Source organism: Dasypus novemcinctus, chromosome 5 (genome assembly GCF_030445035.2).
Source record: "Dasypus novemcinctus isolate mDasNov1 chromosome 5, mDasNov1.1.hap2, whole genome shotgun sequence".
NCBI lineage: Eukaryota > Metazoa > Chordata > Mammalia > Cingulata > Dasypodidae > Dasypus > Dasypus novemcinctus.
In genome coordinates, this window is record NC_080677.1 from 68,778,350 (window position 1) to 69,066,707 (window position 288,358).

Sequence of the window (288,358 nt, forward strand, 5' to 3'; positions counted from 1 at the left end):
AAAGACTTCCTTAATAACTATTAACCATGTGTGGATGAATTTGAGTGGCATGAAAAAAATCTAGGTTGAAATTCTGTAATTACAGAACTTTTTTTTAAAAAACAGGAATATTTAACATTTACATCAGTGCTATCTTTTCTTCACCTTTTTTGTGATATTCATAGCGTTATTGCTGTTTATTTTAATAGATTTTTCCTCTTACTTTCTCCTAAAGACATCCACATGATTTGATATTTTCCATGTGATATATTACATGTTTGTATGTGCTTGTGTATATGTTTTATTATATGAGTAGCCATATAATTAGAATAAGAGCTATCACATAGCTTTCTGCTTTATATTTATTTATATTTTGCGAAATCTGACTATGATCAATCTAGAGTTGGTGATGACCAAATGAGAACATCTTGATGATCACATTCGATAGTCTGATATAGGGTTCAGTGACATAGGGCTTGATAGACAACCCTGAGTTCAGATTCAGCACAATACATGAATGTTGGCATATCCTTTCATGGCTTGGCTTACTTAAACGTAAATCAGGGGTATCTTGAAGTCTTGACCTTTAAAAAGATGCACTTAGTGCTTCCAACAATAGAGTATTATCTGTATTTCTATTTCTTCTCCTTTTGCATTTAATCTGCATTTTAATCATATTCTTTATTGAGTTATTCCTTACTCATTTTTTTCTCTCTTCCTATCATGGGCATCCACTGTCCAAAATGGGCTCATCATTCTTTCTCTAATGGCTCAGTGGGATCCATGTTAGTTTTCTCTCTTTTTATGCCACAGTCATAACATTGCAGTATTAGAAAATATTTGAGGTCAGTACTCTTGGACTCCCCCATCATTTCTTTACCTGACCCTGACATATATATACATGCACATATGTATGTGCAGTTTGTGACTCTGACTTCTCCTCTGCTCTGGCCCGTTTTTTTCCCTGATGATGTCTCTGTCCTGCATTTTGTGCTACATTCTTCTCTGTAGTTGAATCCTGCCCTCTTGACCTGAACCAAATGATTTTACCACGGGTTTAAGTGATCACTCTGACTGGATCAAAGAAGCAAAGAACACTCCTTTCATTCTCTTTCAAGAGCATCTCAACAGTTTTTTGTCGAATAGCACAGTCTGTCAGTAAAGAGTTAAACTCATTAATTATAAAATTTGCAGTGTTCTTTAGAGCTTATAAAACCCAAAATACCTACTATCTCTTCAATGTCCTTTACTAACACCATGATGCAAATAAGGCAAGCATTATTATTATCCAGATATTACACACACAAAAAAGATAAAACTCAGAGAGGTTGAATGACTTTTGCAAAGTTACAAGGGAAGCAAGGTACAGAACTGAGGTATAATCCCACTATTTTTGGCAAAAATCTATTTTTCCTCCCACTAATTATGACTGACGTGAGCTATTTGTAGAGTGTGAATTGAAATAAAGGAAGAAAGAGTGCCAAGAAACGTTTTGTTTTCCTTTGGCTGAGGACCAGTGGTCAGAAGTAACATTGATAAGAATAAATTTGTGAATAGAGATTTGCCTGGAGAGAAAAAAATATTGGACTCTGAAAGTCTGCCACCCATAAGTATCTTTTATTGAAATATTTCTAGGCTGACTTGTTGACATAGCCCAAGAAACCAGTCACTAAAAGAGAGAATTACTTAGGTGCACAGTCCTAACATATAGTATCTAGACACATCAGAACATTAAGGAAATATTATTAGTTGTTAATATAAAAGAATGTATTACTTAAAAAATAAAGTCAAATAGAGAAAAATATAAAAGTAAAAGTACTGACTTTTAAATTATTAAGATTAGAAGCAAACAAATATATTTTGGAGGTTATTGACGATTTGCTAATGACATTTCAGCTAACATATTTAAGCCTTGTTGACTTGCAATTTCCTAATAAACAAAATTGAAATAATGGTGAAGAAACAATCCTACAAACCTACTGTGGGAAATTTTAAGTGCGTTCTTTATTTCTATATGATTTCTTTATAATTCAAAGCACTTCGTGGTCATTTCTATTGATCTTTCCCCTACAAATATCCTTGGACAACAAAGTGATTTTTACTGTTAGGCACATATAAGATATTTTGTATATACAGTTATAGACTTACGAACCTTTACTAGTATCTCTCCAATGAAAAGCACACATTCCTATTAAACCCCTTTCATGGAAGGACCTCGACAGAATCTGGAATGGCTTTCCTGTTTGTGCATGTGTTGCATACATGGGTTACATTCTATATACTTCTATCAGGAATCTTATTTTTAAATGGATCTTTTAATCTTACCATCTAATTCCTTTCACTAGATATATTTATTATATTTAATTAAATAAATTCAATTAAATAAATTGAAATGACTATAATTACTATAAGATAGAAAGTAACTTTGGAATTGATAATGTACTACTTAGAAAACCAAAATGTTCTCTGTCCCATCATCATGGGCAATTAACATGTACCAGGTATGGACAATCCACTTGAAATACAAAGATGAATAAAATATCATCAGTGTCCACTCTGAGCTCTAATTCATTGAGAGCCTTGTCCAGAGAAGCCATTACAATCACTTCTGCTATTCAGTTATAGACCCTCTTCGTACACCAAAGGGGTCTTCATGGTTTTCCTTCACTTTCTTCTCTTCGTTGTCTGTGTGTGTGTTCCCTCCAGGCTCTGGGAGAGGAGCCTGCCCTTTTTTTTTTTTTTTTTTCATTTTTGGCAGCTGCTACCAAAAATTCTTATCCCTAGGGTTCTTTAACACACAAGCTACACACCCCTTGCTTAATGCCACTCATGATGTGCAAAAGGGCCCCTTTCTATTTAAGAGTTTTACAATTAATCAATTATTAAGAAGCAGAGAGATTTTCTGAAATAAGTGCAAATGATTTGATTTCAGAATCTGTATCTCCTAAGTCTCAATATTAATTGTGCTACAGAATCACTTAGTGAGTACCTTAAAAATGCATCTATGTGGAGCCTATCCAGGACCTATTGAATCAGAATCAGTGTAGTTAGAACCTAGGTATGCCCATATTTTAAACAAGACTTCTGGGTGATAAAAAAAAAACCCCTCCTGAAGTTATACCTGATCAGAGGTGGTAAAAAAATTCTAAGGTTTCTAAACTAGATTATGTATCCATGGCTCACTCATGACAGGAATATAATATCCCAGCTTACATTTATATTAATCTTCATTTAAATAAATAGACGATTAAATAAAACTATATTCTATTAAAGCTAAGATAGAAGTTTACACTATTATAAGAAACACAAATGAAATACAAAATATAATAATAATAAATTGATAGTTGGCATGCCTTTCCCAGGTATAAACTCTTTGAACTGCACATCTGAAGTAAATACGAGAATGATCTTTCCAGATATGCCAAGAAATCACATAAAATTACTCAAAATTTTCAAGGAGATTATTTGAAATACAGATTCACATCAATAATAATTATTGGTATACTTTAAATGAAAGAGTTTAAAAGCATAGCAAAATAGTTTATTTAATATTTATTTGAAATTTTGTTACTGTTTTGTGTGACTAATATATTAGTATAGTAGTGCATATAATTTATAAATAAATATAAATACATTATAATACATTAAAATATTTTTTAAAGTCAAACATATGTATAATCAGAAAAGTCTGGAGGCCATAGCTCTTATGGTTTTCTGCTTAGTTATTTTGTTCATTTAGAGGATATATTCCTTCCCAAAGTCCCTACTTCTTTTGTAGGACAGTCAATCAAAGAAAAATAATTGAATGTTCTTTTATCTCAAATGAACAATTTCTGTTTCTTGAAATTTCTACCTGAGTATCACTATTCAAGTACTCACCTATGCCTGGGAATGACTTACTCTTTAACAGACAAATAATTATCTAAATAATTAGTATTACTAAAATACACAGTACTCCAAATGTTATAATTGGGCTGAAAATTGTGAGATCACAGAGGAGTCATACTAATGATAAGATTAACAATAATTTAATGAAAACTCTATGGCAACATTGTAGTAGAGTACACCATCAAAGGTAGTTATTTTTACCTTCATGTATTATTGGTGGTATAACTATATCAAGGATATTAATTGCTTGACAGAGTCATAAAAGACTTGACAAATGACAACAACATTTGTACTGGTCCTTGGAAAATTAAATGGTGTTTGCTAGGTGCTTCTTGGTCAATGACATTCGTGGGCAAAGACACACCATAATAAAATAGTCCTCACACATTGGTTCCCAGGACTGAAAACATTCTCTGTCTCTTATCCTCTTTTCTACTGGCTAAGTCTTATACTTTAGTATATCAATTTTTCTTCATTTATCACTCTTCCTTTCCAGTAAATGAAGTGCCCCAGAATACCAATATCATAATTGCACATTTAATTATATTTGTTCATAATCTCCTAACTCTATTTTCATCACTTTATAGTAGATGAGATAACAAAGACCATATATCTATCACTCATCTTTATCTTTCCAGGGCCCAGGAGTATATAAGCATATAGCAGTTGTCAAATTAGTATTTGATGACTGAATGATTGTCATATTCTGGCTTGGCAAAATTATAGGCAACTATTACCTAATGATACTCTAGGCAGAACTCAAATAAATCCTAGTATGGCCTATCTAGAGAATTGTATAACTTTTTGTAATACATCAATTTATAAATTATATAAACCCATTATATTTTTGAGGTTAAATAACATACGGCCCTATTCAGCATTAGTAATAATAAAATAGTTGACATTTATATAAAATGTCTGATACAAGATAACACACTAAGTCCTTTATGTAGATTAACTCATTAAATGCCCACAAGGATCCAAGAGCAGATCCAAGTTTGATCTGCTTATATATTTGGGGGGAGGGAAGAGTTTTTAAGAAAAAGAATTCATATTATGAATATCAAATTAGATACAAAAATAAATATTCCTTTAGTATGAGAAAAGAAATTCCAATAAATTATAAGTATAGAAAAATTAACCAATATTAAAGACAAGACATTACCACCCAGAAAAATAACACATATTTATAATTACACTACCTTATTAATTTTCCTACAATTTTTTTGCCTGTTTCCACTTTATTGGTATTGGCACTGACCATGAGAAAGCAATAGTGAGTAAAACTACCCTTGCCTTTGCTCAAATGAAGACAGTGACACCAACTCTACCAGCAGTCTTTGTATTTTTTACTGTCATAAGCTTGTGGGAAAGAAAAGCAAATTTAATTTAAATAGATCCTTGATAAGGCAGTAAAATTATTTTTATTAAATTTTAACCATTAAATGCATGCCTTTTTAATATTTCAAGTGATAAAATGGGAATTAGGTATAAAGCACTTCTGCAGTATACCAAAGTACAATGGTAATCTCATGAAATACATTTGTTTGAGTTAGAGGCTGAACTAGTCCCTTTTTCTATTGGAACATCATTTTTACCAGAAAGAACACTGACAGACAACTATGGTTATTCCGGTTTGGGCATTTGACTGATACTTTCTCACAAATGTATATGGTAATCCTACCACTTCAATGAAAATAAGTATTTGTTGCCAATGATAAAATTTGAGTTTTCAAGCAAATTTAGAACTTTGGAAAACTTGTATCTGCCACTGTGACAACATCTTAATATGTAAAGACTTCTCTAATGAGATCTGTGGTGATGTTAATGGATGTAATTATTTGCTATTATAAAATGATATGTACTTACATTCAGAAGATTTGGCTAATTCAGTGAACCGGTATTTTCCAGATGAAAATGTAGTTCTATCATACATTTTTTAAAAATCACTCAATTTGAAGGTAATTTTTATGTAATTACTATTTGCCAAGTTTGGGTGTTGTGTCAAAGAATAATGTCTATAATTATCTGAAAATGCTATTGAAGATATTTGTAAAAATATAAAAATATCCTTGTCTTTTCATTATATTTTGGTCTTGTTTTGGAAAATACAGTTTTTTCATAAAAACATTTGCATGCCATTTACATTAACATGTATTGGATTTATTAATTTTATTTTCAAATGAATCAATAAATAAATGTTTTAAAAATTATGTTCAGTTTAATTTCATCTATAGTAGACATAAGCCATAGGAACAAAATCTCTTTGGGGTCCTTCATAATTTTTAAGTGTAAAAGAGGCCTTGAGATCAAAACTTTGGGCACCACTGTTAGAGAGAAGGAGGCAAGGGAGGGAAATCTTAGCAGCTCTCTCTCTTTTGCTTTGATACTACTTTTTTATTTATGGGAGGCAATATATTTAAGCACAAATGACTTGGAATCAGTTTTAACTAAATTGGCCCTACTCCAGACTATTTTAGATTAGTAAGTAGCTCTGTGATATTAGAAAACAATCTCTTGATGTTTCTAATACTTTATATCCTCATCTTGAAAATAAAGTAACAATAACATCTATTTCTTAGAGATCTTAGATTTAAAATGACACTAATGAAGTTTATGCTTCTAGGCCTGTGACTTGCACAGGCACCTTTCAAGGTCCTGGCTTAAGAATGTAGGGCGATTCAGAACACTGAAGATTAGTTGTTATTCAAGAAAAACTGGGGAAACGGACTTTGGCCCAGTGGTTAGGGCCTCCGTCTACCACATGGGAGGCCCGCGGTTCAAGCCCCGGGCCTCCTTGACCCGTGTGTGAGCTGGCCCATGCGCAGTGCTGATGCGCAAGGAGTGCCCTGCCATGCAGGGGTGTCCCCCGCGTAGGGGAGCCCCACGCGCAAGGAGTGCACCCATAAGAAGAGCGGCTCAATCCAGCATCCAGGTGGAATCTGACCCTCCTCTTGACATAGAGGTGCAATGGACACAACCAATCCAATGTCCACATAGAAGAGGTGGCATTGGAATGGGAAAAGTGGACATAGTGGACGAAGGGTATGGGGAAAGGCAGGAAGAGATGAGAGGTGGAGGCGTCTTTGGGACATGGAGCTGCCCTGGATGGTACTTCAGAGGCAATCACCGGACATTGTAAATCCTCACAGGGCCCACTGGATGGAATGGAGGAGAGTATGGGCTATGATGTGAACCAATGTATATGAGGTGCAGAGGTGCCCAAAGATGTACTTACAAAATCCAATGGATGTGTCATGATGATGGGAACGAGTGTTGTTGGGGGGGGGAGAGGGGGGGGTGGGGGGATGGGGTTGAATGGGACCTCACATATATATTTTTAATGTAATATTATTACAAAGTCAATAAAAAAAAAAATTAAAAAAAAAAAAAAAAAAAGAAGAGCGGCTCAGCACGAAGGAGGGAGCAGCCTGCCGAGGAATGGCGCCGCCCACACTTCCCGTGCCGCTGACGAAAGCGGACAAAGAAACAAGACGCAGCAAAAAGACACAGAGAACAGACAACCGGGGGAGGGGAGGGGAGGGGAATTAAATAAATAAAAAATAAATCTAAAAAAAAAAAAAAAAAAGAAAAACTGAAAGGCGCTGATATTTCATAGCTTTTATATAAAAACACTTGGTAGAGTTTCCTGCAAATTCAAACACAATCCTAAATATTTATATAACATTAGCAATAACAAATTATAAAGCAGAGAGGAATTTTCCTAAATCATCAATGATAAAATATTTTAACTAACCTTGGTGGGGAAAAGACTGAATTTTTCCAATTTGTTTTCAGTAAGAATTATCATCATATAACGAGGCCAAAAAAGAATCACTAGAAGATGCATATATATGCATGTCTGACCTGTCCTCAGAATTCTTGATTTTGTGTTTACAAGTTGAAGTAAACATTTAAATTATCATTGTAAAAGACAGAAGCTAATTTTCTTTTCAAAAATAGAGAAAAGGTCATCTTGATCCCTCCAGATTAAAATTAAATAACATCTTCATGCGTCTTTTGTTTCTCCCCTATCTCAACAAATGATTCTAGGATATCAATCAGTACAATTAATAAAACAGCACAGACATTCTATTATAAAATGTATACAATTAAAATGAGTATTCTAATGATGACCAATGTTGGGATGTGGAAAAGGTCCTAGGTGCTGTCAACCCACAACTCTGAGTTGTGATTTTATTCTAAAGAATGGATCATGTTTTTAGGGAAAAAAGTGTCAACTAACCAAAACAATATGTGTATTGTTATACTCTTCACATTTGATGTTTGACAAAATGAAATGGTACCTACCCAAACCACAATATCAGGTTATGTATCCAAGTGAATTTTGTTTATTTGACTCAATATACAGGACTGTGCACATTTATGGGTTTAAATTACCATAGCCACAGATGGTAGCCACTGAATATATGACCTCTTTACATAGATGCACATGTTTTCAATGATGCTAAACTTAATAATTTATGTATTTTTTGTATAGCCCATAAGACTGAAAGGCAGCCAAAGAGAGCCACATCTAGAAATGTTGCTGATGTAAACTAAACTAAGTTTAGTGTAACATAGTACAAACAAAATGAAAATTAAAAGGAAACTTGTATCAAATTCAGTTTTAGTACTAATCAATTATGGGTGGGTCACAAAGGCAAAAGTCATCATGCACTTGCAGTAAGTGATTAAAGGAGAGTAGCTTCTGTTTAATGTCCCAGGATATTGTCCCCTCTTGTCTTCTTGAAGGATCAGACCTGTGAAGAAATACAGACTGTGGCAGATGCAGGATAATCATCAACATTCTGCATAAATAGAAAATAGTTCCCTGGAGATTCAGAATGGAAGGGGACAATTGTTTAAAAAACAATCTAACAAATGTTCTGTAACAACAATAATAATAGTCCTTATTTATAACTGATTGGAAGGCAGTTTTCTCTTGCAATTAATATTTAGAGCCCACATAATAATTCATATAAATTAAAGGAAAAACAATATATTGGATTTTAGAACACTATACCTTCAAAGGAATTTCAACTGTTAAAACTTACTTTCTCTTTAGATGCTTTCAACATTTGTAGAAATTATTCAAAAGTCTGTGTTCTAAGACTCTTCACATGCTACTAGAGAGACATGTTGCAAATAAAAGCAATTTTTAATTATTTATATGTGTGTTTGCAAATTAAGCACACTGCCCTTAAAAATTGACTGCTTCCTAATAAAATAGGCTAGGAGAAAGCAATGACCATGTGTGGTATGGCCAATATATAACACTTTTAATTTGTGAAAATCAGTCCTGTATAATGCTTAGGCACTTGGGAGAACTAATATTTTAGTAGTTCTAGAGGTAAAATACCTAAATGCATTCTAACTTATATTTTGTGATCAATTGATAATTTATAACTTCTATAATAAATATACAAGAATAAGAAAAGGTTCTTTGAATATTTGACAAAATGAGTTTTCTTAGGTACAATATTTCAGCCATGTCCATAATTCTATCAAATGTACTTTACAGGTACTACATGAGCTTTCATTTAACATATATCTGCCTAAACTGCAATCACTTGGTATAAAGTTGTTATAACTTGGGTGGAAATTAAAAATATATAAAAACTAATAAGTAGTGCATGTTTTGAAATAACAATATATATAAAGAGATCACACAACTCAATGATAAAAGAAGAGTCACCCAAGTGAAAAGGGGGTAAAAGACTTGAATAGTTATTTTTCTAAGGAGGAAATATAAATGGCCAAAAGGTACATGAAATGGTGTTAAACATCACTAGCTATTAGGGAAATGAAGAATAAAACTACAATGAGGTATCATTTTAGTACTTACAGAAGGGCCATTATTAAAAAAAAAAACACGGAAAACTACAAGTGCTGGAGACGATGCAGAGAAACAGAAACACTCCTTCACTGTTGGAAGGAATGTAAATTGGTGCAGCTTCTGTGGAGGACAGTTTGGGTAGCTAAATATAGAACTGTCTTATGATCAGGCAATCCTGCTCCTAGGAATATATTCAGAAGAACTGAAAGCAAGACCGTGAACAGATATTTTCCCACTGATATTCATAGTGGCATTATTCACAATTGCTAAAAGTTGGAAACAACCTATGTACCTGTCAACCAATGAATAGATAAAATGTGCTATATATATATACAATGGAATACTATTCAGCTGTAGGAAGAAAAGGATGAACTTGGGTTGCATATGGCAACATGGGAGAATCTAGAAGATGTTATGTTGATGGAAATAAGCCAGACACAAAAGGACAAAAACTATGGTGTCACTGATTTGAACTAAATAGGATGACTAAACTTATGGAGTTAAACTATAGAGTGTAGGTTACCAGGAGACAGAATGTGGGTTGAGAAGTGGGCACAGGATACTGAATGTATGTAGAATGTTTAGCAACCTTGATTGTAAATATGTGGAAATGTATCAAGTTGATGGTAACACATTATAATGGGTATAATTAACACAGCTGATTTAGAAGTGTGATTGTGGCTGAATGGGGTAGTCCAGGGAGGTTGATGTTAATTGTAAGACAGCTAGAGGATAATCTAGGGAATTCAAGTATATTCTATTACAAGGTGTTAAGAATGTGATGATACATGGGAAAATACAACTAATGCAACTTACAGACTATTATTAATAGCAATATTGTAGTATTTTTGTAGCAAAGGCAAAGAAGGTACTATATTGATGCTAAAGGTAAAAAAAGAATATGGAGTTTAATTTTATGAGATGTAAATATGATCAAGCATTTTTTTTTCATTTTCTTCATTAACAAGGAGATCTTTATGCTCTTTTATTTATCTTTCTGAACACTGGAGAAACAATTGAGGCTGCTTTTAGAATTTGATAAGATAAATGTGCCTGGACAGGATTTTTTGAAATAATGTTTCCATAATTTGTTAAGCCTTCTTTTGTCTATGATTTTTTTTTGAAGTTGAAATAAACTTTACTAATTTTGAAAATATAGCAATATAAATTTAAAAATTTATAAATGTAAAACTGGAATTGAGGTATCACCAGAGCTGAAATTTTAAATTAAAAAGTTGTCTTTAGTGGATTACTGGACACAGGCACATTTATTCAATGTGTATAAAATTTTTATATTGAAGAAGTAATATTTTTCTCACATGTTTACCTACACACACACATTCACACTCATAATTTGCAAACAGACTTTTCTTTTTACCTAAGATCATATCAAAGCTGAAATGTTAGACCACACAGGTACCATATTTCTTAGAAGAAGAATAAATTAGCCCTGGACTCTCCGGGAAAAATACTAGTTTAAGAGGTACAGACTGTAGTTTTGGGGGTAAGAATTTTCCAGCAAACGTAATGTTTACTCTTTTGAACTGCCTTTACATTCAGAATCCAAGTATCAGGTGAAAAGAAATTTTCAGGGTTCTTATTTTTACCTAAAGGACTACCTGAATTCTCTCTAAAAAAAATAAATAAATAAAAAAGGGAAGTGAGAAGGAAAATTGGGAATTCAGTCTGGATAGACCCTGATAGAAATCAATGAGTAATAAAAGAGAATTAGAATTTTTTTCTTAGAATCAGTTATCTTCTTTATATTTTCACCCTTTTTGGGTGGGGGGGGATGCACTTTCATTTTAGGCTCAACTGTATTTTCTTTTTCAGAAACTCCTTAAATTTGCTTTAAAGCCTATTCGTCTTCTTTGGTTAAATATTATTTATGACTTTTCTGTGTGAGACACTGAGTTGGGACTATAAGGGATCATGGAAGTTTCAACTCTAATCTCACAGCAACATGTAACTTGCTTCCCCAACACTTACCTCAATTTCAGTTTTACATTTATTTGGAAGCTAATGTGGTAATATCTGTCTCCCTAACTAAACTATAAGTTCCATGAGTTGAGATTATGTTTAGTTACTATTTTATCCCCAACTGCTGGGGAAGTCACAAACACAGACAAGCTAAGGGGCCATCTCCCGACCCTCACCTAAACCCCTCCTTTTCTTGATGTGCAGATGTTTCCATTAGTTTCCATCTCACATCCTGGGGAAGACCTTAGGTCTGAAGGAACCTCCTGACTGTACCTTGAACTTCAAACCAGGAGCAAGCAGTCTTAGCTGTTTATCAGGGCAAAAACTTCTGCCTAAAGATTGCTTGATACTTGCTTTTTGCTCAGTGGCAGAGCCCCCTTCTCCTGAGATAAACTGTACCGCAAGCCTAACAGGCAACCCTTGTCTCTATGTGATGTGGGCATGTGGAGCTGTCATTCGCCGACCCTGACCTCCAATGCTGACCTGAGCAGTTGGCCTCCCCGGGGCACCAGCCACGATGGGACCTCTTGCCCTGCTCTTTCGGATGCTTCATGCTGTGTAAGTAATGTGGTCATTTGCGGAGACCCTGTTTTGCCTGGGCCGCTGTTCGGAGCACACACCGTATGGCAACTTGCCGCACACCAACACCTACAGCATTGTCTGACTCATTAACTGAGCAGGCATTTGATGTAAGAGTGAATGAATGATTGCAGAGGTGACCATAATAAAATCCTTTGGCCAAATCCCACTGACAACCATGGTAAACAATAAGTCCAATAGCCATGTAGCTAATAGTCATGTCTTACAGTACTTGCAGACAAAATAAACTAGATGGAATAATGCTTGAGAAAGGCTAGAAAAATAGATGAAACAGTTTCCTTTTCTATATATGGCATCTTTCCAAACATTTAAACTTAGTGAATATCAATTTTAATATCTGTTACGGATGCGCGAATCGTGCTTTTTAATTGGCTACTAATATAAAACAAAGTATACTCTATGATATGATTTTATTCAAGCCTATGCTTTGCACCTAATTATCTAGAATCCTTGATCATTGTATCTTTTCTATGTGAAACATCATAATGCATCCATAGTGCATAATGATAAAATGAACATATGGATGATTTCAGATTAACTTTGAAATGTTAAATAATGATTATTTGAAGAATTCACTAAAAGCATAAACAAAATAAAACAAGGAGGGAGCATATCTTGCATAGATATGGTAGTTTAAAATTAATTTTTCATTTTAAAAATCATCTGTGTTATGATTACATAATGACTAACAAACCTTTTGATAAGAGAGAAACAAGAATAATCTTCAATAGATCATCTTCCCAGTGAAGAGATGCATGTTTTATGATTAAGAAAATGATTTGTGATGATATTTATTTAATTAGTAATTGTTGAGGGAGGTAGTGGTGTTTAATAGAATTAGCACAAAAATGGGTTCTAGTTCAGAATCTCACATTAGTTAATGGAGTGTCTGTGGACAAACCATTCTGACCCTCAGTTTATTCATCTGTAAATTAAGAGGTTCAACCAATAAATTCCAAACCTAAAGTTCTACAATTCTTTATGCTAGTCCCAGTACTGGTCTTTTTTCAAATTTTTGAATGGTGAATTATTATATATTATAAAGAATGCATAAGATTTCATAATAAGCAAAACAAAGAATAAGAATTGCAGCAGAATATTTTTTAAAACAAAGCATACTTTGATTTATTTGATGAAGGAGAATTAAATGATTAAGTGTGTAGCTACTGCATGTAAAATGCTTAGTGCCTAAGAGCTCAAAAACTCCTTGACTGTTTATTATTGAATAACTTCATATATGGAATTCTACAAACTTGAGTTTTGGAGTTTGTATGGGTTGATAGTTTGATACAGTTGGGGAAAAAAGAAATGAGACATTAGAAAATGTCAAAGCAAAGGTGGGATGAAAGGGATAAGATAGGGTCAGGGAGGTGATCAATACAGAATAATAATGTTTTTTACTCTTAAAGGCAAACAGCATCTGTTTGGCAGTGCTTCACTGTGATGGCTTCAGTCTCCCCCTGACACCCTCCCCCAATCCTGCTCCCTCACCCTCATCTCTTCAGAGGTCTCCTCCTCATTCACAAATGCCGAAATAGTATACAAGGAATGACCACCTTGGGACATAAGTAGTGATGATATAGTTTGCAAAAAGCTTTAAAATTATTGCACCAGTTATATATTCATATACATATATATACATATATATACATACATATGTAAAATCTGTACTTTTATGCATTGTAGAAAAATAAGCGGGTTTCTCACAAACTGTTTCACCACCAATCATATTAGCAGACATATTTTGAATTTGTTCTGTTGAAGAAATTTCATGCTCAGATTAAGTTATACAGTGATTTCAATTAATATTTTTTTGGTTTCTAATGATTAAATTGAGAATTTGATCATAGGCAATGTTTCAGTTTTAATCTGGAGTGAAACAAGACTGAAAGAGAATAAAAGAGCCAATTTTCCTGGGCTCTGCTTGCCTGGGATGTTCACATGCCTGACGTGTGTCTTTCCTCAGAAGCACTTATCTCTCAACATCTAAAAAACTTACCCTTCCTGAACCAACATATCTAGATAATTCGTAATGACATGTGGCTGTTTGTTGCTATGTAGATCTATAGGTAAATGATCACAAATGTTTGAAAGTGAAAGATATAGCTTGTAAGTGTCTTGGCTTATTTACTTTCTTTGCCATTCTTCTCTTCTCCCATTTCTGAGGCACTCGGAGTCCTGATGCGGTAGGTATTATCTTCTTCTCTAAGGTTCGACTACTGCTTTTCTATGCTTAGATTTTGAATTTAGGGGTTTTCTACAAGGGGTATACTGAATTTATATTTTGTATAGATGTCGTAATAGCAAGCAGTAAAGTAAAAATTAGGTCTAACATGAGGCCAAATACAAATCTCACCATTGTAGAATAAACTTTTGGAAAACAAGAAAAATTTGAAATGCTATTTAAAAATTAATTATTTTGCTAAAACATTTTAATGGTCAAATCTTAAAAGTGCCACATAATAATGCATTAATTTCTTAGTCCTGTTCATAGCTTCTTTGTTCTAGTTATTGTAACGCACATTTACAATATCGAATGAATGTTCAAGTATCAGACTGTTCGGCTGCTGTGACAATCTTAGTACCTCAGGAAAATTTATATTTTATTCATAATACAATTATTATATAAGACAAACAGTGTCTCAACTTGCTGTATATATGTATATGTCAAATTTTTAAAATTAAGCAATATTTTACAATTAGTGTAGTTACCTGGTAAATATAATTATGTTATTAAATGTTCATTTATTTTGTAATTAATAATTATCAAACTTTCTTTTAGAAAGCAGTACATGCAAATGTGAGATTTGAATCTGAGTCAATTGGATCCTTTTAGCCCACGATTTAAACAAAAATAAACTGAATTTGTTTGCAAATTAAATTTTGCAAGATTGATGCTTATTTTCTTTTGAGGTCAGTGAGAGAAACAAGATATATATTTCTATTGGAGGGTACCACAGATGGTGATACTATGACTGATTTATTAAACAAATTTTCTTCCTTTAGTAAATGACCAATGTCAAGACCTATCCCCAAATTATCTTCAGAGTTTGAAGACTAGTAAAGATGCAATTTCATTAAGACAATCCCACAAATTAAATCATTTTTAATGATTAAAGTAAATACTTACTGAATGTTTTTATAAAGATTTTACATTTTTGCCCTCACGTATTTTTATTTATACTTGCCTATACCTGCTGCTTCACAAAAACTCACTTGAGGAAAAAAGAACCCTTAATCTTTGAAATCTAGATACATGGCAGCGGAGCAATGTAATTTGGAATGGAAGATAAAAATTAACATTTCTAAATGTCCTTCTCAGTCTCAGCTTTCATTGCATACACACTTAAATCAACATCCTGCAATAGAATGATTGCTGGAGTCTTCACAATAAGGTATCATAAGAAATATTTATACTCAAAGTATATCAGTTCAATTCCTTTTACAATAGGTTTCTGCAAGGAGCCATTGCATGCTAGTGTTTGTCTGAAAAGTAACAGTATTAAAACTTTTTTGAAGCAGACTTTTAACATATGAGTGCTGTTATTCCACCTTTTTTGGAATGTCTTCTGTAAATTAATGCCAAGGAAATTATAAAACCTCTCCTCTTATATAGAGTTTGGTTAAATAAGAATGATGAAAACACCCCACTATCTTGCTGCTTATGACAAATAATTCTGTTGTATATCACTTTAACCATTTTACAAACATACAGCTAAAGGATGTTTTTTAAACCAGTCATAACTTTTGCCATATTTGTTCCATTGTTAATGATATTTGTATTAATGAGTACTTAATTTCCATTGCATAATAAATATTTCTTTAATCAGATTCTGTAATTAGTTTTGTGAGACCAATCACTGCAAGCAAGTGAAGCGGAAACAAAATTTATTGGATACGAAGGCAACCTATTAAACATAGAATCATTGATCATGCTTAGGTTCAGACATAACAAAAATACTGTTGAAACAGGCATTAAACAAATAATAAAACATTGAGACTGAAGCCAAATCTTTAAGGACCACACTAATACCCAGGATTTTCCTCCACCGCCTTACCTCAACTTGGATATCAGGTCAGCATTAAGACTCACCCACATTCTGCTGAGGAAATGCATCTAAGAATTGGCCATCTTCTACAACATTAGTACATTTGTTTCAATCATCTGTGCATCTCACTTTAATAGTTTGACCATAAAGATACACCATTAACACTTGTATATATGTAAGAGTAAAATATTGAAAATTCTTCATGTACTTCTCTTCTACATTTGGGAACCCTTGATCTCCTGATCGGTCAACAGTGTTAGTGTCCTGGAGTCACAGAATTTATTTTGGAAGTAATGCATAGAAAAATGAACATTATTCTGCATATAAAGTTCAAAAACAAGTTTATATAGTAAGCAATTGCTTTGTGACCCAAGATTTTCCTAAAAGAATTGTATTTTTCCCCTCTTTTCCTTCAACATGCATGGAGCCATTTTTGCCTTGCTGGACAAAATAGTTTTATGTAAGGAAGGCTGTATGTTTTTGGAAATAAAAGAAGTAGAAAAATACTGGTGATTCTAGCCATAATGGATGAGGAAGGAGGAGAAAAAAGGAAAACAGAGGCATGAAGCAGTCAAGTGTATCCCAATTTAGGCCTGGTAAGAGGAAATTCTATTAGCTGAGTCATTGAAGAGGGATGCTATGCCCAAAACAATGTACCAACGTGGGCACACATCAGTGAATTCATCTGTCCAAGGAAGGCCTTGAGATGCCCTCTTCTTCAGAAATGCCTACTTTTTATGGGGCTTGGCTACAGAGATATAGCTAAGAGCCTGGAGAGATGGTCAGACAAGTGAAGAAGGCACAGTAAGTAACTATGTATTGAGTACCACAGAGGATACCATCCCAGCTATGGTTTCATGGGCACTACAGGAAGGTCTGAGACAGGCTGGTCTCAGAACGCCTTTAGAACGAGCAAGAGCCAAAGTAAACCCAAGAAACTCACAGAATGCTATTGGATATGAGAGAATCAAGAGATCATCAGCCATAGACTTCAGTGAAGAAGCCAGCAGGGCAAGTATCATCCATTCAGGGATATTCTTCTGGAGGACAAAAGAAGCTAAAGATATCACACCCCAGAACTTTGGAACTTCTCTGCTGCCATCAGGCTATATAAGCACCAGGTCATGTTTTAGAGAAAGAAGCAAAGGGGAGGGATAAATGTCCAAGAGCCTTAACAATTTATATCCATAAGACACTGAACACTACTTCAAAGGAGAATTTTAATTATAGATTTTTATCTGAAATAAGTCAAGAAAAAGACAAAGAAGAAAAGAGGGAGGTAAAATAGGGGGAATAGCAAGTGATGGGAGAAGAAAAAAAGGGATTTTTTTTTGTTTTAATTTCTATCTGGCTACTGATTTTAACACTTTTAAGAAAAGTTAAAAATATCTGGAAGTTTATTTCAGGAACTGAAGAGTAATACAGTTCCTACTGAATTTGGAAAGAAGGAAACTAGGGCTGTTGATAGGGAAAAAAAAATGTAAGAAGGCCAAGTTCCTAAGGCTAGAAGAAAATGAGTCAGACTGGGATATTTACTGTGGGTCCAATAACCTCCTTACTTCCAAATACCTCAGCCCCCTCTTAGCCTTACCACTGCAAGAAACAACTTCTCCTTGGTCATAACAATCAGCAGTATGGAAATGGAAAGAAACCCATGCACATCATTGAAAGGAGTCCTCTCAACACCCAAAATTGAAATAAATAAAAATGCTATTCCATAGAAATGTTATTACACATTAAGTTTGTGTTGTAATGCACTGGCTTAGGTCTGGGATCTTAACCACCAGGTAAAAACTGATTCCAGGAAAAATTAACTTCTAAGTCTAACCAAATCAATGAATGATTTTCAGAAGGCTATTTTAAGTGGCTGACAGTCTGTTTTTACCATATTAGATCAATAACTGCAGTTTAAAACATCTATTCAGTCATTTATTTTGGAATTATGCTCAGTTGGATTCAAATGCCTTAAGCAAGATGGAAAAGTCACTGCCTTCAGATGACTAAAGCAGAAAAGGTCAATTAAGTAATAGTCTAGCCTAGTCTAGCAATAGTCTCTTCCTTGCCAATGCCAACTATGAATCCATTTTTGAGTCCAAAAATTTTAGAAGGTGTTCTTTATTATGAATTAGTTTTATTAAAAGAAGAGCATTTTAAAAATCATGTACTGTTTCTGTTTAATACAGACTACATAGAATATGTAATTTTCAACTATTTCTTTTATCTGTACCTTCCCCTCAGGTACATTACGGGTCATTACTTTATTTCAGTCTTTTATTACCTTGGAATACTATAGGAAATTCTTAAAAGGATATGTTGCTTGTAATTTCTCCTACTTCTAATCCATGTTATAAAGTGTTGGCAGTCTAGTCTTCTGAAATTGAGAAGCAGTGATACCACTATTCTGCTAAAAAATTTTTTCTCATAATATATCCCTCTTAATCTGTAAAGCCCTACCTTCTTATCCTGGCATCCACAATTTGCCATGATACCTTCCAATTATATTTTTGGGGTCTTCTTTTCCTACTTATTCCAGTCAAACTGGGCATTTTCATATTCCTTTTACCTTACTGTCCATATTCTCCCTCAGGTCTTGGTTTGTATGGGTCTCCCTGTGAAATATGATACCTTCCAACCTCTCCCATCCCACCCCCATGCTTTCTGTGATCTTATATCTGGCTCTTCTTGTAGGACCTTGTCCAAAAACCATCTTAATCATATACTATCTATATACTTAACCTTATAGTTCAGTTGTACACTTAGGTTATCTCTTGCCTCTGAACTCCTGTAGAACTTCATGTTTACCCTTTTAAATATCCTTTTCTGTTTTTCAAAGCATATGGAAAAACTACCACTCTGGTTAAATCCAACAGCCCATGTTGATTTAATTAAATCTCTTAATCACCCCATGCATGCAAGGAGCTGAACATAGTAGGGAAAAAACATACAACTATGCTGATTTACTGATTATCCAATCCCCACTTTTCTGGATATCCATTTTCTATTTCCACTGTCTCTTCATATGTTCAGTACACCCATTCCAATCTCCACTGCAGCTACTGGCCTTAATTCTATGTCACTGAGTAAATAGAGACAATAACAAGAGAACTTCTACAAGCTCATGCCAATTCATCTACCATGAACCTAAGTTACAGAACACATAACTCTTCCCTCCCTCATGTGGCAAAAGATGAACTGTCCTTACTCTTTTCTAAGAGTAACTTTTCAACTTGGGTACTAGACCTCATTCCCTCTCACTTAGACAAGGATATCATTCCAAAGGTACTCTCTCAATTCTCCAGAATCATATCTTTTCACTACCTTTAATACATAATTTCCATCAGTATAAAATATATTCTAATTGTTTGCAAGTGAGAAAGAAAAACCTCTAGGTTTCCAGTGAATGGCAACCCCTAAATCAGAGTTTCTCCACATAGCCTCTAAAAACCTCTGCAGAAAAGGAACACACATGAAGCCATCCCTAACTCATGCTGTAGCAGTTCAATATTATTTATGAATTCTAAAAAAAGATATGGGTCATGTTTGTAAACTGGTCTCTTCCTCAATATGATACCCTTTATTTGTACTAAATTCAAAGGTTTTATGTTTATTTAATTAAATCAAGATAAGACTTTGGTTTGACCCACATTGGTAGGGCATGACTCCTGGTTGAGTCCCTGCCCCCTCGGTGGGCTGATAGAAACAGGCACTCACTCAAGGAGACACACACAAGACGACACAGAAGAGGAGAGCACTTGGTCATTTCAGTCCTGCCATGTGACAGAAAGGAGAAGGCCCAAATAGCTAACGCCCTGGGGAGAGCTGAGCCATTCAACTGATAGTTTGCTGCTGAAGAGACCGGAGTCCTGAGCAGCTGAGAAGGTCTGGAAAGAAACAAGTCCTCCATCCTACAGCTGACTTCTGAAGAAGCTGGGCCCATGAAGCCTTAAGAGGAAAAGGACTTAGCAATGGTAGAAAACAGAGAAAATTACCTCAAGAAAGAGTTACACACATAGTGAGAAGATACTGAGAAGAGACCAGAGCACTGACTGATGAGGAATTATAAATAAGGAAGTTAAAGCTAGTGGTTTGAGGAAGGAACCACTTATGGTGAGAGGGAGGTGTCCCTTGTAGGATGGGTGTTGAGAGGAAAGAATGGGACAAATGGTAGAAATGAAGTGTCCTACAGAACCAAGAGAATTACAAAATCAGAAGAATCACCAATCATTCTCCTCCTCCAAAATGAAAGAAATCATCAAGGAATAGGATTGCATTTCACATCACCAAGAGGAAGGTATCTGGATCTAAGAAACTTAGTCAAATATCCAAACTCAAAACCCTTGCTTTCAGTGAATTACCTGTTATTGCCAGTCTAGGAAAATATAAGATATTTCAATAATATAAACAGAAATCTGAAAAACAAAACACCCATAACTTCAGTGTAAAGAAAACAAAATGAGAAACAAAACTTTTAAGCTAACAGAAAGTACTCCATTCAAAACCAACAAATATCAAAAAGAGATAAAAAACTGCAGGTCAGAAAGTCAAGACAAACTAGAAAGCATAAAGAAAAATTATTTAAAAAGTAGTAGAAAATTATATATATAGTTGACATAACAAAAAATAAAATGATTGAATTTTGTCAAGGCCATATATATTAAAATGTAATGGTCTTAACTATAAAAAGATAAACATTTTTAAACTGGTTTACAAAGAAAAAGTAAAATCCAATTAAATGCTGAATTCATGATGCAGACCTAGAAGAATGTGATTCAAAATGGTTAAAAATAAAGAATGGGCAAGGTTTAATAGACAAATATAAACAGTAAAAAGCATGGGCTGCAAGCCTGATAACAGAGAAGGTAATATTCAAGCCAGAAAGCATTAAAAAGGTCCCTTTATAATACTAAAGGTCACAATTCATATGATGTTATGAATATCTATCAATCACATAGTATCATAATTAACTTCATAAAGTAGACACCTCAGGTGATGAAAAGAAATAGAAAAAAATGCCACTAAAAGTAGATTTGAACATAACACTCTCAGTCAAATAGAAATCAAGTGGACTAAAAAAAACCAAGGTTAAAGATTTAACATAGTCTACAGCATATAGATCTTACAGAAATATTTAGAATAACAGAAACAATGCTTTCATCTCAAGTGCCCCCAAAATAGTCATGAAATATGACCTTATATTAGGTCCTGCAAATCCCCCAAATTAAAGTAGAAATAGTACAAGCAACATTTTCTTATAGCAATGCAATAGGTATAGAAAATAACAGAAATCAAAACCAAAACAACAATAAAGTACTTTTCTCCCGGAATTAAAAAATTATTTGTAAATCACAGGAAAAAGAGGAAATAGGAACTGAAATTACAGAATTTCTGAAAAATAATTATAATTAAAGAATTAAATATCAGACCCTATTGACTAATAATTAAAGCAGCAATTAGAAGAAAAATTGAAGCTTTATATACTTAGTAAAAATCAAAGTGTGAAAATGATTTAATTAAGTTCTCAGAAGTTAGAAAGGAACATAAAGGAAACCCTTAAAATGGTAAAATTATTGATGTACATCTAAAAATTTATGAATTTTAAAAGGAGAAAAACAATAGAGCAATGAATAAATGAAAGCTGTTTTTTGAAAATTTCAATAAAGGAAAAATTGCTAGTTTGGTAGAATGAATTATGTACCCATGTTTTACTCTTAATCCACATTCCTGTGCATGTGAACCCATTGTAATCACGGTCTCTCAAAGATGCAATTTCTAGTTACTGAACTGGTTGAAGTTGGGTCTGAATGAAGTTGGGTCTTAATTCTGATTATTAGAGAACTTTATAGGCAGAAGAGATTCAAACAGAGACAAAGAAAACTGTAGAAAGAGCCAGAACCAGAAGAAAAAGAAGAGGAAATTGCCTTGTGATGTGAGGCAGGAATACAAACCAAGGAATACCAAAGGTTAATGGCAGCTGGCATCAGAAAGTTGTAAACTTTCTGGAGAAAACATCACTGTGTTGACACCTTGATTTCTCCTAGCCTCAAAACCATAAACCAATGAATTCTCACTGTTTAAGCCTAGCAAACTAAGACAACTAGCTAATCTAATAAAAACATAAAAGAAAATCACAGATAAGCATAATACAAGATACAGAATAAACATACAAAGTGGGAATAATCAAAGAAAAAATGAAAGCATTGAGACTATTTGCTTTACTCTATGCAAATAAATTTGTAAGTCTAATAAAATGGTAAATATTCTAGTGTAATACAATATACCAAAATGTATCCAAGTAGCAAAAGGTGTATTTCTATGGAAGAAATAGTTTTTAAATATTGCCACCAAGCCTTCAAAAGACCAGATAATCACAATACTACTATTTGTACATTATATATTACAATAATATTCCTGAATACTCCCAAATAGTTCATGATAAAAGTAAGGAAAAAAATCAGAAAATTAGCAAATATAAAATTAGCCTACAGAAATCAATAGCCTTCATATATATAAACAATATCCAATTAGAAGAAATAATAGAAGAGAAACCTAATTTTCAATATCAGCAATAAATATAAAATATTTGGTAGTAGTATTAAGGAATATACAAAATTTATATGAGATAAGCTTTAAAACATACTTGAAAGACACAAAAACTTGAAGAAATGAATGATGCTCCTTGTTATTGGTTTGGAAAAGTCAAGATCGTAAGAGTCAATTCTCCTATTGTTAGTATATAAATTTAATAGGAAACTTTTTTCTTGAAAATAAGCAAGTTGGTTCTAAGATTCATTAAAGAAAAAAAAATGGCCATGCAAGATTAGCTAAAAATCATAGCATGTGAGACCATCTTCTTTCCTTCACTATTGCTTTTCTGCAATTTGTGTACATTGTTGGTGGTATTGTAATTCACTTATTTTTTTTACAGCTGCATGACCTTGCATTGTGTAAATTGGCCACAATTTTATTTATCCATTCCACTGTTGATGGATAATTTAGATGGCTCGTAATATGAAGTTATTTCAAATAGTGTTGTCATGAATATCACTATAAATTTCTTTTGATGAACATATCAATACATTTTTCTTGGGTTCTATCTATGAAGGGAATTGCTGGGTATAAGGTATGAAATATATTCAGCTTTGGGTAGATACTGTGGAAGAGTTTTCCAAAGTGGTTGTACAAATTTACACCTCCATCCCTTGTGCATTAGAGTTCTAATCTTACAGCTATTGGCATTTCGCCTTTTTCATTTTAGCCACTCTGATTGGTATGGTAGTTGCACAAATTTACACCTCTATCCCTTGTTCATTAGAGTTCTAATCTTACCGCTATTGGCATTTTGCCTTTTTCATTTTAGTCACTCTGACTGGTGTGCAGTGGAATCATATTGTGGTTTTAATTTGTATTTTGTTGAAAACTACAGAAGTTACTGACCTTTTGAATATCCTCTTTCATGAAAAGCCTGCTCTTTCTATCTTTCTATTTCTCTGTTTCTATTGTTTTGTATTGTTTTTTCTGTCTTTTTCTTATTCACTAGTATAAGTCCTTTACTTATGCTGGATATGAGACTTGGTGAGATGTATGGATTGCAAATATCTTTTCTTACTCTGTGGTTTAGTTTAATTGTGTTTTTGATGAAGAAAATTCCAAACTTTCAAGTTGTCTTGGTTGGCATTTTTGTGTATTGTTTAAACTATCCTTGTCTACTTCCAAATCAAGAAGATACACTCACATTTTCATCTAAAAAATTTATTGTTTAATATTTGCCTGGAATTTAATTTTGTGTATGATGTAAAGTAGGGTTCTGGATTCACTTTTTAGTCGGCCTATAGATCTCTAATTGTCCTAGAACTTGCTGTTTCATTTTTACACTGAAACTTTAATTAATGAATTCTATTTTAGGGGATGTTGTACGAAAAAAAGTGCTAATTTCCCCCAATATATAGTTAATTGTTATATTTTAATAATTATTGGATATTTATCATCTAACTAATTTTAAATACCATATTTGATTACACATGGAATGTATTTTGAAGATAACATTTTGGGGTGCAAATATTTTGAGTCAGTATTTGTTGGTTACTTCAGGACCCTATCATTCATTGAGGCACTAGTATTCCATGTCCTCTGGGGTCGTTAATTAAAGGAAAAACCCAAAGGAATGCAATTGAACTTTCAGCTTTGAGATTTCTAAATAGATTGCTTTAAACTTCTAGCAGCATCTAAGAAGGGAAGACTTTATTTTTACATACACAAACAAATGATTTTTTCCCCTTAAATCTTTTAATCTTGAAGAATAAAGTATATACTATAAGCAAGACATAATAAATGGAATAGATGAACAACAAGATTACCCTTACTTAGGTGTTATATGAAATTTGACCGTTCTGGGGAAGTAGGTGTTGAGTTGATAGAACAAGGGAATTTGATAGGAACGTGGGCATCCTCCAGATTGCCACTATCTGGCAAAGTCTGGGAATGACAGCATATCCTACTAATATGGTAAAACAATAGTAAAGGAGATTAGTACCTATCTTCTGGACCTCTACAGCTAGCAGCCTCACATTTGTGGCCCAGCATAGGAAGCTGTAGCATCAAGTAGAACTGAGGGATTAGTCTCTCAAGCCACAGTAGGACACAAGAATCCTACCTTCCTCTTAAACCCCAATTTCTCACAAACCTAGTATCTGAGAAAGGGCTGGTTATCCCAACACAACTAGTGTCTAGAATAAAGAGTAATGCAAGTAGAATTTATGACTGGATGCCATAACTGGATAATGGTTATTCAATAGACATAATGGGAAGAGAGGATACACTCCTGGAAGACATTTTGTATTTATATTTGTGGATGTCAGTGGAAGGAAGATAACGGCTCTACACAAGATATTCCCTTCCTCCCTTCAACTCCTGGACTTCATTTAAACCCCTTTTGAATTAAATGCTACCAAAGAATTTCTGAATCCTAGATTTGAAAGTAATTACATTGTTAAATGGCTGAAAAATTACTAATTAACTGAGTTTACCTGAAAATGACAAAGTTCTATTTATAGATAGGAATGAGAGTTTGTGCTGTTTATTGTCCTCTTATTTCCCAGCCTCACATCTGGGACAGGGATTGTAAAAATTACATTTCATACTCTGGCCCTTAGCTGGATTTAGTAAGGAGAGAAACTGGCCAAAGATCAGTAGGCAGGAGAAACAAATGTTTTGTGCTTCCTGCTCTTACCATGAGGCAGATGCTGGTAGCTCCTGGTTGCTGCAAGCAGGGTGTTAGTATGGTTGAGGGGTTTCTAATTCCTGTATTGCAGAGATAATACCTTTAGACAGCCAAGTGCTGGTCAAATTAGCACAGCTTGACAGATCTAGTATGTACTGGAACATCATGTTCAACAGTGCAACAGCTGATGAGTTTTAGAGACTTCTGGTCTGGGAGCTTTAGCAGCATCTAATCTCTGGGTATCACGTTTTCTTCCTTTTTACTCTTCCAGACCCTTTTCTTCTCCCTTTTGTCCCTCCTTCCAAACCTTTTTTATCCAATTCTGTATATTAGATGTCTTCGGTTTGAAACACTTGGAATGGTTTCTGTTTTCATAACTGGACCCTGACTGACAGTGGGCTTGAGACAGACTTTGTGTTGAGTAACAGAAAAATAATGTGACATGTACAAGCATATTCATGCAGCATTGTTTGCCATAGCAAAATATTGGAAACAATTCAAATGGCCATCAACATTAGAACAAATATGATTGAAATAATCAAAGTGAAAAAAACCCAGCTATATAAAATAGGGAAGATGAATCTTAGATACATAGAACTAAGAATCACAAAAGATTACCAATTTTGTGATGCTGATACCATTAATATAAAGCTAACAACAACCATAGGTCATGAAATATATTGTTTAGGGCCATATGTATATGTGGGGAGGAAAGCAAGACAAGATAAGCACTAAATTTAGGATTAAGTGCATAGGAAAACATTAAAGATACCTGATAATATTAAAATCATATTGGTTGGTGGATTCTTGAGTATAAATTTTTACTTTATTACATGTGTGTGTGTATGCATACATGCTATTTTCTATATTCCAAGTGATAGATAACAAAATTAATTTTTAGAAAAGAAGATGTTTATTGTCCATCCAAGTTTGGAAAAGAAGATATAATTCCCAGTACATATGAATTATAATATATATATAAATCTGTCCTCTGAAAGTCTAATTTTTAAAAATTATTTGATTAACTAACTTTACCTCACTGTTTTAATATAATTTTATAATATTTTAATAGCTGATTGGCAGTTCCTCACCATTTTTTGACATGAATGACTTCTCTTTTATTTTTCATGAAATGTTAATTTAGTTTCTTAATACATTTTTTTACATGGCAATTTTTATCTTTTAAACTGGGTTCCTCAGAATTGGAAGTTCTACATATAGTAGAATTAGAGATAATTAAAATTATATATGGAATATTACAGGCTTTTAATATTGGAAAACACAATAAAGATTTGGAAAGTATTATGTTGCTTGATGCTGGAGAAGATATTTTCACTAAAATATCAAGAAGAAAGAGATGGAAATTTGTTAATAGTATTATAGTATAATGCTTCATTTTATTCGCCAAATTAAAAGTAAATAAAATTAAAAATCTTGAACTGTTTTACGAATGCTCATTGTAAATGATAATTCTAATGAAAGCACATCTGTGTACTGTCAGTATGCATAGCACTAGATAAACTTACAAGAGCAGAATTTTAGCTTGCAACAGTGTGAAGCAGTAGATGTATTCAATTGGGCATTTTGGGAAATTGCCTTTATTCTTTCTGAACAGTAAGACACAATTTTATATATTTCTGCAGTAATTTGTTAAAGCCAGAAGGCAGATTAGGAAATGGCCCCCTGGCCTACTTATTGCACAAAGCAGATCCTATCATATGATGAATGTGAGACTTTAAGTCACTTTACTTTGCTTCTTTGTAAAATAATGCTAATACTGCTACTAATAGTATAATTATTATTATATAGTTGGACTAAGGATCTGACAACTCTCCTCTTCTAAACCTTTGACATTCACTAATTTATACAGTAATTTAAATCATAGTTTGCATCAAAGTCATCCTCCTGATCAGCAAAGGCTATTTTTCACTAGACCCATCTCCATTTTGCTGTTTTAGGAAAACATAGGGAACATTTTTTGTAGCAACATGATATTAAATAAATCTCTCAATTATAGGATGTAACGCCCTTGTTTCATCCTCATTTCTAAGTAAACTAAGGGGAAAGGAGAGAAAAAATAAGCACAGAAGAAAATAAGTAGTCCCTTAACTGCTTTATTATAGTTTACCTCTTTAAATGGAAATATAAGCACCATGCCACAGTTAAAGAAATATTAGAAGCACAAATGCAATAGGAAGGAAAAGCATGAATTTTCTCCTGTTCATGGAAATTGATGGTTTAAGTCTGTCCAAAATAAACCCTACTATTCAGGAAAGAAATTCTATCTAATGAATTCATTTGGAAGGTATTTTGATATCTGTCTGAATCTGTGGGTTGTTTTGGAAAAAATTTCCCCCATTTTGGGGGATACTGATTTCTTTGTGGCTAAGCAGCTCCTTGTGACCTTGAACAAAGCAGAAGTCTTGGAATGTCTTCCTGCTGTCTGCATGGACTTGCTCTCTCCAGCTACTGCATAAAGGAATAGTTTAATCCCACTTGGAGTATAGGTATATTTGGGTTTCAGGAAATAATAGAATACTGTTGATTAGTTGTGAACTAGAATAAATAAGCCACAAGAGGGCATATTTTTCTTGGTTTCATCACCCTTATACAAATAAGAAAAGCCTCAAAAGTTATTATAGGAATTCCCACCACACTCCCACCCATTTTCTTAGAATACACTGCGTCTAAAACATGCTTTAAGCATTGATTAGTAGTCGAAGGAAGGTAATAAGAAAAACAAGCTTAAAGATGATTTTTTTCTTACATGATATATAGGAAAGTTGTTTATTTTTCCTTAAAATCCTTCCTTGGAGATTGTTTGTTGATATAAATACATTGTTAAATATCAAAAACAAAGAGGCATTTATTTTGACTTTAAATGCCCGCCTTCTGCAGTAGTTACGTGGACTCCTATATCAGGCACGGAAAACCTTTCCAACCTCTAGTGAGTGTTCATAGTCAAGGAGGTTTTTCTTTTCTGAGGTCTCAGGACTTGGGCCAAAGGGGCTGGGCTATGTTTTTATTTATATTTTGAAGTGCATTCCTGGTGAATTTAATTATTCACCACACCCCAAACCAGCTAAGAAAATATAACCTTAAGATTCTGAGTTGGTAAGGTTTTGAAAAATAGCTTTTTTCTTTTTTTCAAAAGAAAGAGCTCAATAGCAGGGTGCTATGTTGTAGCGAAGACCGCAAGGCATGTGTCAGAAGAGGCTGCGCGATCACTCCCATCTTCCTTGTCCCTGGAGCGCTCATGTATAAAATGAGGGCTGCAGGGTGTCTTGCTCTGAATGTTTAAGATAATTTATGATGTTATAGAGTTTAAAACTCAAAGGCATACGAAGCAAAGTTTGTACAGTTTTATTCTAATTAACTAACTATAAATTATCTTCTGTTTTTATCTGATGATGAGAAACATTTACTTCTGAGAGTTCTATGTATGCAATTAATACTGAAATAAATGATAGAAGTCAGGTGTGTTCTTTTCTACCACTTAACATATCTTAAACATCTTTTGATCTAAATATTCAATGATCCAGTGAGTGGATTGCCATGATCAAATAAAACTGATGGAGAAAAATCCAGAAGTTTATAAAGGGAAAACACCTAAAAGATTATGAGGTGGGTGAGCTGGTTTCAACTCATGCCATCACTTGTTCCAATTAGACATAAATTAACATATGCTCCAATTTTCTCATCTGAGGATAACAACATTACTTATCTATCACTACTTATATTTAATGCATGGAAAAATATGTATGAAGTAGCATTTATTGCAAGACAGAGAGGTTTTATGTATGACCAAGGTATGACTAATTTTATAGAAGTGTGCACTTAATGGCTTTAATTCCATTTTCCTTATTTGTCTTTGATCATAGAATTTAGTCATCTTTTCTATCTACCTTCTTTTTTTTCCCTCTTAAATTCACCAAATGCCCATTTGTTTTGTGAATAGAAGATTGTGCAGAATACTATAGATTTTATTTGAAGAGAACTGCAGGCTAGGACATTCTGCTGAGAGCACAATCAAATCCTCTGAGATTTGCTATACTTAATTCTTGGTCCGGTAATTATTTTTCTCCTGGTTAGAGTAGCTAAATGTGGAATTGGAGATGCCTAGAATATGCTTATTTTACTCTTATGCATCCCTGCCCCCTTCCCTGTGGCTCTCAATATAAACTGATGATTCCTCAGATTCTTACAATTAGAACTCTATTCTTTGGCCTCATTCAATATTAAAATGCAATCCTTTGAGAAATTTCCCAAGTACCTGGAAAGTATTTTGTTTTCCTTTTCCTTTCCTTTTGTTCTCAGATTGAATCAGGCGTAGCAGCGGCAATTAGGTAGTTCTAACTGATGATATTCACATCTCTTTCAGTGTAATTAAGGATCACTTGTTGAATTTTGAATAGCGACTCTTGGGGACAAGCTATATTGTACAATATGCCTTACATTTTAGTTAAAACATAATGTAAAATAGACTTTTCTTCCCACTGGGTTTTATTGCAAAGATTCAGATAGGGTATTCACCCTATGGGGCAGATTATTCAAATTGCTTTTGTTGACAGTGAAACTCATGCTCTTGAAAAGGTTCTTAAAAATATCCTTTAATGGCTAATGGGTGGGGAGTATTTCTTTTTGGAGTAATGAAAATGTACTAATAGTGATTGTGATGATGAATACATAACTCTGTGATTATAACAAAACCAAAACCCACTGAATGTACTCTTTGAGTGGATTGTATTGTATATGAATATATCACAATAAAATTGCTATTAAAAACACATTGTGATGGGAAATCCTATATAGTTAATAAAAATTCAGAAATGAAGTCGGTAATTGATTAACATCATCATATCTGCTTTTTTCATTAATTTATTTAACCTACAAATACTTATTAGAAACTTACCATATGCAAGACATCCTAAAGATAACAAAGTCAAGGACACTGCTGAAGACAATCATCACAAATTCAGACATTGTAGTTGATTCTATGTGCTGCATGCTCAAAGTAATTAAAAGAAAGGAAAGCACAGAATCTAGGTTCCAGATGTTGTCCTCTCGTGGTGCATTCAAAGATACCCTGGTAAATGCAGCCTAAATTTGGAGTCAGAGCACTTCAGACTAAATCAGTTCAGTATAAAACCCATAAGCATTGTTTTAGGGGCTTGGGAAGAAAAGAAACAAAACAGCCAACGCTCTTGTATAGGATTCAGGTTTGGGAAGAAAAGAAACAAAACAGCCAACGCTCTTGTATAGGATTCAGACACATGCACAACTAATTATGATATAACATTAAAAGAACTTATAATAGTAGTGAAATCAAAGTGCTTTGGGAAAACAGGAGGGAGTGATTAATTCCATAGGGGCTTTGTGGAAAGAGCTGATATGGTAGCAGAGGGGAGGCGTCCTTTGTTTTGAATATGTTCAGCTATGATGTAGAAAGGGGGGAGAAGGGAAAATGCAGAGTTAATCACCATTCTAGTTAAACACAATATGCTGGCCAAGAAACTGACAAAATTATTAGAAAAATAATAAATAGAGCATTTTTTAAATTTGGAAGCTACTTACAGTGAACCTACCATTTCACAAGGCACTAAGCTATACCAAAGGAGATACAAAAAGGTAATTTGTCCTAACAATGAGCTTGCAGTTTGACTGGAGGGGCATAGGCATAAACGAAAACAAATATAATGTAACATAGAAAAATGCAAAAAACACATTAAGGATCCGATTAACTACAAAATGGATGGCATAACATTGAGTATAAAGTATTCATAAAAAGGTGGCTATAGGCTGGAATAATCTGTAGGGATGTAAATTTCCCCGTATCCAAAAAAAAAAATTATGGGGTTGGTTGATTGACAGTCAAAACGAAATTCAAGAGAAAGGTTAGAGAGTTGGGGCAGCAGGAGACACAAGGAAGAACCTTGGTCAGAATTAGGAAACTTGAGTCCCTCCTGAACCTGGCTCTGCCATCTGTAATTTAAAGTGACTCATTAGGGAAGCAGACTTGGCTCAACGGAGAGAGCGTCCACCTACCACAAGGGAGGTCCATGGTTCAAACCCCGGGCCTCCTTGACCTGTGTGGAGCTGGCCCATGCACAGTGCTGATGCGCAAGGAGTGCCCTGCCACGCAGGGATGCTGCCGTGTAGGGGAGCCCCACGCTCAGGGAGTGCGCCTTGTAAGGAGAGATGCCCAGCATGAAAGAAAGTCCAGCCAGCCCAGGAGTGGCACCACACACACAGAGAGCTGATGCAGCAAGATGACACAACAAAAAGAGACACAGATTCCTGAGCCATTGACAAGAATGGTAGCAGACACAGAAGAAAACACAGGGAATGGACACAAAGAGCAGACAGCTGGGGTGGGGGGAAGGGGAGAGAAATAAATAAATAAATCTTTAAAAAAAAAAGAAGTGACTTATCAGCTTCTATGCCCTTCAGGTCTCTTCTGTCAGGGGAGGTTGAATAAATATTCCCCCACCCCTAATTCTTCCATTGTTGTTATTGTCTGATCACAACCATCCCATTACCCAGACACCCCTTACAATTTGCTGAGAAGTCTGGAATCTTAACCTGTTGTGCTCCTAAATCAAGCAGCTAAATGGAGGACGGTGGGTGGTTGCTGCTCCTCTGTAGCAATACCCCGAGTCTGCTTTATTTTTAGGACTTTTAAAAGCAAGGTGTGTCGCTACAAGTGTTCAGTTCCCATCAAAGGAAGATTTACCAAGTAGCTTAATAAGGCCTCATGTCCCTGAGAGTAGTCCAGCAATACATTTAAATGGCAGATGTTTTTGTAAATTTGCAAAAGAAAGATATTTCTGCATTCTTAAAGAAGGCCCCATCTACAAATTGCGTAAATTCCAGGCTCCACAGAACGTGGATCTGCCCCTGGTTCCCATATACATCTAAGTTTCCTATCTCCTGACCAAGGTGTGCACAGATCTACAAAAGAAACGTCTGAAGCACAGGAATAGGTGGCACACCCTGCTTGGCCTGGTATGAGGGAAAGAGGGACAGATTTACATACAGTGAACACTCTCTCTTTCTCTCTCTCTCTTCCCGGTGCTGACCTCTTAATGAATCCCTTATGTCCCTTATGTCCCCATCCCAGCTCTTACAAGGCCACTAACTCTAATTTGGTGCTTTACACAGTGGAGCACAGGTACACTTTTTGAGGTTAGAATTTTTAGGGTGATGCATGTAAGTAGTCATTACTCCTTCTTATCCCGCATAAGGTCCTTCGAAGACTTTGTGAACAAGGAATGAAAACGTCCCAAAGCCTTAGAGGTCGGGGCCTCAGACATCCCAGGCCGCCGTACGGTCAGGGCAGTGCCGTGTCTGGGGAAAAAAGACCATGCCTCAGCACGGACGGAGCTGTCTCTAAACCCACGCTGTTGACAGCCTGCGGAGGATAGGGGTGGACTTCTGCACGCTGGGGAGGGCTGGCTTGCGAGGCGGGAAGGGGGGGCCGGAGACTGGGGGAGGAGATCGGAAGGGGAGAGGTAATCCCCGGGCGTTATGAGCATCCCCTTTTAGAAAGACTGAGTCTCTCCCGAGACAGCTGCTGCGGTCACACCACAAACTTAAAAGCCGCCCTTCCTCTCGGAGCGTGTCTTTCCTGGCCTCCGTCGCCTTACCACAGCTCCAGCTGGTGCCTAGCTCGCCGCCAGGCCCGGCACCGCGCTCGGGAGGCAGCAGCGCCCCCTGCCTCTGGGTCGGGTCTCTACCTCCGCAGCCTCCGCGTTCCGCCAGGGCCGCCGGCGGCTCCGCGGCTCAGCCTGGGCTGCGGCTCAAAGAGCTCGAGCCTGGGTCCAAGGTCGCTGCCGCGCTCGCCCACCGCCTGCACCCCTTCTTCCCTTCCTGGGAGGGCAACGGAAAGAGGGAGAAAGACAGGAGAGTTCACGACAGGTAAGGCTATTTCGGATCACCTGCTACACCAGTGTGAGGGCGCGCTGAAGACCTTGCCGCTCAGCAACTTGGGGAGCCCTGGAAGTTAAGTAGGAATTTGGAGTGGGGTGGGGTGGATTTGGGTCCGAAGTGAAGATGAGGAGCGTCTGGGAGATAAGGAACCGTCCTGGGACGGAGAAAGCGCTCGGGTGAGGACCGGGAGTACGCGCGCAGGGGAGCGGACGGGGCTAGTGCGCTCGGCGCCCGGGACAGCGCGGCGGCGGGAACAGCAATCCCACCTCCGGGCTGCGACAGCCTCTTCAAGGGGAACCTCCTCCTGCCAGAACCGCGCAAAGTTTTCCTCCGGAGACAGGCCCTAGAACTTCTCTTCCTCTCCCTGTCCCTACTTCCCTCCCGGGACATGACGGCGGAGAGCGCGTTTGAACGTGTCCTAGAGCTTCCGCCGGCTGCAGGTTCATTTGGAGACGCGTCGGATGGGACCGTCCGGGAAGAACTTGGCCAAGGCCCACCGTGCCCTCGATCGCTGCTTTTCGGGTTGGGCTGGGGGAGGGGAAGGGGTGGGCGCGGCGGTTGTTTTGTTGTGCCGCTTCGGGGGTTGGGGAAGGATGGGCGACGCCTTTTATCTTGCACTGGAATAGCGACGCTCTGTCTGATGCAAGTGTGCATCCTTCTAGACCCAAAGGGGAAAGTTGGCGTCAGACACCAGCCAGAAAGCTCGCTGCGCAGTGAATGCGATTATTGCTGGAGCGGGGAATCCCTTGGTAGAATCCGTCCTGGCCCACTCAGGATGAGTCCCGATTCGATTCTTGCTGGAATTTTAACCCCGAGTGCCGCCCTCTGGGTGGCCCCTCCCAGCTTCCTCCGGACGCGCTCCGAATTGACGCGCTAATGGGCTGCCCTGGCAGTGCTCGGGCCGCTGTCGGCCCTGACGGCTTCTCCTTCCCTGGTGACTTGTGTTCAGCCTTCTGGGTTGAGTTGCTTTACTTCCGTCCCAGCGCGTGGAGGGGACGTGGGAGGAGATGCCGTCCTTTCTCGGGACAGAGTGGACTCCAGCGGATTGGACGCGAGCCGGTCGTCCTGTAGCCGAAGCTGCAGGCGCCGGGTATTCCGCGCTGCGGAGGTCGGAGTAAAATAGTCAAGCCTTTGGCCATTTGGCCCCAAGTGAAGCCGTAATAAAAGGCAAGTGCCCCAGCTTCGACTCTTCTTTCTCCACCGAACTCCTGCTATCCCCCCTTAGTTTGAGAGTGCTTTTTACAAAAGCAAAATATAAAAGGGGGGAGGACCTAAATTCCCAAATTTAGCTGGAAAGAGAGTTCTCCGCCCGGACGTATGCGCGCGCGCGTGTATTTTGGGGAGTGGGGATGGGCGGGAATTCCCTGTCAGGAAAGGGTTGATGCTGCTGCTCTTGTGTAACCAAGACAACCGCTGGGGCAAGGTCGGTCAGAGACTTCTTGGTTCCGCACGTGGAAAGAAAAATGTGAAGAGTGGGAAGGAAGAGAGCCACTTGTCATCACTCCAGCGATGCCTTCGCTTCTCCAGCTCCTTTTCCGAGGCCAGACGGCCAAGAGGATGAGCCAGAAGAGGTGGGGTTGGAGGAGGCAACTCCAGCCCAGAGTTGCTTTAACCCTCTCCAGCCTTGGAGCGGCTTAGACTCATCCGATTGGCTAATTGTGGCGAGGCAACCATAGCTGACAAGCTGCAAAGTGACCGCACAGGTCAGGGATATGGGAAAGACCGTGTCCCTTGGAAGGGAAAGGCCAGGAAATACAGGAAGGAGATGTGGGATGAGATAAGAATAGGGTCCAGAGGTCTCTGAGAGACAAAAGGGTACTGATTTGGACTACCAGCATTTCAAATGGAATTTGCCAACTTCTGAAATGGAAAATTGGTGGAGAAGGGAAGGGAAATTTATTAAACATCTATTGTATTTCAGGTGCTTTGTACGTTATCACGATTGATATTCTCAACAACACTACATGAAGTATCTTTTTTCTTTTCTTATGATAAAACACACAGAGTTAGGTACGGGTGGTGTCCCATTTTGGTTTTTATGGTTTTACCAAAGAATCATAATTTTAAAAACTCATATGGATAGGGAAGAGGGCAAGGAAGGTACTATCCTCATGTTAAAGATGAGAATACTGAGATTCAAAGGTGTTAATCTGCGTGCCCAAATGTAAACTATTAAGAAGCAAAACTGAGCCTGGAACTGTTTTGTTTGGATGTAAGGACTCGATTTACGGACCTCTGGCACCTTTCCATGAAACTTTCCACTTAAAAGAAGGCCCTTTCTGTGGTCAGTTCTGATGCTGTGTCTTTGTTATCATTTATATGTAAGAACGTCACAAAATTTACTAGAATTCATGGTTGAAGGTGGCGGTGAACCACAAAGTCTGTTGGCCTAGAATCACATATGATCAATACATAATATTAATAATAATTCTTATACAGGTCTCATACTCTGTAGGGTTTATTAATGGCCTTAATAATAATTATAAAGGTAAAAAAAAAGAAACGTACCTTGTCAAATAGCAACCTGTGACTATACTGAGAACATTGCCCAAGATTACTGAACTTTTCTTCCAGTCTATTTACTCCCTTCAGGATGTGAACACCTAAAAACTTACTTCCTATTTCAGTATTACTGGTTCACCTTTGAATGAGTCTGTTCTCCACTCACTTAGTAAGAGTACTGATTTGACTCTTGTTACCTTCTTGCTTACTCTGAGAGGGAAGGTCATGGAGAAAGTTAGAAATACAAAATGTTTTAAATTATCAGCAATCTGCAGTCAACACAAACAGAAACTAAGTGTGAATAAAGGAGAAGTAATGCTGTGGTTTTTCTTTGATCTGCTACCAGATCTGCATATATAGGTTAGTCTGAGTTAATGAATTTGCTCTATATTTTACAGAAAAAAAATGCACACAGAAAAGCTGAATTTTTAACCTCTTTTGTGTGGGGGGAGGTCTGGCAAAGGGGGAGGGGGGAGTGGAATTATTTTTGGTGGCAGGGAGGGTCAGGGATATAATCTATTATAAAGGTAAAGAAAGCACAGCTTCTGCCATTTCCAGTGACAGGCTAGCAGATCAGACTCTAGGTTTGAACATATTTTTTCTTTTCCCAAATTAGGAAGGATATTCTTTGGGGCTGGAATTAAGTTAGGACAGGACGTTTCATAGTGCCCAATTCTTTTTCTTCATAACTTCATTCAGATTCCATTGCATGGGCATTAGTTATCAGAAGGTTTTTCACAAACCTGAGGTGCACTCTGAAGATGTGTTCTGCAATTGGCCAGCGTCTTTGTGGCATGCACTGCATGAGTAGTTACTGGACTAAGTTGCCCATATTTTTATTATGTATTTAAAGTATTATCTTCTGAGTTTCAAGGGGAAAACATTCTGATACCCTATCCATAAAGCCGATTATCTCATATTGGTGTTGGCTTGATGATAATTAGGGATAATTTGTTAGCGTTAGTTTGATGCTTTGATGATATGTGCTCCTTAGAAAGCATCTTTGTAAATTAGTTAATGATTTTCTTTTTTTAAAACAAAAGTAATCATAGCTCTGAGTTGAAAATTTTATGTTATTCTTACTTACCATAAATACCTGGACCTATATATAGTAATAAGCATTTTCTTCTTTATTAGAGAAGTTGTGAGCTTATAGAACAATCAGGCATAAAATATAGGATTCCTATATACCACCTTGTATTGTGAAATGTTTGTTAAAATTGATGACAATTAAAATTTTATAATTGTGCTATTAACTATAGTCCATGTTTTAACTTAGGGTGCACTGTGTAGTGTAGTTCGATATTATTGTTTTTTTTAATGTTTATTCTGATATCCCCTTTTAATCAGATTCAGATATGTATTTCAGTACTGTTAATTGGATTCACAATGTTGTGCTACCAACACCACCATCCATTATGAAAACATTTCTATTGTTCCAAGTAGGAACTCTGTATGTTTTAAACCTTAACTTCTTATTCCCTATTGACATCCCATTCCCTGGTAACCTATATTCTAGATTCTGTCTCGATGAGTATACTTATTTTAATTATTTGAAACCAGTGAGATAGTGATAAGCATTTTAATACTCAATAATAACATAGTCCTTAAAAGGAAAAAAATATATGTGAAATGTGTCAGGAATGTAACTGAAGCCACCGTCAATGATTAGATCACATTTTTGGAAAAAGTAGTTTTATTGGAACACTGATGATAACAAAAATAATCATGATGCTGACACCTTCGAAAAATACTTGTTAATCACATTCCTTCCCACCTTAAAATATGGGTGAAAATTACTCTTTCTCTGAGAAGCCTTGGCCAAAGTCCTTCATTTTTATATCTTTGTCCTGTCTTTCAACCAAATGGTCTTAAGTTTACAATCATTTGTTTTCTTTTTTACTCTTTTCTTGTTATTTTTGATCTCTAACTAGATCATAAGAATTTTGAGGAAAGAATTTGTTTTCTCTAACTTTTTTTTACCTTCAGATTATATAATGCGGAACATATTCTAGATATTTTAGACATACGAAGTTTAATTAATAATTTAAACTGAGCTAAATAATATAACTGCATTAAACAAATATTTTTAAACTTATTTCATAGAGAATTTAGACTGGTAAAATTGATAAGTAGAAATAATGTCTGGCCTTGCCTTAGAAAGAGAATGGAAAATAATATTGTCCATATGCTTAATATTGGCATATATGATCTGCTTAGAAATAGTCCCCTTAAGTTTCTTAAACATCCTCATAGAAATCTTATTTCATATACTACATAGACAACTGGACCCATAATTAACAATGGTATCATCCCATATTATATCTAAATAATCTAGTTTTCTTTAATTGATATACACAAGCAGGGTTATTTTCACTCCCACTATATTATTATTATTTTTTTTACCTTTTTTATCCTTATTGTAATGACAGTCTAAACATATTAATTCTGGCATTGTGGGATTTTGGTATTTGTTACTGTTCTTGATTTTTTGTTTCCAGATAAATATTTACTCTGTACCTCTGAAGTTATAATTTGGGGAAGAGAAAAGTGTTTTCTAAGGTGAAAATGGATTCTGTTCGTATATAGAGGAACACTCTCAGGTTTCAAATATCTTACTTCAAATTTAGGTGTTTGGGACTCTTCAAATTCTTAGTTCACTTGTGATACTAAATATTGGGTCAGCAGAAGTTCATAGTACTTTGAGTATTCTTATGGATAGGGGGTGTATAATTTTGTAGACTTTTAATTTTTATAGGAATTGTTTTTCATTACAGATACAGAGCATACTTACTGAAAAACTAGAAAATACAGGTAAACATAAAGAAGAGAAGTCTTAGTAAATTTTAACTATAATTCTACACACAAAGCCATGTTTGGTTTAGATATGACAGTTATTCTAAAGATAAAATTGATGTATTTATATTTGACATCTAGTGCCCTTATATTGATTTTTAATACTATTCTATTAATACAATAAAAGGAATCAAGGGCACTTGGAGAAATGACTAATTCTAGGACTGGGGAAGCAAATATATTTTTAAAAAGATGAGGCTGGAGCATCTAGTAGGGCAAGAAAGTAAGGAAGTGCTCAAATAAAACACATGCACACACACACATTTAGTGGAGAATATCAAAAGGACACAGTAGTCAGCAGAAAGAGCTCCCAATGGCCAAATCTGGAACAATTTGAGCAACAAAATAAAGTAGTATTGGATTATAACCCAAAGTATAACATCAATATCCATGAATCCAAACTGATACAAATAAACCGTTTACTAAATTGATAAGTAGGGAAGAAGAGACAAATCCCCAGTGCAGAAAAATTCTAAATAATTTATATAGATATTCACTTTCAAGGAAAGGGAGCATATACTCCCCACTTCTTAAGTGTAGACATGTATAGTGACTTCTTTCCAAATACTACAGAAAGGTATGGGGTGTGTTTTGGGAAGGGAGAAGGAGAGTAAGTCTACAGTACAGAAAACTGACAAACACTACCTCAGCCAGTTGATCAAGGTTTACATCAACAGTGATATGTCATGTTGATAGTAGGTACCTTTGAAATGATATTAGGAAAATAGCACTTTACCTTGATGATCTTTCTCCCCAAAACCTGCAACCCCAGTCTAACAGAGTAAATCATTAGTTAAATACCAGTTGAGAAACATTCTACAAAATACCTGACCATATTCCTGAAAATGGTCAAGGTCATCAACGAGGAAAGTGTGAGAAACTTACAGCTAAGAGTTGTTGCTTTGGGATACATGATAACAAAATGTAATGTGGTATCCTGGATGGAATTCTGGAACAGAAAAAAAAAAATCAATAAAAAGGTAGGAAAACAAACAAACAAAAAATCTCAAGTAAGACAAAAGTAGGAATTCAGCCCTGCTCTGATCAAGAAGGCAGGATAAGAAATTTCAGGGCTCTATCTCCCCATAGAAACTTTGAACAGCCAGCAAGAACTGTCAGAAACATATTTTTTAAAGCTCCAGAAAACAAAGGATTGCAGAAACAGGGTGAGCGCAAAATCAAGAAAAAGGCAACTTAGAAGTGGTAGGATCTCCTGGCCCCTGGCTGGCCCTTTCCCCATCTCATCACTGAATTGGCTTAGAGTTAGCCTGCACCCCCAATGCAAGTCCTTGGTCCCAGTTTCAGAGGGAGTAGAGTAACTCTCATGCACATACTGGGAGCATGTAAGTCTGGTCTAATCTGTCTGGTGGTGGCTGAGGGACTGAACCAGGACACTTGTCACAGGCTCACCTTCCCAGAACTTGCCCTGTGTGTAGAAAGCAGCTCACAGTGTTGTTCTACAGAATGCTGTATGAGAGCAATTAAGTTGTGGCTTTCTGGGGGCAGGGATTGCTGAAGGACATACAATGCAGTGCAAAGACCATGAGGGGACTTTTCCTAGGGAAGAGGGGACATTTGTATCTGAGGGATTTCCTAGGATCACATGCACATACCCAAGACATGGTATATGTACAGAGGGATAAGTTTTGACATTGAGCTATTCTCTAAATTTATTGTATGGATAAGCTCTGAAGGAGAGCATGCTAATCTGAAAACACTGGAAAAGGTGCTTTCTTATTCTCCTCCCTCCCTCCCTCCTTCCCTCTCTTTCTCCCTTCTTCCCTCTTTGTAAATTCCTAAAATTCAAGGAAATCTCCGTCAAAGCTCTGTCATAGCTCTTTCTTGATGTAAGTTTAAGGAACTGAAGCCTCAGAACCTAAATTCCAGCAATAACATATTAAAATATCAGGCTTTCCAGGACACAACAAAAGATTACAAAACATGAAAATAAACAGGAAGCAATGGCCCAGGCAAAGGAGAAGATTAAAAGAATTATAAAACACCAATGAGGAGGATCAGATCTAGAACATGTCCAAAAAGACTTTAGAAATATAGCCCTAAATATGCTCAGAGAGTTAAAGGAAAACATGGATATTTTTATAAAAGGAAATCAGGAAAACAGTAGATGAACAAAAAGAGAATATTGAAAGAGAGATGAAAATAATGAAAAAGAACCAAACTGAGTTGAAGACCAAAGTAACAGAAATTTAAAATCCCCTGAAGGTATTTGTTTGCCAAAGGGCTGTCTATACAAAGTACCAGAAATGTCTTGGCTTTTATAAAGGGAGTTCATTTGGTTTAAAAGCTTACAGTTCCAAGAATGTGAAAACTCCAAATCAAGGCACCATAAGAGGTGCCTTAATTTGGCTTTTTCACCAAAGTCATCTGCCCTGTGTTGATGCAAGATGGCAGGCAATCTCTGCCTAGACTCTCTCTCCCCATCCAGGCTTCCTTTTTGTGGTTCAGCTACTCCACTTTCTTCCCAATTTCAGCTATAAGCTGACATAGGGTTTGTCTATAGGGTTTGTTTCTTAGGGCTACCCAGATCAATTTTGACTATTCTGCTCTCTTCCCAAGTTCACCTGTAAGCTGTCAGGCATATAGCAGGGCTGGTCTTCCTTTGAGCTACTCTGTGGGCCCAGCCTTTTGTGGGCTTCATGCCTAAGCAGTCCTCTCTCTCTCACATTGCTGGCTGTCTTTATCCTCTCTCTGTTTGTCTGAGTGTCCATTTATGCCAGATCCAACAAGAGGGCTGAGAATTCCACCTGAGACATGCCTCACAGACATAGTCCAATAAAAAGCCCCACATTATTCTTAACTGGCAATCTAATCAAATATACCTCAACTGAATTTAATGCAATTAAAAGGTATTATACCCAGAGGAATAGATTATTTGACAAACATAGTCTTTCTATCTTTGGGACTCATAAAATAATCTCAAACTGCCACAGGATTCAACAGTTGATTGCAGCTGGCAGAAGAAAGAATCAGTGAACTTGGAGGTAAGACAGTTGAAATTACCCAGTTTAAGGAGAAGAAAGCATGAAGAAAAATAAACTGAGGCTGAAGAACCTGTGGGGCACCATCAAACATCGCAATATACACATTGTGAGAATTGAGAGTCCCAGAAGGAAAAGGAGAAAGGGACAGAGAGGACAGTCAAAGAAATAAAGGCTGAAATCTTCCCTAATTTAATGGAAGATACACATCCAAGATATACAACTCCAAACAGGATAAACCCAAATAAACCTACACTATGACGTATCATAATCAAACTATTGAACGTCAAAGATAAAGAGAGAATTCCGAAAGCCTCAAGAGAGAAGCAACATGTCAAGTGCAAAGGAGCCTCAATAAGATTAAATGCTGATTTCTTATCAGAAACCATGGAGGCAAGAAGGCACTATGATGACATATTTTAAGTGCTGAAAGCAAACAAACATGCCAACCTATATAAAAGATGAAACATTGTCTGGAAGGTTAATGTCATTCAAGTGAAAGTTAACTTTTTCCCCCTAATTCCAGGTATCATTTTTCTGTCATTTATTTCTGTTTATACCAAGTATCACAGATCCTATCAGAATAAACATGTATTGTGAACTATCTGTTCTCATCAAAATTATTTATTTTTTCAAAATAAAATGGAATATTTGAATTACCTAAAATTTCCAGAGCACTTTTATAATAGACTGTCATGAAAAGGAAACTAAGTTAGTGGTACTCTCTGAGCCCTAAATATTCAAATAGAAATTTTTATTTACTTCCATATTTGCATTTTGTTGATATTGACAAGATCTCCCATTGATGCCTGGTAGCTTCAGATATCTAGGTGATCATGCTTCCAAAATTCTTACCAAAATGACCAGATGACTACTTAGGACTTTTTCCCTCTCTTTTTTTTTTTTTTTTGTTTGTTTTATTTATTTTTATTCTCTCCCCTCCCCCCTCCCCCCAATTGTCTGCTCTCTGTGTCCATTCGCTCTTGTGAGCAATGGCACCGGGAATCTATGTTTCTTTTTGTGCTGGAAATCTGTGTCTCATTTTGTTGCATCAGCTCTCCGTGTGGACAGTTGCACTTTTTTCGTGTGGGGTGGCTTTCCTTGAGGGGCACATTCCTTGCGCGTGGGGCCCCACATGCAGGGGATAGCTCTGCGTGGCAGGGCACTCCTTGCACGCATCAGCACTGTACGTGGGCCAGCTCACCACACAGGCCAGGAGGCTCTGAGTTCGAACCCTGGACCTCCTACATGGTAGGTGGATGCTGTATCAGTTGAGACAAATCTGCTTCCCTTCTTCTCCCTCTCTTTCAATCTCAAGGACATCTATTACATTAGTAAGTTAAAAATTATCTCAATCAACTATTATATGTATGATACACATATCATTACTATTTTGAAAATTAAAAGCAGGCCTTTGTCTCCCAAAATATCTCTTAGAAGCTAGACTAAACACATGTTCCAGCCAGTGTGGGGTGCACAGGAGATGTGGATTGTCGTTTCCTTTTCTACTAGTTAGATTATATATAAGATGACTCTCTAGTAACCTCTAAAATGTCAATGCTCTGTCTCTTTGTCTCTCTCTTTTTATACCTGTGGTAGTTTGGTATTGTTCATGAGTTCCAAAAATAGATATTGGACTGTGTTTGTAAACTGGTTTGTTCCTCTGGGGATATTAGCATGTATGCGATTCAGAGGTTTCATGTTTACTTTATTAAATCATGATTAGGGCTTGTATTTGACTGCTCATTAGGGTGTGCTTGTTTGAGTAAACAGACTCTCACACATAAGTAGATACACAGAGAAGCAGATATGCAGGAAGAGAGAGTGCTGCATTGACAGGCCCCCAGAAGAGAGATGAGCCTGATAGTCTACAGCTGACTATGTGAAGAGACCAGAGCAGCTGAGCTGGGAAAGAAATGAGCCCGGGGAGAGACAAGCCTTATGCCTGCCTACAGCTGAGATTGGAAGAAGGTGGGACCACAGAGTCTTAAGAGAGACTTAAGACTCTTGCAGACATTGCCCGCCATCTTGTTTCAACAACATGGCAACAGATGTTGGGTGAAAAAGTACCCTTTATGTTACCTTGAGTTAGACTCTTTAGGACCTGGTAACTGTAAGCTTCTACCTCAAATACCCTTTATAAAAGTCAGCAGATTTCTGGTACTTTGCATCAGCACCCCTTTGGCTGACTAATACAATACCCCTCACACATTCCACACATTATTCTTTCTCTTCCCTATATTCAAAATGGTTTTATTAAAAAGTGTTTTACTGTCTTTTTGTGAACTCTCCTTACAAAAGGTCTGTCATATTACCTTTCATATATAAGCTTTTAAACTTGTGAATGTCTTACTCTTGGCTGTTACCTTATATTTATAAATATTTAATAATTACCTGGCTCTAGGCTTTACAGTTAACTGGAGTTTCTGCTGAGTTTGTGTTCTACCATAGAATTGCTACAAAGTTCAGGCATACAAATTTTTTCTTGTTTTTAGTTATTATGAGTCATAGCATAAGCAATACATTTTAAGAACTTGTTCAGAAAAAGTCATGGAAACTGCTCTAGAATTTGTGATTAAAGGGCCTTTTTTGGTGATACCTCACTGAATTTCGTGAAACAGTGAAAATATCTGAAAAAAAGACTCAGATCAGTATGACTAATATGCTTGGGGCTCTCACTGGATCTTAGATTCAGGGTTTCCTTGTTACACAAAAGAAAATGAAAAAATGAAAGAAGGAAAAAAGATCCTGCCGTCAATAATTTAGCTCATTCAAAAGAGAAATGAAATGATATAACGTCCAGACTAAAAACTTTAAAAATGGATATCAAGTATGCATAATATAGTTAATGTACAATTCACGTTTTTTGCAGACTATAATGCTATTTCTGGTCAATATAATTTTCACATAACATATGGCTTGTGAACATTTAATAGATTAACTAGAGAGCTATTTTAAAAATTTCTTTGTAAATGAAAATAATCATCTAGATCCTACTGTTAGGTTTGATTTTCTATATTAGAGAACACATTCTATATATTGGTGTGATTGTTTACTTATTTATCTTATTCTTGATATATTTTCAGATTCAAAATTTACTCTTTTGTCCACATTAACTTTTTTCTTTTTTTTTTATTGGAGAAGTTGTAGTTTTGCAGAAATATTATGCAGAAGTACTGAGTTCCCATTACCCTGCCCTCCCCCCACACAGATTTCCCCATTATTAACATTTTGCATTAGTGTGGTAACTTTGATACAATTGAAAAAACATTATTGTTATAATTATACTATTAACTATAGTCCATAGTTGTTTACTTTACGGTTCACTATGTGTTGTATCATCATATATATATTTTTAAATTATTCTGGTAACATATATGTGGCCTAAAATTTCCCATTTTAACCACTTTCAACTATACAATTCAGTGAAGTTAATTATATTCATGATGTTGTGCTACCATCACCACCATCCATTACCAGCAATTTTACATCATCCCAAACATAAAACTCTTTACCAGTTAAGCATTAACTCCCCATCCCTTTCCTAGCAATTAGTATGTCATGTGATTCTCCCTGAGCAGGTTGGTAAAATAGAAGACTGTTCTGTATGCAAAAGTATTTGCATGATGAAATAATATGAGGTATTTGTACTGTTAAAATAAGAAGTTAATAATAATTAGGCGATGGTTGTATCAACTTTTGAAGTGTCTTTTAGCACCTGTAAAGTAGGTGTTCAGAAGCATTTACACTAGATAAACGATGAGAGACTAACATTTCCCTTTCTCTGGCTTGATTCACAGTTTGCAGAGCCGTAGGGATTGTTGTCTTAGACTTCAATCATGATGAAGTCTGGCAGAAAGCATTCATTGTTCAGGTTTTAAAAAGGGCAAGTTTTTGGCAGGAGTAACTTGCATAGAAAAGGAATGCTATGCTTACACATATGCACTCAATAAACTTTCAGAGAGCTTGGAGTAAGATATTACAGGATTCCTCATCCCAGCCTGACCCAGTCTGTGGACTCTGATTATTTACAACCCTTCTTTTGTTGTGTCACCATCTCATATTCATGTTCCAGGCAATGTACCTTTGATTTATATTTCAAAGGTTATTCATGTACAGTGAACAGTCATTTCATGTCTGTGTACCTTCACTCAAGATGTATTAAAAATAGCAATGGTAATCAGATCTGCTTTTCCCTGATTTTTGATAGTCAAAAACCATTATCTCCATGACAACCAATATCATCCTTTTGTGCATTTGTAACCCTTGGTTATTTCTAATAATTGGAAATGAGGATTTTGAATTTCCCAGTTTCCCTCTTGTTCTTTATTGATTCTGTACAAACAGTGTTGAAAACTTGTGTCATGTACTTACACGCATTAGGAAGAGCAAAACAAAATGTCTTGTAGATTCCCCAAATCATGGACCTACATTCACTTTACACTTCTGTTATAAGGCTTTTACTCTACCAATTTCTCCCTTCACTTGGAATAATTTTATGTCTTCCTTTTATTGCCACCGCTCCTTTTGGCCCCCAATCTCAGCCCTTTCCCCACCATGCCATTCCCGATGATTCCCACATTTGTCCACTAAATTTTGCCTGGAGAAGCCCTTTTCTCTCAAAGTCTGCCCAACAGTCCCTAATTATTATAACTTTCCAGTCCCCAATCATTATTACCTTCTCTTCTTCCTTTACCACAAAATTAAGTTTGTCAAAAATGAGGACTAGTTCGTTGATACCTCTACATCTTTCTCCATATTCTCATATTATATCAACAAATCTTTTACATAAGAGGTACACATTCTCTTTTACTTGAATTGAAATAAATTCATTCAGAATCCATCACCTCTGTTTTTGCCTCTTGTGGCCTTCTTTATATTTGTAATTCCTTTACCACAAATTTTATTTCACACATATATGATCCATACAGTCACATTACTCTTGATGGCCTCCTGTCTCAAATTCTCAGGTCATATTTTCTTTAATTAAAGGAGTATTTATTGGATGTCTGCTCTGGCTGGACATTGTGAGAGTCACTGATGAAACAGAGATGAAAGTCATGACTGCTGCCTTGAGGTAGATAATTATAAAATAATTCATTATCATCATGGGTCAAATCCAAATCTCTTTATTATATTAAAATCCAAATAAATGAAAGGGCCTATGCTTCCTCTTGGTCATTCTTCTTCCCTAAATTCTGCTTTTATCTATGAGGAGATTATGCCCAGAGTATTTTCTCTAAGCCTTACTTCCCTTTTGGATCTTGTGATTTCATCACACCACTATAAGCCCTAGCTCATAACCTGGTGATTGGTCCTGATTGCTCAATATTTTAGTTGTAAAGGAGGCCACTCACTTTGGTAGCTGCAAGTTTCAGAACCTTCGATTAGTGTGTCTTTGAACTGAGGCTTTGAAGTGTGGGTGGCAAGGTGGTGCCATTGGCCTATGAAAGGCACATGGCCTGGATTCAGATCCCAGCTCTGTCAGCTCTTAGCGTGTGACTCAGACAAGTTATTCAACTGTTCTCCATCTAAGTTTCTCACTTGTAAATTGGGGATTTATGATAGTATTAGCTTGATAGGGTATTCTGAGGAATAACTGGGTTGGTATAGGAAAATCACATATTCTATGGCACATGGCAAGAGCTGTATGAGTGTTATCTTTCCTTTGTTCTTCCACAGACTTTGCCTGTTGCGTATAGGTCAGAGCCCCACTCCACCTACACACTTTTCTACTGCCTTGTTGTTCTTTATCTGCTGAGTTCCATTCATCTCATTCAAAGAACAGTACTTGGGTGACCTCCTTTGGATATATTCCTGGATAAAAGAATACCATTTTCAGATTGACTGTTATCACCTCCTTACTTTGCAGAGAAGTTGTTTAAAGAGAAATAATATTGAGGCACTTTGCAACAGATCACGTTAAAGTGATGTAAGAAAAAGCCAGGTCAGAGGGGCCCCTCAGTATGAGTTGTCACAGAAGCAGCAGCTAGTTATAGATACTAAAGAGCAATAATAAATTGCCAAGGTACCCCAATCTAAATTGCCAGCCTTATTTCTCAGCATCGTAGGGTGCTCTTCCTAGTCATTTACTATTGGAGATAAATGTAAGTTCCTTGTTGCAGCACTCCATCCCCAAATAAGCAATATGGATTTGTTCAACAGCCCCCACACCCCTTTTTCACCCAATGTGTAGAGATTTAGTTAGCCCTCCAACTTGGGTCTGCTGTCATACTGGTCCCCTCACCCATGGCTTGCTTTCCCTGTATGATCACTGTTTTATCCTTGTGTCTTTCCTAGCCAGGTATTGCTCTTTGGACTGCTCATTAAATGCTCTCATTATTCTGCAGTTTCAGAATATTCTATTTTAGTTTCCTTCAGAAGGTAGTGAAGGGAAACACAGTGACCTGATTCACTGACCACTCACTCCAGGTTCTGGAAGTTGATGCAGCACCTTTCTCCTTTATTACAGTCTCATGCCCAGGGACTAGATCTTTTCTAGAGAGTACGCCACTGCTGAATTGGTCCTCCCAGAGTTGTTGAGCCACTAGGAAAGCCCCAGATCCTTACTCCCTAAACTTTTGGTTGTCAGGGAATTTTGCAGGAACCTGGAATGTAGCACTTATGGAATCGAGGCCCCTCGATTAAGGGAAGCTGAGCCCTCATCTCTATAGCAGGACATTTAGGAAGACCCCAGGAATAAATGGATAAATGTGAGGAATCTAGTATGAAAAGAGAATCTTTGTCCCAGGCTGCCTCCTCTGCTTGACAGTTCTCTGTATTTAACTAAATAAAACCTGCAAGTATGATAATCAATGATATTTTCCAGAAATTGAACTTAAAGGTCACTTTAGCTTCTGAGCAAGTGGAAGTGAAACTGAATAATGTTCTGGTTATTTTATGGGAAAATACTTTTTTAATGACTTTCTCAGTTATCATTTGATTATTCTTTTCTGGTGATTATTAGTGTTGCTAGTACATGTTCATCAATATAGCCTGTATTTATAATAATTTTCTAAAACTCTATCTCACAGAAAATTAAATCTTTTAGAGATATGATAAATAACATTTACTTGGAATGTTGTCTAAGTGCTTTCTAAATAATCATAAAGCCTATCAATATATTCATCTTAGGAATATTCAATATTTTCCTAAGTTACAAATAGATTAATGTCACATTTGTTTAATCCTGCCATGTACACAGGGAAAAGTGAGTTTTCTTTATATATATGTGAAAATACTAGCCTCACATTCATACACACACATACATACAGACATACCTAAACACATGGGGACATTCAGCAGGTAACATTTTTATTCCATGAGCTTTTAAGGATAATTTTCTTAGAGTAAATCAAGAAAAGGAAATAATTTTAAAAACTAAAACCAAAGGCAGTTCAGTTTAAGTTTCAGTGTAGTTTTATTTTGTATTGTTTTGTTTTATTTTATAAATTCAGTCTTATGTCTTTTGGGCTTAGCATTATTTTAGTGAATAACTTTGTAAATTTGCTGCTTTTCCTTTTGATAACATTTTAAATAATCAAGCCAAGTTTTATTACATCTAAATTAGTGGTGGGAAATGGGATGGTTCCTTTTCAACTGCTTAAATGTAGAGCGTGATTTTTCAGACTAGCCAGGTTAATTGTGGGTTTTCTGGGTAGGACCAAGGTCACTGAAAGAGAGTGATTTGGCTAGAGGTAACAATTCTTGGTCCAGGCTCAGGACACAGATTGAAGGCAGGTAGGGAAGGTGGGATAATCCTGTAGCTATCCTGTGGGTCACTGTGATTTCTGAGTTTGCCTCTGACTGCTTATTCTCTAGCTTTACCACTGGTTCTTCTTTCTCCTTCTTCCACTAAATATACAGTGCCCACAGTTCTGTTCTTTTATCTTTACCAACTTTCCTCACTGATCGATTCAGTTTTCTAATTTTAGTTATTGTCATAATGAGAATTAAGCATAAATTATTAACCCTGAACTCTCTCCTGGTCTGGATCATTCTGTCACACGCTTTTTCAGGCAGGCCCCGGTCTGGGGTAATCGATCATCTCCTAACAAACTGTGTAAGTTTTTATTATGATCTCATCTGTGCTTTCTTCTCTTGTGTTTCTCTTGCAATTTCAGGTACAGATATATTGTAGTGGAAAGAGAGTGCACTTGAAGTCATAACCCCAATTCTTTTATTTAGTATTTGGGAAAGTTTGCAAAGTTATTTAGCTATCAGCTTTGGTACACTCACTTACTGAAATGGTGTTAATAACAATTTTTCATGCAAAACACTTCTGAGCATTAAATAAGAAAAAAACATATTGAATAGGGCTCCAACCTTTTCTCTTTTTCTCTGATATTCTGTCTGTTTTTCGAAGGCCAATTCAAATCTTTTACCCTCTCCTTCTGGGTATCACTCCACAATGCATACATACTAAACTTATTTTTCCTTTCACGCTTTACAATAAATCATCTTAATTTAAATTTATTTTATATGGATACATCTTATTTCCCTAACAAAACTATAAATTCCTTAGGGTAAGCCTATGTCCACATTTTTAATTCATTGTCCTTGACACCTTTTGTTGCAATCAATATTTGTTGATTTGCATTTGCTAATGACAAATAAAATCGAAGGAGAGTTGTGAAAGCTAAAAATAAGACTCTGGGTCATAGCATCAACAAAATATTACTTTTGTTTTTAATAAATAATGAGATATTTGAGCTTTTCTTTTTCAGTTTTGGTTAGAAAACATCAGGAAGTTTTTGATTGATTATCCTCTCTCAATCAGATATATGTAATAAGTCTTTTAGGTGGCAGAAGTTATTTAATGAAAAAATACGTATTAGGTGCCAGAATGAGCTTTTATAACCTTCTATACCATTAAGCTCATAAGAAATGAAAATGTTTTAAGTATTCTATTTTGCTTCTTTACTATCAGCTCATTTGGGCCTTAGAGTCCAAAGAGTATTTAGAGCAAAAAATACTATGTGAAAGTAGCAGACATGTTAGTATTTAAAAAAGTGTTCCTGAAGTATAATTTTATATTTTAAATTCATTGAATTTCTGCGTATCCAAGGCAGAATTTTGGAACTTCTCCAATTTGGTGTATTTTGTTAAAATTTGTTTAATAGAACTAGTACCTGAGGGTTTTTGGTGTTTAGTTTCTTTGTTTTGCTTTCCAGCCTTGGAAATAATCGCGCATAAGTGTAATAAATCATCCTTCTCAGGATATATGTTTGGAAATACCCCTAATTAAAAGAATACTTTTTGTCTAGTTTGTCTCAGGGTATCATAATATTTCAGAATAAAAAACCGCCTGAGAGAATGTCTAAGCCGATTTCATAATTTCATCAGAGAATGAGCTAATGTGAATTCCCTTTCCACTTGTTCCCTCCCTCTCCCTCCCTCTCTTCCTCTCTCCCTTCCTTCCTTCCTTAAACATGAAAGAAGACCTCCTATATACCAAGATCAGCCTTGAGTGTTTAGAGTGGAATGGCCTCAGGCTTAACTACCTCATTATGCACATCTACAAGACACTAGGGGTGGCATGCTGAGAGACACACAACTGAGTTAATCACAGAGCTGAGATGAGAACTGAAGTCTTTTCACTCCTAGAATGATAAACATCCTGCTTCTTAAATGAGGACCACCACTGACAGAAAAGAAATCTCATGTATTCTATCATAATCGCTGACACTTTGACCAAGGCAAAGTAACTACCACTAGTAACCCAGTGCTGATCATTCCTAGCAGGAAAAAAAAAAAAAAATTTTCCTGCCTGATACTCTATTCTGCTGTGATCTTCACCAAAATCTAGAGTTGTCCTTGATATGATGTCCACCTAGAAACTTTTCCTTATTAAAAGAGTACACTTATCAACATGTACCTTTTATTAACACTATAGGATTTTACATATATATACACACACATATACACAAATATTCATATAGATGTCTATATGTAACATGTTAATTCTATAATATATATGCGTATATACTCTATATTATATTATGTAATATACTCTTTATTACATATACCATGCACTCTATACTGTATTTTACATGCTATGTGTATACTATGTAATATATACTTAATATATATGATATATATTAAGGTTTAAATTATATTATTTTAGAATTAACATGATATAATTTACATGATAGACATAGGATAGTAATTTAAAAATCCAATAGGAAGGCATTAAAGCACTGGGGCGAAAGAGAAAAATCTTATTGCCTAGGTAAAGTAGTTTTTATAATGATAGTAAATAACATGAAAGCGCATGCTGACTCAAACTCCTCTCTCCCAGTTGTCACACTTATCTCTTGAAAATGTCTTTTTCTGAGTGTGAGTGAATTTTAATATAAGCTCTGTGAGGGCAGGAGCATGTCTGTCTTGATCATCACTTTATCACTCAAGGCAGATAAGTACCTGGAAGGTGTTCAGAGAGAATGAACAGTTCTGGTAGAGGAAGAATGCCCAAGAAGTTTTCTTTTTGACCCTCTCACAGGCTTAAGATGTTTAGGAAGATTCTTCCAGACAACCTGGAAAGTTAAAGTCTTTGATTTGCTTTCCTTGTCTTATTTAAGTTTACCCTCTGATGTACTTTGCTGTTACCATCAGTTTTAGCGTAACTTCATCATCCAGGAAACCTAAGCCAGAGTTAGTTTTGCTTTGAAGGTGACCTGCTCCTGTGCATATTTTTTAACTTGTTTGCAAAGAGTTGCTTTTGGTAGTCACCCAACTATTTTTATGAAAAAAGAGATCATACTTGAGCATTGATAAATGTTCTTCAGTAATATTCACTGCTCATTATTCCTTGAATAACTTGTTCAGATTAGCCTGTAGATGAAGGATGACTGCCTGAAAATGTCAGACTGCCTGCCCCCCTAAGAATGCCCCCCCCCACCCCACAAAAGAAGCTAAGTAATGGATAGATTATGTGGGCAGAGATGAGCCCTTTACCAAATATTTGTTTTATTTTGTAAGGACCCAAGGTTGATTAATTTACTTCTGCCTTAAACTGTGGTGAGAAAAGTATAAAATGCTGTCAAACCATTCAACTATCAGGGACTTTAGTCCAAAGTAAATGTCCTCATCAAAAATATTCATGTTAACAATATCGAGTGCAGCTACTGGCATCTGGTTTATAGGTTTTTGTCTGTGGGAGGTATAGAACCTATCTAAAGTATTGCAACTTTCCATTTACTATCTGGGTGTGAACAAAGAAGAGATAACAGTTTTACACAATATCATGCTTTCTTGATGTGGTCACCTCTAATAATAGAAACCAAAAGAAACATTTCCCATTTTATTCATCAGATTTCTACCAGGAAGCAGATGTGCTCTCTTATTTTTCTTTTGAATCATGTATTTATTTATTGCATTACATCTTTCAGTTGTGGATATTTTCCTGCAGAGGGAAATTCCATCCTTCCTGGAATAATGAATCCCTAGTTTTATAGGTTTTTAAAATGGTGTATTGATAGGAAAATACACTCTCCCTTGTTATTTATATTGTTTCTGTGATTGTATCTCTATACAGGTAGTGCTTAAATGCTTATAATGCTTCCTAAGGTTATTTTTGTGGTAACATAAAAATAAATCAAGGAGATTTTAGGAAAAAACCTCCACATGTATACTAAGATATAAACAAATGAATCTCCACCAATAATATCAGTCTCACAGAAAATTATAGTATCATCTAAAGGAGAAAATCTATAATAATTTTTTTTCTTTTACTCAACCTCCTATTATATCTCTCATTTATTTTCATACCTGCTGATGTGATTTATGTGTGCATCAGAACATCTCCACCTTTGGCCCTCCTCAGTATTTGCAGAGGCTCTTAGCATCACTTGTCCCCATATCCAGCCTAGAACACCAGAGCAAACATTTCAAACAAAACTTTCAGGCTATTATATCTCATCTCCTGACCCTTTGATGTAATCGATGTACTTTACTATATTTTGATGCATATTCTGGTTTTGGCTTTATGGTATCCAGGTGGGTTCCTGTTCACCTTTGTTTCATAAAATACCTATCTGTTCACTATCCACCCTACTAATAAATATTTCTGTGGGGTCCATTCATTTGTGCTGGTTTCTGGGCATTGTTTTGGCCAAATTTCAGCCAAATTTGGTAATTTACCTTCCTGCTAACAATGGCTGTACCATCCAGACAATGGTTTTGATCAATTTTATAGTTCTGGCTGGTACCATTCAGGTGGAAAACCTCCAACTCATTTCCTTATCCATCTTCTTTTTTTAAGGTACCAGGGATTGAACCCAGGACCTCACATATGCGAAGCACAAACTCAACCACTAAGCCCCACCCATTCTACCCTTACGCATCTTTTTATTCCTCCAGCCCTTTGAACACAAAATGTCCAAAACGAAACAGAAAAGGTGTTTTATTTTGATTTTTTTTGCTTACATTCTTAACTCTGCTTTTGTTTCTATTATCATCATTCAACTTGTAATTTGCATTTTACACATCACTCTGCCACATCTCTGCCACAATATAGAAGACACCCTTTTGCCTAGTCATCCTGGCTCTGTCATTCAGCTTACATCTCTGTGCCTTACTTTCAAAATGTATAGAATGGGTTCATAGAAGTAGTTAATGAATAGGTTCTTGTCCTTAGTAACTCGTGAATAAATGTTAGCTATTATTATGGTCACTTTGCTTTGCTTTTTGTTTCCAGTTAGTTCAGCAAGTTTTCTTAAAACTTCCCTCCTTTCCATTCTTACTGCCAACACCATGATTCAAACCTTCATGATCTTTTGCCTGAACTATTTTAATAGCCTCCTAACTCATATTCCTGTTTTCATTTAATCATAAGCCCTAACCCACTTAGGATGTTACATTCCAGAGCCTTTATCTTGCTTAGGAATAATGCATTTGGCAAGGCCAAGATTTTAGAAAAATTATAATTTGAGAAAAAAAGTAAATGACATTAAATATTACTTATGTGTATAGATGTGAGAATTGTGTTTATATGAAATTTCATACCAAAAGTGAAATCAACCCCAGTGTAAGCAAATTAGAAACTCATGTACATTAAACTTATTCATGTTAGCCATCTTCTTGGCACCTATCTCTGTTGATTAGGATATTGCTGAAACACATAATATTCTCAGATATATATTTATATTAATTTTATGTTAGAGAGATCTAACTATTATTTTTTCATTCTCCCTTGTTGTATTTTTTAACATCTTCACAAAATGTTGCTGTAAGAACCTGGTCTTTGCAAAAAGTTAACAGGATGTTTAAGATGAATATATTTTAAATCCATCATCTTCTCTGAATAAATTGAGACACCAATACACCACATTCTTGCTCCTGTGGTATGCATACATGTGGAAAGGGCCCAAAAGCATACTGAAATACATAAACTGTGGATATGAAAATTTTGTACACGTAAGTATCAAGAAAAAACTCAGGTGGGAAAACCATGGTGGGTGAGGCTTAATTTTCTACTAGTAACATTAAGCCCTGATAATATTATTGCCCTCCAGTGCCACTGTTTGCCATCTACTCCCCACCTCAAATGAGGGCAGAATCTGGTGTAAACTCTTTAGTTTGGCATGACTGTGCTGAAATCTGACATTGCAGCTTAGACCAGGCTTATCTTGGCCATGTGAAACTGTTATATCACTCACCTATTGCCATCTATTTTCAAACTCCAGCTTAAATAGCAGGACTACTATTAAATTAATTTTTTTACTCCATTTCCCTTCCATATTTAAAAAATATATATATTTTATTAGAGAAATCATGAACTTATAAAACAATCATTCATAATATGCAGAATTGCCATACAACACCCCTCCAACACCTTACTTTCTTGTGGAACATTTGTTACAGATTATGAGAGAACAGCATCACACTATTACCACTAACTATGGTCGATAGCATACATTTGTTATATATTTTTCATACCCCCTGTTATTAAGACAGAACCTTCTTTGACATTTATGCAAGAATATTATTACAATATTGCTGTTGACTATAGTCCACAAGTTATATTAACTGTACTTCTACTATGTATCTCCATATTCTTACCACCTTGTCATAGTGATGTACATTTATGTCATACAAGAATATTCTTCTATTTGTACTATTAACCACAATCCTCATCTACCTCTGAGTTCACTACATTATTCAGTCCCTAGGTTATTCTCTAGTTTTCTATCAATTGATGTTTACATCCCTAAACTACCCCTTTTAGCCACAATCCCATTTATAAAAATCTGTGTTAGTTATACTCACTATGTGTTACCATCAACTCTATCCATTTCCACACTTTTACAGTCAAGCTAAGTGAAAAATCTATATACATTAAGCATCTCGGCCCTTGTCCTGTCTCCTAATAACCTATATACTCTAGGTTTTAACTCTATATGTTTTTTCTTTTTATTTAGTTCACATTAGCAAGACCATACAATATTTGTCCTTTGGGTCTGGTTTATTTCACTCAGCAAAATGTCCTTAGGAATCATCTGTGTTGTCATATGTGTCCAAATTTCATTTCTTCTTACAGCAACATAGCATTCCATCATATATATACACACACACACACACACACACACACACATATATATATATATATACACACCACGTTTTGTTTATCCATTCATCAATTGCTGGACACTTGGGCTGATTCCATCTTTTGGAAATTGTGAATAATGCCTCTTTGAACATCAGTGTGCAAATGTCTGTTCGTGTCCTTATTTTCAGTTCTTCTCAGTATATTCCTAGTAGAGGGATTGCCAGATCATATGGCAGTTCTGTATTTAGCTTCCTGAAGAACTTCCAAACTGTCTTCCACAGAGACTGCATCATTTTTACATTCCCACCAACAGTGAAGCATTGTTCCTATTTTTCCACATCTTTTCCAGCATTTAATGTTTTCTGTTATTTTAATAATGGCCATTCTATGTGGTGTGAGATGATATCCCATTGTTTTGATTTGCATTTCCTTAATAGCTAGTGATAGTGAATATTTTTTATGTGTTTTTTTGCCATTTGCATTTCCTCTTTGGAAAAATGTCTATTCAAGTCTTTTGCTCATTTTTAAATTGGATTGCTTGCTCTGTTTAGTTGTATGATCTCTTTATATTGCATGGAAATCAAACCCTTATTGGATATGTGGTTCCAAATATTTTCTCCCATTAAGTGGACTGCCTTTTCACTTTCTTGACAAAGACCTTTGAATCATAAATATGATTAAGTTTGAGGAGGTCCCATTTATCCATTTTTTCTTTCATTGTTTGTGCTTTTGGTGTTAGGTTTAAGAATCCATCACCTACCACCAGGTCTTGAATATGTTTCCTTACATTTTCCTCAAGGAGTTTTAAGGATCTAGATTTATATTTCATCTATTTTGAGTTAATTTTTGTATAAAGTGTGAAATAGAGGTCCTCTTTCTTTCTTTTGGATGTGGATATCTAGTTCTCCCAGCACCATTTTTCAAATAGACTGTTCTGGCCCAGCTGGGAGCACTTGTTACTAATGCCTTGTCAAAAATCACTTGGCTGTAATGTGAGGGTCTATTTTCAGTTCTTGATTCAGTTCCATTGGCCAATCTGTCTGTCTTTATGCAAACCAGGGTCTATATATCAATCTTGATTTAGGTACCATGCTGTTTTACCTCTGTAGCTAGGTAATATGACTTAAAGTCCAGAAATGAGAGTCCTCCAACTTCATTCTTCCTTTTTGAGATGTTTCTGTCTACTTGGGGCCTCTTACTCTTCCAAATAAATTTGATAATTGTGTTTCCCATTTCTTTAAAAAAAAGGTTGTTGGAATTTTTATCAGGATTGCATAAAATCTGTATGCCAATTTGGGTAGAATTGACATTTTAATGTTTTTTAGTCTTCTAATACTTGAACACAGAATGTGTTTTCATTTATTTAGGTCATCTTTGATTTCTTTTAGCATTGAATTGTCATTATCTGAATACAAGTACTTGGTTAAGTTTATTCTTAAATATTTGATCCTTTTAGTCACTATTGTAAATGAAATTTTTTCCCCTGACTTCCTTCTTGGATACTGCATCACTAGTTTATAGGAACACTACTGATTTTTGTGTATTTAACTTGCATCCTGCCACCCTGCTGAACTTCTTTATTAGCTCTAGTAGCTTTGTTGTAGATTTTTTGGTATTTTCTTTGTATAGAATCATATCATCTGTGAATAGCAAATGTTTTACTTCCTCCCTTCCAATCTGAATGTCTTGTATTTTCTTGTCTAATTGCTTTAGCCAGAATCTCTAGCAGTAATTTAAACAGCAGTGGTGACAGTGGACATCCTTCTCTCTATTTTTTTTTCAATCTTTCTTTCTTTTTTTTTTTTAATTATTCATTTTTTAAAAATATTACATTAAAAAAATATGAGGTCCCATTCAACCCCACCATCCCCACCCCACCACTCCCCCCACAGCAACACCCTCTCCCATTATCATGGCACATCCATTGCATTTGGTAAGTACTTCTCTGGGCATTGCTGCACCTCATGGTCAATGGTCCGTATCATAGCCCATACTCTCCCACGTTCCATCCAGTGGGCCCTGGGGGGGATCTACAATGTCCGGTAATTGTCCGTGAAGCACCACCCAGGATAACTCCAAGTCCCGACACATCCTTCTCTTGTTCCCTATCTCAACAGGAAAGCTTTCAGTCTTTCCCCATTGAGTACAATGTTTGCTGTGAGTTTTTCATATATGTCATTTATCATGTTGAGAAAGTGTCCTTCAATTCCTATCTTTTGGAGTTTTTTTAATCAATAAAGGATGCTGTATTTTGTCAAATGCCTTTTCTGCATCAATCAAGATGATGATGTGATTTTTCTTCTTTTAATTATTAATATGATGGATTTTACTGATTGATTTTCTTGTGTTGAACCACCCTTGCATGCCTGATATAAAATCCACTTGATGATTACGAATAACTCTTTTAATGTATTGTTGGATTCAGTTAGTGGGTATTTTGTTGAACATTTTTGCATCCGTATTCATTAGAGAAATGGGTCTGTAATTATCTTTTTTTTGTAATATCTTTATCAGACTTTAGTGTTAGGGTGCTGTTAGCTTCATAGAATAAGTTTGGTCACATTCCTTCCTGTTCAGTTTTTTGGAAGAGTTTGAGTAAGATTGCTATTAAAACTTATTCACATGCTTGGTAGAATTCATCTATGGAGCCATCTGGTCGTGGGCTTTTCATTTTAATGAGGTATTTGATGATTGTTTCAATCTCTTTACTTGTGATTGGTTTGTTGAGGTCTTCTCTTTCTTTTAGGGCCAGTGTAGGTTGTTCATATGTTCCTAGGAATGTTTCTATTTTATCTACATTGTCTGGTTTGTTGATGTACAGTTGTTTATAGTATTCTCGTATGATCTGTTTTATTTCTGTGGGGTTAGTAGTAATATTCCCATTTGTTTTCATTTTTTATTTTATTTATTTGTATCGTCTCTCTTTCTCTTTTTTTTTTCTTTTGTCAGTTTAGCTAAGGGTTTGTCAATTTTGTTAATCTTCTTGTACAACCAACTTTTGGTTTTGTTAATTCTCTCTATTGTTTCTTTTGTTCTCAAATTCATTTATTTCTGCTCTGACCTTTGTTATTTCATTCTTTTTCCTTGCTTTGGGGGATAGTTTACTGTTCTTTTTCAAGTTTCTCCAGCTGTGTAGTTATGTCATGGATTGTAGCTCTTTCTTCTTTTTCAAAGTAAGCTTTGAGGGCTATAAGTTTCCCCCTCAGCACTACCTTTGCTTTTTTCTCGAGTTATTTATTGATTTCTCTCACCATTTCTTCTTTGACCCACTGGTTATTTAATAGTATGTTGTTTAATCACCATATATTTGTGGCTTTTCCCTTTTTGTGCTGTTGTTGATTTCCAGCTTTATTCCATTATGATCAGAGAAAGTGCTTTCTATAAATCCAATATTTTTCAATTTATTGAGACCTACTTTGTGACCCAACAGATGGTCTATCCTGGAGAAAGATCCCTGAGCACTTGAGAAGAAGGTATATCCTGCTGCTTTGGGGTGCAGTGTTCTGTATAGGTCTGTTAGGTTTAGTTCATTTATCATATTATTCAAGCTCTGTTTCTTTATTTATACTCTGCCCAGATATTCTATGTAATGATGAGAATGGTGTATTGACCTCTCCAACAAATATTGTAGAGACATTTCTATGTTCTATTTGTTATATCGTGGGGGAGGATGGAGCCATAGTTATCCAACAGTCCAATCTGTGTAGGCTGAATGCACCTACAGTTGCCCAGAGAGGCTGGGGAAACACCTCATTACCTCCCTGCTATCCTATTGGGGAATGGGGATGCAGCCACTGGCACCCATCAATCTAGACCCTGTGGGCTGAATGTGCCTGCATTGCCTGGAGAGTCTGAGGAAATATTGCCTCCATCTTATCCTATCAGGGGTGGGGATAGAGCCACAGGTGTCCAACTATCCAGTCCGTATGGTCCAAAAGCACCTGCATTTGCCTGGAGAGACTAGTGCAGGTTCCCCCAACTTCTTCCCTGCTGGAGGTAGGGTTGGAGCCTAGGCTAAGGCTGCAGTCCAACCTGGGTAGAAAGAAGCCAGTCCCCACTATCAATGTGATTTTCAGTCAGCCCCATTTCCCCTCATGCCGGGGGTTGAGTTAAAGTGGAGGCTATGGGCTCTTTCTAACCTGGACAGGTTGAAACTTCTGCTGTTTTTAGGATTATACTTTAGCCAGCCAAATTTACTAATCAGTAGCTGGAGTTGGTGCTTGACCATTTCTTCTGCCCTGTTTTTGGGATATAGAGCTTCAGCTCCAGCCATAGAATAGCTCCCAAAGTGGCTTGTTCTGCCAGTGGGGGATGGGCACCAGTCTCCACAGTATGGAGTGCTCTACTCACAAATTTTCCCTGCAGATGGGCAGTTCCCTCCTTCTGTTCTTCCAAGGATGTTGCAGGATGCTCTTCTAATCTCCCGAGTCCCCCCAAACAGGTGCTTTACATAGCTCTGGGTGATTACTAACCTGTAGGAATAGCTAACTCTTGGAGCTACTTAATCTGCCACCATCTTGCTCCTCCTTCCCAGTCCCACCTTAATCAAGAAGTAATGTTTTCTTTTTTTTTTTTTTGCTATCCTATTCATATTTTGTATCTCTTGTAAACTTGTATTTTGCCTAAGGTGCAGCTCTTTGTATAGTGAAGTTTTATTGCTCCAAGGAGATTGCTATATCTTTGAGTAAAGGATGGCATTTTATTTACCTTCTGTGAACAAAATACAATGTAGCTGGCTCTTAAACAGGTTCTAGGCTCTACAGTCAATATTTAAAGTTAAAATTGCATATGGTCAAAATTATCCCAAAATGTCCCTAAATGAAATCCATAAAACATGTTATAAAGTACTTATGTGCTACATGACGATAACATTCAGTTTGTCCAAAAAGTATAACACTGAAAGTTTGTCCTTCTATATCACATCAACTTACTATGTATTCACTTCAGCACCAGAGGAAGTAAAAGGCTTGTATTAGAGGCTGTGTTCATGGAGAAAAATCCATGCACCTTTAAACACAAAAATCAGATACACCTTGGTGAGTTGTTCAGACTATGAGAACTGAGAATGACTGATGTAATTTCGTTTCTTTTTCCGTAAAATAATTTTCAAAAAGCTAGGTGGTCCAAAAATCCTATTGCAAGAGTTTAGATAAGTGCATTCACTTATCTAAAGTTTGGATGAAAATGTAGTCATTTAAATAATTTAAATCCAGGGTGATGGTCCTTATGTAATGTAGTGGCTAATTTGAAGTTATGATTCAGTGAAGTCTTTGACCTAAAAGGTTAATCTAGCATGGTTTAAAGGATGGAATTTTACTCCAATAGACCTGCATTCAAAGTTATGTTCTGCTACTGACTGATTATATGATAACTTTTCTGTGCATCAATTTCATTACAAACTAATTGAGGTTAAAAGTAGTATCTACCTGCAGGAGCCTGAAAGGAGATGTGCAGGGTTTAGCACATAGTAAAACAATTTAAAAAAATCTTTGGTTTTTGTCATTGTAATTATCCATTGCTCATTTACAAACAAATTATTTATAACTTTAGCCTTCCTTGTTAGAACCAGAATGTGTGACTTTACTGACTTCAATTTATTTTTGAAAGATTGGCAGGACTTAGTTTTTATTCACTCTTTTTGAAAGGACATTCAGATGTGAAATGCTTAGTTATGTACTTGAATTAGGACTGAAACACTTGGCTGGTTGAAGTTGATTTGGGGAATGAGAAGGGTTCCTCTCTGAAAGATGGAAGCTGGATTTCTGAATCGGGTCTTTCAGAAGTAAGGGACTTCTTTGCCCATTTTCCATGAGTATGCATTTTTCATAGTAAATTGCCTTGAATCCAATAAGTTTTAAGTAACATCTCTCTTTTTATTTCATTACTTCTTTTAAATGGAGCCTTAAATAACCTTAATTTTCTTATATTCTTTTTGCTGGGTATTGATTCTTTTCTTAATTATCTTCTTACTTATTACCTTATCATGCTTACTAGTTTTAGAAACTTTTTTTTGTCAGAAACGCTATGATTTTTCAATATTATAAATACCCTTATCACTTTTTAGAAATTTAGCTTACATTTTTCTACTTATTCTGTCAAGCATTGAACTCTTTGCTTTGCAAACATTTTCTTATTGAAATTCTCATGATTTTATTATGAGGTGGATGCTATTATTTTCTACTTTTTATTGGTGAGGAAACTGAGGCACAATGAAATTAAATAGTTTGCCCAAGTTCCAGCCTACTAAATGGTGAAGATGGATTATGGACTCAGGCAGTTTGAGTACAGAGCTCATATTCAACTGCTTCACAAACATTTACTCATTTTCTTGGAGAGACCCTTTTTAGGGTTGCTGGTTTTTAAATTCATTCATTCATTCATTATTTATTTATTTATTCATCTTTGTTAGAGAAGTTGTGATTTTACAGAACAATCATCCATAAATTCAGGATTCCCATACACTACCCTATTATTAACAGTTTACCTTGGAACGTTTGTTAAATTGAGAGCACATTTTAATAATTGCACTATTAACTATGGTTTAACTTAGCATTCACTGTAGTTCCATTGATTTTTTACAAATTTTTATTGTTACCATATAAGCAATCTAACATTTCCCCTTTTAATCACTTCAGATATATATTTCAGTGCTATTCATTAATTATGTTCACAATGTCTTCCTACAATGACCACCATCCTTTATGAAAACATTTTCATCATTCCAAATCGGAACCTTGTACATCTTAAGCCTTCGTTTTGTTTGACTGTTTTGTTCTTCCTTCTTATGTTCTTTTTTTTAATATTTTCTTTCTATGTTTTACATTTATGTAATATTTTCAGGAATTTCTCTCTTCCCTTTAAAATGTATATTAATATTTCAGCATATACTGTTTTTCCTCTCCTTTTCCTCACTATATTCCACATCTCTGACTTTCCATGCCATTGACTCACTGCTTGGGATGTTCTTGGCCTCTGCCCTGTGACATTCAAAGACTGACTCAGTTCCTTTACTTCTGTCTCCCAAAGAGGTTGAACATTTTCTATTTATTTTCCTTTCAGTCAGTTCCAAGATGATGCTTGCCTCTGTTAAGGCTATTTCTCCTCTGCCTCTGTAAACTGCTCTGCAGATTGTTCCTTGGTGCATTTGGGAAGAAATTGCCAGGTTCCTTTTTGTACATCTGTATGTTTTCACAGTTCCTGGAAACTTAATAGTGGTTTTCACTCTTGTTCTACATTCTTCTTCCTCAGGTTTCTGCCCCACCCTCCTCTTGCACTTCTGTCATAATTTTTTCCCTCCCATTTGCTGTACCACCTCTGTTAACCTTCAGTACATCCTCTTTGAAAGCTTAACTCTACCTTGACTTTTCACTGCTTTCTCCAGTTGTGGCAGGAGTGGTATTTTAATCAACTATGATCTGTCATTCTATACAAACAGCTACGGCTTTTGAAAACTTAAGCAACTAAACTGTGATCTTATTTTTTTCCTCATCTACTTCATTTGCCTCTTTTGTTCTTCTTTCATTGTAATTGTGCTTTGATGTCTCCCAAGAACCTTCTGATGCAGATGTGGTTTTTATGTAATAGTCACCACTTTGTGAAATATAAGTGTTTATTGGTGCTATGATTGAGTACATGAATCACATAAGTAATACAGTGCAGTGAAAAGATTATTGGATGCAGATCATGTCAATTGTCTACTTGACTTTGACTTCTCCATAATGCCTCTGATTTTAGCTTCTTTATTTATAAAATGGCAGATTTATACCTGACTCTAAAAGTGAGGCTTATATGAGATAATAAGCACACATATGTTTTACAAATTGGAAACAGCTACACAACAGGTACATATTATTATTATATCGACTTTCCAAGCACAGAGACAAAAGTTTGTCAAGCAAGTAAAAATATAAAATAAAATCCAATGGAAAATCTGACAAAAGCAGTATAAGTTTTCATTTATTCAGAGTTTTCAATTGAGCATCAGGAGTTTTCCTAAAATATTGAAATCTTTACCTTGGGTTTTAATAAAAGAATATTTCTAGGTAATCTTGTAACTATTTGAGTGTTATGAGGACGACCCAAACTTGACCGGAAAATGTTACCTGTGTGTGTAGTTCAGAGTTTCTTCTTGTGATGGGATGAGTATGAGAGAGTGATTCATAGAAAAGACATAGATTGGCCTCATGTGGACATGCAGAAATCTGTTATGGATGAAGCCCCACCTGGGAATCCTTATTTCCTTCTAAAAGGAACCATCACATTCCCATAGGAAAAGCGATTCAAGGCTTTATATCTATCCACATGCCTAATTATAAAAGTGGTTCATTTATGTTTTAAACTTTAAAGTCACCATATTGCAAACTAACATATAGAATAACTGGAAACAGTATTTAAATGACTTATTATTCCATTTTTATCCCTTCTGAAAACTACTGAATTACTTTACCATTTCAGGTCACGATTTAATGAAGGCTATCTCTGAACGAACAAAATTTGGAGGATAAAACCAGAATTTCAGTTCTTCTGAAAATGGAGTTCGAATAGTTGGCATGATTTTTAATATTCCCTTACTGTGCTATTGGTTTTGTTATTTTCAGATGACTGGTAATTATCCCTGCGGCTTATATCTTTTACAGTAAGAGTGGTATTAGCTATTTCCCAGGCTAGTCCCTTCCTCCATATCAGATTAATTGCTTCTAATGATTTTACCTCTCTTCCTACTTTTAGGGTTGCCGTCTTTTCTGCTTATTGCCATTATTCTCCACAAACCTCTCCTGCTAGTACCAGATTAAATTTTTTTTTTCAGAGTATTTATATCTTTTGCCTGTTTGTTGATAGATTCTTTGCCCATCAACTTGTTATTCAGCCAGGCTGTTTGTCCAGTGCTTCAGTATTTCATCATAAGTCATCTTTCTCTGCATTTTAGTCATTCTTCTATAATGTCTCTGAACTCCTTCCAGCTTTGCTGTCCCTTTTGGATGATTAGGTGCCCAGGTCTGCACACCAGGAGCAGTCTCACCATCCTTTCTAGAGGGCTTCACTACCCCTAGTGCTGCTGTGATGCCTTCTTGTTCCCTGAGGTGCTCATTAGAGAGATGATGTGGTCTCTGCCTGGCAGTGAGTCAAGCATGGAGCATCACCCCCATTCATCTGCAACTTCTTAATCTGTTTTCCAGTGTGAATCTCAATAGCTCCCTACCACCCTCCTTCTCTATCTCTCTTACTCTCTTCCCTCTGACTCTCAGTTTCTTAACCTCTTCCTCTCACATGGCTTGGTCTCTCTTGTTCTTCATTATTTTTAGTTTATTTTTCCTGCCTGACTCATAATCCAATTTCATTTGTTTATTTCTTTCTTTCACCCTTTTCTTGATCTTGCCCAGTTTCTTCCTGGCCCCACAATTTCACACTTGGTGTTAGTAGCAATTTCGCCATTTTTATTGCAAATTGATCCATCTCCCAACCATACTGATTTCTTTTCACACCTCCCTGAGGTGTCTAACATTTTTTTCTTTCATTAGTTGGTCAGTAGTTTGTCATTGTGCTGTTAAGTTTGAAAATTCAATTTTGTTCAAAGTTGCTCAAAAAATGGAGCTACAAATTCTTGTTAATACTACTGTCTGCAACTTAATAAATAATAGTTTTTTTATTCCTTAAATTATACAAATTTGGGAAAGATACAATAGCTATAATGGCTCTGAAATAGTAACAGATTATACTATGGCTTATATTTATGGAATACTACTTACTGGTCTTTCTTCCTTCACTCTCTTATTTCTTCCATTCTTGCTTGCTTCCCTCCCCCAGGCACCTTGCAGTTATTGATATCCTACTGTCTTCAAGATGGTGTAAGGAAAGAAGCCAGGACCTGTAATCTTAGCCCTGCTCCCAAAGTAATTAGCTGTCCGGCTACCTCTAATCATTTGTATTCTGTCACCTGTGTTCTCATACCTAGCGAGAGTGAAATTCAACAATGTTTTGCTTAAGTTAGAATAGCGTTTTCTTCACAAATTAGAGGACTTTTGAGAGCTAAATCCCAAATAAAAGTTTTGGTACTGATTTAGGAGGACCTTGAAAACTTCAAAAGTTTATCTTTCAGGTGTATAAAACAACTAATGGTTCTGCATGCCTTCCAAATTAATTTTATCAAAATACCTTCGGTGGTATGAATGGGGTATATGTATGAATGAGTATGAGTGAGGGAGGCTGGAAAGGGAGGTAGGAAAATATTGTAATAGTCCCAGAATTAGGTAATAAAGACAGTTAAGGATTGGAGCTTGGGGGAACTTAGGGGTCTGGCACTTAGCTGTAGAAATCATCTTTAAAACTAGTGGTTTACAAAAAGTGTTTAGACTATTAACCCAGGAATGATTTTGTGGTTAATCCATACTCCTGTGCACTTAATTTGCTGAAAAAGAATATGAAATATTTGAGGATAAAGGCCTGGCAACTGCAATTTTAACAGTCCTCTAAGTTGATTCAACTGTTTTCAACTGGTTATGAAATTTTTAGATAAAAGAGCAGTCATGGTCAAAATATGTGAATGTTAGGGTCTAGGTTGATAGAAAAGAAGGGACATAGCCAAGTGGAATTAAGGTACTAGGAGAGTAGGATCCTGAAGGGGATGACTGCTGGCTAAGATGAAAATAAAGATAGTGATGGGTTAACAAAGCAGGTCTACACAATATACATACTTGGTGAGAAGGGTTGAAAGAAGTTAAAGTAAAGAATTTGCAAAAGCTAGGAATTTTGAGCTTCTGCTCTTTGTGGAGTAGAAAAAAATTCTGAGTGATGCTGGAAAAAGGCGTGCTTTGGGTGGCTAAAGTTGAAAGTTATGGACTGAATATTATTGGGGAAAGGAGCTACATTCCTGGATAGCAGAGTTTGTTGTTTTATTTTGTTTTCCCCTAATTAATGGTGATGTGTATTCAAGTGTAAATTGATGCTTTTTAACTTACTTATGTCTTGAAAAAGTGACATAAAAGGTAAATGAAAGATTATCTTGGGACAAGATGCAAAATAATCAAAGAGGATTAGTGTAAGCGCAGTTTAGACAATATACATAGGGTGTGATCCGGGGTCAAATTGTGGACAGAAAAGCACACAGCATTCATTGGGGAGCTTCTTAGAGATTCCAAATTGGTAACTTATTTATACAAGTATCTTTCTAGGAACTTAATCTCGGAGTATTGAATTAAAAACCTCTCTATTAATACTTGGAAAATAACCAGAATCTCTCATTCAACTTATCTTCATTACATTATACCAATATTTAAAAATTCACTGAAAATTGCTACCTTGTTTGAAATTAACAAAATAATATTTGGTTACTACCACATTTTAGGATTTACTTTACCCATCCAAGCAAATAAAAATTCATTTTTAACCTAATGAAATGAAGAAGTAGCCTCAAAATCTACATCTGTTTTTCTAAATCTGACTAAAAAGGTAGACTTGTGTCAGGAATAGTGAGACTTTCTATATTTCAAAGTGGCATTTGTTCCTGAAACATGACAGCCACTTTACACAGTGACCCACTGTGTTTATCTTTATAAAGATTAGAGTAAACCATTATGTAGACTCACTTCCATTTGAGCACTGTAAGTGCCAAGTATTAAAGGCATCATTATTCCAAACAAAATGTGTTAGAACTATGGCTTTTTGTGAGTATATTTCTTGTGGGAATTTCTGTGAAGTGTTTATAGACTGAGATATTTGCATACCCTAATTATTTTCCTCTATTATCGGTTATGCTGGTGATTTTCTTGATAGACAGATTTATCCTGTTTATAAAGAAATGTCTATTTCTTAACCTTCTGCTAGCTATCTTTATATATGTGTACTCTGTGTTCAATGAATATGGATGACAGGTGATGGCTTTGTGGGGAGAGGTAAGCAGCATGTAAGTGGATGGAGTTTGCTCATACTTGATATGCATTCTTAAAAATTTTCAATATTAGGTTGTAATGTAGCCAAGAACATAGATCTTAAAAAGAGACTTATCTTTCCAAGAAAGTCATTTTGAAACTTTTGACTCTGGGAAGTCAAATTATTCTTTTAAATTGGTAGAATCTAGTTCTAACATTGTATGACATACATGAAAGTTGGAAATTGCTTTATTATCTTAATAATTAGTTATTTAATAGTATAATGTGTTATATAAATATACTGATACCTTATTCTGTCTACATGTAACATTTCTAAGCAAAAGTATAACATGTAAGAAGTTGATTAAAATTACTGATCCTCTTCACAAGAAAAATCAAATTGGATTAATCCAGATAAGTTTGGACTTAAAAGCCCATCAGCTAAAATAAAGAGAATTGCATAAATATGATTTGTCATACTGTTTATTCATATTTTAAATTGCTCAGCATTAAATTGTTGTTGTTAAGGCGCCTCTGTTTTTATGAGAAATCGAAGTACAGTTTACTTGTTGTTCTATGATAGGTGAAAAGATTTCTCTGATGTTATGGGCTACTTGCGTCTTCCAGAAAAAGACATGTTTATGTCCTAATCCCAGTACCATGAATGTGCCCTTATTTGGAAATAGAGTTTTTGAAGATGTGGATAGTTTAGAATGAGGCTAAACTGGATTGGTTTGGGCCTTAATCTAATAATGCTGTGTCTTTAGAGGAAGTGGAAATTTGGACATACTGATAGACACTGGGAAAAAGCCCATTTGAAAATGGAGGAGACAGAAATTGCAGTGATATTTCTACATGCCAAGGCACAACAAGGATTGCCAGTAACTGCCAGGAGCTAGGAAGAGGCAAGGGACTGTTTTCCTCTACAGGTTTCAGAGGAAGCATTGCCCTGCCATCATCTCTATTTGAGACTTTTAGCCTCCAGAACTGTGAAATAATACATTTCTGTTTTAAGCCATCTGCTTTGTGGTACCTTATATGGAAACTCCATGAACCTAAGACACCCCATTAACAGTTTAATAGCTTTGCATTCTATTGAAGAGCTTTTATTACAAATAGATATCTAAAGTAAAGTTAAACATTCATATTTGTGAATATTATACTCCTAGAAGGTAAATATAATTATTTTAAACTTTTCAAAATAATAAATATTTCAGACTCTGAATATGTAAACGAATCATTTACAAGATACCTTTATTTAAGCCCATCAGTAGCTCCTACTTGGTTATTTGCCTTTAACTAAGGATTTGTGTTTGCTTGCCTGTAACTCCCTTATTGAAAATACATTAAGTTTCAGTGTGTCTGAGTGGTATTAGGAATTTTACATGTGCTCATGGAAAAGAAAGTAATTGACCCATCAGGGAGATTAGAACTAAGACCACAGCCTCATAAGTAAGCACTAAGCTCCTAATGGGCAAGTTAACCAGCCTCCAAGTGATTTGGTATACAATAGGAAATATATTTTGTTAATTACTATCTCTTAGCAATGTATTTTTAAATTATGAGAGAAAATAAAAGTGTTTGTGGGCGGTGGACATGGCCCAGTGGTTAGGGCGTCTGTCTACCACATGGGAGGTCCGCGATTCAAACCCTGGGCCTTCTTGACCCATGTGGAGCTGGCCCATGCGCAGTGCTGATGCATGCAAGTAGTGCCTTGCCATGAAGGGGAGTCCCCCACGTAGGGGAGCCCCTCACGCAGGGAGTGCGCCCTGTAAGGAGAGCCGCCCAGCGTGAAAGAAAGTGCAGCCTGCCTGGGAATGGCGCCGCACACACGGAAAGCTGACACAACTAGATGACGCAACAAAAAGAAACACAGATTCCCGTGCCGCTGACAACAACAGAAGCGGACAAAGAAGATGCAGCAAATAGACACAGAGAACAGGCAACAGGGGTGGGGGGGGGGGGGAGAGGGAGAAGAGGAGGGGAGAGAAATAAATAAATAAATAAATAAATCTTTTTTTTTTAAAAAAAGCATTTGTGTTCTACTGAAGTGTTTGGGGTGAAGAGTATTGATAGCCACATCTTATTTTGAAAAGCATTTTGAAAAAATCAGATGAATTGATGGGTAGATAAGTGATAGAGTAAATAAAGACAAAGGTTAATTGTGGCATCCAGGTGAGGGTACATGGATGTTTGAAGTACAATTCTTTCAGCTTATCTATACATTTGAAAATTTTTATAACAATATGTTGCAAAATATTTGCATCATAAGAAAAATTATTACATCATTTTTTCATTTTTTTAAGATTTATTTTTATTTATTCTCTCCCCTTCACCCCTGTTGTCAGCTCTCTGTGTTGATTCACTTTGTGTTTTTCTGCATCCGCTTGCATTATCCAGTGGCACTGGGAAACTGAATCTCTTTTTTGTTGCATCATCTTGCTGCATCAGCTCTCCTACTCAGGGATGGCCTGTGTGGCAGTGTACTCCTTGAGCGTGGGGCCAGCTTATCGCATGGGTCAGGAGGCCCTGAGGATTGAACCCTGGGCCTCCATATGGTAGATGGACACTCTTATCATTTGAGCCACGTCTGCTTCCCATTACATCATTTTTAAAGCAGTCATTGGACAAAACGTGAAGGGAGATGCCAGTAATAGCATGACACAATTCTTTATAAGTAGAAAGACAAGCTATGCTATATTTGAAAAAGAAAAGTATATATTTTAAAAGTCGATCTGAGGCTTAGCTAAATTCTGTTCAGGTTTATGCATATTTTTAAAAAGAGTTTTACCCTTTGCTTTAGATTATGTGTTCAAACCTAATTATTTTTTATGGTTGTCTATTATTTAAGAGTGACCTAAAGTTATCACCTTAGTTGTATTCTATTCAATGAACTTATTCAGTCTTATGGTTCTCTCTTTACACTTACAAAGTGCACTTTATACTGCACTTCTAGTTCCCTATAAACCGAGAAACAATCCATACTACTGTATTTCAAATCATTGCCATTCAAACCATTACTTCATTTGCAATAAAATCACAAATAAACCGTGCAAGCGCATTTCATAGATACTCATTTGTAAAGTGTTAATAAGTAAAGGGAATAGAGAGAGTAGGCAGACCCCCACAGGTGGGATTTCTGTGAGGTTTGGTTAAATCAGCCCTTATACGTTTTTACCAACTGAGCTTTAACGAACATATCTCAAAAACAAAACGAAACATATCTCCAAGTCAGTCCTAAGAAAATGAGCAGGGAGGGAGTTTAGAGCATAGAACAATTTCTCAGGTCATCAGACACAGGGGAGATGGCAGCTTGGAGACTTAAACAGGGAGGCACTGTATCCTGGGAAGAGGAGCAAGATAAGGGTCTCCTTGGGCTGAGGTGATAGAAGGAGAAGAGACAGTCCACATGATTGTTTTTGCCAGGGCTGGCACTCTTTCGATAAGCTATGCCCATACGTCATACAATGTTCTTTTTAGATATGATCAATCATTCCCAGAAGACTTGGAATAAAAAAGCTGATTGAATCTCAGCTACACAACTAGGTGGAAAGCACTGTAAAACAACTGTACGTTTAAATCTCATTTCTTTTGCCTCAGCACTTTCTATTTTTCTCAGTCCAGTTCTGTTAAATACGTCTCAGGATTTATAGTATCATGTTCTGTGATTTGTCACTGTGCATGCTACCATTATCATTCCTGGAGCAAGTATTGCTTGTACGTTTTTAGGAAAGAAATGTTATCAGTACCTATTAGGAAATTTTAAATTTTGACAGCATTTTAAAAGTTAGATTAAATGATTTTCAAAGTTTCTAACTACATTTTCTATTCTGATAGTAGGAATTTGAGAGAACAAATCCTGGAACTTTATATTCAGAACGACTCTTTGTTTTTTTAACAGTTCATATGAGAGGCAATGAGCTGAGCAGAGGGTTTATATTTTCTTGTGTATATCCTACCTGCAGATAAGCCCTGAGCTGCTCCAGAGCAGGTGCTTTGAACCAATTTCCCATTTTATAGCATTTTTGCATTTCAGTCCCTTCAAAATCCAGTTAAATATATAAATGTTTCCTTTTAAAAACAAATATGTTATAGAAATGTGTGTTTACTCTCAGCTATGGAACTTAGTGGTTTATTAAAATTCAAATATGAGAGTCTTCAGATGATGTTATCCCTCTCCTACATGATAAACTATGTGGACTATCCCAACGAAGGTTCAGACCAAAAGGCTAAAGCAAATTATATTAAGGTAAATAGTCAAGAATAAAAATTCATTTGGAAATGAAAATAAAATACCGAAGATATAATAGCAATGAGCTCTTCTTACCTCCCTCAGGCAGTGTTATTGTTGATCATTGAACTTCTATCATGGTGGTAACTATTATTTATCTCTGACTTTCTTATGATTTTGAAGTAAAATCTTTACTTTTTCATTTTCCCACCTGTTCATTATTAATCCTAATTACCTACAACCTAGTTTGTAGATAAAATTTCAATGCAATTAAATAGATTAAGTTGTTATAATCTGTGACTGGATGTGGCTGTGGGAAAAAATGAGCTGTCTTTAGTAGTAGTGATAATTTGTGTAATTTTTATTAATTGGCTGAAATCACTTATCATTTAAGATATAGTAAGGATATGGGAGAATAAAACCTGAAACTAGTACCAGGCCTGGGTCATTGTGTAGTCTCTCAGCAGAAAGACTCCTAAAAATCAGTAGGAAGAAGTTGGAGGGGGTTGGTAATATGAATAAAGGCTGTTGAGAGGTTATGGGAAGGGCACTTTACCTGTGTTATAGCCAGAATTGACTCTGGTTATTTCATACTCAAGTAGAAGAGCAGAATTCTGATATCGTGATGTGTCATAGCTTGGTAAGTAGGAAATTAAGAGAAGGAAATAATATGTAAATAGTAAGATACTAGAAGAAAAACTCATTTACTTATTTTGATTGGATGGAATTCCATTTCATAAATGTCAGAAATATGAGCGTGTGTGGGTATCTGTGTAAACATACTACATGTATGTATATGTATATGCATGTATGTTTGTATGTATGTATGTATATCCAGATCTTGCCACTAAATTGATTGTGGTATTATATTCTCCAGTATTAATATCAAATGCTTTCTAGCTAGGTAGCTAGTAGCAAGCCTATAAATAAAGATATATTTACCTATAATTCTGAACCGTGGGTAACTAGATAGATGGACAGAAATTCTAGCTCTATCACTAGCTTAGTGAGCCAATGTTAACATTGTGGTCTGCAGCAAGATGCCTACTCTAATCCCTGGAGGGATGAACTATGTATTCCTGGCTCATTCACTTTATCCTGATACCTATTCCAAAGTTCTTTCATTTGAACTTTCTCTTCCTGAGGTTTTTACTTTGACTTGTCCACGCTAAACGTGCTGCTCCTCTGAGTACCCACACAGATTTGCAGCATTCTTTTGTATCCTGCTTCCATTCACTTGACTTCACTGTCATAAGTCATCAAAGAGTATCTGGAAAGTTTACTGTGCATTTTTTTAATCATATATATACTTGTAAACATATACAAGACTGATTCTTAAATCCCATTCCTCCATTTCTTTTTACTTTTGATATCTGCCTCCATTTTTTTAAATTTTGAAAATATAACTAATTCCTATCCCCCAATACAATAGCGTGTTGTCTTAATTGCACAATTGTTGAGGAAAAGCTTTCTATAAAGTACTATGCAAGTGTAAGTTTTGCATTAAAGTCTTCAGAAACAACTTCTCTTTGAAAATACCTTAAAATTTTACCCCCAAAAGAGGTTCCCTCCATATTTTGCTTCATTTTGTTTTGTTTTTAGTTAAAATACTCAGCAGCTTAATCAGTAAGAAGATGTGAATCCTCATGATTTCCTGTTCCTTTTATGGAGTTATTATCCATGAGTTGCATTTTCAGTACTCCAAGCCAAGGAGCTCTTGAAATGACAAGTTTTCGTTTTGCCAAAGGAATGAAAATTTGATTCCCTTTATATTAAAAACAAGCAATAGAAATAGCATTAAAACATGTCGATTTCTTATTATATCATTGTTTGATTTATGGGTTTTACTTTTGTTTATACACTGTAAAAAAAGTAAAACATTAAAGGCGACTCTGATAGGTTGTTCAGCTGATCACATTTGTGTCAGTACTTTACAATTTGCAATTTGGCTTAATTAATTCACCGTTTCTTTTATTCTACAAAGTAAATTGATCATGTCATAGGTGCAAAGGACTGTGCCAGATTGGGAGTAAAATAAAGGATAAAGAGCAAAATCTCTGATCTCATAATTCCTATACTCAAATGAAATCATTCTAGGAAGAGATTAAAATTTAGGAGATAGATTTTTGTGATGCTGTCATTTATATGCAAATATTCAAAATCCTTGAAACCCTCCTAATGCAGTTTCTGGGATTATATTTTTCCTTCTTACTTTATAAATAAATAAAATCAAGCCAAAGAAAACAATAATAAAAGCCCAGCTAGAACTGTATATATTACCCAGCTGCTCTGTGATTTCTTTCCAGAACTTATTTCCCTTAGTTAAGTATAGTGGCTGCCAAAGCCAAGTTGATTCGTAATGACATTTACACCCATCTTCAAAATGTTAATCAACAGATTAGTATTAATGTAGGGATTCATACTAAATCCTAATCAAATCCTTGAAAAAATTCTTTCCATTAATTGGAGATTTCAAATTGGGGCTGGGTGAGCAGGGCAGATAAAAACAAATGCACCTTTAATTTTGGGGTCTAGGCTGAATTAAAAGTGTTAGACATTGTAGGCTACTTCCTAATGAAAAAAAGTCTGCATGAAAAATGCTTGCAAACCGTACTAAAGTTCCTCAGAGATATTCTGGTGGTTGTATATGATGTTGTCAGTTTTGTATCACATGAAAATAAAGTAAAGCTATATCTCCTTGTGGGAAGTCCTTTCCCCTCCATCTCACAGCAAAGTATGGTTTCTACCTCTGTGGGGAAAGATGAAGGGCATGGATATAAACATTTTGCCCAGATTTCAATGCTAGCTTCAAGTTTAACTATTATTCTTTATTTTAATTAATTTAAAAGGTGATACTCAATTCAGTTATTGGAAAACTTTCAATTTTATTTGGAACAATTTGAGTGCATCAAATCTACATTTTCAATGGTAAATTTTGTGAATCTGAGTACAGATCAACATGTGCAATTAAAATTTAGCATTCAAGTAAAGAAACACCATCTGTGTGAAATGTGCACCTGATTCCAAAGTTGTAGTTTGAAAAACATCTGAAGTATCTGAGTAGTAATTTTATATTGATTGAATGCTAAAGTGATAATACTTTTGATATATTGGGTTAAATAAAATATACTATTAAATTAATTTCATCTGTTCCTTTTTACTTTACCTATGTGACTACAAAAATTTTAAATACTAGTTTTAAATGGACAATGGCAATATACACTTTTTATGCTACTATCTCTTTTTTTTAATATTTATTATTTATTTATTTCTCTCCCCTTCCTCCCTCCCCCCAGTTGTCTGCTCTCTGTGTCCATTCACTGTGTGTTCTTCTGTGACTGCTTCTATCCTTATCAGTGGCACCGGGAATCTGTGTTTCTTTTTGTTGCGCCATCTTGTGTCAGCTCTCCGTGTGTGTGGTGCTATTCCTGGGCAGGCTGCACTTTCTTTTGCACTGGGCGGCTCTCCTTACAGGGCGCACTCCTTGTGCTGGGGCTCCCCTACGCGGGGACACCCCTGCGTGGCACGGCACTCCTTGCCGCATCAGCACTGCGCATGGGCCAGTTCCACATGGGTCAAGAGGCCCGGGGTTTGAACCGCGGACCTCCCATGTGGTAGGTGGATGCCCTATTCATTGGGCCGAGTCCACTTCCTATTATTATCTCTTACCACAATGAAATAACTGTAATGATAATAAACAATTTAAACATTTAATTTAAACCTTATATGTCAGGCATTTTGGTAATCACTTCACTCTTATGATTTGATTATACTTGTGTGCACCCTATCAGATCATTTTTGGTGCCAAAAGGCACAAAACGTCATGACTATTATGGCAGATACATGTGATCATTCTGGCCAATGGGTAAGGTGACCTTATTAAAAGTAATTTTGCCTTATGGGTAAAGGTATGAGAGATAAGTTTTTTGAAAAGAGGAGATAACGTTTAGCAGGTTGTCTGAGATAGACTTGTTCTTGATGATATGGTTCCTAGTTAAGGTAAAGAATATGACATCTCCAGAGAAAGTCTTTTCAATTCATGGGTATGGCTCAAAAGAAAAGTATTTAGGAAAAAATGTATAAGATGGGCTATATTTATTTTGAAAAAGTATCACCGAGCCAAAAAAGAGAGAAGGTTATTACATTGCTTGTCTGGGAATCTTTCTAGTGAGAAAGCAAAGGGAGCCATAAAATTAAAGAAAATATTGACAGGGTTTTCCAGACACTAAGAAATGCCATTCCTTTTCCTTCCTCTTATGAAGACCCTCTTTCTGGGATCTCTGAAATAAAACAAATATCAAAAGCCTTTATTTCTTCTTTCTAAAACTTATCTGCATCCTGCTCTCTTGAGATCCATGACAGTTGCAAAGTGGGGAAAATGTCATATTTCCATGGAGAATGATTAAATAAAAATAGGTCTGCCATGAGATAGTTAGATTCCTCATTTCCCTTATGTAGTATGTGTCTTTTATAGATAAATTATGACATCTTCAGAAAGTTTTTATTACGGATTTTTATTATGTAATTTCATGTCTGGAGAAATAAATTTTGACTTTTAAAACAGTAAAATAATTTGGAAATTAAGTCTCTGGCTCATAGTGAAGTTTTATGAAATAGAGCATTTTATGAACATTTTTCTAGGTATTTTTTATTTTAAAAATCTATTGTTAAAAAAGTGACTTTTCAAGCTTTTAAGTAAATATTTTCAAAATTGGAGGAGAAACACCCAGCAAATTGTCCTTTTTAGTGATGTTGAAATATTTTTGACAAAAATGCTAATACACCAACTAGAATGCACTGCCAGATTTCATATCATTCACAAAAACATATTTTTGTTTTGTTGTTTTGTTTTGGTGGATGTTAAATAGAAAATTAACATATTAAAGTATTGCTTAAAAGCTTGGTTTTGGGTTTGTTTATTTGTTTTACTCCTTTCCTATTCCCTTTCTTTGAGAGCAAAGTACATGGCACACATCATAAATTAATACTAAGAAATCCAAATTTACCCCATTGCGATGACTTTATTAACAATGTCCTTGTTTATTCTGTGTGTGGCCACTTTGGGTCTTAGTAGGAGTTACACTGACGGCCTTTTCCCAGATTTATGGGACTTGGCAAAAACCTTGAGAAAACAGAACCGTGCTTCTCTCGATAGAAAACATTATTAGATACTAAGTAAACATAATTTAGGTTAAATAGTGCTACTCAGCCCATAGGAGCACACTCTTATTTAAATTTCACTTTAATGGGTGAAGTAATGTGTGAGGAAAAATTTCTTCATATAGACCATAAAAATGAAGTTACATTTCAGTAATTGTTAAGACTTTGTTCTTAGAGCACTTTTGTGCTCATTCATGCTGGGAAGAGCATGCTGTCCTTTTCCCACTGGAGAATGATCAAGAGAATATTCAGTCTTTTTAAGACTAGCACAGAATCTCCACTAGCACAATGATTAGTTTTCTCTGGATTCCAACAAAAGCTTAGAGGAGTGGACATATTGTGCAGTTAGTTAACATGTGGTTTTCAAATAATTTGTTAACTCTCTGACAGCATTAAAGTTGCTGAAGAAGATGTTGAAACATTTTTTTTAAGGATAATTTGAACCTACGCTTAGTCAACAAGTCAATATATATAAAAAAAGACAAGTTGGGGATGTGTTTGCTAGACTTAAAAAGAGACAGGGAGGTAACAGCTGCGAAGAACAATCAGGGCAATGTTAGTATTGAGTGGGTAGTAAATACAATGAAAATGTATTAACAGGCAAAGTGGAGATAACTTAAAAATAGGCTACAAAATAGGACATTTGATATAATATTGTGATGAAATTATGTATTTGTATCAAAAGCTATGGAAGAATCAACTGTATTTTAAAAGTGATCATATTTGGGTTGAGGGTGGTTAGGGCTTTGTGTGGTATTATTCTCTTCTGCTTATCTGTCATTTTTATTATAACATTGTGCAGCACATATACATGCTAGCTTTATAATAATCAAAATGTATTATTGATACAAAATTAACCAGCAGGAAAATTTGTGAGAGCATATAAATAACCCTGCCAGTTTGTTCAAATGATATGCAATATGGATTATTTGATAATAAAGCAGTTGGTAGTATAAACAACACTCAGTTTGACAACAAATATGTAGTCTTTTTTCCTATAGTAAGAAATATATTAAAGCAGAATTGCTCTTCTTTTGAAGATTTCATACTCGATTTAAATTGTGTAGTAACACAAAAATACTATGCTCCAAATAATTGAGAGATTTTCAGACTCCTCTCTGTCCTATCTCTAGTCATGTTATCCGTGAATTCATTCAACATTAAGGAATTCCTTCAGGGGAAGTAGCACAACCTTGGATTAAACAGATTCTGCTCTTAATAAGGACACCTTGGGCAGCAGAAGCAATTTATTAATTGCTTCATGGCTTGCAGATAAAATAAGTAATATATGACAGAATCTGGGTTGCATGAGGTATATATTTGAAATAAGAGCTCTTTCTCTTAAGAGTGCTGGTTTAACATGTTGCACAGAACTCTGTGCTGATGTCTGAAGGGACATTGTGAAGAATATCTCAACTTCTTTTTTTTTTTTTTTAATGTAAGTGATCCTGCACACATTGGAACAGTAAGACAACGTAAACAACACCTTCCCTTTCCCCTTCACTTAAGGGTGTCAGTTCCTGAAAATCACAGATTTGCCAACAGTCACCCTGGTATGTTTTTAAAACTTTTAAAATTGAAGTTTATCGTATACTTACTTGACAGGGGAGATACCATGATCACCCTGATAATTTTGGGCAGAGCTTAAACCAGAACACAACTTTCATGTTCCCTAATATAGTGCCTTTTTCACTCTGCTACACTAAAAGATGTAGATACACAAAACTAAGGATGAGAAGAGATGAGAGAAATTTTATTTAATAACTCAATATATATTAGAGAGAATCATGTTGAGGTTATAATTGAAAGTTTGGTATTACTGATTTCTCTTTTCTTTTTGCATATTTTTTTTCTAATTTCTCTTCAATGACCAATATTTCCCTCTAAAAAGTCAAGAACAATTAATCACATTAGATCAATTATATTAAATTGAGTAAACTGGAATATTTTTCTCCTTATGTTTATAAGCATTATATTAATAAATGACATCATATAAACTAAATTTTACTAATATTTTAGTAAATATTTTTGTGTGTGTATATTTTTAAATTATAGGACACTTACTAATAGTATCCTGTAGTAATATGTTACTGTTCTTGATTAATTCTATCATACAAAGTCTAGTTTTGCTTACTTCTGCTATGCAAATGGTTTAACTGAAGAGAGTTTTGACCTTTGTTTATGGATGCAAAAGATCCTGATTAAGTGTGTTTTTGTGTAGTAGAAGTATCAGTTTATTCTGCAAAAGTACTATAGTTTCTAATATTCATCATTTTTCTCATTCTTTGATAAAAATGGAATGTACATGTTGGCATAACCACAAAATGTGAAATAATACTATAGTATTATATTGATTCTAAGATGCATACTTTTTTCATATTTTATTATCTCTGCTAACAGATGCAATTTGACAAAATTTGTTTCTTTTTTTTCTTATTTATTTTCTTTTAAATGTTACATTCAAAAAATATGAAAACTTGTTTCTTAATGATAGCTGGAATAATGATGTGTGTTATTTGGCATCTTAGATTAGATTACATAAGATATAATAAATAAGAATATTAATGATGTTAATAATGTTACCTCCAGGCCTGACTGCAGTCCTCACCTCCTGACATTGATTCAACTGCTTCTCAGTGTAAAACCAAAATCTTAATCTTCACTAAACCTCCTCCTGAGTGCTGTCTTTCTCTTAAGCCCCACATCTAACCTTTTAATTGATGGGTTAACTCCGTCATCAAAGTATGTGGTAGATAGAATCATGGACCTCAATTTAAACATGTTCTTAGTCTTTATCTACATTCCTGTGTGTCTGAACCTATTGTAAATAATAGCTCCTAAAGTTATTTAAAATTAATGTGTGGCCCAACTGAATGTGGTTGGGTCTTGATCCAGAATACTGGTGGCTTTATAGAGAGAAAGAAACTGGAAGGCAGAATGAGAGAAAGCTACACAGAGGAGATGAACTAAACAGAACCAGAAGACAAAGGAGAGGTCATCTCCGTGTGCCTCAAGGCCAGGGTACAAGCCAAGGAGTCCCACGGGTCACCAGCAGAGAATACCAGAATGTTACAGACTTTGGGAAGAAAGCATCGCCTTACCGACACCTTGATTTTGGACTTTTAGCATCAAAACTGTGAGCAAATAAAATGCTTGTGGCTTAAGCCAAACCAATCTGTGGTATTTATGATAGCATCTTTGGAAAACTAAGAAAGAAAACATCCAGAATCTGACCATCCCTGTTGCCCACCTCCATTGACAAAACTTGATATTTCTTCCATTGTATATATACTGTCTTTAAATCTTTGTTCCAATTTAAATTTTAACTGAAACCTTCTCTAAACACCTTCTTTAAATACCCAGCCAGGGGCATTCTCTGTCCTCCTCTTTTTCATAATTTTCCATCGTACTTGTCATGACTTATTTTCTATGCTTTATTTATTTGGTTATCTTACACCCTGCCCCCAAGAGTTCCTGACACATGGTAGACGTTCAATAAATATTAGTTGAATGAAGTTAAAACTATTAGCACTACCACCAGAGAAAATATTCCCCCATTCCATCTCTCCCTTCCCTCTTTACCTATTTTTATTCCTTCCTTCCTAACTTCCTCCATTCATTCCTCCCTTTCGGCAAAAATATTTTTTGGCCTGTGTATCAGACCTATGGCCCATGGAACAAGTAGATTTTATGTAAACTTGCATCCAAAGTTTATGGCATCTGTTTATGGAAAGCAATTTGTTGATTATATTTATTCATATTAGAGTTCAACAGATTTCTACCCAAGTAGGAATTATAATATAGCAAATTATTATATATTTTGTAAACTATTTTACTAAAGAATTGACTATTCTGCTTACAAAAGTAAATTAAATAGCAATGGCTACCTAGTAAGTTCTAGAAAAATGTAAAAATATTTCTCTGAGAAAAAATATAACCAAAATTTCCTTCAATTCTTGATTTTCTTAAGCTTCCAAAGAAATTCTAAAATCTTTCTGTGAAAATGGAAAATATTTGCAGTAAACTACTTAGTATTAAAAAAAAAATAATATTTGCATTTTTCAAAGCTTTATAGAATCAATATCTATTTGAAAAGGAGTTTTTCACATTTGAGGTATTCTTATTTAGAGTTATAATGGTGCCTCAATCCTAACTCACAAGAACTCTTGACTGATTATGTCTGTGGTACATTTTGCTTTGCTTGAGTACACCTGATAATTTTGATATTACTTTGAAACATTTTAGCAAAATCATATTCAAAACTATACCTAACATATGTCACGGATATGGGGCAGAATCTAAACACAAATATTAGCATAGTTTGTAGAGCTGTTTTGCTTCAGATGCTTTCTACTTGTTTTTTTTTAATTTTGAGAAATTGAAGGCACTTAACATATGACTGGATCTGAAATATTAAGAACGTAGATTTAGAAGGGACTTTGGAGTTCCAATAGTTCCAGCTTCCTTGTTTTAAAGAAAAGAACACTGAAACCTAGAAAGATCATAAATTAGGAGGAGAAAAAGCTTGCTGGTAGCAGAACCTGACCTAAAAGTCATGTCTGGAACCCATGTTGATACTGCTTTGTTTTTTGTTTTATCATGATGTTTTCCATTAAAACCATTCCATCATCCCAGAAGCTGTTTGTTAGTTAAGGCTGCTATTAAAAAAAGGAAAAATTCTAAGAGGGTGAAAATGGAATTTCTTACTTTGCTGTCTGTGTGAAAAGTCTGCTGATTGCACTAAATATGGTTTGAACTAATAAAGTCAGTCAAAGAATATGAGCCTTGCCATCTGGTCTAATATTAGTTTCTCATATAGTCCAATGCATTCTACTTTAATTTGCATGTTTACTACATATTCTATATGTATGTAATGCAGATATTCTATCCTGTGCTTAAATAAATGAACAGGAAATGGAAAATGTTACAAATAACTATGGCATTTTAAAGTCAGGGCATGTATGGTTATTGTGTATCCTAATTTTTATGAATATAAGTAGTTATTGCAAGCCAACTCTTAAAATAATTGTATGATGTACATTTATTTATACTGCAGTTATCATACTCACAGATAAAACATGCAAATTCTGTCAGCTATTTCCTGTTTACCTGTTCTTTCTTTATTAACTTTTAATCAATTCCATGTTGATTAACATTATTAGGCTTTGATCCACACTTATTAGTAGCTCATTAACTAGTACATTAACAGTGTCATTATTTTTGTAGCTGCCTATTGGAGAACATGCCTGTGAAACTCCATACTAAAGCAAACAAACAAACCAAAACTCTAGGTTGAAATTAAGACAGAGATAGAGGGCTTTTGATAATATGGTGCCAAAATGTGCTAGGTCAAGAGAGCTAGAATTTATATATTATATATTAAATATATATTATATATAATATATATAACATAATCTGTCAATTCTTATCTTTCAATCTTGTGAAAAAGATATTAAAGTGTTCAACCTTCTAATAATTTTAGAGCATTCTTATTTTTAAAAATAATTTTATAATGAAATATATAAAAAAAGAAGATATAAAATGTGCGGTTTAAAGATTATTAATAAAATAAGCCTTCATGTTTCCTTGTTAAAAAGAGACCTCAAATTCCAGAGCTTAAACGAGATGGAAGTATATATTTCTTTCTTGCAAAAGTGCAGATGTAGGTGATAGTCCAAAGGTGGCTCTGTTCTGGACTCAGGGTTTTTCTGGCTTGGTGCCCTGAGTTCCTTAGAGAGTTTCCCTCAGCTGCATTGTCACGGCTGGCTCCCCAGCACCTTATCCATTTTTCAGCCTGAAAAAGGGAGTGGAAGCAAGCTGTTTATTTTACAGAGGTATTGAGTGCATTACACACATCATTTGACGTTGCTGAGAATTTACTGATCTGTCTTACCAGCTGTGAGAGAAGATGGGAAATGTAGCTTCTACCATGTGTCTGGCTAACATTCAAGGCAGGGTGGTTTCTTCTTAAGTAGGGAAATTGATACTGGGAACACACCCATATGCCCATTCCTGCCATAAGATATAATTTCTTGAACAGCTATTCTTTTTAAAGGAAAACACTATTTATAAAGTTAAAAGGAAATTTTTATTTTTTATTATGGATTTTCAATCAATCTACATCTTACTAAAATTTACAGAAGTTGTTTTGTGGATATACATGTAAATTATAACCATAGTTTGTAGATAACTTGTCTGAACTGTGTGTTTTTTTTTCTTAGGTTTGACTATAAACTCCTTAGAAAACTTTTGGAAAACCAATTCACTTAAGGGTTTATTTTAAAATAAAATCATTCCATTGATGGCTTACCATCTTTTAGAAATGGCTATCAGAACTGAAGTAAAAAATCATTCAGACATCTGAGAAAAATTATTTTCTATTTTTCATGAAGCATTAGCCTATCTAACACTGAAATTTCTTATAATAATTATTATAATTTCTCTGATTTTCCATTACAGATTTACATGTTTTCCATGTGATTAAAGAGTATCTTTTATTTCTCTTAGAAAATTTATAGAAACTTGTAACCCAAAAATTGATTTAGTGTTTAATGAGTTAGGAGAGCAGATTTTGGATTATGTATTTTCCCTTTGTAATTGGTTGAGTTCTTATTCATTTGATAAATATTTACTATAATTTTACTTTGGACATATACAGACACATTTGACTGTAAATTAATGTGCAGAAAAAGTTTCTACAGCAATTGTGATTAGAGATTGAACCTTTTATTACATGATTTATTTAGAAATGCTTTTGGATGAGTGTGTATCTGGGAAGGCAGGACATCATGTATAGGGAGAAGGAAGTGAACCTGACTTGGAGGACATGTGTTAATAGACCACCTTGACTGATCAGAGAGTCTGCCTTGAAGAACAGGGAGACAGAGGTAATTAGGGAGTTAAAGGAGGAGTTTGGATGCCAACCTTGAGAATTTCTGTTTTTATTTCAGGATAGCATTATGGAAGGACAGTTTTAAGAAAACAAATCTGGAAGCATCAGGCATTCCTAAAATTGCAATCTAGAGACAAGAGTCCAGACTAACAATTGTGTTAACCAAGGCATTCAGTCACAGCAAGATGAGGGTGGGGGATTGGGGGTGACATTAGTGGCCTTGATAATATGGTAGCAAAAACCAATCCTAGAGAGAAAATAACATGCTAATTTCTAAAAGTCATCATTGAAACTTTTGACAAACTTGTTTGGTAGTAAAGGACAAGTATTCCCTCTGTCCTCCCCTCTATTTGTGCATGTGTATGTATAACTTCTCTATTTAATAAGAGAAATTATAAAAGACCTGAAAGTATGCTTTCTGATAACTGACTGTCTACTAGATAAGATAAAGACTGTCCACTAGAAAAGATCCAACAGAGATCCCTGAGAAAGTAAAATTGAAATAAGTCCAAAAAGCTAATCTTTTTCAAGAAAGTTAGACCTAAGTAAGTTGTCTATTGATCTTTTATATGTATTTATGTGCACTATATTTTACTAGAACTACATCATATCCCTGTTTGTTTGGTTGGTATCTGTCAACACATTAAATTTACGTAAAAGAACTATGAGATGCTGATTGTTTGAGGCAAAACCAGGAATTCATTCCGGGTCTTTAGACCCTTAACTCAATGTTCTTTCTACTACAGCATGCTACATCCTTGTTTGAGTTCTGTTTGCATCATGTTTTAAGGAATAACTGGAGAAATTTTAAAAATTAAATTTTAATTACTCAAGTGCATGGCAATAAAAATATGTAAATGGCAAAATTGTAATTTCTTTTCCATATTGGTGCAAATTCTATTATTAGCAGCAATAAAGCATAGTTTGCCTTTCTGTGGTAGTGCTGTTACTTTTTTATTGGATTTGAAGTAAAAATATGTTAAAGACAGGGGAACGATGTGGCTCAAGTTGTTGAGGTCCTGCTTCTCACACTGGAGGTCCCGGGTTCAGTTTCTGGTGCCTCCTAAAAACAAAAAAGCAAGCAACAAGCAAACAAACGAGGAGCTGATGTGGCTTAGTGGTTGAGCGCTGGCTTCCCACATACGAGATCCCACGTTCATTCCCTAGTCCTGGTACCTAAAACATATATATATGTTATATACAGACATATATATATATGACAATTGTGTAATTTAATTGTGAACATATACTCTTGAAATACCATTTGTAGATTGTACTAATTTTTCCAAAAATATGTTAATTAACTAATTGAACTAGATTAATGATACATAAGTAGGTAGGCAGATATTATTTGCTTGTTTTAAATGAATCAAATTAAAAAATCAAAATTGCATGACTACTTAATACTGATATTTAGCATAGTCCCTGGCAGTTGGCTCTTTTTGAGTGAATAAGTAAAAGAGTACACAAGTTCACTATTTAAAAACTTTTAATTTTGTGAAGGTAATGAAATATGAGAGTTTTATTGAAAGAGATGCCTGAACAGCTGATTTTTTGAAGTGCCAAGTATGAAAAGATTTTTCTCATTGTTCTATAATCAAGAATTTTTTGTTCTTCTTTAACATTCCAAAAGACATACATGAACTACTACAAGTGAACTTCACATTCTTTCTTGCCCGAGATAGTAATAATCTTTACATCTCTACTTTTTTTCTCTAAGTAGCTTGCATAGTTTACAATTTAGATACTGCCCTCCATTCCCCCTTTTAATAGGGATATCCATTTACTTAGGAAAAGTTCTATGCTATGAGCGTTCTTGGAATGTAGGAATTTAGAGACAGGATGAATGTTTAATTCTGAAATATGTGCTTAAATTATTCTGCTTATGCTCAATTTTATGCTTTGTCTTCTGGCTAAATCTCAGAGGATGGGAAAGGTGAAAGGGAAAGGTGATATTACAAAATGAATAGAGTTGAAATATCATTTTGCTGTGTTAATTTCTCCACTGAGACAATGGTTTGAAACTTCTCAAAACATCTCAGATCATTAACTGAGCATTTGTTCACTTTAAAATCACAAGTGCCAAGTGGGTGTGGTCTGCCGTTATCTATAATAAAGGATAATCTTCATAATGGCTATTATTTATTCACATACTATGTGAATATATTATTTCAAATCCAATAACAAAATATAATTTTTTTTTCCTGAATTTTGTAGAAAATTTTATCTAGAAAGTGGTAAAACTGGAATTTATACCCAAGTCTACCTGACTCCAAAATCCAAAGTTTTCCATTGATCATGTCCTCTTTGTACGCACAGAGGTCTCCTGTGACATTCTGAAATGAGGGTAGGGGAAAACATGATTCTGAAAACTCTTGGAAAAGTTATTCAGAATGTTCCTTAGCCACTCAGTCATTCCTTGTAATTTTCTTTGGGAGTGAAACTTTTTATAGCAGCCATAGATCATTCTAGTTCGGTCTCCAAAATGTTTCTGGGACTTTTGGGGCTGCACAAGGTTTTGGAGTCTCCATGATGCCATGTACAGGGTATAATAATAATGTATAGAGATTTTAGCTGCTTCACCCCATACATCATAGCAGTGGGCTAGTGAAAGAAAGAGGAGGGATTTTATTGCTTCTTTCATTTATTCAGCAAACATATGCTCATGTCCTACTCTGCAAGGCATGGTGCTATGATAAAATGGCATTATGCTAGACATCATCCCTGCCCCTATATAGCTTAAAAGAAGTATCTGTCTCTATCAGTGGAGAACGCATGTCCTAGAAGGTACAAATGCAAAATCATGTGAGAGGTAGGGAATGGCCCAGAGATCATTTGGAAATATTTTTAAACTGAGTTTACAGTGCTATAACAACTCTGTGTTTTGAAGACTATGAAAAAGTGCAGAAGCAGGAATTAAACCTTAAGTTCTTTATGTGTATAAACTTTTTGAGCTATTATAATATCCAAATAAGGCTTTAGAAGTAACTTTAGTTTGGCTTACTGTCAAAAAACAATTCTAAATATTAATCTCAGATTCAGGACCTCCCGATGGACTGATGGACTGTTTCTTCAAACATAATAGGTAACCCCAAATTGAATATTCTAAAAAAAACAAAAACATTTTTCACTCTGCCTTTTACTTTTTTTCTTAACAATTTCTATAGCCAATAAAGCAATTAAGTATGTTCTTTTGGCTAGGATTTCATTTTGGCAGTGTTTATGAGCTCAACAAATTAGAAGTTCAGAAAAAAATATGAATTATTATTACTGTAATAGAATCTTATCTAATTGTACACTTAAAAAATTTGCATTATGGAATGAAGATTAGGAACTTTAATGCCAAATTACACAAACGCATGATAGGATAACATGGGAGTTTCCAGGTTTCCTTTTAGTTTTTATATTCCCTTGATATCTTTAGAAAAAGAGTTGTTATCACAGTCCAAGTGAAAATGGAAGAGCTTTAACCTAACATTTGTTGAGAGCTAGCTATGTGCCAGACAAGGTACTAAGTGTTTTCCACCCCATTATCTCATTTTATTCTCACAACAGTCATATTTGATAAGAATTTTTAACCCTGCTTTCTAGTTGAGGAAACTGGATTTAGAGAAATTAAGTGAATTCTCTAAGGGTGTAAAGCTAAGTGGCAAAACAGAGATTACAACCTAAACCCTTGTATAGCCAGGGCCTGAGCTCTTAAACAGTAGGCTGTGGGATTCAAGAATTTTATCTCAGTTGCACATGGTAAAAATGAGTGGATTTAATTACTGAGTATTCTGAGACAGTATCTGAGATGAATTCTGTATTTTAAAATCCAGACTACAGTGCTAGTTTTACTTTTGAGTCAACTTCATAGGTCTTTTAGTAGAAGGTGGTAGGATATTCTGTCTGAGAGATTTAAAAAAATAAAAATTGGGAAATGCCCATCTTTAGCTGTGTGTTCAACTTAGGAATCCCCTGCGTATCCTTATTGGGGGCACTTTTTAAAAGCAGAGAGATTTGGGATGGCCACTTAAGTCCAGATGTTCAGATGTTAGCAAGGATGTAAGGATGTGATTAAACACATCTCAGAAACTGATACCAGTAGATGGGAACTAGATAAGGATCATGGTGAGAGTAGAAGGGGAAATTGGACAGCCCAAATATTCAGCACGTGGCTTCAACAGAGCAGTCATGCAAAAGAAAAGAAGAAAAGCAAAACATGTTTACATTAGGAAGACCAGAAGAGTTTTTAGAAATATGGAGCTGCCTGAGAAGAAGGTGAAATTTCTGGCACTTTATTAATCTCACTATCATGCAACAACCCCCACTCATTCTTTACGAAGGTATGGTTCTCATGGTCTGGATAGTTGCTAGTTGCTTTTTAAAATACAAATGTGTTAGTTCCACATTTATATGTATTGAGAGAACGTAGTCAAAGGTATAATTCACCTTTACCCATGAGCTCTATACTTCCATATTGCCTATCCAGTATATCTAATAGTGTTTCTGAAAGAAAAATGCTATAGAGTTATATTTTAACATATAGTTTCCTCATATAAGGTATAAAGGGATTCTAAAACTTGTGTTCATTATAAAACAATATTCAATCATCTTTCAGTCAAGCTACTTGGAACTATATAATGCATTGATCTATTTACATTTAGTTTTATTAGTTTCTAAGGAACATTAATTGAAATAAAGTTCATATTATGGAAACATTTAATATTTATGTAAATATGTACTTGGGGTTATTATTAATATATAAAGCATTTTTTAATATGTGCTTTTATTTCATCTTAGGGCTAGCAGATATAATAACATATTGTAAGAGACACACTAGCTCTTTGAATATGTAGGAGAGACAACCTCAAATCTAATCTCTGGTATGCTATAAATGCAGCAATTCTGAAAACTGTAATAAATAATACTTGGCATGTTTAGAGGTCTGAAAAGTTTAAAATGTGATTGGGAGTTATTAACTTACCCAAACCCAATTGAATATAAACATAATATCTTATTTCAACTTGTTCTTAACCAGGAAATATTATTTCACTGAATTCTGGGTTATCATAATCAATAAACTAAAAATTAGTTTTGAGCATCCCTGATGTATCATAGTTTTGCCATGCTTTGATATATACACCTAGGGTATTATTGGAGATTGACTAAATGTCCCCCACAAGATGCATGTTCCGATCTCAGCCCTTGGTCCTGTGAGTGTGTTCCCATTTGTAATTAGGACCTTTCAAAATATTAATAGTTAAGGTGTGCCCTTAATCCAGTATGGCTGAAAAAAAGCAAAGGAAATTGGACACAGAGAGAGAAGTCATGGGGAGCAGCCAGAGGCCGGAAGCCAGAAGTCAGTGGAACAAGGAGGAGAAAGAAGAAATCATCATATGCATTGTCATGTGACAGAAAAGCTAGGAACTCCAAAGATTACTGGCCAGCCAGAAGACACCGACGCTGGAGGAAGCACATCTAGCTCTGAAACCATGAGCCAATAAATTTCTGTTGTTAAGCCAATCCATTATATAGTATTTATTTTAACAGCTAGGAAACTAATACAGGTGTTAATAATGAGTTGGATTCAACCATGTTTTGGAAGTTGGTATATTAGGGTTCTCTAGGAAGATAGAATTGACAGGATGTATCTGTAAATACTATGAGATTTTATAAAAATTGTCTCACTGGACTATGGGACTGCACAAGTCTAAAATCCATAGGGCAGGCTATGGAATTCTGATGAGGGTTTTTGATGAATTCTCCAGGAGAAGCTGGCTGGCTGAAGAAAAGATGGGAATTCTCTCTTCTGATTACTGAAATCATCACTTCTCCTTTAAACACCTTCAACTGATTGTATGACCTCTCTCCTTGCTGAAGGCAATCTCCTCAGTTGATTGCAGATGTAAGCAACCATAGATACAATCAGTTTACTAGTGATTTAAGTCCAGGAAATGTCTTCACAGCAACAATTAAGCCAGTGCTTACTTGACCAAATGACAAGCACTATTACCTGGACACATTGACACAGGAACCTAATCATCGCAGGTGGTATGATTTCCAACCTACACCTTATATAAAATATCAAGTTTAATGTAACTAAAAATTCTTTAAAAATTGAGCTTGGGTATAGTTTTTTTTAATGTATTTTTTTCATACAGGAAATTGTTTTAATTAAATATTCAAATAATACTGTGCATATGTCAAAGTGGGTCAGCAATTAAAATATAAAACATGGGAAGTTCTTAAGAAGCATCACAATTATGAAGACAAAACTTTTAAAGAAGGCTGAAAACAAAGGACTTTAATAAGAATTAATGAAAGACATTTATCCTAGTTTTAAAAATAAAGGTGAGGGTTGGGAATAGAATATGGTGATGAATTAAATACTATGCTTAAAAATTAAAAAAAAATAATAATTTGCTGAGATCCAGTGCAATCAATATACCTAATTATAGACCCAACTTATTGCTGTAGTTGAAAATTCCATTGCATATACTATGTCCTTGAAGTCCACAAAAAGTCTCCAAGGTTATTTAAATTCCCAATTTCCCTTTTGAAAGCATAGCATCCTTCCTGCAAAAGACAGAAAAAGCAGGCTAATCCTGTTTCCTTTTAATCTTCTTTTCACGAAAGAAAAATTTAAAGTCAAGCATTACATGTATTCACCAATATTTATTCCATTTTGATTTGAAGTTTAATATGAAATTCTTATTTCATTGGGTAATTGTTTTCCTTTTCTTGATAAATTACATTAAGTTAAAATGAGTAGCATTGGTGACACTTCCAGGTATAACTATGTCTTACCCTTCGTAACCAAATTCAAAACATCACTTTGATTCTCCCCTCTTAAACCACAGAAATGAAGTTTGCTTGTTTGCTTGTTTCGGTGATCTGTAATTTTTTTCTTCATTTGTCTTCATATTCTTGGATATTGTACACTATTTTCCAGAGAGTTCTTTATTTTATAGGCCTTATGAACAGTAGGCATATTTTCAGTTCATAATTAAAAGTCTTTAAGCCGTCATTTACGTAAAAGAGCTTTAATATAAAAGTAAGAACAATTGAATACAATAATTTACAAAGGACTCCCATTCAGTGATCACTTACTGTGTACTAGGCATGGTGTGGTTTTTAAATCAGTACAACAAGTAAGTATTCTGATTATCCACAATTTTCACATGTGATGAGACACAGAAAGTTTAAGTAAATTGTCCAGTGATAAACAGCCAGTAAGTGGCAGACCTGGACTTTGTATTTGAGTGCTTAACAACCATGCTACTCTACTCTATCCCAGAAGAGTTTCAGAAGGTATAACTGGGGACATTTACAAATGTATGTAAAGGAAATTTAACATTCCTTTATTTTATGTATTCATATAAGAGTACATAAGTGAAAATTATAATATGGGATTATTTCTAAAACTTATAGCTTTACATTTTGAAATATTTTTAGTGTTTTAACAGAAAATCTAAACCGATGTAGAAATATGACTGGGTCAGTGTCTTGGGAACTCTTGAATTTTTGGTAGTAATTGGTGATCTTTTGTGGGGAAATGTAGTGGAGGTCTTTTAGGGCTAACTATCTGTCAAACACCTAGCCCTTTTCTAGGCTGCCAGCCCCAACAATGAACATGTACTTTGAGATTGCAAACTTATTTTGTAATAGTCACTTGGCACAAATAGGAATAAAAATGGATTGGAACAATTGCATTAAATTATCTTAAACTAAGATGAAATCAATGGACATGGTTATTATTACTTAGAGTATAAAAAAACAGATCATTAAGAAATTGTTATTTCTAAGAATGATGGACTTTTCTGTTGCTGTTGAGAAAACTGCCTGTTTGTTTGGATAGCCAACAGTTGTTGAATTCAATATGTTAATTGGTGGCTGAGTTGGGACAAATATGAGATTCAAATATGACATCAAAGCTAGTCTCCTAAATTCTATATGTGAAACTAAGTTCTTTTCATACACTGCCTGCTTTTATTCCCAGATAGGATTTTGTTTATGAGGTGAATTATATAAATTCTTCCCCCTATGCAGATGGAATGCCTCAACTGCTAGAAATTTTTATTTCCCTAAGGTGTTTCATTAAATAATGGAGAAAGGAACTAACAATGTAAATGCGTTTAGCACATCTTCTTTTTCCGTAAAAAATAAAATAGAATGAGGCTCCATAGGATCTATTTAACATATTATAAGTGTTTTGATCTCAAAAGTGCATGCATTCCTGAAGAATTTATGTGAATATGAGTTGAAGGTCATATTCTTCCTGCTACCTGCTGTTTCTTAGATTAAGAAGTCTGTTGCCAAATATTGGTGTTGCTGGTAGATTTGCCAGGCTTTCTTGGTCTGCTTATTTGAAAGTGTTTTGGGGTTTTACAGAGTCTTAAAATTGTTCTCTATCAAATGTGTCAAAAACTTAATTTAATTAACTCATAATTATTTACTAGTTTCCACCAGCAAAAATGTTAAGATTCTAAGTTAGATATAGCCTAAACCATGTTATAATTCAGACTTAGTGTGGTAACTTATTTAAATGCTATTTCCTAAACATAAATGGTTTTGTCTAAATTGATACCTTTTTACAAATTGACCCCAAATAACCTCTGTATATTGCTTTGGAGAATAAGAAGAAATCTTTCCTTCGGAGTTCTTTTAAGTATGCTTTAAGTAATTAAAATTAGTTCAGCTCTCCCTCCTTTCACATAATTATTTTTTCAATAAGTAATTTAATTTTTTAAGATACATAGGAAAATTATAAAAAAGAGGGATCACTGCTCAGGTCAGGAAATAAAAAATTCTTAGCTTTACACATTTGTTTGCTGTTCTTATTCAGGTACCTTGCTCTTCTCTTTATTCATCTGTACATTTTTCCAGTTTTAGTATAAGTGCTCCTGAAGCAAGCACCGTGATAATATTTTAAAAATATAGTAAAATACCTATGTTGCTTTGAAAAACAGCTTTCCAAGTACATAATTATTTCTGCTGTTTCAGAGGCCATGGGGCTACTAAATTAGTTTGTATAAAGAATATCCTGTAACATTTTAATATTGAAATGACAAATTCTCTTAAGATTCAAATCCAATTACTATCTACATAAGGGAAATATTTAAAAAATATTATCAAGTTTGGGCAAATTGTTACTGGACATATAACTCACCAATTGAATTAATAACTAAATATGTGTTTTGGGACGGGGTGGGGTGGGAAGAAAATTTTTGTTTAGCGGCGCAAATCATTTATTTTTTATAATAATCACATTCCTAAAAGGAGAAGGGATCAAATTAAAGATAAGAAAATCTCAATAATAAATGCATGGTTAATTCTTATTTTAGTGTTTTAAGAGAATATAATTGTTTTGCCTTCCTAACTTGTGGTAATTCCTACTCAATTTCATATTCTCCTCATATAAAAAGATCTTTTCTTTTTTTTAACCTTGGAGAAGCTCATCAGAATATTTGAGTTAAGAGATGTTAAGTTTAAAGAAACAATCAATTTGAGTAATATACATTTATATTTGTAATGCAAACAGCAAAAATTAAAATTCGAAAAATATTGTTGAAATTCTGAAAAAGCGCATCAGAATTCCAGAGGGTAGAAAATTAGATTATCATGGTCATGTAAAGGTGCGTGGTTTAAAATGCTCTCTAGATTATGAGAATTTGAAAAGGAAAATTTTAAATCTTTGAATCATGGCTTAATTAAATTTGAAGGGAGATCAAGTACTACATTAATGGTGTTTCTCTGGTCATACAAACTGATGAATATTAGTGTCCTGCTTGGAGTAGCAAATTGACATTAAATTTAGGATAAAGAAGATGATTAGCAAAATAATCATTTGTAGTAGGGTTTTATTACTTCCTTGTAAATATGTTATTTGAGCAATTTGTACTTTGGAGGCACTTGATTTCTTTGGGACTGCTTTACAACATAAGTATTGTTTTGTCATTAGTGTTATGTTTAGTAAAATAATGCAGCCTACAATATTAAATCTAAGAAGTTATACATGTATATTCTGAATTCTGAATGTTATATTCTTTTCCATTGCACTGAGTTCATTGAGGTAATATCCTGAATAATTTGATCTTGCTATATATACATGGGTTTCAGGTTTGTAACTGAAGTAACATGTAAGTGGTTGAACAGGTATTTATATATCGATATAATTTTATCATAATTTGGAAATGTAAACATTGGGTTTAAACCACTATAACATGAAAATATAGCTGTTGTAATCTATCTTTACTGACAAATAGTTTAGTTCAGCTCTTTAACTGCTTACTGATGATGTTCATACTTAGTTTTGATATGTGGCAAAGTATTACTGGTTATTTTCAAGAAGGATTTTTATGGAGTTGTGTTGGTTAGGCTAATATGTCAACTCGGCCAGGTAATTGTGCCCAGTTGTTTGGTCAAACAAGCACTGGGCTAACTGTAACACAAGGGCATTTATGGAATTTAGTCACCATTGACTTTACTGCAGTGGTAAATCGTAGATAGCTGATTACAGTTACATCAATCAGGGAGATTGCCATCAGCAGAGTGTTGCTTTATCCAATCTGTTGAATGCCTTAAAAGGGGAAGTGATTCCAGCATTGATTGAGAATTTCCCAGCTTATCTTTGGACAGCCAGTGTCTCCCAGAACCTGTCAAGAACCTTCACTGGACTTTCATTGGAGTCCCTGGTTGCAGTCTGCCTGCCGAACCTGGACTTACACATCCCCACCGTCACGTCAGAGACTCTTATAAAATTGTATGCTATTGACAGATATCCCTTGTTGATTCTGTTTCCCTAGAGAACGTTGCCTAATACACTTCTTATACACATTTTCTCATTAAATCCTGCATCAAACCTTCAAGTAGGTATTCTCACCCCACTTTATAGATGAGAAAACTGAGGCTCAGGGAGCAGAAATGATTTCTCCAGAGTCAAAGAGTTGGCCAGTTCTGAGTCTAGGTCCTAACCCATCTCTCTGAACCTGTTATGAATTGAATCATGTCCCACAAATGATAGGTTCAAGTCCTCACCTCCAATCCAGTGAATGTGACCCTGTTTGGAAATAGGATCTTTGAAGATGTTATTTGTAAAATGAAGCCAAACTGGATTAAGGTGGGTCAAATCCTATATGATTGGTGTCCTTAGAAGAAAAGTGGACACAGGCAAATGGGGGAGAGACCACGTGAAGACTGAGGCAAAGGACACCATGGATTGCTGAACGCTGGAAGAGGCAAGGAATAGATGCTCCCCTATGGACTTTGGAGGAAGCATGTCCCTTGACGTTGAACTTGAGCCCTTGATGCCTGAACTGTGAAACAATGCAGTTCTGTTTCTCTAAGCTAGCTCGCTTGCAATGCTCAGTTACAGCAGCCCGGGGAGATAGCTTCATGCGTATGGTCTTACTGCTACACCTTGCTTCTGCTCTATGGCATATGGATGAAGGGCAGAGGGCAGGATGCAGTTTTATTCGTCACTGCTTCTTTCATGCCTGGACAGGGCCTGGCACACAGCAGCTGGCCATTAGCATCTGTGGGATGTTGGAAAATAAGGAATATTCAAAGGGATTTTTAAAGAAAAATGAACACCAAATGAAGGTTTTAAGGCAAAAGACCTTAAAAGACTTAGTAAAAACTAAGAACTTATTTCTATGAACAAAGGGAGGTCACAGAGCTTTTTGGTTCATGAACCCTCTTTTCAGCCTGAATCTCTATCAAGAGGCTTAGGAGAAAAACTAAAGGGGCCCCTCCTTGCATCCCTTATTAAAATTCTCCATGAATGCTCCTTCTCAAGCAAAACATGAAATTACCAATTTTTGCTCCATCTTCTCGGATTTGCACAGACCTGCCCTTTCAAGAGCCACAAATGTGCAATTGTCATGCTGCCATTAAAGACTTATAAAATATTGATTTCAACTGCAAATTCCCATCCTCACCCATTATCTTCAAAAGAAGTGTGTCAGGAAAAAAAATCATATTTCCTCACCCTTTGCTCTAAGTCTAAAAGCACTTGTCAATTTAGTGTTAAGTTTAGAAGCTGCTGGTGTTTTAATCCAACCTTTATACACAGAGAACAACAATACTCAAAGCCCAGAGGCCTGGGCGCACTGCAATGCAAGGACTTTGGTCATCCATGAGGATTTCTTCCTGCTCTATGTCACAGCTATTTCTTACCTCCCTAGAATCTGGTCCCTGCCCTTCTAACACTCTCCAAACTACTCTCTTGAAGATCACTGTAGCAGTTTGCTATTATTGATGAATTCCAAAAAGAAATATTGGATTACGTTTGTAAACTGATCTTTTTTCTGAGCATATTAGATTATATTGGATTCATAGGTTTACTTGACTAAGTAATTATGTAAACCTCTTGTGCCAGTAGTGGTGGGTGGTGACTCACAGATAAAAGGCATAATAAAGGACAGAATTAAGGGCTCTTAATGTTGGAGTTCGATGCTGAAATCTTAAGTTGGAGCCCCAGGGAGAGACAGAGCCCTTCGCCTCATAGTCTATAGCTGACCTGTGGAGGAAACAGAGGTGCTGAGCCCAGAGGAACTGAGGAAGCCTGAACCCTGGCAGATGTTGGCAGCCATCTTGCTCCAACACGTGAAAATAGACTTTGGTGGGGGAAGTAACTTATGCTTTATTACTTGGTATCTGTAAGTGCCTACCCCAAATAAATACATTTTATGAAAACCAACCAATTTCTGGTATTTTTCATCATCACCCATTTGGCTGATGCCGATTAACATTTAATCAAATATGGATCTCTTCTTCTTTATCTATGAAATATCAGATGGTTTCCAGACACCAACGAAATATATCAGTTGATGAGGAATTTATTATACCTAGCAGTAATGAAGTCCATTAAAGGACAATTCCAGTTGCCTGAAAAGCCTTTCAACTAAAAGTTGCTGCCCTATAAATTCTACTTATTGGTAAAAGTACTGTACCACATCAGTGACTGCAAATCTCTGAAAGTCCTAAAGTGCTAGAATATTAATTAGAAAGCACAGAAGAGAAATTTAGAAGGGAAAAGAAAAGATACATATATATGAAAGTTCTAAAATTCCAAGTTCCACCCCATTATGTTTTCTTACATACCATATGCCTGCTGCTTTGATATCTCTGCACTTGATCAGTAATATATGTAATAGCCCTCTGAAACCATAAAACTTCTCATTGCTTACCTATATTGTCTCTTTGGCTCTCAGATTTCTTCCATAATTGCTATTTGGTTTGTTGTCCCCAAGCCATGCCATGAGACAACAATAACAATAATTGATCAGTCTTGTAGAGTATACAAGAAAACCATCTAACCAAGCAATAGTTCAAAACTACAAGCTACAATTTTTCCAAAGTTAGTTTATGCAGATATTCCTTTTAATTTGGAGATAACTCTTCATGTCTTCTGAGTTGGGTAAAAAATCCTCATGTGATCTTATGTGTACCACCAGGATGTGACAAATAGTTCTTCATAAAACTTAAAAATCAAGGATTCTTTTCTTCCTTTCCCCAACCTATACACACAGATACACAGACATACACATGCACACACCAGAAAAAAAGTATCCTAAATCTATGTGTCCTGGGTTTACACGTGTGAAGATTTATGTATTTTCTTATACATAGAAGCTATTTTTAACAGCATAATTATAAATTGTCCTGCCTTAGTGACTTAAAGAACAAAGCAGATATAAATACTTAAAGCAAATCAATGAAGTTCACAGATTAATGTGTATATTTCTTATTCCTGAAATAAAAGTTTTGATAAGTTACCATCTATCTCATCAGCTCTGGATTCTGCGTTCCTTTGGGAAACAGCACAAGGCCTTCTTGAGTGTTAGATTATGCTTTCGGATCTCTGATTTAGTGAAACAGTGTGTAAAAATCTCTCATAATCAGAATACTCCCTATTGGCTCTTCATCAGAAGATCCCCAAGAGTACTGTTTGTCCTATGAACATCTGGAATAGATTACAGGCAGTTAATTAGCTCCAGGTCAAGCTTGTTAAAGGCAGTAGCATGCAGTATAACCTGTGCAATTCACTAAATCCACCCACTTTGGGTTAAATAACACCTACTTCTCTCCATAATTCCTCCCAGGTGCAGGACACACACACACGTGTGCACACACAAAACACACCAAACATCCTGTGAAAGGTAGCAAAAAACTAATAGATTGGTGGAGAAGTTGTTAGCAAGACATTTGACCCATAAATTTTCTCAACTAAAATGTTCTCAATTCCAAAAGGATTTTTGGGAAAAAAAAAACAAAGTATCTGGAGCAGCAGATTGTAGAGAGTGACTGTTTTATAGTAAAAAAAAAATTAAAGTTAAAAACAAAACAAAAACAATTCCAACAGTTGCAGGATTTTTGTTATGTTTGATTTTCCCCCTTCTTCAGCAAATGTTTCAGCACGTGTGGGCACTTATCATAATGTCATAGTGGTAAAGAAAGTAGTGCTTTGATTTTTAACTTATTTAACAATATTAATGAATTGGGTTACAAGAAACAGTATGACTACTGTTCATGAAAATCAAAACATCAGTCTTCTTAACTTACGGTGTTGGAGGCACAGGGCATGTCTTAGCGATTAATGACCAGTTGGAGGAGTAGATATCTCAATACATAGTTAAGGGCTATTAACCCCAACTGGTCATTAATTCCCAGGAAATGTCCTGCATGAGGTCATTATTGCTAATAAAATGCACATATGGAAAATCCCCTCTCTTTTGCCTTTATACATAAACATATAATCACATTACATGTATTGTTACATATATGATAAAAGGTAGTATTTCACATGCCCAGAATCTCAGAAAAGCTAAACCTAATGAGAAATTTAATATAAACAATCTCTACATTCAACTTACTTTTCACTTTTCTAAGGGTATGGGTGGAAGGGAGAAAACATGTTTGTGTGTCAAGGCTGTGGATCTGCTGCACTCTGATACCAGTGCCCTGCTCAGAGGTGCTTAACAGGAAAAGTGAAAGGAGCCGGGAAAAGGGATTGGAGAAGCACGGGTGAGTGTAGGTGAAGCAGCACCTCATGCTCTAATACCAGTGACAGTAAGGAGAAAGGGCATTTTTTGAGTCATACTAATTAGGTATTAGAACAAACATGAGACAAATTTAAGAGGTCAAGTTCCTCTTTGGTATCCTCTCTTCCAATCCTCTGGATATTGCTACATTCTCGCTTCCTTTTTCCTTGTAGCCATCTAATTAAGTTCAAAGTGCTGCCTGGTCTAGGTCTTCTGGTATGTCTTCTGGAACTACCTCTTTCTGTTTTCCATTCTCTTTTTCCTGTCTTCCGTGAAACTATTCTTGCCTTGCCTAAATTTATACGCTACTCCTTTGAGTTGCCTTCCATAGCATCCCATAAATACCTCTATTTTAGAAATTATTTTGTGGAACATCGTTTGTGTGTAATCAGCTGCTCCTTGTAAAAGATAGTCTTATTTTTTTCTTCTTTACCTTTTCAATGTAAGCCATCAGCAAGTGGTTGAGGAATAACTATGGTGCTCTTGACGGTTAACAATGTTATCACACATACATATAAACTTGTAATGGTATTTGCATTAAAACACAAACAGAAATGGTTTTTAAGGAGATTATTTAAGTCAAAGAATGCATCTGTTTTTACTGGAGTAAATGTCAAACTGAGCAGTTGCAATTTGTACAGGATGCATTTTTTAGACATTGAGTAAGTAAAAACTCACATAATTCAAAACTAATGCTGTTTTTTCTCTAGTCTAACTAAAGTGATTCTGTTTGGTGGCAATGCTATAAACATATTTTTGAGGTGATTACTTAAAGAAAGCTTTCTTTAGTGTTTTTTACAGTAAAATATACACAGTTGCAATTTACAAACAAAATTTACATAAGGCATTGCTGAATGAAACGACTTAGTCAGAAGGGCACTTGATTGTCTCTCAACTTCTAATTAGGTAAAACCGTCATGAAATGCTGTAGAAATAGAAATATATGTGATATATAGCATATTGATAAAATTTTCTTAAGTGAGCATTTAAATTTAATGATTATTTGTATGGATTGTAATTTCTCTAAATTATTTTCTCTGCATTCGATGGTCTGTGAATAATCTGTGAATATTTAATAAAATAATTAAATATTTAATCAAATTATTTGATCAAATTAATTATTTAATCATTCACAGAGAGAGAATAACTTGTATTTCCTGAAGTTATCTTTGAGGGTAATGAGAAGAACTGAAAAAATGTAATTTATTAGAAATTCATGTTTAACATTTATTGAAAAGAGCTAACATAAAATTTGAAGTTTACCCTTAAAATATTTGCCATGAATAAAAATAGATAAGAAGACCTCTAAATTTAGACTTATTTCACTTTTCCAAATTGATCCTAACTTCTGAGATTGAAACTAATTGTAACCTCAAAGTCCCTGAGGCATTTCAGTAAAATGAAGAGTCAATCTCAGGTAAGAATGATTCGTACTAATTAGACCTTTTCTTAAAACTAAATCATATAGGCTTAAATTATTTATTTTGAATATTTAACAATTAGAAAATTACTTAAAGTCTAATACTATTTTATTAGCATTAGATGTATTTGATGGCTAAAGCTACCATCAAAGAAGTACAAGAATTCTTTGGACAAAAATTAAAGCAGGTACCACACTGGGAATCCTCCCTGGAGACCAGAATAGCAAGATCTTTTCTGTGAGCTGTTTGCTGGGAAGACAGCATTTAGTGGGAAGGAAGAGAAGCTGAAGACTCCTTCACAAGTTGAAGATCATTTGATTCTACCATAATTAAAGCACTCCAAGACTTAGGAGTTTAGAAGGCAGATTCCAGCTAATGTCTAGACTAAATGTTGTTTTGATCCATCCCTTACAGTGTAACCTTGGGTGAAATATTTAACTCTGTATATCAGCTTCCTCTTCTATGAAGTGGAAATAAGTAATTGCCTAATCCTTATGAATGGCATTAGAATTAGATCATTTAACCTATGTAAAGCAATTAAGAAGTATCTTGTACATATAAATACTCAAAAAATATCATCTATAACTATTATTAGTTTGAAATATTTGAACTTTGAATTTTTCTATGTCTTTACCATGACAACCAAGGCAGCTTATTCATGGCAAACTAGTTAATAACCATCTCTCTTTCTTTATGATAAAACTTTTTACTTTACAGTTTACGTTTCTATTAAGCCCTTCTCTGTGTGGTATAGTATAGGGGGCAGGTAAGATTATGTTGTCTCAGGCCTCACATTGGAACTGGTGGCCTTGATTTGATCATGTCCAAAACCCCAATTTTATATGGACTTTTTTTTATGCCTTTTAAGTCAGAAACAAAGAAAACTGCCTCACAATGACAGCTTCGTCTTTTTTGTTTGGTGATCTTTCCTTTGGAGATTATATTGGAAAAGGTAGGCTTCTACTAGTGCTCTAATCAAAGAATTCATTCTGATCTGTTGCAGAAAGTTGGTTCTCAGACATTTGCATTGAAAGAATTTAATAGAGGCAGTGAAGCTAATTTACATAAACAGTTGAATTTCTGGTGGTACACATATTTTTACATGTGGGAAATGCCATTTCTGGGTTTTATTTCTCAATTCTGACCTATTATCCCTGCAACAATGCTGTAAGAGCAAAATGAGAGGAGAAATTATTTTTGAAAATCTACATCCTTTCAGTAAATTATAATTTAGTAAATCTTAGAAAGTCCACAAATTATTATATTTTCTTGTGTTTTAGAGCAAACTAGCACTGTTTGAAAGAAAACATTGTTTTCATCATGAATTCCAGTAAAGATAAAAGCCGAAAGTCCAGAAGCCAAGATTTTCACCTTCTTCATGCTTTAGTGATGTTAAGCATGAGCATGCTGCTTCTTCCAGTTATTGGAACTTCTAAGCAAAATATTCCACGACTCAAGCTAACCTACAAAGGTAAATGTATAAATATATTTCATATTGTTTATTAAGATTTCTAATGTATTTTTACTACTGTATTTCTTTTATTTAGACATATGGACTCCAGTAAAATGCTTATAAGGTTTGCATTGGTTAATGAAAATATTATTATAGAACACAAAACCCAATTATTATTTTTGTGAGGAAATAGACACCAAAACTGTTTCTATACACCTTTCAGCTGGTATTTATAATGATCAACTGATTAACATAACAAAAAATTTTTGGCCTGTAAATTATAATGTTTTGTGTTAAAACAGATAAATTTGTAAAAACAAAAAAAATGTTAAGTAATTATATATAATTACTTCGACATTTTCTACTAATTAGTTTATCCCTGGTTAGGGGGGATTTTGTTTTTAAACACAGTAAGATATTTTCAAAAAATGTTTAACACACTAGGATTGCTGTAAGATCTCAAGCATATGCATGTTTTATTTTAGGTAAAAGGCAATGTAAAAAGCTTATAATATAGAGCCAAAAAAAAAAAAAAACCCTAGTAAATGCAATCTTCTAGGCCAATTGTTTTTTAAATGTTTAAGTTTGTATAAAAGCAAAGTTGATGAATTTATGCAGTCATCTTGCTTTTTTTTTTGCCAAGTTTTATGCTCAGATACTTTTTCTTTTGCATTATATTCTATAATGTGCCCTTGACTATTAATTATTTAAGAAATGAAAGTACTATATAGAGAATCAGTCCTCTTTATTCTGAACTTGGCAAGTGAAAATTATACTATCAGTTTTAATATCTAATCTTCAAAGCAATTTATTTTCAGCCCAAATTGAATATCATTAATTAAAGTTAATTTGATGTCAAATGTCAGTGTAAATGAAATTAGCACATTTCATTTTGATATTTGTTTGGAATTTATATTTCATTATTAAAGATTTAAGGCAACATATTATCTTTCAATTTTTATATTCTTAGATATAAAAAGTCATTCAAAAAAGTATATTTATTAGTAATATTGGATGTATTTTTTCTAGGAAATTTGATCTCAGAACTGAACATAATTTATCCATATCTAAATATTGTATATAATCAAGAATTAAAAGCTGTATTTGAGCATTACTTGTTTCTTATCATAGATATATTCAATCTGTATCCATCCTTTAAATTTCTCTTGTTTTCAAGTGACCATTAACAACTATGATAAAGATTGGGCTACAAATAAAGAGTGAAGAGAGTGAAGTCATGGCTTCCAGCAATGACAGAGTAGCTAGTACTGTGCTATACCTTCTGCGATAAATGACTATATAACTGGACAAAATATTGCCATAATCATTTTTAGACATCGGAAAAGAGGCAGCAGGAATGTCATATTGTGATGGTTTAAAGCTGTATGGGCCCCAAAAAAGTATGTTCTTAAAGTTAATCCATTCCTGTAGGTATGAACCCAATGGAAATAGAATCTTTTGGCAAGTATGATGTGACCCACTTTAGTAAGGGTGGGTCTTAATCAACTTATGGACTCTTTTACAAATGGACCACTGAAAAGCCACAGATGTAGGAAAAAAGCCATAGGAGAGGTCCTGGAGTCTGGAAGCATGGAGAGAGGCCCTGGAGAGGCCAGGCCCACAGAGCAGCTGGAAGCTAAAGAGAGGAGACCGGGAGGAGAGGGGAGAGACTATGTACCAGCATTTTGCCCTGCCCTGTGGTTGGTTGCCTGTGGGCTCGCTGGCAGTGATTAGCGGCCCACGAGGTCCGGGCAGCCTTCCACGGCTCGGCGGGAAGCCCCTAGGCCAGCGCGTAGGCCTAGGTTCTCCAGGCGTGGGGGACGCGCGGTAAAAACCACGGAGACAGCCTGAGCGCAGGAACAAGTCTGCTTTATTGCGGAAATACACTTGGTTATATAGGGTTGGGTAGAGGGAGGGGCAGGAGCTGGGGCGGGTTAACTACGGGGCGGTAGTGGATAGGCGGAGTTGTGCAGGCGGCTATGAGGTAGGCAGTAGCCAGGGAAGAAGGCAGATTATATATTGGCAACGTGGGCGGGACTGGCGGGAAGGACAGACAGCAACGGCTGGAGGAAGGAGATAACAAAGGCTGGGGGAAGGGATGCAGCAACAATTGCTCCTTCTGTTTTTTAAGGGAGAGTAGATGAAAACAGAGTATCTCTGGGGAGGACGAGGGGTGAGGGGGCAGAATTGACTGGCTAAGGGCAAATGACATAGCATTTGATCAGGATGCATGTATAGCCCTTAGAGTCGGTACGTGCTAGTGCTAAATGAAATATCTAACCTGATGTTGCTTTTTTGGGGTGGATAGCACTGTGGCTAACTTAACTGCAAAATTTCTCTGACGTATAGCAATAAAGGGGGGCGGGGGGTGCACCCAAGCCCTTTACGCCGAGGGAAACAAACCCGTGCCGGCGGCTACGGTCAGGGAGTTCTACAGTAAGCAGCTTACAGGCAGGAAGTACGGTGGGAAGGGGGGCGAGGACATGGTCGAGATTGAGGAATGGAATCAGAAGCAACGAGACGTTGGTAATGAATTTGGACAAATGAGGAGAATACACTGTCAGCATGATCTTTGGCAAGGCGGATGATTCGTCGAATGGCCCAGGGACCGACGGTGAGGCCCAGGACAATGAGCAGAACTGGGGTTAGTAACGGGAGGAGATAGGGGAGGAGGGGCTGCAGGAAGCCCCAGGAACCAGCAGTTTGGGCTCGTTCAAGTCGGCGTTGGTTGAGACCTTTTTCAAGTTCTTTTAAGCTAGAGTCTACTAAGCCGGTATAGTTAGCATAAACGCAGCATTCTTCTCCTAGAGCAGCACATAGGCCACCTTCTTTAAGGAGGAGGAGGTCAAGGCCTCGGCGGTTTTGCAGGACAACTTCAGAGAGAGAATTAAGAGAGTCTTTAAGGTATTTGACTGCATCACGGAGGTAGATGATATCAGAGTCTACTGCTTGTCTGAGGTTTTGGAGGGCAGATGCTTGTGTGGCTAGAGCTGCAACACCAGTGGCAGCTCCAGCTGCAGCTAGGAGGGAAGTGACAGTGAGTACAGCAGTAATAGGTTCGCGTTTGTGGAGGTAAATAGCTTCTTGCGTGTGATCAAAGGCTTCAAAGAAATGTAGAGGAGTGTGATAAATGACTCGAGGTGTGAGGAGGATAAGAGCACATGTTTCTTTGGTCTTGTTAAGTGTGGCAACAGATAAGCATGGAGTAAGTCCGGTGGAAGAGCAAAGCCATAGGGTAGTGTTTAGAGGAATTAAGTATTTGGTAGAGATATTTGGGGAGGTATAGTTGGCACAGGCTGTAAGGCTGGGAGTGCGAGAAAAACGGGGGTGAATGCATAAACCTTTGGAAGAGATGTGCGTAAAAGTGAGTGGGACATGAGTAGATTGATTCCAATTGCAGGAAGAGGGGGAATCGTCGGTGGAGGAAGTAAAGAGTGGTGAAGGAATAGCAAGTGGATCATAGAGGGGGAGGCTGGGGGAAAGACACAACCAGCAAGAGCGAGTGAGGTTGGGGTGGGAGGCGTTGAGAGAGAAATAGGAGGCGTTTAGGAGTTTGAAGTAGGGACTAGAGGAGATGAGAGGATGTGGTTGTAAATCTGAAGCAGGGGGGGAAGTGGACCTAGTAGAAGGAACGAAGGCGGTCGAGGTGGAAGAGATTTTGAGGGGAGTAGATGAGGACGGAAGAAGGTGAACAGTGGGTGGGGGAGGAGGGTTAAGGATGTGGTTGGGACCAATAGCAGAGAGTGGGGCGGAGACAGGTCTTTTCATTATAATAAAAAAGGCACCAGGGTCATACTCGGTCATATACAGACGGATCCCCCAAGTGCGGCCTGTGAACCACTGATCTGAATTAGGGTCTTTGACAGAAAGTGTGACGCGGTCCCATCGATTTCCATACTTGAGAGTGAGATATGGGTCTTTGTCTTTTGGGGTTGTAGACAGGCCATAGGCTATGGTTTCACAGCCCCAGGATGGGCAGTAGTAATGTGTCGGATCATGACAGCCTCTCACTGAACGGGGGCATATATAGTAACCGGAAAGAGTTTTCCCATAGGGGCCAGTAAGGCCACTGCTAGGGGTGCCTGAGCACTTGGGTCGGGGTGGCAACTTATTACTGATGTATCCCATGTTAAATGTATTTATAACAGAGCTTGAGATTTTAGTATCTGTGTGATCGTATCCAGCCAGCCGGCAAACGTGCAGCGTGAAGGAGGGGGCTCCAGCAGTCACGTTGAAGGCGAGAAGTTTTTCAAACTGCCAGAGGCTGAGGGTCCAATTGAAGGGCTGGTGATTCAGGTTGGCGGTAGCAGAGGAGACTAGAGACAGCATGAGGATAAGGAGATGAATGAGACGGGGGAGGGTGGAGGGGCAGGAGGCGGGGTCTGGATAGAGCGGGCTTGTCTGAGGAGTTGAAGAATTTGGCGTTCGATGGGGTCATCATCTTCAAGAGAAAGTCGGCTTAGGCGGCGGGCAAAGAAGCGTTGTCGACGTCGTTCGCGGCGAGAGAGAGCTGGTGTGGTCCCCATGGGCGACGGTGTTGGGGTAGTAGGCTCAGATGAATGTACTTGGGGGCGCATAGTGGTCATGGGAGAAGGACTACAAGAGAGATGAGGATAGCAATTAGAAGCAACCAGGCAATAGCGAGGAGAAGACGTTGACGAAGGTTCCAGTCTGTTGGGGCTGTGGCTGCGAGACAGACAGCTGAAAAGATTGTTAGAAAAATGAAAATTGCAAGAAAAAAACAAAGTAAGAGTGGGTGGGAGGGGAGCTTGAGGAGCATTTGCACGGTGAGTTCCCTTTATTGATAGGTTATAAGGCACGTTTTGGTGAAGGTCAGGCACTTGTCAACGGCGGGTTGCGGAGGTAGCAGAGGCTTCTCTTGTGCAGAGTTGGGTCTTTGGAAAGATCTGGAATGACAAAAAGGAAAAAAGAGCCCCCATAGAGGAGGGGCAATCAGCAGAAAGAAACTTAGAGAGAGCACTTATTGGAATAGAAACATTTTTAGGAGGGGGCTTGGCCGATGTCTCAATCATTGCCATTAGCATTGTGTTCTGGTATCAAGGGACGTGGGATGTCTTCGGGGTCTGGCGCTAGTGGGCGCGGGATATCATCTAGGTCAAGCTGCTGTGTTGCAGGCCGGATGTACCTTCCTGGGACCCAAAGAGGCTGTCGTTCTGTTTCTGGGAAAATACAGGCGAACCCTCTTCCTTGTGCTAGCAGAGGGGCAGGTTCTTCTTGCCAGCGATTGGAAGCTGGGTCTTTCCAGTAGACCACAGGAGTTTGGGAAGGCGGCCACATAGGTCCCCAATGCTTATGCGTGGGAGAGAGTCCTTGACTATCAAAAGTTAGGAGATTGTGATGGATGAGACAAGCTGTTACAACATCTGCTGGAGCTTTGTGGGGGGAAGAGGCTTTCTCTTTTTGAATGAGTAGCTTGAGCTGTTGATGAGTACGTTCGACAATTCCTTGTCCTTGTGGGTTATACGGAATGCCAAAGTGATGTGTGATGTGATACATTTGCACAAAGTTGGCAAAGGAAGCACTGCGGTATGCTGGCCCGTTATCTGTTTTGAGGTCCCACGGGACTCCCATGAACAGAATGGCTTGGCGAAGAGCCTTGATGCAATGTTTGGCACTCTCCCCTGCGAGGGGCACCGCGTAGCACAGATGGGAAAAGGTGTCAATGGCTACGTGAAGATACTTGAAGCGGCCGAAGGCGCTGACATGAGTGACATCTAGTTGCCACCGCGAGTTAGGTCGGAGGCCGCGAGGGTTGACACCTCGGGGTTGCAGGGGCCCCAGAGGGAGGAGAGGGGCACACACGCGGCACGAGCGCACTAGGTGCTTGCAGGTTTCAGCGGGTAATTCTGGATAGAGCTTGCGAATTGTCCGCGCTGAGTAATGAAACCGCGAGTGCAGCAACTTAGCGTGGTTGATGGGGTCTCCAAGCAGATTTTCATCTACAACATAATCTTTGCAGGCTAAAGGAAATACTCTAAAGCTTGACACCGCCGCATCGGCAAGGTTGTTGCCGTGGGCAAGGGGCCCCGGAAGGTTGGAATGACTTCGCAAATGTGTGATGAACCAGGGCTGCTGTCTCGTTTCAAGTAAGCGCTGCATGAAGGCAAGCGCTCGGTCAATGTTTGAATCGCCTGGCAAAAAGGTGGCAAGTGGCAGGCTGCGACAAACTTGTAGTGTGTATAGGCTGTCTGTAAAGATATTGAGAGGCTGGCTTGGGTGGAGATTGAGGACCGCTGCGACCGCTAGGAGCTCGCCTACTTGAACAGAAAAGTCATTGGCGAATACTAAGTGCTGGGGCTCAGGTTTTCCAGGAGTGTAGATAACGGCTGCAAACGCTGTTTTTGAGGCGTCTGTGAAGGCAGTGATGGCTGATGGAATGGGGTTCCGCGCAGGCAACGGGCGGAACGGGTTAGAGAATGCTAACTGAGACACCCCTTGCAGCAAACGGTGATGAGGGTAGTGATTATCAAAGGAGCCGCGAAAGAGCTCTACTAAGCTCTGCATCTGGGTATTGTTCATAATAAGGGAAGAAACTTCTTTGGCATCAAGAGGCCAAATAATAGTGTGCGGTGGGATACCATACGTTTGTATGGAAAGGAAGACTAAGTCAGTGGCCAACGCAATCCAGGCCCTTAGGAAAGGGCAGATTTTTGGGAGTTTGCTCTTTGACGTGTGCAGAAAAAGAAGAGGACCATCTTGCCACAGGAGACCTGTCGGGGTGACCGGCGTCGGTAGAACCAGGGCAAAGATTGGAAGATCTGGAGAGAATCGCTCGAGGCGGCATTGCTGAAGCGCATCACTGACTTGTTGGACGGCTTCTTGCGCAGCGCGGGTGATGGTGATCTTTTGCCGGACTGCAGCAGGTGGGCTATCTTTGGTTTGCAGAAGCTCGAAGAGAGGCTGCATTTGTGCTGTCGTGATGGGAAGTGCTGATCGAAGCCAATTGATTTGCCCACAAAGTTGCTGAAGTTCAGTCAGTGTCATAGTGGGAGAGATGTGCAGCTGAGGGCTTGACGGTTGTATGAAGTGATGGAAATGAAAGCCCAAGAATTGAAAAGGAGGTTTGAGGTTTATTTTGTCTGACTGTACGGTAAGCCCGAGACTCGAGAGGTTGGTCATCACTGCAGAAAGCAGGTCATTGAGAAGGGTGCTAGAACTCGCTGCTAAGAGAAGATCGTCCATATAATGGATGGTGTATGTTTCTTCAGGCTGGAAATGAGAGCGCAGCGGCTCGAGGGCACAGTTGAGATAAAGCTGGCACATGGTGGGGCTATTCCGCATACCTTGTGGTAGCACTCTCCACTGGAATCGGCGTGCTGCGCCCTGGTTGTTAGTGCGTGGGACTGTAAATGCAAATCGTGGGCAGTCCTGCGGGTGAAGAGGAATGGAGAAAAAACAGTCCTTGATGTCGATGGTCGCCGCATGAAAATGCTGGGGGACTGCAGTAGGATGGGGGCAGCCTGGCTGGGGTGACCCCATCGGCTTGATGTGCTTGTTGATTTCTCGAAGGTCGTGGAGAAGGCAGAACTTGCTAGTGTTTTTTTTGTTAATGACAAAGATTGGTGAGTTGTAGGGACTGGTGGACGGCTCAATGTGCCCCGCTTGTAGTTGTTCCTCGACGAGGGCAGAGAGAGCCTGTAACTTGTGCATGGGCAAGGGCCACTGCTCGACCCAGATGGGCTCCTCTGTGTCCCATTCCAGAGGGATAGGGTCAGGTCTTGAGACAGGAGCAGTGGCCCCTAGAAGGGGGGGGGCAGCGCGGCTGAGAAGGCTTCTGTGGTGATTCAAGCTTTTAGCTGGCTGAGGACATCTCGTCCCCACAGGATGGTTTGAACTGAAGAAAGGACGAGTGGGCGAATTTGGCCTTCGTGACCTTCTCGATCGTTCCAATGCAAAGGCTGTGATGTCTTCCAGGAGGTAGCAGCTCCCGTGGCGCCAATGACTTGAGGGCCGGTTTCGAGGGGCCAGTGGTTGAAGGCAGCGATTTCAAAGGGAATACAAGAGATTTCAGCACCAGAGTCTAAGAGCCCTTCAAGCCACTGCCCGTTGATTTTGAGCTCGAGGGAAGGTTTCTGGTGACGTGTGATAGGCATTGTCCACATTAGGGCTTTGGAGCTCTCTTGAAGGCCTCTTGGGAGAGGGGCTGAGGCCTGCCCCGTTGGAAGTTTAAAGGCTGTTGCGAGGAACGGCAATCGCAAGCCCAATGGTACCCTTTTCCACAGCGCGGGCATGGTGTGGGGGGGCCTCTCGGTCGGCGCAGTGCCTCGGCAGGGCGGGGAGCCGCTTGTTGAGGGCACTCGCGGATGAAATGACCAGGTTGACCGCATCGAAAGCAGGTGGAAGCAGAGGCAGAGGACACAGCCATGGTGGAGGCGAAGGCAGTAGTAAGCGCTTTAGTTTGAGGGTCAATATCTCGGCAGGCTAAGACCCACTCGTGTATCTGCTTGTCGCGAAGAGGGAGGATGACAGTCCGGAAGGGTGCGAGGCATCCGTCGAGAATAAGCTCTTTTGCTAACATAAATTGGGCGTCTTCATTGGTGATTTTCCGCTGACAGGCTTCTAAAACGCGTGCGACAAACGCAGGAAAGGTCTCTTGTGGGTCTTGAAGCATTTGCGCAAATTTGGTAGATTGCTTGGAGGAGACTAGCGAAAATGACCGCTGGACAAGGTTCTTTGCTCGTTGCCAAAACCCTGGATCTATATTGACATAAGACTGAGGATTAGCAAAGCCGTTGATTCCGGTGTAGGCATCCGGTGGATCTCTGACCCCGATGCGGGCGTTCTCTACTACTTGCTGCTCAACAGCATGCTGATAATAGGCACGCCATTCAAGAAACTGACCGGATGAAAGGATGGCGCGGGCTAAGGAAATCCAGTCATAGGGGAGCGCAAGTTGAACTCCCAGTTCTTCTAACAATTGTTGGACATATGGGCTACCTATACCATCTTCTTTCACGGCCTTTCGCAGTGTCTTGATCTCTTCGGCCGTAAAGGAAAGCCAGGTCTGAGGGCGCTGTGGCGTAGGCAGCGGGTTGAGCGGGTAAAGCTGAGGGGCGGAAAGGTGCGCTCTTCCGGAGTCGCCGTTATATGGTGGTGGCGAGGGATGAGCGGTAGCGGGAAACAAGTGAGGGAGTGGCAGCTTAGCAGCGTCAAGGCGGCAACAAGCTGGTGGCGGGACCCTTTTGAGCGTCGGACAAGATGGCGGTGAAGCCACGTCATTTCCGGGAGCCGGCCAAGATGGCGGCGAAGTTACGTCACTTCTGGGGGCCGGCCAAGATGGCGGCAGAGTTACATCATTTCCGGGGGCCGGCCAAGATGGCGACGAAGCTACATCATTTCCGGGGGCCGGCCAAGATGGTGGCGAAGCTACATCATTTCCGGGGGCCGGCCAAGATGGCGGCGAAGCTACATCATTTCCGGGGGCCGGCCAAGATGGCGGTGAAGCTACATCATTTCCGGGGGCCGGCCAAGATGGCGGCGAAGCTACATCATTTCCGGGGGCCGGCCCGGGGGATGACGAGACAGGAAGGGGCGGGTAAAGGTGAGAGGAAGCGCCTTTGTTCCCGCCGGCGGGCTCTAATCCGGGTGAGGAAGAAGCAGGAAGCACGCCATCTTGGGCAGGGGTGGAGGAAGGAGGAGGAGGTCCGCTATTCTGAGGAGCCACAGAAACGGTTTCTGTAGGCGGCGGGGAGCGCGAGCGGGGAGGCTTGCGCTCGAGAGCTGCGGCGAGCTGGTCAGACAGAGAATTCGTGTCTCTAAGATCATCGGGCTCATAATCATTGGGTTGTTTGATCGATTTGTCCCGGATGACTTCGGATGGTGCACCAAGGAGGCAGGCACGAACGGCCACAAGAGTAGGCAGCAGGCCAGGCGGAAAAGACCGCCTTTCATGCTCTATGGCAGAGGTAACTCGATCTATTAGCCGTGAGTACGTGTCCGGGCTCCAGAGCTGGCAGGTGGCGAGCCACGGATTGAAGGGGAGTAGTAAGTCCCAATATTTTTGGAGCTGTTTCAGGGAAACGCGAACCCCATTGGTATCAAGCAGGGCGGCTAAAAGCCGAACCTGAGGGGTATGGTGTGAAGAGAGGGAGGTGCCCATAGTGGGAGAAGAAAAGACGGCGATGGGGTCCCTACCTGGAGAGCTGAAATGGTCGCCAGTAGACAACAGCAACAGCAGACAACAGGGGCCGTAAGGCGGTGGAAGGAAAGGATCCCGGACGAGCCCCCAAGTGTGGGCTCGCTGGCAGTGATTAGCGGCCCACGAGGTCCGGGCAGCCTTCCACGGCTCGGCGGGAAGCCCCTAGGCCAGCGCGTAGGCCTAGGTTCTCCAGGCGTGGGGGACGCGCGGTAAAAACCACGGAGACAGCCTGAGCGCAGGAACAAGTCTGCTTTATTGCGGAAATACACTTGGTTATATAGGGTTGGGTAGAGGGAGGGGCAGGAGCTGGGGCGGGTTAACTACGGGGCGGTAGTGGATAGGCGGAGTTGTGCAGGCGGCTATGAGGTAGGCAGTAGCCAGGGAAGAAGGCAGATTATATATTGGCAACGTGGGCGGGACTGGCGGGAAGGACAGACAGCAACGGCTGGAGGAAGGAGATAACAAAGGCTGGGGGAAGGGATGCAGCAACAGTTGCCCACAGCTACAACTTGGTAAGAGAGAATCTCTTGATGATACCTTGATTTGGACCTTTTTCATGACCTCAGAACTGTAAGCTTTTAGCCTATAAATTCCCATTATAACAGAAAACACATTTCTGTTATATTACATTGGTAGTCTTTAGAAACTAAAACACATATCTTTGAGAAAGAAACCACAGAATGCTGAGGCTATCTATGCAAGGCTCTGCAGAAATAGGGAATTGGTAAGTTGAACAGAGACATTGGGGGGCACAGTGTTGAGAGTTACAGGAGTTCTGACCAGACAGATGAAAAGACCTTATTGAACACCTTGGGCACTGAGCTGACATGCTGAGAAGGCTACATGTAAAGAGTTGGGCTGCTCTAGTGCTAGAGTAAAAGATACTCTAGTTCTGCCGTGACAAACCTAAAAGTAAGCCTCAAAATGACCAAGCTCAACTGCCAGTAAATTAAATATATGCTAGGAAAAAAAGAAACTGAATTTCTAAAATAAGTAGTAAAACCCAAAAACAAACAGTTCCTCAACAAATTAGCATCTACAATATCCTGATATAATCAAAGGTTACTTGGCATTTGTGATGGTTTGAAGCTGTACATATCCTAGTATAACATGTTCTATCCTTGATTCATTCCTGTGGATGTGAACATACTGTAAGTAGGACCTTTTGATAAGGTTACTTCTATGAAGATGTGGACCACCACAATCAGGATGGGTCTTATTTCTATTACTGGAGTCCTTTATTAGTGGAATTAAAGTCAGACATAGAGAGAGAAAGCCATGGAAGAAGTAAACTGAAGTTTAATAGAATCAGATAGAGAATGGAAAGGTAGCCATGTGCTTTGCCTTTTGACAGAGGAGACAAGGATCAAGCATCACTGGCAGCCAGCCTCAGAAGACCAGTCTTTAGGAAGAAGGTATAACCTGATGACACCTTGATTTGGATTTTCTTTTAGCCTCAAAATCATGAATAAAAAAATTCCCAGTATTTTAACCCAACGCTTTCCATGGTATTTGCTTGAGCAGCCCAGGAAACTAAAACAGTGTGCAAAGAAACAGGAAAATACATCGATCACAAGAAAGGATTAAAGTTTAAAAAACAATCTTGAAAAGATCCAGATAGGCAAACTAGCAGACAAGGCCTTTAAAATAGCTGTTATAAAGGTATTTAAGGACTTAAAGGAAAATGTAAAAGAGGTGTAAAAGAGAATTAGCAGGTAGGGAATCTCAGAAGATAAGTAGAAATTATAAAGTGATCTAAATGAAAATTGTAGACATGAAAAATACAATATCTGAAATTAAAAATTCAATGCACAGCCTGATCAGCATAATGGAGATAGCAAAGCAAATTTCAGGGAACCTAAGGATAGAAAAAATGGAATTATCCAATCTGAAGAAACTTTATATATTTCTCATGTATCAATTTTTAATCCATTTCGTTAGACCAAAGCCATATCTACAAAGCTCGTTTAGATAAGCTCTTTTGTTCTTAGGCTTTCTCTGACAACTACAGGAGAATTTAAGAGTCTTAGAAGCCTTATTTTTTAACTAAGAGAATCTTCAACATTACATGCTTTAGGTTTTTGCTAAGTCATTGCCCCATTCCTAGGACCAAAACCTAATTTTATTTTCTATTCCTATATAACAATCCATCCTAAAACTTTGTGCCTTAAAACGACAATCATATTATCTTCATAGTTTCTGTGGGTCAGGAATTTGGGAAAGGCTCGGCTGAGTGGTTCTGGTTCTGCTCTCTAGTGTAGTTGCAGTCATATTATGGCTGGTGCTGGAACAGGGAGGGTCTGGAACATTGCTGGCTGGCATCTCTCTCTTCATGTGCTATCAGGGTCTTTCTCACTGGTTTGTCCATATGGGTAGCTTGGGCTTACTCAATACTAGTTTAAGGGCCTCAATTGCATGTGCTTCAACAAACATGGTGAAACTATATCTCCTTTAATGACCTGCCTTCAGAAGTCACAAAGTGCTACTTCCAGTGTACACTATTGGTTGAGAAGTCATAAAGGGTCACTGGATTACAAGGAAGGACACAAAGACTCCACCTTTCAATGGGAGAAGTGTCAAAATCACATGAAGGAAGAGCTGTGGCAAGAGAGATACATTTTTAAAATAAAGGGAAGCGGACTTGGCCCAATGGATAGGGCGTCCGCATACCACATGGGAGGTCCGCAGTTCAAACCCTGGGCCTCCTTGACCCATGTGGAGCTGGCCCATGTGCAGAACTGATGCACGCAAGGAGTGCCCTGCCACGCAGGGGTGTCCCCCGCATAGGGGAGCCCCAAGTGCAAGGAGTGCACCCTGTAAGGAGAGCCGCTCAGCGGGAAAGAAAGTGTAGCCTGCCCAGAAATGGCACCGCATACACGGAGAACTGACACAATAAGATGACACAACAAAAAGAAACACAAGTTCCTGGTGCCACTGATAATGATAGAAGCAGTCACAGAAGATCACACAGCGAATGGACACAGAGAGCGGACAACTGGGGGTGGGAAGGAGAGAGAAAAAAATACACACACACACACACACATATATATATATATATATATATATATATATATATATATAAAATCTACCACAACATATATAAAAGGAGAACTGGTAAATGTGTTTGCTGGATTAAATATTTAGTACAATAAGCTTTACCCTTTAGATGCTTCTTTGGATATTTTCCAAATGTTCTTATATTTTTTTTCAGGTATTTTAGCTTATCTATATGTCAAAGAGTAATATCCAACACAGAGAATGAATGTAGGTAGGAATCAGTATACACATTCACATCCCTCCCACTTCCCAATGGCTGCTATTAGCTATTCATTCCTAAATTGCATATACAAGATAGATTATTCAACTTTGCTATGAGAATTAAGAATCTTGATGAGCTGTGAACACTCCTCTTTCCGACCACTTTAAAGAATCTGTGGTCCTCTCTTTGGGAATCACTGGTTCAGCACTATTAAGCCTACATGTTCATTCCACTTAGAAGAATTTCAACCGTTTCCCTGTTTTTTCTAGAGCATTTCTGCCAGTTTAAAAGGAAAGTAGATCAAATCTTAACATGCCAATTTTTAAAAGGGGCCAATTCCATGAAAAAAAATGAGGACTTAAAAATTATTGCTAATTTTGTGTAATGGTGAGGAAAATTGCTTGTACCACATGCCTGCTTCTGAGATAAGAATCACAACTTGGGCATTTGCTGTTTTTTCGTGTATGACGCTGACTAATAAATTGAGATCAACTGGTACCACCTGGTGCTTAGATGGTATTGAGAGAGTATAAAAGTTCCTGTTTGAGCATTAAAATACTATTAGTGTGTGAGATTTTAAAAATCAGTCAAAATGAAAGAATCAATTTTGGTCTTTTTAATTATTAATATTTATCTGCACAGAACCAACTTTGTTTTCCTTGCTTTCCATGATCTATGCTTTCTAATTGCTTTCTAAGTCACTAACCAGACACATAGGCATTACTTATCAGTAGAGTGAGTTAACCATTTGAAACAGCTGCAGGATAGTTTTGCGGGATTTCTTAAAGGCCAACAGAAATTTAATATCCATTTTAACCAAAGAATGCTCTTTGATAAAGACTTAGCTTTGAACCTCTGAATCCACACGAGCTTATTGGTTCTGTTGTGCAATGAGATTTCACTTTTGTTGCACGTGTTGAATTCTTGCATATATATATTTTTTATCCTAAATATGTTCCTTGAGTAACAAGTAAGGAATCTTGAAGGTCAAGATAATTCTAAATTTCTGGTTTTTATATTATATGATTATCATATAGTTTCCCTACAAACTGGGTTTCTCACAGTGATTTCAAGAGTTCATACTTAAGTGGTTCTTTAGTTTTTGAAATTTTTGAGAAATAACTGGAAAGACTATGCATTTTTCTATGTTTACACTTTAGTTGACTGTGAATACAGAATGTGACTCAAGTCGAGATTTCATGGCTATTTGACTCATTTAACTTGTTTGATTTAACTCATCTAGCATTATATGTATCATGCTTCAGCATGGTACAGAGTGAAAAGAGCAGGTTCTGAAGTCAACCCACCTAAATTTTAACTGCTATCACTAAATGTGAATATCGGATGCTTGTTTATTTTATGTCCTACAAGTTTTTAATTCACAACATAGTAAATCTCTACTATAATAGTCACATGTCAAAATTTATTTAGTCCTAATGAGTTTATTTTAAGGGTTGAATTTGTTGATCCATGTAAAATACCTATTATAGTATTTGGCATAGTAGGCATAGTAAGCATTCAATGAATGCTGGTAATTATTATTTTTTGTGAAACATTATTGTATTGCTATAAGTTAAGTTGTTCCCAGACCAAAGGCTTCCCTAGATAAATAAATTTGAAAATACATAAGTCCGTCTTGGAGATTTACAATGCATATTAAAATTGTTCCTGTGTTCTCTCCAAGCATTTTCTAGTAGACAGTCTCCCGCAGGCAAATACTGCCTACAGATTATAAATTTGCTGAGGAGAAGTGCCAGTATTTTCACCTTCGTAGCCCTGTAATATTTAGCAACAGTCTCTACAGTTAACAATCCTCAGCAAATAGTCATTCTTGATCTTGATAAGAGCAGTGTCTTTAAGTGATGTTAGTTCTAGTATAGATTAAATTTAATCATAAAATCATTCAGGAGTTCAGTCTACATGTTTGTAATCTAAAGGCATCCTTTCTGTTGTCAAATCAGTGTAAAAAAAAAAAAAAAGACCTGCTTTCAATACCTTCCCCTACGTAAGCTTATGGGTCTAATAGTAAGAATGCCTATATAATATTATATGTATATATACATATAAAGCAATTCAGTGATGATTTAATTGTGGTGGATATGCCATGTTTGAATGGATTCACATGGTTTCCCAACCATATTTTCTCTAAACTGAGGCTTGCTTTGGTTTAAGAGTTCAAGGATAATTTTATTGTATATGTGATATTGAACTGTCAACAGTTAATAACAATAGTTCCTGAATGCTGCCTATGTGCCACTCATTGTTCTGGCAACTAGGGAATGTGTTAGCAAATAGAAGAGGCCACAAACGCTGCCATCATGTAGTTTACATTCTAATGGGGAAAGGTACATAATAGAGTATGATGGAAGGTGATAGGTACTTTGGAGAAAAGTAAATCAGCAAAGCAACTAGAGAGTACTGGGGATGGTGTAGTCAAATATGACTAAGAAAAAGCTTGCTGAGGGAGCTGTGTTTTCATACATTCTTAAAGGAATTACTGTAGCAACTCCTGTCTGGGAGAGGAGTATTTTTGGCAGGAAGAGCAGCAAGTATAAGGCCCTGAGGTAAGACGTTCTTGAATGTTTAAGGATCCTGAAGAAAAATAGTACGGCTAAAATATAGTAGGCTAAGGGTAAAGAAAAAGGTTGATTATATTAGAGGGTTAACAGTAGAAGGAGAGATTGGATACTTTCCCTGTAGGCCATTGTTAAAACTGGCTTTTAGTCTGAGTGTTATGGGAATCCACTGGAGAATTTTGAGTACAGAAGTGACATGATCTTACTTTCCTTGTTATAGGATCCCTGTGGTTTCTGTGTTGTGAATACACTGATGGGGGAAAGCAGGGAAATAGGGAAACAAATTATGAGGTAATTATAATAATCCAAGTGAGAAATGATGGTTGATATGCCAGAGTGGGAGCAGTAGAGGTAGAAGAGGAGAATATGAAGATAGAACCAACAGGATTTGCTCTTGGTTGGATATGAAGTGCGAGATAGAGAAGTCAAATATGACTCCACGCTTTTATGGGTTAAGGATGGAGTTACCATTAATTGAAATGAGGAAGACTGAAAGAAGTAGGTTTTAGGGGAAGAGCAAGAATTGAGCTTTGGACATATTTTGTTTGAGAAGGCTATTAGATATCAATGTGAGATGCCAAGAAAGCATTTTGGTTTATGTGTCCATGAGAGATGTAAATTGGCAATAGTAGCATGTAGATATTTTCTAAGCCATATGACTCTTTAAGAGCACCAGAATTCAAAGGATTGAATTATGTGATACTCTTAAGTCAGGAAATTTGGGAAAGTGGGGATGAGCAGCAAAGGGTACTGAGAAGGAGAGCCTAGATAGATAGTAGGAAAATCAGAGGTTGTAGTATACAGAAAGGAGAGTGAAGAAAGTACTTTAAAGGGAAAGGGGCGATAAGCCATGTCAAATCCAGCTAAGATGTCATGAGATTAAGTAAGGATGGAAAACTGACCATTACATTCAGCAACAAAGGAGTTACTGTTGCCCTTGATAAGAGCAGTGTCTTTGAGTGGTATGTTCTCAAAAGCATGGATTTAGGGACAGGAGACAGTGATTATCTATAATTCTTTCAAGGAGTTTTCATTAATGGAGAGATGGGGCAGTAGTTGGATAAGGAAGTGAGGTCAAGAGATTTGTTTCCACAGTATATTTATATGCTAATTGGAATAACTTAGGAGAGAAAAAACTGATGATGTGGAGAGGTGTGGGCTAATCTTTACTCAAGAAAACATTAATGAAACATATTTTTCCCTAAAAACAGGCTACTTTTAGAACATATATTAATAAAAGTGGCTTAGTTTGCTACTTGGTCATTATCAGTGGCAACAATTGTCTAGATGGAAAGAGATTAAACAGAAAATATATTCAGGAAAGCATGTGTTCAGTATAATATAATTCAGATTGCAAGCAGGATTTATGCTTGAAAGGTTGGTATATAAGGATTTGGAGACAAAACTCCAGAAGGATTAGATAATAACCCCCTGGCCACATAAGTAGATAATGAAAAGCTGATAATCAGACACAAGTCTCCTGCTTTCAGTTCAGTAATGTTTGCACTACAACTTGCCTGTATCCAAGTGTTCTAATAATAATTAAAAGTCTAACACTATAAGTGGGACATTGTTCTAAACATTGTTTGTCTATGGAGATTCACAGAGTGTTGGTACTTATGCAATAATATAAGGAATAATGATGTGATATTGTCAAAAAAGGGGCAGACATACCTTGGAATGAAGAAGGTATAAAAATCATGTGGGGAGTTGGGGGGAGGGAAGCCAATGTGGCACAGTGATGAGTGCCGGCTTCCCTCACACAAGGTCCCACGTTCAATCCCGGGCCCCCATACCTCAAAAACAACAAAACAAAACAAACAAAAGAAAAAATGACTGGGGTCTACAGTGGTCAGCAGTGTTCTTCTGATTAAGGTAAAAGAGAACCATACCATGTGTCTTTGTTCATGCATAAGTATGAAGGAGGGACATAGTTTAAGTAAAGTCAATTTTTATTAGAATTAAACCCATAAATTTTTTGGGTTATAAACTATTTTTTTACTAGAGTATCTATGCATTTGATTTATTCATCTGTAAATTATTGAAGAGATAAAACTTTTTACACACAACCACTCACTTTAGAACCTTATTTAAAATTTGGCTCTTATTCCTTGGATTTTATTAAATACATTTTTACCATTAGTTTCTTTCAATACATATATATAAATATAAAGTTAAGGACAGTTTTAAATAGAATGTCATTGATTATTGTAAATGGAAAATTTGATGAATGTCTTTATTTTTTTCTTTGTTTCTTAAGACCTAGCAGTATACATTCTGTATTAAAGAGTCCTTTAAACAGACTACTTTAATCCTATTAGTTCTAAAGAGGCACAAATTAGAACTAAAGTGCTTTTTACTTATAAAGAAGGATAGTCATAAAAAGGTTTATTTGACTAAAGTCACAGTGAGCCAGATGCAGTCTAGAAAATAAGATAAATATTTCAGTAATCCCAGTGGAATGGTGAAGTGGAGGAAGCAAAAGAAATCAACTTTTCTATTAGTATATCCAGTGGATATATATGTAGAACTGTTTTGAGAAAGGATCCTGTTTTTCTAAGTAGCACTAAATCTTAAAATAGAAAATTGAGCTGTAATGGGTGATGAGCCTTAGAGTTTAATGATACAAATTGTCCATGCCTAATTAGAACATTTACTTGCTCTTTCTGAGTCTAGGTTTTTTCTTCTAGAAATTAGTGATAATGATTCTGGTTCTTTTTGAGGATCAAATTAAAATATATATGGGAAAGACCTTTAAATATTATAAAGTGCCAAATGGATGTTGTGACAGAGTTCAGAGGGACCAAATGCAATATATTATTGAATTAATTGAAATAAGATATAAAGAAAATGGAAGGTCTTTAAAAATTTTTTGAGGAATCTGATTAGGATTTCTGCTGCCATAGAGAGTAGGAAATTTACTAGAAATGAAAGTCTATGATAAATCATGTCATCTTCCTTCCAGGCTAATGCATACTAAGTATATGCACTTCCCTTCTTTGTGTGAGAAAACTGAGAGGAAAAAAGTATCTTTGGCTTAAACTAAGCACATTGGTTATCACTTCTAGTAATTTAGGAATAAGTTAGGATTGTACTGGTGTGACCAACTGAAAATTGTAAAGAAAAATAATAATTTGTCCGCTTTGCATAAATTAACATATGCCATCAATAAAAGGTTTGAGAGAAATTCTAGTATGCAGGAAGAAGGAAGCCTATCCAGCTTTTCAATGCAAACAATATAAGTATAAAGGGCCATAGTGTTCTTTCGCCTTTCTACCCCAAATGTGGTTCTGGGACCAGTAGTAACATATTCACCTGGGAGCTTGTTAGAAATGCAGAACCTTGGGCCCCACTTCTGGCCTTCTAAATAAGAATCTGAATTTATAAGATTCCTGGGTGATTTGAATGTATGTGAAAGCCTGCAAAGCACTATTTTATTTAGAATATTTTGTTGAGTACCACACTGCTCTCTCTGCCCTTCATGAGCCTTTGGAGATCAGAAAGGGAATCCCTTGTGACTGCAAAGCGGTAGACCTGTAACTGAGTCTCCACATGGCACATTAGCGTCTCTAAATTATTAACAAGACTTTAAAAACCCTAACTTACATGGACGGTAGATAGACCAAAGCAAACAATGGTTTGAAAAATCATTAGTTAAATGTTTATTAGCATTCTTATGTGCAAGAAGCAGTTATTTACAACAATGACTTAGACATTACTCTTATCTGCAAGGAGCTTCTATTTTATTTTTTTGAAGGGACGTGATAAGTATACAAAATAACTGCAAAAAGATTAGTCCTATAATATTAGTGTAAATAAAACCAAATGTTTAAAATAATTTGGAAGTGAGTATGAACTTGAATTTTGAGCATTATATGAATCTTAGAATTTATTGAATGTGTCCTTAGAATTTATTGAATGACTGCTCATTGGAAAACTTTAGTAATGAAATTGACCCAAGTGAATTGTTACTTAAGAGAAAAAAACTGAATAGGAGTAATCCAAGGGTAGAGATTGTGGTGGGGGTGGGGATGTAAAACAAGGTCATTTATGAGCCCATTATTGTAATTTAGAAAAGTAGTAATGTGGACTCACCTGGGCTGGCCAAGGGAAGGGAGATGTTTGAAGTGTTAAAGAAGAGAAAATATACATGATACAATCTATAAGGCTTTAAATTTAGCTGGATGGTGTTGTGTGTGGAAGTGAGATGGGCTTAGAGGGACCTATTATTTAAATGGGAAATAAGGAAGAAAAACTTTAAAAAGACTTTAGAATATGATTGGAAACTAAGAAGGTCAGTTAAGAGGATAAGCCTAGCTAGTAGGATGATATGGTTGGGGCGGGCTATGGGGACGATATGACATTATACAGCAGGCTATTGGAAATTCTGAATGAGACTTGGGAGGGACAGTCGGGTTTTAGGTGTTTATTTTGAAGTCATTAGCAGAGAGGTAGGAATTAATGAGAATGTTTTTCCTGTGTGAGAGAAAGTATAAACTGAAAAATAGGATGAATATATTATCTCATGACTTACGCCCTATAAACACTGCCTGAAATTCAGGAGACCAATATTTTATGACTGCATTTTTTTAGTCTCCCACTTGGAAGTTTAAATTCAAATGCTCTTGCAAATTCTCTGCACAGTTCTACCAGGATGATATATTTTCATTAGCCAGGTTATTTTAGGACGTTCTTCTGTAGAAAAGTCCTATAGATAATTGAGATCTCTTTGTTCCCCCCAAAAAAAACAAACTGAAATTGCTCTGAATCAATGAATATTACATTTTAGATTAGCTGTCACACTGAGTGGCCAGCATGGCAATAAAAAAAAAGACCCATAGTTGGGCAAATTATTTTAAATCTCATAGTAGCAGAAATGAGGGGGTGATTTGAATATCTTCGGGCAGAAATAGAAGGCACTTTCAAAGTCTTGGGGATATGGATCACATAAGACTTCTCAAGAGTGAATTTCAAAAATAGTACAGAAATGCCTCAGACTCTGAAGGTAAATGATTTCAACCCAAAATTCTATTTCCAGCCCAACTATCAATAATGTATGAAAACAAACTAGAAACATTTTAAAATATGGAAGATTTCCAAAACTTAAGTTTCAGGCACCCTTTCTTAGAAAGCTTCTGGGTATTATGGTCCTCTAACAAACCACGAAGGAGGAAGAAGTAAATATAAAATAAACTATTAAATACGTTAAATGGAGACTAGATTGGGCTGGACAAAGGATAGGAGAGGACATGTGTTGTTTTTTTAAATATGCTTTTTAACATTACTTTTTGATATACATACTTCTCTTTCATTAATATAATTAATTTTAAAGTAATATACAGTAATATTTTAAAATTATTTTACTCATAACTCTGCTTATATAAGTTAATTTTTCTTGATCTTAGCATGAGGAGTCATTTGTTCTTGTCATATTTGCTTTGCTATTGATTCAATAACAGATATTATTAAGCTATGACTTTTGGAATTTTTGTTAAAGATTATATTCACATACTTGATTGAATGCAAACCCATATTCATTTGTAAGGAGTTTGATTTTAACCATTCCTTGAAATTTGAAAAGGGAGAAATTCCAAATATCTTGAAGGAAGTTAAAATAAGAATCAAAGTAGAATGAAATCTTTTCTGAATTATCCACTGAGCTATTTATGAGAAATTTATTCTCTCTAAGCATTGTTCTTCTGGAAATTTTCTAGATGTTTATGATGTTAACCTTTCTTATGGGTCAAGAGGAAAAATTGTCAAAGCAAAGTTTTTAAGAATGTAGAGAAACCCGTTCTTACTCAACGTAAGAATTTAAAAGAACTTATCATTATAAATTACACATCTCACATGTGATGGATTACATAAAGTATCCACTATTGAAAGTTAGCCAAACAAGAATAAACCTGTGATTTAAAAGCATGGATATAGATGGAAATGCGAGTGTTAAATTGCCAAACTCCTGCTCCACATCCTGTCCTGGCAAGAACATAGATCTAATGATATAATAGGCTTTATGCTTTTCTAACTTATGTTTCCCAAATGATATCATCTAATTTATAATTGACATAGATAATGTTCTGTGTAAGATCTAGTGAACTGAATGATCTCCAGTGTTCTGTTACAGAAAAGGAAATGTGAACTTTTTTCTTATTTTTTATTTGGACTTGCATTTGCAAGAAGAAAATGGTTAAAATTAGAATTTTCACCTAGAGAGGTATAACGATAATATGACATGACACGACATACAATACCATACCATACCATACCATACCATACCATACCATACCATACCATGCCATACCATACCAACATAATATAATATAAAGCTGTCATTTTGAAGTAGTATTTTGCAGGGATTTTAGGTTTGACTAATATTCTTTCTTTTTATATTTTATGTCATTTGAACAGTTAGCTATGGAGGCTAATAATTAGCATTTTTGTGTAGGTAAAGATGAGCTATCTTAATAACCAAGTTTTTTTCATACAATATCAAACCTCAAGAAACCAACTGGAAGTCAAGTGAGGCCACTGTAAGAGGAGTTAATTTTCCTAAGGTTAAATCCAAGGGAGAATTAATGCCTTGCCTTGGACCGAAAGCTGGAGAAGCCCGTACAAGCCCACAGAGCGTCAAAGGGAGGATGTGAATCATGTTTAAAGGTACTCTTCATTTTGAAATGAATAGAGTTTACTCCCTTTGCTCAATTTCTGACCCAAACTGAGAAAACGCTTTTTCTTGGAAAAGGTTTTATAGCAAAAGCACTTCCGGAAACTCTGGGAAGTAGCCTCGAAGGACCTCCATAGAGGAGATCTTTCGTATACTAACAGCATGAAAGCCCTGGGAGCTTAAAGATCAGGCGGGAACGTTCAACTTCTGGGGAAAACAGAAATAGAATGGAGATGGAAAAGCTCAAAGCAAAATTTTTCTATTTAGACAGTTTTGCAAAGAACAGACTGGAGCTCTGACCATATTGAAGAAACCTCAAAACTGTTAACAATTGCTATTTCCTTGAGGAGTAGAAGGAGTGGGGAGCAAGAATTTGTGCTGAGTATCCTAGGATAACAGAGAAAGGTGACTGGGTCTGCTTTTGGCTGTAAGCTTTCTTTGCTGAGCAATCCTACTCCTTAGACTGGAAATTGACCTTCTCCAATGATGATTTTGATTTTTACCTCATGATTATCTTCCTTTAATAGCTTTGTTTTTCTGAATTTTTAAACTAAAGAGTGAAGTGTTCTTTAAAGAATGTGAGAAACCATTTTGTGGCTATTTAGTCTTCTCGTGAGACAAACTGACAACTCCACCCAGTTCAGGATCTTTGGCAATAAATGCTGGATTTCAAGGGTAGGGGACCTTGTTAATTTAACAGTCAAACACTGAGGAAGTCTGTGCTGTTTAATCCTAAATTTATTGGATTCAATATGACTAACCACTCCCTTCCTTTCTGGGATGAAGCGGAAGAATGCAGACCATCAGGTCAAATGTTTTATCAGGCTGAATGTACAATTGTATTAAGAGACACTAAAAGGGAGGTACAAAGAATTCTTTTCAGAGAATAGGAGCAGAGATTACCCGGTCCTTAGCTTCCTCCTCATATGGAAGTTCATCTGGCTGTGAGTCAGGAGATTCGTTTTGCTGAGCTCTGCCACTGAGAGCAAATTGGTTTTGCGGAGACCACTTTATATTCCGGAATTCATGGAATTGGTAACACGAGGCAAACAGGATTGTTAATAAGATCCCCTTTTAGTTTGTACTATTTTAAACTATATTTCTGTTCTCCATCCTGAGAGTTAAGGTACTACATGCTCCAAGGAACCAGAGCAGCAGTTACGGGCCAATAGGTTGTTGATAATTTGTTATTTGATATGTCCTTAGTTTGAACAAAGTTAACCTTAAGATTCTAAAGTCATGGAACTCTAATGGAGGAAGGAGCTTGGTTTCTCTACCCACCAAAAGATTAGAAAGCCAAAAGCCAAGGTAGCATTATTTGGCTTGCCAAAGGCCATGTAGATAAATTCTTGCCATTTTACTGCTAGAGTCACATAAAGGTTTACTACTCTGGGTGCTACTTTCCTTTGTCACACATGTGTCTCTGAAGTGCATTTTCTTTGTGTGTGTGTATATATGTATGTGTGTGTGTATGGGCATTCCCTCCTCACTAGGCCGTAAGATCCAGGAGGGCAGGCATGTGTCTAATGGTTTATTGGTATGTTTCCAGCACTTGGCAGAGGGCCTGGCAATCTTAGATGAGTCAATTATTTGTCTTCAAAAGTCAGGTGTTATGACTTTTTTGTGCCAGAAACGAGAAATTATTCTAAATGTAATTATTAACCATGTGTGGTAAGCAGCCTATTTTCTCTGTGACTTTTGGTAAGCTATCTGGAGAAGCAGATGAAGACTATGTACAGATTCTTGAGAAAAATTCACATACATATGAAAATTTAATGTTGTTAATTGGGATTTCGATCTTTGGATATCACCCCTGATTCTACAATGATTCACTGATCATGAATTAAGAACAACTTCTCTGTGTCTTCTTTCCATCGAAATCCATTATGTGAAATAATTTCCATATTTTAACAATTGGGATTAATGAGTAAGCATATCTTTGCTTCATTTATTTCAGAAATAATTAGGTTGTTCTTGAAGAATGGATTTTCCAAGAAGTGTACTGCTAGAAAAAGAGTGAGAATTTGAAGGTGTGGAGATTGAGTGAGGTTACAAACTAGGAATGAGGTGACAGGAGAGAATGAACAATGAGCAGCTAAAAGGAAGAGTCAAATGGGGTGATTATAGTGGATTAGGTCAAAGGTTTAAGTACAGAGAAGGCCTTTAGAACCTAGAGGTAAGTGCTGCTGACCTCTGCGGAAGAGGAGGGCTGGTAAACTAAGCACAGAGAAGGCTTCCTTGTGAATGGAACCCGTCCACCCAAGAAAAAAATGGCATTCCTGCCAAAATAACAACAATAAAAAACAAACAACAACAACAACAAAAAACTATGGATAATCTTAAATTGCACATGCCTGAAATTTCCAGTTTGGGGAAAAAAGTTTATAAAATTTCTGTCATATCAATTTTCATGAATTTTCACCATGAATTTCTGCTTCCTGAAACCCTGGTAGTATGTTAGCATTAGGTGCTAAGAAGCATACTCAGGAGTTAACACTTTTTTTCCCCCTAAACTTTAGTTGATGATCCCATTGAAACAAACATGATTGCTTGGTCTGGCAGAAATGCAAGGAAGATAAGCTGCTTGGGAGAAGATGGAACCTGTTCCAGTCCCTGGCCCATGATCTTTTCATAAAGTGTGTGTCAGCCTGAGAAATTTTCACGTGTAATGCCTAAGGCCAATTATTTAGTTTGGCTACAAAAGATTGGTGAAGCATGCTTTGAATTGTTTTGATGTTAACGTTATCACAAGACAATATTAAAAACTATAGTACCTCAGGTTACTCACTATTTTTACAGCTGCTTTATTTTTCTTGTCAAATTTGTTAAAAACTAAATCCAATTGAATTGGTTATGTTGGGAAAAAAAATAAAGCAATGATTACATAATCTTAGTATTTTTTTTTTCCTTATTATGTAATTAGAGAGAAAAACTCCAGACTCTTAAATATCTTCCTCTTCCAATTGGCATTGTCTTAATTCAGGGGACTTACCATTCTTCAGAAACTTCTGGGCAGTCTCCCTGCCCCATCTTTCCCCTTCTCATCCATCCTAAACACTCCTGCAAGACTTATCTTTCCAACACTCAGCTATAGTCTTTGTCACTTTCTTGCATAAAATATTTTAACCACCTATATAATATCCAAACTCTCCCGTCTGCCATCCGAGGCCTTGATTAACTGGATGCTGCCTTATTTCCAGCCTCATTTCTCACTGCCCTCACAAAGTCTCAATATTGCAACCATACTGAACTACAGGCCCACAAATATTTATTAAGTGCTTATTTTGCGTCAGACTCTAAGTGCTGGGGATTCAAAGATAAGTAATACATGGTCTTTCCCTTAATGGAGCACACTCTCCAGAGGAGAAGACATATGAAAAATACAGAGTATAAGTGCAACATCTGATGATAATGTTCTTTCTATCTTGAATGTACTTCCATTCATTTATTTCCTGTCAAACTTCCATCTGTTCTCAAGACTGTGCTCAAAGATCTCCTTCTGTTAGATAAAGCACAATTAATTACTTGGAAAATTTGTTAACTTTTCATAAACAATAATATTAGAAATTGTGATGGTTAATTTTATCATGTTTATTGCATTTTATATACATATCTGTTTCCACATTGATCTGGGAGCCCCTTGTAGGCAGTGCTTTGACATCCCACAACCTTAACACCTTGCTTAGTACAAAACACATACTAGATGCTAATAAATATTTGGCTAATAATTATAGCCAAATAATAATAATAGCTAATAAATATGCTAATAAATAAAAACTTTTTAATGTTATTTCAGTGTCACAGAAAACATAGAAGTGTTTAATCATCATAGTTCTGGTTTAATGGAAGATGAGATATGTTTCTTTAATAGAACTTATTTGGACTAAATGGAAGAATAATCGTATTCAAAATATTTATTGAACTTTTCCTATCTTCCAGGCACTGTTCTAAGAACTTCATATAAATCACCTTCTTCTATTATCTTAAGAATTATGTGAGTTGAGAGATATTAGGATTTCCTTTTTATAGACTTTGCAAAGAATATATAAAATAAATCATCATTGTTATAATAACTTATAATAAAATAGTACTTACCACATATCAGGCACTGTTCTCATACTGAGCTTATAGTAACTCATTTATTTGTCACAACAACATGGCTTATAGGATATATTTTTATTCCAATTTAATAGATGAGGAAACTGAGGCACTGAGAGTTTAAATGACTTGTCTTGAATCATGTGGTTGGTGAATTCTGAAGTCAGGATCTGACCCAGGTAGTCTGAACTAAAGCTCACACTCTTACTCATTGTTCTAGACTGTGTTTCATTCTGTTATTAACAGTGCAAGGCATAGTTTATTATTATTATTATCTGTGGATACTTGAAATAATAAGGATTTATGTCATATAAACTACTTTCCTCTACTGCTTGGACCAAGGTATACTCCTGAGAATTCCCTTACATACTTTTAATTTTGCCTATTTTGTTCTTATTTATTAAATAAGAGGAAATTCCATGGAAGCTGCAGAGTTACCTGATTGAATGAAGAGTGTGTTAAATATATTCTCTTGTAAAGCTTTAGAGCGTAACTTTCTTAACCATTCTTTCTTTTCCATTCTTCTTTTCCATTCTCAGTTTTACTTTTGGATAAGAATGGAATGTTTGTTGAATATTGGCCCTACAAAAATATGCTTACTTCTTGTGGAGCTGCTAAAAATATCATCTTGCCAAGTCTCTGGTCTGAAAATCAATTAAAATGATATTTAACTTAATAGAAAAGTAATTAGTATAGAGTTCAGAATTCCATCCAGGGTATACAAAGAATGACCCACAGATTTTAGTAAGAAAAACTGCACTCATTCAAAAATTCAGATGGTTTCATATATTATTCAATAAACTCTTAGTTTGTCAAACTAAGCTAAGACAAAAATCTAGCTTAGTGACTAAGGGAAATAATATTTAACCATTGTAAATTAGACAGATATTGAAGGGAATGTTCAAAAATGAGATAATAAAGACCATAAATAATGGATAGGTTATATGGTCTTTAAATTTAAAGGACTCAAATATCCATTTTACAGAGGTTGAAAATTGCCATAACACATTTTAGAAGCATCTTGAGGCCTGTTTCTCAAACAGCACTTTTATCTATCTCTTTAATCAGTGATAAATTACCTTATCTTAATGATTTGTTTCTATGTCCATTGACACATACTGGACTTTAATATGTGATATGTGATATTATTACCTTATTGTTATTTAATTCTCTAGGATTGCAAAAATGAGAAGGTATGGTAAGCACCTGCAAAAAAGAAAACCTATAGAAAAGATTTGGCTTCCTAATATCCAGATCTAACTTTATATCGGTGTCCATCCATATCGTAATATAAATAAAACAGAGAATTAGGATCTACAGACAGGTGTCAAAGAAAAAGTCTGGAAATGGAGATAAGAACTCAGGTTCTGTTGTCAGCCTTATCACCACATTGTTTTGACACTTAAGGCATGTGGCTTCACCTAAGCATGATTAAATATCTTCATTTATAAAGTCATGAACCTATATTAATTTGATTTTTTAAAATGTATTTTTTTTTATTTTTGAAGAAGTTTTAGATTACATAAATGTTACATGAACAATATAAGAGATTCCCATACACCCCACTCCCTCCTCCTCCCCCATTACCCCCATTGACAGCATCTTTCATTAGTGTGGTTCATTTGTTACAATTGATGAACAATTATTAAAGCATCACTACTAACCATGGACTATAGCTTACGTTATAGTTCACATTTTGCACTGCATAATTTTGTAGGTTATGACAAAATGTATAATGACCTGTATCCATCGTTGCAGTGTCATGCAGGACAATTCCAATGTCCCCAAAATGCCCCATGTTACACCTATTCCCTCTCCCTCCTTAGAACCTCTGGTGGCCACTGCCTTTATATCAATGATAAAAGTTCTTCCATTACTAGAATAATACTTAAGTCTATTTTAGTCCATAGTTGCATTCACCCCTTATGTTTGTTCATTCTCAGTCTTGAGGATTTTGAGATGGTGATGCCTACTCTGTTTCTGACTGAGAGCAGGCATAGATCCCATGGGGCAGGTGGATGGAACTGTAGTGCTTGTAGTTATGGATGCTCTGCTTTTTGGGGTGGGAGCTGTCCATTATTATTCTTTTGTTAGTTGTCATGGGCGAGTCCAGTGAACTGGAGAGTAGGTGCTGCAATTCTGCTGAGATTCAGGGCTCAACTGGCACATGAACGTAATTGATTTTAACAGTCTCTTCCAGCTTTAACCTGATTCCATTACTGGTTCAATCATATCTCTTTCACAATCCATTTAGCCCCTTTGTTTACATCTTTTTCCTAACACATATGAAAAAGGAATAGTGTAATGCCCCAAACTCATGCATCAGTCTCAGCACTATCAAAAGTGGGAAGAGAAGAAATGCTCTGAGACTTACCACACATTCAGTTTGCTTACTTTATATATATTGTTAAATTTTATCAGTTTGTAAGTAAATAAAACACAGTGAACACAGGATTATAAAATATTTTATATTTAATTGCTTTTGTATTTACATGCTGTGTATTCATTCTAATATCATATATTTTTTCTTGCACAAAGTAAATATTGAGCCAATAAAATGCAAATATAGGGAAGCGTCTGTGGCTCAATAGATTGGGCTCCCGTCTACCATGTGGAAGGCCCTGGGTTCATGTCCAGGTGGCCTGCGCCTGTGAAGAGCTGGCACAGCAAGGTGACCCAGCAAAGGGAGACAAGCAGACACAGAAGAACATGCAGCGAATGGACACAGAGAGTAGACAGCAAGCAAGCCGCAAGGGGGGTGGCGGGGGGGGATAAATAAATAAACAAACAAATAAATAAATAAATCGTTTTTAGAAAATGCAAATATAGTAGCTTGCATATATTTCTAAATGAGGATATGCTAAGAACTGTATATTGTCTGCATGTATCTAAATTGGAAAATTCATGTAAGGACATATATTTACAAAGTCAATGTGTGTAATGGGATAGGTGTTTGCGTATTAAGAATTTCTTTCCTCCTTTTACTTCCTCATAGACTTGCTTCTTTCAAATAGCTGTATTCCCTTTTTGGGATCAGCAGAAGGACTGGATTTCCAAACGCTGCTGATAGATGAGGAGAGGGGCCGGCTGCTCCTGGGAGCCAAGGACCACATCTTCCTGCTCAGTCTGGTTGACTTAAACAAAAATTTTAAGAAGGTCAGTTTATATTTAGTTGGCTTGATTCATTTATTTTCATCTGATCTCTTCTGCTTTATTTTGCTACTAGTGACTCAAAGTCAAATGGAGTAGGTCATTTACATGTTAATATTGCTTCTGATACATGTTGTGTGTGTTTACTGATTTAAGTCCATATACGTATTTTTGTTAAAAGTGAAAGAATATAATGCTAAGTTTTTAAAAATATGAATTAAAAGCATCAAAAATTCGCATATATAATAGGCTATAGAATAGAAATACATACTATGGGATGGAAAAATGGCAAGATATTCATAAAGAATGAAAATTTCTATCTATAAAGGTTGTAAAATTAAATTTTTATTAACTGTCAATTAACACATAAACATAGTTTCAATTGATTGTGTAGCTATGGTAGCATTTTAATATCAGGCAGTTTTCTTTATACTCTCACATCTGGTCAGGCTTCTTCTATGGCCCCATCACAGTCAGATAGTGAAAATTATTAATGACCCAACTAAGGACTCCTTAAAAACAATATTACCATGAAAACAAAATATATACTAGTTATTCCAAACCTAGAAGGCAATTACTTCTGTATCCTATATTTTCAGTGAGCACTGCAATTCCCCAAGGAAAGGGTGTTACACTTTAGCCTTTATCAGTTAATATTAGGTAACACTTCAGCAAATATCAAGGACCTGCTGAAATCTATGTAAGGAGAGATGACTACAAAGACAAGAAGGTGTTGAATGACTCATTGCTTAACACACACAATATATGACTTACTCTGCATCTATGAGGCATCTTTGAATGTTTTTTCTTATTTTTTTTCAGAGGCATTGCAAAAGAAAGACTTGGAAGCATTGCAGGGTTTCAGGTCAATAGTTCCTAATATAAAATTAAAACTGAGTTCTCTCCATTCAAAAATATAGTTTATAAGCCATCCTAAGACTAAAGCATCACATAGCATGCACCTACAATGATTTTAACTTAATGATTGCATTTTGAGAGGAATTTAATAACTAAATATCGGTTTTTCAGTTATTTGAGTATTATATACTCTCTGCACTTTAGTCTGCACAGTTAATATTGCTTTGTTAACCCCTGCATTAAGAACAATGAAATGTGTTCATCCACACATTTTTGACTGGGGTCCACCAAATGAAAATAAATAATTTCTTATTAAGACTCAGACTTGATAAAGAAATTGTCTTTAAATACATATGTATTTACATTCCTTGCATATAATCTGTTTCTGGAAGAAAAAGCGAGGGTTAAAATAATGCCAATATTTGTTCTCAACTTCTAGTAATGCAATCACACTTTAAAAATCATAAGATTATTGTTTTTGTTTTTTTTTAAATTACTGCTATCCTATAGCCAGGATGTTATTGAAATAAGGAGTTGATTATGTGGAGTAATTTCAAAAGCTTGCCTTTCATTTCACCATTACAACCCCATCCTATTTGTTCTTAAGAATGTGTTTTTTCTTCAGGAATTTCTTTTAAAAGTTCTCAAACTTCCAGGAATGCCTATCAATTGTATTAAGTAATAACTTAATCATCAGTAAATACCTTAGCAGGGGATAGCACTTTTTATGGAAGAGGCTAAAGAAAAATTTCATTCTCCTTTACAGTTTTGCCTAAAGAGCTACTACATAATTCTGAAAGCATTTTTCCAAATATGTCTTAGTTTTGGTATAATAGCAAAAATTAATGTTCTTCTGCTATTCTGTGCCTTCAGGGATTGGCAGAAAAAGTCGGTTTATCTGACTGAGTGTATTAGATCATTGCTTAAAATAAATGCTGATAACATAACTTCATCCTGTGGCTATTTTAAGCAAATCTTTTACTCTTTTTGACCATATTCCATGCTTAAAATGGAATAATATTTTAAAAAGAAAGGTTTATTGATTTCTCTTCTGATGTTGAAATAGATGGTTATTTGAACATCTTATAAAATTAGGGTCTTTTACTAGAGATTTTCTGTATAACTGGTATTTCTTTATATCTTTATAAAATGTACAATTCATAGGGAGGTTATTAGGTGAAAGTAAGAATTTATGTTTATGTAAGTATCTACCTTTCACTTAAAAAAAAAAGAAAAAAATCACTTTAGTGCCAAAGGTATTCCACAGTAGCAAGTAAGTGTCAAGATGTAGTGTTTGAGCTGTGTTTAGAGCTACAGGGTTTGCGTTGGCTCAGTGCCCCACGGCAAAGTTCCAAACTCCTCTGTGGAGGAAACCACACACATGTTGAGACTCTGAGAGTCTGAAGGATGTCCTTTGTACTCTTTAGAATTAAAGTGATCTATAACACATAATTGAGTTATGGGTGACTGGTTGAGAATTTTTTCCCCTGGGAAATTTTTTTTTTTTTTTTAATTGTAGAAAGCATTCAATTGAAGTGGTAAAATTTAGGATTTATGTTTTACTTGGAGTTTTTGCATGAACATTGCTTGTTGAAAAATAGCCATTATCCTTCATATTTGCAACAGGCCTTTAGAGATGAATCTCCAGAAATTATATCAAAATCATTTACAAAACTAATTTCATAGCAAATATTTAATAATATCCATCTTTTATCTTGATTTTTATTCACAGAAGATTTTGACTCTAGTGCAGTGATGGTGCAGGTATACAGTTTATAAACATTTGATGAATAAATGACTGCAGAGGGTGTAAATCAAAATTAGACTTTTCAGAGCATTTACACTATCTAGAAAGTAAAAGTTAAGTGGAATGAGATTGTTTTAAACTCTGGCATTTAGATGAGGGATAAGATTCTGGTCCTTTTGAGGAAAAGGACTATTTCTGTAGGGACATAATATACCTCAGGACACATATAAGCACACAACTCTGGATATACATCTCATATTTAGCTAGGCTGCTCCACAGTTGGCCCATAAGACTAAACTTCAGTTGGGGATCATTCTGTGAACTCCTTTCTGGGACAGATCAGGACAGATATGGACATTGACTTGACATTCTCTTTCCTCAGCACTAGACCAAAATAGAACAAATAGAACCAGCCACACATAATCATGTTCCAAGGGAAGAACATGGGTCTAGAGCTGCACTTACAACTCCTATCAGTTGACTTACGAGTTGAGTTCCCCGGGAAGCAGACTCTGAGATGGAGATTAACTAGTAGGATATTTGTAAGGGACTGCACTTGGGATCAACACCTGTGAGAGAGAAGCTAAGGCATCGGTATTTGGCAAATACTGCTGAGACTGGAACTGTGATGTAGTCCCAACAAATGCCACAGCTGACAAGTCAAGTTGATAAGGTGGCAAACATTTTAATGTTTACTCTGTGTGATATTACCATTATTCTTCTGAGTTTATGTTATGAAAGTGAATCTCCAATTTCCCCCATCTAATCCATTCATCATGACCATCAGAGTTATCTTTAAAAAAGAAGTGTCAAAGAAGATGCTTGACTAAACTCCAGACCTCTTAGCTTTGACTTCTCAAACCTTTCTATCTTAGGTTTCCAGAATCCTTTTTAGCCACTCTTCATTGTTCCCTCACTGGCAGTTGGCTTTCTGCTTCCTCCACTGCTTCTTCCTCTTCCTTTTTCTTTTCTTCTCTTCCCTTCCCTCCCCTCCTCTCCTCCAATCTACTTAAACTACCTTGTTCATTCTTTTCCAAATAATTTATTTTCAAGTTTTGTGCTTTTGCTAAATTCTTCTGGGAGGTTGCCATCCACTTTCTTGTTCAAGGCACTTACCTAATTTTATTCTTTTATCCGCTTTTGATTTTTCTCCAAGACTTTGTTTCATTCTGTGGAGAATTAACTATTCTTAGTGTTTCCTAGAGCATTTTATTTTATATATTTACACCAATGTCACATGCCTTATCTGATCGCATTATTGTTATTCATTTGTCTAGATCTATCTCCCACCCAAATTATGCACTCCTTGAATGGAGGAACCATTTTCCATGTACTCATATTTCTCCTGTAGCACATAGCACTATATCTTACTCATAAAAGATACTAAATATATGTTGGTTTAGTTTTTGGAATATATAACAATACCTTTGGCAAAGGTGATTTTGTTATCTTTTCTTCTTTTGAGTATAGAATAAATATATTATTCTATCACTTAGCATATTGTCAGTTTAGAATAAAAGAACATAACTTGGACTGGTGAAAAATAAGGACATTTATTATCTCACATAATAAGAATAATGTCCAGAGTTGGGGTGACTGTGGAGATGGCACAAAACAGCTGCTTATCAATGTTATCAAGTGAGAATCGGGTTCTTTCTTTCTCTTCTGTTACTCTTGGTGCTGACATTATCATTAGGTTGATAGCAAGATGGCTACAGCAGTTCCAGGGATCACATCCAGACAAGGAAATATTAATGAGAAAAGATTATTAATCATGAGTTCTCTTCCTTAGGAGCAAGGAAAACTTTTGCATTGTCCTCCATCACATCTTACTGGCCAGGTCAATTCCAATTCCTAAAAGTACAAGGGATTACTGCAGTTTGCTTATATCACTTATCTAAGGTAGAAAGAATGCTCAAGAACCAAACACATTGACTGCTATGATTATAGAGGGGAAATTTCTGAAAAAAATCATTTACTTGGAGGATTGATTTTTATACCTCATTAACATGGGTAACTCAAGGCAAACACCAAAGTTTTCTCAGTCAATCAAAAGGGAGAGGGTATATTGCCTGTTTGGAGTCAATATTAAAAATTCCCTAGTCCTACCAGGAAATTTTCTGGAAGGCTTTATTTTCTTTCATCTGATAGCCTTGGAAATATTTATTTCCAGTAAAAATCCTTGAAATCATTTATTTTTCTCCACTCTGCAGAGTAAAAATTGAAAAATCTTCTAACCTTTACACATACTTCTCTTGCCTATGTAAGAATTCAGTTGCTTTTTATAAAAGTTCTTTATTTAATCTGGACTTTATGCAATCTGGTCTGTTGCAGATCTCTTTGATGTTGCTAATACCCTATAAATTTTATCCCTTTTAATATAGTATTTGTAGCTGGACTGGCATTGTTGAGGAGATGGGGAGATTAGCTTGAGGAATTAAAGAACACATCATTATTCTGTAGGTCTAATATTTAGCATTATTCTGTAGGTCTAATATTTAGCATTATCCACCAAATATTTAATGTACAATAAAACATTCTCAAAGAATCAGAAAGCTGCGTATGACTTAAGCATCTTTGAATAATATTTCCCAGCAGATTTGTATCTAAAATAGTGCTGCTTTTATTGATTTGTTAGTCTTAGGAGTTGGAAACAAACGATATGCATTAGGGCAGTAAAACTTGTGATACTTTTTCAGTAATAGCACTTGAAAGATTTTTTTGTGTGTGTGTGCCTTGTTAGGGAGACAAGGCATAACATACTTAAGCAAGTTATAAGAAAAGTCAGAAAATGTTTAAATGTCAAAAAGAATGGGATATACCATATATCATAAAAATTCAGGGAAGGAAAAAATCATATGTTGTTCAGGGATTTGAACTAGTTCCAGATGGATGAGTAAATTTGAATTTGTGTTAACCGGTTAATTAAAAATGGTTTGAATTTAGATTTGGAACTTGAAGTTTATTGTTTCCATGTTGCTTAGGCAAGCTGGGGACCAACATGTTTGAGAAAGGGAGCAAAAGGATGTCTTTTCTTTCTTCTCTCTACGGATTTCTCATAGTTAAGATTAAGGAAACTAGATTGTCTTGCCCCAGCCCTCAACATCCTACCCCATCTCTCAAGTCAGAGATAGAATTTGAAAGAACACTAATATTTCTTGAGAATGGTGGTCAACTATGGGTGGACATTTACATCCATTTATCTTTAATTTATCAGTGATGCATTAGAAACCTGTTCAGGGTAGACATCATAATAATGAGAAGTGTTTGCCATTTATACAGTATGTTTAAGGATCTATGGTTTCCAAACAAATGATTCTAAACTACCTAGTATCTGTCACTTTGACTACAAGTGAGTAATACTTTCTACCTCAACTTGCCTTAAGTAGTCCTAACGATAATTCATAGCAAATCATGTAAACTTCAGGAGTAATGTGTACAAGCCCAAATTCTCTCCCTCCTTTCTTTTTCTTTTCTTAATGGAGTCTTAGTTGACAGTAAAAATATTCAGTACTTTCTGTTTAGTTATGTTACTTGGTTGGGCTTCAGAGTTAATGAATTGTTGGGATCATTCCATCTGAAAATATTACTCATTTTGGAAGCAGTTCAAACAATGCATGGGTGGAGTCAGTCTCTAAACCAAGATGCAAGCAACAGATCGCAAAGAGAATGATTTATTTATTAAACTGAGTACTCTTTTGTATCCATATCGTTTAAGCAGCTTTTTTTTTTTTTTGTAGGATGCAGGAGCTGGCAAATTAATAAGAAATAAGCTTACTCTGAGACCACAATAATATATATTATCTACTAAACTAATGATAATGTTATATCAACTTGTAGAATGTAATCATAAAACAACTTTATTCTATCTTCCACAATCCCTTTAGATCTTTTCTGTCAAGTTCTTCTCCTGGGACTATTAAGGATTCTAGCCCACCTTATGACTTTCTAGTACTCTTAGGTAATTCAGTCAATAATAGTGCAATAATTAAAGGGTCCAAACTAGTGTAATACAACTTCCAAATTCATTTATAAATGAACTCCCTCCTCTTTAGCCCAGCTTGGGCTTGCAGAAGGGAGATCTTCAGAGGCTTGTGCTCCACTTCATCCTTAAGTTTGTTGAATACAGGGTGACCTCTCTAGAGTCATATCAGGAGGGGTACAGAAGAGAGTAAAGGGATTCAGACAAATGCCTAGTCTACCAGCACTGTAAGAGAGACCTGACTTCTCAACTTTCTGGCCTTGTCAGATGGTTCTTTCATAGGCACCTTTGTGAGTTTTTGGAATTTCCACTTTTTGAAGTCCTCTCACTTGTAGTTCCTTGGATAAGGGTGACTGCATTTCTGTCCTGATTGGTCTATCCTAATTTTTTTTTCCCTGAGACAGATGGTAATACTCCAGCTTTTACTTTCTGAAATCTTTTTTCCTCAGTGATTTGTATAGGACCTACAGTGACCTCATGCCATTCCATTTTTGAGCATGGTTACCATCTGTTCCAAGGAAGGCCGCCATGTGTTCTTTCCTCCACACTCTCCATAAGTGCAGGCTGATCCCAATTTAGGCATAGAATCTGTGCTCTGCTTTCATTGAAGCTTCATAGTTCCACTCTCACCCTTTAGATATCAATCTACAGTGTTCCGTAAACTGCATGTTCAAAACCAAGTGCTTCTTTAAGTCCCATTAAGGGCCCTTCCCTGGCACCTATATCTTCCCTTCCAAGGATTTGTTGGAGTCATGAGACACCTGTTTCAGAAGTAGCATCTTTCTCAATAGAGGTGGAAAAAACTCTATACTCTTCAATTTCCAAATATTTTATAACTCAGAAATGGGTGAAATAGTCTAAATAATCAACTTGAAAATGTTTGTATCTGGAGCTAATACCTCATTTTATTTTTTTTTGTCTTTATTTTTTTAATATTACATTTAAAAAATATGAGGTCCCCATATTCCTCCCACCCCCCTCACCCCACTCCTCCCCCTATAACAACAATCTCCTCCATCATCATGAGACATTCATTGGATTTAGTGAATATATCTCTGAGCACCGCTGCACCTCAAGACCAATGGTCCACATCATAGCCCACACTCTCCCACGTTCCACCCAGTGGGCCATGGGAGGACATACAATATCCAGTAACTGTCCCTGCAGCACCACCCAGGACAACTCCAAGTCCCGAAAACGCCCCCACATATCATCTCTTCCTCCCACTCCCTATTCCCAGCAGCCACCATGGCCACTTTCTCCACACCAATGCCACATTTTCTTTGATTACGAATCACAATAGTTCATGAATAGAATATCAGTAAGTCCACTCTAATCCATTCTCTATTCCTCCATTCCGTGAACCTTAGAATGGTTGTGTCCACTCCACATCTATATCAAGAGGGGACTTAGATTCCAAATGGATGCTGGAGGCAATTCTCCTGCTTTCAGTTGCAGGCAGTCTTGGCTCCCTGATGTGGTGGTTGACCTTCTTCACCTCCATGTTAGATGATTGGGGTAAGTCCAATAAACCAGAGTGTAGGAGTTGCAAGTTTGTTGAGGCTCAGGGCCTGGCTATCACATGGTCAGTCCAGAAATTCACGTCCCCTGGGTATACATTAAACCCTAGCACCTACTACAGTTCCAGTAACAGTAAAAGGAGAGACTTTTGGACAAAGATCACATCTAAGTCCAGCTCCATCGCACAGAAACAGAAACGCCAAAGTAGGGACAACTGAGATGGCACTGAACCCCATCTGCCATGACCATAGAACTTGTGGGTCTCTGTAGCCCTCAGGAAAACCAATACCTGGGGTTGTATCTACTTTATCTGTCTCTGGGACTCTGCTCAGGTGTGCATAAGGGCGACCCCTCTGATAACCTCCCGGCTCTTTTTGGAGACTCATAGCCATAGAAACTCATTTGTCCTTTCCATTTCCCCCTTTTCTTCAGGTCAAAAAGCATTTTTAACTCCTGGTATTATATGTAGACTGAGATATTTTGCTGGTCCGAGTTGACCCTTTTATTCAAGGTCATTTTCTAGTTACATTGTCAGCTGAATACCTCATTTTAAATCTTGCCTGAGCTAAAACTTGTATTTTAATATCCTGTTATATTATCAAAGCTATAAAATGAGGTCTCAAAAGAATGTTCCTTTACCTCCAATTACAATGAGTAAACTTACTGTATTTCATTCCTGAAGTATTATTCTAGACTTATAGAAGTAAACAAATGGAGAATATTAGTATTTACATTTTTAATATTACCGTCAATCAAAACATATTAAGTTACATCTGTTTTCTGTGCCTCTCAAATATATTTAGTATTGTCCCAGTAAAGCTAGGCTATAACCAAGAATCTAGATTAAAAAGTATATATAGAGGACATCCATCCATCCATTTATTTAACAGTCCTCTAAATTAAAGTTCAAATAGTTTACTTTCATTTTGAGATAATGCTTAAATGTCTTTATTCTTTTTAGTGATTTAATGTAAAAAATATTTTGAAACTGATATGAGTGAAAATTAAATATTGCATATTAAGGGTCAAAGAATTAATATGTTAGCTAATCAAAAGTGAGGATCCTCTTTGACTGGGCCTCAGTCAAAAAAAAAAACTGTGAACTAACCTTCTACTTACAGTGTGGAAAGCAAGAGTCGTATGATATTGACACATTTTCTTTCTAAATCAATTTAAGTTTGATTTTAATGTAAAAGCAAATTTTACCTTTAGGGGAAAGAAACTTTTCTAAATGTAAAAAATACTAAATATGCTTCTGGAAAAATGAAATTCTTATGGATTTTACAATGATTAAATAATGAAACAAATCAATACATAAATGTGATAAGGTAATAAGAAAATTCCTGTTTTTATGGTATAACCTGAGAAAGTTTCATTTCATCTCACTAAAATAAAATTTAGGTTCTCACATTTACTTAAGAAGTTTTCTCCTTTGGTTATTTAAACAAAAAAGAAAGAATGATTTAAAAAGATACGTTAGGTAAAACTTTAATATAAAATGCTTAAGCCAAAACTTAGATACTCTAAGAGGACTGATTTCTGTTAGCAGAACAAAAATAAAATACGTCCAGGTTTATAGATGTGACACAAGTTCTCTTTTTTTGTTTTATCTAGCAATGGTAATGTAATTTTTCTATTATTTTTCTCCTTTTTAAATATGAAAATTGGACATGTAATCATAAACATTACTCAGGTTACTTGAAATTCACCAAACTATGCCCTTATTTTTAAGCACTGACATAAAAATAACTAAGTGGAATGATTTTGTAATTTTAAATATAATAATTTTCAGTGGAATATTAAACCCCCTTCTTTGCCTACCATGAAAAGAGCTTTGTTTTTTCCCCTTCCTTAAGGAAGTCTAAAACAAGAGGGTTTTCATAGATGAGGATTCTGCACTTGCTTGCTTTATATTGAGTTTAAGCAGAAATGCTTTTATAAATCAGAATGACCTTCTGACTCCAGTTCTATTAATTCACTCTGTAGCTGATTTAGACATTCCCTTCTAAGACTTTGCCCTTTAGGTCTACTATTTAGAGGGAGAGAAACCCTTAGAATAAATAACTTTCTCACTTTAAATCAAGTTATTGTTAAAAGAAAATTGCCACCCTTTTTATTCTTAGTTAATTCTTGAAATTAAGAAAACATAAACACTTGCAAACCATGTGGACATCACAATAAATTAACTTTCTGCATAAGGCACCCTGCTTAGTTTCATGGTGATTAATCTGTTCCTATTGCTTGCTGAGCACATGCTGTGTATTTGCCACAGAGGTGAAACAATCGACTCGTTCATGGATATACTGGCTCTCCAGCCTGAGTGGTGATGTGCAGGTCCCATCTGGTCACTGTAATGCACTGTCAGGATGTTGTCAGACTGGTCAGACTCCTACCAGAAACCTGACAAGAACTCCTTCTGCCTCTAGTTTTAAGGGAAACTCTTGAATTTACTTTTCAATACTTACTGAGGGCTTACTCTGAATATGAGACACTGCCAGGTGCCCCAGTGGATAGGAAGAAGCAGTATCCCTTGCCCCAATGAGTCGCTAATCTAGATCTGTGACCACTAAACTTCAAGGAGTCACAGGCTTATTTAAGAATAAAATGGGTATAAACTTCATAGAAATTAGGGCCTGTGTTGTGGGGTGTAGCATTTGAGACTCACAGTTCCATATGGTCACAAACTTATGAGGGGTGCAGTAGGGTAAATTCACATCTTCTAATTCCACTCCATTTCATTGAGCTTAACACCAAAGAAAAGGTTCCAAAAAAAATTTACTTGCAGAAAGAATGGGCTAGATGGATATGATAAGCACAAGTATAACAGAGGGTAGAAGTAGTTGATGAAAGGGAACTATCAGGCAAAGGAAGCTTTTCAGGTAAGTTTTTGAGTAACACAAAGGAGAGACAATTCTCAACCAAACCTGTGTGAAGGAAGCCAGCTGGGCAGGTCAGGGGAAAGAACACTCCAGCCTCTGTGCCTAGAACTCCATCTTCTGCTTTTAAGGGTGTTTTCTTGATAAACTTGTGGCCCTGCCCTTATATGTAAATCTGAAAAAATATATATTTCCCCAAACTTGAAAACTTAAAATTCTCATCTGTAACTACTTCTACCCTGGCCCGGTTCAAACTATGTAAACCTTATCTTTGGTGCCCCTTTCCTTATTTTTCAACACCTCTTTCTTCAAGTTCTTATCTACCTCTCCCTGTCCTTGAAACACAGAGAACTCATTGCTTCCTTGGTCATTCAATACCATGAACCATACGGCATTTAGAGTGATGTTTTTCCAACTTCCCAGCAACCATTCAAAAACTCGAGTCCTGCTTTTTGATAAAGATGATTGCATTTTTAGTGCTCTGAATTTTCGTCTTTAATTAGGTTTTATGAACAAGTTGTAACTTCCTCTAGTATAGCACTCAGTTGTTTTGGCATGTCTGAATTAGGTCAAAGGACTTCCGATTGACCTTGCACTTGCTAACTTGAGTCAATTAAATTGCTTCTCCAAAGACAGAACAAAGAGCAGATATAATTAGAATTTCCTTTAGATGTTGTTATAAGGCCTTATCATTATTTGACTGTTTCTTTAACTTGCATAATGTTAAATAATTAAAAATAAATTGCCTGACATTTTCACCCAACTAGATGATAATTTTTAATGAATTCTATAATTTATGAGTGAAATAATTCTTAGGAACTATGTGTCATTTTATTTGAGTTCTTCTTGCCTATTTTAATTCAAAATCAAGTTAAAAGGCTTTGTTTTGGGTTTATATTACATAAAATCTATGTAAGATAACTAGATCACAAGTTGTGTTTTTAAATGGATGCAGGTCCCAATAAATTTCATACAAAAATTAATATTCAATATCTATTAAAAAGAAACTTAAAATATAACCTTATAAACCATGTATGGAGACATTGGAGATGATTTCCTTACAGTTTCCTTGTCATTAGGATGATCTCTTTCCATACTGGTAATCTATATTCTGTAATTCTAAAAGGAAAAAAAAATACATATCTATTGGAGGTGACTGTTTGAGCCTTCCGAGTGTGCCATTCAAAAGATAATCCTTTGGAAATTGTCAAGCATGAAATGTAGAAACAGCATAAACATACTAACATGGCTAAATCAATGAATTATAAAACCTGGGACTAGCTTACCAGACATATTTGTTTGAAATATTAACCCATTAATTATGGGTTCCAAATGAGGACATTTTATAACTTCATTTACTTCCGTTTCCAGAAGTAGTTTCCCATTATCAACTTGATCTGTAAGAATTATCACTCAAAACTTATTTGCAATTCCTAATAGTTTAGTAATCATTCAATTAGTAGTTGCACCTGGATAATTATGTTCCAGGAATTCCTGGGTTCATTTGAAACCAAAAGAGAAATCTCTGTTTTGAATGTTGATGTCCTACACGTGGATGGGGGAAACAGGAGTAAGCCTTCCTACATATTTGTGATCTTTGATAGCAATTTCCAAAGTCCCAAAGACCACTCACCACCAGAATGATATCCTTAAAATCTTTACCTAGTAATTTATATAATTTTAGAACTAGCATTCTGTGGGAATTAAAGTAGGGCAGTCATGCAAGTGGCATCTGATATATCTCTTCTGACATATCAATGGATAACTTTCTAAGGCAGTAGTACACCTGCTCCAACTTTCAGAAACAAGGGTATGTGTTTTTGTTTTACCCTGCTTTCCTAACCTATAATATGGCAAAATTTGGTGTGTGCTAAGCACTAAAGTGCATGGTCATCTATTTGACATTTTATTGCTAATAGATTCAGAAAGCAGTGAGAATAACTGATAATCACCCTACCACAGAATATACCACATTACCTAGCGATTAAGATGGCTGACTTTGTATAGCTAATGTGGACATTGTATTTTTAAGTGTTTGATGTGATTTCTCTAAGAATGAGGTGATAACATTGTACTGAGTAAGCTCCTGAAATAATCTAAGGAACTCTGATACCTCTTGAGCTTTTGTGTAAGCCCACTGAAACTTGAACCTTTATAAGAAATATTTGTTATTCTATACCTAATGAGAGCTTTTCCCTCCCTCTATGTATCTGTCTTCTACTGTCTGTATTTTTCTGCTCTTTACTGTTTTCCCTCCTATACACACACACACATACACAGACCCAGATAATTTGACTAGAAAGAATGGAAGTGGTAGAATGCTATTAGATAGATATCACTAGCTATTATGGAAATGCCAATGAAAACTACAATGAAATACCATCTTACTCCCATAAGACTGGCCGCTATTAAAAAAAAACAAAAAAAAACAGAAGACTAGAAGTGCAGGAGAGGATGTGGAGGAATGGGAACACTCATCCACTGCTGGTGGGAATGCAGAAGGATCCAGCCTTTCTGGAGTACAGTTTGGCGGTTTCTCAAAAAACTAGCTATAGATTTGCCATATGACACAGCAATTCCACTGCTGGGTATATACCCAAAAGAACTGAAAACAAGGACACAAAGCAATATATGCACACCAGTGTGCACAGCAGCATTATTCATTATTGCCAAAAGTTGGAACCAACCCAAATGCCCATCAACAGATGAATGGATAAACAAAATGTGGTATATACATACAATGAAATACTACTCAGCTATAAGAAGGAATACAGTACAAACACATGTGATAACATGGATGAATCTTGAGGACCTGATGTTGAGTGAAGCAAGCCAGGCATTGAAGGACAAATACTACATGACCTCTCTGATATGAAATAAGTAAACCAAGCTGTCTCAGAGAGCTGGAGACTGGATGATAGGCTTACAGGAAATTGGGGGGGGGGCAGGAAAGTTATGAGCTGATACCTAAATTGGTGAAATCTATGAAAATTTAAGGTAAGTACTTGTACAGGGAAGGGATATGATGGGGGCATAAGGATACCTTTGGGTGATGCTTTGCAGGCTTGAGGGGGGCTAGGGTTAGGAGAATGGGTCAGATGGCCCAAGGAATTGGGGGGAAAACTGGGGGGAACAGTTGAACATGGGAGATTTTCAGGTGTGTGGTTGAAACTATAATGTTGAAAAAACTCTTCAGAAAATATTATAAGGAAGAACTACCTGTTTAAGGTGCTTGGGGCGGTGGTGTCTGGCACAGGGGCAGGCTTCTAGGGAGTGTGTGAGTGCTCATATTGTCACAATGTGTTATATCATTGGGTGGAAACCTATACCATGAGTGGGAAGATGTACCCACATCCTGGGGAGGCCTGATATTCTGAAAGAGAGGGAATTGTGTCTCTCAAGAGAATTGGTGGCTCCCAATGGGGGAGGACAGTTTAGTATGTCAAGCTGTCAGCATTGTTGCAAGTATCTGTGAATCTAGTCCTTAAAACAATGAAGATTGATTGTTACTGTGGGCCCAGAGGGAAGCAGGGTAACTGGGGGGGGAATGGAAGTGTTCCACAAGATTGTGCAATGATGTATATAGGATATGTTAAATTACACCAAAAATGTATAAAAGTCTATAGGCTAAAAAATAAACCATAATGTAAAACATAAGGTAACTAAAAACTTAGAAAAGTATACAGTCTAAAATATAAACCACAATGTAAAACAAAATGGAACCATTTTTGATAACTATGTTTCCATATCTGTACATCAGCTGCAGCAAATATAACATGAACATGTAAAAAGATCATTTCTGGGGAAGGGGGAACAGGGTTTGATGTTGGATATATGGGAGTCCCCTATATTGTATATGTGACTTTACTGTGATCTAAAACTTTTTTGAAGACAAAATTAAAAATTAGATTTAAAAAAAGAAAGAATGTAGATACTGACAAAGAAATGAAAGAAATTACCTTAACACTGTAAATACAGGGCAACACCTATGACAGTGATGAAAGGCAAAACGTCAAAAACAGAGTTTTTGGTATTTTTCACTTTTTAACACCCAATTTATTTTTACTTTCAGTTTTTCTAAATTAGTATGTATTTTATTTCTAATCTTTAAACCTACCACTACTATTTCATTTTCCTATTAATTGAATTTGGCAATATATTAGATTTTATTTTTGAAGAAATGAGAGAAAAGAGGGGTTCAACTATGGCAGGGGAGGAATGCTTTTGTGGAGTGTTATTGATGGGAGACACATGGTTGGGAGGGATATTATTGATGGGGTCACATTGTTGGGAGGGAGTTCTCCAGGGCATGTATATAGGGTACATAAAAATGTTCAGATATATATTGGGCATTTTCATAGTAGTTAGGCTTACAAATGACAACTGAGGGAGTGCTGAGTTCCTAGCCAGGGGAGCTCTGTCACATTCCCCAACGGAACAGCAGCAATCCGCCAAGTGCAAAGGCAAAGACCAGTGAAGAAGGATGCTCCAATGATGAACCCTTGATACAGATGACTATGCTTATGAGCCTGTGTGCCTGAAAGTTGAACTAGGCCTACAATTGCAGGATGCCTAAGAATTACCTCCTGAGAGCCTCCATGTTGCTCAAATGTGGCCACTCTAAGCCAAACTCAGCATATAAATGCATTTTCTTCCCCCCACCATGCGACATGACTCCTGGGGATGAGCCTCCTTGGCACCGAGGGATTACTACTAATCACTAACCAGTGATACAACTAGAAAGAGACCCTGAATAAAAGGGGAAATGGTAAAGACAAATGAGTATATATGGCTAAGAGTCTTCAAAAAAGAGTCAGAAGGTCATCAGAGGGGTCACACTTATGCACACCTCAGCAGGATCCCAGAGACAGCCAAAGTAGATTCAGTCCCAGGTACTGGTTCTCCTGAGGGCCATGGAGACACACAGGTTATACAATCATGGCAGTTGGCCCTGGAGTTCAGTGCCTTGTCAGTGGGCTCTCCTTTCAAATTTGTGTTCCTGAGTGTGATGGAGTTGGACTCAGATGTGAACTTCCTACGCATGCCTCTTCTGCCACTTTTACTGAACCTGTGGTTGGTGTTGGGATTGGTGTATATGCAGGAGACTTCAATCTCTGGACTGGCCATGTGCCAGCTGGGCCCTGAGCCTCAGCAGAGTTGCAACTCCTGCTTTCCGGCTTTTTGGACTTGCACAGGTCAGCTAACAGAGATGTGAAGATGGTCAACCCCCACACTTGGGAACTGAGAGTGCCTACAGCTCCGAGCAGGAGAACTGCATCCATCAACCATGTGGGATCTAACCCGCTCTCAATATAGAGGTGGAGGGAACATCACCATCCCAGGGTCCACAGGACGGAGGAATGAAATATGGATTAGAGTGAATTTACTGGTATTCTACTATACGACTATTGTGACTAGTAATGGAAGAAACTGTAGCATTGATCTGGAGAAAGTCGTCATGGTAGTTCTGAGGGCAGGGAGAGGGAAGAAGAGATGAGATATAGGGGCATTTTTGGGACTTGAAGTTGTCCTAAATGATATTGCAGGGACAGATGCTGGACATTATATATCCTGCCATAACCAACTGAATGTACTGGGAGAGATTGTAAACTACAATGTAAACTAATCCATGCAGTACAGCAGTGCTCCAAAATGTACTCACCAAATGCAATGAGTGTGCTACAATGATGAAAGAAAAGATAGATATAGACAGATTGCAAATTATGTATGTCACTTTAAAAGATCATGGAAAAATGAAATGTTACATGAAATATTCTCCCAACACTATGCTAGTAAAGGAATTTTTCTTTATTCCTTCCTTCCTTCCTTCCTTCCTTCCTTCCTTCCTTCCTTCCTTCCTTCCTTCCTTCCTTCCTTCCTTTTTCTTCCTTTCTTTCTTTTCCTTCTTTTTCTTCTTTCCATCCCCTCCCTTCCCCTTCCCTCCTTCCTTCCTTTCTCCATCCCTCCCTTACTCTCTTCCTCCCTTCCTTCCTTCCATTTTTTTTTAGATTGAAGTAATGGAAATTATATTTCTATAAATTCTTTACCAACAAGGAATTAAAAGAAATATTTTTAAAAATAAACATTTGTACTAATGAGTAGGTGGCAACTAAAAGAAAAACCTACCATAAATCATAATAAAAATGTCATCTTTGAAATATTGGCACAACTGCAATGATTTTGTTTTTCCTCCTATGTAAATGTTTAGAGTCTGGTGTACAATCAAGTACTGCCTAGGTTGTGATTATATAAGGTAATTCTATATTTGATTATTAAATTTTTGATAGCATTGTGTCAAAATAAGCCAATATGTAATCTCAATAAATCTTTATCTTGAAGGTTTGAATCTACTTTAAAAAGTAAAATTATCAGGAGGCAGACTTGGCCCAATGGATAGGGCATCTGCCTACCACATGGGAGGTCTGCCGTTCAAACCCCGGGCCTCCTTGACCAGTGTGGAGCTGGCCCATGCATAGTGCGGATGCGCGCAAGGAGTGCCGTGCCACGCAGGCATGTCCCCCACCCACATAGGGGAGCCCCATGCGCAAGGAGTGCGCCCTGTGAGGAGAGCCGCCCAGAGCGAAAGAAAGTGCAGCCTGCCCAGGAATGGCGCCACACACACAGAGCTGACACATCAAGATGATGTAACAAAAAGAAACACAGATTCCTGGTGCTGCTGCTAAGGATAGAAGTGGTCACAGAAGAACACACAGCAAATGGACACAGAGAGCAGACAACTGGGGTGGGTGGGGGGGAAGGGGATAGAAATTTAAAATAAATAAATAAATCTTTTTTTAAAAGTGGATTAATTGGTTACATGCTTTAAATAAAAGTAAAATTATCTTTGTGAAATCATCTTAAAATCCCTGTACAATAATAACAATTCTTGGCGGATAATTTCTATTTTTTATCAGATTCTACACATTATGAGATGAAGGTGAATGATGAAAGGAGGAGAACATTTTGGGAAAAGAAGTCTTATATAAACAAAGATTCATAGATATAAAATTTTCATCTGGAGTTCAACAGATTCTCAGTGCATGTATATTGCTGCATAGCATTTGCCCATTAATCTAAAATATGACTCTCTCAAGCTTGCTGTTAGCTTTATTGTTTCATTGGAGGATGAGGCAATTCAAATTTTAGTCATAGGACATAGCCACTAGCTGAAAAAATACAACACAACCACTAAACCCTCTTTTAAAGATTTGTATTTTTTTTAGAAGAAAAAAGAATCTGCAGTTCCTCTTCTTTGTGTCAGATCTCTCAGACAAAATTAGGGTTGCAGCCATTAAATTAATAACTAAACTAAACACTAAAATAAACCATTACTTTTGGGCAGGGGTTCTTAACTTTTTTTGTTCTATGAACCCCTTTTCCAGTCAGGTGAAAACCATGGACCCCTTATAAGAAGTCCACACTATACTGTTTATTGTTTAATAAATATATCGCACCCACACTAATACATCCTCACAAGAATAATGTTTTTTCTCTTATTTAAATTCAATCTCATGGACCCCTTGTTAAAAACCCCTACTTTAGGGCTGAAACCATTCACATCAAGTAATTTAAAGCCATGACTCAAAAGTAGAGACTTGTAAAGACTGTTTACCATTTAGTGCTTTTCTGATCCTCAGGTATACTGGCTTTATTCTTTTTGTGTTCTGCTCCCTTTTCCTTCTGTTCCTATCTCCTGTGGAAATGCAGTTCCCTGTTTACAAAGGTGTCTTTCTGACTGAATCTGGGCCTGTCAAAGCTACACCTTGCCCAGCATATAGAAGACACCTCATAATTACAAGTATAATAAACAAAGGATTAATGAACAGTAACTATTCTGTGCTATCTTTGAAACCTTAGATTTCAAAACTGATGTAAAGACTGCTTTCACAATTTATTGCCTTTAAACAGCTCTCTCCTTTAGAAGCACTTATAATCAAACTCAACTTTGGAGATACCATTTATATCATAACTTATTTTACCTCAACTCCAATATATTGATTTAGGGTAAAATTTGGAAACTTCTGATGCTTATTCCTCTCTTTGAGACTCATTTTCTTAATATGAATATGAAAGAGTTCTATATCTTACTTTTATTTTCTTCTATAGTACTAATACCAATAAGGTATTCTTGTGTGAAACAATCTAGAAATAATTTATTTCTTAAATGTGACTAAATCTATTATATAAAATAGGAAGAACATATTCTTAAATATTGAAATGATTCAAAGAAATAGTAATTTAAACTAGAGACCAGATACAATAAGTATTAAACCTATTGGTAGATCATATGAGTATGTTCTATGTGCTATTTTCAGTTCAGTGATATAATGTCCTTTTTAAGTCACAATAAGAATCACAAGAAAAAAAAATCAGAAGGTATCTTGAGCCCATAAAGACAGATAAGAAGCAAAGACCACATAAATTCAAGGTGTTCTTTTTAAAGAAGAGAAAAAGAGCACCCAGTCCAATATTTTTGCTACCAGTGATAAAGGAGACTTGAAGAAACATTCAAATTTCCTGCCACCTACAGTGTTTTATTTGTATTATTTATATATTTTATAAATATATTATTCATAATCCTAGCTCAGGACCGACTCTTGACAAGTAGCCAGTCCTTGCATGACTCATTTTCATTTATTTATTTACTAATATAATACTTGTTTTTAATTATATATTAAGCCCCTAAAAACACACCAACCAAAACAAAAGTTAGAATCCCTTAAAGAACCCACTTCTTACTCTCAATACATTCCTATCTTTTTTTTCCCATTGTGACTAACCATTTTTCTGAATCCTGTATTCCCTATTCTCTTGCTTTTCTTTTTATATATTTATTATATCAACATTTATAATAAAGTGCATATTTTTAATTTTAGTTTTTAAAAAAATATTCTAAGGGTATCATGTGGTATGCAATTTCTGGCTGGTGGTGATGGTGGTGTAATTTTTTCACCAAATAATGTATTGCTAAGATTCATCCATATCACTTTTCATTGCTATAGTTTATTCATTTTTTACTGCTGGCTATTATTTAAAATTGTGTGGAGGTGCAACTGCAGTGATTTAAACCATTTCAGGATAAATAAAATAATAAAATCATTAGATACTTTTGCATACCACATCAAGTTCAGCTCATTGGTCTACTTGTGGCTTAACCACCTGCCTATATACACGTTTGGATTATCACTTTGTTGGTTGTACTAAATGAGCAACCTTGCTTCAATGTGAAAGCGCAATAATTTCATTATATTTGTCTATAATGAGAATTTTGAGTGTTATTTTGTGTTCTTCCTTATTCAGAGACATAAAAACTTAAAATTTTGCTGTAAGCATAGTATCATATAATACTGTTAATTTTAAATTGTTTGCTAATTCCAGGTTTAACAGGTAGCTTTCAGTGTATTTTCTCAGGATATTTTGTTTTTCCTCATTCCATTAAAATGTGGTTTTATTAACAGTAGTGAGGGTCATAATGAAAGTCTATTCAGATGTGGCTTAAGCAGTTGAGTGCCTGCTTTCCACATGGGAGGTTCCAGGTTTGGTTCCTGGTGCCTCCTAAAAACAAACAAACCACAAGCAGACAAATGAAAAAGCCAACTTAGGGGGGCCAGTGCGGCTCGGTGGTTGAGTGCCCGCTTCCCACATACCCTTTTGAGGTCTGGGGTTCAATTCCCAGCCTCAAAAAAATAAAAATAAAAAAGTCTATTGGACCTCTTGAAGTAAACCTTTATAAGCACTCAGAGCTTACTTTTCTTGTTTTTTATTGCTTATAGCTTAACAGAGAACATTTCTTTCTGTAAGCTAACAGAGTAAATGTACCTCTTTGAACTTTATTTTTCAAAAAAACTTCCTGATGGAATTCCTAAAGTGTATGTGTGTATATGTTTGTGTGTGTGTATGTATGTGTGTATGTATATATATATATATATATACACCTTCTGATAATTTCAAGTCTGTACAGCATAAAAAGCTAGCAACCAAGGAGTTTGGTATCCTTGTTTTTATCATTTGCCTAAATAACATTTATTATTTAGTGGCTAGCACCTAAAGTTCAGGATCTATATAGATAGCTATTTAATGGCCATCTGACTAAGCTTTCTGACCTGAAAATGGGAGGAATAATTATAGCAAACTCATAAACATCTTGTGAGGTTTAGGTAAGATAATGCTTATGAAATGTTTAGCTAGGTGCTGGAGGCACCTAGGCTCCATACATTGTCAACAAATTTATATTAGGCTTTGGCTTGGAATGATAAATAAAGCTTGTGAGAAATAGCTATTACCTCCACTGCATCATGTGTGTTTATAATTCATTGTCACTCTCAGTAAAGACAGAAAAACAGGGCAAATAGAGCCTCTTAAGCAAATGCCAATCTGTGGTTCTGATAACATCACAATAAGTGTGTTTGGCCCTAAGACTAGGGGGCTTTGGAAAATATTTAAATCTCAAAAATCTCACATGGAATGTATGAATGGAAGGACATGCCCTTGGCTTGATAGTCACTCTTCAATTTCACACACTCACTTCCGCAATCAGAATTGTAGGATATTTTAGATATTCAAATTCTTACACACCTTAAATTGTTTTACAGATTTACTGGCCTGCTGCAAAGGAACGGGTGGAATTATGTCAGTTAGCTGGGAAAGATGCCAATGTAAGTATGAGATTTGTTAAAATATCTTCATTAAATTGATACTCATATGATAGTAATTTGTTGATATTGGCTTTTATTAAGTGAGTGGCATTAGTGTATTCTTTTAAAGACTATACTAACATTCTCTGTAAAGATTAATGTGGTGTAATAATTTTGACCTTGCCATAAGGAATGGTATTATTCACAGTAACTAAGAGCCTTAGAAATATAACCTTTTGCAATGTGTTAATTCTGAACATTGTGAACTTTAGAAAAAATTCTTAGAAATAACATTTAAAATATTTGGAAATAAACCATCAGAAAGTATTGTATTTCTAGAATTGTATATTTTTTCATTTGTTATACATCTATTTCGTAAGTGTACACAAACCTATTGATTATTTTAGCATTGCAAATATAAAACTGAGATTTAACTTCATTTGGGTTGAAATTAAACTTACAACACTGTAAGAGTTCTTTCATAAGGTTTCACTGTAGAGATAACTAGAAGGATCGTTTAAGAATCAATGACATACCAAATTAGGAATAATTTACTCTAAAATTTACTCAAGCATAATTACATGAAATAACCTATAAAGATAAATTATGGGGTTCTGATATAAACGTCTAATTTAAGCTCCCGGAAGGACCAGAGACAATTTTAGAAGGGTGTGACTGAGCTAATTGTTTTTGGGAAGTCCTGTCTGGACTGCCTTTGCGTTGTCACACGTGTTCAGCTCGCTGCCCCAAGTTGTGTTCCTGTTTTCTCTCCAGCAGTGGCTGAGCATGTTGTGGCTTTGGCTGCCTCCTCTCCTCACCTGAGAGTGCTGAGTCAGACCAGAAGTCTATGTTTTGCTCTGGCTTCTCAGTTGTACTATGTTGTGGGGAAGAATTGTGGTGTTTTTGTTGTTGTTGTTGTTGTTGTTTTGTTTTTTGTAAAATAAATCACTTCCTGAATGTAGGGGTGAAGATGAGAAAAGTTTCAAAAAAAAAAAAAAAAGAAGAAGAGGAGTTTCTAACCTTGGGCAGAAACATGGTATCTTGGGGCTTCTTTTTTTTTTTTTAAGATTTATTTATTTTTTTTATTTATCCCCCCTTGCGGCTTGCTGCAGTCTGCTCCCTGTGTCCATTCACTATGTGTTCTTCTGCTTGACTACTTGTCTCCCTTTGTTGAGTCATCTTGCTGTGTCAGCTCTCTGCAGTGTGTGGCGAGCCTGCCTTCACAAGGAGGCCCTGGGAAGCAAACCCAGGGCCTCCCATATGGTAGACGGGAGCCCAACTGATTGAGCCACAGTTGGGGCTTCTTTTGCAGCAGCATCTAACACATCTCCTGACCACAGTAACACAGGGGTGTTAACCTGAGAAACAGCTTCATATTTAATAACAGGTAGTGTCATTATATGAAAGCAGAGTTAGGTTTTAAAAATTTTTACTTTATCAATGTTGATAAAAGTAAAATGACATGATATAAAAATATAATGCCTAATGAACTGGGGAAATTCAGAAAGAATCTGAGACAACAGATTTTCCACTCATGTATTCATTTATCCATTCATTCAACAAATGTTTGAGAACCTGCATATGTGCATAAATATGTGCATAAACATGATATGGTATCTATCCTCATGGAGCTTTCAGTCTAATGAGAGATACAGACATACTCTAATGATGACTTTATGTATATCATCAGTAAGAGTAGTGTGAAACAAATCAAAACAAAACAAAGAAACTTAGGTGTATGCCTGGTACATTCAGTTAATAGTAAATGTAATCTTTTCAGGGCATATATGCTAGCAGAGATATATGAGGGAGTGTTAGTATCAAATGCAATAGGAAACAGTTTTTGCACATATTTTGTTAGAAATGAAAGGGATTAAAGTTTCTAGTAGATATTCTCCATCCTCCCATGCCTCTTATCTCTTCACCTTGTGTAATTTCCCAACATTGAGCAAGTGCCCAGTTCTGCAGAGGTATCAATCCTTACTGAACTGGTGGGGAAAAATGCTTTGGTCATGTGTGGTCTTAAAATTCTATTGTTGGCAGAACCGTGGAAGCATGACATCACCCATGTGAACATTTTCATATTTTGTGTTTCACCAGTTCTGAGTATATGAAATGGAGTGAACAAGGCAAGTAGGACAAGTGTGTTATCAGTCTACTCCAATGAACTAATGTCAATGTTCCCATGGAGTAAATGACAGATATACCTCAGGTCAAACAATCGGCAAAGGTTTTATTTGTGACAGTGTTCTCATTTCAGCATGTTTACTAATTCTAGGTATACAGTAACTCAGTTACCCCTATTATTAAGTTAAAGCAAAGGGTGATAAACTTTTCTGAAGGTGTTATCCCACAGCATGTAGGACCTTATATATGGAACATATTCTTCTGATTCAATACTATTTGTGTGCCAGCCATCTCCTCTAACCTTTCAGCACATCTACTGCTAATCCAGTATTAGAAATGGGGTGCTTTTCTTTTTTTACCAAAGTTGTTAAAGTTTGACTTTGAATCTTATAAAGGTAATATGAGTCTTTGTCCGCTTCTCCACTTATAATTTGTTCCTTTAAAATAATATATTTGAGTTTATGATAATAACACTTTTACACTACTCATGTGTTCCAGGCATTGCTTTCAATGATTTGCTTTTATAATCTCATTTAGTTCTCACAAAATACAATGAGCTACATCCTATTATTATTCCCCATTTTACAGATACGTAAACTGAGGCCAGAAAAATTAAATGCCTAGCCCAATCTCACAGCTAGGAAACATTGGCACTATGAGTAGAATAAAGAAGTCCTGCCAATAGTCTATACTCTTATATAACATTATAAACTCTCCATATAAGGTCCAAAATCGGTATCCTTCAAGTCACTGCTCTCTCCAATATGCCCAAAATATAGATCCTTATTTTGAACAACATTGCATAGATTTCAGCCAATCAAAAACTGAGCCAAGTCTGTGGTTTTATTGACATTTTTCACTACCTTTGGCATTACTCCCTTCCCTCCCTTCTCCCCAGTAATTTTTACCTACTTCCCAAGAGTGTGTTTAGGATTAACAAGTGTTTGGGAAGACTGTCCGCAAAGGTACTATATAACTGAAAAGTAGTGAATTATTTACCGTAATGAAAGTTAGCTAATTGGGGTGAGCAGAAGAGTGGAGATGAGGAAACAAAAGGGAATTATTCAACTTTCTTGAACATTCCTGGTCCAAAGTTTCAGTCCAAGTCAGAGAAGGGGGAAAAAAGGAAGAGGAGACTGGAAGGTATTTGGTAGTATTTTGCTTTGGTTTATTAAAAAAGTTTTTTAAAGTCATTAAAGAAATGCCTTTGGTGCTCACTGTAAACATTGGTTTAAACACCTCAGTAGAGGCAAAAGAGCACAAATTGCAGGCAGACTGGGCTCTGATTAACAGCATAACCAGAGGTGCAAAACCTTGCCTTGGTGTTAGTTCCCTCAGACATCAAATGGAGACATTACATAGAATTAAAAGATCTTCCAGCTCTAAACTTCTAGGATTCTATAGGTTCATTTTTCTTGTATTTTAAGAATACAAGAACACTTTTATAAAAGTAAAATAAAGTGGTCATTGTAAAAAGTTTGCAAATTACATGAGAGCCAAAAAGGAAACAAATCATCTGTAAATAGCCCCCAACAGGAACACTACCCAGAGATAAGTGGTGACATTTTGATGTTTATTCTTCTATCTTATCTATTTACTATTTTTCAGAATGAAATCATTGTATACATAGTCACTTAAAACAATTTTTTTTCACTTACCAGACTGCCAGATTCCCATGTCATTAAATTCTTTTTTATAGTACTATTTTTAATAGCTACGCCGCCTTCTTTTATACATTATTTCATCAATCCCCTATTGCTAGAAATTTGGTATGTGTCCAGTTTCCACTATTGTAAATGATGCTGCATATGAATATCCTTTTATATAAACACTGTGAACATCTTAGATTATAGAATAGAGTTATTTGTTGAAGAATGTAAAATATTTTATACACATATTGCCAAAATTCTTCCAAAAAGTTTATTCCTCTATACTCTCACCAGCAGTGCATGCTCACAAGAGGATATATTTCCCCATATCCTTGCCAATGTATGGAGACAACATGTATTTTTGTATGAAATCCCAATATATAATATAAATAAAGAAAATAGATTTAATCTTTACCAAAAAAAGAAAAAAAAATAGCTTTTACCTTGACATTCTTTCATGTCTACAAATACTAAATATTTAAATGTTCTTAAAGTTAACTTTTTTTTTTTCCTAATTGGCAATCCCTGGGGGAGCAGATATAGCTTAGTGGCTCCGTGGTAGACTGCCTGCTTCCTACATAAGAGGACTTGGGTTCAATCCCTGGTACCTCCTAAAAAATTATATGAATAAATAAAAATAAAATGACAATCCCTGTAATTCAATCAATTTATATTGTAGTGTTTGCTTTTTCCTTACTGATTTACAGATTTATCAGACCTATATATGCATAAATATATATATATATATACTATATAGTATATATTACTACTTTGCATTTTGTTCATGTAGAAAATATTCTTTGTTAATTTATTCTATTTGATATATAGAATTCTAAATATTTAAATAGACAGATCTCTCAATCTTCTTCCTTAAAATGTTTTCCTTAGCTGTTCTACAACAATTGATCGTTGCTCTATGGTAATCTCTGCTGTTAGATCTTCCATTTTTTTTATAGCGAGTGTGATATTTGGATTTTTTAATGACTTGACAGCATATTAAAATATTTTAACAATCTAAGATTTCAACAATAGCCTGCACACTGAATTGTATCTGAAGGCTACTAGACATAAACCTAACATTTAGAACCCTGGCAGGCATATTGTAAATGCTCAAAAAAAGTTTATTGATCACTATATTCTGTGAAGTATACTAGCAATAAAAACAGAATAGTGAGTGTTTTCCCATATTTAACCTAAATTGAAATTTCAGTTAACAGAATTATACATAAAGTTGATTTGGATTTCATAGGACTATTTGTAAGTCTAGAGAGCCACAAGTACTTCTATTTTGCTAATAATTTTCCAGCCCTCTAAAGAGAAGCTGAAATACTAAATGTTAGCCAATAGACTAATGTTTATTTCCTAAGTATTAACTCACTTATATTTGTTTTACTTATTTAATTATTTATACATTTATGTATTTATATTAGAGAGGTAAAATATTGAAATATGTAACATTAATTAAAATAGAAAAGTTGATGTTTGTTTTTAGTTTTCTGTCTCCCCACTACTCTTTTCTCTTTCTTCCAAAGGGATAGAAGATATAGGAAGAAAGAATAGAGGAGGGAAGCAGAAGGAAATTCAATACTTTACCAAAGTGAATATGCTATTCTCTGGATTGTTAGGTCACATGCAACAACCCTTGCTACTGTGGGCAATAGCTGACAAATTAGCCAGCTTTCAGGGAAAATTAAAAATGCTACTTCTCAGAGTTAATCTTTCTTCATGCCTCACAGAATTACACAACCAGTAATCACAGTGCAAGTTTTTAGGGAATTAAATCAAGTTAATTATTGCTCATGCTATTTAAGTGAAACTTTGAAATTTTGTGCGATAAAAGAAAAAAAAATGCGGAATCTTCAAGGCTTAAAAAATGCAGTTATGAGTTGAAAGGGAAGTCCCCTTAATGTTTTTGAGCTTGGGTTGTTTGGTTGAAATGTTGGCTCCAGGCAGAATTTAAAGTAAGAGACCATATCTTTTGGGATCTTTGTTTACAGGTTTCTTTCCTTCAGGCAACCAATGTCTTTACATTGCTGCTAGACTGCTGGGTGAACAAATTATACCTACTTCACTGGAGAAAACTTGCAGTCTATAAGAATGGACTTTTTTTTGTAAGCAGAATCAGATAGTTCAGGACTAACCAATACATTGTTCTGTTCCACATGAGTGCAATATGAGGCAAAGAAAGAATTTCATCTTTCGTAATGTCTCACCAAGTCAGGAAACTAGCATAAAGGTTACCTTCCAGGGATAGCTGGAAGGAAATTTTTCAGTAAAGTATTCTTGGGAAATGTAAAGAATGTGGCCTGCTTTACGTGTGATTCAGAGCTTTGCCTTCATAATCACAAAAATTATATCTCTTATGTATATAAAGCTTCTCAGGAGTCCTTATTTGCCTTTTTATTTATTTACTTATTTTTGTTTTTGTTTTTTTTTTCAAGGTTAAATAGTGCATATTTATTATAATTATTTAATAAACATATATAGATATATAAGAAAACAGTACAAAAATACATATACACAAAAATATATAAAATGTACATATGTACAATATGTATATATAAATACATATTAAAATATACATATATACAGTATATATATAGATGTATAAGGAAACACCATAATGACTTTTGGGCCCAGCAATAACTGACACTAACTTTATTTTGTCTGTTTGAACATGCAATTTTGTAGATCTAATTTTAATTTAAACTATTACACTTGTATGTTTTCATCATAGTGTTTATCTGGCATTAACAGTTCTAGCATCTGTATCATCTCTGATTCTATTTATTGACTTTGTGCTTTCTTATGCAAATAAGAAACTTTAGTATACCACTCAGTACAAGAGAGATGAAGTGAAAGAAAAAAGATAGTGCTAAGCAATGTATTTTAATTTATACACACACACACACACACACGTGTGCTTGCATATGCACACACCTTATATATATCCACTTTCCATAGATATAAATATGCGTCTATATAATAATAGTGTGTACGTGGATATGTACTTATTTGCCTTTTTAAATAGTCATTTGTCTCTCATAGTCCCTAATCTTTCTGACTCCACAATTTAATCTAGAAAAGGAGTTTTATTTTTTTAATTCAAATGTTTCTTTCAGAATCTTGTAAAAATTATCCTCTAAATTTTATGCCTTTTTGGTAAAGCTGGACTTCTGGGGGTGGGGTGGGGGGAAGATGAAATCACTGGTAGTGAATTAATTTCACCTCACTCTATCTATGTCATTTATTCTGTTCCATCCCAACCCCATCCCCCACCCTCCCAGTCCTGGTTATGCATTCTTTACGTAGATCTTATTACTATGACATGAATCTCTTCAAGGAGCAGAGACCTAGAAATAAAAGTCCCTTCCTTGAACTCAAATGAGCAAAATAAAGGTTGGAGAATATGAAAACTGTTCACTCTAGAAATGGGTTCATCAATAATATTTATCCGGTAATCGCTTACATTTTTATGCTGCGTGCCTTGGCTTGTCTATATTGCTGTGTCTCCGTTATTTCTTCAAAACCATTAGTGTGATCTATCTACTGTCTGAATTAGGTTTACACCCAAGATTGCATAACACAATTTTAAAGAACGTGAAGCTAGTTCTCTAGAGTGCTTTTAACAAACTGTACAAAAGAAAGTTCCCTTCATCAAGACACTCTGATGGAAAGGTAGCAAACTACCATAATATGATGATTTTGTAGGGAAGTGGACTTGGCCCAGTGGTTAGGACATCCGTCTACCACATGGGAGGTCCACAGTTCAAACCCCGGGCCTCCTTGACCCGTGTGGAGCTGGCCCATGCGCAGTGCTGATAACGCACAAGAAGTGCCCTGCCGCGCAGGGGTGTCCCCCGCATAGGGGAGCCCCACAAGCAAGGAGTGTGCCCCGAAAGGAGAGCCGCCCAGCTAGAAAGAAAGTTCAGCCTGCCTAAGAATGGCACCACCCACACGGAGAGCTGACCCAACAAGATGACGCAACTAAAAGAAACACGGATTCCTGTGCCGCTGACAATAATAGAAGCAGACAAAGAAGAAGATGCAGCAAATAGACACACAGAACAGACAGCCGGGGTTGGTGGGGAGAGAAATAAATAAATAAATCTTTTAAAAAATATGATTTCGTCAAACAAGACTATCTGCCAGAAATTGAATGAATATAAAACTTTCCTTTCTTAGGAGTCAACCTATAATAAATATATGGAAACTCAGTGTAAACATATGAAAAATATCAGGATAATAAATGTCTGGAATGTGAGTCACACACCCTTGCGATAGGCTCTCCTTTTGTAGCATACAATCCAAGCAACCATATTTAGAGAGTGCAGTTTTCCTAACTGTTGAGCAAACATCCTTCTCCTATGTGGCTAACTGAGGGATAATTTACCAGCCAATACTGGCCTTTCATACAACCTTAAGCAACTGTTTTGTTGATAAGGAAGCAGAAAGTAGAAGATTCATTGAGTTCAATGTAACATTCTTCTCTGGTGGAATGTACAGATTTTATAAAGGGGATCTACAAATCCTTAGGACAAAAAATTGCCAGGCTAGTTGGTTGAAGAAAGAAGTAGAAACTAGGAATAGTACCACAGATTTGCAGATGTAGCTATTTACCCTAAAATCAGAGCAGACACTGGATAACTAGTTTTTTAGGTCAAAATCAGGATAAGGAATTCACCAGTATTAAATGGTATATTGTTTCATTTAATCTACATAGCAGTTTTACCAGTTAAGTCATTGTCTGCCTTCTAAAATTTTTATTTAAGATCCACCCTACTGGTTAGGTCACTGTCTGTTTTGTTTTGTTTTGTTTTTTGCTTTTATGATCCTCCTAACAATCTTGCTGTTAGGTTAGTGCCTGTCTGATGAGGAACCCCTGGTCCTTCAGGAAGGAATAGACCTGACTTTTTCTTTGACTTCCAGTGATTTCGTTGGTTTCCAATTTCCTCAATAAACATTTGTCTCTCTCCTGGGTAGAGTCTATCTAGAATAAAAGTCTGCTATGGCTCAGTTTTTCTCATGGCTTTAAGGGCCCAGGATCAGGAAGCCATGGTTTAAAAAATTGCTTTCATTAATAATGTAAGATATGAAATCACAGGAATTAAATTGAAAATAATGTATAATGTATAGAACAAACACTCTGAAACATGGACAGTCACTAATTAAACCGGGGATAGAAATAATTGAGATATAAAGGTAATGGGGCTATAGAGAAATATCTTTAGGCATAAGTATATAAAAAACTATTAGAAATGTAAAAAATCACTTAAATTTACTTGTGAAAAAAAATTATTGAAATAGCAGAGGAGACTCTTGGAAGAAGCAGATATTAAGCCAAGATTTAAATGCTCTGTAACATTTGAAAATAAGTGGAAATATCCTCATCAATAAAAGTGGAATGAAGGTATAGGAATACATGGCAGTATTCTGTATGTTGCTCAGTGTAGCTGGGACAGGTGATGCTGCAAACAGAAGGAGCTGTACTGGGAACATCAGAACGTGATGGATTTTGTTCTTTGATTTCTTCTTGAAAGAAAGTACTGCTGTCTCATTGATATTCCATTGGTTTCCATTCTTTATGCCCCATTCAATACCACTATAGAGATTTGCTCTCTAGCACCCTGATTAGTTCAAAAGTTTTATAACTTCAGAAAGTTTAAATGTCCTTCCTTTACACTATGATTTCTCTATTTGCTTTCTATCCTTTGCTAAGGCAGGTGTTTAAACATTTTTCATAGTTTCTTTCGTTTTGTTCTTATTTTTGATGATTTATCTATTTGGAAAACAGGTGGTATGAATGATAATCTTTCAAAAACCTAAAATGTGTGGTAATACTTTTATTTTTTATGTCCAATAGACAGAATGTGCAAATTTCATCCGAGTACTTCAACCTTATAACAAAACTCACATCTATGTGTGTGGAACTGGAGCATTTCATCCAATATGTGGATATATTGATCTTGGAGTCTACAAGGAGGTAAAATAATGAAAAGAATGGCATGAAAACATAATGCGTTGCAATACTGAGTTACTTAATGCCATGAGCATTTTATGACATAAAACAGTCAAATTTGAGTTTATGGTTTGAAACATATAGTTTATAAACAAGAACTCATATTCCTAAGCATTTTATGGATTGTCAATTTGATTATACCATTTATCTATCTAGTAATTTTTCTATTTAAATTTGTGTGTTTAGTGAGATGATCAAAATGAATACTCTAAAAAGTTGAAAATGCTTACTTTCCATTGGCTACATTATGTATTTTCAGTGTCCCCTAAGTTTCCTTCATAACTGAATCCATAATTATATATGTTGCTATTAGTAAAAATCCATTTTCCCTAAGATCTTGCAAAGGAATTGCATCTTATAAACTATTTAATTTTCCCCTTCCAATAAGTTTGAGTCTTTTGATAATGTTTATATTTGTGGACACTAAGCAACAGAGATGTTTAATGATTTTCTTAAATTGGTATAGACATTAAATAGCACCGTGAAGTAATTGTTTCTGCTGAAACAAATTGACGTAGTGGAAATAAAGGTTGCATTAATTAGGATAATGTATTGCAGAGATCAATAAGCATCTAAAGAAATGGGAAATATGAAGATTTATGAAATTTATTTAATAATCAATAATTTAGAGTGCTTTCATTGTGGCAGAGTGCTTTGCACCTTATATGAATTGTTTCTTTTGAATTTTACAACATATCTAATGAATTTAGTATCATTACAATCCCCAGTTTACAGGTTAACAAAAATTCAGTCTCAGTGGAATTAAATAATATGTCTTATATCACACAACTAATAAGAGATCTAGCAAGGAGTTAAACCAAGGCAGCCTGCCTTTGAAGCAAGCATGCTCAACTGGGCTTTAGAAAATGTACTCTAAATTGTCCTTTGTATGGGTTGATAAGTTGCATTGTCATCTTGCACTGTCATCCTCATGTTTACATATATACTTCTTGTGAATAACCACACATATTTGCAGGATCACTGGCTGTGCGTTTGAAAGTAAAGTCTGGGCTTAGGGAACGGCTTGCATTACATTGATTTAAAGGATTCATGAAGAGATCAAACCTACAACTGCGGCTGGATAAATTTTCTTTTCTAACCAACATGTCTAACCAGGCCAGATTCAACTGTTTGAAAATAAAGCAACCCAGATAGTTAACTTTCCCAACCACAAGGAGACTTGGCAACTTGCATCCATCATTCTTTGTTACTGGTGTAATGTTCTCCTGCCTAGCTTTGATGAAGGATAATATATAACAGTAGCTCATAGCATAGGGCATAATTATATGAGATAGCCCCACTGCTTGGGTATGTTTTGAGGCCTGAGGCTAAAGGCCAAACTCACAACCTGCTGAGGGAGGCAAATAATATTCTGTGGCCCCTAAAAGTCCCAAGTGCTGAAAGGGAATTTAGATGGAGCTAATTAATTAGCTTGAGACTGTCAAGAAGTCCTGGGGCAGTAAAACTTAAAAGTTCTGTGAATAAGAAAATTATGAATGAGCAAGGGGAACTGAGCCCTGTGAGCTTTCAGTTGGCCAGGACTACAGGTAACTGAATGACAGACCTACTTGGAGATTAATTTCTTTTATAAATTATTAGTCCCAGGAACTTTTATAAGAAATCATTACACTTCCAGAGGAAGTTTAGGAGAACTTTTCCTTTTCAAGTAAATAAGTTTGCTCCTGAAATGGCTGGAAAGAGGGAACAGCACATACAAAACTGACGAGCAAGGTGGAGAAAGGCGTATTTGGGGGACTACTACTAAATATGGCTGGGGCAATGGGAAGAAAAGGGAAAAAGCTAAGGATCAATCCCAGATTTCTGGCTTTGGCATTGAGTTGGAGAGTGGTGTTATTTATTGAGATAGGATATATATTCTGAAGTTAAATAGATAAATATAGATAATTACATATATATGTAAATATTCTTAGAGTGACTGATAGCTCCTTAATAATTTGATTGGAAGTAAGTTCATTCCTTTGGAATCTCCCCTCTGTGGTTGGAAATTGCATCTTTAAATGGGTATGATATTACTTGTAATGTTTCCTTATGATCCTTAATGTCATTCTCATCTCTTTAATTCTTAAATGATATTCTAGGTGTGCAGCCCAGACAGGTGTTTTGTTGCATAATTAATTAAATTTAAGGAATTTCAGAGGGAAATCTTACAAAATTGAAGTTATCTCAAAAGTTAAGAGTGTCATGTAATTCAGTCAGTTTATTTCAGGAAGTACTTTTAATCATCCACTATTTCTGACTTCATTTTCCTATTAGTGTTCTTGACCTTATCTTCTCCCTCCCCAGGTCCCACTTTTATGGGCTTAGCTTGAGATGTTAATGAACTGTTACATGTGAAAATAGAAGTACATGTAATTGTGTCCACTATGGCATTCTCCCAGGTATCCTCCTGGGTGCCTTTGTACTCCCTGGATTTTTACTGTATTCTTCTGGGCACCAGGATTCAGGTTACCTTCACTTTACAATATCCCATTATAGGTTTTAGAGTAAATAGTTCTGTTTGACTTATGGGGAATAATATATCCTTAATGATCATTTAACTATATTTAAGAGCCATTATCTACAAGTATTTTGAGTCTCAGATCGCTCTAGCCCCATATACAGTTGGGAAGCATGCTCTAAATGTGTTCTTATGCATAGACTGCACTATCACACCTTTTCATTAGCTGACCTATTCTAACTAAAGATACTTGAACATGATTATGTCACATGGTCAGGATGATTCTACAAGTTGTTTTCAACACATTTTTAAATCCATGAGTTTAAAACTCAGGCTAGGAGCATGAACTTTGGCAAAGGAACCTTAGTTCTAGCTCCTGTCTTGCCTTTTACTAGCTGTGTGACTGGAAAAGGTACTTAATCCCTTCTATTTTGAATGTTCCTCTTGTAAAACTGGAATTATCACAGTAGCTACATCATCAGGCTTGTTACGATTCAGTGAGTCAGCATGCATAAAGGTACTGACACATGAGTAGGACCTATTAAATGTTAGGTGTTGTTTGTTTTCCTAAGGCTAGCATAACAAAGTAGCACAAATTGTCTTGCTTGAAAGAACCAGAAATTTCATCTCTCACAGTTCTAGAGGCTAGAAGCCAGAAATTGTGGTGGCCTCTCACAAAAGCTGCCTCTCCCTAGCTTTTGGTGGTGGCTCACAATCCTTTGCGTTCTATGGCTTTTAGCTATATAACTCTAGTCTCTGCCTTCATCTTCACGTGACCCTCTCCCCTGTGTGAAAGTATGTCTCTTATAGGGGCACTAATCTATTGTATTTAGGGTAATCCAGTATGACCTCATCTTAATTTATCGAATTATGTTCACAAAGCCTTCATATCCAAATAAAGTCAAATTCACAGGTAGCAGGGAATTGGGAAAGCAACATATTGTTTTTGGGGAGACACAATTCAACCCCAACAGGTACTATTATTGTTAGTATTAAAATCCATTTACTTAAAATTATGGAGCAGCAATTTTTAGGCTATTTAAATTATTATTTCCATTTTTTTTAAAGAGGCAGTAGTTACTCTGGTCTTGTTCAAAAGAAGATAAAAAGATTTGAAATTACAACATAGTATACCGAATAATCCAACTTCTTTCCTCTTTGCTTCATTACTTGCTTTCTAGATAAGTAGCACTGAAGGGTCCTTTCTTGTTGCATGTGGGCTCTGATAAAACTTTGTAGAACTCGATCTAGAGAGAATGTCTGAAATACTGGATTTCACTAGCACACATATAAAGCAAGTCATCAGCTTTTTGCTGGCTGGTCATATTGTCATTGTTTGAAACATTCATGCTCAAAGGCCATATTCATTATACATTCATATTTTTCTTGGAAGGTTCAACTCAAGATGTTATTTTCTTTTCCTGAATATTAAAAACCTGCCAATGTCATTCTGTCTGTGGCCACTATTGTAAAAATAGATGTTTCAGCCAAAATAACTATGTGGCTTTTAAGTTTACAGTGTTTTTGTAATAGTGAAAATACTCTAACAGGATTTTTTGCCCACATGTATCAACAGCTCTGAAAATGAACTGCCTGCCTTAGGACATTTTACTGCCACTACAATGCCAAAATATCACAGGTTTACGTAGTTTATTCTAGCTACAAATGCTTAGGCAGATAGGCAATAATTGTTATCATGAATCTTATAATTATTATAAAAAATATTTTAAAATGAGGAAATTAGTGTACTATCCTCAGTAATTATTTATTAGTCTTAAGAAATGTGTTTGCTTGATGATAAATTTGAAAATAATTTTGTTTCAGACCAAGTGAATTGATAAGTATATTACAACTCACAGTTGAAACACTTAATATTATTATTACCACTTTGGGTAAAAAGAGACCAAAACATAGTAATTGAATCCTGCCAGAAATAATATTTATTAAAGAGTTAAGGAACACAGAGGGTGTGCATGCAATATGTTCAATCATTTTTTATTGAATTAATGAGTTAGGATTTAGTTCTTATCTCCTATGTTTTTGCTGACTGATATTTTTTAAAAATCTCACTTTTGTTACTATTTCTTGTAACAGGAAGTTATGTTCAAACTAGACATACATAGTTTGGAATCTGGCAGACTGAAATGTCCTTTTGATCCTCAGCAGCCTTTTGCTTCAGTCATGACAGGTAAGATCAGCAACAGGCCGTTCTTACTTGAGGTGATTTTCTCAAAGGTGTGTGGAGATTGAACCACATTTTCTGCCTGAGTTAAAGATCATTTTAGGTTAATCTTCTATTGTTTATTTGGTTCCAGTATTTTAGTGTCAAATCTCTCTAGTACCTTATCAATCAAGCGAGGCCCCAGTCATCCTTCATGTCTGCATAGCTCCTTTTGAGATGAACTTCTGGTTGAAGACCTTTGTAATGCAGGTGTTCGCACTCTGATTCTTTCTGTAGCCTTACATTGAGATATCTCAGTTGTTCTTAAAATGATCTGTCTATATTCCTATTTAGCTCAGTATAGAAGTAAAACTTGGCTATTCCTTAAACACAAATGGCCTAGTATACAGCAAACTCTCTTCCAATGTTTCTAATTGGTTCTCTGTCATATTTATCCATTCTAATTGCAAAAGTTTTATTTTGGTTCACAATCTCGTGTTATTGTTTAATTTGGATAATAGCCCCTTTGGGAATCTTTCTGAAAATAAATAAAATAATATTTTCAATTAAAAAAAATAAACACAAATGGTACAAAATTTGTTGACAACTTGAGTAGAAGGATTAATAATAGAGCATGAGTTGACAAATTAATAACAAAATGAATTAAACTGTAGAGTACAGATAGTAGAATGTCTATCTATTTATTATAACACTTTGTTGCCAGAAATCACTTTAACTGGATTATATGAAAGAAAATTTGAATGTATCTGCTAGTTTCTTAAGATCTTAAAAACTTAGTCTTTTATGAGGTGACTGTCCCCTTCAAAGGAGACAGAACTACGTGGCCTGAAGCCTGTTCTGAGGAATGTCCGCATGACCTCTGAATTTCAACCATTATAAGGACTCCTTTTGTCTTGGTTTGGTTCTTGACTATAGTCTCTTTTTAGAAAATATTTTAATCAAATGTTTGAATGACAATAAGAGTGAAACACCATGACATTCTAATTTTCAGATAGTGAGCACTAGTGATCTTGCTTTGAAGTGAAAGCGTGTGTTTTGAAAATTATATGACTGATATTCATTATTTATTCAAAGAATGTGCTATAGATGTTTTATAATTTTGACCTGCCAAGAGAGGTTGACACATCCTAAATAATAAAACAACAACCATTAATTATAGGCATGGGCATCCTCTCTTAAGAAATCTAAGAATTTTAAATGCAAAGAAGGGAGTTTTAAAGCCTGAGTAGACAGATCAAATTATTAGGTTAAATCATACCATTTTTTTTTTCTGGGAAAACTAACAAATATTCAAATATCAGCAATTTTATTTGTTTTAAAGTGATGCTTTGCTTCCTTTATTCTTACCAAAGTTTTTCAAAATGCCTTTGTCATCATAGTCATTTTGTTTTTCTATTTTTTATAATTAGCCTTACAATGAAATATTTCCATTTACCTGATAAATTTTAGGGAATACCTTAAGAGAATAGAAGTGGTACTATATCTAAATCTAGTTTATATAACTGGATTTCTCTCCTCTGTCTTTTCTATTTTTCTTTAGAAGTTGACTATTGTCATTACTGAGGCTGTGCCGTTCCAACTAGTTCAGTGAAAGACTTATTTAGATGACATAATCAGATGCTTTAGAAAGTACCTGAATCGCTTTATGTAACGATAGGAATCTAAAGACAAGTTTATGAGAAAAATTAAAGTTCATGATAAAGCTGTATTTTTGATTGTTCTTATAGTTAGGCATTTAGATCATCTAAATGCTCTGTAGACATTGGCCTTTTGTTGTTGTATTAATTGCAGGCAGCACAGGAGTTGATTATAAAGGTGTCTTGAAATAGCCAGAGGCTTAACTTTCAAAGTGGCAAAATATTGTATTCTAGGGACAGCCTTCTCCCTGTCACCACTCCCCCAAAGTTGCGACTAGTCTTAGGGAATATTTGCCGATCACCCTTTTTCTTCTCTCATTTTCCTGCATAAGCCCACCCACCCCTTCCTCTAGTTCACTCTCTCTTCCTCCTCTTTCTTCCCATTCTCTTCCTCTCACTCCACCGCCCTCTGCTCCTCCTTCTGCTTTTTCCTCTCTCCTCCCTCTTCATCCTCCTCTACCTTCTCTACTTCTTCCTCCCCTATTCCCCTACATCTTCTACCTTCTGAACCACCTTTCTCTTCCCCCTCTATTTCTTCCTTTCCTCCCCCTTCTTCTCCTCCCCTCTTCTTCCTTCTCTTTCTCTTCCCTCTTGCCTTTCTCCCCCTCCTCCTGCTTCTTCAGTCTCCAGCTCTTGAAATGATAAAACATGGACATGTACTTTCCATAAATAATAGGACAAAGAAGTTTGGTATGCAGTAATGGCAACATCATTCCCTTTTCAAGAATTCCTGTTTATCAGAACTGTTAGAGACATGATTAGCTTCAAAGAATGCAACATGTTATAATTACAAAGAATGACTTCAGTGCTGAAAGCTCTCTTTCAGCAGAGGTTAGGCAAAGAAAAGTTGTGGTCATTGAGGTTGTGTCAGTTAAGTAAATACTAATTACACAATCCATTTCTCATTATGACATTTACTTTTTAATTTTTGTGTGATCTATAAGGAAAACTCCTAATTGTATCTTTGAATTATTTGCAGGGAAAAGACCCCAGAAGTAGAACTTATTCAAAAGAGAAGTTAATGCATAGGCAATTATTTATTCAGGAGATTTTCATCTTTTTATAATCAAGTATTTAACATGAGTTTAGCAAAGTTAATTAACTTATCTTTTCTTCAACTAAGCAAAATTTTCAAAATCTGCAAGTGAAATTTGTCAAACAATATATTCTGATGTTAAGCAGTAAAAGTGTTTGGTTTTATGCTGTGACATTTATGGATTATAAATGGTCTCTACTGCAGTACTCTTAGAAGTCCTATTTATTTATTTATTTATTTATTTTTCTCCATCCCAGATGAGTACCTCTACTCTGGAACAGCTTCTGACTTCCTTGGCAAAGAGACTGCGTTCACAAGGTCTCTTGGGCCTACTCATGACCATCATTACATCAGAACTGACATTTCTGAGCACTACTGGCTTAATGGTTAGTGCTTTTTTCACCTTTGTTTGTTTTATCTTTGTTTTTGGATAGATAAGAAGCACATTATTATTCACTCCAATGTGCTTTGGGAGAACTGATTTAGCTCAGCATTATGAAATACATTTGAAATAATCTCCCATTAAATTGCTCTAACTTTCAGGACTTTTTTTGTATGTGTAATAATAGCTGACATTGAGTGTGGTAGGTGCTGGAACCACTCAAAGCTCTAATTGGTATTTTTAATATTCACAATAACCTAAAAGGTAGATATTATTATTATGTTTTTTTGCTTACAAGTAAACTGATATACAGAGAAGGTTCATAATTTGTCAAGGTACTATACCTTGTCAGTTGTAGAACTGGAATTCAAGCCAGTAATCTTACTCTGCTGACTTAGTTTTTTAATCACTAAGCAATACTGTCTATGAACCCAATTGAAAGGAATTAAATTATCACGGTACCTTCTGTTGTTACAAGTTAATTTATATATGGGTTAAGACATGTCCCTCCAAATTGTTAAGCATTATTGAAATTAATTTGCCATTAGTTTGTCTGATCACTTGCTTATGGGTCATAGAGTACTTTATACTTTCAAAGGAAAAGTGCCCAGTGAATTTTTAAAATTACCTTAAGGAATAAGAGAAGGCTTCCTTTTTTTTATTCCTCCACTGCCTTCAAATGGGTCAGATTATCTCATAATTTTCTCATGTTTTCTATGTAACATAGGACTTTATTCTATTGCATTGTAACACTGCTGTTTAAGCAAGCAGACAATATTTATCATTCCTACCATAAATATTGGGATATAGTGGAAGAGGGCAGAGTAGAGATTTCTTAAGGGTTATTTTTCAGAGTGTTATTTAAACAAGGACAACACAAATATTTGTTTTGTACATGGTAATTAGTCCTTGCTTCTTTAGTCAAAACCTCTAGATTCACATACTTAATAATATGATCTTCAATGACCAAAATGTACCTTTTTGATAGGGAAAACAAATTAAGAAGAATATCCTCAACTGTGTGATTACTCAAATTTCTTAACACCCTTGCAAGGCAAGATTATCTTCTTATATATTATGAGGTCTTTGTGGAATGACTGGTTTGAGAGCACCTCCATAGATTTCACCTATGGAATAACTTAATATGCGTTTAGGTACCAAGATATTCTTAGGGCTTTAAAATGAAGTATAAGATCATATTTCTGAGTTTAGTGGAGGGCAAATATCATCAGATTACCATACTGTTAAGAGATTATTCTATTTTGTCTTTAGGAGGACAAAGGAGAGACTGTTAGAGTAGGAAGCATATGAACTGGTTTAACATTGTCTTTATGAACAACTTTTTTTTAAACTTTTTAAAAATTGTCTTTTTTTTAAAGATACATAGATCAAAAAATTGTTACATTAAAAAATATAGGGAAAAAAAGTGGTTCCCCTACATCCCACATCCCACTTTTGAGGCCGTATTGTATAATCATTGCTTTTCTACGCATTGAGTCTGAGAAGATACATAGAGATGGGTTCAAATACCTCAGAGATAACGACTGCCCTGATCAACTTAAAGCACAAGGAAAGAGTGGGAAATGAGGCTGGGAACCGTAAATATTATCTGGAAACCAATACGGAGTCATATGGCTTATTTTTTTAAGCAGAAAATCAGCTCTTTGTTTCCTTGCAAAGGTATCCAGCAATAATGTGAAGGGAAAACTAAATTAAGATGAGGACAGAGAGAGAAGAACCACTGCATGAAAGCAGAAATTGAGAACTAGATGGAACAAAGGCTGTGACAGTGGGGTAGGGCATGAGAATATACAGCCAAGAATATTTGAGAGGGAAGATATTTGTTTGTGACTGGAAGAAGATAGTAAGGATGTAAGGTGAAGTTTAAGAGAAGATTTTGGATATTGGGAAAATTTTGTAATTGAAGAAACAATAAAAAAGGAAGAAAGGGATGGTAAGAGAAAAGATACACAAGGTAGGTCTCAATCAATTAAATGCAAGCAAATGATTAGAAATTCGGAGAGCTAGCATTTATGGTTCTAGGTCATTCAAGGCAGAATTACACAGTGGTTAATAGCTAGGGTTACCATATTTCATTATTTTCCTAGGGTATTTCCAGTTTACTTCTGTTGTCCTTTAACTCTCAACAGTGCCCAGTTTGGACAAAATAATTTTAGCTTTCTTCCTGTTCGAGCTTAATTACTTTGACTAAATCCTGGTGTTACCACTTATTTGTGACATCGGTCAAATTACTTAATTTTTATATGCAAAATTATTTCCCTAAAAGTTTGGTTTAATAACAGTATCCGGGGAGCGGGTGTGGCTTACAAGGTTGAACGCCTGCTTCCCACATGAGAGGTCCTAGGTTCAGTCCCCAGTGCTTCCTAAAACAAAAAACAAACAAACAACAAGTAAATAAACTGAAAAACCGACTCAGGGGAACCCATGTGGCCTAGGGTTGAGTGCCAGCTTCCTATATAAAAGGTCCTGGGTTCAATCTCCAGCCCCAGTACCTAAAAAATATATTCTGTCACAGGGTTTTGTGAAGATTATATTATATAATATAGTAAATCTTGTTAGAAGAAAAATTTAAGAGCTGAATTTATGTTAATATTATCATCACCATCATCATTACCATCACCATTATTGTTCCTAAAGGTGAGAGAGTTAGGAAGTGGGGCTAAAACCCTGAATGCTCTCTGACATCTCTATTATTTTTGACTATTAATCACCTTTTCCTTCTCTCCCATTTTACTCATAGTTTCGTGAGTTCATGAATTCTAATAGCTTTCCCTGTAGCTAAATGTTTTTTGAAGCTATTTACTTAAATGTATAATATTTTTCATCTCAGATTTTTTAAAAAATTGGTTGCTTAATACAGTAATAAAGATATCCAAGACTTAATCTTGGTTGTACCACTAACTTGCTTTGAGAATCGCACAAGTTTTTGTTTCATACACATACACACACATGCATATTTAATATGTACTAAATCTAAATTATAAAATCATATGAGGCTAATTAAAAAAAAAAATCACGTTTTTCCCTCTAACCTGTCCTTCACTACCAGTTTCCTGATTTTTATCTATCATAACTTAACTTAATCCACCCAATTACCTTGGTGTTATCTTTGATTCCTTCCTCTCCAACATCCTTTTTATCTGATCTCTAATTAAGAGGCTTTATTTCCTTCAGAATATGTACTGACCTTGTTCTTTTCATGGTCACTACTCCTTTGGTAGAGCTCTTCCTCACCTCATTTCCAGTTTATTATAACTATTTTATTCTTGCTATCTCATCTCCCTATTTTCAGTCATTTCCTCTTCAAATTTATTTTACATGGCATCTACTCTAGGAGCTCCAATCAGTCAGGAGCCTCTTGCCCCATGTGGAGACTCCAACAAAGCAAGCTGAGAAATGGCAGAAACTATGTGAGATTCTTCTAATGAGAAAGAACCTGGCAAGACAAAAGATCGTCTTGCTCAGAGAGCATTTCTCTTCTCCTTTCTGGATAGTGGTCATTTTCTAGATATGACCAAATATAGCCAGCTTATAGGTCAAAGATTGAGCTCAGTGGTATTATCTGGCTAGAGTCAGGAGTGTGAGAAAAAGGCAGTGATTATTAGAGGAACTTTGGCAATTATTAGAAGCAAATATGATTTTAGACATTACCTTATTCAGCCTCATATTTTATGAGTGAAGATCCAGAATGATGAAGTGATTTGCCAGGTCTCCTGGCCACCAAACCCAGGCTTAGATCATAATACCAAGCTTCTGAGAAGATTATCATAACATGTCTCCTGAGCCTGGAGCTACACTGTTATTTTGATAGCAGTTTTGAGAATGAAGGCTGTATTTCTGCCTTCACACTGTCCGTACAGCGTAGTTCTTGAGTCAGCCTTCTTGGTCTAAAGCTGCACTGTCCACTCTGGCAACCCCTGGCAACATGTGACTCTTTAGAACATTTCCATCGTCACAGAAAGTTCTTTTGGACAATGCTGATCTAAAGTGTCCTTGTTTATTATTATGTAGAGTAGTTTCACAGTCATGTAGTGGTAATGCACATGCAAATTTTATTTACTGTTCATTTAGCAAGTAGATGTGAAACCCACTAGCAGATTTCTTAAGATTGTTGCCAGGTTGTGAAGAACGGACAGATCTTTAATATTTCAAATAATGGGATCAATGACAATGTTTTATTTACCTCTCCTGTATATTATTACATCAGTGCATGATTTCTTTCTGTTTAGACTATTTGAGATTTTTTTTCCTGCTAAAATTTGCTTTCTATACTTTTATTTTCAATTTATTTTCCTGTTTTTCAATATCTGTGATGAATTAAACTCTTATAAATGTAAATGCTCATTTTATGTTTGGATTATGTAAAATATGAAAATTAAGTTGATTTTGCAATTGAGTATTTAACTCTTGAGATGCAGATTTTAAAGAATTAACTTTTAAAAATATGTGCCGCTGCATGAACATTTCATAATTCTCTTTTACTTATTGAACCATTTAGGGAGTTTATCATCCTTAATGCCTGTGTGTATGCCATACTGGGTTCCATGCCATGCCTGGGATTAACCAGAGTGAGCTCAACTAACCTCCCCATTATCCATACAAGAATCTTTTCAGAGATTCTGTAGGACTTGGTCTAATGAGCTAAAAAAGTATCAATCCTGATTCTTCCCTTGAAAAACTAGTCCACCTATTAAATACCTCCTTTGGAGGATGAAAAATGGCAAGGATGAAATACTCTGTCCTGTTCTAGATGAAGACTTGGATGCGTCCTGTCCACACTATTCTTTATCAAATTTAATTTTAAGACATATCAGAAAACAGGAATAGAAAAATAAGTAAGTGTGGGTACCCAAACACAGTTGAATTTTTGTTACAATTTTGGATAAAACTAAGAAGTATGACCATTTGGAAAATGAAAGCAAAAAATGATGCCTCAGATGCATGTGTTTTTGTTTTTTTTCCCTGGAGTAAATGAGCACTCTTGTTTTAAATTTCATTTTTAACATATGGAGGCAGTTTCCATTTGACGTTTCTTTCTGTTACCTATAAATTTTCCTTCCACACAGAAAAGTAAAATAAAAAATTAGTTAGTAGGCAAAAGATATTACAAGGTGAACGAAATGGACGTTAGGACCTCACTCTAATAAGTCATGGTGTAGGTATGCTCTTATAGGTGAAAAAAAGGCAGATGGGGAGAAATGAAAACTGAGTTAAATGAAAGTGAGTTTATGTCATTTTCATTTGGCAGTGCGTCTTGGTGTCTTACTAGGTTCATTTGTAAAAAGGGGGCAATTTCAAAGTCCATCCCTATTAGGACATGTGTTTCAAATGCCTATGGGGAAAAATGTGCTATAATAAAGCCCAGGTGTCTATTGGTATGATTTTAAATAGTTTGTTTCAAAATCATGCATGTCATACACTGAACAGTAAAGATTAAATGATACCTATTTTTACCCAAACTTGGCAGCAGTTCAGGGAAGAGTTTTTATTAGAAAGTGCTAAAATCAGTGTTCTAAGACAGGACTACAGTCTGCAAGAAAGAAACCCTTTATTCTTAAAACTTGTGTTTATTTTTAACTCATAAATGTGGTATTATTTAAGTCACAGAACAGGGTACTGTTTAATAACTTTTATCATAATTAGATTTCTTCATATAATGAACATTTGTCTTAAATACCACTACCGTCCTTCTCCAAAACAATGTTCTTACAGGTCTTGAACAAGAACCAACATTTAAAAGAGTTCAATAAAATAAACAGTAACTGAATAAACACAGCAAGACTATGTTATATATTAGTCTAATGTTTTTAAAAAACAGCATTTGGAAAACTATCCACTCTTTTCCTCCCGTTGATGTGATGATGAAATTACTGAAAGGTAGACCAATGTCATATTCTACGTCACAACCATTTTAAATATTAATATCTGGCAATACGTGAATGCTTTGTATTCAAAGTGGGATGTTTTATGTACCTCTGCAATATGGAAATGGTTTGCCATATTTACTGGTATTCCTTTTAGACCTTATACATTCTGCCTTGTTTTAAAATTGTGTTTCTTTTGTTGGATTCTGTAAACTGAACACCAAAATATCAGCTCGTGTAACTACTGTTCAGTTTGATGGAAGCTTTTTGTCCTTTCCAAGCAACTGCTCCTCACACCAGTATTCCTTTAAGTCTTGATGCTTTACTGCTTCAAATCAGTGAGTTCTCATTTTCTCGCTGTATAGAGAACAATCTCATTCTCTCACTAGATAGATGTCCATTTTATGCTCACATATTTATCTAGAAACAGGAAAGCAATAGAATTCCCATCATTTATGCATGGTTTTAGTTTTATCCTTTTGGTTCCCATTTTAATGAAGATTTTTGTATTTATTATTCAGTCTTCACTCCCATGTCATCAGCATTGCTCTCCATGAGTTAATGAGTTCTCTCTGTATCCTATCTCCAATATTGAAAATAGTTTATATCAGTGGTTCTTAGAGACTTATAAGAACCAACTATAGGGTTTTATTTAGTTTTATATTTAATTATTTTAAAAATACACATACCATTTTACCTGGAAATTTTCATCCAGTTTGGCAGCATTGATATTAGGCATCTCTAGGTTCAAAAGGTTCTTTAGATTTTTTAAAAATTTATTTTATTTATTTATACCACCCCTCTCATTGTTTGCACTTACTCGCTGTCTGTTCTCCATGTCCATTTGCTGTGTGCTCTCTGTGTATGTTTGCCGTGCACTCTCTGTGTCTGCTTCTCTTCTTTAGGAGGCACCAGGAACCAAACCTGGGACCTCCCATGTAGGAGAATGGTGCTTAATCACTTGAACCACCTTAGCTCCCTGCTTTGCTGCATCTCTCATTAGCTTTCCTTTATGTGTCTCCTTGTTGCATCATATTGTTACATCAGCTCCCTGTGCCTGCCTGTCCCCCCAGTTTACTGTGTTGCTTATCTTCTCCAGGAGGCACCAGGAATTGATTCTGGGACCTCCCATGTGGTAGGCTGGAACTCACTTGCTTAAGTCATATCTGCTTCCCTTTAGATTTTTATTAACGCCTGGACTATATAGAATTGGTTTTCTCTCCTCTTTGTCACAGTCTCCTCTCAAGTCATTGGAAACAATGACAAGGATAGACTTTTTCCTAAGTCATATTTTGACCATGTATCAATATTTCTTTTATCCTGACTCTAATCCACTTCAAGATTGATTCTTATTCATTTTTGTATCCCTTGCTTTTACCAGCTTTTCTTTCTCTAAGTGATCTTGACTAGAGTAGTAAATAAGTAAATGTTTGTTTGTTTTCATGAATTTAATGAAATCCTATTGCTACATTTGTAGGAAAATTTATGTCCAGAAAGAGTTTTTTATAGAAGAAATCATAATGTACTTAAATCAAAAAGTAGAAATGTTCATTTATTTGTGGCCATGAAAGGATTTTTAACTGAGTGATTCACAACCAAGTGTTTATGATGTATCAACAATTTGAAAAAGGGACAGGGAACAACAACAACAAAAAAAACCGAAATACCTAGAGTGGACTGGTTAATGGGCCTTGCCATTTTAAGGTTAATTGGAAATGAATTTTTTTTTTTCAATCATGATTTCCTAAAATTTAATTTTTGTGTAATCTTCTAAGACCATATCTGTTAGTGAAATGAGATTTTCAGGAGCATTAGAGTCCATTGGAGTTCTAGAATTCCAGGAAAAGAGCAGGGAAATGGTAAAGAATAAGGGGGATAAAGAATTTGTTTTCCCTTCTAAGGCTTGCCTTTTGGGCAGAGCTGAGACTGCGTGGGAGACACAAGGCTGACTGAGATGGACTGGATGATAGAGTAAATGACCTATGACTGGGACTCCAGCGTTAATTTTATCTGTCAGAGAAGACTGTTGTGAAGTCTTCTTTGCTGGGTGATGACTAAATGTTTGCAGGGGAATGATTTTTAATGCTTCTAGGGTATAAAGTCACCAGGGTCCTCGGCAAAACTGTAGAAAAAGCAACATTGGTATTTTCTCCCCACCATATTGGAGGAGGATATGTGGACATTTGTCTTCTTTTCTCCAGATTTCTACTTCCTAAACCTCAGTAGCTTGTACTTCCCTCCAGGAGCCTTGCATTTTCTACTTAATTAATATCTTTCATTCCTCAAAAACTACTGTTTCTGTTGCCTTTACATTCAGCAAAAGGACCATTTATGAAAATTAATATCACCCAAGTATAGATCTGTTATGTGGTTAATGCAAAATTATAAAAAACTCTTAAATGAGAATTTAGTAACCTAAGTAATTTTCTCGTTGATGCAGGATAAAGGGGTTTATTTTATTTCAACTACTTTTTCACTTACCGTGTATCATGAACCTCCTTCTGTACCAGTTCATAGAGACCTAGTTCATTTTTAAATCACTACATTTTATTTTTACAGTTGTATGGATGTACTCAATGTTTAATCATTCTCTTGTCGGTAATCATCTCCATCACCATCCTAATAGTAAATGATGTTTACTGAATGTTCATTATGTGTCATGCACTGCCAGACACTAAGTACTTCACATATATTAACCCACTCAGTCATAACAACCCTTGATGATATTGGCAGCCTTGTATCACAAATTAGAAAAATCGAGACACAAGGAAAGTAAATAATTTGCCTAAGGTCGCTCATCTGGTAAGTGGCAGAATGAGGATATAAATCCAGTCACAATGCCTCAAAAGCCAGTATGCACTAGAGGCGACCCACGTGCTGTTAGCTGTGTACACCCCCACCCACTTTGGCTATTACACAAAATGTGTCAAAAAACATGAAGGTATGTAAAAATTTCAGATGTGTTTGTAGTTTTTACTAAGCTTATCATAAACTACATTATAATTAAAAAGTAGTGACTCCATCATATAACCGGAGAATATAAAATCATAGATGCTCCAGGTTTGTAGAAACTGTTTAGGTAATTTAGTTGAGATGTAACAGTTGTGTGTTAGCCAGTCAGATGGAAAGCCTCCTGTCTCTGGAGTTCCTAAAGAATTTGACCAAGGCCTCTTAATGCTAACACATGTTCCTACACTGCATTATGTTTATTTGTGTAGCTACCTCATATACTACATTCGAGAGGTTTCATTTTCTTTTTATTCTGCTGCAAATGTTTATACATATAAAGACATCTAGCATTGTAAGTGGTTAAATTATTGGGGTATTTTATATTAGAGCTTCTTTTCTTTTCACCAGGAGCAAAATTTATTGGAACTTTCCCCATACCAGACACCTATAATCCAGATGATGATAAAATATATTTCTTCTTTCGTGAATCATCTCAAGAAGGCAGTAATTCTGATAAGACCATCCTTTCTCGAGTTGGAAGAGTTTGTAAGGTATGACATGTTTATTTTACATAAAGCACGTATGAATACACCTGAAACAATTAACCATGTAATGACAAAGCAAAACTTACTGTTCATTATTCACAAAATGGTAGGATAGATTCATGCTATCTTACATATGTAATTTGAAATCTAAAAGTAAAAAGAAAAAAGAATTGCAATTAAAAAAATACTATAGTACATTTTTCCAGGGCTTGAACTGCTCCCCAGTGTGAGTTAGACTTTTTTGGCAGCTTGCTTCTCTTCCTGAGCTATCTTTCTCCGAGTTATTGCTATTCCCAGTGAGGTGATTGCTTTGTCCTGATCTGTGGAGATGAAATGTTTTATACCATGTTAAATAACCTCACTTAAAGAGTAAGAGTATTGTAGCATAATCACAAATGTAACTTAAACCCTAAAAGAATCATTTTTAGTATTTTTGTGAAAGCACACACCATACATGTAAAAATATGTATCTTAACATGGATAAAATAATTTAAAAATGGTTATATTATTACTATAGTTACTATTTTCTAGATGATAGTCTAGATTAGATTCTGAGAGAAAAGGGCATATCGTGGAAAAAACTAATTAAACTGCAAAGCATTGATTTAAAGAACACTGCAATTAGTTTTTGAATATTGACATTTAAGGTACATTATAGGAAACAGAGGGACACAATGAGACCCTTCTCCATTCTGTGCTTTCATTTAAGGGAATACAAATTTATAGATTAATAATGCTACTAAAACCATACTTTTGACTTCAGTATGTTTTTTTCTTAGTTGGATTTATCTTCGCTGAAATGTTTTTAAATTGACAGACACCTTCAGAATAAACTCAGTTACTAAAAGGCAGAGCTGTTAAGTTAATAAATACTCTCAGCAGGAGCTTTCTTTGTTCTTTTACAAACTTTTCATTTTCTTCCATCTGAACCCATCTTTTTTTGTCTGTATCTGTGCCCTCAGGCCTCTGAACACTTCTAGGGACAGAAACACAAACCATGATTGCACTTAAAAGTGCTAATGAAAACATGGCTTTTCAGTGAGGCCAACTTGTGAGCCCAGATCATTCTTTACCTAATATCCCGGCTAATAATGCTGTCCCCCACGGATCCCTTCACCCCCAGGGGACAGATTCTCTAAAAAACATCCTCACTCTTTCAGGGTCTAAGAATTCACAGTAATTTCTCTTGAAGCCTCTTGCCTGGAGATGAATGGCCATCGCTTGGAGTAGTCGTAGTGTGTTAGTGTATTGAAGCATGCCTTACAACAACAGTATCCTGACCCTGAAAAGCTGCGCTGTGGATTGACATCCTTTGTATAAATGAGCTTTGTTAAATATGTCATAAGAGATTAACAGTCAATTAAATGTAATTCAAGAGGTACTTTCAGATAAATATATGTAACACATAATAAGTGTGCATTTTCTCAGACAGCTCAATACATAGTTATTGATAGATCTAATCCTTTTGATAGCTATTGATGTAGAACTGTAATGTATTTACCCTAGTATAAACATAATGGAAAACTTCATCTTAGAAGTGAAGAAATATATTAAAGAATATTATAGTCATCCCATTTATTGATTTCTCTATTAAAGGTATAACCTAAACTCAACTTCAGCGTCTCACAAGGCATATTATATTTAAGTGAGTAATAAACTCCTACAGAACTGAAAAGGCAGAGAATTATAGTAAATGGGTCTTCCCATCACAAAAAAAAACTCTGAGGCCACACAGCAAGGTTTTGTCACACCATTGTCCTTAGATAAAAAGCTAACAACTTGTGAGCTCAAATAAGCAAACATGATGGATGAATTTACTTAAAAAAAGATATAATAGAAGTTCATTTGTTAATATCTCTTTATTCAGTAATGTCAAAGCAAAACTTCAAATTTAAAAAATACTATAGTACATTGTAGTATTGTCTTAAGAAAGCAATACTACCTTTGGAATTTCTCACTATACATGTGAGCCATTGTTCAAATGTTTACAACATGTGGTTTTAAATGCTTTCTTTGCAATTTCTTAATTCCAGCACAGCCTACTCATGTTTTTAATTATTACTTAATAATTTAGGATTACATTGTGGCAAATATGAGTGTGCTTCCTAGTGGAGATTTCACTGACAAGACTAAAAATAGCTTGACATTTTTTTTTAAAAGTGTGGTGATATGTCCTACAAAACAATAACAAGTTTATTTAAAAATCAGCTACTCAGAATCATCCTTGGTTCTGTTAAATATTTTCATATTTAAAATGTTCTTCTGACAGTATTTTGAAATTTTTCTTCTCTATTCTCAAAAGATCATCATAATATTGCTTTTAATCTTTTAAAGAATAACAACAGAAAGTATTTCTGTGTTATGTAGAAAAATTGATCTGCAATAGATATAAGCTATTAAAAACCAGTGAAGGTCTAAAAGGAAGAGATGATAAAGGATTCCGAGTGAATTGAGTTTATAAAGCTTTTTGATAACATGGGTGTTGTCTATGCTCGTTGTTGCACCACGATATTCCCCCAGTAGCTGTTTGGAAATGTTATGGTTTTGTTGTTGCTGCTGTTCTTATTGTTTACCTCTTTTCCTTTTTCCCTATAACCTTTGGGACATGTGGAAAACTGTGGACAATTTCAGAGCTTCCTACCTCTTCCGCTACTAAACTAAAGTAAAAATTGTTTTACTGGCTTATCTAAGCTAATACTATTAGACTAAGTGGTATAAAGTCATTGATGGGGAGAAGGAATGAAACTGGAAAAAAATCATGCAAAAATGACTGAAGTTTTTTTTAAATAACAAGTTTGGATCTTTTCCATTTTTAACCCATTCCTTCCTTCTTTCCTTCTTTTATCATTTCATTATTTCAACAACAGTGACAACATAAAAGATTATTTCTGTGTAAAAGACACTATGCTAGACTCTGGGAGATAAGTAAGCACTGTCCCTTTTATTTAAAAATCACAGTACAGTGAGAATAATAGGCATATAAACAGATAATTACAATGTACTATGATAGAGTTAGAAGTTGAGAACTCTAAGCATTCAGTAAAGCTTGAAAATGTTTTATAAGGGAGGTGTTGTATGAATTGAGTCCTGTAGGAGAAGGATTATGTTAAGTAAAGGAATGGAGGATGAGCATTTCAGACAGCATTGTGAGAAGATCTATTTTGTTCATAGAACTGTGAAACCTTGCAACTGGAACTCAGTAAATGTGTATGGGAAGGTGTCACTGGAGATTGGAGTTGTACATTGCATGTAAAAAGTCTTGTGTTCCTTTTTAAGGAGTTTAAATCTATTATCTACCCGATGAAGAGTTCTAGAATGTTTTAAGCAGAAAGTTACTTAAAAGGTAGATATATTTAGCAACTATTTGTACAGTGTCTCTGGATGGACAAATATTTGTGACTGGGAGAGCCGTAGGTGGTTTTCTGAAGACAATAGGGAAGAGGAGATGAAGATGAATTCAAGATATATTTCCGAGAGAGAATCTGCATGTACATTCATAAAAAGTCCTTAATTTATTACCAGTCTTTAGTTAATTGGTTAGCATAGATCAGCACTTTCCAATACAACTTTCTGCAATGGGGAAATATTCTCCCTGCGCAGTCTAATATAGTAGCCATGTGGTTATAAGCAGTTGAAATATTGCTAAATTCAGGAACTGAATTTTAAAATTTATTTAATTTGAATTCATTTAAATGATTATAGTCTCATGTGGCTAGTGGCTATCATGCAGATATAGACTATTAAAGCATTCATTTATTTAACACATGGCATTGTGCTGAACAATTGTTTTATAGAACTTTTTAAAAGTCATGACATGTGTACAAATTAAGCTTATCATCTAGTAAGTAAAATAAGCATTAAACAAGTAAATATACATTAATATCTAATTATAAGTAATATAAGTGCTATGATGGAAAATCACGAGAAACAATTAGGAAAAATGGGTTGGTTTTAGATTGGTTAGGGAAGGTCTTTCTGAGAAAGTGACTTCTGAGCCAGATTTGAAAATATTTAGGAAATTGCAGGGCAAAGGAAATTGCAGGGAAAATTAACACGGTAATGATGGTTTGTCCTTTAAAATATACATAAAATGTCAACAGTCTTTAGAAATTTTTCCTACTTGTTTATAAGTAGGTCTGACTGAAATAGCAGATATTGAGTCCATGATGTAATGAAAGGCTACAACAAGTTCCTGTCCTATAAGACCTCCAGTGCATTTCAATTCTCCCTTGCTTCTATCCCAAAGACCTTGATACTTGTCCTATAGACAACGACTCCTATATTTCTTAGTAATTGTGGTTAATGGAAGATGAGGCAGGGACCAGGGAAACAAAAAAAAAAAAAAAAAAAGTGGGACATTAGGATATTTGAGGTAGGAAACACAAGCAAAAAAATGTTTGTAGGCATAGATTTTATTTAGACATGTTGAATGTGATGTAGTTCTGGGATATGCTGACATAATAAATTGAAAATATGAACTTAACACTCAATAATGTCTGGACTCATGAATTTGGAAATCACCATGAATTTGGAAATCACCAGATGTATTTGTTGTTGTTGAAGTCATGGCAGTGTCCAAAATTGCTCAAGAAGATTAAAGGGCAGGAGTGGATGTAGCTCAAGTGTTTGAGTGCCTTCTTCTCATGTACAAAGTCCCAGGTTCAATCCCTGGTGCCGCCTAAAAAACAAATTAAAGGGCAAGGACAGGACCTCTAGGGACAATGACATTTAAGAAAGGGCAAGGTAAAGTGTCTACAAAGGAGATTGAGAAGAAATGACTTGATACTTTGATGGACAAAGGAAGGAGAGTTTTGTCTGAAAAAGACTGTTTCAGGAAGAAAACAGTTATTGGTAATATCAGACACCAAAAAGAAGTCAGGTAAGATTATGGTAAACAAGCAAACAAAAATCAAAACAGGTATTCTATTTGGTAGTAAGGATATCACCTTTGCCTGAATAATATGACCATTCAACTTGAAATCAGATTTAGGCTTAAATCTTCCTCTACTAGCTCATTTCTTAATCTAGAAAATAAACATAGCCATCTCTTCCATTTTTATTTTTCAAAGCAAATGTAAGGCTCAAATGATATAATACGAATTTGAATGTGCCAGATACTGAGAAAGGTACTGGGGTACAAGATGATTAAGACGGAGTCCTGATTTAAAGCAGTTAACAATCTATTATAAGAGACTGACATTAAGTAATATACGTAAATGGTCATACTATAGTAAATTAAGTGCCAAAAGTCATGCATACGCATGCCTCCTCAGGCACCCATTTGGAATCAGAGCAATCAGCAGCGCATAGGAGTGGAAGAGGATATTGGTGGTGATGGTAGTATTATGGGTGCGTAGAGGGTTAGGGGAAGGCTAGTTAGCAAATGTAACTGGGAAGAGATGACATTCCATTATTTTTTTAAAATATATTTTTATTTCAGAAGTTGTGAATTTACAAAACAATCATGCACTTATGTGGAATTCCCATATGACACCCTTCACCAACACACCACACTATTGTGGAACATTTGTTACAGATTATGAGATAATATCAGACTATTATCTCTAACTATGGACCATAACAAACATTTGGTATATTTTTCCATACCCCCCTATTATTGACATAGTACATCTCTGGCATTGATTCAAGAATATTACAGTATTGCTGTTAACTATTGTCCATTGGTTACATTAATTGTATTTTTCCCACACCTCAACATTCTTATCACCCTGCAATAGTGATATATATCTGTTCTAGTTCACAGAAGGACATTCTTACATTTGTACCATTAACCACAATTCGCATCCACTCTGGGTTCACTGAGTTATTTACAGTGAATAATTGTCCCTAGATTATTTTCGAGCTTTCTTTCAATTGGCATTTACATCTCTAGACTACCCTTTTAAACCATAATCCCATTTATAAATCAGCTTCTACTCACTCTAATGTGTTACCATGAACTCTATCCATTTCCACACATTTACAGTCAAGTTAATTAAAACTTCTGCATGTATTAAGCATTAGTACTCCTTCATAGCCCTCCTATTATCTCAAAATAACCTATACTTTAGGTTTTAACTCCATGTATTTATTCTTCGTATTTAGTTCATATTAGTAAGGTCATGCAATATTTGTCCTTTTGTGTCTGGCTTATTTTGCTCAGCACAATGTCTTCAAGGTTCATCCATATTATCATATGTGTCCCTATTTCATTTCTTCTTACTGTAGTATTCCATTGTATGTATATACCGTGTTTTGTTTATCCATTCATTGGTTGATGGACACTTGGGTTGTTTCCATCTTTTGGCAATTGTGAACAACACATTCCATTAGTTTTAAAGGTTGAAGTTACTGTTATTGTTTTGTCCTCATCTTTAGGATTATTTGTCTTTTGAGGACAGATCATATTGCTGGAAATAGTAAAAATAATTATGGATGGAGAAAGGGACTACAAAATAAAGATTCAGACTAAGAAAGCAATTTCACAGCTCAATATATAATGATATAATGAAGAGAGTATAAGTACATTCAAATACAGAATGTCTTTCAGACTTGACATGTTTACCATTATACATGGTAAAGCATATTTCCTAATGAATTATTTTTTGATAGTGTCACTAATTTACAGTCAAAGTACTTGCTCAATTTTCTAATATATAAAATCAGGTGCTTAACCTGGAATGATTTCTAAAGTTCTTGCGTAGCTTCATAATTCTTTGATTCTGTCAGACAGTCAATATTTTAAAGCACTGAAAGGTGCAGCTTCCACCGTGGAAAATTGCTCCAGTAGACAGTAAATCACACAGATCTTTGTGTTGAGGTAGTAAACGCTAAATGAAGGAACAGGTAAAACAGCATGAAATAAACTCTCTGAAAATATTTTTATTTGTTTACTGCTCATTAGTACTTTCAGATACCATTATTTATGCCTGTACGATGTTTATACTGTGTGTGTGTGTTTACTTTCAAAACCCATGATGTAAATTCATATGTGGAAATACCAGTCGCTTCAGTAAAGCTTACTTGCAACTTTCCACCTCAAGGCTGTTTTGCATTATTTTTGGATGCTATTTGCTTTTTGGAAGCATTATCCACTAGCTTACTTATGCTAGCCCACTGCAGAGTCCAGCTGTAGGTTATGCCAGTTCTCTTTTTGTTTTGCAGTGTTTCCTTTTGTCCATGCCAGGAATTTAGTTTGGCCTTTCATATAACTTGCCTAGGGGTCTAACTAATAGCCCTTTGCTCAGATTCCACTTGCATTGTCTATTTTGATATATAGTCCTATTTGGACAATTACTGCCTTTGAAGATTTGTGTTTGTAGACTGATGACACTTTCTGTATTTATTGATCTCTACCAAGTTGGGGTTTTGTGCTTACTTTCCACGTGTCACTAACAACCCAAATGAGAGATTTAGAGCCCACAAGTTACAGATGTGCTTTTGCTTCACTCCCATCTGTTTTCCTGTCTGAGACATTCCTAGGCAGGAATTTTTATCATTGGCAGTGGCTCTTGCTCTCTCTTTTTCAAATTAATCAACTTTGGTCCTACCTGAAAAAGACTGCGTAACATACCTAGATTTACCTAGTATTAATCTGCTAAATCTTAGAAATGGAGTTGTTTAGCATAATGTATTACTCAAGTTCTGCATTTCTAATAATCTTTACCAGTTTTTGAAGTAGTTAGAAAAATATGTTTTCCATTTCTGTTTGTTTTGTCATTTTCCAATGGCAAATCACAAACAGTCATTGCTGAACACTAGGAATTTTTTTTTCCTCAAAAAAAGTATTTTTTGCCTTGAAAGCCTACAGAATATATCTCTTAGAAACCACTGTGTTCAATACCTGCAATAAAGGTTTTTTGTTTGTTTATTTTTCATCCTCTCCTCCCCCTTTTCCTACATGTTGAGTGTGTATAGATTTGTTTTTCTACTCCTAAGGTGTCTCGATATTTTTTGTAGGTGAAGGGAAAGACTCTACTTTCTTGGGTGTCAAGCTGTCTGGAATTTATTTTGAATTCTCAAGTATCAGAGATACTAAAACCTTTGAAAACAGTGAAGAGCACGTATAGATAAATCTTATTGTGATTAAGAGTAAAGGTACCTGCTTTATCTGCTTTATCTGCTTTATAAAGCAGATACAACCCCCAGATATTGGTTCCTTTGAGGGCTAAAGAGACCCATGGGAGTTATGGTCATGGCCGATGGGGTTAACTACCAGGGCAGATGGCCCCTCTTTGGAAATGGTGTTTATGTGTGATGAATCTGGACTCAGATGGGATCTCCCTTCATAAGACTTTCATGCTAATGTGCTGGAGGTGCAGTTAATGTTGGGGTTTAAGATATATTTAGGGGATTTGAATCTCTGGACTGACAATGTGATAGCCAGATCCTGAGCCTCAACAGACTCCAGCACCTACAATCTGATTTATTGGACTTACCACACTCAGCTAAGATGGAGGTGAAGAAGGACAACCACCACACCATGGAGCCTAGAGTGATTACAACTGAAAATGGGAGGATTGCATCCAGCATCCAGGTGGAATCTGAGCCTCCTCTTGACATAAAGGTGCAATGGACACAACCAATCCAGTGTCCACATAGAAGAGGTGGCATTGGATTGGGAAAAGTGGACATAATGGACAAAGGGTATGGGGAAAGGCAGGAAGAGATGAGAGGTGGAGGCGTCTTCGGGACATGGAGCTGCCCTGGATGGTGCTTCAGAGGTAATCACCGGACATTGTAAATCCTCACAGGGCCTACATGATGGAATAGAGGAGAGTATGGGCCATGATGTGAACCAATGTATATGAGGTGCAGAGGTGCCCAAAGATGTACTTACCAAATCCAATGGATGTGTCATGATGATGGGAACGAGTGTTGTTGGGGGGGGGGGGAGAGGGGGGGTGGGGGGGTGGGGTTGAATGGGACCTCACATATATATTTTTAATGTAATATTATTACAAAATCAATAAAAAAAAAAAAGAGTAAAGGTACCTATAAAATTATCTTTTTATTAAAAATGCTCAGCATAACCTCAGTTTCTCAAGAAAATAAATGAAGAGGTATTTGTTTCTAAATGTTACATAAGTTGATTGCCAAACCCAACTACATGTGAAAACTTGAGCAACTTGTAGCCATCTTTATTGCTGCTCTTTATTATATTCTCTTTTGTACTTTTATTTTTAGTGGACAGAACTAAGTTTTTGTACCCTAATGACCTGGTTTCATGAACAAAGTTAAAACATATTGCAAAAGAAACTTGATGTCCTGAAAAAGAAGGTACACCATATCCATCTCATTTCATTTAATTGGTATAACTTATTGTCTCACATTAGTTCATTTAGTGTAATAATATATCCTCGTTTAAGCTCTTCCTCTCAGTATAACAATTTATTCTAATCTCTCAGGTGTAAGGTTAAAATGAAACTCTTTGGGTCTTATTCTGGGTTTTACTTTTTGTTTCTACCACATCCTAATCACTTAATTGCAGTTTCAGGTTTCTAAATGACCATCCTCTTTTGGGATTATTCTTATCATTTTTATTTACCTACACAGTTCTGTACAGATCCTTTGTATTAAGTTTACAAAGAAAGATTCTAAAATCTGCCCCTAGAAATAAGTTAGTGAAGATTGAGGCTGCACAGAAAGAAATAGATGGTCAGTTGCTATGAGATATCTGTTGATATGATCATATCATCAGTATTTCCTAGGACAGATGAGTCTTCAGGAGATTTGGTGGCATGTCTCAACATAACACTGTTTAAAACTTACAAGGTATAGTGTTACTAAAGATGGTAAATCACGTAAGGAATGGTGAATGAAAGACTGAAATATAACAGGCATTAAGTTGTAAATACAGTTGAATTTTTTTTAAAAAAAAAAAAGGTCAATAGAAAGCCTGTGTGTTTGCCTCGATGTGATAGTTTTGGTAGGCATTTTTATTGGTTTACAATACCGTAGTATTTAGGTCATCTTCAAACGAAGGTGGGTAGTGTTAGTTCAAGCCAAAATCTCTGAGATTAAATGCTATTGTTGGTTAGAATTGGGGGACGGGGGGTGTCACACAAAATATGCATAGATTGATTTTCAAAGTGTTTCAGAAAATCCCACTTAGAGATTCAAAAGAGCAGCATTAAGCAAAAGAAACTACATTTTTAGCAAAGGAGAAGTTATCATCTTTAATGCCAGTATCAAAAGTTTAAAAAAAAATTTTAATTCTTAGGATGTGTCATTCCCCCAAATTTATTGATTTGAAAAGCCTGGAGTCCTTCAATTTAAACTCATTAATATGGTTGCAAATCTCTGAAAGCTCATCAGTATTTTTATATCATGCAGCATGTTCTCATATGTCTTGGAGATTTCATTGATTTATAAAATCTTCAGTGTTTAAAAATATAGCGGCTGTAATCAATTATTACATTTTTCCCAAAAGCTTCTTTCCCGATATGTAGGCAAAATGAAAATATTTATAAAGTGCTGAGAGAGCCTGGAAGAGGATGGTAGAATTGTATATACAGATAAAACCATGTTTAACAGATGAACTCTGTATAGTGACCCAAAGGTCAAAAGACACACTCAATAAAAGTTCATGTGTGACAGCTTCTAGCTACTCTACATGTCTATTTAAGATTTATAAGGACTTGAGTTTGCTGGGACTGTAGAAGGAAAATGGAATTACCATTAGCCTGCTTTGTGAATGACCCACCCATTGTAGATAACTATAATTAACAGATCATAGTATTTCACAATATGTAACAATCACCCAGTTATATAATTCATAGGTACCAGATTTTAAGATGGCTGAAGGATTACAAGTGATCTTGTTTCCGTTATTGTTTTTCTTTTCTGCTGTTATTAATTACTTTAAAATTAAGAAACATTCCAAACATATAAAAAGCTATAGATGATAAGAAAACAGACACCCCTGCCCTCACTACCCAGATTAACACATGTGGTCAGTCTTGCTTACATTTAATTTCTTTGTTACTTTCATCTGCATCTTTGTGTAGAGGATGTCAAAGCTTTTGGCAATATGGTCACAAAGAGGCTGAGATAAATAGAGTGGAGACACATAGAAGTGACCTGTGACTAAGAACTGCTGATTTTGACATCTCAATAATAAGTCTTTTGTGTTAGTGACACTGTTGTATTCTTTTGAACTTTATAAAAGTAAGCAAGGAGGTGACAATTTAGTATAAAAATGTTCACCACCCTTCCAGCCCTCTTCTGGGCTTAAAGTTCTCAGGGGGAAGTATGTGGATTTGCAAACAAATCCAGGGACTAAGAGCTGATCAACAAAGTCAGTAAACTGACGCATCCCTACAGGAGAAATATAACTCCTCGTGAATTGAACTTTGCCATCCCAGGTCAGGCTTCTGGATGTCTGTAAGAGTTACTATCTGGTCATTCAATGCTTATAATCCTTTCCTGAAAGCTATTATCCCTGAAACTATACTTGTTTCCCTGCTGACAGCAGGTGGCTTTCATCTTTGACCTGGATTTTTATGTTTCTGTCTTTTCATTCCTTGAGGGGACAGGAAAGTCTGCTGCATGGATAGGCAAGGTAAGAGCATTTAAAGATTCTTTTGTTCAAAGGATTGTAATTTCCTTTTGTCAGGTTAAAAAAAAAAAGCAGGTACAGTATAAATTCCTTTCTGGAACAAGTTGAATAGTTAAAATTTTTTTCATAATTATCCTTAAGTATAGATGATAATTGCAAAAGAAAGGGAGGAGGATGTTTGAAAACAAACATTTGTTGTCACTTTTATCTAAAAGTTTTCAAAAGATAATGTGATTACTTGTTTTTCTGATGAAATAATAATGTATACACCTGTTAAAGGAATGTCATGCAAATATTCTATATATCTGTTTATTAATTTTGTAATTAAAAAAAGAGCACCTTCTCTGTATTAGGGGTAAAGAAGTAAACCAAACTAAGTCCCTGGCATTATTTTCATGATAGCCAACCTATCTTTTTATGTATACAGAGTCCACACTATTTTTAGTATTCATTCTAACTCAAAAAATACAAACATAGTCAAGGAAAATTCCATGTATATCATAAATAAGTATGCAAGAAGAATATATGAAAATAAAAAGGGTTTAATTAAGGCTCTGCTTAGTACAAATAGGGCTCTGCTGAACAAAATATAAAAATTAATTATGTGAATTTAAAAATTTACAAGACAAAGGTCATGAGAAAGAGGAGAAAACTTCCCTTGTATTTTTAAATTCATTAAAAAATTACTTACTTTCTCAATAATTTCAGATACTCATTTTTTCCAGGACTCTTACAGGAACATGAAATAATTCTTCCTCTAAGAGGAAATATCAAATAGTTTTGCCCCTTTGCACTAATATCCACATTACATTCATAAAATTCTCTGAGGGTATTAGCATTAAAAATAAGTATCATGGCTAGAAAAATCTGCCTTCACATATCAGACATTTGAAATCCTACAATAACTAACTGAAATATAGATTAATTTTATTATTGTGCAATGACAAATAATAGCAGCACCATGTATCAAATATAATCTTAAGAGCAATTACAGGCATGCTTGTTACTAAAGGGTCAATATACTTATATAAGTATATTATATTTGCATTTTCTCAAAAGAAAATTTATTTCCTTTCCTCTAGATTCTAGTATTTAGGATATTTCTTGAACCAGACTCTACATACCTGATACTTGCCTATCAAGTCAAGACTTAATAGCAAATCATTCTCTTCCTTCATTTGCCTTCCCTCATTTGCCCACTATAAAACAATTTCTGAGGAGACTCAACTTCCTTGGTTCTTCCTGTATTTCTAAAACTTTCATCAATTTTATCCTGTATTTTTAATTGTTCATTAATTTTTAAACATGTATTTATTAAGTACCTACCAGGCAGGTTATCAGTGATATATCCAGGGCAGTTGGTCAGCTCAGGGAATAAGGGGCATATATTCTGGTAAGAATTAAAAGCTACTAGAAAACCAACAAAAAATTATCCTGCTTTTTATTATTATCATGTGCCCACTATCCTGCCAGACAGTCTTTTGTTGGTTCAACTTCTTAGCAATGGCTGTGGTTACTATTGAGTTTCTAGTATGGATATGGATACATATGTGTATGAATATATGTGTATATGTATATATAAGTATTTATGTATGTGTTTGCATGTATATGCATCTGTATTAGTATAGCCAGCACTTTGCACACATGGGCAGCTCCAGATGTTTTTTCCAAGGGTAAGTTCATAGTGATTTGGAGAATCATTTAAAATTTAATACAGTGAAACAAAGTACAAATAGTGAATTGTGATTTTTTGTTTTAATTTGTGCAAATTTTACTTTTGAACATTATTTTTAAATTGTTATAAATCTGAAGAAAAAAAATTAAGAAAATAATTGTTGCTGTTACTGAATTACTGAAAATTATTCTGTTTAGCAGAGGGGGAAATAAAAAATGATCCGTTGTAGGACTCATGTACAATAGCTACACCCTTGGTGTAGTCTATAAAAATAGATGTGGTCTCTGGTCTCAAGGAGCTTATTTTCCTTCTCAGTTCTCTTCACAAGTCTAAAAGTCTTCTGATATGTGCCCTGTTACTATCTTTATATCAATTGAGAATTTGATACCCATATTAACACTGAAAGCAACCTCTCTCTCTCTCTCTCTGCCTCTGTCTCTCTCTTTCTCTCTCTCTCTCTTTCTTCCCTCTTCTTTCCCCCTTGCTTTAAGAATAGCAGATATTTAGATGATGCTTAATTCTCCTGTTTGGAGTCATGGTTTAGATGTTTTTCTCTAGTTTAATTTCATTTTCAGAGTTAAAAAGAAGCCTAGAAAGGAAAATTCCTAGATATATATAACTTAAATTTAGAGTTACCTTTTTATTAACTTTACAGAACATAGATTATATGAGATATTGAATGTTTTATAAAGTTTATATGTCTTTAAATGCAATAATTGAAAAGGTAGACCCAAAAGTAAGTTCTGAAAGCAGAGTTTAAGTGATGGTATATTTATTACATTAAATAGTCTTATTTTTTTAAAAATATGGTCACAGCAGAGCTTGTTGAGTTAAACAAATGAAAATTAATATTAATTTTGTGGTCACAGAGACTATCAATTTAAAAATAAGAACTATGTCTTCTTATGCTGCATTATTGGATTATATAACTCAAGCCTATTTAATTATTTAAATGCTTATGTTTTGCTAAATGCCTAAAGAATATTTTAAATAAAATATTTCACAGAAAAAATATAGAAAATTATAGATTAGTCTTTAAGACTTAATGTTGCTTTTATATGCGTGTCATTATACATATATGTTGGTTTAATATTTAATTGGTAGAGTACTAAATCAAAAAAGGACTATCTTTCAGTCTGTAAGGAGATATTACTAAAGAATGCAAATTTTGATCTTGATAGAAATAATGTACCTATTGGTTCTAGCTTCTATAGAACTCCAATAGCCTGGCATGGTGCTAAGCAATTTATATTAAATTATTCAATTGGATCATCAAAATAACCATATTTCAAGGCATTAATCATATTTTATAGATGAGAACACAGAGACTTGGAGAATTAAATAGACTTTTTTGGATCATGGAGCAAAAAACTGGCAGAGGTGGTATTTAAACCCAAGTCTGCCTTATCTACTGTAGCCGAAAAAATGCATCTTGTCATTCAGTGAAACTAAATTTCTTTCATTGCATTAGCATAATGAGAAGAATTTCATGTTGGAAACTCTTGGAAAAGGACAAAACTGCCTTTTCTCTAATTTTGAAAGTTCAAGGAGTAAATATGTAAGCTCTGTGTCTTTGTAAACACCCTGACCAGTTTCAGTCAATTGATGGAACCATGCTGTTAAGCCTTTATCTTTGTTTTTGTGTTTTTTTCCTTTTTCTCAGAATGATGTAGGAGGACAGCGCAGCTTGATAAATAAATGGACAACATTTCTTAAGGCCAGATTGATTTGTTCAATTCCTGGAAGTGATGGGGCAGACACTCATTTTGATGAGCTTCGTAAGTCACATGTTCCTTAATACTAAGAAAAGTCTTACTGTCTAACTAAGTAACTCAGCATCTATTTTATTTTAGCCAAATGGCCCTACCATAGGTTACAGAAATGGTTTTGATTAAACTTGTACACAAAAAGCACGTAGAGATACTCTAGATCTGGGCACAACTTAATGAAGCAGCTTCTTTCTTTAATGAGTCCTCAAAGTTAGGGAAGGAAACAAAACTCCAGCAAGAGAAGGAAAACTGTTGGGTTTGGACTACAACATACCGTCCATCTGTTTTCCATGCAGCCTTTCCCTGCTGAAGGAGAATGGGTAGGTTTCACTCTGGTTCCTTAATCTATAGATGCCCTCTGCTGGAGAGCGTGGGAGGTTTGGTGACCAGTGTCTGACTTGTAATAAAAAGGATACTAAGAGAAGCTTTCAAATGGATTCTTGTCTTTCATTTCCTTTCTTTATGTCACCCCAAGCTAATTCTAGAAGGATTTTTGTTGATTTTCTATAAATTTAGTATCAAAAGTTTTTATCTTCTTGAACTTTGTTTTTGCCATGAAAAATTGACTATCCATATCATTAAATGATTTTATCAGGATTATATTTTTTAGGATTAAAGTATATATTCAATATTCATGGATAACTTCTCATGTTGTATATATGTACCCTGACATCTTAGGTAATAATTCAAAGACTAATAGTTCTGATAATTTAGTATCTATACTCTACTAATTACATAGTTATTTTCATACTTGTTACCACACATAAAAGTGATTAACTAATAGGTTGACATAATTTCAGGAAAACATGTCGTTTAAAGTGTCTTTTAAAAAAACAGCAATAATAATAATTTAAACAAAAAACAAAAAAACAACCAAACCCAGATTGCTAGATAGAATACAGAAAATAAAATTTAAAAGCAATTTAAAATTGACCAACATACGTATATGTATTTATATACATACTTTGTAGTATGGATTAATTTATATAAGCTGTAAATACGTCTGGCATATCATGTTGATAAAACAAGCTTATAAATATACAATAACAGCTATAATTTCAAATTTTTTGTAAATTTAAAATTTTTTATATTCCCATAAATCACCAACTTCTATAAAAAGAAAATCCTGAGATGCTGGCATAAAGTTCTTTATTTCTGAAATTAAACGCTATACAGTGAGAAAAGGATGCTTATGTGCCAAACCTGCATTTTAGCCTGATTTTTTTTCCACAATATTTTAGCAATAACTTTGAGGTTTAAATTCTATTAGTTAACACCAAAAAAATAATCTGTGATTTTGGTTTCTATTCTCTATGAATTTGTATATTCTTAATAAGAAATAGTTTTGGAGATTGGCAAGTGAACCATCTCATTTATCGGTGATTTAAATAAACACCTAAAAGTCCAACTCAATGTCACACAACTGGTGAGCAAACCAATTTTTAACCTTAATTTCTTAAGTCATAATACAGTAACTCTCACTGTTCCTCAATTTTAATAATTATAATAATTTGGGTGAAATTACCCAAGAAAGGGAAAGCAATATCTTTACAATAAAGATTTGCACATGAGTTAGAAGCTCTGTCCTTCTCCCAAGTGTGTGTGCTTGTGCACATACACGTGCACACATTTGTTCTTACCCTCTTACACCCACGTGTTGGTCTCCTCAGAAGGGAGATTAAGGTTCAATTTTTGAGTGACATTTTGTACTTTAATAAATGTGGACTCCAGACTCTTTTTGAACTCTACGAAATCTTGTGTGGGCCATGGCCATGCCCGTCACACCCTACAGCTGGGTTGATTCAAGTCATGGGCATCAGAGCAGCTCTGAGTCCTTGGTTTCTTGGCCTCAAGCCAGGGGCTTGGGCCTGGAATCTGTAAGGTCCTTGCCTACATTCCTGCTCTCCCTTTCCACCCCTTGTCCCTCCCCTTTCCATTCAGCCCCTGCCTTCTTTTCTCTGCTTCTCTATTTGCAACTCTGTTTCCAAAAGAGGTGGGTGAAAGGGGAAAGGACTGGTCTAGGACATGGTGAAGTAGGGTCTAGGACTTGCAGAGTTGAAGCCTACCCCCAGAAAAACCTACTGCAACCAGAGACAAGCCTCAAATCAGGTGTTTGCCATGTGCTTGGAATCTGGAGTATGGAGTAGAAGCTGATCTCGTTTGACTCCGCCAGGGCATGGAACCTAGAACAGGCCTCGCCATGGTTGCATAACTGGCTGTGGTCTGAGCTGGCCTTGTTCCCAGACTTGCATGCTTCTCCCTTGGAGGATGTATGGCATGCAGCCAAGGAAGCTGCCTGGAAGAATGGGAGTCCCGGGTTTAAACATTTCTGAAGGAAGGTAGGGCTGAAGGAAGGTGCGGACTAGAGGAGGGATGCTTTTATACTGAGTAAGTAGACCACGTATTTGTGTAAAACTAAAATAGTGTTTTTAAATAAAATACTTATTTCATAAAAAGTTTAAAAATTTAATTAAATTTTAATGTTTGTTTAAATACAGTCTCCTAAACATTGCATAAATAAAGAAAAAGCAAACATTTTTTCACACTGGAAACTAAAAACTGTACTGAATAATTAATATTTTTCCCATTTATAGAAGATATTTACTTACTCCCCACAAGAGATGAAAGAAATCCTGTAGTATACGGAGTGTTTACTACAACGAGGTATGTTCAGAAAAATGCTTTTAATCCTTCTAGAGAATTCTTATGCATATGTAAACCAATAGAGTTATACATTACTTTTTTGTTCCTTCCTTTTTTTTAGGTAGCACGTCATGCACATTTCTGGAGTTTGCTTCTTCAGTTCATGTTTCTTAGAAATCTTTTCATATCAGTGCAAGAAACTATCCTTGTTCTTTTCACAAAGGCATAATATTCCCTATACTATTGCCGTAATTTATTTATGTAGACATTTCAGTTGTTTCCAATCATTTGCTGTTTCAAATAATGCTACAATGACTAGCCTTGTACATATACCATACCCCACAAGATTGAGCACATCTGTAGGATAAACTCCTAGAATAGAATTTTTTAATCAAAAAGTACAATCATGTTCAATCATAATAAATACTTCCAAGATGTCGGTCATAGAAATATTATGTCTTAATCATTGGTTAGGCTGTGATCATGAGATGAGACACAGTTGACTTGTAAATGCTATCACATGTCATCTTATTTGCACTTCCCCATTATCTTGTAAGAATGGAATGAATGTTAACATCATCATTTCACTCTCGCTAATTAATGCAAAGGAAATAATGCATTACTTGCCCAAAGAAGAGCCACCGATTAGTACAAATTAGATTACAAATGAGAATGTTTTCATAATGTCTTTCCCTGTGTTCTTGCCCTCTCTTTGCATAATGCTCACATATACTTGTCTTTGAGATTCTGGCTTTCTTTAAGAGTTCTACCAGTATCAACTGAGCTTTCTCAGAGAATATGTGAATCTTATTATCTTAATTTTATTTCATCCAATAAGTGCATTTGACTATGTTCAAAGCACATCTTTACTCCTATTACATATTATTGCCTACAACACATTCTTTGAAATATTTTTCATTCTTTTGACCAGTTTAGCTCTCAGTTTATATCAATATATATTAATATTGGGCTTGAAAGAATTGGAGGTATTGGTATTGGAGGAATTGTCTAGTGGTCTTTCTTTTAATAAATTTTTAAAATATTTTAGATGGAAATTATTGTTGAATTCCCTTTGTGTGGCATAACTCGTTTAGATCATAATACTTTACGTATAAACTAAAATACACCACTGATTCATAATATACATGAAGATAAAATACTATTTGATAAATTATAAAATATTGAATGTGAATATTTAAAGATGAAAATAAAGAAGGTATCCCAAGAAGCTACTGTTTTAGACTTTATTTTCCCATTACTTTATATTTCAATATAACAAAATGCCAGAAGATCAAGTGCCTGTACTTACTGAAGTTACGTATCACGGCCCTAGTTCTCTTGGCACCTTTCCATTCACAGAACTTTCTTTGAAGTCATTGTGTGTACCACACAACAGGCAGATATGTGCCAGGGAAATGTGGCTCCAAGATAGTTTTCTTTTTTCCCTACCAAGTTTCTGCCCACCCATGGTGTGAAATTACAAGTCAACTTTTCCTTCTTAGTATGCTTTATTGTTTTATTTTTAATGCTTCCCTGAAGACTGAGGTAATACTAGGATGTGTGTCCCATTCTTTGTCCAATGAGAAGACATAATTAACCTACAATAGGGGCAATGTGTTAAACATGATGCATCATTCCTGTAAAATATCATAGGCAGAGCAAGTGACTTTTATGGGAACATCACCCCATTTCCTTAGTTTCTTCTGGTTTTCCTCTAGCTGCCTGTTTACCATCACCTCCTGAAGTTTCCCATTAATGTCATTCCAAGTATATTATGGTTGAGTTATTCACGTTAAAGAATCATTAGCTCATTTATGTTGTGCTGGTATGATATATCTCTTAAGTCATAAGGGCGAGCTCATTTATAAGAACAGGAATCATTAAAAGTTTTAGACTCAAAAAAAATGTCTTTTAATTTCCAGAAATAAAATAAAAAAGTTACATCTGATGGCATTGTTAACACTTTTCATCATTAGTTTGCAAAAAATTGTTGAATTCATATAGCGCTTTACTGCCTATTAGTAATGTGGCTGCCAATCCTGTGTGATTAACATTAATGAAACTTACATATCCAAGGAGAAACAAAAAATATTGTGTCTAAATATTTTAAATCAGTTTAATTAAAATCAAATGAGGAAATTATTTAATAACCAGTATTTATGTACATTCACTAACTTTAAGAAAGCAGGTAAATGAAAGTGTTATTAACCATGTATCTAAATAATTCCTTTTTAAAATAATAGGTAATTATAACTTTTTAGAAAGAATTCCGTTATAATAACTTTGAATAAAATTTGAATAAACTTTGAATAAAATTCTCCTTCATAATAGTCCTTATCCTCCAGTTTTTCTAGTTAATTCCTAATTTTTGACTAGTTGTCAGTTTTGATGTTGTCTCCTCCCTGAAAACAGCTGTTTGCTCTACTGGGCACCCATCAGTGTGCACCTGGAACTTTCTGTAATTATCCATACTGTAGAGCTTATCTCAGTTTAGTCATGATTATTAGACTGTAATATCCTTGATGACATGGACACATTTTGTTTACAGCACCTGGTACAGAGCATGTACTCCATCAGTTTTGGCCCAGCACCTCGCATATAATATATACTCAATAAGTGTCAACTGAACCAGTGAATGATTGAAGCGTGTCATTTTCTTTCAGCTCGATCTTCAAAGGTTCTGCCGTTTGTGTATATAACATGGCTGACATCAGAGCAGTTTTTAATGGTCCATATGCTCATAAGGAAAGCGCAGACCATCGTTGGGTGCAGTATGATGGAAGAATTCCTTATCCCCGACCAGGAACAGTATGTATCCAACCAAGTAAATGAATTATTATCTTAAGCACATATTTCATTTCGAATTCTGTTATAATGAACTATGCTATTCACACAGCAGTATGTGCTGTGGATTTAGAATTATTATTTATTAATAGTGATATACTTGCATTTCAATCCTTAATTATAATTTAGCATTTTTCTTTTGAATAATAATTTTAAAAGTATTATAGAAAACAATGGAGTGTATTGTAAAGAGCAGATTATGCTGAGAATACAGTGCTTATCTCCAGTAAACCTATGGAATCATGAAAATGATTTAGTGATCTAGAATAACAAACATTCTGAATTAGATGAAAATGTCAAGTAAGTATTTATTCACCACATATAGCTCTGTATATGTCAAGATTATTTTTTAGTCCAAACTTCTAGTTTGAAAAGACAATATCAGTTATAACGGTTCATTTAAATGAATGACTTCCTTGCTATGAGTTTGTCGTTTCTTTATTACATTACACCTTAGAAAAATATACATTTTTAAATGGAGAAGAAACTTTAGAGAACCCTGACGTTCTGTCATGGCATAAATAGTATAAATCCAAATAGTTTAATTCATGTTTAAAAAACAGCTAAAGGAAGTAAGAAATGTATTTTATAATTTATGAATTTATTTTAAAAATTACTCTGCCGTTTAAAGTGCTGAACGTGCTTTACAGATATAAGGCTTTTTTTTCCCTTTCATTTTGTTGATGTGATTAAAATAACTTATTATAGTTTATTTAAATGATCCCGGATTGATTAACTGGTTTTAAAAAAAGAGGAAAATTGCCTGTGTTTTATTATGAGTTCCTCCCCCCCAGTTAGGACTCATTCTAGTATTTCTATCAAGAGGTCTAAAATAATCATCTAAATCTCTGAGAAAAATCATTGACTTGAAACTCCTCAAATTCTACTAATAAAATGTTGTGTTTTCTTATGTTCATTCTTAGAGGTAGACAACTGGTAGCCATGCTTTCTGAATTCTCTTTATATCCTTAAAGAGATCATTTACTTAAATTCGTTGAATAATTTACTTAAATTTGAGAAAACACTATACAATTGACTCTATTTTCCCTTTCATAATTCTGCAATATAAATATATTTCAGGAAGTTTTCTGACTTAATTATCACAATTTTAGTGCACTTCTTTTTTTGGCAGAGCAATTGTAAGTTTTCAGGATTCACTTTTATGTTGTTTTCCTTGAACATCAAAGTTGTGGCAACTTTTTTGCTTTTGCTTTTGTTTGTTTTTGCTTTTGTTTTTTGTTTTAAGATTTATTTAGCACTTAGGGTGGGCAGACACTTTTCTAAATGCTTTACAAATCTTGATTTACTTAATCTTCGTGATGACCCTTGAAGCCAGGTACTTTCATTATTCTTGCTGTTTTACAGATGAGGGCTCTCAGGTGACAGGTGCAGTAACTTGCCCAAGGTCATAAAGCTAGTGAGTGGTCAAGCTGGATTTTAACCCAGATATTTTGTCTGCAGGGTCCAAACTCACAGTCCTTACAATTTGCTTCTGTGTTAAAGAAATTAAATTTATGTTAAATTATGTTCATTTTCCCCTTCCATGAAAGAATTTCATGTAAGTTTTTTCTTTTTTTTCTTTTTCAGAAAGAAACTCTAATGGGAAATTTTTTATTGTATTAGTATTCTGAGCTTAAATATAATAGAATGTCACATTCGGAGCTGTTGCTACATATGTTTGTTTTAAAAAAATGTAAAGACTGTGACAATTCAGGCTATTTAAACAGTTTTTCAATTTTCTGGATATTTCAGGAGTAAGGATTTGTGGCTCAAACCATCCATATTAATAGCAAATTATTTGCATATATATGTAGATACAACAATTGAGTCCTATAATTGAAGAAAATAAAAATGATTGTATGCTCAGTTTTCAAATAGAGTATAAATTAGAGATGCTGTAGAGGTGGTGGTTGTCACCCCTTTGCCTGCTCTTGTCTGAAAGAGCTGTATTACATAAGACTTACAAACAACTCACATTTTCCATAACTCCCCTCCTAAGTACACCACTATTCCTCTGAAATCTGTTAAGTGACACTTCCCACAAAAGAGTAAAATATAAACATCATTGAGAGGAGTTCCTCATCAATGAAAAAAGAAGTCCAAAATTGTGTTCAACAGACCAGTGTCTGCTGTTGAGTACTTAAAACATAAAATATTCACACTGTAGAAATTTTCTTTAAAAGTTCAAATTATCTAGGAAATAGGCTGTATTCAAACTACCAAAGGAATATTGAACTTGTTTTTTAAGAAAATAATATAGTAAAGGAAAACCATTTTCAGACATAAGGTAGGGTCATTTAATGGAGTTTTGTTCCTTTATCTTTAATAAGCATCAGTATTTCTCAAGGAATTCCTATGCTTTTTAAAATGTGCACACACATTAGCATCTGAAGTTAAGCTTTGAGAATAATACCTTGTAACTCATCTTTCATCCTTAGCCCTACTTGGGCCACAATCTGTAATGAGGACTGAAAAACAGTCTCCTACAGAATGACTACTCCAGAAACTCTCTTTGATCAGGCAGATTATGTCCTTTTGTAGAACTAAGAGACATTAAAAAAAATCCTACTTTTGCTAAAAAGTATTACCTTTGCCTTATGATTTCATTAAATGGGAGTTCTTTGTTCTGAAATAAACTCAGATAATATCTTTGCTGATTTTAGATGGGGAACAACCATATACGCCAATCTAAATTTATTTGTGTAATGCATTAATAATATAAAGGTAGCATATATATATATATATATTTATTTATTTATTAACCAGCCCTTTCCCATTGCTCTCTGTAAGAAAGTGACTTCCATTCCTATAGATAGGTTTGTAGGCAATCTCTAGAAAGCTAGAGTAGCCAAAGGATATTGATAATTTCCAAGTATTTTTTTAGATTCTCTTTGAAATCATTATGACCAAAATTGGAAGATATCTAAAATAATGCATAAATGTGTAACCTCTTTACTTCATCATTTCTTCAATAATTTTTCTTAATATTATCTTATTTTTGTTTTGCATAATTGCTACTAGTCTGATTTTCTTCATTATATTTTGCATTTTGAATGCTGATGTGGAAGTTAGGAAAATCATATATCCGATATGAAAACCTATTACACAAATATGAGTTTTGCAAATCACAACCCAAATAATGCTGCATTCATAAAATCACAGAAATTATATTTCATGGTATATCATGTAACTGCATATGTAAAATTTGAGAATGTAAGGACTGGAATGAGTGCTAGAAACCACATAGTATATAATTCACCTAATTTTACAGAGGAGGAAACTGATGCCCGGATTTATTAAAAAACTTTCCCTGAATCGTATCACCAAAAACAGCAGAAAGAATAATATTGTCTGAACAGTCTACTCCTTCCTGCATTTTTTTCTCTAATATTTACCTGATCGGTGTACTGCCAAAGGCCCTAAGGAAAGTTACCTGCATTTATTTTGCAAAAACTCCTGGCACTCTCTTTCATCGATTTTTAAAAAGCCCAGTTTCAGTTTATGTTTTTCCAATGAAGCTATGATTCTTTCTATTTTCTGCAAATCTCCAGCTCAAAAATTTTAATCCAATGACATTATTGAACACTCCCCATGATGCAGACTTTGTGATAAGAACTTGTATGATACCTAATTACATACTGACAACTCCATGATAGTGTAGATATTATTATCCATATTTTATGGATAAGAAAAAATGCAGCAAGGCTAAATACATGTTCAAGATCAGAGTTTGTGAAATGGTACATCTGGGATTAAATTTAAATCTACCTAATTCCATATCAAATGCCATCAACTCCATGTCATTCTATTCAAAGTGATAAAAACAAACAAACAGAACCTTGCATTTTTACCCCCAGGGATCCATCTGTTCTCTGCACAGAAAATAATGAAATTTCGAAACCTTACTTTTCTTGTCTTTGATCATAATTGAAGAGAATCTATCTTACTTTACTAAAAGCACTGCCAAATAATTTGCATTCTAAAAAATGATCAGAACTTTTACTAAAAGCCATTTGACACTTTAGTTAAAAATGTAACCAAACGATTTAAACCATCTTTACTTTGACATGTTCTGCAGCCGTATTACATATAACATTAATAGCATATAGCCATATTGCTATTAATATTGAAATATAAATTGTTCACTCTAGCAGTGACTTCTGTTGACAATAACACTCATAAATGCTACTCAGTTAAATAAACTCTCAACATGCCATAGCTACTTCAATCTTTGAAGTTTTGACATAATGCTGTACTTCCTATGGCTAAAGAAACCAAACCTAGACTAGCATTTCTATGCTGTCACTACTCTACAATATTAAAAAGTCCGGAAACTCTAAGATGTACAAGTATTCAGCTAGAGTGCCTTCACTTCAGGTGATTCTTCTGCCCTCTAGTGTTCAAATCAAGTGCCTGAACGTATTCTATTCTGTTCAGATGGATTTTTTTTTCTTTTTTTCCCTCTTTATTATTTTTTTAAATGTTATATTAAAAAAAAATTTAAGAAGTCCCCATATATCTCCCATGCCCCTCACCCCACTCCTCCCACATCAACAACCTCTTTCATCATTGTGATACATTCATTGTATTTGGTGAATACATTTCGGAACACTGCTGCACCACATGGATAATGGTTTACATTGTCTTGCTGGGTCTTGGTAACAAGAAGTTTCAAATGACATGAAATCTGGAAGAACCCACCATACAATGTTGGATCCGAAATGAAAATCAAATTGAGGTCAGGACAAAAGTAACAGACTGTTAGAAAACCCAGAACCTCTATAGAAGCTTTGCAAAGGCAGAATATTTCATTTTTGGTATTTGTTTTATGACAACAGTTTTACTCTGAGTTTTATCCTTTATTATGAGGAATTTTTAAAAGACTTCTGCATAAATATAAAATACTAGCAAATGTTTATTTGAAAGTGAGTTTCAATTTTTAAACCATTCCCATTTCAGAAAAGTGAGAAATAAGTACTTGTGCCTGAGGTTCAAATATTTAAGAAGTGTATGTTTCTTGAATCATTTTTCCACAGTTTTTGACAATTTCTAAACCCCTTATTTTATAAAAATGACTATTTTAAAATCCGTTTCTCCCCAAAATGCTCTTACGTTAACTTTTTTTTAGCTTTACTTTTAAAGTTCAAGACTTGGCAAGTGGGTGTAGCTCAGTGGTTTGAGCACCTACTTTCCAAGTACAAGGTCTGGGTTCAATCGCTGGTACTTTATAAAAAATAATAAAGTCAAAACTTACACATGAATGTCCCAACTGAGGCTCCATATTTTGGTAGGGGGCAAAAGGAGGCAGGTTTACATACCGTATTTTAGGTTTATACCTTGATTTTATAGGATGGACCCTTGTGAATGATACACACATTCATTGTACTTCCCACGAATGGCTTAAATGCCAGCAAAACCTGCCCTTTCATTGTATATAGCTATTAAAAAGAGCAGAAAAATGGTGCACATAGTGATTAAAAAGATTCATGTGATTTTTTTGTTGTTGTTCAAAAAGTTGAAACACAGCCATATTTAAAGAAACATTATGAGGTGGTAAAAAGCATGAATTCATAGGCGCAGAGGGTAGATTACAGGTTATCAGGGCTGAAGAGAATGCAGAGTTATTGCTTAATGGATATGGAGTTTCTTTCCGAGGTGATGAAAATGTTTGGGTAATGGATGTTGGTGATGGTAGCACAATATTTTTATATAATTAATACCACTGAATTGTTCATTTGAAAGTGGTAAAAATGAGAAATTTTGAGTTGTATATGTTACTACAATGTAAAGTTTTAAAAAAAAGTATGCTGAACTACATATATCTAAAGACTTGGCTTCTCAGCTCAGCTCACTGGACACTAAACAAATGCTCATTTTCACTTCATTTTTCTTTCCTTAAAATTGTAGTAGTTATTTTTCTATTGTTTGCTCTTCTTTTTTATTAGGAGGAAAGAATCACTAGTCCACATGATGTCAAAACTACTAAGCTAACCTCCTTCCTGTTTATTGCCTTCTGTGGTTTATTTTTTTGTTTTTAAGATTTATTTTTTATTTATTTCTCTCCCCTTTCCTGCCCCTCCTGCCCCAGTTGTCTGTTCTCTGTGTCCATTTGCTGTGTGTTCTTCTGTGACTGCTTCTATCCTTATCAGCAGCACCAGGAATCTGTGTTTCTTTTTGTTGCATCTTCTTGCTGTGTCAACTCTCCGTGTCTGTGGTGCCATTCTTGGGCAAGCTGCACTTTCTTTCATGCTGGGCAGCTCCCCTTACGGGGTGCTTTCCTTGCGCATGGGGCTCCTCTACGAGAGGGACACCTGTGCGTGGTACGGCACTCCTTGCGCACATCAGTGCGGTGCATGGGCCAGCTCCACATGGGTCAAGGGGGCCCGGGGTTTGAACCATGAATCTCCCATGTGGTAGGTGGATGCCCTATCCATTGGGCCAAGTACACTTCTTATTTTTGAATATACTATATTCTTTGAGGGGGAAAGAAAAAAAGATTAACATGTCCTTTAAAAATTTATGAGTAAGAATTGTTTAATCTCAAATATTTCTTGAATAAATTTCTCCCCTCTGCAAAGCAACTGAGGAATTCAGACCTCTACAAAAATGAAAATGTCTTGTCAGAAACTTCATCAATATATTAAGCAATCATCTGTTTACTTTAAAGGTCTACCACAAACACTGTTAAGAAAATTTCCTTCTACTACCAAATGTAAAATAACAAAATCTCTCCATGTCCATTATGTTTTGAATTTTCATTTGAACAAGAAGACCCACCATGAACAACTCCTCACATAGGTTTTTCTCTTGAGAAGCTCTAAAAGGGCTGAACAGTTTCTTCCTTTCCAAAGGCCCCCATTGTCTATCTTCTGTAAGATGAGATAAAATTTCCCAAATTCAGGATGTGGGTATGGATGTATCTGAGTTCTTCTTTATTTCTTCTTTATTTATAAACTTGCTAACTTTGCAAAGAAATATTGAAAAACCACAGGGTCTTTGTAATGCTAAGGCCTCTGGCAGTTCATCTTACCAAATGCAGTACCATGGACCAACTTTGGGACCTGGAATGTCCACCTATTCTTAAAAAGACCTTTTATACTCACATACAAAGGCATCACTGCCTTAAATGAAATAAGTTTATGATTTTGCTTAAAGAAGCAAATAGACTGAATCATTACAGTAATGTATAATAATTATGTTAAGACATTTTTAGGCCACATATATGTAGTGGTACTTTACCTATAACTAGAATGATTGCTGAGAAATTTCAACTTTTACCTTAACCAAATGTCCCAAGAGTAGAGGTTTGAGGTAACTATGGTATACAAAAGTTACCAAACTGACTGTCCTCCACTTAAAATATTTGCCTTTGCAGTGAGACATTTTGTGTGACACTCTGTCCTATAACATTTTTTTTTCAAAGAGACCTTTTTTTATTATCTATCTATCTATCTATCTATCTATCTATCTCCTCTCCCTCCATAGTCTGCTCTCTGTGTCCATTCGCTGTGTGTTCCTCTGTAGCTCCTTGTATTCTTATTAGGTGCCTCTGGGAACTGATCTTGGAACCTTCCAGAGTGGGAGAGAAGAGATCCTTCTCTCGCGCCACTTCAGCTTCTGTGTATACCACATTTCTTATTGTCTCTTCTCTGTGTCTCTCTTTGTTGTGTCATCTTGCTGCGCCAACTCTCTGGGTGGGCCAGCACTTCTGCGCGGGGCAGCACTCTGCACAGGTCAGCACTCCGCGTGGGCCAGCTCACCACACGGGCCAGCTCGCCTTCACCAGGAGGCCCTGGGTATTGAACCCTGGACCTCCTATATGTAGACAGGAGCCCAGTTGTTTGAACCACATCCGCTTCCCATATCAGCTTTTAAATTAGATCTAGGTTGTCACCTAGGCTATACCATTAAGTAAGAATTTTCTTGATTATTTTGTAAAGAAGAGATATTTTAAGGTTGATTTACAAACACAGGTATATCTGACTAAAGAAAAATGTGTAATTCAGAAATAGTATTCTAATCTTCCTCTTGAGTTGTATACTATTAGACTGCTGAGTATAATAGAATTCCCTCACATTTTCTCACACTGTGTTCCCATTTATGTACCTCAGAAACATGACAACTACTTTTTGTTGTTACTTATTTTTATTTTTTTATAGTATGTAAAAAAAAAATTTACAGTTTCATTTTCTTCCCCCAAAAAAGTGACATACATTAACCTCTGTCGTTGTTCTCCTGATTTTTCTCTCTCTCCAGTATTTAAAATAGAATCCATATCTGTTATAGATGGACTCTGAAATGGGTAAGCAGGAGGCCTAGAATGACAAAGACTAAAATTTGCATTTTTGTACTTTGCAAATAAAAAGTCAGACTTCCTTTCCATATTTATTTTATTTTTCCAGATTTGTTAAAAATGAAAGCCTACTTCAGTCCCCCTTTGTGCTCTCTCTTCCCTCTCATTAGTCATTCTTCTGATTAGTTTAAAAGGAGACTGCAACCTGTAGAGAATAGCCTGAAGCAGCAGGGGAAGAAAACTTTTAACAGCTGTCTGGTGCTTTGCCAAGGGGCAAAGTTCTCTCATTGGATAAAAACCATTTTTCTCCTCTTATCCATTGCTTCCCGCCGTACTACTAAAGGCCCTATACAAACATGCAGTTCTGCCAAGCATAACACACTCACACCTCCCCAGCTGCGGCAGCCAGCCGGGGGAGATAGGCCCTCAACCACGGCTGGCTGCTGTTGGGTTTACCCTTTCATCTTGGGGTCTGTCTGGGCAGGTTCCCCTTTTTTCTTCTACTCCTGTCTGCTGGTATTAATGTTTCCAGCAAGATAGTGACAATTTAAAGTTTGGGCAATTGCTTCTCTCCCGCCCTCCCCAACTGTCTTGGTTTTTAAAAACAGTCTGTAGACACACAGATAACTTCCCTGATTTATTTCCTACAATCACAAGCGCTAAAGTTATGCACAGGCTAATGTTAGAAAGCTGAAGGCAGAAATAAATGAGCCTCTACAGAATACTCAGGTAGACTGTGCTAATAGCTAGAAACTACAAGTAATCATACGTGGAGAAAAATTCACTAGATTTTTAATATCTTTTTAATACCTGGGATAGAAAATACCTGCAACAGAAAAAAATTCTGGAGATGTTTGAAGGCAAATAAATAATTGGATATGACCATCTGCTTCAGTGCTTCAGTTATAGCATTTTCCCACCACACTTTCTCCTTGTTTTATTTGGATTTTTCTTTCCTAATTTACTTTTACCTGCATATGCTGCTTGGCATCTCAAATTATTTTTTAGGTCTCTATGCTGCCTAGCTATATGATATCAAAGCAAAAATTCCACTGGTTTCAATGTACTAAAATAATATTTGGTTCAAACTGTACTATCTTAAACCCCGGGGAGTAACTGTACCAAATCACTTTCATTTGTGAAAGCACAGTGGAGACAAGAACCTGAGAGATGGCGCATAGCAACCTAGGAGATAAAAATTGTACTGAACACTGGCATCATGCCATGAGGGAAGGCTTGCCATAAGAAAAAATATCTTTTCAAAGAAGATCATTTTGTAATAGTCAATAGAAGCCAGGTTTTCTGTCTCTTTTATATTTTATTCCTCTTTTCCTCAGAGATGAACAGAGGAAAATTGCCACATTTGTTTCTTTGCTAGAAGTTCATATGTTCATTCAACTCCATTTTTTTACACTAAAAATTCTAATCATTTAAAAATTTGACATCTAAAACTGTAGCCTGAATATTATGATATTATTTTTTTTCCAAATTTTGGCTACTGTACAACAACAAAGTCAAAAGATTTTTACTTATTTAGGTTTTTTAACTTTGAAGGACTCTTCAAAATGGAATACAGATAAAATCTTGCTTTTGTTTTGGTTATAAGATAAGCCAACCGGGTTTTTCCACATGCATTATGATGTAGAAGCCCAATATGAATGTCCTTTGACTGAGCTTCAAACATGCAGCCAGTGACTGGGCAAGAACTTTGTATCCTCTGAGTAATACATCCATTTTGAGTCTCTGCTTAATTTATTAAACATAGGGTTTCTTCCATTATCTAGTTGACAGACGCAACTCGGCTGAAGGCTAAGTGCTAGAAACAATGACTGAAAACACAGGCTTAGATCTTTTGACCAATAACTCATTAAGGATGTGTTAGATGAGTACAAATTGCTAATATCCTAGGCTACTTCTAAACATTTTGATGCAGAATTGGGGCCAATAAATAGATACCTTGAAACGATCAGTCTCTTAATACCAGACATGCAAGGCTGATGTGAAAGAATACGTAACTGAAATTATTCTCAAATACTTACAGAAAATCATTAGCAATTTTTTTTTTTTTAGGATAGCTTCTTTGACACATCTTCTAGTTCACTGAGTCATTATTATTTTACTTGTATAAAATTTAGGGTTAAGAGTCATATACTGAGACAAAATGTAGGACTTTTAACTCCCTGAGAATGAGTGACCCTCTTGACTACTTTGAGAAATACAGTATGTTTATGGAGCCTTTACGGAATTCTAATTACTGCCAATAATCAATGGGACAATTCAGTGGAGACTATTTCCAACTTGCATATAAAACTGCAGTAGGAGAAAAAAAAGCACTTTCTTGCAAACTTACCTTAATGTCACTAATTTTCAACTCTATGGGTTACATCATATAAGCAAAGTTTTCTTTCCCAAAGGAATTCAAATGTGATATCAGATTTGTTCTATTTATCTATCAGATAACTTCCTAAATTATAATATACTGAAATTATAAAATAAATTTATAATATTTATAATATAATATCTGGGCAAAAAAAGTAAAATTTTAAAGTTACACACTTTTTTCAAATGTTTTCTAAATAATAGCTACATCAAATTCATTTAATTTGTACTAGTTTGAACTTTTTACTTATTACCGCCAGGAGGCAGGGTTTGCTAACTCTTGAATTAGCGGATGCTTGCAGGCACAAAAGAGGCAATTTTAGCTAGAAGTGAGAAAATTCCCTGAGGGTGTCTTCACAGCTTCTTTAGGGGGAAAACTGTTGAATTAAATGTTCACAGTATAATTTTCCACACCAGTTATAAATAACTATACGATTATAATTTCAAATTTTTAAAGGTCTTTTGAGAGAATTTTTTTGTGACCCGTTAATTTGTTCCTTTTCATTTTTAATAAATATGATTTTTATTTAAAACTGATATCTTAAATTTACTCCAAGTAACTTGAAAACAATGAATTCCCTTTATTTTCCTCTGTTTATAGATCAGTTTTCTTGACAATTATTTTAAGTTAAATTTCATGTATTTCCATAAATACATGAAACAGTAATCTAATTTCACTGGGGAAATTTAGCAAATACAGATGTAATTTGAAAGAGGAGACTGCCTTGAAATACATTAGAGGTAGGTATACTGCATTCATTTACAAGTCATGTGATTCCAGAGTGACTCAGCTATAATTGTCCATTATATTATCAATAATATTATCAATAATAAGCCTTAAAAACTTAATTGGAAGTAAATTTCTCAAATGCAAAGCAGTGTCTTTACTCCCCTCTGCATTTTTTTCAGTGTCCAAGCAGAACCTATGATCCATTGATTAAATCCACCCGAGATTTTCCAGATGATGTCATCAGTTTCATAAAACGGCACCCTGTGATGTATAAGTCGGTATACCCAGTTGCAGGAGGGCCAACATTCAAGCGCATCAACGTGGACTACAGACTGACGCAGATAGTGGTGGATCGTGTGGTGGCAGAAGATGGGCAGTATGATGTAATGTTTCTTGGAACAGGTAAGCTCGAATGAGATTTTTGTTAATGAAACAAAGAAAACAAAAACCTAAAAGATATTTCTCATTCAAAATTACAATGAATACTTATTAGTTAACCCCTAATCAGTATTTCTTAAAATTGCATAACACATACTCTTAATTGATAATCCCAAAGATTAGACCTCTTTTAGTGTTGTTTGAGATTACAAAATATATTTGTTAATGAAAATGCTTTAACAATGATTGACGTGGTGAACACACAACTATGTGATTTTACCAAATACCCTTGATTGTACACTTTGGATAAATAGTATGCTTTATTAATATGTATTAATAAAATTGATTTGTTTAAAAAAATGTTCAGTAAGATTATAAAGTGCATCTCCAGGCTGAACTACACACCAAAATTCATTAACTCGTTATAACTTAAATTGCCTCTCACTGGCCATGGATCAAGAACCTTTAAAACAATTCCCCAGGGAATTATATATAATAAAAATAAATAAATCTTAAAAAAAAAAAAAAACGATTCCCCAGAATGCAGGATATGGCAGGGCTGGGTCTACTTAGAGCCACTATAGTCCAGGGCCACCCAAGATAGGCCAAAGGCAATATGGTCAGAAAAGCATGACTAAGTGCCAACGGTAATTCTCTCCAGTCTCCAAAACCCAAAAACCTCCTTTCTACTACCTTCCCCTCATGTTAAACTACATTCCCTCTTTTCCTAGTGATACTTGTCTCTATGAGAAGGAAAAATTCAAAAGTGGGTAAAAGTAGTGAAACAACATACAACAACAAAAAAGGAGGATTAAGGTCTGTATATATTGATGATAGTAGCAGATTCATTATTATATGAAGGAGGTCAACAAAGTGTCCGTTTTTAAAGATATTCCCCAAAATGCCCACAGTAGTTTTCTAGGTAATTGGATTTCAGGGGTGTGTGTGTTTTCTATGCCAATTGAATTGGTACTTTTATATATAATTTTTATAATCAAAAGTAAACTAAAGTGTTCTCCTTTTGCAAATTAGATTGTTATGAATTACTATGTACAAAACAGAGGGCAGGAGAGAAACTGACCCTTAATTAAAATGCAACAGTTCTTCAGACTGTATTTATAGGTAGGAGGAAATGGGAAGACAGGTTTGGGTTACCTAAAAACAAAGCAACACTCTTAGTTATCCAAGATAGTACATGGTGGATGATGGTTGTGGTTACCAAGACAAATATGAGAACGTTTTCTCATGAACGGTATATATGTAATACTACTATAGGGTTTTAATAATTATGTGTGTTGGGGGAAAATACACCAAATGTAACAAGAAAAGTTATTATCTAATAATATCATATGGATTCTAATGACTATATAGATAACATGTAGCCTTAAAATAAAAGCACTGGATCATTCCAGATAATATAACATAATTTACTAGATCAAACATTGCATAAAGCAATAGAAATTAATGAATTTTCAAGAGTCTGACATTTTTATTTGGAATAGGTTTTGGGGACTGCAAAACAATTTTAAAATAATCTTATTTTTAAAGTGTGTTGGTTTCACAGAAGTTAAGTTTATTGGTGCATTGGTGTGAGACACCAGTTGTCAAACCCATCATATTAGAGATGGCAAAACTAAGGCCCAGGAGATAAATGATATTCCCAAGGCTATAGAAATGGTTAGTGAAGGGTCAAAACTGAAATTTATGGGTTTGTCACTAATTCTGCTGAGTTTTGCCCCTTAATTCAAACTGATCACCCAAAGCCCATTCCTAGGTCTCCACAGTTATTGTTGCACCAAATGCTATTCAGCCACTAGGTGGTACTACTTAACTTTTACTGAGAAAATCATAGCACTAAAAAGAGAGAGATGAAAAAGATGTTGAGAAGATGATAGATAATAGACAGATAGATAGATATAGATATAGATAGATAGACATAGACAATTTTTTTATTTTGACATTTAGAAAATGTACATTTAATATTTTTTATGGTTGTCGGAGTCATTTAAAAATGGAGCTAAATAATCCAGACTATTTTGTGCAAATAAGAGCATTACTGTATATGTCAAAATACTCCAACTCCTCTGCTGGAAAGTTTAAAAACATTTGTTCTGAATAAACTTATTTCCAAGTGAGAGTATTTTGTTTTTCTAACGTGTTCTTTTGATTGGCTTTCTGTAATTACATATCCCTTTGTGGAACTGCAACATAAGATGCTGTACTTAAAACCTCTTTCCTCAGTGTCAACTTTGGGTTTACATTCATTCCTGTTAATTTTCTTAAGTTGAACTAAAATAACTTTGAACAAAAATTCAGTTTCTAACCCATTAGTAATATTTCTATAGGTAAAACACATTTCATACATGATCTACATTTTCCCATCATCTTCAAGATTTTTTCTTCCATTTTGTAAATGTTACTAGAAGAGCGTATCTAGCCTTTTGTTGTGAATTGGATATAAGTATCGAATAAATATTTCTTACATTAAATAATGTTCATATACACATATATAAAAATAATTCATTTTAGTCTATTTTAACACTTTTAATTAAATTCCACAATTTTGTTCCTTTCTTCTTAGCAGTTCAGCCAATATTTAAATGAGATATATACTCCTCTTATCAGGAATATATTATATGTATGTGTCTTTTATTATTATCTTGATAAATATGTGTTTTCTTAGCTAAAAGTACTAATATTTGGAAGGTGAAAATCATATACATTAAATTGGACTTCTTATGTGCTTTCATTAATCTAATTTATTGAAAGATATTTAAATAAGAGGGGTGCAATGTGAAGATTGCACAGAATATACTTACAACTAAATATTGAAGTAGAAACAGTAGGTTCATGGATTATATATTTTTTCAGACATTGGGACGGTCTTAAAAGTTGTCAGCATTTCAAAGGAAAAGTGGAATATGGAGGAAGTAGTTCTGGAGGAGTTGCAGATTTTCAAGGTAAGATTTAGTCTAGAGTTCTGGGAGAAAAGATGGTGACAGAGTATTCCTTGTTAGAGGATGCATGTGTTTTAATGCATCACCACTTTTTCTGGAAGAGTCTTTGAAATTAGCTCCTTTATTTTTCTTTTCTGTAAGAAATAGGAAAAAGTTATAAAAGCCACATAGAATGAGACCTACCTTCCTCTATAGATGGCACTGAAATTAGAGCTCTAGGGATTGGCCCTCATTACTACGTACTCTAAAGTAGAGCAGAAAAATTACCACATTAGATAAAAACCTGAGGTCTCTGTTACTATCCAGATGCTTTTCTACTTTATATATTTTACTTTTCAACTTTCCCCAACTGAATTTGAGAACACTCGAAGAGTATATAAATCATTCATCCATGCCTTTCTGTAAGGAAATTAGAAAAAAAAAAAAATAGGTTGCGTAGTAGTAAGTCTTCATGTATACTGTATTTATCTCATCCTCTGAGTGTGTATTACAAGGAATAGTTCTCCAGGTTTTGGAAATATCTGTGACTTTACCAATAAATTTGAATTGTGGCTTTTTTTTTTTTGGGTAGATCCTCCATGCAATTTAATTTGAAATCATTTTTCTGAAAGTAACATTAGAAATAAAATTGCTCTTCTTAGAAGAAGAGCTTTTAAAAATATCCTGTGACTTTCTGTGTGTGTGAGAGACAGTTTATTTTTAAAATGAAATGTTTCCATGTAAACTTCTTCTGCCCTAAAAGAGAATAGAGCCCTCCACTGTGTGGGGCTAAAGTTAATTAATGTGCTGGGTTCCACAGGATCCTGCTTACATTGGGATGATAGTAGTGGTCAAGGAGTTAACAAGAACAAGACCTGCTATCTGGCATCTACCAGGAAAGAAAATCTCCTGTGATTCCTTAGGGAAATGTTCCTAAAAGTGCAAACCCAGAGGTCAAAAATAAAGCCTTACAACACAGACAGGTGACTACAGAGAATCTCATTCAGGTTCTTAGATAGTGGTCAAGTGGATTTGTTGGATTTTACTGTTAAGATTCAATAATGGTCATTCTTCCTTAGTTCATAACAACAGAAATTATTGGAGAGAACTTTCTCACTTTAAATCTTATCATTCATATATTTTTCTTAAGTCATTGGCATCTGCTCTATGTGTTACTAAATTACTGGTTTGTGAGAAATGAATAGATGGCAAAACACATCTAGATAGACTGATGACAGAGAGAGAGAGAGAGAGATGAAACGTTCTAAAAATATCCCATCCTTAATAGTTTGATGGCTTTTGTGTTCATGCTTCTGAATTTATAGGCATGCATAGATAAAATTGGCCATTGGCCCCCATTCATATCATGAGATCATGTGCATTGTGATTTCATGTGTACATATTCCATAAAGAACATGGCTTTTGCAAGGAGCACTATAGCTTTTCCAAACTTTGCTACTTGAACAAGTTTTTTGAACCACTGATATAGGTGAGAGCAGAAAGAGGTAATAAATAATTATGAAGATGTTCTTGTCAACACAAGTTCAAATTACATGGAAACAGTTAAGATAAGCAGATTTAAAAGGAGAAACCTTGTGGGTAGCTGGGAACAATTTTCAGTGCAGAGTGTTCCTGTATATTAAGGTGATTTTTCTTTAATAGGGTACTTTGAAATGACTATTTCAATCATTTCTGCTAAGTGAAATCACTATACATTGGAAAGAAATAGCAAAGAATAAGATCTGTTCTCTTCCCTATATAACAGAGCCTTGAAACTTACTTCAGTGATCTGTGGTACAAGAGAAAACAACATATTATTTAATATAAAAGCTTATTAATGGTTATCTTTATTGACATTTAACTTCTATTTTTAGCATTCATCAATCATCTTAAACATGGAGTTGTCTCTGAAGCAGGTAATTTCTTTTTGTATTCTTCTGTGTCTGCTTATATTCTTGTCAGTGGCACTGGGAATCTGTATCTCTTTTTGTTGTGTCATCTTGCTGCATCAGCTCTCCATGTGTGCAGCACCACTCATGGGCAGGCTGCACTTTTTTCGTGCTAGGTGACTCTCCTTATGGGGCACACTCCTTGGTGTGGTGCTCCCCTACACAGGGAACACCCTGAGTGGCATGGCACTCCTTGCACACATCAGCACTGCGCCGTGGGTCAGGTCATCACATGGGTCAGGAGGCCCTGGGTAGGCAGACACTCTATCTGTTGAGCCAAATCCGCTTCCCAGTAATTTCTAATTATTATATAAAGCCTAACCACGAAAACTGCAGGTTGATTGAATCAAATTTCTTTAGGGATAATCTATTGAAATTGGAAAGTATATTCTAAATTATGTAAAAATCTTTAGATGATTTGTTTTAGTTTTAATTGGTTAGTGACTATTATTTGCAACTTATTTTAGAAGAAATAGAACAAAATTTCATTAACTGAAAAATATTTTCTTCCTTTAGTGCTTGAAAATGGAGCTCTCTTTTCTAGTCTCATGAGAATCACTTTCTGTCAAAGTCAGAGTATATCATGTAGGATATAAGTCCTAACCATTAAAAAGGGTTTTTAAAATTGGGGTTGAAGAGTTAAAATATAGACTGAGGTAGCAAACAACCCTAGAGTTAACCTCCAATTTCACTTTTTAACTTCTAATTTGCAGAATCAATTGCCCCAAAAATAAAAGTAGAAAAATAATGTCCCCTTGCTAAGATTTTTGTGAGTTTAAATAGGATGCTATATGCAGAGTTCTCAAGCAGAGAGCTGGCACTTGTAAATGTTAAGTAAATGGTAGCTTATTATAATTATGATAACAGTAAATAATATTTCATAGTTTCTTAGTATCACATTCTAAAGCCCAGGTGATTCAGGAGATTCAGAATTGCATTACCATTTTTATATGTGCCCCAAGGTTTAAGATAGTCACGTGATAGTAAGTTCAACATTTAGGTAATGCTAAAATTGTCTTAATCTACTCCTGCATGTTTTGACACTGCAGTCATTAGGGAAAAGATATAAATAGGTTTCTTCTTAAGGTCATTCACATAGGGTCCTAATTAGAATAGAATTTCGAGATCAGTCTAAAACAGCCTTACTCACACACATATATAAACACATACATGCATGCCTTCCTTGGTATGCTTTAGGTTACCTACAGCTTTTCAGTTTCTATTCATGTGTTCATTCATTCAGCATTTATCTTTTGAAGGCCTACTGTTGTGTTAAAAGGTACAGAAATGAATGAGTGACATAGCCTTTAACCTCTAGAAGCTCACGGTGATACTGGGAGACAAAAAAGCATGCTAACAATGCAGGGTAATGATGATGGAAATATATACAAGGGAGACAGAGGAGAGGAGCTAGCCTAAAAGGGGAGAGGGGAAACAGAGAAAGATAGCTGAAAGAAGAGATATGTAATTTGAGCCATGAAGGATGTTGCAGTTATCTATATATATATATACAAAGAGGGGTGGAATGGGGATCATATGTCAAGTAGAAGGACAGAGTAATTGTATAGGTGTGACGAGTAAAAGATCATTGCTTATGCTAATAAATGTGTGTACAGTTAGAGCAAAGAGCTTATGTGTGCTCAAGGGAAAAGGGGCTAGAAAAGAATCTGGAAATGTAAGCCAGAGCAAGATTAGGATCATCCTTATATGTCCTTTTAAGAAGTCGAAATTTTATCTTAAAGGCAATGGAAACCTTTAAAGATTTTAAGCAGGAAAGTGTCATGATAAGATATTCCTTTTAGAAAGATCAGTCTGATGGCAGTGTGGAAGATGGATGGGTCCTGCGGTAGGAGGTGAGGGGTGCTAGAAAACAAGGCTGAAGCCAGGGGGAAGAGGATACTTAGAAGTAATCCAGGAAAGAAATGATAAGGACCCAAACAAAGCAGTAGCAGGAGAGAGCTTTGGAGAAAAGGAAACAGATTAGAAAGTTCTGTAAGAGAAAATGGAAGAGCCATGCTGATAGATTGAATATGAAGGAAAGAAGACTCAACGACAACTCCCAGATTTCTGTCTTGAGTGAATGGGTGGATGAGATTCTGTTGCCAGCACAGAAAAAGAGGAGTAGTTTTAGGAATTCATTCTGTTCACATCTGATTGTGCTGGTTTCAAGATACATATGAGTCTTTTTACAATAATAAGGATTAAAAGAAATGAGGATAGGAAAGAGGGAATCCCAGTATTTAATGCAAAGAAAGAAGTCATCAAAGGAGATGAAAGTATCAGGCAATGAAAAAGCTTTCAAGGAGAATGTAATCTGTAGTGTCAAACACTCAGACTAGTAGAAGTACTAAAAAGTGGTCATTGCATTTAGCAACTAAGAAGTGTTGGCTCACAGTTTTCATGGTGGGTAGAGGTATAGTCAGATTGCAGTTGAATGCATCTAGGTTAATTATGCCAGTCTCTGTTTCTAAGAGGTTTTCCTCCATCCAAAGCTGTTGTGGTCCACCTGACACCACCAGGAGTTCTTTGAAGGCTCCAACCATGGCTTATTTACCTGTATCCCACCCCATCTCATGCACATACACACTCAAATGAATACATGTGGAGAGCAGTGCATCAATTTCAGGACTTCCTTTTGAAATGCAATTTTATTTACTCCATTTCTCAGTTCCTGTAGCCTTTCATTTGTGATACAGCATCCCTCTACAATCTTTCATACTTTCTTCATAGTGACATGAAATGCTTTCTCTCCCATTTAGAACCCATTCCCCTTCGGGGATCAGCACTTTATGACCAAGTGAAATGATTAGTTAAAACCAAAGCAAGTTTTATACATCTCTTTTCAGTCATCTTTCCTGTAAGATGCCTTGGAAAAGAAAGACCAGAAGTTTTGCCTATAGCATCTGTGCTTGATATAATCTTCCAAAGTATATTTTCAACTATCAGGAAAGAATTTAACATCTCAATTCCTCAGACTAGCAGCTGTTTTTTGACCTTCTTAAATTACTGCCAAGGTTACCCTAGCGCCACAGAATGCCATCCGTTTCAAGATTGATATCTTCAAACCACTGTATGTCAGCTTACCAAGGTAGCCGTGATTGACTTATTTTACTCTTCATTATGTTTCTTTATAAGTGATTACAATGAACAGGACACCCAGGGAGAAAGATTTAGACCAATTATGCGATATGCAAGAAAGGGAAGTTGTTCAGACGCGTCTGAAAGATGCTTCTAATTCATTTGTTTTGCCTGATTTGAAGCAACAATTGTACATTGGTTCCCGAGATGGATTGGTTCAGCTCTCCTTGCACAGATGTAATACTTATGGGAAAGCTTGTGCAGACTGTTGCCTTGCCAGAGACCCCTACTGTGCCTGGGATGGGAATGCATGTTCTCGATATGCACCCACTTCAAAAAGGTAAGAGAGCCCATGCAGTTAAGATGAAGCTTTCCTTTCTACGTCATGAACATCTCACCTGTAGTCTAAATTAAATTAAGGAGAACCTATATAGAAAACATGATCTTTTAGAGGGATATTAAAATTAAAATGTTCTTATATTTTTACATAAAACTAAAATTTGAAAGAAGATAAAATACATTGTTCTGAAATTCCAAAATTGGAACTTTATAAATACTGATCAATGGTTTATTTTTTTCCCTTCGTGTATATCAAACATCATTAAAAGCTTTTCTTTACTATTTTATTCTGCCTGTATCCTCCCTTTAACCCTTCATATTTCTAAATATGTATATACTAAGAATCCTATTGTGCAAATAACGTATGAATATTTGTGTTTTTAAAATGTGGGTTACTTACAGCCCACAGCACATCCCATTTGCCTTTCAATGCAGTTATTTTTACTCCAGTAGCTGTTAGTTGGTAAGTTTCTGCCATGTAGATATTGCCTTGCTGTTTGTAATTCTTTGCTTTATGTTGTCTTAAAAATAACACTGTTTTGAGTCAACAATTCCCATCTTAGAATTTATTCTATACATAGATTTGTAAACGTGCCACTAAGTTTTATGTTCGAAGATGTCCATCGCAGCACTCTTTGTAATTGTAAAATAACTGGAAAAAACCTGAAGGTCCATCAATATGACTGACGCTGGCTAAATACATTATGATATAGTCATAAAAATATGGATTAGAATAATGCTAATTTCTTAAGAATCTTTCAAAGTATGTTTTCCTCTAAAAAAAATGTCAGCAAATTGTAGATTTATTTTTTTAACTCTTTAGTTCTTTATGAATAAAAGAGAATAACAGACAAGCATATGTGTAGTTCCATTACCACAAGTGCTCTTTTTTCTTCATGGAATTTTACTGATGTTTCAAATCTCAAAGTCTGGGGATCAAAGATTGATTGTATAGTGCAAACGCAAATACTGCTTAATATTAAGAGATGGTTTATATTCCTTAAATCCTGAATTCAATATGAATGGGTAGATACATGATTACATGTTGAAAGTAAAAATGTCATTAACATTTTGTTATGGTTTTTGGCCAAGAATATACTCATTATAGTGAGTCTTTGGGGAATGCTTTTCTAGAAGCCCAAACAAGAATGCTCATTAGCTGGTATTAAACCTGCAGTAGGATGAATTGATCTTATTCCTTAAGAAGCCAAGAGTTAAAGACCCTATCATAATTTCTTTCTTATGTATTTCCCTGGACTGTATCTCTGATCTTGTTGATATGCCACCGTGCTATTTTACCTTATGTGATGTTCATGTGAGCCAAAAGATGGGTGACTCTTACACAAGGCTGTCAACCTGTCATATCACCCTTAAGGAAAAACCTAGGTATTGCTAAAGGTTTACTGTTACTTCTATGATATTTGAAGTGGCAATATAAAAATGTCAAAGCAAATAAAAATATATTGTAAGAATGTAAGACCTTTTAATCTAAGATGTGGCAGATTTTTTCTTTCTTTCTACAGTATTGTTTTCTCCTAAGGAAAACATTTGGCAATGATGCACAAAGCGATTATTCATTTTATCACTCCACAATATGAACTACATGTCACTAGATAGAAATAAGATGTGACCATTTATGCATATTATCAAACTTGTACTTCTTTTTCAAGAGGAAGTATTTAATTTGCTGCTTAATCAAATCTATGTAACAATAAATCTTCATATGATTCATATGATATTTTTGTGTACTTTCATTCCCAGTAACTAAAGTTCTTTTATGTCTTATTACTTTCCCAGTGATTGTCATTGGGAAAGTAATAAGATATAAAAGACTGCTTTTCAGTCAGTCATTGGGAAAGTAATATATATAAACTTACATAAGATTATATAAAGTTATCTTTATATAACTTATTATATGTTATATAAAAGGATTATATAACTTCATATAACATATATAACAATATATATATTATATAACAATAGGGATTGTTATCCCTATTTGATGTATATAAAATAAGGATTGCATTTGTATTCAACTTGTTGCCTTGACTAATTTGTCAAAAATGAAGAAAAAGGAAAGAGTAATACTTAAATAAATTTAGGTGGTCATATTGCCAGAACAGGATTCATTCTATTAGAACTCTACTAGAAGTAGTATTTGAATTAATGTTAAATTGAATTGGAATAGTGATCTGCGTTTAAGGTGAACAATAAGACAAGAATAGTTCTGCATATATCACTGTTATAGATGCAGACTTTCTGTATTCCAAAGATCATGCTTGAAGTTCTAAACAGTTTAACCCCTTTCTGTAGGCGAGCTAGACGCCAAGATGTAAAGTATGGGGACCCAATCACTCAGTGCTGGGACATAGAAGACAGTAAGTATAGATTTAATATGCATTATCCCATTTAAAAAATTAAGCCTAGTCCTTGTGTGTCCTTTTATTATATGACTTAAAGCATCTCTTTGGAAAAAAAATAGACTCATGCTATTACATAGGAAGATCTCATTTTGTGTAATGCTAATGTTCTGGAAAAGCAAGAAGAGATTTTATAAATCAACTCCATGTCTACATGTCTAAGTGAATAATCCTTTGTTATAACATTATTTTTTTCATATGTCTTTTAAAATCCCTGTACCCTTGCTTTCTTTTTTTACTGCCTTATCCATGCTTGTAAAGTTTGAAAACTGCTGTTAGAGATAAAGCAGGATATAGCCGAAAACATTTGTCCACCCAAAAAAGTTTGATAAGAGTAGGCATTTCATAGAAGGAATTTTAGGTAATTTTAGGTGTATACATCCTATTCTTTATTCATGTATTAATTCATGTATTCGTTTGATCAGTAAATATGTATTAAAGGACTTCCATGTGTATACAATCATCCTGGGCATACTGTGAGTCAAAGACATTCCTAGGAGAGCTTTAGATTTCTTTGGGGAAATATCATAAGACACAATTAGTGATACAGGACTTCAGACAAAAGAGAGATCACCAGAGGCTATAATTTTCAGAGGAAATTTCATAGCATAGGAGATCCTATAAGCCTGAATAGGAAAGAAGCATGTGGGGGATAGAGATGAGGTCCAAGGAGTAAATCTGATAACACAGTTCCTTTTTATACATTAACTTTACCTTCAAATAGAAAACACACACACACACACGCATGCACATACACCCACAACCGATGGAAATAAAGCACTGCCTTCCTTCTTTATCACATTATTAGTAACCGCCCTACCATTGATGCAAATAAACAACCCAAATTTTATAGTCTGATACTGGTGGTTCTGCAGTATTTTCTGAATTTGAAAACAAAACATTTTAAATTTATAATTTCATTCTTCCAAAAAAAATAAGCTCTGGTCTGGAATATTGTTTGATCTCTCTTTGTATTGTGTAGGTGACTCACCGTTGTGTCCATTGTTGTATTTAGCAGTCATTACTGCATGCTCTATATACAGTAATGCATGTGTGCATATGAGATTTAGCAGGGACTGTTCTAGGTATTGAGAATACACCAATGAACAAAAAAGAAAGCAGTATATGCTCTCATGGGACTTACACTCAAGCGTACATTAGGAGAGTGACCAGGCAATAAACATAAATACAGAGAAAATATATACTCATTCAGAAAATGATATGTTTTATAGAGAAAGCCATATAAAACAGTTACTGCCTCAGGCACTCATACAATCAATGTCTCAACTTCACCATATCCTATTCTTTCTATAGCCCATTGCAGCAGTCTTTTGTAACTATCACTCTCCTGAACCCATTCTTATCAAGGTTCAACAATTTCCTCCTTGAAAATCCAATGGTGGATTTTCAGTTCTCATTTTTGCCTAATCCCTTAACTCCCTTCTCCCTGAAACACTTTACTTGATTTTCATATAGTGGTATACTGGAGCCAGCTCATATGGCCCATGAGAGCCAATTGTTAAATACTTATGAATTTTATAAGCTGAATGTTAAACCATTGGTAGCTTGAAATCAGTCACAGTGGAGAATTTGCACTATGGAAATTGGCAAGAACTACAGATCAGGGCTTTTTGTCTTCAGAGAGATCATGTCCCAGCACGCATTGCTCCTACAGTACCACATCCTTCTTATAGATTGTTTATCTTACAGACTGCTTCTTCTAAGTGTTCCTAACTTTCCTTTTCTTCCCACCTTCTAAATATTGCAACCCCAAACTACTTTCCTATCCTTTACCAATCCCTTTCTATTCATTCCCAAAGCCCCATCAGTTTCCATTTAGAGGCCATTTGAGTCCTGAATTCATAGGTACTGACCTCTCCCCAGTCTGCCGGATTTGTATACTAATTGCCTACTCAAGAGCTCCACTTCAGTGCCCAATAAGTTTCTCAGATGGAGGTCTGAAAAAGAATTCTTATCTTCTCCCAAATCTATTTATTCTACATAATTTCCCATATTAATAGAGAGCTCCTCCATTCACCCAATTGCTTAAGTCAAAAAGGTATGAATAATTTTTCGTTCTTATATTTGACATCCTATACTCATTCTCTCAAAATTTAGTCCTTTTTTGCTCTACTACACACTACCTACACAGAAACCAGCCTTGCTTATGCTACTGAACTTCTTCAGAAGCTTCTTAACTGGTCTCCCTGCTACCATGATTGCCCTATTTTAGTCTATTCTCCCTTCAGAAGCCAGAGTAACCTTTTTAAAAATGTAAATCAAAGAATGTTCTTCCCCTGCTCAAAATCTTCCTCTTAGCACCATTAGTGAAAATTCTGTAACCTTTGCCGCAAGACTATGCTTGATCTGGTTCCTGATACATCCCATATCCTTTCTCTTACATCATTGTCACATGGTTCACTCCTGGCTTGCTTACTTTTTCTCAAAAGCCCCAGTCAGGTTTCTGCCTCAGACATGTTTGCATTTGCTCTCCTCTGTACCTGAAGAACTCTTCTCTGCAGATGTACACATAGCTCCATCTTCATATCATTAAAGTCTATGTTTATATGTGAATTCCTCAGAGATACTTGCCCTAATTACCCCATTTGAAATACTTTCTCATCTTGCCCTTTGTGCTCCCTAATCTCTTTTTATTTGTAATGCATAACACCAGCAGATACTGTATTCTTTATTTACTCATTTACTTGATTACTTTGTCTCCTCACTAGAATGTAAGCTTCTTTAGGGCACTGGCTTTTGCTGGTCATATTGACCCTATATCTTCAGCACCAAAAGCAATACCTTGTGTATACCAGGCATACAAGGATATTTACTTAATGATGGATAAAGGAAAAGATACTCTGATGGACAGCATTTGAGCTGTGACTTGAGGAAAAAGTCAAATTATGTAAAGTTAAGATAGTTAACTAGTTAAAATCAGACAGACCATCATGTAGGTTGTCTTAAAGTTGTAGCAATCCTAATATGAATGTGTGGCGTTTACCCTTGTAGGTGATAGGGAGCTATTCCATATTTCTATGTGGAGGAATGGGTAAGTAATTTAAAAAAATGAAATAAAAGTAATTGACACTGGTACAGATACTTGACTGAAATAGAAGAAACTAGAGGCCAAGAATGACTTGTGAGACTTAAAGTAGAAATTATTAGGGCATTTACCAACTAAAGCAGTTGCAGTCACAATGGAAAGAAGGGTTGATGTGAACAATATTTCTTGTTAAAGAAAAAAGAGGTGACTTGCTTAATGATTCAACATAAATGTGTGTTGCATTCACTACGTAACAAAGTCTTGAATAATAGGCAGATACTTATTTCCTTTCTTCCATCCTTCTTTTTTTCCTCATTACTTTAATTATTGAATGTTGTGACAATACATGATTATTCATGATATAAAATCACCAGAATGTGTATATGAACTGTTAAACAATGCTAGGCAGATGTACTCTTGCACACCAGTGATATGTCATGTATTTATTATTCCAGTCATTTCACTGTTTAAAAAAACTTTTTTGTACTCTAGAAGATTAAAATAATCTTTTCAAAATTATCTAACACATTTATACACCTTTTGTACCTTTAAAATGTAGGAAATGATTAAATATTCTCTATATACATATACATTTATACCTGCATACACATATATATTTTATTTCTTAATATATTTTTTAAACACATATACATTTTGAATTTAAAGACAGGAAATTTAAAACCCACAAGTGCAAAAAACAATGGAAGTAACAATAAATTCTAGGTGCTCATATTTAGTAAAACTGATATAGTGTTGTCTTGTGTCATAGAGATACTATTTTTACTGACTTGGCAAATAATTTCAGACAATCGGCTCACTAGTTCAGTTATTCATTAGATTTTGCTAATTTATTGCCTATGAAATTGATTGATCATTTGGTTGAATCAGCCTAATCCATCTCTTCGGAGCCTTAGCCTCATCTCCTAACAATCTACATCCTGTCTAGGTTGTTCACCTTCTCCCTTTGCTCAAAAGAAATGGCTTCTGTTTGTAATGAGTGCCTTTCTCTTTGTAATCAACATTAGTGATCTCTCTGTGCTTTAGGAATTCTATAAAATCTCAAATATAATCTACTGAATTGGTGGGGGGTAGTGTGTAGAAGGTAGATTTCAAATGGAATCCACATATTTTGAAGGTTAAATAATGTTAAGTCAGCATGCTTCACTTAATCATTGCTGGTAAAGCACAAAGAAGTGAAAAAGAAGTTTCTGGGGGGAAAAAAACCTAACAATTGGATGTATGTGCTTTTATATCATTGGTTGATAATTTTGTGTACTTAAGTTTAGGAGCTCACATCAGCCATAATATTTGGTTTATACCTAAAAATGTTAAGTAGGCCCATCTGTAAACTGAGACATCTGAATATATGATGAAAAAATACATTTTTGGCTAGGCTAAACAGCCGACATTTTTCATTTGATCACATTTGAGCTACAGATCTTAGATCACACCTGGATTCCCTGGATGGAATGTATTTCAGATGGTGCTGTTGATTTACAAAGAATAAGATATCTGAGGTACTGTTCCTTTAGCTACCTATTAACTAGCTCATAGTAAATGCATGTTATGCTGTAGTATCCCTCTTTGAAAAAGAAGAAAATTTGGTGGTAGATAATACAGATAAGATCTACATTCTGACTATTTAAGAGCATCTGGCATATTTTCATCAATATAATTTCTTCATGGATAGGCCACCATACTTACTTTTCTAACATCAAAACTTCTTAATGTTATATGATAAACTCTGTGGGCCAAATCATGATAAAATTTATCTTTAAAAGTGAAGAAAATTGCTCTTCCAGACTATATAAAAATCGATTACATTTTATACATAAGAAAAGGTGTTAAGACATTAAAAGATGCAAAAGGCTTTTTGTCTCGGGGAAAGAGATTCAATTGTTCAAGTTAGATCTTGTGAACTATTATTTTAAAAATTGATAAAAGGCAATATATCAATGAAAGAGGAAAATTGTAATGAGGGGACAGAGTTTTAAAGATCAATTTATTAGATGATATTTGACTCTTAGATTACAATATTATAACATGAATTTCCTTTTCCTTTAATAATGTGTATGATTCATTCCCTCATGGCATCTGTTCTAAATCAGTCTATTTTCCCATTGCTTTTAAAATCAGGTCAAGGTTAATCTTGTATTCCGTGTTTGCCTTCCAGGTATTAGTCATGAAACTGTTGATGAAAAGGTGATTTTTGGCATTGAATTTAATTCAACCTTTCTGGAATGTATACCTAAATCTCAACAAGCATCTATTAAGTGGTATATCCAGCAGTCAGGAGATGAACATCGAGAGGAGGTAAGTTATAATCATCAAGGAATGCTCTCCTTGAGGGAAATAGTGTAACATTTAAATCAAGTTTTTGGAGTGAGAGATGTTCAACTTTTAGCACATTTAGATACTCTCATCACTTTTTGATATAAAGTTAAATATCAGTTTATACTAACACTAAAGTAACAATGGCTTTGAGATTAGAATAGACCAATTTAACACAAATGTACTAGTAAAAAACTTTGAAAAGCAGACTGAATATTTACAAATGAACTTTGATTATTTTTCAAAATTTCACTTATCATTAATTGCCTATATTTTAAGACAGTTCCCTGATGAAAAACAAAAAAAAGCAGTATCTCCCTTCTCCCCCCACTAAAGCATAATGACCAAGTTTTAGCTAATATCATATTCAATTGACATCATAAAATAAAACATATTGAGTATCTATAAAAACAGAAATATTTGCCTGTGTTTGCCTTTGAAGAAACTGGATAAGTGTCTGGACATGTTTACCTTTTCACTTTTGTATATTAAAATTAAATCAACAGAGGGAAGAATAACACAGATATTATTTGTCTTTTGACTCTTTTCTGTTTCAGTTTCCCTAACCACGCTTGTGATAAAAACCTATCAAGGAAATTGATTGAGGTAGATAGGTTAAAATATTATCAAATTTAAAGAGAAGTGGGAGTAGTCTGAAAAGTTAAGGATTAATATTAGTTGAATTTCATTAAACAAAAGTTAAATGGGCAGAATTGTGTTTCAATTGCTGTGCCAAAGAGAAATCAATGATGCTTAGGCTGAAGTTATAAAATCCAAATTAAGGGCGATGTGATGAGTAATGGAAAGAACATAAGATTCAAAATTAGATATTTTGAATTAAAATGTGTTCTTTAACTTTTGTTATCACCTAGTCTGTAACTTTTGTTATCACCTAGTCCCTCTCAAAATTTTCTGAAATGAACACAGTAAACTTAAAAGCTTCATGAGATTAAAATAAAAAAAAGCAAAACTCTCTAGCACAGTTTCTCTGCCATATAAGGTGCTGAATTGAATGTTCTCTAAACGACTAACCTCCTTGACAAGTCTATAAATGTTTAAAATATTAAGCAGGAAAACATTAGTATAGAATAGTGGTTCTCAACATCAGGCCATTTTACTTTCCATGGGACATTGGGCAATGTCTGGGGAAAATTTTGATTGTAACACCTGTGTTGGCGGTTGGGGTCCACCTACTGGCATCCAGTGGTAGAGGCCAAAGATGCTGCTAAACATTCTAGAGTGTGCAAGATAGTCCTTCACGACAAAGAATTATCTGGCCCCAAAAGTCAGTGTCAAGGTTGGGAAACCATAGAATAGACGAATCAAACGTTTATCTTAAGAAGTTGGTGTGAAGATATGTTCTACCTGTACATTCAGAAGTTGAAACCATTAATTTCATCTAATATTTACAAGAATAAAATTTACTTAATACAAAAGGAATAACTTCAATCTTTATTATTTCAAATATCTCCAATAAAACTTGATTCTGCATCATTACTGACATCCATAAATTCTATGATTATGGAAGAAGGGTGGTTATACTGAAAATTTATTTTTAAGGTCCCATTTTTACCAATATATATTGAAGTATTATCTGACAGAAATAATTCTTTAATTTCAAAAAATAAAGCATTTACTTTATCCAAGAAATTAATGGGTGGATATTATTTTTTTGTTTACATGCCGATTTTCTTTTAGCTATATTATAATATTTTATTTTTATATTTCATGTAATATTATTTTCAATTTTATAGCTAATAACATTTGATAATTGTTTTCCATTTAAATATAATTCTTTAGCAAATGATTTTTCCTCCATGGAAAATTTGACTTTCTCTTTTTAAATGTGGACACTCTTCCTGGAGTAATCTATCATGTTTGCATCCACATCTTTCAATTCCGTGGAAATGCTTTGCCTTATTTTAATTTAGCTTTTAATTTTATATCATACAATCATGATGGCACCATGCTCCATCAATTTCAGTGGAGCAGAAATAGTGTATTTATTGAATTTTACCTAAAATTATTTTAGCTGTAATATTTCATCTACTTTCATCTGTCCTTGTAAATAGGCAGTTACACATTGTCCAGGACATGCAATACTGCTTCTTGAGCTGAGAAAAAGGGCAAAATCCAGACTAGATTTGAAGCATTTTTCCCAGCAGGATGCCTTCTGCTCCTTGTCCCTAAGGTCACAGTTTGGACTCTTTCTTCCATTCAAAAAAAGCCTCAGGGAGGGGACAGGATCTCCTATGGTACAGGGGCTGTCACCAGGTCATTCTCTGCCAGTAGGAGAATGCTTCCTTACTGAGTTGTTTCACAGTTGGGTGCTGTTGGAGAGGTCATGAGATCAGTTACCTACTGACTTTCTTATAAAGCTGCTCTTGAAATTGATGATGTTTATGTTGTAACTAGTGAGTTAATCAGCAGTCCCCAAGCTTCTGTTGAACTTTGGGGATCTGGATGAAAAAAACAGGCCATACCTTATACTATTTGCCATGTCTATTTTCCCCTTGAGTGTAGAAGATATTTCAAAAACTCCTTCAAATACTTGCATTTTTCTATGCGCATGCCTGTTCGTGTCCTTTTTATTATAAAAGCAATGTAAATGGTTTTGAAAATACTCTAGCAGATTAAGAAAAACCATGAGAGCACTAAGCATGGATAAGCAAAAAGTAATATCTTGATGTCTATCCAACTTTTCTGTTACTAACCATTACATTACATATACAGCCCTCATTATTCAATTTTAATAGCATATTTTTCTTGTTCTGTTTCCCTACCCTTGATACCATCATCATCTATGGGTTTTCAAGTTGTATTTAAGTACATTATGTTACTTAAAAAAAACAAAAGTAATGACCTTCCTTCTGTGCTTTGCATTCTGTACTTTACTCTTTTCTAAGACTAAGTTCCTAAAAGTCAAATAAATGAATTTAAGGCTATGATTAAGTCTTTTGACAAATAACTGTATATTCCTAATTTATCTTCAAAGGCACCACATAAGTGTCTTTTCTGGACTCCCGAGGACACATTTCATATCCTCATTTAAAAAATCTTTACCAATTTAATATGAAAAACATCAAATTATTACAATGTGTATGTCTTTGAATATCTGTGAATAGTTACTTACCTTCTTGTGTTTCTTGGCCGTTGCTATTCAGGTGTACGTAGTGCATTCCATTGCCTTGCCTGTCATTTGCTTAACTTACATTGGCTTACTCATTTAAAAATGATTTCTACAAGCATTTTATACTTACAGATATTAACAATTTAATGTTACAAATATTATAAATACTTCTGTCTTAGTTTTTATAGCTCTTATTTTTGTACATCTAGCATACAAAAGTTTTATATTTTATGTAGACATATGAATATGTTCAAATATTCACATTTTCTCTGTGGGTGGAGATCCATACAATAACTGAAAGAATATTGAATTCCCATCCTGGGGAGCTCTGCCACATTTTCTGATAGGACAGCAAGAATCCCCTGAGTGCAAGGGCAATGACTAGTGAAGGAAGATAGACCAATACACCAGGCCTTGACAGTGATGATTGTACTTACAAACCTTCTCTTGTGAAATTGAAACCTAGCATAGTATTATATACTGCCTAAGAGTTATCTCCTGAAAGCCTCCTTGTTGCTCAGATGGTGTCTCTCTCTAGGCCAAAGTAAGCCTATAAACATTCTACCTTCCCCTAGACAAATCCACTGATTTTTTATCTCTCTGATTTCTCTTATTTTGCTTAAAACTCCCACCTCAAATGGGAGAAAAAGCATATATTTTTCTAATTATTTTATGATTTCATTTTTTTATTAACACTATATTTTATATTTACATTTACTCAAAAATATCAATCTACTAGTTATTTATATACAAACATATTTTTTTCACTAGTGAGCCATTTGTTCCAGCACTTATTGTGAATGTCTTACTTTTACTAAAGTTTACTTAAAATCTTAATGATTAGCTTTATGGCATATTGATAATGTATCATGTGCAGTGTTACATAATTATAAGCTGAGACATTTAAAAATGTACATACAAACAATTCCTTTCCAGTTTCTTTTCCTTTCTACCATTATACTAATAAAACTTTTAAGTGCTTTGTTTTAAATGCAGAGGGCAAAATCCAGACCAGATTTGAAGAATCTCTATAATAGATTTACATACATGTAACCCCCCCCACCCCTGCTGGGGAGCTTTCTTCCTTATTTAATCCTAATTTTCCCCTCGTAATATTTCCTATGTTTGCCAAAGAAATTAGATATCCTTAAAGCCCTAGTCTTTCAAGACACATGCAGTGTTTTAGCTATGAAAGAACTGACAGGTGAATTATCTGTAAAGAAATTACCATTAAGCCACTATTATCAGAGAATGAAATCCCTGACCTTTCCCTGCTGCTTGGTACTTAAATGTCCTTTGTACTTTCCCTTGTTACTCTTCTCATCTTAAATGAATTGCCTTTCACTGAAAATCTACATTTAATAATGCCATATATATTATCCTTGTTAACATTAAGCAAATGGAGAGCCAACCCCACTTTCAAGACTATTTTTGATTTGTAATGCTGAGCAGTTTTTACTTATAACTTCTAGAGTAGAGAAAATTCTGTGAGTTTAAATCAGTGGCCATAGACTCTTTGTGGAGGAGCTGAATTTTCTAAATTGACTGCGCTGGCATTTCACCGTTGAGGTATAGTCTGCATAATGCTTTATATTCTCCAGGACAGAATGAAAGCACTTCAGACAATGAGAAGGTGAAATAGGCAAATGTTAATCAAATGCTTAATTTCTGGGTCACAGGTTTCTATCTCTAAATTGCCAAGATCCTATGAAAATATGTCAATTCACAATTCATTATTAAGCATGCCATTTCATTAAAGGCATATTTTGAAACTTTAGAAAGAATTTAACATCAATAAGTTAACTCTAATAGATATAAGGTAGATCTGGAAATCTTTTCATTTATGAAATCAAATTTTATATCTGTATCTCAAAAACCAAAGAACAAATTAAGCAGTCCATGAAAGAAGGGAAAGATAAAGGATCACAACCAACTGATGAATTGACAGGTGTTTATAAAATTCTGAGTCCTGGGAGGACAGAACTATAAAGTAAAGGACAGAAGGGAACCAGACTTCTGAGTGAAACAACATAAACAGGATACAAAAAGGAGGAGAGCAAACATAATAATGAAGTGTTGCACAATGTGTATGAAATTGTAGTCATAATTTCTTCCTGTCAGAAGATTTAAAAGAATAGCAAAAATAAGTTAGAGCTGTGGATATTCTCTAAAGCCACATATAATGCTGTTTAAATTTTTAAAAGAATACCAGTTATTCACAACTGCCAAAAGATGGAGGCAACCCAAGTGTCCATCAACCAACGAATGGATAAATAAAATGTGTTATATACATACAGTGGAATACTATTTAGCCATAAAAAGGAATCTTGTTCTGATTATATAGGACAACATGGATGAACCTTGAAGACATCATGTTGAGTAAACTAAGCCACACAAAAAAGGACAAATATTGTATGATCTCATTGTTATGAAATGATTAGAATAAGCAAGCTCATCGAGTCAAACTCTAGAATATAGGTTACCAAGTGATGAGGTGGATGTAGGAAATGAGGAATTAATAGTTAAATTGAATAGTTTCTGTTTTGGTTGATTGTAAAGTTTTGGTAATGGTTGGTGGTGATGGTAGATGACAATGTGAATATAATGAACAGCACTGAGTTATGTATTTGAGAGTGGTTAAAAGGGGAAATTTTAGGTTGTATGTATGTTACTAGAATAAAAATGTTTTAAAAAACTTAGGACTGTACAATGCAAACAGTGAACCCTATTGTAGTTGATGGACAATTATAAACTTCTTTCATGAATTGAAACAAATGTACCACACTAATAACAGGGTGTTAATAGTAGGGTGGTATATGGAAATTCTGTATTTTCTAAATGATTTTTCTGTAAACCTACAACTTCTCTAATAAAAAAAAATGAAAACAAAAAAGGAACACCACTTATGAAAAGGAAATGTAAAGATGAACTAGAACTGGAGTTGCGCACTTTGATTGTCATGCTATGATCACAGGCTATTTTCTATTAAGGGAACCATAGAAATAAGGGCTTCAGATGGTTACCTCTCAAGCAACATGTGAGTAGTTTTTAATGGTCCTGTTAATACTTCACACTTTAACCTTCAAAAGAGCTTTAATCGCCCAAATACACCGTGTGCCATGTCACCAACTTGATAAATGGGAGACAGTTGACAAAGATGAATGAGTCATCATAGGAAGCAGAGCAGAGAGGGACCGGAATTTGGCTATGGAACTGATATTCCATAAGCTAAGGTTTATTTAATGTAAAAACATAATTATTATGAAAAAACATAATTATTATGAAATTATTTAAAAGACACACACACAGTGTGTTAAATTGGAAAACATCTCTACTTAAAACTGGTCCTGGTAGTTCAAATTCACTTGAAGCAGGAGACTCCTCTGGTTCTTGAGAATATAAATTAACTCAAGGTTAGTTTCTGTTATGATAGCAGTTAAAAGTATCTGAACCTTTGGAATAAATCTGTTAGAAAAAGTGTAATGCAAATCCAACTCACCAAATGGGCAAAGGTAGGGGAAGAAAACAAATTAAAACCTGAGCAAAGGCAAGACAGGGAACCATTCGGCCTCATTAACCAGGGATCCGAGCTGTGACCTGCCTTTGGCCCCGCGTGGTCCCCCACCAGCTGCACTTCTTTGGCACAGAGGGTGGTTTGCCATGTACTTGTTAGTTAACTGGGCTGGTAGCCAAAGATGTTTCTTTTCCTTTTCTCGTATTTCCAGAATTGGAGTGATTTTTCCTACATATTTTTCACATAAAGATGCAGAGTAGAGTCCACCCACTGTGAATAAATTTAATTTAGCCGTCTTTATGCCGCCCTGATTCCCATCGACTAAGAGTCTACAATATAGGGGCAGATGTGTAAACTGGGAAATCTTCCAGACTTCTTTGTTGTTGTTGTTATTATTCCACTTAATGCCCAGGAAGTCAACAATACTCCACATTAAACAAGGCTCTTGTGTCTGTAAACATGCCTTCAGTTTTACTGAAGATAGGTTCACTGTTCACCCCAGATTGTGGTCCAGGTCCCTTAACGTTTGAATTGTCATTCAGTAATATTGCTTCAAAGGGTAAAGGTCATCGTGTTTCGGGGGAGATTCTTTTTGTTCATTGTGCTTTCTCACACTTGAAATCACATTACCATGTTATAGTATACCGAGGTATGGCAAATATTTCCACAAATGACATAGTCTAAAGTATCACATATGCACACAGTATCAAAATTCAATCCATAGTAAAAAAGGGAAATTCAGCTTTAAATGTTGCTAACTATCCAACTGTGGTTCCACTCAATTACAGCACTAACATTCAAAAGGCTGTGTCTGGATTTTAACAAGTCACCCATTACAGTTTCCAAATGCTATTTGGATTATTTACTTGGTGATATCCAGAAAACAGTAAATTCCTTTTGTGATCATTGTTCTAGTTCACTTTATAGTTAGTAGCATGCAACACAGCACTTTTCCCACAAAATGACTATTAATACACCAATTAGTATCTGAATTTTCTGAGAAGTAAGTCAGTTAATAGTTTATACTTTCTCTTCGTTAATTTTCACAGCTTTCCATTCCTATCTGTAGATTGGGAGAAAACCTAACTGACTCCAAAGGTTCTGTTCAACTTAATAATATGCAAATGTGAATAATTTAGGATACAGTTTGGGGGCTATTAAGTTGATGTGTTTCACCCTCTTTGGCTGTGGCTGACAGTATTATACTTGATGACAGAGAGAAGGGGACTATATCTTTTAGGTTCATCTAAGAAAAACTATGTAGCATGTATTCTTTTGCTCCTAGTCCTTTCTGTTTTTAATTTATTACCTACATTTTTCCAATTCTGCAGTTGAAACCTGATGAAAGGATCATCAAAACAGAATATGGGCTACTGATTCGCAGCTTGCAGAAGAAGGATTCTGGGATATATTACTGCAAAGCACAGGAGCACACTTTCATCCACACCATAGTGAAGCTGACTTTGAATGTCATTGAGAATGAACAGATGGAAAATACCCAGAGGGTAGAGCCCGAGGAGGGGCAGGTCAAGGATCTGTTGGCTGAGTCACGGTTGAGATACAAAGACTACATCCAAATCCTTAGCAGCCCAAACTTCAGCCTCGACCAGTACTGTGAACAGATGTGGCACAGGGAAAAGCGGAGACAGCGAAACAAGGGCAGCCCAAAGTGGAAGCACATGCAGGAGATGAAGAAGAAGCGAAATCGAAGACATCACAGAGACCTGGATGAGCTCCCTAGAGCTGTGGCCACGTAGTTTTTTATTTAATTTAAAGGAGAGAATTCTTTACTTGCAAAAATACTGTCTTCTATGTTGTACATCCCTGATACTAACTCGTCAGTGCCCTCCATGGAGTTTGCAAGGCACAAGAGCAATAATCTGAATAAGACTATAAACGGAGAATATGAGATAGTAAAGGCAAACCAAGAACTAAGCTTGCAATTGCAAACCATAAGAATTATCCTCAAAATAGGGGCTTTGCATTTCTAAGTGTTTTTTTATGTTTTGAGTTTTTGAATTTATCATATCATGTAAATAACTGAACTAAGCAAGCATCAAATTTGATATTGTAATAGGTTGTTTATTTCCTTTGCATATCTGTTGAGCATGGAGCTTACCATGCAGCTGTGCTTTGTTCTTATGAGCATTATGAGCATGTCAGTTCCCCTCTAGAACTGACTATCTTATGGTAGGAACTGGAGGGCAGACACAAATTCAGACAGTTCACATTATCAACACAAACTTCCCAGTGAGGCGTTCACTCTTGGAGCATGGTTTACGAATTTGGAGACCTGTGTTGTTTCTTTCTGCCCACAGGGGTTGCTTTTAGTGCACTGTGGTAATGATTGACTGAAGGGCATAAATGGTCTTCCCAGGATTCCTTATAGCTTGTCAAGGATAAGTTCAAAAGGAGAAGCTGGTATTCACTTAGGTGTTTTCAGAATATATGCTGAGTGCTATGGGGACAAATGCTTAATAAATATTGTATTAAAATAGTGGAAATTATTTTAATAAGATTTTTAAAAAATGACAGACACTGCATCCTAATGAGAAGACATGGGTAGTATTTGTTAGGTGACAGAAGGAAAGACAGTCATGAATTCTGACTTTGGGGAAAATCTTATCCCCATAAAAGGGAAGACCAATCAGCACTAAAGTGGGTGAAATTTCATGGTGTTTTACTTGAGCATAAGTAACTGCCAATTTGCAATCCATATGTTAAAGAAAATAGAGTAAAACAAACTGCTAGCAAAATTCCAGGGAAAAGTAATTTTTCTAAAGGATCACAGGAAGGATATACACAAATCTTATTTATAATCAATGAGATTTCAATACACAGTTCCTCTCTTTTTCTAAAGACTTATTGTACTCTGCATATTATTTGCATTTACTGTCTTTACTCTCTACTGAATATTGAATCATTTGATTATATTTGAGCAAATAGGAAAGAAACAATATATACATACAGAGAGAGAATTAGGTAGATGATGATAGTGGTGGAGAGTGGGGATATATATTTGGTAACTAACAAAACAAATGCAGAAGTTTGACAACGGAAAGGGTTAAATTAACTCTTTGACATCTTCACACTAACCTTTTGCACTTCTGACGCAATATGTTGTAACTCAAGTAATACTGTTTTAGTAATTTAACAATAAGCCTAACATATATAAAGAAAAATAATTCACAACAGTAACACAAACATCTTTCATATTTTGATAGCACTTTCAAATTTTCATATTTGTCTTCTGTATATGTGCGGTGTGTTCCTTGCCTATTTAAGCAGGTCTCCTCTTTCCTTCTTAAGGCACACAACCCTTAGCTGCCTTCTGTTTTGCCTTTTCACGCCCTTTTTTATGTGAAATGAAAACTCCTCACATGGAAGGTATTTTTTCTGAAAACTAAATAACAGACATTGCTTGTTTCTCTTGCATTCGACATGCCTTGACTGTGAGAAACCTGTGCGATTAGAGGACAGCTTATTACTATGCTTACTATCACATCTGTGACTCTGACTGTAGGTTCAGGACATTTCTCTATGGTTCATTCATTTTATTTTTGTATTGCTTTACCTAACTCAAAGTAGTCACACTGTTTTATATATATATAAATATATATATAAAAATATATATATGTGTATATATATATATATGATTGAGGAGTACTCTCTTTAGATATGATATGATAACCATGAAATTTGTTGATGCTTCACTATAAGGAAAACTTAAGGAAGTCACATTAAAACAAAGTGAACCAAAAGAAAATAAAAAATAAAAATAAAACAAAAAATCAAAGTGAGCCAAAAGGAATCACTCTTGAAAAGTAAACCATAAGAATATTATGGCAAGATCAGACTGCTAATTACATCATAACAAGAGTATGTGTAACTATTGATTTGCTGGGTTAAAATGTTCCAGGAACATTTGCAAGCTCATAGCAAGTAAGTGGGAGCATGTTTTATTTTTTCAAGATTTCCACATATTTCTATATCAGGGAGTTATGACCAAATCGTGGATGGCTTTGAAAAAATTACATGAAGCTCAAATGTTAAGTTTAACTTGTGAAAATAAATTTTGTTTTCATCAAAATATAAATGTCCCAGCCATTTTTTAATGACTACTATCTAATCCTAGTTATTTAGACAGAATTTGGGAACTTATTTCACGCTTTACATCTCAGAACATTAATGTTCCAGCTGCTTAGGACCCACACTATTTATGACAATTACTTAATGTATATTAGAAATATGATAACTAAAAATATCATAATAAAATTTAACCTATGGGAGAGGACCTCTATGAATTTAAAAAGTTAGAAGGCATCAAAACTAAATTTGAATACCTTAACCCTTTCATTACCTAGAACACTTAGAAGAATTGTGTGACTATATTAAATCCATATATGTGTCCACATTGTTTGCTTCCTTTCCAATGAGAGTTTTGTTAAATTTGCTCTGAAATAATGAAAAAGAAAATCATAGGAACGAAAAGAAGAAACAGTTCCACAGACTGCCTCTCTATAAGTTGACTAACTATATCTTTATGGAACTGTGTTTTGGAATCATTAACCATATGGTTTGAAAATAAGCATTTGTAGGTAGGAGTAAACTGTGCATTTCCTTCTTGCTCCCATGCCCATGAATCCTGGCGTAGTGGTAAGAGCTCTATATAATCCTATTGTTTTAAAATAGTAGGAACAGATTCAAAATCCATTTTTTCATTTATGTTCACATAATGAAATAAAAAAATAATCAACAAACAGGTTGTTTGATTCATGATTTTGTCTATATAATGCCAGAAAGCAGGTTCCCAAGATAAAGTGGTTATAAGCAATTACTGAATCAGCCTGGCTTTAGTTAGATGCTCACCTATGGTTTCACTTTGAAAGTAACGCCCCCACTGCCTGAAAAGCACCAACTACAAACCAACACATTTGTACTACGTATGGGCAAGAGTTTTGTTATCCTAGCAAACAACTTATATGGCAAACGTTTGAACTGCCCTTTCATTGCTTATGCTTGATTTATCTTGGTAGAATAAACCAAATATCTTTTGCCTTTAAAATGTTTTGATTATTAAAATTATCCATAATTAATATGCTGCACTTAATCATTCAATTAACATACAAAAATAACTAATTTAGAACCTCACTTTGATTCTGAGTACTGCAAATGTAGTATTTGAGTTTGTCTTAGAAACCTCACTGGCAACATTTAGTTTCAGCCCTAGTTCAGACATATTTTTAAAAACCTATTTTACAGTTTCACAGCAATCAGGTGATAGTGGTCTATGATGATTTTAGTGGGTTTTCAAAATGAAGGCCATCTTTTCTGCTCAATAGTTGCCTAATCAACTAAATATGCTGATAAAGAAAAGAATATTTTTTCTATAAGGATATTTAGTGAGAAAATAGTTGTGTAGGAAAAATGTATATTTGAAAATGACTGTTAGAATGAATAGCACAGTACCAGAGTAATCAAAATGTCAATATTTATTACAAAACTAAAATTACAACCTAAAAAAATATCTCTTTATCCAAGTTAGCACCAGAAATTATCTTTACTGGTTGTTTTCACATGTTTATGAGATGTTTTGTAAAGATTAAAGTAGTAATAATTAAACTCTATTAGGAAAAAGCAGATCAAATCTTTGGATTTAAAATTTGGATTAATCATGAGACTTTGTAATTCTTTCTACTCTGAATTATATATATATGTTCTTGGTTATAAATTAGAACACTCTAACATTTTATTTAAATATTTTTTTCAGGTTTTTTAGATTATTTTTATTAGACTATAGAACACTAGTTAAAACTTTCAAATACACTTGCCCAACAAATCAGCTTTCCATGGAGAATGTCTTAAAACTATGGTCATTCTTGGTTTTCAGTTTGTCTCCATTGTCTTCATACATATGTCTTTGACTGCCTTGTGTGTTCTTTCCTGCATTTCATTCCAGCTATTTATGATACTAAATGGAATCCTGACTGTCTGCATTCATTTACTTTCAATTTATTGGGAATTTTAAGTTTGCTTAGAAATGTATGATCTTATTAATTAATTTATGTAGAACCATTTTTTTTCCAAGGAGCTTAAAACAACTGCTTTCATATTGATTGAACATTTCTGAAAACCAACCAAATTACTAAAGACATGGAAAAAGCCACAACAGTAGTAGAGGAATTATAATTCATACCATCTCATCATATCTATTGACTAAATAATGCTTATTTACAATATAACGGCTGCAAAATGGTCTTACTCTTAAATTTTATGTTTGGGGGTCTATATTTTGATTCTTCATATGCCCTTAAGTTTTGTCCCTGCTGAATTGTATAGACTCAACTAAAAATACGTTAACAGTGGTCAGTGCTTGTTTTTCAACATTACCAAAATTAAATTTTCAATGACAGTGTAAAAAACAGGGTAGTTATTAAACACTGATTTTCAAAAAACTTAAATATTAAATGTATTTCATATATATCATAAGCACAAATGGAAATCAAAACTGAAATAGCCTCCATTTAAAATGATATGACATTTTTCTTAAACAGGATATTGGAATTGGTTGGCTTTCTTGGGAATAGATAGTTTAAAGAAAATAAGTATATTTGAAAATTTTTTATAGAAATATTATTTCTCATGGTAACGACCACAGTATTTAAATAATTCAAGTTATATTCATGCTGAGGATAAAAAGTAAAATTTAAAATTCCCAGATTCTACACATTGAGAGTGCAAAGACAGTCACATACACATGACTTATACCTCTCACTTAAATATTTTGTCTTATAAAATATTTATGGAAAGTTTTAGGTAGATGATTTTTAAGGAATGGGTAAAAAACTGTCAGAAGCCATAGTTAATCGTGTAATTTAATTCTGGTATTGTAAGTGGTTACCAAACAATAATAGCATTGACAAATTTGCTGTTTTAAAAGAAATGTAGCCTTGTAGTCTAAAATAGTTGAAAATAGCTAAATGTATATTTTGGGCATATTATAATAAAACACAAACATTAGTGTTCATGATTGTAAACAGCATTATTAGTTTCTGTGCAAATTTTGTTTACAAACACCAAATATGGTAACTGAAATTTATACATGGAATTAACCTAAATAAAGTATCAAAAGAAAATGTTTCCTGACAATTTCCAGTGGATGTACTTGTATTTTAAATATGTAATAATTAATTTCATCTATAAAAGAAAAGAAGTATATCTCTCCATTTAATACAATCAGATAGTCAAATTTTATCTTGATTTTAATTTAGACTTTGGTGGACTGAGATTATCATATCATCACAAGTAACTACTTCTTTTAAGGTTTCCAATTATCATCCTATAAGTGGAACTTTAAAATACCTCTATGCTAACTTAGCATATATGAATGTAATTTATTGAAGGAATAAGGTGAAGTTTTTCATTTGCTTCTTACTTTATAAAGACATTTTTTAATTTCTTTTACAGGAAAAGATTATAGTTCTTGCCAGCTTGTTACACAAATGACAGATATTTTTCATTGGCAGATAAATATTATTATATCCCCATAAATCCAGTAAATATTAAGACTACATGTAGACACATTCTATAAAGTCATGTCAAGTTTTCTGGGCCCTCTGATCAGCTTCAAACATGAAGCTTCATGGTAATGTATAAATTTTAAAAGGATAAATAATTTTATATGAGGCACTCTTAGGTCCCAATCATGTTCAAGTCCTTACTGTAAATACAATACAGATTAATAACTGAGAAAATTCCAGGTATATTTTTTTGAATATGGAAAGATAGATGGGTGATTCTCAAGACCAAAGAAACAAGAATGCAATATGTAAATTGAGATCAAAACATCTACAATCATAGGACTTGCTGTCTGCATTAACATGACTTCTAGTCCAGGAAACTTAGTGCATCAAGATGAAACTATAGATAATTCTAGTGTTTATTTCAGAAGCGCATACACTTTTACTGTGTCTATATAATGGTACAAACATATATCTTAGAGGGTGATTGGCAATATCCAATGAAGTTAAAAATGCACATAACTCAAGATTCAGTTATTCACAATTAAATGTGTACCCTGGAGACACTTCTCCACTTTTGCAAGAAGAGAAATTTTTCAAAAATATTTATTGCATAATTAAATAGAACAGAAAAAAGAGAACAATCTATATGTTCAACAAAAGAATATAAATTTAAATATAGTTACTAAATGGATACAGCAATTTAAATGAAAAAAAAAAAAATAGCTTCATGCATCAATATAGAAAATGCCCAGAAACATAATGTTGAAGGAAAAAAAGCAAAGAGTGGAGGAACACAGAGTTTTATTGGATATATCGAGTTTAAAGAAGCAAATGACAACTACTTATGAATGCATGATTAAATATGTTAAAATCATTTCTGGAAAAGTACGTACCAAATTCAAAATAGATATTCCTCTAAGAAGCAAGGAAGAAGATAAGCACACAAGGGCTTCAACTATTTTAATAAGGTTTTTTTCCTTAAAAAATAGATCTAAACCCTATATATTAAAATGTCAAAGTTGGGCATTGTATTACATCATTGATATATCACTTTCCAGATCATTCTGTGTGCTTAAAATATTTCCCCATTTTAAAGTAGATAAGGATCTAAATCACAGTAAGTGAAAAAATTAATTCATAGTAAATGCCAAACGGAGATGGAGAGAGAGAAAAGAATAACAAATAGAAATATTCAGCTATCATGTAGTAGATGCAGGCTTCAGTTTCTGTTACTATTACAATATGGACCTTGTTGGATACCCTGATTGTTTAGAAAACAAGTCGGCTAGGACTTTGGTTGGCCTTGGGTACCCATTTCAGGGTATATCTTTCAAAGCTGCACCTTATTGTTATGGAAATGCCCAAGGCATCTAGATATCTAACTATGTGCTTAATATGCCAAGAGATTCCAAACAGCTGAGTTGGCCTTTCTTGGATGGAACACAGTTCTCAGTTGTTTGAAATACAGGGTTTCTTTTGGGGGGCTTATATATATATATATATCAAGTCATGCTCCTTGAGTAACTTGAAGAGTGAAAAAAAATAGGTCTATCTTGTGAAATCTCTTCAAAAGTTCCTCCAAATCATTATTTTCTGAAGGAAGGATTGTATAACAATATAATTCACACTTTCAGTTTTCTATGAATGTTTTTTTTATAGAGAGAGCTAAACCAAAAGTTACCCCACATGCTCTTTAGAAATTCCCAAATTACCTGGGTCCTCTTAGTGACAGGTATATTTAAATATGTATCTTATGAGTAAAAGTAACATATTCAGAGAGTATTAAAGTACCTAAACCTGGACAAATAGAAAATGAAAGCAATTTACCACATGGCAAGTTATCATTTAGAATCAGGAAAAGGCTTATTTAATGGGCCATATCGCTTTAAGCTTTTAATATCCTGAAACAAATTACTGTTGGGCAATTATCTCTAATTATTGAATTCTGTAGTAATTGTAGCCCTTTCTTTTTTTTTTTATTGATTTTGTATTAATATTACATTAAAAATATATATGTGAGGTCCCATTCAACCCTACCCCCCCACCCCACCTCTCCCCCCCCCCCAGCAACACTCGTTCCCATCATCCATTGGATTTGGTAAGTACATCTTTGGGCACCTCTGCACCTCATAGTCAATGGTCCACATCATGGCCCATACTCTCCTCCATTCCATCCAGTGGGCCCTGTGAGGATTTACAATGTCCGGTGATTGCCTCTGAAGCACCATCCAGGGCAGCTCCATGTCCCAAAGACGCCTCCACCTCTCATCTCTTCCTGCCTTTCCCCATACCCATCAGCCACCATGTCCACTTTTCCCAATCCAATGCCACCTCTTCTATGTTGTAGCCCTTTCTTAAAGGTCATTTTTGCTATTGAAAAACATATAAACAAAAGCTTCAAATCTGTGGTTGTGTTGTTGTCAGTTTTTTGAAACTAGCTTTAAGTGGCTTAACAGTGAAAAGTGAGAGTTGCCACACTTTATTCATGTGTACAAAGTACAGGAACCTGGAGAAGAATAAAAGAGTCAAATTATAAGTGTTTGGTGATTCAGCTATGGGTTAAATTCTATAGACTGGGGTGACATTGTGGTATTTTAAGCAGGCAAATGGCATAATGAGGTTTTCATCACTTTCAGATGTGAGAAATGAGCAAAAGGGTAAAAAATGGCCCATTGATTGCCGTCTTTTGCAACTGGATGGATGATAGTGCCATTAAAAAAAAAAGGGATGTACAGCGGGAGAAACTTGTTGAGATGGGGAGATTATGGGTTCAGCATTGGATACTACGAATTTGAAATGATTTTAGGAGGCTCTGATAGGCAGTTTGATATATGGGCTTGGTGCTCAAGAGAAATGAAATCTGAAGTTATTTTGTGATCACTGGTATAGAGATGATAGAAGCAATGTAGTATTCCATGCAGCATAAATAATCAGAACTGGGAGTTCAACTTGGTGCCTGCATCAATATATATCCTCATGTAAATCATATCGTTTCATTTGTGTCTCAATAAGATGTCTTAAAGGTACCAAACAGCTTAAAATTTTACGAATTTTCCTTATTTCTTCCTCTGAAAATGAAATTTCTTGAGAATTACCTTTCTATTATTATATCTAGTACAGTCATTAGTGACAAAAAAAGACAGTTAAAACATTTGTTGTAAAACAACAAAAGAGTTTTCTTCAAAATTATTACAATTCATTATTTAAGGAAAAAGTACCACCAAATGGAAGCATTTTCTAAAATTCCTACCCATGTGCTTCTTTTTAAATCACATTGATAAATTGATAAAAGTCTATTTTCATTTCATCTGTTTTTAACAAAACAGAAACTCAGGTAGTTGTTTTTTTTCCTTTGATTCAGGTGGACTCAGACCTATAAACTACAGGGTTTCAACTGGATAAAAACAGATCTCCATATAATTTGAAATGGACATTTGTTGAAGAACAGGGACTTTGAAGAAGTCTTTGAAGAAAAATTTGAAGATTTAAATTCATGGCACAGTCAAATAGATTTCTGACATATTTTCTTTGGTTAAAATATTTTAAATTATTTTATCTTTGCCATAGTATTACCCTGTTCAATTTACATTAAAGCATGCAAAAATCGTAGAGTCTTCATGAAAAACATTCTACTAAACCTTAAAGGCCAGTACTAAAGGAGATCAAACCAAAATAAAAAAGTTGATTTATTTCCCAGTTTTGCTATTTTTTATATGGTTTCAAAAATGTAGTTAAATCAGATATATTGGTTACATTTATACGTATTATCTGTGAAATAGCTAAAGAATAAAATTTATAACTGCCACACAGATAGAAATTTTAAGATGCATTACTTGCAATACTTGAGATGAACTATATCCTTTAAAAAGAGAAATACTGATATATGAGAGTTTTGATTTTAATTTGAACCTGAAGAGGATGATGGGCATAATTTGATATGCAAAAGCTAGGTGTTCAAGCCCCTTGTTCCTGAAAAGTAAACATTCCTAGCCATTAGCAAAATAAGGAACTATTTGCTTCCTTTGGGATTATACAAAAACAGAACATAACAAAACAACTCAAACAAAAAGTCTATCTTTAAACATTTATTATTCATTTAAAATAGTCATGAATATCCTTATATAGCAGCATTTTAACTACCACATATATAAATAATTTAATAAAATATAGTAATCTAACTATATGGAATCTAAAAAGAATTTCATATGGCACACATTTACACAATTACCCTTTATCTCACCCAAGCAAGTGACCAACATGGTGAAGTAGTTTATGGCATCTCCTGCCAAGATGGAACATTGGATCAATTTTATTAATAATTCATCCCTCTAATCAACCCTTAGAAGAAAATGTCAATGTTAGAGTGAGGAGAATAGGGGCCATGGAAAATTCTTGTCTTACTGGTATGAAAATTATGAAAATATAAATGTTAATAAGTATAAGAAATTATGAAGTGTAAGAAACAGTGAATGAATAAGAGTTTATATCTTAAGGGAAAAATTGAATTAATATCATTTAAACCAATCAGAAGAAAATTATTTCTATCCGATAGAAATTAAATGGGAAAAATTAAAAGAAATAATCGGCAGTCTTATAAAATATGAAAGAAGATGACAGAATATGACCTCAAATGATCCAATAAATGAAAGGCCTTAACTTATTAATTAAGACAGACTTCAGATTAGGTTTTTAAAAATTTCCTACAGTAGATCACCCACAAGAAATGGAATGAAAACCAAAAGATACAGAAAAATGGAAGACAAAAAGGGAGTAAAAAGATACTGAGTAAATATGAGCCAAAAGCAAATGGGATTAACAATCTTAATATCTGACAAAACACTTTTGGGTTAAAGAATTTTGAACTTAAATAATAAGAGACATCATGATTATGTTTTTAAAAGTCCTTATTAGTTAAGACTAAAAAGTTGCAAGGACCTTAATTTTGAAATTTAAAATATCCAGAGACAAAAAGAAAGAATAGATGAAACACTTCTGAAATAATAACTGTTGAAGTTAGCTGATATGTAAAAAATATAATACCATAACACCCTACATCCAACAGAGAGATCAGATGAACTTTTTAAGCACCTGCAAAAGATTTGCAGAATAGCCCATGTATTAGGATATAATGAGAACTTTAATGAATGTCAAAGATAAGTAATTACAGATTATATTTGACACCATAAATAAAAAATTAGAACATAAAAGAAAAGAATAGCTTAAAACCTCATTTTTGGCAACTAAATAATGTATTTTTAAATAATCCTTGTTAAAAACAGATATCATAAGCAGTTAAGAAGTACTTAGTTCTGGTATCAATATAAAAAATACTTGACAAAATACATGAGACCCATCTAATGCAATAACTTAGAGGGGTATTTAGACATTTAAATATGTTAAGCAGGAAACAAAAAATGTTAACAATTAGAGAGAAGCACTTAATTCAAGAAGTTGGAAAAAAGATAAACAGAGTCCATCAAAATTCAAAAGAAATGAACTATAAATAAGGATAAATCACTGAAATAAAGAACAAGCTTAACAAAAGAAAAACATTGAGAAAATTTTTTAAAAAAGAATGAAAATAGGGACATAACTACAGACACAATCATGTCTGTACACTGCACAAAAGGAATTTTATGAAAAACTGTAAATAAATAACTTTGAAACTAAGATGAATTTCATATATTCCTGCAAAAGTACAATATATCAAATATCCTAAGAAGGAATAATAGAATTGAATAAACTAACACATCTTAGAGAAATTTAAATTGTTGTTAAAGACATCCTTATAGAAAATAATCAAGAAGCACAGATTGCTTTACAGGTAAGTTCTTCCAAACATTGAAGAAATAGTTAGTTATATAAGTTGTTTCAGAAAAGAGAAATAGAGCTAAAGTTATCCAGTTCATTTTATAAGCCAGTTTAAAATAATCTTGATTCAAAAACTAACCAATAAAATTTCAAGCCCATTTTATTTTTAAATATAGATGCAAACATCCAAAACATACATATATACTCAAGCTGTATTATAAACTAACTGTTTGGCAGAATCTACTAGTGCAGTTATATGCATTGTCTAACTCAACAATTCTCCTAGCACAGCCCCTACAGAAAGATGTACATATAGTCACTGAAAGACATTGACAAGAATGTTCACAACAACACCATTTTAACAGCCAAAAATTGAAAACAATTCAAATTTTCTTATACAGTTGAGTGAATAAATTAATTAATGTAATTTCATGCAGATAGAATTTGACAGGAATGAGAACGAGAGAGCTATAACTACATACAAATGAATCAACCTCAAAATATAAGGGTCAAATAAAGAAGCTGGACTCAAAAAATATACTACAGGATTCCAATTACATAAAGAAAAAATAGGCAAAGCAAATCTTTTTTCTGGGTAGTGGTTTCCCTTATGGAGAGAAAAGTGGCAAGAAGCAAACAAGGACTTCTGGGGTCATAGAACTGTTCTACTCATTATCTGGGTGATGGATACAGAAGTGTGTTTAATTTGTGATTATTTTAAGTATTATACTTTCCTATATGTAAGTTATAGTTGAATGAAACATTCATTAAAATACAAAAAAAAAAAATTGCTAAAGTAAAGTTTTACCTGAGAAGGCCAGGATGTTTAACATGAAAAGAATCTATAACAACATTGAATAGACTAAAAGCCATTGAAGTGTATGCTTTCAATGGGTGAATTGTATGGAATGTGAATTATATCCCAATAAATCTGCTTAAACAAGAATCAATAAATAGAATTTATCATATTAATAGACAAAATGAAAATAAATGTGAGTACCTCAATTGAAGAAAAAACTTGAAAGTTTAACAGTGACTTTTTTATTTAAAATAATGTTAGCTTACTATAAATAAAAAGAAATCTGTCAAACTTGGTAAAGCTTATAAATCAAATGCAAACAAGAATAATGGGTAAAATTAATTTGCATTCCTTTTAAGTTTAGGAACAAGACAAGGATGCCTAGTATCAATACTACACTAAGCAGAGTATTGGAGGCCCTGTCCGACTTTAAAGGGAAGAAAAGGAAGCTACAAGTAAAAGATTGGAAAGGAAGTTTATCAGTCAGGGTTATCCATAAATAGAACCAAGAGGATATATATATCATACATACATAAACAGATTTATTACTCACATGATTGTGGAGGCTGACACGTCTTAATTCGTAGGGTAAGCCAGAGTCTAGAAATTTCAGTGAGAATGACATTGAAGTCTTGGATCCAAATTCCTTAGGCTGGAAATTCAGGGAGTATTGGTGGATACAGTCTTGAGGCAGAATTCCTCTTGATCCCTGAAACCCTCGGTTCTCACTCTTAAGACCCTGATTTACTTAAGGTCAACTTATTGTAGATGTTAATTCCATCTATGAAATACCTCCACAGCATAACCAGGCCAGTGTTTGACCAAACAACTGGACACCATCACCTAGCCAAGTTAACACGTAAAATTAACCATCACAGGTAGGGATATACATAATTATTGCTATATGATATGTTCATCAAAACCTATCAAAATAAATACAAGTGCAACCTCAAAAAAATAGCATTTTTCTACAAAATATTAACCAACAAGAAAGCAAAATTATAAATAAATACTAATCACAAAATAACAAGAATCATAAAGCATCTGTAAATCAACATAAATAAGAAAACACATAACCTCTATGGGGTGAACTTTAAAACTTAAATGAAAAAATATAGAACATGATCTGAATAAATTTAGAGATGTTCCATACTACAGGAAGGGACAAGTTAATATTATATAAAGATATTAATTTTCCCCAAATTTGCCCATAAATTCAATGCAATCCCAAACAAATTCCTTTATAATATTTATACGGAGATGCATTGATTCATGGGTGGTTTACCTAATCTCGAAAGTGTGAGTAAAGAGAAGAATCTCAATTTACCATAACACAAAGCTATGTAATAACAAAGGTGGTATGGTACTGGCCAAAAAAAAAAAGAAGTTGAATAAATCAGTATAACTTAAAGTGAGAGTAGGCCATGTATATAAAAGAAATTATAATAAAGATGGCACCAAATATCAATGAAAGAAAGATAGATTATTTAGTGGATAATCCTGGGTAACTGGCTAATTTTATGGAGAGAAAAATGAATGGCATCTATGAAGTAAAAAAATTAACCTTACACAAAGAGAGGTCTGTCCTTTGCCTTCAGCTACTTGGAGGTGATCTCCGGGCCCCTAGAATGTCCTGTCTGATAGGAGCACCTTTGTTTACTTGAGGACTTTGGCCACCAGATAATCTAAAAATATGATTTATAATAGGGGCTTTAGGCCTCGTTCATATCTGTTCCAACCCTGGAGGAACTGGATATGAAAGGTATTGGCCTGACTTCCAGGAGGGGCTGGAGACTAAAGGTCAATGACATAGGCAGTATGAGATCAAGCCCCAACCTCAGGGGCTCAGGTGAGCTTAACAGGTTGGCAATACTTAGAATATTCTCATACATTGTGACCAGGAGGAAGGAAAGCTATGCATGACCCCACAGGTAGACCACATCAAAATTTCTGCATAGAACCTCTTCTGACTCCGCCCCATGCGTCTCTTCTTTTGGCTAATCCTTTTCCAGTAATAAATCATATGTATTTTCCAGTAAAAATCATCCTTTTTCCAGTAATAAATCATGTTATAATTACTTCCAGTGAGTTCTGTGAATCCTTCCAGTGAATTATTAAACCTGAGGTTGGTTTTTAAAAACCCCTGGACTTGCAATTTCTGTCAGAAGTGAGGGTGGTCTTGTGTGGACTCTTTCCTCTAACTTTGTAGTTGGAACCTAATTCAATGTAATTGGAGTCAGAAGTCTTAGGTAGAATTGGCAGTCTGGGAGACTGTGCCCCTAAACTCATCATTTGGCTAGCCCTAGGTAGTATCTTATTCTAACAACATATATAATAATGAACATTACTTTAAAGACCTTAATGTGAAAAGTTAACCTTTAAAGATAATAGAAAAAAAATTGAAGAAGACTATGAAAAGTGTTTTTAAACAAAATTTTATAATCACAGAACAAGGGGGGGGTAGAATCTTAATTAATCAAAATTAAGGAATTCTGTTCAATATATGTGAATATGTGTTCAATAAAGTTAACAGGCAGCCAACAGAAGGAAATACATTTGAAAGCTTGATAAGCAGCAGGTTATTAATATATAAGCAACTTTTGCAAATCCATAGGAAAATATAAATATAGGCAAAGTATGTGGGCAATTTACAAAAGAAGTCCAAAATACTAAAACTGTACAAAAATAACCACCAAAACACTGATACAGACAAATGTAAATTAAAACTGCCAGAAGATATCAATTTACTTCCAGCAAAAATTTAGAAAGCTATACAAACACATATTTGGTGGTTTAAGGACATAAAACCCTCATAAGAATGTGGACTGACTGTAGAGTATTAGCATTACATATTTGAATGAAGTATATGCTTTCCATATGACCCAGCAGTTCTACATGTATATATAAAAGAGAAATGAGGCTCTCAAAATACACAAAACCATAAGGGACACATATAATTGCAGTGTTATTTGAGTTTCCAGGGCCTCATAGACCTTGATATCTGTGATAGAGAAAGTGAAGCAGTTAGAAAATGAGTAGATTAAGATATAACACCCCACACCAGAGTTCCTACCCTGCCATAGTTGAACCCCTCTGTCTCTGTGATCCAAAATTTCTTAAAAAATAAATAATATATTGCCAAATTCAATTAATAGGAAAATGAAATAGTAATGATAGGTTTAAAGATTAGAAATAGAATACATACTAATTTAGAAAAACTAAAATAAAGGAAAAAATAAATAGGGGTATTAAAAAATGAAAAATATAAAACTTTGTTTTTGATGTTTTGCCTTTCATCACAATAATAGGTGTTGCCCTGTATGTACAGTGGCAATGCAATTTCTTTCATTCCTTCCTCAGTGTCTACATCTTTTTTTAAAAAATTTTTAATTTTGCCTTCAGAAAAGTTTCAGATTACAGTAATGTTACATATACAATATAGGGACTCTCATATAGCCAACATCATATCCTTTTCCCTCTTCCCCAGCAATGATCTTTTTACATGTTTATATTTGCTGCAGCTGATGTATAGATAGTGAAATATATCTACCAAATATGGTTCCATTTTGGTTGACATTATGGTTTATATTTTAGACTGTACACTTTTCTAAAGTTTTAGTTACATTATGTTTTACATTATGGTAATCCCCACACTAAATTTTCTCTCCCTTGGGTAACTGGAACTCAAGCACACTGCTAGGCCTTGGGCCATTCTCTTTCATGGGTCCATCCACCCATGTTGTGGCATTTCTAGGCTTAAAAATTGGGGATTTTGGTGGAAGATGGAATACAGATGAGTTACCTAAAGAATTCACATGAATATCCTTGAGGCTCTTTGTGGTTCAAGATGCAATTAGAGGAGAATGATTCTTTGGTCTGAAGCCCAAGGCCTCCATTTTTACAGTTGTTCAAGCCATGAAGTAGGGATAAATGAGAATGAAAAAAATGAGCAAATAAACGAGAGATTTGAATGAGTTAATGATAGTGATGCACTATTATTCTGTGACTATAATCAACTCAAATTCTTTAGCTAAGGTTATAAAGACAAAGAAGGAGAGATTCGTGCAGATCCAGAGGAAAGGAGAGTTACTGCATTAATGGTCCATGAAAATATCTACCCCCTCATGGACACAGATCCCACTATGAATGGTACTGCAAGAAGAGAGTTCCAGGGAAGTGGACTTGGTCCAATGGATAGGGCATTCACCTACCACATGGGAGGTCCACGGTTCAAACCCTGGGCCTCCTTGACTGGTATGGAGCTGGCCCATGTGCAGTGCTGATGCACTCAAGGAGTGCTGTGCCACCAGGGGTGTCCCCCGTGTAGGGGAGCCCCAGGCACAAGGAGTGTGCCCCTTAAGGAGAGCTGCCCAGCGCGAAAGAAAGTGCAGCCTGCCCAAGAACGGCGCCACACACATGGAGAGCTGACACAAAAAGATGACGCAACAAAAAGAAACACGGATATTCCCGGTACAGCTGATAAGGACAGAAGCAGTCACAGAAGAACACACAGCAAATGGACACAGAGGGAAGACAACTGAGGGATGGAGGCAGGGGCGGGGGTTGGGGGGGGTTGTAGATAAATAAATAGATAAATGAATCTTTGGGGGAAAAAAAAAGAAGAGAGTTCCAGCAGTGAGGGAAGAGAGAGCCCAGATTTTCTGAATGGATACTTAGATTACTTTGTTTTTATTGTACTGCTGCTTTTATTGTAGTTTATTTTTGAGTGAAATATTCTTACATGGACTTTTCCAGGATGCTGGCCACAATTTGAAATAAAGCTTCTAGGGGGAAAATGTAATTTGAGTTTCAGACCTTGAAATACAATAAAAATGGATGTTAGTAACATTCACCAATTACTGAACGCTGACTTTCTGCCAGATACTTTGCAGACATGATCTCATTTAATGTTCACAACAACCCTTAAACATAGGAAATATTTCCACATTTCTCCAAAGGTGAAGCTGAAACTAACAGAGGATAACTATGTGGCCTAACATTGTTACAGACATCTGAAAGCTGGTAAGATTCTCAACCTAGCTGTCTCACTCTAAATCCAAGTTGTTATCGACAATAATACCGACTTTATTTCATCTGTAAATTGCAAATGAGTATTCTAAGTATTCTTATTACTGCTAGAATGAGATTTAATTTTGTTTACATTCATAATAGCTAATAGTTATAGAAGCTATTTACCTAATGCCATCTGTATTTAATTCATCTAACAATCTAAAAGAGTAAATAGTAGTTTAATTTACGTTTACTAAGAAAAAGCTAAAAATTCCAGAGATTAAATGACTTTTCTGAGGATATTTTATTTTACACACACCAATATAACACATGGTTTTTGCCAGTCCTAAATATTTTACCAATATTAAATTAATCCCCACAACCTCCTGCGAAATCAATACTATTTTACTCATGAGGAAACTAAGGCACAGAGAGGTTAATAACTCACCCGAGTTCCCAAGGGGCCAGAGACAGGGCTTAAACCCAAGCATGTGATTGACATCTATTCTGCATTGCCTTACAGTTACAGATTAATAAAGCAAGCCCTCAAGTCACACCCTTGTATCAGGGGTTCCTAAGCATTTTTGTTCAATGGACCCCTTTGCCCATCAGATGAAAACCATGGACCCCTTACTAAATTCACACTATACTGTGTATTGTTTAATAAATATATTACATCTACACAAACATGTTCCCACAACAATAGTATTTTTTTTATTTCAATTCAAGCTCACAGACCCCTTGATAAGAAACCCTGCACTATGTTCTAAGAATAGCTATATTATATTGCCTTATGAAATTATACTTAGAATGACTATTAGGTTGCAAAATTGGAACAGTCATTGATTTTCCATATCTGAGCATAAGTATTCATACTAACTAGATTTCTTCTCTTTCTTCTCAAATGATGTCCATTCTCATGATTCTCTGAATTAACATCTTGTCATACATTTAAAAAATGCAATCACAGAGTTAGGGGATGGTATTGAATTAACCAAGTTATAGGTGTGGCTCCAGTTAAAAAGTTCACATTAATGGAATGTCATAAATTTAGTTAGTAGCATTCTAGTTGGTTTTTCATTCACATTTGTTAAGTCGAACCTGCCTTTTCCTAACCATTTAGTTACTTTTATGATTTAACATTAAACTTTCAGATAAGATCAAGTGTGGATTTCAGAGTGAGTATCAAAAATCATATGAAGGCTTTTTGCTGAGTCTGAGAGGGTCTGTTGTTAAAATTTATTGCTCGTCTGTCTAGAAGTAAAGAGTGATAAGGTCTGTAAAACTTAAGCGAATTATGGTTTATTTAAGAGGCATATTGGACAAAAAAATCTCTGGTCATGGCTTAGAGGATTTAATTCCATCACATACAGCATTTTCTCCCCAAAAAGTGAAGTTTGTAACCAGGATGTGTGCCAGGTAACATTACCAATCAAAGCAGCTCTGTATTCTCCTAAAACGGCATTAATAAGTTCTGTGCTGACCGAGGTCAAGACTGATTATACCTAATTGATCACACACAGAGGAGCAGATTCCCTAAGAATGGAAAAATAATGAAATGGGTATTTATAAAAACAAAGAGCCAGAGAGGGCACCTTGTCCAAAGACTTTGACTTACTCGGAGCAAAAATGGAGGAAAAAAAATGAAAGATATAGTGATTAATAACATTCTAAATTATTGGCTTCTAGCGGGTTGGAAACCTGGCAATTTTCCAATATTTTATTCTTTCTTCCAAATTGTCTTTTGCTACATTTTAAGAATGATTTATTCTCTGAACACATAGTAAGTTAATATGTATTATGCAATCATCCAGTATTACAAGAGAGGGTGAAACAACCTAAGCAGGTTTATTAAACTATCTCTGCTTTCCTCTCTGACTTTCCAGTTGATCTACCCATGTTACTGTTGAGACAGGAGTTGAAATATTTCATTTAGAAGAATAATCTCTTAGAAGTAGAGTCTAAACTGTTCAGGTGTCTTTTATGTATAGGCAACCCTTTTCTCATCATTTCATCTTTCCCTGTTTTGAAGACATGTGAGGCTAGAAATGAATATGACCTGAGAAAAATTAAAAGGTGCATATTAAGCATATGTTTTTCTATGAGGATCTTGGTATGCAAAGAAGTCGACAGAAGTGTATCTTTTCTCTTCCTGCCTTCATCTTCCATGAGAATCCCATCATTTCTGCTACCTAATTCTTGCTAGTCAAGGCTCCAAAGTTTAACTACTCACAAATGTTCAAATATATACTTGTGCATAATTGTTCCTGTATAGATATGAATACGTACAGTCAATAGTAGGTATCAGTTACATGTTTATTTGTACATTGCACACATTTATATGCATACCTACACATGTCCATATTTAATATGTGTTTTGAGATTCTGATACATGGAGGATTAAAGTAGAAGTGAAGACTAGTGAATAGAAGATGACAGGGATAAGATAAAAACGAAGATTGAATTGGTGAACCAAATATCAGTAGAAATTACAACTAGAGAATTAACAGGAATGACACCTGGATAAGAAACCAAGTTAAAGGTCCAAAAGAGGAAGCATGGGATTGATATGGAAGTAATATGAATTATGGTAGAGTCAGGGTGGGCAGAGATTTTACTACAGAAAAAGAAGTGGTCCTGAACTAGAAGGATCTCAGTAAACATAGTCATGAAAACCAGTGTGTGGATCAAATTATGGTATTTCTTATATTCAAGTGAGAGAGGCTGGGGGATTTTGTTGAAGACAAGGAAAGAAATTAAGATTGGATTTACAGTCATGTCATAAACAGAAACCCTAATTCCTTTCTTCTTAATGTATGTTAGATTGAGATTCTGGGTTTAGAGTACCCAAAATAAAATGTACCTAGGCAGGTTTCCTAACTAATTGTTTTTCTATATAAGAATTTAAGTCAAAGTTAATATTCTGCTCATTTTCAAGTGTTGTTGACTTATCTCCATAGTGAGATAGAAAGGGATATTAGAAAATCCATTCTGACCAAAGAATTATCTCTCCCATTCCCTTGCCATTATGTTGGATATTTCCATTCTTAGAAATTGGAGGGTTGCTTTTTTAGGATAAGGCATTTTATCTACCTTTAAAATAATTAAATAAAAATATGCTTTATTTTATATTTCTTAAAGGAAAGACTATCAGGTATAAATCTCTTCAACTTTCTTCTTGTCTATTTATTTCAAATTGTTCCTTAGAATAAATTTGAGGCTCACCTGCCCATCTGTGCTCTTGATCTCACCCACTTTTGTCTTTGCCAAGAACTTGTTGTTCCATTAATCCTTTTTTTTTTTTTTTCCCTTATACCTTCAACTTCATGTCTTCATTGAGTATACTCCTGGCTATATCCCTCTCAATATCCTTTTTTACAGTTCTTTTTCAAGTTAAAGTTGCTCTACCATTAAAAAGCTGTATGACATTGGGTCAGTTGTTTACCCTTACCTGGGCCCATCTGAGAATTGGGGATTATGATAATATCATAAAAAGTACAATGTAAGTACTAGCTATGACTGCTATTCTCCAGAGGCAATTTTGTCCTTGCCGGTGGCTCCTTCTACCCTCTCTGTATTCTAAAGATTGTCATATAAGAATCTTATGCAAAGTGTTTTTTTTTTGCTGAGCACCAGGTCCTTAAGTTTAAATTTTCCTTAGCACTCTCTTTCTGGATTTATACTTACCTCAAAGTAATATGAACAAATTTGAACACAGGAGCTGGTATTAGTTATTTTATGTATGGCAATATCCCAAATTCTCCCTCCTCCATACTTGGTGCCAAAACTGCCTTCTAAATTAACATTAACTTATTTTGAGTAACTCTTTTTTATGAACTCAAAAAAGAACCTAAAAACTTTTCATGTCCATCTTCTCAATCATCACTGCTTTATATAGGCACCTTCCGTTTATTTCCTGGATGATTTCCAAATTGTTGTCACTTTCTTACTGGTTTTCTGGACTCTTGCCTCATACTTTTCCAACCCATCCATCACAGAGATGACAGTGAAGTTTTTCTAAAGGAGAAATCTGATTATTCCACTGCTTTTCCTCAGAATTTTCCAGTAATTATTTTTCATTCACAAAATGCCAATCTTCCATACCACACTAAATCCTTCCTATCTTCCCAGATAATCTTCTGCTAGTCGCCAGTCCTCCATATCTATCCTTATGCTCAGACAATATATGCAGCTTCCCACATGCTGTTCTTTCTCTCTAGACTGCTTATTCTCTGCATCTACTTGGCAAACACATGCCTTTCGGGTCCCAAATCAAGCACTGGTTCCTCTGTGATTCCTTCCATGATTCTTCCAACCATCAACCTTAGGGACTCTATCCTCTATTCTCCCAGTACATCTCTGTTTATCAAATTATACTTATTTGTGTACACATCCATTTATAATTTTTTGAGCATTGTCTTTTCTTATAAATGCTTGACTCATAGTAGATTCCTAATAAATAGTTGTTGAATGGATGACATGCAAATGTATGAATGCAGGGCTTAGAATCTAGGACAGCATTATCCATTATATTATAACCTGTGAGGCAATAGAATAAAATAAGTGACTTTTGATGAGGCGAAGGAAGGAAAGGTATGTTTAAGGACAGAGTTGGCTAGGGTACTGCTGTCAGGGTTTCTGGGACCTGGGCAGGGTATTAGGTAAGTGAAGAAAGAGAAGTGGTAGGAAAGGAAATAGCTTAGGCCAATAGCCCCAGGACAAGAGGATCTTTAAAACAATGAGCAAGAACACAAGTTAGATTGAAGGCATAGAATCAACACCTTATATTCCTTCAGATGTAGTAAAAAAGTTGTTGGTTTCCCTTTCTTGTTTTGCATTTTCTATGAATTAATAAATTGACCAGCCATCCTAGTTTGGCTAGGTTTTTCTAGGGTTTAGTAGTGAATGTCCTGACACCTGGGAAATACCTCAGGACTGGGCAAACTGGTACCATTGGTCACCCTATTTACAAACTACTATGTCATGAAACATAACATATTTTGCAAATTAAGAGCACATTAACTTAGTTTAGTGCTTGTGCATGATTCATCTAACTTATTACTGTCCAAGACCTATTACCTGGCAGGCACACTTTAGCTTCTTAGGGCTCAAAGATGAATTTGATATTGCCCTTTTCTTCAAGGAACGTCTGACACCTCAAAATAATTTATACCTCAAATTGTTTTTTTATAAAGTACATGGACTCAGGCTGGAAAAAATCACACCACTGGGTACCTCTGATATAGACTTAACAAAGTGCTGAAGAACTACAGACTGATTTTGGGGAAACGGTGCTCCGGTCCGGCGGGGGCGAGTCCAGGGACGTGTGGGAAGAAGCAGGGTAGGGCAGGAGTCGAGAGAAGAATGGAGACAAGACAGGATTCTGATCAAGTCTCGTTTATTACGGGTAAAACAAGGGGATATATAGAGAGGGAAAGGAACGTGTACATAGGTGAGAGGCTGGTCTTGTGGGTGGCAGACGTCCAAGGAGGGGATTGGCCGACAGTTATCGCCTGGTCTGCGGAGTTTGGCGCCTTGCGCATGCGTATTGCTGTGGTCACCTGAGTAGTGGCGGGAGGGGGAGAACAAAGAAGCAGGGAGGAGAAGAATAAGGAAATGACAGGGCAGATTTGTGACCTCCGCCATGTTGTGAGATCCGCCATGTTGTGGGAGGCTGTAAATAGGTCTCACAGCGGGTGGCTCCCTACAAAAGGGTGTGAGCAAAGGGTTGGTTGTTTTTTGAATGTACTTAAGTGGGATGAGGATGCAGAACTTGAAAGAAAGATCTTAATGATATATGCAGGAAAAATACACTATGGAGAAACATACTGGGAAAAATGGAAGACTGAAGAAAGCTTCTGTTTCCTCATACTGCATGTTATCAGGTTTCCCTGGGACCCAGAAATCCACAAGAAAGAAAAATAAGTTCTTCTCACATATAGCTAAACCTCCACTGGTATTTTTTGATAATTAACACTAATTAATTTTGTCCCTTTGAAAGCATATTAATGCATTTATTGTACAAGATTGTTAAATTAATTCTAGTTTTATCTTGGTTTAAAATAAACTCATACTAATTGGCAACAATCATATTTTTAGGTCTATCTTATTTTCTAAGTTATCTGAAATTTGGTAAAATATACTTACTACTCAATTTACCACATAGTTAAAAAGACCTCCAGAGGAAAATTCCAAAAAGACCTCTGCATAAAAATGCTATTATTTCTTTTCTCTGGCTCAATCTTTAACAGTTACAATCCCACCCTAGTTTTGTTTACTGAGTTAAGTGCTCCCATAATAGTTTTACCACTGATACTGTTGTGGAATTTAAGAGAAGTTCAATTATTTGAGTATAGAGAGGCCAGGACTCAGGAATGATTTTGAGAAGGAAAAATGGTTTATTGACGGCCGGCCGGACTCGGGAGCTTTCAGTTTGAATCCCGAGCCCGGAACAAGATTTTCAAACGTCTTTTATACAGAGAGGAAAGGCCAAATGGTCCCTTTGTTTCAGTTCTCAGTAGGCTTCAATTAGCATATATCTCTTTCACATCTTAGGTAAGCTTTTAGCAAGGACTCCAGACATTTTAGATAAGCCTTGGTTTTTGCATTTCCCCTAAATACTTAAAGTTTATAGCCCTTGCTTTGTTAAACATTTCCTGGGACTGGAGCCTGCTGGTCCCTAAGAGCAGGACTGCAGCCTCTTACCGTTTCACACCCACAAGTCAAACAACTTAGTTATTTCTGAAGAGACACAAGTCAAACAGCTTAGTTATTTCTGAAGAGACAAAGAGCCTTCCACCCATAGCCCACATCATTCCCCCCTTTCTGCCAAAGATTAACTTGCTAAGCTTTGGCATAATTATTGTTGGAGCTATGAGGTGGATGGCTGTTTGTTGTCTTGACTGATTATTTATCAGTCTTTAGTACAGCATCCAGGACCGTTTTTAGAAGTTTAGAACTTTTCATTCTGGACAGCAGAATCTTGGGCAGGGGCCTCCCGCAGTTATTCTGCTGCCACTGGCACTCACATGGATTTCCAGTCAGGTTCCAGATCCATCTATTACTTTTCTTTTACTCTTAAAGAGTTTACACCTTTAATTTAAAAGGGGTGCTGAAGGGAGACGATCTCTTTTCTGTAACTGCTTCCTGCTGGCCATGGGCTGTAGTCATTGCCTAATAAGGTATAAAACTCTTAATTTATTCTAACTGGAGGAAGATGGATCTGGCATTCTGTACGAAGTTGGATGAAGTTTTCATATGGTTAATAAGATGTTCACTCTGAAAGAAACAAACTTAATTAAAAATTTGGAATACCCGTTTTTTTAAAAGAGGACACATTGGATTACAGAGGTAGACAAGGTTAGGTGCCTATAAAGATGGCACTCCTTAAAAGCTGGTGGGAACAGCATATATTCTTTTTTAAGTTATCCATCTTTAGAGAGAAATGGCAACAGACACTTAGCTTTGTCTGAAGACACATTCCAAGCTGTTCAATGATTGACACTCATTCGCTCTGTCAGATGCTCCTGGTGAACTGGCACTCCTTGGGCAACTGGCTTCACTCAGGATTAGAACACTAATTTGGAAATACTCTTAGTTTTCACCTGTGGGAGTGATCAGAACTACAGAATAAAGATTTTTACACCTTGGTTTTCATTGTACAATTTCTAGCAATTTTGACTTGTTCAATAGGTGACTCACCATCAGCAAGCAAGCCTCACTTTTGCTAACTTGAGACTGGCTGAGACTGCCACCTTATTCTATAGACATGTTATTAACTGTTTAGAAAATGATTTTACCAGGAATTTAACATGTCTAATATACTTCTGCACTTGATCCAAAATAGAAAAGATAACATTACAATTATTAGGCATATATTTAGTACAGGATAAAAGTACAGCATTTAATATTAACTAATGTATTACTTAATGCATAAGGATTCAGAGTTGCCATTATTAGTTTTGAGTTTCAGGTTTGTAATACTTTACATGTTATCTCTCCATGAGAGCAGGCCATAATGCCAATTGTGTTTAAGTTTTACTTACAGTCTCCTGGTATCATGGCTCCACTTAGCATGTTCTTCAACGCAGGAGCAAGTTGCAGCATCCTTCCAGTATTCCAGAGATTTTCCAGTATTCTACTAGCCTGGTGCATAGTGCTCTCTGGCACCATGGAACAGTGCCAGTCTGGAGGCGATATCCATTGTACACTTGGCTGTACCGAGTCATTATTGGCTGCAGGAGCTTGAAACTGCAATATAGTTTCCATCGACTTCAGGAGCAGAACCAGAGACTGATATAGCACATATTTTTAATTGAGGGGTCAGTGACCAGCCTAGCCAATAACTCACATGGAGAGGCCACCTGTAATGTATACAAGGCCTGGTTCGAATGCACAAGAGTTTGACAATGTTAAAGTTTATTCCTTGTTTTATATATATATTTTAAACAACTTAACGCAATACATATATCAAATGACTATTTACTTACACAATTTTACTATGAAGATAACAGTAGGTACTTTACTTTAGTAATAGAGGAAAAATATTATTTTTCATTGTTAGAATGAAAACAGAATATTTCCAATAGAATCAAGACAACTTTTTATTACCATTTACTTAAATGTGTATTTTGCAGTGGCCTTCAGACAGGTTTATTATCATGAAGTTATTTCTGCTACCAATACCAATCTAAGTTTCTTTAGTTAACAATGACTTCTACAACTAGAACTATTTAAACATTTTCAGTTTGGAAGATGTTTTACAAACTCTTTATAATTGACTATAACCGCATTGACTAGACACCTCATGTTTAAATAAACTTACTAAATTACAATTACCAATGAAAGAAATTTACTCTTTATTTAAGAGAGCATATCTACAATCTTTTCCCTTTAGCCTAATTTCACCAATGTGAACTTACAATTTTCACTTACAATTTTCATTACTGTAAAGATTTTGTACATATGTTAATTTAGTTTATAAATTAACTATGGGAGATTACACTCAAGTTAAATAAAATTGAAACCATTATAGTTTATGCAAGGAATGTTCTCTTTTTCCCTTACAGGAAGCTAAAAACTTCTTTTCTTTAAGTTATGAAAATTATTAATTTAAAAGCATAACTGACTACCAGGTTTTAAAACACATGCATACTGACTACCAGGTTTCAAAACACATTACACAATTACTTAATTTTTTAAAATCATAACCCAGGAAAGATCTCTCCATAGTTTTTATGGACTTTCCTTTACTTACTGAAATTTGTTAATAGAGCCACTAATTACCTTTATTTTGTTGGAAAGAAATCTTCTGGAAGAAAATAAGGCTCACCAGATTGTGGAGAAGAAAATACTTTATTCTCAATCTTGCAAGAAGGGACGCAGAGCGATATGGCTGGTGCCCCGAACAAAGAAAAATGACACAATTTATACCCCTAAGCCTAGCATGCAAGCTCTTCCTGTTTTTCCATAGATTGGATACTTCAGAAGTTACAGCTTATCTGAGATTTAACTTTCCCACGCAAAAGTTTGATTTAACTGCTTCTTCTATCACATTCCAACCATTTTAGTTTTTACCTGCTCCCCCCCTTTGTCAAATAAGGAATAGAATTTAGTGCTGAAATGGCACCGACTTAGTTAGCTCCTTCTTGGGCATCCTTCCACTGCCCATAGGACTGGCCTAAACTGGTCTCCTCCACTGCTGTCCAACCCGGGAGTGGGAGACTGAGGCAGCAGGCCGCCGGGTTACATCAACATTTTTCTTCTGTGAAAATTAACCTAATCTTTGTTTTGTTTTGTTTTGTTTTGTTTTCCAATTTATGGCTGACAAAGGTTTAAACTGGGAAATTACCAGGCAAACTGATTCTTAATTCCCTAGCCTAGTAGATAGGTTTAATCTGCCACACCTAGTCTTGCCTTAAAAGCTCTTGCAAAGAGGAGGCCCTTTCCCAATTGTTTCCATAATCAGATTTCTATGACTTTCTCATCCTGCTTAGTTCAATTTGGGCTTTAAGAATATTTATAAATATAACTGCATATTTAACCTCAACAATTTGAGCAAATAGGCAGACATGAATAGTTTGGCACAACAACATGACTTTAGTTACTTTAAACTTTTCAAAGACTTTTGAAACTCTTCTTAATTTGCACTATGACCATGCAGTTTACCACAAGAATTTTCTTTCTTACTTAATGGATTGTAATAACCAAAATGTTCTCAATGCCTTAGCACCATTTTGTTTTAGAACTTTATATTTTACTTTGAAATTAGCAGAATTTTGGATAAGTAACAAGATTAATTTTATATATATATTTACTGAGGCTATTTGAAGCCTCAGGGAGACAGACTGCTTTCTCTCATGAATTGCCACTCTTAGGAACACTGACCGTCAAGGCAGGAGACTTCTCCCCCTCCACCCCCCTTTTGATTTTGGAGATAATAAAACTCCAGTGGCCATTTAACCTTATTCTATCAGGCAGCCATTTATTTAGTTTACACTTGAATTCATGAGAGAAAGGGTTACTAATACCAGAAGAGGAGACAGTGATGTCCCAGCTCTTCTCAATTATGAAATAACCATAGGCAAAGGCAAAGGGTGAGGTTAGGCTTGAAGTAACCATAAACAAAGGAAAGGTTAGTGTAGAATTTACACTTAAATAATAGTTTCAGGCTAAATTCACCCAGCTATAATCTCAGTTATTGTCTTTCCACTGTTTTACAATATAAATGCATTTATAAATGATTTTAACTCTTAGTTACAGTTTTTATTAATTTTTTTTAAAACCTATTAATTTTATAACACCTTTAAATACCTTTCATTCAACTTATAACATATTAAATGAACTTAACCATTACTTTAATTTTTCCTTTAAAGTGAGAGAATAAATCTCTTGCAGTTAGTTTGAAATAAAAGGCTACTTTTCAGGATTTGATTTCTAGAACATAAAATGTTCTTTTAAAAGAGGTAAGACTCTTCTTCAAACATTGAGGATATGATGAGGTTAAAGCACAAGAAGCTATTGATAAAATATTTTCTTTGTATATTGATCTTACTCAATTTAATCATAAAAATTTCTCTTCCACAAACCTTCTACACTTTCAGTATTCATTCAGGTTCTGTCCCACACTCTACTCTTTCCAATAATCAATCATTTTATCTTAGGACAAAATCATCTTCTGTTTCCTTAACAATAAAAACACATTCCATATATCCCACATACTAAGTTACCAGGCAAACTTCTTACAACATATAATTGCCATTAATACTAACCAAGTTTGTTAAAATAATGAACTTTTCTTCACTTTAAATACTTAGTAGCATGTAATACCAGAAACAGTTTTTTTGGAAGCAAGTTGGCAGGGGAGATTGGCTGCCGAATAAGTTTGTTATAAAATTGCCTTTTATTATTATTATTATCAATTCAGTTTTGTTAAATAATGACTTTCTGCAATTAGCCACTTAAATACCTTAAACAATGCTTTGTAAAACTTTTATAATTATTTATACCCTTAATACAAAGTTTACCTTCACAGAACACATTCTCTTACTTAAGGTTACTACAATACCTTCTAAGAACCTGAGCAGAATGCAAACGTATTTTGGCTTTGACACCCTAAGGAGGGAACTTTACTGCATTTATTCTGATTCTGCTTTTCACCTCCTTCACTTCCCCCCCTTCCAGGCAGTCGGGTGCACAACAAACAGGAATGCGGCTTATGAATAGAAGGGTGGACTCACTGGAAAGGGGCAAGCCGCTCCCCCCTTTCCAGCTTTCAGCCAAAATGGGCAGACAGAACCTACTCAAATTTGGCAACTCTCCCAGGAACCCAGCCGCCCTGACTGGGACATTCCCAACAGACTTGGGTGCTTGGCGCGGACACAGATGGCCTCCAAGCCCCGGCAAAGGGCCAGACCAGAGACAAGACAGCAGAGCACGCACAAACATCTAGACTCCACAAACATCCAGACTCCTCAGCTTTTGCCCCAGAATCATTTCACCCCCTTGCCAATGGCAAGGGAGGGCTCCAGCTCAGCTGTAATTCTACTTCATGTAAGGACACAACTCCAACACTAACATTGAGCTGACACAGACAGAAGCACAAAGGTCACTAATCTGACTCACAAGTTTATATATTTATTTTCACCACGGCTGCCCCCACAGCCATCACAAACCTCAGAACACTTAACATTTGGTATAAAGCAAATTCATTCACAAATTAGCACCATAACAAAAGATTCCAGCTAGACTTTTCCACTGTTTAAACTTTACACCCAGACCAAGCTCCACCAGAAAAGCCGATCCATTTTCCTGTAACCAAGTTTTGTTTTCCTTAATCTAGACCAATTTCCAGGATATTAGGACTCGAACCTATAAATACCCTTCCTATTAAAATCGAGACTCCACTCCTTTAGTGGATATTAGACCAGTACCAGATTCTAACATGCAGTTAGACAAACCCAAAACACCAGGGCTTTTCCCCGGTTTTCCTCCTTTTCCCAAGCCTAGAGAGAACGGCTTCCCCCCAGCCTTCTGGGGCTACTAGGGTTCTCTCGGGAGGTGATCAGCCTCCCCTTCCTAGCAATTAAAGCTAGGGCCTTCCAGACTCTGCTCACCCGGGGAGTCTTACCTTCTTCCCTGTTCGGAGCTCTTTTTCGTTCCCAGAATCTTTCTCTTCAGACCTTCCATTGCCCCTTGATTTTGTCGGGAAGATTCTGGTGGAGCCCACATCTTTTCTGGATTAAATTTAATCCAGGGGCGCCCAGATTTGGGGTTCACCCGAGTCCTCCCGGCTTCCTCGGGGATTTGGAAGGGGCAGCAAAATGCTACCGTCTCTGGCCTTCATTTTTATCCCTTCGTGGTTGCCATTAATGTTGTGGAATTTAAGAGAAGTTCAATTATTTGAGTATAGAGAGGCCAGGACTCAGGAATGATTTTGAGAAGGAAAAATGGTTTATTGACGGCCGGCCGGACTCGGGAGCTTTCAGTTTGAATCCCGAGCCCGGAACAAGATTTTCAAACGTCTTTTATACAGAGAGGAAAGGCCAAATGGTCCCTTTGTTTCAGTTCTCAGTAGGCTTCAATTAGCATATATCTCTTTCACATCTTAGGTAAGCTTTTAGCAAGGACTCCAGACATTTTAGATAAGCCTTGGTTTTTGCATTTCCCCTAAATACTTAAAGTTTATAGCCCTTGCTTTGTTAAACATTTCCTGGGACTGGAGCCTGCTGGTCCCTAAGAGCAGGACTGCAGCCTCTTACCGTTTCACACCCACAAGTCAAACAACTTAGTTATTTCTGAAGAGACACAAGTCAAACAGCTTAGTTATTTCTGAAGAGACAAAGAGCCTTCCACCCATAGCCCACATCAATACTTTTCTCTAAGAAACTAATATATTTTATATATTACTGAAATGTTTAACTTGAATAATAGCAGAAATGCTTATTTTTAAAAGGAACTTCAATCAATGTTTTATTCTGAGTATACAGTAGATATATAAACATTAGGTTCAGATTAAATTTGTAGTTGTGGCTTTGAAGAGAAACATATGATAGGCCAACATAGCTACTTGACCATATTTTTCTGGCTGTAATAAAAGATTTAAACAAAATTATCCAACTCACATTGATTCCTATCAGTCCTGTGTCATTTTGATTTATGCTAAAGACATATACACACACACAAATTGGCAAAAGAACCAAATATAGACAAATCATAAAGGACAGCAGTTTAGGGTTATTTATTTGGTTATAAATGCATTAAACAATGGAAACTTGTTTAAAACTAATCTAAAGTAATAAAGAGCATTATGCAACTTCATATATATACTGTGTCCAAAAATGGTTTCCTGATGGTGATATGCACACATATTTGAAGTGTGTGATGTAGTGGAAAATTATCTTGAAAATCAGGATAGTAGGCACTATTCTGGGAACTGACACTGAAAGATAGCGGGGCACTTCACTTAGCTTATCTCTGTTAGTTTTTTTTTCAGTAAAATGAGAAAGTTGGGGTAGATGTGGGTTTCCCCAACAGTGATCTTTGAACTATTCTAGAAAATTTTAACAAGTATGGAATTGAATTTGGGAAATACTCAATTTTACATCCTTGTCTTGAAAATTCACAGAACATATTTGTAAATTAAAGACTAAATAAATTAAGGCTCTAATTTATCTTTTGGTGGTACATTATGCTTAACAAGGTTAATTGAATATGGAAACATTTTTAATGTTATTTTTAGGAGTATCTCTGAGCTAGGTGACTTCCAAAGTCTTTCTCGTTTTTGAAAGTCCATGATTATATTTTTGGAAGCACAAAAATAACATGCCAGTTAAAAACAAGATTTCTTTCAAGGCTATTCAAATTAGAGAGGAATACAAATATAAAAGTAACTTCAAGGTATTTTGCTTATATCAGGCACTTATGATTACAGAAAATGTGGACTACTTATTTGACTTCTATATTATATTTTTCTGAGCATTATACCAAAATGCCAATACTCCTTTCTATACCATTGTTGGGGTCATTAGTCAGTGTTTAGGGTTTTCTGGGTGGGAGGAGGAAAGCAGTCTGAAGTATACTATTGGATTAATCCTGTTGACAAGCTCCTTCTTTAGGAACATTTCAGCAGAGTTTTTAATTGGCTAAATGGTCATCCTATCACTATGTCTAAGTATGATATCTTGGGAGAAGGACACGTAAGGATACTGAACATCCCCAAGTATATTTACTAAAGTCTATTTTCCTCTTATTTGGAAAGGATGGAGCATATGGTCAGTCTTGCTCTAAGAGATTTGAGTTGATAGAAATTATAACCGTTTGAAGTAAAAATCTTTAAATACAAATAATGGAAAATATCCCTTTTCTGTTTGTCTTTAGTAATCATGTGTTCTTTTCCAGGAAAGAAAGTGAAATTACTTCTTCCCAAGTCAATTCCACCCCCCCACACACACACATGTTCCCAAGGAAAGTGCCATCAGAATATAAAATAAGGAAAGCATTAATTAGTTTAGAAACTAGAGAGGTCTGTTACTGAAGACCTACCAGAAATTTTTGAGTCTTTTTTATATATGAAAAAATGGGACAAGTTTAAAGGAATTTGGAAAGAAATGTTTGTCAATTTTTCCAAGTTTTTGCAAGTTGAAGGTAATTCTGGGAAAACCCTAATATCCATTTTATGAAATGGTGGGACACTGCAAGGAGAAAGTAAAAGTGGGTGAGATTATCAAGACTAAAAGAAAACACTTGGCAGGCTAGTTAGTCTTGAATTGTGTGACCTAGCCAGCGTCAGTGACCAGGCTTATTTTTTCACAGGACACCACCCCAAATGCTCCCCTTTATAGGAGCAAAACTCTCTGTGATATTCGGTCCAGTCCTGTCTTCATTCTCCAAATGGGATCTTTGATATTGCACAGTGAATTCCACTAATTCAATCTTCCTTTTCTCTTTTTGCAAACCTGACTATTTCAAGAAGGAATCCACACCAGAATGTGACAGGTTTCACCCCACCTTCTGCTTGATTATAAATCAGTAGTCTCAACTAGAATGAGAGTAAGGGTGAGCAAACAGAGAAAAAATGTCATATGAATAAATTTATTCTTCATTGAAAAAGACAGAGAACTGGTAGATGAATGTTGATAACTAGGTCTGATATTCTCAACTGAACAAAAAAGCAACCCTTACGGAGTATAAACAATAGCTAATCCTGGCCACCTGCTAGTTGTGCTGGACAAGACAATGATAAGGCCACTCCATGACTCTGACTGAAACAGGACAAAGAAAAGGATACTTGCAACTACAAAAATAACTACTGCTTCTTTATCAATGACAGCTCTAGCTCTGTGTTAATCCTCTCTTCTGCCAGATAAAAATCATTAAGACATCTAGTCACTGAATCTCCCCTGCTTCCTGACAGTATTCAGTCTAAAATGGGCCTCCACTTCCTTAAACTTTCCTCAGAATCATGTAGTTCAATCCAGATACTATAATAAGCCTCTGCTAACCATTACTTCCCCTAGATGCCCAACATGTCTGCAGCAAGCTACGTAAATATAACATGAGTGTTGCCAAAAGTTGTGGCTGGTAGGATCTGAAACTGATTTGAATCATCAGAGGATGCCATTCCTTATGAATTAGTTGGACTGAAAACAAAACAAAACAAAATAAAGCAAAAACAAAATAAAAAATGTCAAGAAGAGATAAAATTTCAGATTTCTTTAAAAAAAATAGATTCAAGAGATGCAGTATCTCTGAAACTTGAGCAATTAATTAGGAAAAGGGAAAATTTGAGCCAAAGGAAGATCACATGAAAAAAGAAGCATAATTGATAAATATAAAAGTATAAAGAAGTCAGTGACCACTAGATTGAAGACTGCATAAAACTGGTCAAGTAAAAGAGAGGACAGTAGAAATGAGAGTGGACACGCTGCACCAGGGTGCCCAGTGGATGGGTCAGTAGAGACTGAATCCATCCCATGTTCCTCTTGTCGCACCATAGATCTTGCCAAACTGAGCCTGCACTCACCCAGAGGAAGAAGAAAATTTTTATTCCACTAAAGAGCCATCTGTCCAGAATGCTGTATCTACTCAGAGGAAGCAAGGACTTTTTCTCTTTTTTATAAATGTCAAAAATCGGCTTGGACTTACTGATATTCTATACATGAACTATTGTGATTAGTAATTAAAGAAAATGTGGCATTGGTGTGGAGAAAGTGGCCATGGTGGTTGCTGAGGGTAGGGAGTGGGAGGAAGAGATGTGATGTAGGGGCATTTTGGGGGGTTGGAGTTGTCCTGGGTAGTGCTGCAGGGACAGTTACCGGACATTGTATGTCCTCCCATGGCCCACTGGGTGGACTGTGGGACAGTGTGGGCTATGGTGTGGACCATTGACCATGAGGTGCAGCAGTGCTCAGAGATGTATTCACCAAGTGCAATGCATGTCTCATGATGATGGAGGAGGATGTTGTTATGGGGGGAGGAGTGGGGTGAGGGGGGTGGGGGGTATATGGGGACCTCATATTTTTGAATGTAACATTAAAAAATAAATACAGACAAAAAAAATGGGCTAGTATCAGACTTGCAGAAAAGTACTGTATATTTCAAATGAAGCCTTTCTTAGGGCTGGTTAATGGTTCCCACCCAATGGGCCACAGAACATGCAGGTATATGAAAACTCATTTGCTATCTTTGGGCATTCCATTGAGAGAAGTCAATCCTTCCCAGCTGTGAGTAGTCACATTCATTTACCCCCATTTGCCCTAGATTTTCTAAGCCAGCCCTGACATGAAAAAGATTTGGAAGCACTGGCTTAGATAAATTCACTGGTTCAATCAACAAGTATTTATCAAGTTCCCATGGTCTGCCAAGTTCTGGAGAAAAGCTAAACAAACAACCTAAGGGCCCTGCAGTGTCTTCTACATTCTTCTACATTATAATATCTTTTCCAATACTCTCCTAGTTTTATTCCCTCTCCTGCTACCATACAATTCTTCTTCACAGACCCAATTTTTAAAAATCCATGCAATCACTAAGTTTCAGAGGTCTTAATCATTAGCTTGGGATAGAATAATAAGAATAATATTCAATGTGAATGCATGTGTTGCATCAGTGTGTGTCGAGATAAAACTTTATTGCTGAAAAGATAAATGCATTGGTATATGTCTCGTAAATGCAATTCAGGCTGATTCTATTTAAGTATTAGTCATTTTTAGTAAGTTTCACACAGCTCTGTCAGCTTGATTCAAGTTGAAAACAGTCAGTTCTCCTGCTGGGGACACAACAGAAATCAACCCAGGCTTAAATATTTCTAACAGTTCCTCTTATCCTTTCCTTTTCTCTTAGTTTGTAGGTGTATGCTCAACATTTTCAGGCCTATATTTTTTTTCTAGCAAACCTAAACTTTTTTTGGATTATTTTCTTCAAGTTATCTTATAATTTCTGTACAGAATGAATATATTTCCTCTTTGGGGTTCAGGTTCAGTTCTTTGAGGGATGTTGATGAGAGAAAACAAACCAAACAAAAACAAAACAAAAAATAAAACAAAAAAACAGTAATGACTTCACAAGTAACTCTGATCTCCACCATTACCCTTCCACCTGTTCATCTTCACAAGCTCTGTTTTCAAGCTAGCTCATTTGTCATTCTAGTCCATGACAACATTGGGCCTGTTATTTACATGAAAACATTCTGATTAATATCTTCTATCTTTTCTCTTGACTTTTAGGCAGTTAATTAAGTTCTGAATATGAACTCTTTTTACTTAGTAGCCTTCACCTTGATCCTTAAAGAACTTAACAATAGGACTGTACATATGTGGAAATGGATAGAGTTCATGGTAACACATTAGAGTGAGCAGCTGCTGGTTTATAAATGAGATTGTGGCTGAAAAGGGTAGTCTAGGGATGTAAATGTCAAATGAAGAAAGCTAGAGTATAATCTAGAGATTGAATAATACAATAAACCTAGAAGATGAGAATTGTAGTTAATAGTACAAATGTCTATCCTGTCCTGTGAACTAGAACAGGACACTATTGCAAGGTGGTGGGAATGTGAAGAAGCATGGCAAAAATGCAATTGGCATGACTTATGGACTATAGTTAACAACAATACTGTAATATTCTTGCATCAGTACAAAGGATATACTGTGTTAATAATAAGGGGGTATGAAAAAAGTAAGCCAAATGTATGCTGTTGATCATAGTTAGTGGTAAGTCTGATGATATTATCTCAGAATCTGTAACAAATGTTCCACAATGGTGTGATATGTTGTATGGGAATTCTACAAATGTGCATAATTGTTTTGTAAGTTCACAACTCCTGTAATAAAAATATATTTAAAAATCTACCAAAAAAAAAAAAAAAAAAAAAGGAAATGAATGAATTGTAAAGGTATTGAAGAGCTCACAGAATTGACAAAGCTTAGAAAACTGACCTGATAAGGGGGATGGGCTTTCTGTCCCTCACTCAAATTTCCACAGTTGGATGTAGGGCTCTGCTGTTCCCTATTTTGGGATATCCTGAAATAAAAGGTATCTTAGTTTACCAGGCTGCTATGAAAAATACCACATAATGGTTGGCTTAACAACAGAAGTTTATTGTCTCCTGGTTTTGGATGCTCAAAGTCCAACTTAAAGAAATTGGCAAAACTGTAATTTTTTGCTAGCTTGCTGCAATTCTTAGGAGCTCCTTGGCTTGTATCTCTGCTTCTATCACATGGCCCTCTGATTCTCCTTGTATCTCTCATTCAGTTTCCACTGACATCTGATTTCTTTGTGGCCTTCTCTGACATCTGGCTTTTGGTTTCTTCTCTTTAAAAAAACCTCTGGTAATATGGAGTAAGAAAAACACTATTCAACTGGCCATAACTTAATTAATAATAACATCTTTGAAACAGTCTAGTAAAAATAAGTTCACACCCACCAGAATGTGGATTATAATTAAGAACATGTCTTTGTTGGGGTAAATAATTCAATCTAGGGCAGATAGTATGTTCAGATGGATTTAGCAAATCTTGATCTGCATTGATAACCTCAGTGGTGCTCTCTTCATTCTATTGTACTCTGTCTGAGCTAATTTTCATGGGCTGCTATACTATCTTTCAGTTTTTCTGTCTTTTTCTCTCATATCATATATGCCTAGCACAGTGGTGACATCTACCAATATTGGGTAAATATCGGTTTCTCCTTTTTACATTTTCTGTTGACATTCATCTTTTTCCCAATGCTTCCCTCTCCTATCTGATGTTACTAAATGTTTTTCCCAAATTCATTCTGTCCATAATAAAGGCTGACATTATTTCCAATTCTGGGCTTCATAATATTTGCAACTTAAAGGTAATATCAACTTCAACTACATTTTGAAAGTATTAATGGTCAAATGATTACATTTTCATACAAATATTTCAGGCCTACTGTTGGGATAAGTTGTTAAAATGCATATTTCTCTTTTTTAGGTATGGAATTATTCTAGATTTTTTTTTTCCCCATCAACATGGAAAGCCCCAAATACTAGACCCATTCTTTTTTCCTCTCATGCATCTTTTCACTTACCAAATGTTCAGATTTTATACTAGACAAGAAGGGAAGGGGCAGAGGTGAAGTCTATTTCTATGTTTTTAAACTTTTTTTCAAAGGTCCCTTGAGAATAAAGGCTCAAAATCATATAGATGTTGTTCCTTTTAAAGTTAAAAGAAGATACTGTTACTCCACATGGTAAATAAATCGTAATAAATCTAAGACAAATAACATAATGGGCATTAGCCAGAGACCCAAGAGTAAGATTGGAGAATTTGAGGATTAGACAATTGCTCCCTAATGTCAAACCAAGATCCAGTAGAAATAATCATTCTGGCATCTGACAGAAGAAGTCAAAGGTCAGGATTCAATGCTGCCACAGTCTGATTTTCCAGCTTCATTGAGCAGGTGCTTAATAAGCCATGATTGTTTGTTATGTTTAAAGAGTTCAGACCAAAGTAAGATGCAGAGTCACAAAAGGGAATGGTTCCCAGCTCTGTTAGTCCACTAAGAACACTGTAACCTTTTTAACAGCAATTACGCTGAGGTCATTACTTTGTCAGAACTGATTCTTATGCCTAAACAGAATATGGATTACAAACATATTAGATTACATGGAGCTGCTAATGTCATTGATGAATCTTCAGTGATCATAAAGGTGGAGAAAGAGATTAAGGTCAGCAAAAAGATCCCTGAATTACTGGGTGATTTGATAAAAATGTGTTTCACTTTGGCTTCTAAGTGAAAAGAATACGTAAATCTAGCAGAAATTTGTGCACAATGAGGCAGCCTGACCTGTAGAAAGAGAAGAAGAGGAAGGGGAGGAGATCTATTCAGAGAATATGTAATGAATACTGACTTTAAAAAGTTTGCATTAATTAGAACTTCTTTCAGCATAACAATCATAACATCAAGAACTTAAAACTTTGGTCTGTAGTCATGATTCCATTTTTTTCCCCTTAGAAGTTGTTTAAGGCAATAAATTTAACTCAATCAACAAATTAAGAGAAGGGGCCCTGGAATCAGACTTACCGCCTGAGCTTGAATACCAGGTACCCCATTTACTGAGTCAGACTGGGGCTATGGAACCCAGGGAGGAGGACCCCAGAGGTAAAGTGCCATTACCATCTCATTGTATCAAGGTTACATGTTATCATTATGACTTATCACTGTTGATGCTGACCTTGGTCATCTGGCTGAGGGAGTATTTGTAAATTGCTCTTATGAATTATAAAGTTTCTCTTTTCCTCCTCTTTCCATACTGTGCTCTTTGGAAGGATTTTTTTTCTTTAAGATTTATTTATTTATTTATTTTTCTCCCTTTCCCCCGCCCCAGTTGTCTTCCCTCTGTGTCCATTCGCTGTGTGTTCTTCTGTGACCACTTCTATCCTTATCAGTGGCACTGGGAATCTGTGTTTCTTTTTGTTGCCTCATCTTGTTGTGTCAGCTCTCCATGAGTGTGGCACCATTCCTGGGCAGGCTGCACTTTCTTTCCCACTGGGCGGCTCTCCTTACGGGGCATAGTCCTTGCATGTGGGACTCCCCTATGTGAGGGACACCCCTGCATGGCAGGACACTCCTTGAGCACATCAGTACTGCATGTGGGCCAGCTGCACACGGGTCAAGGAGGCCTGGGGTTTGAACCATGAACCTCCCATGTGGTAGGTGGATGCCCTATCCATTGGGCCAAGTCCGCTTCCCTAGAAGGATTTTTGACAAATCAAAATAAGGTTTGCAATTAGATGAGAACTGCAAGAGAGAAGAGTGGATGCTGAGTGGCTAATGGTCAAGGAGAGAAATAGACCCATGATGACTGCAGTGCAAAAATTGTGGGACTACATTTGGAAAGGAAGGGAGGCTCTATCCCTCAGGAAAAAAAGAAGGAATGAACAACAGGTAGAGACATTGAAATATTGAATAGGTGATGCAGGGAAAGATTAACAACTTAATATATAATGGTCTTTTTCTTCTTAAGAAAGTAGAGTTCAATTCAAAAAACATTTTTTGAGAATTACTATATACTGGATATCCTCTGAAGAATCCAAATTTAGAAATATTTAGTTTCTGTCTTAAAGGTGTTTAGCATTTAAAATAAGAGATATCATATGAATGAGGTAGAAAAATAAATATAAGAATGAAGGGATATTTCTAAAGAGCAATAGAAAAATATCATTCACATCTATCTGAAGTTCAGGAAAGTTTCCAAGGATTAGTTGGTACTTGAGAAAAAAAAAACACTAACCACAAAAACTGACATGGTAGCATAAACTAGAAATAATTGTCAAAATAGCTTTCAACTTTGCAGGTTCTGAAGTGCCATTTGTCACTCACCCAGAGTTGATTGGACTTGGGGATAGAATTTAGGCCAAGAAAAATCATACAAATATAAACCAGAGTGAAAGTCATAAATTATGCGAAGAATTAGAACTGTCAGACAAGCTCTATGAGGAAAAATTACATGAAAAAATTACTAAAAGATTGGTGAACCTTGAATCAGAGAATGGGGTATTAGTTATTTACATGTTTAATGTGTAAAGACTTTACCCTGGCAAGCTTTAGTTCCATGGTGTTTAAAGTGGGAATAGAAACTAGTCCTACATGATAGGATCAAATGATAAGGCATGATTAAGATACCATTTGGAACATATAAACTCCCAACAATTATTGTTATTCCTATGACCATAATTATTTGTTAGCCATCATTTTTCCTCCCACCATAGATTCCTTCAAGAGGACAGTCTTATCACATCCATTTATGACCCCCTCATGTCTACCAAAGAGTGTCAGCAAAAAGAAACCCAATAAATGAACGTATTCCACATAATTAAAGAGAACTTGATTGGTACAAGAAGCAAGACGTGAAAGCAATTTAGAGGCTGATAGATACACTGTGCCTCTAACCTAATTGGTTTTTTAAGGAAAGGAAAAAGGAAAAATATTTATCCATTTGAAATAGTGTCTATTAATAGCCTTTTTAATATGCATGTATATATGTATATATATATACACATGAGAAGAAAATACATGAGAAAGCTATCATTTCCTTTGCAATAGTACTGTGTCCTGTTCTTGATTAAATGAGGAGAGTTAAAGACAATCACCAGAGAGAGAGGTTTGAGGGTGCCTGTGGTTTGGAGGCTTGGCTGCTATTTATGAGTGAAAAATGGAAGAGAAGGTGTCACGAACTTCAGCTAGGGAGGTCCAGTATACCTTGGTCACAGGATTGTCTCTATGGACTAAGTTAAGCCCCTTAACAACTTCTCTGTTTTATTCTATCCATCTGTTTTGCCAGTCTATTGGGAGGATTATTTAGTTAATGTTGAAGACTATATTTATCAATTCCACAAAATGTCTGTTATTTAATGATGAGAGAACTCTAAATGACACAGTGGGAGTATCACTGGGGTTAGTAACAGCATTATTGTCAGTTGAGTCCTTCAGAGACCTACAGGACAAAATATGATATGCAGTTCTCAGAGCATTTGGAATTGTGTTTCAGTAATTATTTCTACCTCTTACTCCCCAAGTCAATTGGGTTTTCTATTTTGTGAACTCGACAAGCAATTTGATTTTCATAATATTGGAACATTTGAATGGTCTCAACATAATCCTGGAAATGGTTTCTTTAAACAGAAATAAGAGTAACAAATATACTATAAGATGATAACCTATCTTTCTACATATCTTTTTAAGTGAATGCTTCACTTTAACTATATTTACAAGATCTGTTCTGTCTTCTTTTAGTGAAAAAGACAGTCTAATTTTTAGTAACTTTGATATTAAACTACAGATTAGGAAGCCCCCTGTACATCACCTATAAAGTGCGATTGTTCTGTAAGATATAGAATACAGAGAAACTCAGAATTTGATATAATAACCTATGCTGAATATTTCAAGGAGAAAAGAATCTCCTTTGTGAATCTAGGTTTATGAAAGTGTATTTTCATAACTCCATAAAAAATAGAAATGATTCTGACTCAGTACATTTAATATTCCTTGGACTTCTCATTCTAGAATACAGTCAGCTCCATATGAAGTCAAACACAATTTGAATGTTCTACTTAAAAACAGGTCCCTAGAGAAGAAAAATGAGCCAATAAACCCTTAATCAGCATATGATATCTCAGTCTTAACAATAAGGCTGGGTAAGTAAAATCCCCTTTAAAATGAAAACTCCATATGAGGTAAATCAGTTCTTTCAGGTCAGTAGGGTACCATTTGGTAAATTACCTTCATTCCCTCCTACCATGAGAGAACAATATTATCACACATATGTGGTCTAGGAATGGTCACCAAACACTGAACTCTTTTGAATTGCTTCAAGAATCATGCCCATTTTGAACAAGACTGAAAATATTATTAATGGATAATTTAGACACTAGGCCTGAGGCTAGATTCATGCTGTTACTCGGTCAGGATATTGGCACTTTTCCTTCTTTAATTTATGTTTGCACAACAGTGACATGAGCTAAGCCTGAATACCCTTTGAGAAATCTGGCCCAAATCCCTCTTTGTGTGGGTTTAATTTGCACCCTTCATAGTATTTCTGTTTATTATAGTTTTTTTCCATATCAGGCTTGAATGGAATTTCAGAAATGATTGAAAGGAGTTCTAGTTTCATAATTCAAAGTTAATCATGCACCAGCAACCCAAATGTGGCTCTCAGTATGGTAATCCTGTAGTTAACCTTCTTACTTGAAAATTAAAATGTTCATTTACGAATATTTACTAAAAATTATCAGTAAAAACAACTCTAGAGAGAGTGTGTTTGGCATGATTTCAGAGCATGGTTCCAGTAATATCTACTGAGCTGCATATTAATGTGGTGGCTCTATTTCATATTACAATCATAAACAGAGCTGGAATGTCAGATGCTTTCCAATATTAAGAGGTTGGTAGTAACTGAGATGTCAAGGCAGGACCAGCAGGGACCCAAAGGAAGGTTTGGAGAAAGGGGAAGTTCAGAGAAAGATACCCTCGTTCGTTTAACATTTCCTGCTTTTCCCCCTGTACTTTTAGAGGTTCTTGTAGTAGGTAAGAGCCTAGTACTTTGAAATGACAGTCATTCATGGCAAAATCAGAAAGTTTGTTCTAAGTTCTCCAATGTAAATATCACAATTCACCATCCTCCTCCATTTCTGCTCACTATCTTCTAAAATCTGCTCAGTTCTCCTTCCTACTTCTTACTCTTACCATGCAGGTATTGCCTATTGACCTTGCTGACTCAGAAAATTTCTGCTATGGATATTAGCACAATTCTGAGCTCTGGGTCTTCCCTCACATGTCAGTGATTATTTGGAATGGCCCTCATACCAAGATTGACTAAGAAAATTAACATTGATTTTAATCAGGGTTTTTTGGGGGGCTGTTTTCCTTGGCGAATTTTATGTTTTGATATTGTTCTTCCAAATTCAAGCTAAGGCTATGGTAGGTGATACTTACACATTTGAAATAATGGTTATATTAAAAACCTGCCCATCTCCTACTCTAGTTCTTATATGAAAAGGAGCCCTCTAAATATTTAAATGCCACATGGCCCCTCCCCCATATAGTCTTGCAGGATTGAGTCAGGGATGGACAATGAATCAGGTTTGTCCAATCAAATTAACCCATTAGGGAATTAGGATTTGTGGTAGATTAAATTAAGATTATTATCTCAACATAATCTTAATTTGCATCCTTTTGGTTGTGAGCCCATTGTGAAAAGGACCTCTTGAAGATATTTTTAGTAAAGGAGTGGCCACCAAAAGCAGGGTGGGCTTTAAACTGGGTTATTGGAGGCCTTTAAAGAGAAGATTTCAGAAGCCAGGATCAGAGAAATTCAACGGGAGAAGCAGGAAATCAGTGGGAACCTGGAAGCAAAGGGAGGGGTCATTGCTATGGAATGGGAAAGCCAAGAAACCCCAGTGATCACCAGTGGCAAGCCAGCACCAGTCTGGGGAAGAAGCAAGCCTTCTAGCATCTGGAACCATAAGCCAATAAATTCCCATTGCTTAGGCCAATCCATGTGGTATTTGTCATAGCAGCCTGTCAAACTAAGACAGGATTTGGGGGGAATAGAATCAATTAGTCATGGGAAACAAAACCGAAAAGCATGAAAATCATCTAATAAAGGAAGTATTTCTTAATGTGCACTTGTGAGTAGAAGACTGAAGAGAAATCAATGTATAAAAAGAAAAAGAAAATAAGGCAAGCATATTGAGGAAGATAAAAGTGAGAGTCTCTCTTGTGAAATCAGGGAATAGATAAGAATTAGTTCCTTGATTACTTTCATTTCTTTTGAGACCTGGTTTTCATCTTGTGTGTGGATTTTATAAGCTATCTCTGTATAAAGCTTCCTTTCTCTGTCTGTCTTCCTCTCCATATAATTTTGTCTGTTTAGTTCTCTCTTACACTTCCATATTTTCTCTCCATCCCTCTGTTCAATCTCTTGATCTGAATCTCTCTCTTTACATTGTTTCTTTGTTTCTCTCTCTTCACCTTCACTCTCACTCTCTCAGACTTAATCTCTTTTTAAATATATTTTATTACAGAAATTGTGAACTTACAGAACAATCATGCACATTTGTAGAATTACCATAGAACAACCCTTCACCAACACAACACACCATTGTGAAACATTCGTTACAGATTATGAGGCTTGATCTCTTTTGTTTTCTCTCATATTTTCTCTTACTCTTGCTTTCATAGGTTTTCTTTCAATTCTCTCTCATTTCCTGCTACCCTTGCTTTCTTTTTCTATCTCTGTTGCTCTCTCTCTCTAGCTCTCTTTTTCCCATGTCTCTTCACATTTGACTCTCCCTAGACCTTTTATCTTGCCATTAAATAGGATGATTAAGATTGTAAGCGCCTTGGCAAGATTAGAAAGCAATCCAAGTTTATTTATAAGCGAATATGTAGGTTTGGGAGCATTTCCTCTGTGCCTTTCAAATCAGAACTCATTTTCTTCAAATTATGTATGAGCAACATTTGTGGTTGCGGTCGGTACGTCCTGTTGTGGTCGGTACGTCCTGTCCGGTGGACGATGGGGCAGGAGAGGCCTAGGCTCCTGCGGGGGCTCGCAGGCGTGGAGGGCTCGCAGGCGTGGAGGGCGCGCGGCGGAGAAACCACCACGGAGACGAGGTGAGCATGCAGGTCTAATTTATTAAGGGAAGTACATGTGTTTATATAGGGTTACGGGGGAGTGAGCAGGGGACTGATTGGCTGTGGCCAAAGGGGGATTGGATTGGCGGTGGCGAGCAGTTGGTGGGGGGAAGAGGCAGATTCTAGGTTGGTGAAGGGGCGGCACCGGTGGGAAAGGAGAACGGGGCTGGGAGTGATTGGTAGGGACTGGTTCCTTGCCTTTTATGGTGCCGGCTTGTGCTGCGGCTTGACAGTGCCGGAGGGGGGATGTGAGCGTAGGCAGCTCCTGCTGGCTATCAGCAAGCCGCTGTCGGTTGCCTGGGCGGGGCCGAGGGCAGTTCACCCGTTCCAGCCGCCCTACACCCGAGTGGTGGGCTGCGCATATCCCCCACTGGGCGCGGCTATGCTTGCCAGCCAGACTTCAGCCTGCCTCACCTCAGTGGTAACAGCTCCCAAAATGCCAATTATTAAAGGCTCTGCAGGCTTTTTTTTTTTCAATAGTGTGAACTGTTAGCAGAACTATGATCTATTTTCAGGCATGAGAATAGAATTTGTGAACTCCGAAAAGTCTGGTGGTTTTATTGCTAAATTATTTGTGTACTGTTAAATGATATACTGATGGGGACCCCAGTTCCTTGAACAGTATTACTCTTGGTATTTCCAACTCTCCCAACCTGTTCACAACTACTTCCTCTGAAATCATTGAGTAGAAGGGAGGTATAAAATATAGAAATTTAGAATGAAATCTTCCATTTGGGAATTTGCTGAACAGAAAGAAGTGTGGCCTCCTTAAGCTACTTTAAAGTCTGAGTTAATATCAATGAAATAAAACCTAGCTTTCTGGATGGAGCTGGAATTTCACATGTGGTCATTATAATGAGTATCAATTATCACCTGCCTAAAAAGGTAATCGGTTTAAATATCCCAGATTATTTCCTTATCTTTAGCCAAATTAAGCACACTGTTGGGTTGTCTCTCTGGGTGGATTATGCATTGTTTTTAAAAGCATTTTTCAGTGAGTAGGTTTAACTCAGTGGTTAAGTGCCTGCTGCTTCCCATGTACAATTCCCAGTACCTCCTAAAAATATTTAAATAAAACGCATGCTTTAATTTGAAAGACAGCTTATAATGTATATGCACTTGTTAAACTATAAGTAAAGCAACCCATGTAGCCAACTCAAGAAATTGGACACTCAAATATAACTGAAATCCCATTTGTGTCCCTCGTATCAATTTTACACTTTCCTTTTCAATTCTTTTTATTCTTTTGCCTATTTCCCTTCAGCCTCATCCCCCATACTTCTCAGGCTAAGATGCCAGTCCAAGGGAGAATATAAATGACTGCAGCAGTCATCCTTGCTCTGTTCTCTTATAGGTGAGTCTTTCAGTGTTTCACTATTAAGTATGATGTTTACTTATTGATGCCCTTTAACAGTTTGAGAAAGTTGCCTTATAATCCTAGTTTGCTGAAAGCTTTTGTGAAGAATGAGCATTTAATTTTGTCAAATGACTTTTTCTACCTCTATTGAATGACCATATGATCTTTCCTTTATTTGGCTAATGTGGTGAATTACATTGATTTTTATTTTAAATGTAAAATCAAACCTTGCATTCCAGGGGTGATGCACACTTGGTCATAATGTGTTATACATTTTTTTTTTAAATGCCAGATTCAATTTGGTAATATTTAATTATGGTTTTCTGTACCTATGTTCATGAGGTGTATTGGTTGGTAATTTTCTTTCCTTGAATTATCTTTTTCAGGTTTTCATTTTAGGACTATGCTGGTATTAAAAAACAAGTTGGGAATTATTCCTTTCCTCTATTTCTTAAAGAGTTTGTGAAAAATTGGTATTGGTTCTCCTTCCCATGCTTCTCATAATTCACCAATGAATTCATCTGGACCTGGACTTTCTTCGTGTGAAGGTTTTTGCATACGTAGGGAAATATTGCTCCCTCTCCTGATGTAAAATGGAGCAAACAACATGAGTGCAGCCCTACATGACAGCCTGACACTGATGTTTGGGAAATATTCCTAGCCATTCCCCTGCCTCATGCAAGGGACTTGGATTTAACTTGTGGTTGCACCTATATGAGGTAGGGGAAGGGTGCCATTATTTGCTGCATCATCTTTCATGTTTAGGGAAGAATGTGCTCCCTCCCTACCATCATCCCTGAGTTGGGATTGAAGCCTTGTGATTGACCAAGATGGATTTCATGAAGCTCTGACCAAGTCCTGTTTCCATGCAACTGTGCAGGAGGCCATCTTCTTTTCTGGAAGACCAAACTGCAGGTAAATACTCTTAAACAAATTAATCCTTACTTCTTTGTATTTTTTCATAGTTCAAATCTGTTTGCCTCTCCTTTGTTCTGTGTTTTTGGTAATTTATTCAGATCTAACCTCCAGCTTATTAAATCTCCTTTAGTTTCTCCATCAGACACTGACTATAAACCTTAACTCTTGATCTAAAATTCTCATGGGAGAGAATCTGATTCGTTCAGTATCAGATATTCATCCAGGTCCAATCAATTGTGGTTGTGAGGAGGTAGATGGGGTGAGGGGAGGATGCAGGCCAGGTCCATGTAGAATGTTGCTCACTCAGTAGGAATTATGGGTGTAGAACTTGTGTTGAGGGGTGTTGGCATGTCCTATAATAAAATTATGTGTGGGGTGGGGGTGATGAGGTGATTGGCTTCTCTCATATGTCTTCTTTTTTGGCAACTTAATTTTACCATGCTTATTCATTAGCACCCCATTTATGACCAAAGGTAAGTGTTGAGTTATAAGAGATAAAAGTAAAATGTCATTGGTATTTATGTTTTCTAGTTTTTTACAATAAATGAGAAAACATAATAGCCCAAAAATAGAATTAATAAACCATCAGAAAGATCATCACTTTTAATTTATTTTTATTCCTCTCTGCACATTTTAATATTGAAAGAGCATATGGATTTTCTTGCTAGATTAAGATAAAACTGTTGAACAAATTTATACATAATTCAATATACTTAGTGTACCAAGGAGATTATCATACACTGTGTAATAATTTATTTCTCATTATGAAGCTTAGCTTAAAGTATAATTTGATATTAATTGACAGTTATTCTGACTCAAATAAGAGTACTTTAAAGAATGCAATGAGAATATGATAAGCCTGGCCGCAACTATGCATGGGTGACCAACACACTGGTGATATAGTAGGCAAAAAATGAAGGACGTAATGCAGCCTTTGTTCAGGTGGAACAAAAAGAAAAAATTAAATGAAGCACAGCAAAATTTGAAAGCCAATGCTTTGACCATCTCTTCAGACTTGCAGCACTGGAGAGGTTTTCTATCAAACAAAAAATATTACTTTCAGAGATTGAATCATGCCCTGCCACAAAGGACATACTCAAATCTTAGTCCCTGTTCCTATGGGTGTGAACTCTTTTGTAAATAGGACCTTTGAAGATGCTATTATTAGTTAAGTTGTGGACTCATTTGTGAGTAGGATCTTCAAAAATTCTACTTAGATAAGGCAAAATTGAATGAAAATAGACCTTCATCCATATGACTTAAGTCCTTATATGCAAAGGAAACAGAATTACCACAGGAAGAGACCATTTGATGGAGGCTGAGACACAAGCCAAGCAACTGAAAGAATTGTAGCAAGCCATCCAAATATGTGATAGACTTTAGGAGAAAGCATGGCCTATTAAAACTTTTGGACTTCTAGCTTCCAAAACATGAGATAAAGTCTCACTGTTTAAGCCAACCCATTGTGTGATATTTGTCATAGTAGCCTTGACAAACTTAGACAATTACCAAAATACAACCAACTATCACTTAGTTCAAAGAAATTAATGGTATTTAACTTTATGTGCTAACTTACTAAGAATTTTATTTAACTATAAGAAATAATTGAATTTGTTGCTGACTTCTCATTCCATTTAGTTCAGGGATTTCTCTAATAAGACTGTGGTGAGAAAGTGAGGGTGGTACAACAGTTTGGCATAGTTTATGAATTCCAGAAAATAGTTATTGGATTATGTTTATAAACTGGTCTGTCAGAAGTATCACTTTTAACTGATTAAATTATGATTAGGACTTTGATTGGGTCATGTCAGTGGGGCATTGAGTCCCTACCCCTTGATGGGCAAGGACTCACAGATAAATGACATGGCAAAAGACAGAGTTGGAAGTTTTTGAGCTGGAGCCCAGCAAGTAAGCACACAAAGGAGCAGAGCAGCTGAGCCTGGAAAGAAACAAACCCCAGGAAGAGAAGAACCCAGGAAGCCCGAACTCTTGGCAGACATCAGCAGCCATCTTGTTCCAACATGTGGCAATAAAGTTTGGTGAGACAAGTAACTTATGCTTTATGGCCTGGTAACTATAAGCTTCAACCCCAAATAAATATTCTTTATAAAAACCAACACATCTCTGGTATTTTGCATCAGCACCCCTTTGACTGATTAATACAGGTGGGAATCTTTACAATGCTTGCTGTGTACAATTCATTGCTGAGCAATCTAAGCTATAGAGGAAAGTATTATTTTGACCAAATTGTTACTGAATAAACCTATAACTATTTTCATATATTTTCCAATGCCTAGATACATCAAATATTAACTTAAAAAGGTTTAAAAGCAGAACAGTTCATTCTAATTTTTTTAATTATAAAATATTTCATATCTATGAGTGTATGTCTAGGTTTGGTAGTAGACTGATAATATGTATTATCTACCTTCAAAGACCCTCCAATAATGAAGAGAATGGCAGCTGAGTATTAGTGGACAAGATAGCTGAATATCTAAATACGTGAAAATTACCTGATGGAGAGTATGGTTGAAATTATGGCTTGGCATACACATAGAAGAACCACATCTTACCTGAAGAAACACAAAGAAGCTTAGTGAGGAGGTCTAGAGTCAGAAATGTCATTTTTTTCCTACAGAAACTAAGTGAATTTTCTCTAGAGAACCAGAGGATATAGTGCCCCCAAAATAAAGGTACTTGCGTTCTGGTATCTCAAAGTTTCCTACAACAATAACCAACTCTTTTGCTCTAAAACATCACCAATCAAAGAACTCCAACTAAATATACATACTCCCTAAATGGTATAATTAAAGGGTAATTCTGCTTTGAGTAAGTCGTCTAGATTAAATGAAAATTCCCACTATAAAAACTAGGAAAATCAGTTTAAATTACCAAATTCATATTTTTAAAGGCATCAGAGGACTGTGAGAAGAAAGGTGTAGAAAATTTTCAAAGATGGGATCATCATTCATGGAAAAATACTGCCTATTGTCAGTATTTTTCCTCCAGAGACATTTAGTGATTCTGCACTGGAGAAAAATGTATATCCTGCTGTATTTGGATGTAATGTTCTGTATATGTCTATTAGTTCTAGTTCCTCTAGTGTATTATTCATCATCTTTGTGTCTCTATTAATCCTCTGTTGAATGGTTTTCAACTTTTCACTTGCAACTTGCATCGCTGGGTCTAGGGTAATTTTCCTGTAGACAGCATATAGATGAGTTGGATTTCCTTATCCATTCTGCCAATCCATGTCTTTTGATTGGAGAGTTTAATCCATTAATATTTAGTGGAAGGGAAGCCATGGTCGATAGGGCAGGCAAGCTAGTGCCCAGCTGGCTCAGAAGGAAATGGAAGCTGGAGAATTCTTTGGTTGGAAGACCAGCACTCAGCCATCTCTGAGAATGAGGAAAGTTACTGGGTGACCAGGGTTGCATCCTGGTGCCCAGGAGGCTCTTGGGGCAGTGCAGCTGCAGAGAAAACAAGTGTGGACTGGCACCCAGTCAGCTCATGGGGAGAGAGGAGTAAAGGGGGAATGGAGATAGGGTGGGTGGATCTGATCTCAGCTGGTTTCCCAGATAAGAAGAGACATGAGCCATTGATGAAGCAGGTCCTGAATGAGGGGAAGGGTGGAAGTGATCAGGTGGGCTGTCATACCCACATGCCCTAGGAGAGAGAGGAACTGGGTCAGTGAAGGGATGGGCTGACAGACATCCAACAACCCAGGTGAGAAGGGAGCCAGGAGAGGTAGCCAGCAAACTATGAGACACCTAATTGGCTAGAAAAAGAAGGGAGCCAGAGAGCAATTCAGCTGGTTGACAGGCACCCAGCTGGCTCTGTGCACTACTGGGATGTACCCCTAGTCACTCCAGGGGCAGGGGACTTAACTCATTCTAGGAGCCAGCTGAGCACTGGTCTTTTAGCCAGGTTACTTCCCTGGT

The 288,358-nt window shown here is 35.6% G+C and overlaps 1 protein-coding gene across 1 annotated transcript; it reads left to right on the plus strand.

Annotated features, from left to right (window-relative positions):
• The first annotated feature begins 33,095 nt into the window (after positions 1-33,095).
• Positions 33,096-238,789, plus strand: SEMA3D (semaphorin 3D). Its single transcript, XM_058297091.2, has 18 exons — positions 33,096-33,469; positions 102,264-102,454; positions 132,191-132,351; positions 153,922-153,984; positions 163,603-163,722; positions 168,311-168,404; positions 171,329-171,457; positions 180,696-180,838; positions 195,731-195,845; positions 198,431-198,500; positions 201,143-201,287; positions 212,905-213,127; positions 215,975-216,063; positions 217,914-217,955; positions 221,249-221,406; positions 223,719-223,783; positions 229,045-229,184; positions 237,178-238,789. The coding sequence occupies exons 2-18, from the start codon at positions 102,304-102,306 to the stop codon at positions 237,601-237,603; spliced, it is 2,334 nt and encodes a 777-aa protein (XP_058153074.1). The 5' UTR covers positions 33,096-33,469; positions 102,264-102,303; the 3' UTR covers positions 237,604-238,789.
• Positions 238,790-288,358: the final 49,569 nt, after the last annotated feature.

Coding starts and splice junctions, on each gene's coding strand:
- SEMA3D (XM_058297091.2), top strand. CDS start 102,304: ATGAATTCCAGTAAAGATAAAAGCCGAAAGTCCAGAAGCCAAGATTTT. Junction 132,352..153,921: donor TAAACAAAAATTTTAAGAAG/GTCAGTTTATAT, acceptor ATTGTTTTACAG/ATTTACTGGCCTGCTGCAAA. Junction 221,407..223,718: donor TATGCACCCACTTCAAAAAG/GTAAGAGAGCCC, acceptor CCCTTTCTGTAG/GCGAGCTAGACGCCAAGATG.